At 41.3% G+C, this 282,379-nt stretch overlaps 20 protein-coding genes and 1 long non-coding RNA gene across 33 annotated transcripts in view; 14 read left to right on the top strand and 7 right to left on the bottom strand.

The window, feature by feature from the left end:
- Positions 1-6,737, top strand: part of LOC146687998 (uncharacterized) — a 7,192-nt gene extending 455 nt beyond the window's left edge. For both annotated transcript variants that reach the window (XM_085439494.1, XM_085439493.1), the window contains exons 2-11: positions 286-371; positions 1,091-1,178; positions 1,383-1,842; positions 1,940-2,003; positions 2,132-2,198; positions 3,403-3,550; positions 3,680-3,740; positions 3,833-3,963; positions 4,054-4,143; positions 6,350-6,737. In XM_085439494.1, the coding sequence (XP_085295620.1) occupies positions 311-371; positions 1,091-1,178; positions 1,383-1,842; positions 1,940-2,003; positions 2,132-2,198; positions 3,403-3,550; positions 3,680-3,740; positions 3,833-3,963; positions 4,054-4,143; positions 6,350-6,370 (1,191 nt within the window). In that variant the 5' untranslated portion in view covers positions 286-310 and the 3' untranslated portion in view covers positions 6,371-6,737. The remainder of the gene's footprint in view (positions 1-285; positions 372-1,090; positions 1,179-1,382; positions 1,843-1,939; positions 2,004-2,131; positions 2,199-3,402; positions 3,551-3,679; positions 3,741-3,832; positions 3,964-4,053; positions 4,144-6,349) is intronic.
- A 2-nt stretch (positions 6,738-6,739) lies between these two features.
- Positions 6,740-22,184, bottom strand: znf644a (zinc finger protein 644a). Of its 2 annotated transcripts, none has more exons than XM_085439491.1 (6): positions 21,951-22,184; positions 16,468-18,910; positions 12,152-12,745; positions 9,935-10,060; positions 7,825-7,927; positions 6,740-7,713 (listed from the first exon to the last, which is right to left on the bottom strand). In XM_085439491.1, exons 2-6 carry the CDS (start codon positions 18,905-18,907, stop codon positions 7,518-7,520), a joined length of 3,459 nt encoding a protein of 1,152 aa, XP_085295617.1. In that variant the 5' UTR covers positions 18,908-18,910; positions 21,951-22,184; the 3' UTR covers positions 6,740-7,517. The 2 variants fall into 2 exon arrangements, with proteins under 2 accessions (XP_085295617.1, XP_085295616.1); XM_085439490.1 differs by having other exon boundaries at positions 21,890-21,952.
- Positions 21,968-26,012, top strand: LOC146687996 (uncharacterized). 2 transcript variants are annotated; one of them, XM_085439496.1, is made up of 4 exons: positions 21,968-22,027; positions 24,627-24,725; positions 24,799-24,914; positions 25,264-26,012. In XM_085439496.1, the coding sequence occupies exons 2-4, from the start codon at positions 24,655-24,657 to the stop codon at positions 25,632-25,634; spliced, it is 558 nt and encodes a 185-aa protein (XP_085295622.1). In that variant the 5' UTR covers positions 21,968-22,027; positions 24,627-24,654; the 3' UTR covers positions 25,635-26,012. The 2 variants fall into 2 exon arrangements, with proteins under 2 accessions (XP_085295622.1, XP_085295621.1); XM_085439495.1 differs by lacking the exon at positions 21,968-22,027 and adding an exon at positions 22,445-22,768.
- Positions 26,013-26,055: 43 nt separating this feature from the next.
- hfm1 (helicase for meiosis 1) lies at positions 26,056-42,644 on the top strand. 3 transcript variants are annotated; one of them, XM_085439488.1, is made up of 36 exons: positions 26,056-26,351; positions 26,766-26,807; positions 26,897-26,967; positions 27,106-27,238; positions 27,462-27,613; positions 27,765-27,842; positions 28,205-28,360; positions 28,446-28,646; positions 28,762-28,850; positions 28,950-28,993; positions 30,456-30,557; positions 31,648-31,793; positions 31,890-31,984; positions 32,112-32,245; positions 32,350-32,397; positions 32,586-32,666; positions 32,759-32,850; positions 33,048-33,154; positions 33,285-33,332; positions 33,440-33,537; positions 33,624-33,758; positions 35,010-35,095; positions 36,004-36,087; positions 36,626-36,783; positions 36,871-36,974; positions 37,161-37,352; positions 37,499-37,564; positions 37,652-37,776; positions 39,709-39,791; positions 39,955-40,061; positions 40,205-40,291; positions 40,672-40,977; positions 41,153-41,234; positions 41,714-41,825; positions 42,095-42,240; positions 42,397-42,644. In XM_085439488.1, the coding sequence occupies exons 1-36, from the start codon at positions 26,123-26,125 to the stop codon at positions 42,440-42,442; spliced, it is 4,065 nt and encodes a 1,354-aa protein (XP_085295614.1). In that variant the 5' UTR covers positions 26,056-26,122; the 3' UTR covers positions 42,443-42,644. The 3 variants fall into 3 exon arrangements, with proteins under 3 accessions (XP_085295614.1, XP_085295613.1, XP_085295615.1); XM_085439487.1 differs by having other exon boundaries at positions 42,394-42,644; XM_085439489.1 differs by lacking the exon at positions 40,205-40,291 and having other exon boundaries at positions 42,394-42,644.
- A 1,269-nt stretch (positions 42,645-43,913) lies between these two features.
- On the top strand, positions 43,914-53,500 carry cdc7 (cell division cycle 7 homolog (S. cerevisiae)). Its single transcript, XM_085440323.1, has 12 exons — positions 43,914-44,133; positions 44,368-44,455; positions 45,159-45,245; positions 45,351-45,486; positions 46,294-46,387; positions 46,562-46,704; positions 49,221-49,554; positions 49,738-49,845; positions 50,789-50,946; positions 51,211-51,293; positions 51,614-51,763; positions 52,564-53,500. Exons 2-12 carry the CDS (start codon positions 44,368-44,370, stop codon positions 53,016-53,018), a joined length of 1,836 nt encoding a protein of 611 aa, XP_085296449.1. The 5' UTR covers positions 43,914-44,133; the 3' UTR covers positions 53,019-53,500.
- A 731-nt stretch (positions 53,501-54,231) lies between these two features.
- On the bottom strand, positions 54,232-61,559 carry glmna (glomulin, FKBP associated protein a). 2 transcript variants are annotated; one of them, XM_085440324.1, is made up of 18 exons: positions 61,500-61,559; positions 60,945-61,070; positions 60,748-60,861; positions 60,544-60,652; positions 58,050-58,338; positions 57,818-57,917; positions 57,526-57,707; positions 57,310-57,363; positions 57,116-57,146; positions 56,588-56,677; positions 56,453-56,494; positions 56,223-56,296; positions 56,052-56,136; positions 55,849-55,958; positions 55,238-55,301; positions 54,981-55,116; positions 54,686-54,756; positions 54,232-54,587 (listed from the first exon to the last, which is right to left on the bottom strand). In XM_085440324.1, the coding sequence occupies exons 1-18, from the start codon at positions 61,551-61,553 to the stop codon at positions 54,498-54,500; spliced, it is 1,821 nt and encodes a 606-aa protein (XP_085296450.1). In that variant the 5' UTR covers positions 61,554-61,559; the 3' UTR covers positions 54,232-54,497. The 2 variants fall into 2 exon arrangements, with proteins under 2 accessions (XP_085296450.1, XP_085296451.1); XM_085440325.1 differs by having other exon boundaries at positions 60,945-61,067; positions 61,500-61,556.
- A 380-nt stretch (positions 61,560-61,939) lies between these two features.
- rpap2 (RNA polymerase II associated protein 2) lies at positions 61,940-73,021 on the top strand. Of its 2 annotated transcripts, none has more exons than XM_085440321.1 (12): positions 61,940-61,997; positions 62,193-62,238; positions 62,365-62,479; positions 63,696-63,794; positions 63,889-63,954; positions 64,055-64,143; positions 64,252-64,287; positions 64,372-65,410; positions 65,505-65,608; positions 65,805-65,885; positions 67,700-67,768; positions 72,827-73,021. In XM_085440321.1, the coding sequence occupies exons 1-12, from the start codon at positions 61,955-61,957 to the stop codon at positions 72,969-72,971; spliced, it is 1,932 nt and encodes a 643-aa protein (XP_085296447.1). In that variant the 5' UTR covers positions 61,940-61,954; the 3' UTR covers positions 72,972-73,021. The 2 variants fall into 2 exon arrangements, with proteins under 2 accessions (XP_085296447.1, XP_085296448.1); XM_085440322.1 differs by lacking the exon at positions 72,827-73,021 and adding an exon at positions 68,400-68,605.
- Positions 73,022-73,689: 668 nt separating this feature from the next.
- gfi1aa (growth factor independent 1A transcription repressor a) lies at positions 73,690-77,490 on the bottom strand. 2 transcript variants are annotated; one of them, XM_085440327.1, is made up of 7 exons: positions 77,399-77,490; positions 76,072-76,275; positions 75,740-75,940; positions 74,813-75,210; positions 74,531-74,668; positions 74,166-74,331; positions 73,690-74,077 (listed from the first exon to the last, which is right to left on the bottom strand). In XM_085440327.1, exons 2-7 carry the CDS (start codon positions 76,181-76,183, stop codon positions 73,899-73,901), a joined length of 1,194 nt encoding a protein of 397 aa, XP_085296453.1. In that variant the 5' UTR covers positions 76,184-76,275; positions 77,399-77,490; the 3' UTR covers positions 73,690-73,898. The 2 variants fall into 2 exon arrangements, with proteins under 2 accessions (XP_085296453.1, XP_085296452.1); XM_085440326.1 differs by lacking the exon at positions 77,399-77,490 and having other exon boundaries at positions 76,072-76,434.
- Positions 77,491-86,916: 9,426 nt separating this feature from the next.
- rpl5a (ribosomal protein L5a) lies at positions 86,917-90,514 on the top strand. The gene is made up of 8 exons (XM_085437879.1): positions 86,917-87,003; positions 87,314-87,383; positions 87,476-87,591; positions 87,673-87,807; positions 87,907-88,109; positions 89,383-89,560; positions 90,131-90,219; positions 90,354-90,514. The coding sequence occupies exons 1-8, from the start codon at positions 87,001-87,003 to the stop codon at positions 90,454-90,456; spliced, it is 897 nt and encodes a 298-aa protein (XP_085294005.1). The 5' UTR covers positions 86,917-87,000; the 3' UTR covers positions 90,457-90,514.
- Positions 90,515-90,856: 342 nt separating this feature from the next.
- dipk1aa (divergent protein kinase domain 1Aa) lies at positions 90,857-101,381 on the bottom strand. The gene is made up of 7 exons (XM_085437877.1): positions 101,125-101,381; positions 100,713-101,007; positions 95,324-95,458; positions 95,084-95,191; positions 93,482-93,658; positions 93,264-93,395; positions 90,857-93,174 (listed from the first exon to the last, which is right to left on the bottom strand). Exons 2-7 carry the CDS (start codon positions 100,764-100,766, stop codon positions 92,494-92,496), a joined length of 1,287 nt encoding a protein of 428 aa, XP_085294003.1. The 5' UTR covers positions 100,767-101,007; positions 101,125-101,381; the 3' UTR covers positions 90,857-92,493.
- Positions 101,382-101,627: 246 nt separating this feature from the next.
- On the top strand, positions 101,628-111,177 carry mtf2 (metal response element binding transcription factor 2). The gene is made up of 15 exons (XM_085437876.1): positions 101,628-101,837; positions 102,707-102,923; positions 103,081-103,162; positions 104,284-104,394; positions 104,551-104,651; positions 105,067-105,245; positions 105,344-105,439; positions 105,777-105,845; positions 106,101-106,224; positions 106,578-106,645; positions 106,769-106,939; positions 109,406-109,532; positions 109,706-109,764; positions 109,955-110,056; positions 110,246-111,177. Exons 1-15 carry the CDS (start codon positions 101,833-101,835, stop codon positions 110,619-110,621), a joined length of 1,887 nt encoding a protein of 628 aa, XP_085294002.1. The 5' UTR covers positions 101,628-101,832; the 3' UTR covers positions 110,622-111,177.
- A 5,483-nt stretch (positions 111,178-116,660) lies between these two features.
- ccdc18 (coiled-coil domain containing 18) lies at positions 116,661-130,255 on the top strand. Its single transcript, XM_085439235.1, has 25 exons — positions 116,661-117,124; positions 117,251-117,342; positions 117,744-117,880; positions 118,094-118,200; positions 119,200-119,328; positions 119,526-119,622; positions 119,717-119,838; positions 119,994-120,273; positions 120,439-120,526; positions 120,984-121,201; positions 121,474-121,584; positions 121,674-121,805; positions 121,961-122,095; positions 122,247-122,324; positions 122,438-122,554; positions 122,649-122,816; positions 123,202-123,344; positions 123,736-123,899; positions 124,008-124,221; positions 124,349-124,448; positions 124,561-124,698; positions 126,693-126,821; positions 127,357-127,494; positions 128,320-128,763; positions 128,858-130,255. Exons 3-25 carry the CDS (start codon positions 117,746-117,748, stop codon positions 129,608-129,610), a joined length of 4,140 nt encoding a protein of 1,379 aa, XP_085295361.1. The 5' UTR covers positions 116,661-117,124; positions 117,251-117,342; positions 117,744-117,745; the 3' UTR covers positions 129,611-130,255.
- An 11,432-nt stretch (positions 130,256-141,687) lies between these two features.
- On the top strand, positions 141,688-154,606 carry scinlb (scinderin like b). Its single transcript, XM_085439702.1, has 17 exons — positions 141,688-141,814; positions 143,865-144,051; positions 145,065-145,219; positions 147,382-147,543; positions 147,681-147,830; positions 148,230-148,319; positions 148,440-148,572; positions 148,902-148,990; positions 149,092-149,307; positions 149,398-149,531; positions 149,711-149,801; positions 150,826-150,996; positions 151,088-151,262; positions 151,724-151,839; positions 153,222-153,299; positions 153,398-153,458; positions 153,702-154,606. The coding sequence occupies exons 2-17, from the start codon at positions 143,871-143,873 to the stop codon at positions 153,860-153,862; spliced, it is 2,163 nt and encodes a 720-aa protein (XP_085295828.1). The 5' UTR covers positions 141,688-141,814; positions 143,865-143,870; the 3' UTR covers positions 153,863-154,606.
- Positions 141,878-173,965, bottom strand: LOC146687983 (uncharacterized). Its single transcript, XR_014916493.1, has 5 exons — positions 173,633-173,965; positions 148,411-148,532; positions 148,197-148,312; positions 144,640-145,279; positions 141,878-142,079 (listed from the first exon to the last, which is right to left on the bottom strand). It is a non-coding gene; the product is annotated as an uncharacterized LOC146687983 (long non-coding RNA).
- LOC146687985 (uncharacterized) lies at positions 165,477-168,563 on the top strand. Of its 2 annotated transcripts, none has more exons than XM_085439705.1 (2): positions 165,477-167,165; positions 168,001-168,563. In XM_085439705.1, the coding sequence occupies exon 1, from the start codon at positions 165,477-165,479 to the stop codon at positions 166,716-166,718; it is 1,242 nt and encodes a 413-aa protein (XP_085295831.1). In that variant the 3' UTR covers positions 166,719-167,165; positions 168,001-168,563. The 2 variants fall into 2 exon arrangements, with proteins under 2 accessions (XP_085295831.1, XP_085295830.1); XM_085439704.1 differs by having other exon boundaries at positions 167,763-168,563.
- On the bottom strand, positions 168,309-170,140 carry LOC146687984 (uncharacterized). Its single transcript, XM_085439706.1, has 2 exons — positions 169,762-170,140; positions 168,309-168,875 (listed from the first exon to the last, which is right to left on the bottom strand). Exons 1-2 carry the CDS (start codon positions 170,112-170,114, stop codon positions 168,605-168,607), a joined length of 624 nt encoding a protein of 207 aa, XP_085295832.1. The 5' UTR covers positions 170,115-170,140; the 3' UTR covers positions 168,309-168,604.
- Positions 172,841-205,423, top strand: wls (Wnt ligand secretion mediator). Its single transcript, XM_085439703.1, has 12 exons — positions 172,841-173,385; positions 177,156-177,428; positions 180,564-180,688; positions 182,800-182,961; positions 183,551-183,687; positions 186,409-186,577; positions 201,006-201,103; positions 201,957-202,020; positions 202,624-202,767; positions 202,914-202,997; positions 203,108-203,276; positions 204,423-205,423. Exons 1-12 carry the CDS (start codon positions 173,280-173,282, stop codon positions 204,530-204,532), a joined length of 1,641 nt encoding a protein of 546 aa, XP_085295829.1. The 5' UTR covers positions 172,841-173,279; the 3' UTR covers positions 204,533-205,423.
- Positions 191,985-196,041, top strand: LOC146687982 (uncharacterized). The gene is made up of 2 exons (XM_085439384.1): positions 191,985-192,202; positions 192,450-196,041. Exon 2 carries the CDS (start codon positions 192,700-192,702, stop codon positions 196,039-196,041), a length of 3,342 nt encoding a protein of 1,113 aa, XP_085295510.1. The 5' UTR covers positions 191,985-192,202; positions 192,450-192,699.
- On the top strand, positions 195,540-199,094 carry LOC146687981 (uncharacterized). The gene is made up of 2 exons (XM_085439841.1): positions 195,540-198,492; positions 198,740-199,094. The coding sequence occupies exon 1, from the start codon at positions 196,198-196,200 to the stop codon at positions 197,728-197,730; it is 1,533 nt and encodes a 510-aa protein (XP_085295967.1). The 5' UTR covers positions 195,540-196,197; the 3' UTR covers positions 197,731-198,492; positions 198,740-199,094.
- A 1,443-nt stretch (positions 205,424-206,866) lies between the features above and the next one.
- Positions 206,867-252,467, top strand: gng12a (guanine nucleotide binding protein (G protein), gamma 12a). Of its 2 annotated transcripts, XM_085438450.1 has the most exons (5): positions 206,867-207,261; positions 218,668-218,813; positions 218,935-219,027; positions 249,596-249,704; positions 250,468-252,467. In XM_085438450.1, exons 4-5 carry the CDS (start codon positions 249,612-249,614, stop codon positions 250,591-250,593), a joined length of 219 nt encoding a protein of 72 aa, XP_085294576.1. In that variant the 5' UTR covers positions 206,867-207,261; positions 218,668-218,813; positions 218,935-219,027; positions 249,596-249,611; the 3' UTR covers positions 250,594-252,467. The 2 variants fall into 2 exon arrangements, with proteins under 2 accessions (XP_085294576.1, XP_085294575.1); XM_085438449.1 differs by lacking the exons at positions 218,668-218,813; positions 218,935-219,027.
- Positions 252,468-256,222: 3,755 nt separating this feature from the next.
- Positions 256,223-259,132, bottom strand: gadd45aa (growth arrest and DNA-damage-inducible, alpha, a). Of its 3 annotated transcripts, none has more exons than XM_085439048.1 (4): positions 259,052-259,132; positions 257,810-257,911; positions 257,465-257,690; positions 256,223-257,194 (listed from the first exon to the last, which is right to left on the bottom strand). In XM_085439048.1, exons 2-4 carry the CDS (start codon positions 257,908-257,910, stop codon positions 257,081-257,083), a joined length of 441 nt encoding a protein of 146 aa, XP_085295174.1. In that variant the 5' UTR covers position 257,911; positions 259,052-259,132; the 3' UTR covers positions 256,223-257,080. The 3 variants fall into 3 exon arrangements, with proteins under 3 accessions (XP_085295174.1, XP_085295173.1, XP_085295176.1); XM_085439047.1 differs by lacking the exon at positions 259,052-259,132 and adding an exon at positions 258,453-258,895; XM_085439050.1 differs by lacking the exon at positions 259,052-259,132 and adding an exon at positions 257,997-258,418.
- Between the last annotated feature and the right edge of the window lie 23,247 nt (positions 259,133-282,379).

The raw sequence follows: 282,379 nt of genomic DNA, 5'->3' as shown, positions 1-282,379 counted from the left end.
AAAATTGTTATTTGGGAAAGTTTCTGATTTACAACCTACATTAAGGTGCCTGTTAATTCAATTTCTGACTCAGTTTTTCTTTTGTCGAGTGGGTGTTAACGGTGCAAGCATTTAATTCTACCAGCTAACGGTGCATAAAGCTTTGTTGTCAACAAATTGTTGTGAGTCTAGCTGTGCAGCTAAAGCTAATAGCAGGAATGGCTAGCCGGTGATACATTCAGTGTTAAATGTTGCGTTTACGTGCGTTGACATTTTATGCTTATTTTTGTTTCATTCGATGAACAGAGTACCCCAAGACTTTATAGATGCTATGAAACGCATATCGGGAGGACAACCAGACATGGCTGCTAACACTCAAGCAGCACAGAAAGGTACAGGTAACCTCTATGCATGCAAGAACGAACACGCACACGCGTCCTCACAGAGGTGCTTTATTACTCTTTAGCTCAACGCTTCCTTTGTCTTTGCGTCGCAGATAACCACTCTGCAAATACAACTGCTGTTTTTGTTTACCTTTTGCCTGATTTGATTAATTTCTGAGTCTAATACGTGTCTTTGAATTATAATGAAAAAGATTTCAGGAACTAGGGCAGTGCAGACGTCACCTCGTGTCTTTTTTTTAAAATAAGTTACACACAGCAGAATCACAAGTTCATTAGTAATCAATTACACCTAGAAAACCCGAAATGTAATGTCCCCATATGAGAACGCAGAGGCTCTGAAAGTTACCGCTCACTGGACATTTTATCAGGTACACCTTAAAAGCACTTTTGCCTTCAGAGCTGCGTCAATCCTTCATTGCACAGTTTCAATTAGGAGTTGGAAACATTTCTCCAAGATTTTTCTCCGCATTGACAATGTAGTGTCAAATAGTTGCTTCGTACTTGTCGGCTGCACATCTATGATGTGAATCTCCCGTTCTGCCACATTGCAAGGCTGCTCTGCTGGATAGAGATCTGGTGACTCCGGAGGCTATTTGAGTACAATGAACTCATTGACTTCATCAGTAATCAGACTAACTAGATTACATATCTGTAGGCGTGTATTCTCTGAACATACGTTGCCTTCATTTTTCATTTTTATACTGCAGCTTCATCCTCAGTTGACAAATGGAAGTCTTCATTCAAACCAATCGGTGATGAAGATGAAGACTCTCAGGACAAAAGCAGCACAGAAAAGTGAGTTGTGTCTCCTGTAGCCTCGGTCAAGGCTGGCCCACATTTGAGGCTTCATATTTTCATGTAGTGAATTAAATTGTAGAAATAGTGTCTGTCTGCCCAATGAAAGCCAAAACATTTTGTTTAATGTGTGAACGTTCAGTCATTGTTCCAAAAAAAAAAGAAGAAGAAAAAATTAATTAATCCTTCTTACCCTCATCTTAGGACTGGGCTTTATGACCCTTACAACCCTTTGTCGTCAGACTCTGAACCTGAGATGCCACCGGACCAAGACCACAAACTCTCCCCACCCACTGAGGATAACAGTGTGGAGCGTCAGTGTTTAACTTCAGCGAGAGACTGTCCCGAAGGCCGACACTGGGGCTCAACCTACTCCAAACCAGGAAGCGGACCCCTAGACAGAGGAGAATTTGGCACTGGAACCAGACCTATAGAAATCCCAGGTCTCAGTGCAGGAATTAGAAAGCATGAACAACAGATTTATAGCCCAGAAGCTGAATCACTTAATTGTTCAAGCTTTGGCTCCTTGAGTGAAGTATTGGGCCAGAGAGGTGGCACCCCTGACAGGCGTATTCACAGCTCCTCCACCCAACAGTTTCCTGTGCCTTATGGACAGAGAACCAATGGGGAGGAGACGATAACAGTACCAGGATATAAGATGGAGGTATATATTTTGAGAATAAAGAATCATTTTTATGCAGTTTGGCTACTGTGGTTCAACTGAATCCAGTGTGATAACCGATCCTTTCTGTCCTCTTTAGACTATTAGATTATCCCCACCGAGGTCACAGGACTATCAGCATCAGGTGGGCTATATGAAAAAAGGTAATGGTAGCTGGGTTACCTTGTTTGTCTCACTATTTCAAATTAACAGCAAGAAATGGCTGAAAGGACTAGATGCTTTAATCACGTCACATTGTCTGAGTAATTCTCTGTATTATATTGTTCTACAGGACGGGACCAAGACCTACCTTCTACAAAGGTGACAAGGAACATGCGCCAAACTGTGACTTTGGAAAAGTAAGCACTGTTCCTTCTGATGTCAAGTTGACAAAGTGAAATCACATGTCCTCTCACCATGTACTCTAATACAGTTTAGTTAAGATGTTGCAGGTCAGTCTGTAACTTTGCCAGTGTTAATAATCTGTCAGACGCACTGAGTCCAGCTGAGTTTGCAGAATTAGTTTTTGCTGCAGCTGAAGCTTGTAATGCTGGAAGTATTCATAGTGATGTCAGCATTTTGGCCGCTTCCATGTTGGTTTTATAGAACCAGAAGTAACCATATTTGTACAAGTGCACAGAAGCAAATTCAGTTAGTAAGCTGACGAAACGTTTCTCCCACTGAACACGCTAATTATACTTTGTACCTCATCCAGCTGAAGGACCAATAAGCTCAAGTCACGTCATCGCGAGGGATCCATCCCTTCACAAACAAAAGCTTCTCTACTTCCTGAGTGTTCAGAATTTATTCAATTTTTCATATAAAGCTCATCAAATAGGTCCTCGCCCGAAATGTGCTCAAGGTCTAACCACATTCGGCGTTGACCTTTTAATTCGCATTATCTTGTGTAATACAGCCAACTAATAATAGACCTTTCTCTCTTTTTCTGTACTTTACACACATCACAATAACCTGTGACTTGTGAGTCACGGGTTTTTGCAGTAAGCTCGATGAGCTGCGTCATTGAAATTCTGGTTTCGGTACCACGCTGTAAACATGTTCATTTTCTTGCTAAAGCTGGAACTACAGTTTGGCACTTCCACCTTGGCTTCCTCTTTCACCCCTGAAAGTTACCACAAGACGTTAATACGTTAAACCTGATTGACTAAACTCTACAGCTCTACTGACTAAAGCCCTGCTAAGTCCTGATGAATATGAGCTGTAACGTAAAAACAAATTAACTTTCCTTATTACACAGACCTGTTCCTATTTTGTTATGTACATTTCCATCACAGCAGTTTTGTCGCTCTTTTGTATATGTTAGGAGGCAAGAGACTCTGAGTTACCTCAGGCAGTGCATGTGTTGTAAAGACATATTTAAAATAAGCAATATGTAGCAGATCAGTTGAAGAGTGGGACTGAAGCACTACGCTGATATGGTTGTTTCAGATGCTGCTTTATATCATAATATTTTCCAGGTTTGACCTTTTACCTCCTACTGGGGCAGTCTGGATTAGTTAATGCCCAAATATTTTTAAATTGCCCAAATCATTTTTCTTCTAGAACGCCCATCACTTGTGACCTTTGTGAGGTTGAGCTTGCCAATGGGCAGGAGCTGCAGGATCATTTGGACAGCAAATGTCACTGGGACACCCTGGAGCACATTCAGCAGAATAATAAATACGATGACGTAATGATAGCGTTCCTTCAGGTACGATCACTGACAGAAATGGTAAAACGAATTTCCCAGTCATGTATTCTGGCTTCTGTATCATAAGTTTGCACTCTGCATGTACTATAGATCCATAGATAGATGTCCAACAGATCTTTTCTTTTTTAGGAAGTGATGCTGTATAAGAGCCATTATTGTAGCCAAGCGGTAGAGGACAACGCTCTTCAAAGTAAATACATGTTTTGAAATGAAAAGTCATGATGTTCATGACAGACTAAAAAAGAAATACTTTCATCCTACTCACCCCTATCGTGTTGTCAGCTCTACAGGAAAATAACCACATGACAAAGGTGGAAATGTTTCATTGTGCTGCTTGCAAAGTTTACATATCCACATCTGTTGCTGAAGTGCAGGCTCACATCACCTCTGAGGAACACCTCTCTCGCACAAAGGTAATGCTGCTGTCCTACAAGTGCAACAACACAGATGTGTTTTCATTAAATATCCTTTTTGTTTACTGTGATTGTTTGACTTTCCCGAAGGAGTTTGAAGTGCATAGGAGACATGCTTGCCTCAGCAAAGCAGAAGCCATGATGAAGGAGCTCAAACCACAGTTTGAACACTTCCTGAAGGTATTTTGCAAGAGATTTCCAAACTATCTAGAGTGTACACAGTGTGCTGGCAGAGCTGCTTAACATTAATCTACCAAGCCAAAAAAAGCAGCTGGGGCCTTAGACTTTTTTAATATTTAAACAGTCGTTTTTACAAAGTGGTTATTTTGACCTAATATTTTCTTAAGTTGTCCAATTGTGGACTAAGTGTACTCAAAATTCAATCTTCTACATGATGCTTCTAAAACGAGTACCTGAAGCTATCCAGTGTTTGGACAATAATAGGATTTTGGTAATTTTGCCTCTGTTTAAGATGGCAGTGGAGTTTGAGTGAAACTATGAAGATCTGCGGTTTCAAAGGTTTTAACGAAAGTATTGTGTCCGCTTTTTAGAAATTGCAGACATTTTCAAGAGGCTCAAAAGTAACTCGACAATTGATTGACTAGGAGTTTCATGGCCAGTTTTGAGGCCTGTTTACTCCATGACAAATTAACCAGGTAAAAGATCTGGAGTTGGTTTCAATTGTTGCCTTTTGTAGGCTGGAATTCTAAATATGAGGTCCAAAGAGTTATCAGTGTTAGAGACGGAGGGCATCTCTTAGGGTGCCAAACAGAAATAAACCTTTCAGAGAGATAACATAACAAAAGGAAAAAAGAGAGAGTGGCTAAATCAACAGTCTCTTTCCTTGGTTTAAAAAAAAAAAAACCCTCTCATGTAGTCAAAGCTAGTCAGGCAATGAAGTGAAGAAAGTCTGATATCAAAATTCATCTTGTAAATACAGAGGATTTGCAACAAGGTGCACACCACCGGTTACGGTTAAGAACAGACAGGTTAGAATAAACTTTGCCAGAAGGAGTCTGCACAGTACTGTAGAAGGTTAAATTTGCGGTTTTGTTAATACTTATTTGTAGCTTCCACACCAAAATTTGATACATAAAAACCCCCCGACTTGAATACAGAAGTAATTTGAAAAACATTAGCTTGCTTCTTTGTCTTTTATTTAGTACAACTGGAAATAAATCTTTTGACAGATTAAACCAACATGAACTTAAAGAACAATAATGGGAAGAGAAATATACGGGCAAGGAGAGAAACAGCTCATCCAAATCAAATGTGGTTGTTGTAGTGTTAAGATATGGGGATGTATGGCTGCCTGTAGTTTTTATTGATGAAATACCTACTGATAGAAGTATCAGGATGAACTGTGAAGTGCACACGGCTATACTCTCTGCTCTAATTTAGACAAATGCTGCCAAACTGCTTAGACAGCATTAGACAAAAGCAACCCAAGAGTATTAGTCACCTGATCTCAAAACAACAAAGCATGTTTTACAGGTAAAACTGACAACAAACAGGTAAAGACCCACAATTAAGCAGGATCTGAAGGCAGCTGCTGTAAAGGCCTTGTACAGGATCTCAAGGGAGGAAACAAAGTATTTGAGGACGTCCATGGGTTTCTAGACTTCAGGCAGTCATTGAGTACAAAGGATTTTTATCCATGTATTAAAAACAATCCTTATATTTAGAGTTTGTCCAGTTACCTTTGAGGCTCTGTAGATGGAAGTCTGTGTATGAAACTGGTTCTATTTCCTAAACACTTGAGGCATAATTTTTGTTAAACCTAAGCTGAAAGTCTTCACTTTATATTTGGGCCTGGTATTATCACTTTCCTTATGTTTCTATACATTTATCCAGGATCTCTGGGCTACTTGGATCTTAATCAGTTATACAGATGTCATCTACTGCATGATGTATTTTGATATTTTTAAGTAATATGAGACTATTGGGTAGATGCGAATGATTTTTTTTTTTTTACTTACCAAATTTAATGAGTTCAAACTTAATACTAAAATGAATTGGCTATTTTTTAAATAAAGATAAAAATCAGTTCTTAATGGGGGACAGTTCATATGCAGAAGATATTCATGATTCATATGAGTTCAAATAAGTAAAATATGTCTTATTAGTGTGTAGGTAAGTGCATCAAAGCCAAATTGAAACGCAACATTGTACATAAAAGCATAACTTTATCTTTATGTATCAAGTGAAACGTAACTGAAGCCATAAATCTTATTAATGCATTTGTTTTCACTCTCCGTACACTAGCTCGATTAGTAGAAGCAAATGATAGCCTGCAGAGCTAGGAGTAATTACTAGTAATTAAAGTGTGTGCACTCAGCATGTCTGGAGCTCTACAGATGTAACTAAACTAATTCTTTTCTTTCAGGGTGGCAGCCCATTCGAATGACAGAACTTACGTGATGTTGTCATGAGACTGTTTACACTGAGATGCTGCGGATGAAGAGCAGTCGACTTTACTCTTCATTACCACACAAAACTGCTGTCCCAGTACTCGTGTCTAATGCTGACAGACATGCTGTTGTGGGCCTGTGAACACAATGCAGCTTTTCTTTGTTTATATACGGATTCCCATTTCTCATCTGCCTTGCGTTGCACTGACTACAGCTGCTCCCAGACGATCTCCATCTGGGTGCTTGTAGAAGGTTAAACTTGCAGTTTTGTTAACACTAATTCTTTGTACCGTCCACATCAAAATATGCTACGTTAAAAAACAAAAACAAAACATGAATGCATAAATAATTTGAAAAATGTCAGATTGTTTCTTTGTCTTTTATTTAGAACAACACAAATGTTTTAAGCATTGTATCTGTGTGATATAGTACATTTAAAATTAAATTATTTCAAAACAGTATATTTAAACATTAAATATAGGTGACATGTATGAAGGGCTTGGTCAGCACGGGTTGTGCGTGTTAGGTCTCTCTCTCTTTTTTACCTCTTTTCTTCCTCAACCACCTTCAGTTTAAATCTTGTGTTAGAAACAATGCAGTTACTGAAATACTATAAAACACTCTTTCTATGCATGACAAGTTTTCAGACATTTTTTTTCTTTTTCATTTTTTCCTCTTTTTTTTTTTTTTTGTTGTTTTGCACTTTCATTCAAAATATTTCTCTCAGTAACTCTGGCCTGAAAAGAGACTGTGGGTTTTGATTTGACCATGTTGCAATACAAAGGAAACATGACTTGATGTGAATATTGATACAGAAGAGAAGTGCTCCCAGAAACTGACTCAAACCATGAGAAATCTGAGGTAAAGGTTGTCTTCATTAGAAATGGATTCCACACTACATTACTGCATAAAACAAAACAGTCTGTCCACTTGGAATTGTATTCCAAAAAAATGGACCATGTAAAAACAGACAGGGTAACAATATCCAAAATAATTGATTTTTTCATCTGTCCAAATGTGTACAATATCTCAGGCAATATTGTACTTTTGGCCGGTAATTTGTTGACTAAAAAAAACCAAAAGTGAACATCGAATATACATACACATACAGTCTAGTGAAATCTAAAAAGGTCCCCACTGGCCTCATGAGACAGCATGTGTGACTGTCAAGGAGCCATCTTGGTCAGTCTTGAAGGTTGGGGTGTCTGTGGGCAACGAGGTGACCTCTACCATGCCTAGCCCAGTGTGAGGGACGCTAGTGTTCATTATGTGTCTTTGTAAATGTTTTATCCAGTCCTCCTGAACTGACAAGGGACCTTGGAAGACCAGGTCACAGAACCTGGAAACACAAAGAAATGCAAAACCAGGCAACCAGGTTATCTGGCAGCTTGAGACTGGGGAAAAATGAATTGGGGATTAAAAAAACAACAAAAAAAAGCAAACACATTACCTGCAGGTGAGCCTGTACATTTCCTCTGGTGTTTGAGTTAAGGGCAGTGTCTTCTTTTTTGAGCCAGGCCTTGAGCGTGTCCTAACTGCTTTACAGTCAATCGCTGAAAGACAGAATTTCATTTACAGCCCAACATTAACACTACAGTATATTTAACATTATAATGGATGAAAATATTTGATGAACACTGGAAAATTGTCTAATGACATTTCAGCAAGAGTTCTTTGAATGGGCTTTGAATGTGTGGACGTTTTTGACTTTTGCTGTATTATGCATGGTCGAGTGTGGCTAAGAAAGGGCCCAAGATCAAAGTGTGATGATGTGCGCCTGCAGGAAAACTGGGTCCTGACAACTTGAAGCCACCAAGAGGTCGCTCTGCAATTAAAATCTCTGCTAAAGCTCCAAAAAGCTGATGCCCTCCTACATTCTTACCTTGGGGAGCACACAAATAACCACTGGTGGACTAAATATAACTAAGATTTGGACATCGCAGCTCCTTTTGGTTTCCAGCTACACAGTTTTATCAGGCTGAGATTTCTGCTGCTGTTGGTGCCTGAAAGTTTGTGAACCCTTTGCATAAATATGACCTGCTGCCAGAATAAGAGATCCCAGTTAAACAAGATAAAAAAATATTACATCATTCCTTTTATTCAATAATCCAACGTTACATAAGAGAGGTAAAACTATGTGCTTTTTGCTTTTGCTCTAACATTCTTGCTAGGTTAGGGGTTAGGATTCTGACTTGGCCGCATAGTCTTTATTCTTCTTTAACCTTTAAGTACAAATATTAGCGATGAAGGTCATTGTATTGCTGCACGACCTACTTTCTCTCTCGAGATTTACATCGCAGACAGATGTCCTGGTTTTCCTTTAGAATTTGCTGGAATAATTCAGAAGTCATTGTTCCATCAGTGATGAAGAGGCATCTTGGCCTAGATGCAGCAAGCAAGGCCCAAACCATGATACAACCATCTGCTCCTCTCCCTGCCACGCACAGCTTTGCTGTTTGGTGTTCTCCTTTTAACAATTTAATGAACCTGAACATTTGCCAGCATGGAAGTGGTGTTACCCTGGGGTCCTTTATGATCATATGAACTACACACCTTGCTCTTGGGTGATCTTTGTGGGTCGACCACTCCTGGGGAGTGTAACAGTGGTCTTGAATATCCTCCATTTGTACACAATTTGTCTGACTGTGGAACGGTGGAGTCCAAACTCTTTTGAGATGATTTTGTAACCCTTTCCAGCTTCATGAGCATCAACAATCCTCTTCCTGAGTTCCTCAGAGAGCTCCTTTGTTCTTGGCATGATGCCGTTCCACAAACACAGTTAGGTTCTTTTTTTTTTCTTTTTCTTTTTTAAACAGAACAGGCGGTGCACTCACACCTGATTGTAATCTGGCTGATTGAAAACATCTGACTCCAATTTCAGATTAACTGATAATCCACGAGGTTCACATACTTAATGCTAAAATAATACATTTTAGGACTTGAAAATCTGAAGTTGTTTTTGGTCACATTTATGCAGAAATCTATTAAATTCTAAAAGGTACTTTTCTTTGGAGGTTTTAACCAACAGTAGAGCATTTTTTATAAGTAGATGCTCACTTTCTTTGCATTGGCTACACTTGAAAACAAATATTTTGAAGGTAATGCGATCTGATGTGATGCTAGTGTAAAAAGAAAGCAGAAGGAGACTTCTTTGTGGTAAATGCTCCAAGACCAAAGATTTTTTTTACATTTTTTTTTATTTGAAGTGGAACTGCTACTAAAACTGTGGTCAACACTGCAGAAAACAGATTGGCTTTTGCAACTATTCCCAATCTTCCAAAAAGGGTAAAAGGAGATTATTCAGTACCAGGAGAAGCCAAAGAGTATGCACAGAGGAAGAATAAAATCACTTGTTTTGTGAGCCCAGCTGTTTTGAGTTTTGATGTTTTTGTTACTGATAAGACCTAGTCAGGAAGAAGGCTAAGACAAAATTCTGGCGTGAAACTGGATTAACAGTTTATGGGGACATAGTAGTGTGAATGGTAAGTGTAACTGTAAAGGTTTTAAGAAGAAAGCATACAGGGCGTAGTCTGACTAAAGATTTTACTAGTTGCACTTACTGGTTCCCTCGAGTAAGGCGATCCTTTTTCTTTTTGCATATGCCCGGAGGTGATTTGACAATGCAACACCACTGTGGAACGTTGCGTTGCAATGGATGCACACCTTCCTGTTGAATTCACCCTTCTCTGCGAAAAGACAAAATCAATAAGAAGAAAGTAAATACAGAGGTTTAGTGAGGTTTACTTATTCGTCAGAGGTGTTGATGAATTGTAGAAACAGACACTGGTAAGTTTATCATGTCTAAAATCAAGCTTTCAACAGTTTTCATCACATTTCAGCAAATAAGCTGTCTGTGACAAAAAAGAAATGTACTTGGAAATGCCTAAGTGTCAATACTTTATTTAATATTATACTATTAACTGCAAGGCAATAAAACAAGAATAAAGCTAATCTGTATTTCGTGTAACAGGCACTTCCGTTTCATCCACAATACAAGGTACAGTGGGGCAAAAAAGTATTTAGTCAGCCACCGATTGTGCAAGTTCTCCCACCTAAAATGATGACAGAGGTCAGTAATTTGCACCAGAGGTACACTTCAACTGTGAGAGACAGAATGTGAAAAAAAAATCCATGAATCCACATGGTAGGATTTGTAAAGAATTTATTCGTAAATCAGGGTGGAAAATAAGTATTTGGTCAATAACAAAAATACAACTCAATACTTTGTAACATAACCTTTGTTGGCAATAACAGAGGTCAAACGTTTACTATAGGTCTTTACCAGGTTTGCACACACAGTAGCTGGTATTTTGGCCCATTCCTCCATGCAGATCTTCTCGAGAGCAGTGATGTTTTGGGGCTGTCGCCGAGCAACACGGACTTTCCACTCCCGCCACAGATTTTCTATGGGGTTGAGGTCTGGAGACTGGCTAGGCCACTCCAGGACTTTCAAATGCTTCTTACGGAGCCACTCCTTTGTTGCCCGGGCGGTGTGTTTTGGATCATTGTCATGTTGGAAGACCCAGCCTCGTTTCATCTTCAAAGTTCCCACTGATGGAAGGAGGTTTTGGCTCAAAATCTCACGATACATGGCCCCATTCATTCTGTCCTTAACACGGATCAGTCGTCCTGTCCCCTTGGCAGAAAAACAGCCCCATAGCATGATGTTTCCACCCCCATGCTTCACAGTAGGTATGGTGTTCTTGGGATGCAACTCAGTATTCTTCTTCCTCCAAACACGACGAGTTGAGTTTATACCAAAAAGTTCTACTTTGGTTTCATCTGACCACATGACATTCTCCCAATCCTCTGCTGTATCATCCATGTGCTCTCTGGCAAACTTCAGACGGGCCTGGACATGCACTGGCTTCAGCAGCGGAACACGTCTGGCACTGCGGGATTTGATTCCCTGCCGTTGTAGTGTGTTACTGATGGTGACCTTTGTTACTTTGGTCCCAGCTCTCTGCAGGTCATTCACCAGGTCCCCCCGTGTGGTTCTGGGATCTTTGCTCACCGTTCTCATGATCATTTTGACCCCACGGGATGAGATCTTGCGTGGAGCCCCAGATCGAGGGAGATTATCAGTGGTCTTGTATGTCTTCCATTTTCTGATGATTGCTCCCACAGTTGATTTTTTCACACCAAGCTGCTTGCCTATTGTAGATTCACTCTTCCCAGTCTGGTGCAGGTCTACAATACTTTTCCTGGTGTCCTTCGAAAGCTCTTTGGTCTTGGCCATGGCGGAGTTTGGAGTCTGACTGTTTGAGGCTGTGGACAGGTGTCTTTTATACAGATGATGAGTTCAAACAGGTGCCATTCATACAGGTAACGAGTGGGGGACAGAAAAGCTTCTTACAGAAGACGTTACAGGTCTGTGAGAGCCAGAGATTTTCCATGTTTGAGGTGACCAAATACTTATTTTCCACCCTGATTTACGAATAAATTCTTTACAAATCCTACCATGTGAATTCATGGATTTTCTTTTCACATTCTGTCTCTCACAGTTGAAGTGTACCTCTGGTGCAAATTACTGACCTCTGTCATCATTTTAGGTGGGGGAACTTGCACAATCGGTGGCTGACTAAATACTTTTTTGCCCCACTGTATACTCTTATTCTCTACATTTATGCTGATGAAACCTTAATTTCAACACACATGCACACTCACAAACACACAAAAAAATCCTGACAAAAAACAGCTGCTGCAAATCTGAGTTTTAGAACATGCACAAGCTTAGACAATTAAATTTAATGGTAGTCCAAAGCATTGTTACTTACCAGATATTTGGTTTGGCAGTGAAGATACAACTTTTGCTCCTGAATTGTGTTCACTGTTTGAAGAAACTGTTATCATGTTTCTGGATATCTGAGAGGATCCCTTTAGTCTGGCATCTTCCTGACACTTCCTTTTCTTTAGAATTCCTATCAAGGCAGTTGTGCCTGAGAACGAATTTTTAACATCCAAATTCGTCTCCTGTTGCCTTTGTTCAGATTCAATTTCTGCTAAAGAAAAGGTGGGTATCAGTGGTTTGGCTTCAGTGCAAACGCTTGAATCGGAATTACTTTTTATGATTCCAGTATGGGGCGATGTGAAACGATCAGCACTGGACAGCTTAGAAGAAGCACCATAGTGGAAATGGTTCCGTCTCTTTCCCACAATCTGAAGGGCCCTCTGGAACTCCTTCTTGTCCCTCATCAGCTCTCGTAGTAAAAGTAATGGGGATTTGTTTTTTGATGCAAAGCTTTTACCAAGCTTTTTGAGGTGGCCTCGTATGTGGTTTGACTGCCCAGTCCTGTTGTCAAACGAGTCCCCACATAAGGGACAAGAATGAATGCTCTTCACGGTCTCAGAGTTTGACTCTAGCTGTAATGCTGAGAGAAATAAAATAAAATTAGGCACAAAAACATTGCACCGTATAATATCAGACATTTGAACTTTGTAACACTGAACGACTTTTAATCTATAATTTAAATCCAGTTTGCAAGTTGGGTTTTATGTTTTATGCTCACAGTTCCTTCCACTGGTTTTATACAGGTATCTCAAAAGAATGACTGTCAAGATTTCGGATGCAGCTAGCTACTGTTGGCTAGCGCTTTGTCACATGGAATTACACAGCGGGTAGCTCTGCATGCTTTATTTGGCAGAGTTTTTACCCCAGAAGGCCTTCCAACTATTCCCATCAGGAAAGGCCAGATAACCAAAGGGGATTTGTGTCTCTGGCTGGAATCAACACAGTAATCTTCCACTTGCCCAGCAGATGTGTTAACCACTACACTATGGAGATGGACGCAGCCAGGCGGCTAACCACCCCCCACCAAAACAAGATGGAGAATTTGGAAGAAGGTAGCCCCACTAATTTTCACAAAGCAGTTCTTGAGAGTTTGTCAGTGTTGATTGTTACAGATACAACCTACTGACCTTTGACACTATAATGTTTACATATAAATTACCGTATTTCAAAATGCTTAAATTCTGCTGCACTGTTGGCTGCAGAAATCACCAAGACCAGAAAGAGAATCTTTAATTTTCTCTTGTTGCTGCTGATGTGGACAGAAGATGACACTGGATTGCAGTGACAGATCACAAACAATGGAAGCCTACAGTAGATTGTGGAGCGAACATTTCATTTGATCTAACCATCTTGCAGAAAACCCTATTTATAGATAGTGTACATTAGTGCTGGGCGATATGACGATATATATCGTGTGGACGATAGAAAAATGTCTATCGTGCCATTTGTCTTCTATTGTTTCTATCGTTTCTAACCTAGTTTTATAAATTATTATATAAAATATATCATTAAATAGCCTGTGGCAAATATATTAGTGTTGTCTTGTCACTATACATACTCTAACTTTATGCAAGAGAAAATAAAGTATAAAAAATCTGATATTTTTCGTAGGGGTGCAACAATACTTGTATCGGTATTGAACCGTTTGATATAGTGCTTTCAGTTTGATACGCATATGTATCGAACGATACAAAATTTTAAATTTATTTTATCAACTTTTCTTCTGACGATGCTGTCTGTGTTGAGAGCTCAGTGGATCTGCGTTTGACTACTCCGCCTAGGCTGCACTGTCGAGCGCAGATCCACTGAGCGCAGCGCAAGCTAGCAAGACAGAAGCTAAGCTCGTTGCAACATGGCAACTGCCTCAACGCTACCCGAAACTGAACCTCCACCACCCTCATTCAGATCTGGAGTTTGGAACTGTCTTTGTTTTCATGTGAAGCATGACCCTGATGGTAAGCGCGTCATGGACGAAAGTAAACCAGTATGTCGGATGTGCCACGCAATGCTCAATTACATTGGTGGGAACTACTGCGTTAGCGCAGTTAGCTCGTTAGCGTGTTGACGCCGTCCAGCCCCATGCACGGGGCGATCCGCGGTAACTCGTTAACGGAGATTTGCCGCATTGTGGCGTTAATGTCATTTTAACTAGATTAACGCTGACAGCACTAGTGGGAACACAACGAATATGACTGCACACTTACGCCGACATCATCCTAGTGCAAAGACAAGTGGAAGCAGACAAAAACAAGAAGCACGCATGCTACAAACTTTACCCGAGTCATTTAGACAGCTGTTAGCACATGATTCTCCTTATGGGGACCTGATATGTTTAATATGCTGCCGAGAATATAGCCCAGAAGAAGCGTATAGTATAGCTTTTATTTTGGAAAGAGCCATTTCTCTGTAATAAACTCTCTTTTCCAAAGATGAGTGATTTCTCGATCAGATAGATTTATTTATATTTTATTATTTTGTTGTTTCAGCAACATTAAATTTAAAAACTGTACTTTTGAGTTAAAATATATATTTATAATTTTAATAAATGACAAATTAAAAAGGCATGAACATTTTTTTGTATCGAAAATATATCGAACTGTGACACCCAAGTATCGAACCGAACCGAACCGTGAATTTTGTGTATTGTTGCACCCCTAATTTTTCGCAAAGAAACTCCGTCTTGTGGTTTTGCGACATGCTTTATGGTAACTCAAAACGATGGACGCGCGACAGGTTGCAGTTTCATGCCCGGACATGCAACAGGCAGAGACAGCTACAAAGGCAGCCCAAGAAGAAGCACTTTCACCGAAAAGAGGGGATACGTCTGTGATTTGGTTACATTTTGGGTTCAACAGCACCGACACAGAGCAGAAGACGCCCATTTGCAAGCTATGCTATAAAACTAATCCCGCACCCGATGGCAACACAACAAATCTCTTCTATCACCTACAGAAGGTACACAAAGGAAAACTCAAGAACCCAGAAAATCCAACCTAAACCAAGTTATGGAACAACGGAAGCAAGTTTGGAAAAGAAAAACTATAGCCAGCCGAAGATAAAGCAGTCTTTCGCACGAGGTACGCCGTTTGAGAAAACATCCCAGTGCCATAAACAAATCACAGGAGCCATCTCGCGTTACATTTGTAAAGGCATGGCCCCTGTTCATGTAATTGAGAAGGACAGCTTTCGTGACCTCGTCACCCTCTGCGCTCGCTGTTTACAGACTGCGTACTTTCCACATGACCACACTGGAGTCATGTTAGCCCAAGGTATGAGTCTGCCATTGATACATATTTAATGTGCATAAAGTACATTATGTACATATATACATGCATGTAGTACTCATGTATGTATATATATATATATATATATATATATATATATACACATATTAGTTTTACCAACATATAGAGATTGACAGACCACGTGACTTTCGCGCATTGCATGCCGGGAACTCGTGGCAAAACAATCCAAGTACTGCATCAAATGCAAGCATTTGCAGCACCGCAAAACGTTCATTCTCCGGTTCCAATACCTTCTTGCTTTTCCTTTGTCCCCCAAAAAAGTTATGTACAAAACGAAGGCGAACAATGCCGGTCCGTACAAAGACAGACTTGATGAAAAGTCAAAGAAAAGATACGAGGAAAAAAATCAAACGACTGAAAGGGTCAGACCCTTACGAGCACAGAGAGTGGACAAAATACATTAGCGTGCTGCCCAACTTTCACCACGCTCATATTTATAATTATACGGTTCTTGGAGTGAGTGCATACACTCATGAAGTTTAGTAACTTCAGGTCACTGCAACAAGCCCAGGTACAGTTTACCGATGGATGGGTACAAATATTTTCATCTACTGTTCTGGCTGTAGTAATTCCGAGTGACCCCTAATTAAGAATTAATGTGTCTAGGTCTTTGTCAAACTTTTCAGAGAATAACTGGAAACATTGTGGTAATATTGCGGTATATTGTGATATATATCGTCATTGTGATATAAAATAATTCATATCGTGATAAATATTTTTTACATATCGCCCCGCACTAGTGTACATAACTAATTATTGCAGTTAATAACTGGTCAGTAACAACCAGTCACTAGAGAAAAACTCCAACCAATTGGCGAGTGGTACCTTCAAATTAATTTGATTAATCTGTTGATGGTTTAGTTTTTGGAACCACATTTTGAGATCTCCTGCAGTATCTGTTACAACTCGGCAAGAGCACATTTTAACAGTAGTAATAAGGAAAGCTGTAATGTACAAGAGTTTTTCTTTTAAAGAAGAACATGCAATAAGCAAGTACCTTTTTTCAATCGGCGTAATGCTGACATCTTCCGTCGAATTCGCGGCCTTCTGTCTTGACAAGCCACCTGCTCAGGAGGCACAACATGGCGCGCATTGTAGCTGAGCCCTACCCTATGAAGATGCCCTCGGACGTGATTTGACAATCCAACACCTGACTCAAATACTGCAGGACAATAAGGACAGTTCTTGCGGTCCGATTCCAACTCTGACAAATCATCTCCGAAGGACTCTCCCAATGGTATTTGGTGGGCTTCAAAGGTTTCTTGAAACACTTCTGTTTCTATGCATTCTTCTTTGATTTCAGGGTCAGTCTGCTCTTGCTCTTCAGTCTTTATCTTCTCAAAAAGCCTTTTAGATGCTTGAAGGGCACCCCTCATAGACATTCTTCTGCTATATGTGTAAATGATGTTTTGTTTTTCTTTTTTGATGCCATTGTCAGAAAGGTTACTGTTTGCATCTGTATCTTTAAACTGGAAAATATCCCTTTCATCATAGTTGGCCACTTCTTCAGGATTGACTTTTTTCGGACTTGGCAAAGGTTTTGGTAAGATAAAGCATGAGTCTTGGTCGGAGGTGTTGCGATATGGGGTGGACATCTTTCTTTTAGATGGTGTCTTTTTGACTGTCGAGGGATCTATAGTCACACTGGAGCCATTTGGGGATAAAGTTGATTCTTCATCCTTGACTGTCAATGTTTCAAGCAACTCATCACAACCATCTTTGTCACTGTGCTGAACAGGTTTACTACAATTATTGCGTTCCTTCTTCTGCTCTAAACTCTTTTTTCCATGTCTTTGTCGAGACAGGAGAACATTAATAGATTTGTCCAGTTTTGACTCTGTTACTTGAGACCTGGGGCCTCTCTTAAGCTTGCTATTTCTGAATAAGTCTGAAATGTCACTGGACCCATTAGGTGAACAAGCTCTTTTAGAGGCAATCTGATTTTTGATAGAGATTTTAGATGTAAACTCTGCATCTTCGACAGGAGTTTTACAAGTAGGCACTTGCTGCTCCTTACCTAGTTGTGCGTTTTTCTCTCTATGCTGTGCGGCTTCATATTCTTCAAAACTTTGTTGATGGCGTCTGAGAAGGTGATTCTTAAAAACTGTTTTGCTAAAAGCTCTATAAGAACAAATATCACATGAGAATATTCCATGATCATCCTCCTGCACTTGCTTTCTAACCGTAATAACAGTGTGCTGCATAATGTCATGTCTCCTAAGGTCATTTTCACTAAGAGTCCTGAAGCTACATTTGTCACATCTAAACTTTCTCTTGTCCTTCTCATGTGTCTTTGCATGTTGAACAAATGTGTTTGGGCAATTTGTTCCAAATGGACACTGAGGACAGAAAAACTTAGCGTTTTTATCATCTTTTTTCCGATCATTCACACCTTTGATCTCTTCAGTAAGTCTTGTTCTCTTGTCCTTATGGATGGACATGTGGTCAATAAGCAAACCACTTTGTCTGAAAGACTGGCCACACTCTCGGCATATGAAGGGCTTTGGTGAAATATTGGGAGGTTCAACATGAGACTTCATATGACGATGCAAATGATGTTCTTTCTTAAATATAAGTTTACATTTTGAGCATGGGTAACAGGATGGCTTCCCCTCTGAATGAGAATTTATTGTGAGTCTTCCCTTCAATGGAGAAAGTCCGTGTTTCATGTTGTTCTCATGCGAATTCCTTGAAGGTCCATTGTAAAGAATTTCCTTGATGGCCTTTACTGTTCCATTTGGATACTTTGAAACTTTTCCTGTTGGTGATGACTGTGACTTAGAGAATTTCCTTGACTTTCTGACTTTTCTGACAGGAATGGAATCTTCTTGGCCTTCAGCCTCAGACAGTTCCTCAGATGACTTGGGGCTCAATTCAGGGTAAAGGTCTTCTGAAGGATCTACCATCACAACCATGTCCATTTTCCGTTTCCTTCTCCTTTGGCTATTAGCAGGAGAGACTTCCTCTTTAGTCTCCTCACCAGGGGAATCACTATGGTTTTCCCAAAGAAACTGCATAAACTCTTTGTGTGGGTCCCAATTTAGGTCACTGGTGCTACTGAAATTATCCAATGAGTTCTCAGGTGACTCATCAAATCCCCAAATTCCTGCAGTGTCGATTTCATGTACAGTTTTTAGAGGCGTGATACTCTTTTCCTCCTCTTTTTCAGAGGAAATGCTATTTAGTTCATGGGCTTGTGTAGCCTGATGGGAAGAAGGTCCATTTCCCAAGCCAACCGGAGACAACATATCTTCATTCGACAGAACATCAAGGACATTGTTTTGTTTTGGGGAAGGCTTGCCAAAGGAATCAGTGCAAGCAGCGGATTCTTGCGCCATTCTCACTGGTTCCTGTAGGAGTGTGAGGGCATTGATCTCAGGATCTGCATCTTTGTCATCTTCATCAACACCTGTCAGACATGACATTTCTGCTGCCATGACCTAAAAAAGAAAAGACATTCTTAAATATACTCACTAACAAACAACTAAATAGTATAGTATTATTCAGTTCAAACCTCTGCCCTGAAAATAGACCATTGGTCTGGAAATTATGTAGCTTTTTTGACTTCCTCTTCATAGTACACACATATTTGTAAATAAAAGAAAACTTCTGTGTTAAAAAATTGTATGGTAATTTTTTTAACATCATACGTGAGCTATTGAGGTCACATGAGGCAAGGTGTGCATGGGGGATTAAATCAAGGATCACGTTAGAATAGTAAACTATAAGTTAATGCTCTCATACAGGTATTTTCTAACCAACTATTTTCTAACCATTCATTCATCGATCCATTTGCTACCACTTATCCAGCCAACAAAGAAACCTAGATCTCCCTCTCCTCAGCCACTTCCTTAAAGTGTTCCTATGACAGTCAAGACATATAACCTCTCCCAGGACATGTCCTTTTTCCAGGACATGCCCTTCTTCCAGGGTATGTCCTGGAAAAAGGACATGTCCTGGAAGAACGACATGTCCTTGGAGAGGTTATATGTCTTCTTCCAGGACATGCCTGGAACACCCAGGAGACACTATAATCAGATGCCCAAACAAGCCCCTTAGTGGTTCTACTCTGAGTCAGTGAATGACCCAGCTTGTCCCTGACCTGGAGTGGGTATTCTATCCTTTTCTGACTGAGAACCATGGCCTCAGACTTGTGTTAAGTGTTAATTCTCATTTCTTCCAATTAACACTGGGCTGCAAACTGCTTCAATGTGAGCTGGAGGCAACCACTTGATGAAGCCAATAGAACCACACTGTTTACAAAAAGCAGAAGCCACCAAGGTGAAAGCCTTCCGGCACCTGTTGTTTCCACCTGAAGATTCTGTCCGTAAAAATTAGAATAGAAACTGTGACAAGCCCCGGTGAAGTCCAACACCCACTGGAAACGAGTCCGGCTTATTCCCAGCAATGCAAACCAAGCATTTTGTTTTTCTTTTGGTACGATAACAAGGAACAAAATGACTATGTTTTTCCATCACATTCATGGGTAAAGGGAGCAATGCTGTCATCCATAGGCCCTTTCCACTGGGCATATGGAGAGCCAATGGAAAGGGGTTTTCCATTGGCTCTCCATAGGCAAATACCTCAGCAAATGGACACAACTACAAAACCATGTTAAGCATAAATCTATTAACAGTTGCTTACTACAGTACTAGTCACAAACATGCCAGGGATGGTTACTAGCTAGCTATAACTTAGATATTCATCATGTAACTTATTATACTAATAGTCAAGTATAAAATATATATATATACACCGGTTAAAACCGGATGTTTTTATCAGCATGTCAATATTATTGGCCAAAATTTGCCATTTGGAAACCTATCAGTATCACTATTCATAATGGTCGATAATTTAAAAACTCGAGAGATGGGAGAAACACCCTTCTTGCTATGAATATTGACATCACATAATTTTTCTGCCTCTCCAACCTCTCTAAACACAAAGTAGGGCAGGGCATAAACAATTAAGTAAATACCCTAACAGTTGTTGTCTGTGGTTAACTGTTTAAGGAAAAAACAATATGGCAACATATTGGAACATCGATTTTTTAACTCACCAAACAAAACATTTTTGCAATCTTGAAGTAACACTTAAATTGCACATTACCGTTAGCTAATATTTTTGAACTTTTTCATACCTCGCTGCACAGGAATAAATGTTTATTTTGAACCTCAAGGGCGTAGGTAGGAAAAATGGTGCAGTAAGCATAGAATCCGCAAGAAGCTGCTGCCAAACAGCAAACAGAGCTGGGGTCATCAATCAACCGGAAGAACATTATTCATTTAATTCAAAAGCTTCTTTCAGATTGGAAACCATTCCTGACACAACCCTGTGTCTCCACCCATTTTTTTGCATGTTAGGCAAATGTGTTAACCACTACACTGCTGAGCCACTAATTGTTGTTTTACTGAGTATTTTGACTATTCATGTCATTTTTCAAAGTAAAACACAATTACATTCTTATAAATAGTACTTCTTTATCTTACACATTAGGTGAATGAATGGGTTAGGTTTTGGACTAAAGCCAAAATTCATCTTAAATTTGCCAAAAAAATTGTTTTTTGACACTAGCCAAGAGAACCAAGAGAACAAACATTTAATGGTAAAAATCATTAACAGGAGCCCAGAAATGCAAATATAGATCAGTGGTAGTTAGCATTGTCTGTACATGCAGCTTGTAGCATGCTTTAGCAGATAGTATAAACTTGACAAAACAGGAAACTGTTCAAAATAACATTGAATATTTATATTTTTAAATGTGCAATTTGTAGTTCTTGGTTATTTAGATGTATAAAGTAAAGCGTTTGGCTATGCTACCAGAGTTGACTTCATGGCTCAATCAGCATTTACTGTCTACAAAATAAATAAAACTAAATACAAAATACACTCGATCCTTAGCTTAGATAATTAATTCTGGTCATTGTTAACACCACAAGGTCGAAGGAGCGAGAGGTGTTGTTTTTGAAGGGCAATAAAAGTGTCATACCAAGTGAATGCTTCTGTGGCACACAAAGGTGATCCTAACATGTACGTAGCAGCACCAAATCTGCACAGGGATGGACCTTATAAATGGCTTTTGGTGAGCGGTGTTGGATTTTGTATAGAGCTGAAACTTTCAGCACAGTTGTTCAGGTACATGCCAGCCCACGACAGTTGGTGTCAGTTTCAAATATGCCTTTTTTTCAGAGCAAATATGATCATCTAGACAAATGTTCCGTTGAAGGATCATTACATTTCTTTGACGTTTATATCACGATGTGTTGCTGGATGCTGCTTGCAGGAGCTGCAGACCATTCCATTAAGGCTGTTCCACACCAAAACCTATTCCTCAGGCTAAAATCCAGCTAATGACAATCGTTACTCGCTACTCATAATACAAACACCATTCCAAATGATGAAAAACAAACAAACGTTACCTCTGAGCGGTGTGGATGAAAACAGGGCGCAATTTATACGCTGCATTGAATAATTTCTTACTTTCGTCTTCCATCTATTTCACAGTCGCCATTTTCCTGTGGTGGTCTGGTGTGGGACAGATCATTTCTTTCGTACGGGTAATCGTACACGTAATTTACTCTAGTGTAAGAGGACAAACTTTTATCCAAATAATTACGTTTAATCCTGTGACTGTTTTATATTACAGCTATAGCAATAGCTCATGTTTTCGTCAAGTATTATTTCGTCGCGTATTGTTTCGAGTCGGCCTCATGCTCCCCCGAGAGATTTGTAATGGTTCAGTCCAGATAGGAGGCATAAAAGCAGAGTTAATGACCATCTCTTTTGGGTAGCAGATTTTTGGGGGGGCTTGATGTCGTATAATCACAGTTTTAATTGATAAGATAAATTGATAGGTTTGGTTTGGATTATTTTAAGCACACATCTGGTTTTGCTTTTTAAAGTTGCTACTGACGCACAGACAGGAATTGTATGCCAACACAGGAGAAATGTTAGCACTACCCCCCCCCCCCCCCCCCATGGTTGTCTTCTCTTGGGTCTTTGTTGCGTTTGTAGCCGGTTATTAGCTTAGTTCTGTAACTCTCTACCTCGTAGTTTAAAGACTTGAGACACATTTTTTAAACATACGCGACAAAATATAAAAATTAATCCTGTAACCACTCTTATACCTGCCCCTGATTGTTTATAAGGGCATTTTTCTACAGCTGAGTTCAGCACTGTCAAAAGGAAAACGTATTAATAAAACTATTGTCAGTCACTGTGGAGTGAGGTCAGGGGGTTAAACTCAGGCCTGACTAAACAATGTCTTCGTATCTGCAGAGTAATGTCTGTTATCACAGGTGGGTATACAGTCATCATTTTAAGAAAGACATTGTTTTTAACTTACCTAAGCGGTGAACCGTCAAAATGTCTGCATAATTTATTGTGATTAGCTGGTTCTTACATGTTAGCTAAACTAAAGCTGCCGACACTTCTTTTGTCCTTAACATAACAGCCTAGAAAAGTAATAATGTAAGCATTTTGCTCTTAAACACCTTCATTTAAATGCAAATGAAATGCAAACAGATTGTATGTTGCTTTGTTCAGGAGGTGAGCTGTCATGCTGTAAACATTTTCAAGAAATCTGTTAATAACTTGTATTAGCTTAAATGCTAAAGCGATATCAACTGGATTATGACTAACACGAGGGCTGTGCAAAAGGCCTTTGCTAGGAAAGTGGGCAGTAGGTGCAGTGATTTATTGAAACATGTTCAAACGTACATGGAAATGCAGTATATAAGGCAAAAACAAAAAAACAGAGTTCATATAATTCTAACGTGCTTGAAAGTTGATATTTGACCACCTTTATTCTTCATCACAGCCTGAACTCACTTAATCAGAATCAGAATACTTTATTAATCCCTGGGGAAATTACGTAGCATTAGGCAGGTAGAATTAGGCACCTTTCCTGTAATTTCTCTAAGTAGTCTTGCTAGTGCTCCAAGCTTCTCGAAGGACATTCAGAGGTCGTCTTTGGATGTTAGCTGCCTTCTGTTCTCTGTCAAGATGATCCCACACTGCTTCAAAAATGTTGAGGTCCAGGCTCTGGGGAGGAGAATCCATAGTGTGATAGTGTGCCATTGTGTGTGTGTGTGTGTGTGTGTGTGTGTGTGTGTGTGTGTGTGTGTGTTTATATACAGGTATGCTTTTACTTCATCTGCAGTGTGTTTGGGATCATTGTCATGTTCAAAAAATGAAGGTGTTGTCAATCAGACGCTTTCCAGATGATATTGCTTGGCGAATCGAAATTAGGTCATGACTTTCAGATACTGTTCATGTGCTATAGATAGTTTTGTTGGCCTTATACTTCTTCTTTTGTCCTCTGCTTGCCCAGTTTACTATTTTCCTTAGGAAAATACTGCACACAGTACTGAGATCTGATGCATTTTCAGCTAACAGCTCGTTGGGAAGCACCTTGTTGATGCAATAATTTTATTTTAATGCCTGCCAAACTTTGTGATCTTTGGTATTTTTTGTACTACAGAAATGTAAAGAAATTATTTGCTGACCAGCTGCTAGTAACAAAGTGCCTAAAGATAGAATTTAAAATAGGTTCTTTTGTAAATTGTCTGTTATTTGTAGACACAACACTGGTACCCTTTCATGCTTCAGTGAGTCATAGGTTATTTTTAACTGGCTTAACAAACAACAACAAAAAATTCGTAAAATGGTCAGGTACAAGGACTGGACTGAAAAAGCACCCAATGTCCAAAGGAAAACTTTGAAACACCTTCAGATGTTTGTTTTTTTTAATACCAAGAAAATCTGGAATCAAAATATTTTTAATAATGAGGGATGGCTCAAGATTATAGCACAGAACTGTATATTAAAGCTAAATCATTCCCATGTTATCTGCCCAATGCTATGATACTGTGGGGATTGAAAACTTTAAGGCCATAAGGGCATAAACATGGTATAACTACATCATTAAGAGGCTTGATTGAGTCATGAAACAAAAATGAAGATAAACCTGTTAGCTCTGTGTTAATCTTTACCACAAACCAAAGTCCTTTGGTTGGCAGCAACAATGGCAGTTTCCCCACATTCTCTAATCTAGGTTTTATAGCGAACAGGTCAGTTGTGCATATGCATTTGTCAAATCTCTATTTTCTTTCCTCTTAATCATTTACCCCTAAACCGGTTTGTATTCAAATTCAGTGAGTACATAGCTGTATTATCTGGTGAGATGTTGGACTCTGATGACTGCACCTTGGCCTTGGATGGTCTGTTTTTTGACAAACCCGCTGTCCATGAAGTGTAAGTACAAAAAGGTGTCCCACTTATTCCCTTTTGTCTTTACTCCTGTAATCTGAATTATTCTTTTTGACAGAAAACCACTGCACCAGGAGGTCAGTCAATGGCAGCTGGAAGAGCCTCCATCTCTTACTCATATTCCAGCCACTCAGGATATACAAGAGGAAGCTGAATCGCTCTCTACACGATACAGTATGTTGTGCTCAGGATTAGGTTGAATTCCTTTTCACTTGACTTGAGTAAACTGCTCAGTATCAGGCCAATTGAAGCCCTACTAAATTTAACTCTGTGACTCACTGACTCAGTGGCTTGAATAGGCTTGAAAGCATTCCCAGTTTTCTTTGACTTTGCATAAACAAATCTGAATCTGGGTCTTATGATATATTCAGGTATAGATGGAAAGGTTAATTCCCCGATGTTAACTTTGTTTAATCTAATCAAAGCACTGAAGGCGGCTTTATTAAATTTTTTAGAGGGAAACGCATCACAGCTACCAGCAACTTGGATTCAACTCTTTCTCATTCTTCAATGTGACTTGCAGGTTTCTCAGAGGCAACCCATAAGTTTCAGCCTCTTTTTAAAGGATCTGCTGGCCTTAAGGTGCTACCTTCAGCAATCAGCAGTTCCTGCAGTTTTAACAGTGATAAGAAAGAGACTGAGAAGACTAACGGAGGTAGCAGCAGCAGCACCAGCCAATGCGATGGCCTCCAGGGAGGTGAAGGGTTCAGGGATTACTCTCAGGGTGGTTGTCAGAGTGGCAGAGGTGGCGATGAAACCCTGCAGGACTCTGGTCATGTGGGCCTCAGCAGATGGTTGTCTCAGGACTGCAGCAAAAGCCTGCCTCTACGGACAAGGAAAGTCTTAGTTATGTGCACATTGTTTTCAGATATTTACTGTGTTGCATGTGTTTAATGATGAGTAGAAACGTAACAGTTCCTTGTTTTCAAGGCGTTTTAACTGCAGACCCATCACTGTGACCCATGTGATGCCATAAAAAGCAAGTCAACTCTTTGCTGATCTGCGTTATATGGCCCGTGGGATGTTTAAACTAACAGGATTACTATCATTCACTCTATAAAACACACATTTCCATTTTTTTATACATGTGTACCGTAGTGCTGATTTACTCTTTAATCTCTGGACTCATAATAACACAAGAAGATGCTAAGCTATCCTCCATGTTAGCCTTGTTACCTGATTGTGCAGCCCCCTAACAGTCTAATCTGCTTCCACCTCTCTTCTCTTTCATTTCTTTATTTCCTCCTCCTTCCCACAACAGCTTGTTCAATATTCAGGTGTATACCAGTGGAGGTGACTCTTTAAACACAGGTGACCTCAGTAGCAGTGGCGGCAGCAATCAGACAACATCCAGACCTCAAACTTTTCTCAGTCAGGTTACCATGGCGACAGCGCCTCCTCCTCCTCCTCTTCCTCTTCAGCCGCCACGGGCGACAGTTGGCTGCGCAGCTCCTCCTTTCCCCTCCAAGCCCACCCTCTCACCCCCTCCCATGGGTTCATCTGCAGCGAGCGGCCGACCCCCGCAGCAGGCGGCACATGCAGAGACGCAGGACAAGGGCACAAAGAAAGGTTTCGTTCCGCCCATGACGCCTCGGCCGCTCCTAATCCAAGGTGTTACACTGCACTGATATACTGGCAGGTTGACGCTGCGCTCACTGTGTAGGAGCTCTTTAAATACAGCTCATATAGCTTCTGTAAAGTGTTGCAGCTCATCAACATGCCAATGTCTGGCCATGGTAGCAGCTGCCATGGTGTATTTGGGTGTGATGAGGTGAGCTCTGCCCATTGATTGCTCCAGTGTAATGAAACATACTGGTCACTAGGTGGTGAATAGTAGACGCAGTGGACAGGAACAATAGAGGCCATTTTAACCCATTGTAGTCTGCAAAGAATCAGCAGATTCTCTTTCGTCACAAATGTACAACACTACCAAATGCTGCATATTCAATTCAATGTGTAATTGTTTCAATGAAAATCTTGCATTAATGAAAATTTATAATGTCTTAAATAATATTGTCATTTCAGGATCTTCTGGATCTGGAGTTTTGCGCCCAGTTTCAGAAATACGTATCCTTTTTCTTGTTCAAATTGACACAATTTGAAGCTGTTAGGTAGTGTCTGAATCAAAGTGATGTTTCCTAAAACCTGTTACACAGCATTTAAGTTCAGATCTGTCTTCAGTGAGTTTCCCTTTTTCAATTACGTTCAGTCCAAAGCTCTGGATGATGTAAGCATTTGTTTGTAAATCTGCATACACAGAAATCATGAAAAACACATCTGGTTAAATGTAAATTTACACCTGTGTAAATGTAAACTACCCCTGGCACTGTGTCCTCCAGTGTATGTGTGTTTGGTCTGTCTGCAGGTTCTTTATACAAATAAAAACTTTGTGGCCTGTGCTCCGACTGGATCTGGTAAAACAGTGCTGTTTGAGCTGGCAATCATTCGCCTGCTAATGGAGACACCAGAGCCCTGGAGAGATGTCAAAGCTGTATATAGTGAGCATGCAGTATTATTGGCTATAAGCTGCTAAATCCCACTGCTCATTCACATTTATTCAGTGCTTTGAAATGGCACACCTAGCTATAATCACACACAGGGGCTTTGAATATGTGTGTTACTTTCACCATGTTCTGATTTTTTTACTCCAATAATTTTTGGGGGGAGGATTTTTGACTTATGAAGCTCTCGTATAAAGAATCCATTGTTTGTTTTCACCAGTGGCCCCTATCAAAGCTCTCTGCAGTCAGTGCTTTGAGAGCTGGAAAAAGAAGTTTAGTCCTCTGGGGCTGACCTGCAAGGAGCTGACTGGTGACACAGAGATCGATGACTTCTTTGAGATTCAGGACTCCCACATCATCCTGACCACACCTGTATGTGACAATATGAAGCAGCATAATTATGCAAATGCAAAATAAAGGGTAGAAAAGGAGGGGAAATGTAAAATAAGATGTTATGTCTTAGTTAAATATTGTTATATTTCTATGCATCATAGATTGATACATGATCATTTATATTTTTAAGGAAAAGTGGGACAGCATGACCCGAAAGTGGAAGGATAACTGTTTGCTGCAGCTAGTTAGGCTCTTCCTTATCGACGAGGTCAGTGTGTTTGTCACATATTTTGCTCACAGAACCGTTTTTGGATGTTACTTCTTGCCTCTTTATTTTCCTGCACAGTGGGGGATGCACTGGCTACTTTGTGTCTTAGGATGGAACATTGCACGATAGCACATAATTAGCCTCTGCCCTCAGCACTTTATTTTACTTGAGGTTATCCATTAAAAATGATGGAACATCTTGTTCCTGGAGTCTCTATTATGGGAGTACACAGACACTGGCCTAGTTCCTTTAGACTTGCACTCATTTATGTTAATAATAAAACATAAAGATTGATTTTGTATTTTACGTGCATACAAATATCCCTGAGCCGTTTCCACACATGAAAAATATTTTTGTACCAGGTGCATGTCGTGAAGGATGCAACCCGTGGTGCCACGTTGGAAGTGGTGGTGAGCAGGATGAAGGCAGTACACACCTTCAGGACTTCACAGTATCCAGAGGCCAGCCTCTCTATGAGAGTTGTGGCTGTGTCTGCTACCATACCCAATGTATCTGATGTAAGCACCCGCTGTACCTGTTTGCATTGTCTCTCATTTGTAGATCAGTAACTTGTGGATTCTCAAACTTCCTGCTTGTTTTTAGATAGCAGACTGGCTGTCAAATGAGAACGGCCCGGCCATATATCTGGATATGGATGAGAGCCACCGTCCGGTGAAGCTAAGGAAGGTGGTGCTGGGATTCCCCTGTGGTCCAAATCAAACTGAGTTCAAGTTTGATTTGGCACTTAACTACAAGATAGCCAACATCATACAGACGTATGCTGAGCAGAAGCCTGCACTTGTGGTGGGTTGTAAAATGTATCCAAACTGCATGTTGTTTATGCTTTCTTTCTGAACATGACAGAAGATGCAGGTTTTTGGGTTTTTTTGCCTCATTATCTGAAAATTGTGTCTTGTAGTTTTGCTCTACAAGGAAAGGAACTCAGCAGTCAGCCGCAGTTCTGGCTAAGGATGCTCGATTCATCATGAGCATTGAGCACAAGCAAAGGTTTGATGTTCAATCATCCGCAGTGAAACATCCGCGCACGTGCAAGTTTACAGAGCAGGCTGTTCTGATTGAACTTGTGTGATCTGCTTGACTCTGCAGGTTGATGAAATATGCAAACTCCATTCTCGATTCTAAACTGAGAGGTAAGGTATCTGAAACATGTTATCAGTGGTACTTTTTAAAAGAAAAATGACCTTGGGGCCTCCTTTAGTGGTTTGCAATGTGCTCAGTGATGCTTTGTAGTTTCAGTTTCAACATCCTCTCGACACAAAATAAAGTCTAAAGAAATGAGCTTGAAGAACTTGAATGGCCTGCACAGAACTCACAGATCTCGTTTGTATCTAACTTATGTACGATGAATTGGAGAAAACACATTCAATAATGCAGATGTTGCATTTGGTCATATTTATGTGAGTTTTGACATTGTCGACTGATGATTATGTGACACATTGGTGTATGGCCGAAAAGTAACAAGATGACAAAGACACTTGTAGTGCAGACACAGTGTATATAGAGTGTAATCAAAGGAGCTTGCAAAGAAAAGCGTCTGGACTTCTTTAAGTTGCTTGAAGACGTTTCACCTCTCATCCGAGAAGCTTCTTCAGTTCTAAGGTCAAATGGTGGAGAGTCCCAGATATAAACCTAGTGGGAGTGACCCCCCACAGAGGGACAAAAGGACCCCCTGATGATCCTCTAATCGCCTGAGCCAAGGTGTGAAACTGGGTGTGGGTCCCAATCAGCCAGAGTTTCGGGTGTGTTCATTGTGAAACCTGGCCCCACCTTATCATGCGAATTCCTGAGGTCAGCTGGCCCAGGATGTGAGTGGGCGTTAAGGCGTCTGGGAAGGGATCTCAAAACTGGATTATAGATGGCAGAGAGTTGGTGTCGTAAACCCCGCCTCTGTTCAAAGATGGTCGCTCACAGTGGACATAGATGGCTTCTTTCACTCCTCTTTCAAACCATCTGTCCTCTCTGTCCAAAATGTGAACATTGGCATCCTCGAAAGAGTGTCCTTTATCCTTAAGATGCAGATGGACTGCTGAGTCTTGTCCTGTGGAGGTGGCTCTTCTGTGTTGTGCCATGCGCTTGTGAAGTGGCTGTTTGGTCTCTCCAATGTAGAGGTCTGAGCATTCCTCGCTGCACTGTACAGCATACACCACATTGTTAAGTTTGTGTTTTGGCGTTTTGTCTTTCGGGTGAACCAGTTTCTGTCTGAGCGTGTTGCTGGGTCTGAAATGCACCGGGATGTCATGCTTGGAGAAAACTCTCCTGAGTTTCTCTGATACACCGGCTACATAGGGGATGACAATGTTGTTGCGTCTGTCCTTCTTATCCTCCCTCACTGGTGTCTGGTCTTCTTTTCTGTGCCTCTTTGCTGACTTTAAGAACCCCCATTTAGGATAGCCGCACGTTTTGAGTGCCCCCCCCCCCCGAAGAAAATACAGTTTCAGCTAAATAAGCTGACACAACACACTCACTTTCACTGCACACAGACAAATCGTGCTTAACTTGTGTGTAACCCCGTTTATTGAAAACTTTGTGTTTTGAATATGCAATATGTCAAATGTCTAACATAACTTTGTGGTAACTTTGTTTGCGGCCCAGATTTGGTGGCGTTAGGAGTCGGCTACCATCACGCAGGAGTTGACTTGTCTGATCGGAAGATGATAGAAGAAGCCTTCACTATGGGAGACCTGCCTGTCCTCTGTGAGGCACAGTTTTATCCTGCGCTGTGAAGTAATATGTTACCACACAAGTGTGCAACATGATACTTTTTTTTCCCTGTCACACTGCTGACACAAACAGGAAGGACAAGTACCACAGTAATTGTTTTTGCACATCAGCTCCTTGTACCAATCACAGGGTTGTGTCAAAAATAACTTCGGTTTCTGTACAACAATAAGAAATATTGTTATTTTGATGGTAATAGTATATATATTTAAGATGATATACTTCATTTGTCTTAAAAGTGCTGAAATTGTGTGACAACAGCCAAAATATGAAACGTATCCTGTACAAAAAAGTATCCTACATGAGGAATAGCAGCTAATTAATTTGAACAAAATGCAACAAAACAAAAATGAAATAATTAAAAAAAAACTAGAAACAGAAGCAACAGTGAGAGCTCAGTGAGTAAACATTTAAGCAAAAGATAAAATATATTTTTTGGGCAGCACGGTGGCATGGTGGTTAGCACTGTTGCGGCACAGCAAGAAGATCCTGAGTTCAATTCCACCATCAGGCCGGGGTCTTTCTGTGTGGAGTTTGCATGTTCTCCCCGTGTTTGCGTGGGTTCCCCCCGGATACTCTGGCTTCCTCCCACTGTCCAAAGACATGCAGCTTGTGGGGATAGGTTGATTGGAAAATCCAAATTGCCATTAGGTGTGAATGTGCGAGTGAATGTGAGTGCGAATGGTTGTCTGCATAGGTGAAGACAATAAGGGAGTCACACAGGAAATAACAAGAAGACTAAACACAAAGAGCAGAAAACTCACCGAACGTGAGACGAAAGCAAGACTAGCGGAATAAACCAGAAATACAGGAAATAAACACAACAACAAAGATAACAAAAACTCCATGAATGAATACAAAACTAGACAAATACAAACATTAAGAAAAATATGGAAAACTCAACCCAACGATGCTAGTAATGATAACTCTGGAATAACAGTGAAAAACAAAAAACTCCAACGTCAGGCAGATCCTTAGATCATAACAAACTGAGCACTAGTAGAATAACTTAACCAGTCTTCTGTTTTATTTTATGGTGTCTCAATTTGTGTTTGCTCTCTCCTAGTTACCACCAGGACTTTATCCATGGGGGTAAACCTACCAGCTCACCTGGTGGTGATCAAATCCACCATGCAGTATGTTGCAGGCTCCTGTCAGGAGTACAGCGAGGCAGATCTGCTCCAGATGATAGGCCGTGCTGGAAGACCACAGGCAATGACATGTTTATGACAGAATATAACAGCAATGAATGCATTATTGTATTTAGGTTTTATGATGTACTTTCATTTTCATCCTTTCTGCCTCCAGTTTGACACATCTGCTACTGCTGTGATCATGACCAAGATTCAAACCAGAGAGAAGTACCTGAAGCTTATGAATGGGATAGAAGTCATTGAGAGCAGGTAGGACCAGTAGTAATGCTCTCTTTAAAATCCCTTCTGTCTTTTTCTTCTTTTTCTTCATATCGCTCTCTCAAGAGGACACACAGGTGGAACGATCATGGGGTAACACTAGACTCTGTTTCCACAGCTTACACAGCCACCTGGTGGAACACTTGAATGCTGAGATTGTTCTGCAGACTATCAGTGATGTCAAAATGGCTTTGGACTGGATTCGCTCCACCTTCCTTTACATCAGAGCCCTCAAGAACCCCACACACTATGGTTAGAGCCTTCTCCTGTCTTCTGCTTGTTGTTAATCAGCTGTGAGGTCCGTTAATTTTTAAAAAAAACCAGTGAGTGTCAGTTTGTCCGCATTTTCATTTCAGGATTCTCTGCCGACCTAGACAGATGTGGAATTGAAGCAAAATTGCAAGGTGGGCCATAGCTGTACTTTTATGAAACTGTAGGTTACTTTTAGAAAAATACAAAAAAATTCAAGCCACAGTAACCCGGCTGCTTAAAGAGGTTTTGTGTTTGCTTGTTTTTTTTGCTCAAATGTAAGTGTCGGATCTGTTCCCTTATTGAAATTTAAGCTATGTACCGTTTCTGTCATCTTCATTAGAACTGTGTCTGAAGAATCTCAACTCTCTGTCCTCTGTTGGGCTGATCTCTATGGATGAGGATATCACCATCAAACCGACAGGTAGATGTTCAGGCTGTTTTCATGTCTTTTTTTGCAGCCAAGTCTAATACTAAAAACTTGAAACTGTTAAGCAATTTATTTCTCTCTTACAGAGGCTGGCAGGTTGATGGCTAGGTACTGCATTGCCTTTGACACCATGAAACAGTTCAGTAAAGTGTCTGGGACTGAAAACCTGTCTGATCTGGTAGGTTTTCTGTACTATGTATTTGATGTAAATGCATTTATTCAAGATTGACTCTATACAGTGTTATCCTTGACATTTTGCAGGAACAGCATGCCTGACCTTGTTCTTTCTCTTGCTGCCTCTCACAACTAAACTAAACTCAGCTAGAGAAAAAATAACCATTATGAGTATTCACCGTCCTTGTATTGTGTGTACAGATTGAGCTGCTGTCAAAGAGCAGAGAGTTCAGTGACATCCAGCTGAGAGTGAATGAGAAAAGGTCCTTGAATGCTTTGAACAGGGACAAAAACAGAGTCACCATCAGGTCAGACACATTTATAGGATGCACAAATGTATGCACAGCATCAAAAACTTTGTTTTATATGGGAAATGCATAATAGGGGGGTGAGATAGACACAAGCCAGTGAAAACTAAATCTTTATGCGTTTTTCCAGGTATCCCATTAACGGAAAGATCAAAACCAGTGAGATGAAAGTAAACTGGTAGGTTTAAAAGAAAGTGTAGTTTTTGATTTTATATTTTTCAGAATTTGCAGTGTTAAAGAATTGTATTACTGATTGTCCATGTACATAAATATTGTGCTTTGTAGTTTGATTCAGGCTCAGTTAAGCTCCATCCCAGTTCAAGATTTTGGACTTACACAGGACACAGCAAAGATCTTCAGGATTGGCATGCGCATCAGCAGATGTACGTTCAGGGAATAAGAAACGTACAAAAGACGAGTTGCCTGTATTCATGTTTTTAAGTTTTGATTTTATTATGATCCCATTCAGGTCTGTCTGAGTTTCTGAGTCAGAGGGTCAAGGCTGTTTTTTCTGCTGTGGTCAACTCCCTGATCCTGGCTAAGTGCTTCAGAGCAAAGCTTTGGGAAAACTCACTCTATGTTTCCAAACAGCTGGAAAAGATAGGTGGATGCCTCTCTATGTTCTTTTTACATTATAAATTGATACAGCATACTGCATTGTAGGTCAACTGCTCATGCAGTAATACTAGAAGAAATATTATTATGCCACAACTGCTGCATAATGGAAATATTAATAAACCAAATATTCTTTCTGTTAGACGTACACTCACTGGACACTTCATTAGGTACACTTTGCTAGTACTGGGTTGAACCACCTTTTGCCTTCATTTCTGTCTTTTATTCTTTATGGCACAGATTCAACAGGGTGCCGTAAACTTTCCTCAGAGATTTTGGTCCATATTGACATAATCACATCACACAGTTGCTGCAGATTTGTCAGCTGACTCTTCTTTTGCATCACATCCCTAAGGTGCTCTATTGGATTAAGATCTGGTGACCCCCGGGGCCATTTGAGTCCAACAAACTCATGTCATGTTCAAAAAAACAGTTTTAGATGATCTGAGCTTTGTGACATGGTGTGTTATCCAGCTGGAAGCAGCCATCAGAGGATGGGTACACTGTGGTCATAAAGGGATTGACATGATCAGCAACAATACTCAGGGAGGCTGTCGTGTTTTAAAGAACTTCAGCCGGTACTGAGGAGCACAAAGAGTGCCAATAAAATGCCACCTCATTACACCCCCCCACCCCCACCCTACCGTTGATGTCATGTTGCTAATGCCAAATTCTGACCCTGCTTTTTTGAATGTTGCAGTAGAAATTGAGACTCATCAGACCAGATAAAATGTTTCCAGTGCTCTGCATTTTTGTGAGTCCCTCCAGTTTCCTGTTATTCGCTAACAGGAGTGACACCCAGTGTGGTTTTTCAAGGTTCCAGAGATACTCTTCTGCATTCCTTGTTTGTAAAAAGTAGTTATTTGAGTTACAGTTGCCTTCTTATCAGCTCAAAGCAGTCTGCTTATTATTCTTATTCTCCCACTTGCAGCGTCGACCATTTTCTCCCAGAGAACTGGCACTCACTCGCTGGCTCGCTAACTCACGCCCTCTTTTCAGGTCATTCTTTGTAAATCCTAGAGATGGTTATGTGGGAAAATCACAGTACATCAGCAGTTTCTAAAATACTCAGACCAGCCCATCTGCAATCAGCAACCACAGCATGTTCAAAGTCATCATGTTAAATAATGTTGCGGCTAACAAGCAGTTGAACAGGTGTACCTAATAAAGTGACACAATAGGTTATTGTATATTGTCGTTACAGTTTATAGTAATTAAGTAATAACATGGGTTGTTTCAGGCCAAACTCTGTCAACTGCCATGGTGCATGCTGGACTCACCACATTCAGCAAAATAGAGCAAACCAACGCCAGAGAGCTTGAGCTGGTAAGTCTGTGTAATACTTAAAAGTAAAATGCTTTATAATCTGAAGATAATCTAATAATTAATCTAATCTAAATTATCTAAAGCTTTTAATTTGTGTGCTCAGTTTGTTGTTCAGTGGGTGTGTGGTTGACGTGGTACGTTTTGGTTCACATGCGTGTGACTACAAACTTTGGCCAGGTCATGAGGAAGTTGCACCACCCTACACCCACCTACTTTTACCTTCACATGATGCCACTATTTCTTTCACACTTTAGGTTAATGTGAAAAAAAAACAACTAAAAAAACAAGAGTAGACAACAATACCTAGTTTCTTAACCAAGTATCCTCACAAAACGTGTCCATTTCACGTTTGCCTCTCCAAACCTGAAATGGACACTTGTTCATGCCTGTCCATTTCACGTGGAGAGGCAAAGCGTGAAATGGACACACATGAAGAAGTTGCATTAGTGCATGCTGACATTGCATTATTAGCAGGAAGTAATATATTTAAAGCCAGAAAGTTGGTATTGAGCTAAAAACATAAGTGCATTCCAGTGTCCTTAATCATCTGACTCTATTAAACTAATATGTACGTACACTTAAATGTGTCTGTTTAAACGCTTTCCCATGATTATTTTCATGTTGGCTTTAAAAAAAAAATCTCCCTCCACTGTTACTGCAGATTACTGCAACTTCTGCATGCTCGTACGTTTCACATTTTGGAGCGACAAAATGTGAAATGGACACGGTGAACTGGTGTGTCTGTTACACACTTGTAGTGATATCAGGTTGATGTTAAATACCAACAACTAAAGGTGAAAGTGTAATTCTGTTTTTTCAAAATCACTCAGTTAATGTTAAGCATCTCCTCAAGCACTTAATGTCTGCTGAAAGTGTTTGGGTGTAACTTTTGCAAACTTTATGTTCAGATTCTCAATAGGCATCCGCCATTTGGAAACCAAATCAGAGAGTCTGTCATACACCTCCCAAAGTATGACGTAATGGTGGAGCAGGTAAATGGCATTGCAAACTATTGTTATCACGGCACAAGGCACAAGCACTTCATATTTGTTGATCTTAAAAAATCTGAAATCATAAATATTTGATCATAAATGTAGTGAAAAATAGAAAAATACACTAAAATTTGATTATTTTTTTTTGTGCTGGATGTTTAAACCACATTTACATATTTAATTCTTCATTCTTGGCCTTTGCTCACACGAGAGCTTCAAGAGGGCAGTTAATGTGAATGTGATTTCTTCTGGGCATGGCTACAAAAAATCAAAGGAGATTATTTTGAGCTTTCAGTTAGCCACAGTTCCCTCTTTAATGCGTTTTAGCCAACATAATCTCTTACTTGTTAATATGTAAAATGGCACAGTATACTGTTAGCTTGCTGAAGGTCCAGCATTTAAATTATTTATATTTTCTTGGCTTTTATTTGAAAGCTATTTCAAAATTGTACCTGTTTTCACCCATATCAACACATTTAAGTGTTTATTTCCATGTCTGTTCTGTATCATGTTCCTCTAAAGCTGTTGTGATTTATAGCTTCCAAGGTACAGCAGCACCACAGCAGAGATTGTGCTTAAAGTGAGCCTCAAAAACCAAGCACAGCTGCTGACCAGGAGAGCAGCTCAAGACCACCATTATGCCTCCGTCGTCATCGGAGACGCTGATAACAATGTCGTCTTTCTGCAGAAACTCACGTGAGGATAAAACACCATGTCTTGACTTTCACCTTTTGTAAAAGAAGCCAAAATATGGAACGCCAACATATGCTGTTTGTTTTCCAGGGACGTAATGCTGCTGAAGGGTGGTAGCTGGTCAAAGAAGATTGAGGTGGCGAAGGCTATGAAAGGAGATGAGATCAGTGTGCATCTTATCAGTTCAGAATATGGTAAACCATGGAGGCACATTTACATTGTAACCAAAAAGAGGAAAACAGCAACATCTCATTTGGTTCCAATTTTTTGTATTTTTTTAAATGAAGGTAACAGCTCACTGTGTCCTTTGGTGTATAGACTCTTATACTGGACTGAATATATGTAAGGAGAGGATTTACCATGCGTTTCTTCTGCTGTAGTGGGTCTGGACATCCAGCAGAAGTTCACAGTGTACTACTCTGCAGCTCGAAGATTTGGGACTGAAAATCCACACAACATAACGCAGGATGCCAGGAGACCGCAATCGGTGCTGAAACCACTATCAACAAATCAGGCTGCAACTCACAGGGAGAACGGCACATCTGTGGGAGAAGAGAGCAGTTGTAGCTTTGGTACAGATTACTTTTTCATGCTTTATCATGATATGGTTTATAAATATTGTATTTCTTCTGAGGCAAATGCATATTTTGTTTGTTGATACATTTTTTTCAGACTTCAAATGTTATATTTTTTAAACTTTTTAAATGTTCTTTTGCAGATATGGGCAATAAAAGACATTGCAACCACTTCTGCAAAAACAAGGCTTTCTGTGCCCATGACTGTTGTGAGTATGATGCATTTTATGAATCTGTCTGTGCAGAGGTCCTTCCTGCCACAGCGTGCCAACAGTGTTCATGCATGTCCTCCCAAGGTAAAGTAGGTGTTACTGTGACAAGAAAGAGGTCAGCAAACCAAGAAACCAGTTTCACTTCATATTTGAAAGACCTGAGGAGCCGATGTGACACATTTGCGCCGACCCCTGTTAAGCGACTCAAAGTGAGCAAAATACCATATCTGAACCCACATCTCATACTTTCAGTAGCTTTATCTAGACTTTTAAATGTGTTGTGTGTCTGAGGGTGTGCTATATCCAAGCAATCTCAATAGGTCATAAACAGTACAGCAGAATAACATTGTATTATGTTCTTACTCCTAAAAAACTGCAGAAGCTGACCAGTCACCAGTAGTTACAATAAAACAATTAAAAGAAATTTCAGTCAAGTATGGAAGTTGCAAATAAAAAAAGATATGCACTATCCACATGGCAGACTTACATATATGTCCTATTATAAGAATAGGACGTATATGCAATGTAAACAATCCTTATTGTGGATTTATAAGTGGAAATTGTTTAGTAGCAATAAGGGACACTGAAACATATATAATGCACATAGTATGTGCATTAAAGTTGTATTTGGCATACAGAAAATACAATTATACAAAAAAGAAAGTCTTTACAGCTATTTACAAAACTGAGGTACTAACGCCAGACACACACACAAGGTTATACTTGCAAATTACTGGGCACAGACACTCTATCAAAATAACGAATCAAAAACACATGCTCTTTGTTGGATGGCGGAGGCTAGTAGAGAGGGGGGCCAGGTGGCTGTCATCTGGTAGTTAAGTACTGGAGGTGATCAACCAATTATCCAATCCCAAGACAGGAAGAGACTCCACCCAGCTACTCAGCAGGCACGCCCAGGTGTCCACCTCCTAAGAGAGAAAGGGGAAAAAACCCACAGCCATCCTCTGGTGGGAGGAGTCGCACATAACACAAACACTGACAACCTTGGATCATAACACTAGTGTATTTAGAAAAAATCAGAATGTTAGATTTTTAAATCACCAAATATCAGTATCGATCTTAAAAATCCAATAAGTTGAGCTCTAAAACTTCTACTTTACAGCGTTGTTTCATTTCTCCTGCCAGTCTTTCGATCAGCTTGAGGCCTGGACTTTGACTGGGCCATTACTACGCCTTGGCGTAGATTTGCTGCTGTGGTTCTGTTTTGTTTTGATCGCGCATGACCCAATTTCAGCCAGGCTTCAGCTGGAGACAGATGGCTTCACATATGAGTTTAGAACAAGTTTGGTATACAGAGGAGTTCATGGTGGACTCAATGACTGCAAGGTGCCCAAGTCTTGTGGCTATAAGACAAACCCAAATCATCACTTCTCCACCAACATGCTTGACAGTTGGTTTACAGTGTTTATGCTGATATGCTTGATGATTGTGTTGCTGTGCACTATGGAAAACTTTGATCTTGTCTGTCCAGAGGACATTGTTCTAGAAGTCTTGTAGTTTGTTCAGGGACAATTTTGCATACCTAAGCTGTGCTGCCATGTTCTTTTTATAGAGAAGAGGCTTCCTCCTGGAAATCCTTCCAAGCACACTGCACTTGTTCAGTCTTTTTTTGTAATTGTACTCCCATGATCTTCAATGTTTAACATGCTAACTGAGGCCTGTTTTTGTTCTTTCTCTGAACACTGCATGATCTAATCTTGGGGTGAATTTGAGAATATTGTGGCATTGTGTTAACACACACATAAATGCTCCATGCCAGTAAACTGCCAAAAAGTTTGCTTTTATAGAGGCGCTCACACTTGCTGATGATCAGTTAATTAACTGTATTGGATTAGCAGCTGCTAATTACCCTTTATGATGGTTTTATTAAGTATAAAATATAAAATATTTCGAAGCTCATTCAGTCCAAAGTTCCCTAGGCAGATATACTCTGTGTATAACTATGAGGGCATAAGCATTGTTTTGGGTTTCTGTAATATTTTGCACCAAAATAACTAATTATAGAAAATGGCATATATATATTTTTTGTAAAGAAAACCGTCTTCTGCACACGGCGGGCACGTTGTCTGTATTCCTGAGCTAATTAATAATATGGGTGATGTTCTGTTTTATTTCTTTAGATGAAAATGGCTGAGGAGCCTGTGTCGCTCAGCATGCAAAGGTTTGCTTACAAACCCAAAGAGATGCTTCCACCCCCTTCATGGTACACACAGCCACACTGAAATTACAGATTTATCTTGATTCTTATGTGCAAACATGTTAATAGTTTCCTTAAAAGAAAAGCTGAACATTAGATTCTCAACAATCATGAGCAAAGACGCACTTGGCTCACATTACTTTCAAGCTTGGTTTTTTTCCATCTGAAGGAATAAAGAAAATCTCTGTAAAGCTTCAGTGAGACCTCAGTCTGGGACTGACTTGGCAAGTGAAGCTCAACTACCTGACGTAGAAAGCCTGAATGACCTTGACGGAGGTAAACGAGTGACATGACTAAGCTCCACATATTCCTTAACATTTGAATGTCACTTCTATCATATCTTCTTTGTGTCACGTGTTATATCATATATCATTGATATGTTATATCATCAGCTGTTTTCTTTCTTTTTATTTTTTGAGATTATGATGACTATTATGTGGAGGACATGTACACAACGATGGGAGGGCCTTCCCAAAACGCTGCTGCAGCTCATCCTCACCATCAAAGTATTGTTAAATAACTTCAAACTCAGTAGCAGACGGACCATCCTGTTGGTTCACATGTTTTTGTTCTGCTCAGCTTTAAGTTCTGCTCAGAGGAGGTCCAAGTGCAGACAATTGTTATATGGACTGTAGTAACAAAATAAAACATATTAATTAAGTCAGACATACTCAGGAACAGGTTTATTCAGCATACACAAGATTAAATGGTAGACTTAACGAGTATCACCCAACCACGGTCAGCTTTGAAATCAATAGCTGCGTGGGAGATGGAAGAATCTAAAAAGATATTAGATAGATATTATTTTTCAAGTTGAATTTATAAATGCACACAGTTGAGAAGGATTTGATGATGTGACCATGCTTTTATCTTCCTCTGTGTTGAGGTTCCTCGTTGTGGATGACCACAGATATGAGTGTTGGGAGTCAGGACTCTCAACAGGATCTAAACCAGGTCAATATAACCAGCACGGGTCACTCAAAGAGCTCCACCGCACTGCCAGAACAGGCTGCTCTCTGCAAAAATACTTCATCCCTCCAGATACCGACTGTCAACTTTGACCTTGGAAACGAGTGGGATGACTGGGGCGATTTTGATGATGATAATCTGATCCATGCCAGCGAGCCAGCACTGACTTCATACACAACTGCACAACCTCAAATTCAGCAGTGTGGTGAAAACCGCACACCAGGTAGAGTGAACTGAAAATCAGCTTTTCACACATTTCAGTCATTAGGACTTCACTGTGACATGAACACAGTGATGTTTTAATATCACTGGATACCCTTAAGCACACATGCCCATGTGGGATTATACGTCAGATGTTCTTATGGTTTAATTAACACTATACATATGTCTTTATGTAGGCTATGTTACAGCTTCAGCACCAGTATTACTCAGCCACTCACACATCAAACCTTCCATAACCGCTGTGACTACACCACTGAGGTAAGACCACAACCTTATGCACCATTAACCAACAAGTAAGGTATAACCAGGAAGCCAGGAACCAGAAACTGTGTGACATACTGTATGTGTAGTGAGATAGTACCAGTAACCGTTAGAAAATTTGTCATATTTGCAGACTCCAGTTGTTGATCCTGGATTTTCTAAAAGTAAAAGCTTTCATGTTCCCTTCCGTTGGAAACAGCTCCCAGTTTGGATTCAGGAGACAGCCGCCCTCTCTTTTCTATTCTTTTAGTTTTAGTCGATTAAAAATCGTAATAGTGTAGATTAAATCTAAAGTAAAATACAAGTGTCAAAGTTTATAGTTTTTACACAATTTACAATGACAACTTGATATCACATGCAAAAAGTGTCTATTCTTCTCTTTTGTCGCATTGTCATGAGAAACAAGGAGCATGGAAGATGGTTGGACTGTTTAATAACAATACATGTGTAATAAATGTTTTTCATGATTATTTCAGGTTGACTTCAACAAATGTCAGTCCTGAAATCAAAAAAGCGGGACCCTCACCAGTCAGCCGGACATTCACACCACAGAAGAGAATCACACCCAAGTGGAATCCAAAAGTGCATGTATGTGCACACGCGGGAATGTGCACATGTCTATTTGTGCAGTTAGTTGTTATATGTAAAAACACTGAGAACACCATTTTCTGTCTGTTGACATCTTTTAGTTATCTATTATCTATTTAACTGTCTATTTATTCAGTTAGTACAGTAAAGCTCATACTTGTGCTATTTTTCAGTTAATGGTTCTAACCTCACCTTTCTCAAATGTAACAGCCAGCAGTCAAGCTAATGTGCAGACATGAATCATGGCTCTATTTCTTTTTGTTGTGCAGAGGCCAAATATTTTCAGTGAGGAAACCACTATAAAAACATCATTAGAACTTCTAAAACAGCCCGAGGAGGCAAAAGTGAGTAGGAGATTGGATTTCTTTTCAGCATTGAGTGCCCCACCCAACGCCAGCTCATCTCTCAATAGAAGGTAAAAAAGTGGCCTTGATTCACACCTATTGCATGTTTTCTCAGCAAATAAAAAAAGTGATCCTATATGCAGGGGATATGGGATAAGCATACTTCCTTACAGGATTAATAAATACCCTTTTTCCTTTTTTCCCCCTTTTGCATATAACACCAGCAGCAATGAGGAAGATGCTTTTGTTGGCATTTTTGATGGAATATTTTAGAAGTACTGGTGGACACACTCTGATATAAACATGTCCCTAATGTAAGGTTCTTTCTGTTTCCTGTGAGATTTTCACCTGGAGTTATATATTGTTGCATTGTTCATTCTTATTTTGTATTGTAAATGAAACAAGTTCAAAAGGGTTTTTTGATGTGATTGTATTTATGTGCGCTGTTTACTTAATAAAGCCTGCGTTCACCGGAGGATTCAGTGGAGTCTTTGGGTAATTTCTCAATGTGTGAACTCACTTGTAGACTAATTACAAGTAGTTTTGTGACAACTGTCTAGTATCATAGGTGTGTATTCAAAGACTGCCATTCAAGTTGTTGCGTACTCCAGTGAAAGTATTAATTTCAACTTAATGCAAAGGAATACGTTCACATGTCTCTACATATAAATCTTGTTGCATGGTGGTGCAAAAATAGTATTTTACTGTTATTTTTAGATTTTTTTTTTTTTGTAGATTCAACTAGCTGTTGTGAAAGTAATGAGCATACTAGTAACAAAGTACCTAAAGATACAATTCAAAACTGGTTCTTCGCTAAGTTGGCTGTTTATACCTTGTGTTAGATGATGATGACTTTTTTATGCTTAGTTATAGTTCTGTTTTTGGTGGCTTAACAAACAAAATAATTAATTTCACTAAACATGGTCAGGTACATTGAAAAGACTGAAAATTATTTTAAAAAAGCAGCCTCCTAAGAAAAATGTCCAATGAGGTTTTGAAAACCTGGAGAGAAAAAGTATAAGGAATTCTGTCTCCTTGAAAACAAAGTAAAAGCAAGAAATGAGGACTCAAGACTTTTGCACAGTACTATATATCCAAGGTTATTAAAAATATAACCACAGCTATATGATAAACCTATAGGAGGTGTTAAAAACACGTTTGCTAACCGAAGTGAAAATAACCGGACATGAACAAGAAAAACAAGAACTGAAATTATGCATTAGATTTATCTGTGGGACGATATTATTGTAAAATATGAACTATTTCACAACCTGTTGATTTCTGCATTTATAACTGCTGATAAATGGAAAAAAGTAAAGTGATGTGAGAAACATCCTTCAACCATGTTAACCAAGTTTTGATGAGGCACAATTTGTCCACCAGAGGGCGCTCTACATCTGTTTTTTGTGTTTGAAAGGGAAAAAGAATATTCGACTATTTCAATTGAATATTATATTTTTAATCAAAAATCAGTGTTGAATGGGCTCCTAAAATATACAGGAAATGTTATTAGTTTTAGTCTTTTTAAATTTGGTCAAAATTGTCAACAGCCATTCTTATGAGCCAACAACTCATAACGGAGTAACAAGGAAAATAAACAGAAAACACTAAACTGTTATTTGGCTGTGTAACGTGTAATTCACAGGCAGCAGTTTTAGTTTTAAATAAGTCATGCAGCGATACATCACAACTGTAATTAAATCGTTCTCGTCCGTGTGCTTGGAGCGTCACGTGATTTCTGCTGCTGTACCGCGAGATTTCGTTGACGTCACTTTTAGCGCGGAGTTTGTTGTTGGCGGAGACGCTTCAATCCGAAAGTCTGTACAAAGTTCTTCAGCCACCGCCAGAGCGGAATATAAACCTATAATTGATGCTTTACCGGTAGAGATGTTGGTCGGGGCTGTATGGTGACTTTATGAGGCGTTAATTTGAGACACTTTTGGACTTTACAACCAACTGAAGCGGTAAGTTTCTTTGTGTTTTTGCTCTAGCAGCTGCAGTTAGCGAGCTAACTAGTGCTAGTGGTATCTAGGAAGTCGGACCGCGCTCTTCAAAAAACTATAACTGCAGACGTTTACAGTAACGAGGACTTGTACAGCTACAGAATATTTTAAATAAAGTGTTTACCAAACTTAAATCACGAGTGTTTGCTCCATCTGTAAGTGTCTCTAACGATGTTCCTGTTTTCTGGTTTTCAGATGGAGTTTTCTCCTGCCTGCGTTGAGCCCAGCACAGACGGATGCCTTATGAAAGCTGACAGAGGTCAAAAGAAACGGAAAATCTCCCGTGAGTTGGACAACTGTGATATGACAGAAATATTTCAGTAGAAATGCATCCTTATATTGGAACTACATTATTATAGCTGATATACAATTAAAATCTGTGTGCTCAGCTATAGTTTGTCACTGTAGCTTAGGGTTTGCACACAGTATTAATAACCTCACTCTGGGCAGAATTCATTTTTAAGACAATCATATCATATTTTTTATATTTATTTTGCTTTCTTTATTCTTTTTAAACTTACTTTAAGATTGTAGGATTTTTTTTAAATAATACCATAAGTGCATCTACTAGAAGGCTGAGGGGTAGCAGTGTGGCCGCCAGTATTTTTCTTTAACTCCAAATTGTGTCACAGTTACTGATCTCCGTCTGCATTTAACACATTCACTCAGTGAAGCAGTGGGCGCCCGGGGAGCAGCGTAGGGACGGTATCTTGCTCAGGGGTACCTCAGGGTAGCCGTTCAGTGGATTTGAACCCTCGACCTTCCGATCATGGGGCCTCTACCTACTGAGCTATCCCTGCCCTCAATGCGAACGCCCAACGCAGCGCTCAAACCCACCACCCTGAGATTAAGCCGGGCTTATACAGCTGTATCGATACTCTATCTCTCTCCCTTCCCGTTCCTATTACTTTCTATGTGTTAACCATATACACCACACTAGTAATGGTGTTCTGACAGTTGATTTTTTTTGTCTTGTTTGTTTCCAGCGGACGTGGAGATGGACATTGAGTTTCTTTACAAAGCTGTTCCTCAGCTAGCCAAAGTTTTCCGCATTATAGACAAAATTGGAGCAGGTACGTAGTCAGTTTTGGAGTTTTTATACAGCTGGGAGAAGGATTGTTAGCCGTTCACTAACCTCATAAGGAGAAGTGCTGATGACATTTGTGCGTCTTCATTAGGTACGTTCAGCTCAGTATACTTGGGTGAGACGCAGATGCGAGATGGGAGAAGAGAGATGTTTGCACTGAAGCATCTCATCCCAACAAGCCATCCCACACGGATTGCTGCTGAGCTTCAGTGTCTCACTGTTGCAGGGTGAGACCAATGAAGTAACTTAGAATTTTATTGACATTACACTGATGTTTTTTCTATCAACATCTATTTATTTATTTAGTTTGTGTTACTGTAACACTATACACTGTCACTAATCCTTCTTAAAGACCTGGACCTGGTTAAATTATAGAGTTCCTTTGAGTTGCACTTTCATATTTGGCATTTCTTACATGCCTAATGCATTGAGTTGCTGATATGATATTGGCTGATTAGATATTTTCAATAAAGAGCAGAGTAAGTAGGTGTGCCTAATAAAGTGGCTGGTGAGTGTATGTTTTTATTCTTTGACAGATAATGCGGGGATTCAATTTGATTATTATTTAATTTTCCTATAATTCCATGTGGAATTGGTAGCACACCTCCAAATTAAGTCTGTGAAGGTTCTCAGTCCAAATTAACCTCCACACTAACTTTTCTTTTAGTATTACCGGTACTGTGTTTGTGAAAGAGCCGAGTATCCCAAAAATGTAAAATCAGAAAAGACCAAATTTTATTTGATTTCTTGCTTTTAAGTTTATTTTTATGCTGTGGTAAATCGATGTGTGGGTTTCTCATTTGTGACATCTTATGATTCAGTTTAACCTACGCAGTTTGGTACACTGCTGGCTGGGGTTGACAAGACGTGCAGCATAAAACACACCAATTTATAAATGAGTGTGCATTTGTGGTTGAGTGCTTCTGTAATGATTCTTGGAAGTGAACGTCCGAGATTGACATTTCTTGCAGACATAACACATTATAATGAAATGACGCCTGTCTTCTGAGCTGTGCCCTTAATCCACTTTGCAGAGGCAGAGAGAATGTGATGGGAGTGACATACTGCTTCAGGAAGGAGGACCATGTGGTGATTGTAATGCCCTACATGGAGCATCAAGCCATTGTGGTAGGTACTTTGTCGTATGTTACTGCAGTGACATGCAGTGTTTATACTGAAGTGATTTATTTATTTTTAATGGACACAATCTGAGCTTCTAAATCAGTCTCTTCTCCTGATTATGTTGACGTTGCTTAAAAATGTCTTTTAAAACTTCTGATTGAAACTAAACATATTCACCAGGACATCATTGGGTCGCTAACTTTTGAAGAGGTCCGCCTGTACATCTACCACCTGTTAAAGGCTCTGAAACACATCCACCAGTTTGGCATAATTCATCGAGACATCAAACCAAACAATTTCCTCTACAACAGAAAGAGCAAAATGTAAGTAGCTGCAGAACATTTGTAATGTTTTATCTGTTGTCAATTCTTTTTTTTTTTTTTGAAAATATTTTTATTGAAAAAAGAAAACAGTACTTGCAGTTACCGAAATACAATCAACCTTTCTTAATTTTCCTAAGTAAATTAACATATATATATATATATATGAAAAAAAAACAAAAAAAAAAAACACAACGCCCCCCCCCCCCCCCCCCCCCCCCCCAGTCCCACACAGATCAACACAACCATCAAACATATTAGAGGAATATAACAGTAACAAAAGTAGATTTAAACAGGCAATACCTCTAGACTAGCAAAATAAGAGATAAAGGGTTGCCACTTGTGAAAAAATTTGGCTGTGCAACCTCTCAACGTATATTTAATTTTTTCAAGTTTTAAAAAAAACGGGAAATAGTAGGATACTTAGCAGACTTCCAATGCAACAATATTAGACGTCTCGCTAATAGGGATGTGAAGGCTATAATATCCCTTTGTGTGGAATCAAGTGTAAGTGAGCGAGCAGGAATCCCAAACACAGCAATCAGAGGACAAGGATGAAGAGTTACCCCAAGAACAGTTGACATAATAGCAAAATACCTTTTCCAGAAACCTTGTAGCTCAGGGCACAGAAAAAACATGTGGCTAAGGTGACAAGGAGAACCATGGCATTTATCACATTTATTTTCCACTTCTGGATACAATTAAATTGAATAAGTCCAAGACGAGCACAGGAGGTGGAAGATCGTATCCTCGTTATAGCCCGTTCCCAAGACTCCTCATGTATTCGAAATCCCAGTTCTTCTTCCCATGTACGCTTAAGCTTAACATTAGAGTGGTTACTAAAAGACAGAATAGCATCATAGAGTTTCGAAATGGTTCCTCTGTGATGAGGAACAAATGATAACGTAGTTTCCCACTGCTGTTCTGGAGGTAAAGAGGGGAAATTTGGGAAACACTTGGCAACAAAATTTCGAATTTGAAAATAGCGAAACAAATGGGTAACAGGGAGATTGTAACGAGAAGACAAGTTGGGAAAACTATCGAAAACACCATCCACATATAAATGTTTGAACTGTTTTATACCCTTGTCACACCACACTGAAAATGTCGAGTCCAAAAGTGAAGGGGGAAACAAATGGTTTTCGCTTAGAGGACCAGAGGAAGACGGCATTACAAAATTAAAGTGACGTCTAAACTGAAACCAGATTTTGAGTGTGTTAAGAACCACCTGATTATCAGTGTACAGAGAGGGTCTCACGGGTAAAGAGGAATAGAGCAAAGCCGGTAAAGAAGAGCCCTTACATGATGATAGCTCCAATTTACACCACGAGGAACCAGAAGATTTTAGCCAGTAGCAAAGTTTATGGATGTGAGCGGCCCAGTAATAGACTAAAAAATTAGGTAATGCAAGTCCTCCACTAAATCTGCATCGCTGCAGCAAAGTTTTAGAGACCCTAGGTGGCTTCCCTCCCCAAATGAAAGAACCAATAATCTTGTCCAGTGAAACAAAAAAATGTTTCGGCAAAAATAAGGGAATTGACTGAAATAAAAATAAAAATTTTGGTAAGATGTTCATTTTAACAACGTTAATCTTACCGATTAAAGAAAGGGGGAGATTACCCCATCTTTGAATATCAGATGTGACCCTAGATATAAGAGGAGACAAATTTGCTGATTTAAGGCCAGCTAGAGAGCGAGTCACGTTAATCCCTAAGTACTTAAACCCAGACGGACTGAGACGAAAGGGTAGATCGGACTGTTGAAGTTGACGTGCTGCCGTATTAACAGGAAAACACTCACTTTTCCCCAAATTCAATTTATAACCTGAAAACGAACTGAAGTTCTCCAGAATACTTAAAACAGCAGGGATGGAGCATGCGGGGTCAGTCATATATAATAACAAGTCATCCGCATACAATGATACTTTATGTGTAATTCCATTACGGATGATTCCCCTGAATACAGAAGAAGATCGCAATGTAATAGACAGAGGCTCGATGGCAATGGCAAAGAGTAAGGGAGACAAAGGGCAACCTTGACGACAACCACGACCCAGCGCAAAATAATCAGAGTAAACATCATTGGTATGAACACTGGCTTTAGGGGACGAATAAAGAAGCCGAATCCAGGAAATAAATTTATCACCAAAACCAAATTTCTCTAAAACTGCAAACAAGTACTCCCACTCCACCCTATCGAAAGCCTTTTCAGCATCTAAAGAAATCACAAGTTCAGGAAGTTCAGATAGACGCTTTGAGTAAATAACATTAAAGAGTGTACGGGTATTAAAAAACAATTGCCGTCCCTTTATAAATCTGTTGTCAATTCTAATGCTAATATTCTGATGTAGTGCTCATGATCTGATGCTATGTGTTGTCTATATTGATACAGTGCTGGAGCATCACTCAGCTATAAGATTAGAATGTATGTTAAAAAGTAAATTACACTAATAAATTCCACATACACTTTATTACATTTTGGCTTTTGTGGTTTGTTTTTTTGTGTAACTGTATGCACAGGTACGCACTGGTGGATTTCGGCCTGGCACAGGGTACAGCTGACACCCAGATTGAGCTATTGAAGGTGGTGAGAAAGAGACCATCACAGAAAGGTGGAGGGTCCACAGGGAAACAAGTGGCTGCACAGCGGAGCAAAGCACCACCTAAACTCTCTTCAAAAACCACAACAGTCTCCACCTCTCTTCCACTGCCTGCACGGCAGCAAATACACCCAACAAATTCCTCCGCATCTTCCTCCACCACCACAGCTTCTTCAACCTCTCGAAAAGCACTGATTAAAAAAGCACATTCTGCTACCACCACTGTGACCACCTCTCGCACAAAGCACACAAAGGTGTCTGCACTTATTTTATTTACCATCATTTTTATCTTCATTAGGTGTTTCTGTCCAGTGATAAAATTTACTCTAATTACACTTCACTGTGTTGCACAAGACTGAAGTATGGTTATGGTTGGATGTTTATAACATCATTGTTTATGTTTTGCTTATGTCATCGTCCATGTTGGTTTTCTTTAGGATTTGATAGAGCTACGCAAAGCACCACGGACTGTGTTTGGAGAGAGGGACCTGAACAGCTGCACACCAGCTCTCTCCAACACCAAACACGCTGCCATTAGGACAGAGGTAAGCAATGGGGGAAAACTACAGTACTGTGCAAAAGTCTTGAGCTGCTGCTCATATCTTTAGATTTTCTTGCAAGAAAAGTTTTTCTTTGGACATTGGCCGGACCCAAGCATTTTAAGAGGAACATTTTTTTGTTTGTTAATCCACTCAACACTGACCTTTGATCCAAGCATAGAAAAGGGACTAAACTAAAGGGATGAGCCAGTGTTTTGTCTACACATAAAAGACAATTTAGCCAAGAAAAACATTTAAATTGTAGCCTGTTACAAAAATAAATTGTTTTACTATGAAGTGATGGAAGAAAACGATAACGACAATAGCGCATTATGAGAGACATAAATGGTATATTTGCACCACCAGGGTGATTCCGAAAGAGCTATTGGCTGAAAGCTTTCCGTAGCTCAGCATGGTGTGCATCACCAAAAAACATATTCAGCTCATCTACAGTTATGCAGTTCACACTGAACATGACACAGCCATCCTAATCCTAAACCTTGCTATTTTTCCTCCCTGTACTGCAACTAATTACCTTTAAAATATTAACACTGAAAGCTTTTTGTAGTCTTTGCGCTGCATATGTCGCTGACCTCCAGACTTTCATTCCCTCCCACTCCCTGTGGCTCATCAACAGATTTACTGTCATTAGCTTTCATCAGCATGGACAAGCTGGGTTTTTAGAGGCTTCTCTTATGCTGTGACGAAGCTCTGCAACTCTTGTCTCTCAGGTTCACATGTAGGACTGCTTAACAGAAATAAAATTACTTTTTTATATAAGCTTATTCAGTTTGATAGCATTAGGTGCTATCAAACCCCATACTGAGCTACACTGTGTTCCCTGCTGCAACTTTTCCTGCTGGGTCTTATTATATATTATTAAGTGATATAAGGTGACCTTGAGTGTTTTGGAGGTGACATTAAAAATTGAATCATCATTACTCTTTAGCTGGTAAAACCAAGTAAAACAGAGGACGCAACCAGCCGTAAGTACTCTTCAGCCACCCTGCCTGTCAGGACCCAGAGCAGCAGTCAGAGACCCGTACAGCGAGGTCTAACCTGTAACTGCTACTTCACTGATCGGGTCTGCAACGTCTGCTTGTCCAGGTAACTAACAAAACATCCTCCTGCACCTCCTGTTTACCTTGCACATGTTTTGGGCATTATTCTAGACAGTGAAACATTTATATGATTTCTTTCATTTATATGAAATATGATTTAATGGTGCTTGTGTCAGCTGTACAAGAACAAAAATTATTTATTATTAAAACTAAATTCTCGTTCCAATCCACTTCCACTAAACGAAGAATTGTTAGTTTCTGTTTTGTGTCACTTCTAATACCTCATTCCTGTCCTTGTTTGTGACTGCAGAAAGTCGCAGGTGGCGCCCCGGGCAGGAACTCCAGGGTTTAGAGCACCAGAAGTCCTCACAAAGTGTCCCAACCAAGGCACGGGTGGGTGTCTCAAGTCATTATTTATAATACATGTTTAAAAGCAAAGAAAATAAATATATGTATCTACCACACTGCTGCTTTAGCCCATCTGCTTTGATGTGGTTTGTTGAACGTGATTTAAGGTGCTGCATGCTCAGAGATGCTCTCTAGTATTAAAAAAACAAAATCTGTTTTCTCATGCTTGGTAACATTTCCTGTCATATGAGCCAGGCAGGTTTTCCAAAAATTGCCTAAAAATAGCAAATTTGGGATGTTCTCTTTTTTATTCTTACTAATCTGCACTCTTGCACCCTCCCCTGTCCTGTCACCCTGCACTGCAGCCATAGACGTGTGGTCAGCTGGTGTGATCCTGCTCTCACTGCTCAGTGGCCGTTACCCGTTCTTTAAGGCCACCGATGACATGATTGCGCTCGTTCAGATCATGACCCTACGAGGCTCCAGAGAGACCATCAAGGCTGCCAAGTCGTTCGGTGCGTATAAATGTCTTCTTTTGGGTCTTCTGCAGAACGCAGATCCTCACTGCACCTGCAAGACTGCAGTGATTAATCCTGCAGGCAGTTCATCACCAATAGAGTCACTATAATTCTGCAGTGGAACAATATTCTGCAGCACAGTTTTCAGAGTTAATGCACTGCATAAATATAAATATGAAAAAAAAGTATAGTGAACTGAAAATGGTGCAGAACAACACATGAAACTTTTTGTGTTGTTTTAAATTTGATGCCAGCTCCATGTTTCTGCAAAGGTCTTGTAGCAAACTCTGTAACCTGATCAGACCAGGGGGTGCAGTGAAATGCTTTCCTTCTCTCACGTGATTTAGGATTTAAGAATTCATGGCTTCCTTTGTTGTATTTTTGATTTCATGATGCTCCAAATGCATTCAGGGGGTGACAGCTCTGGCCTGCATACATCTTAGTTTAACATCTGGAGCCGTGCTGCTGAAATGAATCCTAAAAGAGGTTCAGCAGGACCTTCCCTGAAAAAGACGTATGCAGATGTTCCAAAACATTTCAGAGATGTTCTGGATAATCTCCATACCGCAGAAAGACTGAGAATCTAGGATGACCTTTTTAGCTCGACTATTTTTAAAAATATATTTCACACAGTATAGAATTATTGTTTTTATTAGGTCCTGAGATGGGAAGAAAAAGATTCACAAATCACTGTGTTCCGTTTTCATTTACATTTTAGTGTCACATTTTCAGAAACAGGGTTGTAAAAAACCTCTGTACAGAGTGATCTTATTTTTATGGGCTTGAATCTGATTCAGGTAAAGCGGTGGTGTGCAGTCGGGAGCTCCCTCGACAGGACCTCAGGACCCTGTGTGAGACACTCAGAGGATTGAGGCCATCGCCAGATAACAAAGTCACACCACTTCCTGAGGCTACGGCAGATTCCACTGACACTCATCATCACAAGATCCAAGATGATACGCCCACACACCGTCCCACTGAAAGAACACTCAAACCACACAAAAAGGAAGCAGATGAAACTCCTGCAGAACTCTTGTGTAGTCACACGAACAAGCACAAACATTCAGGTGGTAATGACACCGCAACTCGCCTTCCAAAACAGGAAAAGATGGGAGAGGAGGAGGATGAGCGTGGCTGGGACAGAGTTCCCGATGAGGCTTACGACCTGCTGGATAAGCTGCTGGATCTGAACCCTTCCACCAGGATCACAGCTGCTCAGGCTCTTCAACACCCGCTGTTCAAAGACCTGTGAGACTGTGCTGTGAGAGCACCAGGAACCAGTAAAACTATGATGTCCTAGGCTGTGGTTCAGGTGCAGAAAAGGCACGTCAGCATGAGAGAGAACGTTCACTCCTTGTAAGGTGCTGCAGTTTTCCCCCCTTCGGCTTCGTGGTTGACACGGTGCACCTCAAAGTAAAGATTTCTTATATTCACAGCAGCTATGATGTAGTCTAAAGAACTGTGAAGAAGGGCATTTTAAAATGGTGGAAACATTGCAGATATTGCTATAACTCTTGACCTTTTAAAGAGGGAATAATCCATATTTTGTTTACAGTTATCACTGCCATAAAGGCTTTTAATTTGAAGGTGCATATCTGTATCCTGTGAATGTGTGAAATTCTGCTTCATTAGTGTGTGCATGTCTGAGTTTGGTTTATTTATGGAAAACACTGAAGTGTCAGTTTTTCCCAGTTCAGGTTAATAATAAAGGCAAAAACAAAATGACGTCTCTCATTCAGGTTACATGGTTATATTCATTTAGAAGGAATTTATTTTCCACTTTTTGTTACCTGGACCCAAGAAAACAGTTCAGCATTTATTTATTTTTTGTAGTAACCTGGGGTAAAAATATGGGTTGTAGTGAAATAACTTGCTTATGAATTGCTAATATCACCAAATTTTGCAAAGTTTTTTAAAAATGGTTGAATGAATGAAAGGAAGTATTTTCTCAAGATTGGACTATTGCTGCTCTCTTCTCTGGCATTAATGAAAAGTTGCTCTCTCTCTTGTCAAAACGCGCCTGTGGCCTCGATGTACGTAGCAGAACCTCTGACCCCACGTGTGCCTGCTCACAGCCTCGGGTTGGACCCTTCAGGCTGTGCTAAAGGCAAGAATTTAAATCTGTAGGTGATTTTGCTTTTTCAGGCCCCCTCACATCTGGAATGACCTACCTGAGAAGATCGAGCGCACAGAGCCAGACTTCCTTTGAATCACTGCTTAAATCTAAATTCTATAGACTTAATTTTAAACAATTCTGTTACATGGGATACATTTTATTACTTTAAGTGTGTTTACCCTTTTGCACTTTGTAAACTTATGTATCGTTTTGTGAGCTACTTTTCTGAGTCTTTTTTTGTTTTTACCTTTATAACCTATAGCATCTCTTTGTGCTAGAGTGTTCTGGGCAACACAGGCTGCATGAACTTGAGATATTTTTGTGACGGCAGGAGAAACTGAAGCTTCCAAAGGTTACAAATTATTTTTACCAAACCACAACTTTTTTACACTTTCACCAAAAATGAAAACACTTGATTTAACCTGCAAGTACAAAAGTTTGAAAGTTTATTACAGAGCTGATACAAACTTGCCTTTTCTTTTTCTTTTTTTAAACTTCTAATTGACAATGTATGCAACATTTTATAATTACACTGTAAAACAAAGAGACCAGCAGTGCACTAGCACTTTGTTTTGAAACAAGTAACAGTTTTCTGTTTGAGATGAGCTTGTGTGGTTACAGGTTGTCCTTCACCTCGATGAGTTCCTCTATCCGTGCCAACACGCTCTCAATCATGTCAAACGTGTGCAGGGCAGAGTGCAGAGCCTGGCAGGACCAATGAAAATGCAGTCAGGAACATCACAGTGCTTTCTTAATCCCCACACGCATAAATACGTAGTATGATATCTGACTGTGTTACTCACCTGAATCTGTGACTCTGGTGTCATGCTGGGCAGCTCCTCACCACCAACAGACACAGAAAGTACAGACTCTTCTGTGAAGAAACAAATGCTGTCAGAAAGCCTCCTCTGAACACTTTTGATGATGCTACATGTTGAAAAGTGCCATTAAGAAGTCGTTTGAGTTGGGACGAGTACAAAAGAAGCCTGAGAAAAATGAAGCCAAGCTACCTACAAAATAGAACCCCTCCTGTGCATGCATAGAGTCTCTATGTTGTACTAAAAAACTGGAAATTAAAGTAAGTGTTGCTGATCTGACCTTTAGCCTTGCTCTTCTTGGCCTCCATTGTGTTCTGCAGCTCTCTTTCATAGTGGGCCCTGGACATGTTCACACCAACACGAAGAGGCTTCATGAACATATCTTCTACTTTATACAGTTCTGTCCAGATGCCGGTCTTCAGCAGCATCAGAAAGCACAGATAGAGAAAGCTTATATACCCTTATAGGCCATCATGAAGGTGAACAGCTTGTTTTAAAATGTAATTTTTGGTGTTTTCAGCTCAACAGTGCACTCACCTGGTTCTCTGTCACTTTGTCTCTGATGACCAGGTAACGCAGCAGATTTAGAGACTCCATGACTCTGTAGAGATCAACACACACATGCGCTATTTCTTAATCTACCTTCCAGACATTTCCAAAACTTTCAACTACTCTCGTCCATAAAGTCCGAGATTTTGTTGTTAAATAATGACTTCTGATCAGGGCGACACGTACACTCAACCAGCCACACCGATTCAACTGCTCATTAATTCAAATATCTAATCAGTCAATCACATGGCAGCAACTTAAGTGCATTTAATAAGTGACCAGTGAGTATATTTTACTGGCCTTTTTTAAAAACTATAAAATCAACAGCAATACTACTTTGTTTATACTTATTGCACAATTTAATATAAAAAGCACCAAAGGATGTTTGTTTTTTAAAATCTTATCGAGAAAAAGACATAAAATTCCTCTTGATTACACAGAAGTGTCCAATTAAATTTAAACATCTCATATTTTCTCAGGAAGAAACAAAATTAAACAATGTAATACTTTCTTTTAAACTGTGTATGATCCTTTTTAACAGTGCGTGTTGGGGCTGGCTGTCACACTCCTGTGACCCGCATTAGTGTGTGTGCACAGACCTGTCCAGGTACTGCAGGAGGTCAGTCTCTGGGCCATCTGGAAGAATAAGAACCTTACGCAGCAGAGGCATGAGCTGAATGCCTTCAAACCAGACGTTACTGTTACCTGGCTGGAGACAGAGCGATAAAGATTCTTTTAGGTCCCCCAAGAAATTTTAAACATGGCCCACACTGCCATTTTTTCCTTTAATGTACATCTTCACCTGCAGGGCAATGTCTATCTGATTCTTGATATTTTTAATGATGTAGCCTTCAACTCCTGAGTGGTTACTCGTCTTCAACATGTACCTGAAACAAGGACACAGGTCGCTTGCAGTGGGAAGTGGAAAAGACACATTTCTGATTAATTTTCAGGGAAGAAAGGTGGAGCTCACTGGAAGAATCTGTACTTGGCTTCAGTGTTGAACTTATCAATGCTCAGCTGGAAAACCTTCAGTCCTTTAGTTCTCTGAAGACAAAAAGAAGTATCGTCAAAATTGAGTCCCAAGATAAGTTTCATTCTAGGTACCAAAAACGAGATGAAGGTGACACAAATGAAAGCCGATTTCAAACCAAATGATCTGACATTAGATTTTAAACACATCAAAATTGATTAAAAACTTACCAGTTCATGCTTTGGACATATCGTCATGACCTTTATTAAGTTCTGAAATTAAACACTGACATTAATAACATTATATGACGCACACAAAACACAACAGTAGACCCAACAGGTCTATAATGAAGCGACTGCATTCACCTGAGGGACTGTGAGGAAGGTTTTAATCTCCAGCAGGTCGGCACGCAGACTGCCGTCCTCGACTCGCACCAGACTTTTCTCATACAGCTCCTGTGTGATGCACATCCATCATACACTGATGACTGCTTTTAATGTGCAGAAGAAGATTTAAGTAACACAGTGACCATTTACACTGGCAGGTAACGACCCTTACAGCCTCATTCTTTTTCTTCTTTGGCTTCTTCTGATTGGCTATTATAAGAAAAAATGTGGGGAACCTCAAGTTTTAGAGTCTAAAGCCTCTCCAAATGCTAACCTCATTATTTGAAAACTTGGCCATGTTGAATATGAGCATCCAAGATGATGACCGTACATATCAAACCATAAGAAAAACTTTTCATAAGCTTTTAAACATGTTGTGTTTAATTAAAATAGCACCATGGAAATATATAGGATTAAATCCAGGAGTCACGTATTGACTCCTGGATGATTAAGGTCATTATAATTTATGTAATAAATAACTAATAAATAAGTAAAAATGTCACCTACCAGTCCTTTCTGAAGCTTGGACTCCTCAGTTCTATAAAAGATAGATATCACTGATTACAGGTTGATCATTAAAGTGGACACTTATGGTATATGTGTGTGTTATATATGTGTGTATAATGTGCATATTCATATTTTACAGCTTTTGTAAAACGCTAACAAAGATTATAACACGACACATTATTATGTCATGTTACCTGGACAGGAGGACAGAGACGTGCTCGATGTTACATCGAAGACTGAACACGGGACTGCAGAGAGAATACGGAGTGTTGGGAGCATTAACATTATTTAAATGTTTCAGTATTTGATAATGTAGAACTACTGAAACACCCAAGTACAGATTCATTTCAAGCCAAGTGTGAATAATCCCACATTGTGCATCCCAGGAGAAAAATATGTTTACAAAATACCTGAAAACAGTGGGGAAGGTGTCTGCAGCCAGGTGATGGACAAACACCAGATGAGCCAAGCTGGCCAAAGACTCTTTAGGATAACGCACCACCTCCTCGAGAAAGCCGGGAACCTGCTTTCTCTTCAAAAGAGGCTGGTGCACGAGACTGCTGAGGGACTCCCCGATAGAACCGAGGATGTTCTGCAGGACACAGAAAACCACGATTACCACGATATGCAAGTACGTGACGAACCGATGACATATTAGAAACCAGCAATGACACCATTTACACGTTTGAAAAATGGGTTTACCAAAATCTCGGTGGCAAAAGTCCTGAGGGGGGACAGAGCCAGCGTGTCAGGATCCTTGAGGTGTACTTCCAACAGAGGATGACTCAGACTCTTCATACAGCTCAAGAGGAGACAAACAAAAAGGAAGCCTCAGCATCATCAGTTTTCAAGAGCCCTGCAGCGCTTTTCTATGACATTATGTCGGACTATCAAACGTGAGTCTGAGCTGGAAAACGCATTTTTTTTCACTCACAACTTCAGAAGTTCTGTCCGCAGCTCATCCTCTTTATCCTTCCCCTGTCTGCCCACAGTCCTGTTTGCAGTCTCGCTCTGCATCTCATTATTCAGCAGGTTATGCCTGACTTCTTGAACAAAAGGTCTGACGAAATCTATCATGTCAGTGCAGCACCGGCAAAACGAAAAGACGTCATCCTCCTCTTGCTCCTTGGTGTGAGGGAGAGGCAGTTTGGCCACCTGGTCCAGCACGGACGACAGCGCCATGCCCAAGGATGACGCCTTACGGCCGCCCAGGCGCACGAGCACTGTTCGAAGCGAGAAAAAGAGAATACATCACAATAATAATAGCAAGAAAAAGCACCCAAACAGCAATATGCAACATATACAGTCAGCTCCATAAATATTGGGACATCGACACAATTCTAACATTTTTGGCTCTATACACCACCATAATGGATTCCAAATGAAACAAACAAGATGTGCTTTAACTGCAGACTGCCAGCTTTTATTTGAGGGTATTTACATCCAAATCAGGTGAACGGTGTAGAAATTACAACAGTTTGCATAAGTGCCTCCCACTTGTTAACGGACTAAAAGTAAGGGGACAGGATAAGAACCATAAATCAAACTTTCACTTTTTAATACTTGGTTGCAAATCCTTTGCAGTCAATCACAGCCTGAAGTCTGGAACACATAGACATCACCAGACGCTGGGTTTCATCCCTGGTGATGCTCTGCCAGGCCTCTAATGCAACCGTCTTCAGTTCCTGCTTGTTCTTGGGGCATTTTCCCTTCAGTTTTGTCTTCGGCAAGTGAAATGCATGCTCAGTCGGATTCAGGTCAGGTGATTGACTTGGCCATTGCAAAACAGTCCACTTCTTTCCCTTCAAAAAACTCTGCTTTTGCAGTATGCTTTGGGTCATTGTCCATCTGCACTGTGAAGCGCCGTCTAATGAGTTCTGAATCACTTGGGTGAATATATGAGCAGATAATACTGCCCGAAACACTTCAGAATTCATTGTACTGCTTTTGTCAGCAGTCACATCATCAATAAATACAAGAGAACCAGCTCCACTGGCAGCCATACATGCCCATGCCATGACACTTGCAGCACCATGCTTCACAGATGAGGTGGTATGCTTAGGATCATGAGCACTTCCTTTCCTTCTCCATACTCCTCTCTTCCCATAACTCTGGTACAAATTGATCTCGGTCTCATCTATCCATAGGATGTTGTTCCAGAAGTGTGAAGGCTTTTTTTTAGATGTCGTTTGGCAAACTCTAATCTGGCCTTCCCGTTTTTGGGGCTCACCAATGGTTTACATCTTGCGGTGAACCCTCTGTATTCCCACTGGTGGAGTCTTCTATTGATTTTTGACTTTGAGAGTGTTCTTGATCTGGCCAACTGTTGTGAAGGGTGTTTTCTTCACCAGGGAAAGGATCCTTCGGTCATCCACTATAGTTGTTTTCCGTCTTCCGGTGTTCTGACAAAGCATCCTACTTTGGCAAAACGTCCTACCGTAAGTAGTTTATCCACATTTCTGCTGTCACAGAGTAATTCCAGCACAAATTTAAGTGGGTATGACGGTTTGCCACTTACCTTTGCCCATCAGAGTATGTTTCTAGCTCATAATTATAAAGCCAGGACGGCTTGCCACTTCATTTTACCTGTCAGAGTATGCCTCTAGCTCTTATTAACAAAGGAAAAATGATTTGCCACTTCATTTTAGCTGTTAAAGTATGCTTCTAGCTCAGATTAACAAAGGTAGGACAATTTGCCACTAAATTTTAGCTGTTAAAGTATGCTTGTAGGTCACATTCAAAAAGGTAGGATGGTTTGGCACTTCATTTCGTGTTGTGCGCATGCGCAAAAACAACGGGTAGGATGGTTTGTAGGTAGGATGGATTTCCAGAATACCGGGTCTTTTGGTGTTGCTGAGCTCACCGGTGCATTCCTTCTTTTTGAGAATGTTCCAAACAGTTGTTTTGGCCACGCCTAATGTTTTTGCTATCTCTCCGATGGGTTTGTTTTGTTTTTTCCAGCCTAATGATGGCTTGCTTCACTGATAGCGACAGCTCTTTGGATCTCTTCTTGGCAGTTGACAGCAACAGGTTGCAAAGGCAAATAGCACACTTGAAATGAACTCTGGAGCTTTTATCTGCTCATTGTAATTGGGATAATGAGGGAATAACACACACCTGGCCATGGAACAGCTGAGAAGCCAATTGTCCCATTACTTTTGGTCCCTTAACAAGTGGGAGGCACTTATGCAAACTGTCGTAATTCCTACACTGTTCACCTGATTTGGATGTAAATACCCTCAAATGAGAGCTGACAGTCTGCAGTTAAAGCACATCTTATTCGTTTCATTTGGAATCCATAGTGGTGGTGTATAGAGCCAAAAATGTTAGAATTGTGTCGATGTCCCAATATTTATGGAGCTGACTGTATGTAAGACAAGAAGAAAACCAGTAAGAAGAGTAGCATGATGACTAAAAAGATTCTTTACCTTTCTGTAAAGGCTTCAAGAGCAGATGGAGGCTCTCTGCTATTGTATCAGGATCATCCTGCTCCAGCTGCTCCAACAGGCCGATCAGCAGCTCTTTCGGTCTGCACGTCTGCAAAAACAACCACAAAGATCACCCTTACAATGCCACATTCATCCAGTTTTCATCAGTGATGTTTTATCTTAAGTCCACTCCTGACCACTGACCTCCAGCAGGTGGTTAAAAATGGCCAGACACTGAGGAAGATTCTTGTCTTCTTTCTTCAGCAGGACCTGGATCAGCGGAGGCAGCAGGTTCCAACCCATGCATCTCACAATCTCCTGCACAGATGAAGACAGTTACACAGATGAGTGTGTGACAAACCTGAGAAGCAGCGATTGGTGTCAACTTTGAGAAACGTTACCTGATTCTTTTCATCCAGCACAATACTGAGGACCTGCGCGCTGTTTCCCTCCTCGATACAAGTCTGCCCAGCAACCGTGAAGATGTTGTGATCCTCGGTGGTGTAGCTGTCGTCTGGAAGAGCCTGCTGCATGAAAAAGAGACAAACAAGTGGGTAAAAATAGAGAAAACAGACATTTTAAACAGTTACTTATTAAATATTATATTCTATCAAATATCTCAAAGACACAATCCTGGCATATTACACTCTGGTTTGGGTTCAGAACACAGTCGCCCCCTCTGCTTTTAAGATTAGGCTTTTTGATAAAGTTTACAGTTAGATCAGGTGACCCTGAACCATCCCTTAGTTTTGCTGCTACCTCAGGCTGCTGAGGGACTTCCCATGATCCACTGAAGATTTCTCCTCTATTCCCGTCTTCACTAACTGAGCATTTATACACTGCTGCTGTATACCAGCATCCAGGTTGGTGCCAGTGGCTGTGCCGACATGCTGTTTAGGGAATTGATATCAGAATGAAGGAGTGGATGTGGGTTACAAGTACCACTGAATACTTACACATCTTTGGACCACCTCACTGAGCTGCTCCAGAGCCATCCCTGCTGTCTTCATACGGGTGTTGTCCTCATGCAGAAGTCCTCAAAAACAGGGGAAACTTCAAGTATATAAAAAAAAAACAGGTCCAAAGGTGTCAGAGGTTAAGTTCTGTGCCTGTGTGACTGTAAACACAGCAGAGCAGCAGGGATGCTAACCCCGCTCCGAATTAGCCGAACAGTGGCTAGCCAAACAAATTCACCGCCACGAAAAGAGCCGTTGGTGTGGACGCAAACGGGACCGAGGTGAAGGGGACACGTACCTCAGCTCAACTTCCACAAACAGCCCGGTGAAAAAAAAAAGCACACACACACTACACGCTACGGACGCACCGCGCGAACGTGAAGTTGTCCCCCTGGCTTGCCGTAGATGGAGATACGTCACAGGTCAAAGTTGAAAGTGTAGAAAACAGAAACAGCATGGAGATGGATGAGAGAAGAAGGAGCGGGAGCTCCAAAAAGGGTTCGTTAAAAGCCTGTTTTTTTGTTTCTCGGGTTTTAGAGAGGTGTTTACAGCGTTGTGGAGGGTTACACGGATCTCAGAGCGCTCACAGCTGGCTTGTGTAGCCGTTGGTTGGTTGGTAGAGTAACGACATCTCTTCCTTCAGAGATTCGTTTAACTCGTATATTCAATTTTTTTTTGTTGTTTGTGAGGCAGGTGGGAAACGTGTCAAAGCACTCGCCGCGGAGGAAGAAGCGAGAAGGTGAGAAACCCCTACTCCACCAGGACATCTCTACTGGACGCTTCAGCTGCACCAGTAATCATTACCAAACATTTGTTGGTTGTGGAGTAAACACAGACACTTCTTCACGTGTGTGCTTTGTGTCAGGAGAGAGGAGCTGAAGGAGAAGCTGAGGGAGAAGTTGGAGCTGGAGAAGAGAGCTTTGAAGGTGGTGGAGCGGCTCCTGGACGACAGTGTGGCTGAGGACTTCCTAGTGGACTGTGTATGTGTCACCGGTGACTTTAGACAGGGCACAAGCTTTAGGCAAACCAGGAGACGAAGTCTTTCCTCACTGCTCTCACGCACAGGTCCTGTTACCCTTACATCACTGCCAAGCCTCTGTCATACTAAACCCGTCTCTTTTATTCACACACCATGTCTGCCACGATTAATTAGAATCTCACAGTCTCAGAACATGGCCCAATCTGCAGTTTCCAGGGTTTATAATTGCCATGACATCCCTATGATTGAGGTTTTGCTATTGGCCCAGTATAACGCAGCCTGGCTCTAGCATGCTATTTAGACTTGTTAGGAATTTGAATACACCGCCTCACTGGTAGCAGTGCCATTGCCTCACAGCAACAAGGACCTGAGGAGTATGCTAAGTTCACTACAGCCAGGCTTTGTTTGCGTTAGCTGTTGACAAAGCTTAAAACCCCAGTCGGAGATAATGGACATCATTATGATGGTTATCACCTTTCTTTAACTAGGCTTGTTGTTACGGGATGTCATATTCTACTCTTCTTCCACACAGAATGATCCCTGTGAATGCTGTCTAATCAGACTCTATAAGGTTATAAGGATAAAATGCTGTCAAAAGTCTCTAACGAACAGCAAAAATATTACAATAAAATGCAAAACTGTTACAGACAACGCAAGATATTAATGCTGTGGAAAAATGTCAATCATGGCATCTAGTGCTTAGAAGGATAAAATAAACAACGTAATGTATCCGGCATTAGTTACCATGGTGATGTAGCCAGGTGAAAAGAGAGACACTTTTGTGGCACAGAAAATTCTGACTTCAAGTTCGACATAACTCGCTAACCCATAATCTCATTCTGTAGTGCCTTTCTGTGTGGAGTTTGTTCCCCCTGTGTCTGTGTGGATTCCCTCCAGATACTCAGGCTTCCTGTCACAGACCAAATGCATCCATAATTGGTTAGCTGGTCGGAGCTGTGAATGGTTGCCTGTATCTGTGTGTTAGCTTTGTGATGGACTGGCAACCAGTCTAGGGTGGACTCTGCCTCTCACCCTATGACAGCTGAGATACGCTGTGTAAACACACACTTTTTTTTCCATTTCTGATGACAGACTTTAGATTACATGCAGGTTTTCTGTCAATATTCAGATAATTTAAAATGTCAAGCAATATTAATTTTACACAAATTTAAACCAGAGAAAAGCTGCAAAGTAACCGAGTTCTCTTTACTTCACAGGCCAAAATGATCACCCCAGCTAATTACAGAGATACTGTAGAGGAGAGGTCTATTGCTAAGCTGTGCGGTTATCCCATCTGTCCTAATAAACTGGGCAAGGTAAGGCCACTGATATTGCATTTTGTTTGCAAATAATAAACATCTCCATGTCTCATATGTGATGACTGAGTCTGTGGTGCTGTTCACTTTCTAGATCCCATCTCAACAATACAAAATTTCTACTAAGACCAATAAAGTGTATGACATCACAGAGCGCAAGGTGAGTGTTTCTACATGAAATAGTTTTTTTTTGTTTGTTTTTTACACTTGCCAGAATGCGCTTAAAGACACATTTTGGTCTTTGCTTCTTTTGTCTTTAGTGTTTTTGCAGTAATTTCTGCTACAAAGCCTCCAAAGCGTTTGAGCTACAAATACCAAAGACGCCTCTTTGGGTTGGGCAACATGAGAGGTGTGTGTGTGTGCTGCTTCTCATCTCTGTCCTAAATCACCTGATTGATCTAATCGTTGAATGCAGTGATGTTCTGTATAATGTCTTTGCTCCCTTTCTCTCTCTCAGTCCTCCTGAAATTAAGTTGTTGAAGCAAGGAGAACGGTACGTAATAAGTTTCGTGTTTAGTTTTCCATATTTAGCCTTATAAATAGAAAGACTGATCCAGGGTTACATGTGTGCATTCAGTGGGAGCTCTGGTGAGGAGGTGATGCTGTCTGAGAGGTGTCTAAAAGAGGAGGACGTCGAGAACCCTGTGGCTGCTCAGCACAAGGAGCTTCACGGCTCTCGGGATCATCCTGCTGGAGGCAGCCACAGTGATGTCAGTGACGACGAACATGAGCAGGACTTTGTCTCCAGCGTGGTCTCTCAGCAGCAGAGACCCCGGGTCCACTGGGGTGACCTGCCTAAATGCTCAGATGAGAATGAGAAAGGACAACAAAGGAATTCTGAAACAAGAAAGATAAACACCAAAGAGGGGAATGAAGAAAAGATCGAACCTCCTCAGAGTCAGAATACAGAGGAACAGAGAAGTATGATAGAAGATGAGGAAAGAAAAGAGGCAGACGTGCGTAAAACTGAAGTTACCGATGCTGAAAAACCCAAAGAGCGGCAGGTGACACATACGGACCAGGCGGCATCACAAGAGAGAGAGTTGTCTGAGCTTTCTGGTGTGGAAGAGACTACAGCTGAGATGAGCGTGTGCAGTTTATCGGAGACGGTAACTCACAGCGTTCCTCGCTCAAACCCTCCAACAGAAAGTAAACAAATTCCTGCCACTAATCAGAACAGCCACGGCCAGCAAGAGCTCAACATCACGCAGGTGGGTATGAGCAAGAGGGGGGCAGCTGGGCTGCGAGGTCTACTGAAGAACCACGCCGAAGTCAAACCTGACTCTGTACGGATGAATCTGCTCGATTGCCTAAAAAACACATTGAAGGAGTGGTGTACCGATGAGACGTTAACGTTCCTGTACGGCTCCGATCACTCCCTTGGTTCTCCCTATGCCGAGGTAAGAGAAGAAGAAGGCAAAGAGGAGTTGGATGAAGATGACCTTGAGGATGAGGTGACAGCCGACAACAGCGAGGACAAGAAGAGGCCGTCAGCTGCAGCTCCAAACTATGACACGCTGCGGAGGGAGACCCAGGATCTAGAGCTCCGGGTCAGGGAATTTTATAAGGGCACGTGGATTCTGCCTGACGAGAAAGAGGAGCCCAATAGAAAGCAGGTAAGTGCATATTAAAAGACTTGCTTTAAGAGTTTGAGTTTAAATTAGGTGAGCTCACAGAGTGAGTTTTGTTCTTAAACCGTCCCCACACCAGGTGACAGTCCAGGAAAGCATCAAGGATCCGGTCCTGCCGCTCGTTGACTCTCATGCTCAGAACCTCATCCAGAAACGAATCACAGTGGAGAAACTCTCCAGCTGGTGCGTGTTTGTCCTTTATTTCTTGGATGTGGCACACGGAGCTTTATTAATTTCTTTTCCTGGTTTTTCTTCAACAGCTGTGAAGGTCCCGTGAACCTCACTGCTGCACAGTTTGACATAGCTGCACATAATCATGATTTTCATGATCAGTTCATCTTAATTCTTTGCTCTCTTGTCTTGTGGTTGTGCTGTGCAGCCTCAGAAACATTGTAGGTCCACTGCATCTCACCATGATTGACATCACTACCGACCTGAACAACCTGGTGCGGACGTTCAGGTCAGTACACTACACACTCAGTCTGATATGTGCTGTCTGCTAGTGTGCCACCAGAAAGGGGACACACACACACACACACACACGAGAGGGGAGGCGAGGCAGGTGTGAGTTTATAGTGGATGAGCTCTAGAAATGTGTCAAAAATTGCTGTTAAATTTAATTCATGTTAAGGAAAGGAAACCTAGCATTGAAACTGTGCCTTGTTCTGTGGGTTCATATTAAGCTCAGAAACATAATAGTGAAACTTGATTGTTTGTATGTAACTGAATGGCAGTTTACTTTTGAACAGCTGCAGGATATAGACGTGTCCCGTTTACCCTCTTTGTCATAAACCTAAATCTTTCACTTTTGCAAATTGGTGAGCTTTTGCACAACTATGAGCATTTATTATAGCCATGCCATACAACCCCAGCTGCAAAAAATGTTGGGATGCTGCGTAAAATGTAAATAAAAACAGAATGCAACCATTTCCAAATCTCACAAACACTGATTATACAAAGAATAGAAAACATATCAGATGTCTAAACTGAGACATTTCACGATTATGTGAAAAATATTAGGATCAAGACTGAGCAGCTAGGGTATCATGTCAGACAAGAATGAGACACATGCCTCTTCCAAAAAGATGCTACACAGCAGTAAAAACGACTCTGTATTTGGACTCTATTCATAATTAACTGTTATCACACCACATTGGATCTACTGAGAAACACTGAAAATCAAGCTACATAGAACAGGAAACTAACTGATTAGTTATCTGTTGTGATTTCGATCTCCTCTTTTATCTCCTTGCATGAGCAAAACATGCCATGAATGTTCTTGGAATCGCTCTTATTCTTCAGAAGAACTCAAAGAAATGAGTCTAACGTGTATTTAATGAGTTGATTTCATCTAAATTCCACAACACACAGTTGTTTAGCTCTGCTTCCCCCTACAGGCACACATGAAGTATGACGAACAGTAGTTTTATTGACTCTTTAAAACTTGTACTTTTTTCATGTGATGGGGCTAAATGTCTGCTTCAAAGAGAATTATGTCTGTTTTCTGAGAAAGTGTTTTAATCTCCTGCACATCAAAATAAGTATTACGAAATGTCATATATCTCACAGTGTGCCACACATGCCAGCATGCATGACACCAGGACTGGGTAGAATGAATTATTATATACGCTTGCTGTTTTTACTCAGTCAGCATAGCAGTATGGCTTCTGTTTCTCTATAAGAATGACAGAGCTCTGTTTTAAGAAAAAAATAGGGGGGGGGGGTTTAAACTTGTGCCAGAATTGAGCATTTCCTGCCTTAGACACACCCTGGATTGCCATTGGCTGCTTAGGATGTTTTCAACAGCCCTGCTGTTAAATCACTGTGTCTGTGATTTAAACGCACATCAGGCTATGGAGCAACACCGCCACGGCCCTGCTTCCGGGAATTGTCTTTGTGCTGTCAAGAGGCCCCAATAACAAGAGGCTCAAACCAAAGAAAATACACAGCGCTGGCAGAAAGACATAAATCATTGCTGCATGCAGTGTTTTTGGTTGTTGCTCTTGGTCTGTGCACAATTTATATTTCTATTATTTATATCTAGAATGAAGCATTTCTGCAGACTATCTGCAGAGGGACACAGATGTATGGTGACTGTGGCCCAGAACATATAGCGGGTTATGATTTGATGTCCAGCTGCTCCAGTCGGAATTCTGAAATGTCGATGGGCGAGATACTGGAACTGCTGTGCATCCTCCATAAAATGTGCACGCACGCGCGCGCACACACACACACACACACACTGTACTTAACAGTGGTGCTTTATGTTCACAGGTTCACCAACAAAAACATCATCCATAAAACTCCAGAGTGGACCCTCATAGCTGTGGTGCTTCTGCATCTGTAAGTTTTGTGTGTGTGTGTGTGTGTGTGTGTGTGTGTGTGTGTGTGTGTGTGTGTGTGTGTGTGCGTGTGTGTGTGTGTGTACACACGTGTTTAAGTTTAATGTCAGCTGTCGAGCTGCTCCTCAGCAAGCCCGGTTGAACATTGGAGAGAAAAAAACATTGCAAGGAAATGAAGAACCATAGTTTCTCGGGAAATAGACCACGTCGGCCGTCTTTACCCGTGTGTGCAAATGTTTGCGTGCCTTGACAATGAGAAAAGTGTGTATTTAAAGTTTACTGTGCTGGTGTATGATAAGATTTATTCTTTTATTTTTTTATTTTTTTGTAAAACAAGCAAGAACCAGATTTCTAAGCAATAAATGAGCATTATAACGTATGACTGGGTGAAGATGACCCATATAGACACATACTGGATTTAACATTATGTTATTTCCAGTCTGGTGCATGAAGAGGTGCTTAAATCAGAGATGCAACAGCAATCTGCATTTTTAACACTGTTTGAAATTGAAAGAAAAGAATAAGAAGTCATCATGGTGCATTTGATAGACTGCTGTGTGCTTTGGCATAGTTTGGCACCTACCATATGGTCTGTGTGTGTTCGTGTGTATGTGTGTCTGTGTTGCTGGCAGTTCACGGACAGTTCCGTGCTGCTCCCGTCTAAGTACACAGAGACGCCTCATGGCCTTATCTGCACCTGATTACCTCTGTCCAGATCCGTGATGGAGGACAGAAGGCACACAGTTCCTGCGTATCCTTTATATTGCCCCGGGCTGGGAAACCTTTCACCTGACGCTGACGGCTGATTCTGATTTATTACTCCCTCAATGGTTCCTGGTCAGTTTGCTTTAATATCACGGCACACTGTGTGTCGTCTTGAACTTTAAAAGAAGTGTTGCACAGCTTTAGGTACTGTAGGGGATCTGCCACCAAGAGGCCTCTGAAACCTGCCCGACAGAAACTGTTGTGTAATTTTCAGGGAAATAAAGGGAATGAAATTCAACTTGTAAAACAGAACCAAGATTTCTCATCTGGGGTCTGAAGTGATTTTACTGTTGCAAAAAAAGAAAGATAAAAGGGTAAAAAGGTTAGTGAATGCTTTGGAATTACCAGGATTTCAGCACTGATTACTCACAAAGTGTGTTTGTCACATTGTGAATTATATGAAGCTCAGGCCGCCTTTTATGAGTAATCACTGCAGAAATCCTGGTAATTCCAAAGGGTTCACAGAGGGGTTTTGGGAACGGTGTCCATCTCTAATTCTGACAGTTGTTGTAATACATTTCCAGATTTGATTTTAAGAACGTACTGACTCCACTTCTGAACAGTCAAAATTCATTTGTAAATATTACCCTTTCATTGGTCAGATGTGACACTGGTGCTCTATGATTTCATCGGTTTCCATCCTTCCATTCCTCCATCATGAATAATTTGGTGCGCTGTCTTATCTGTCTGCTGCACGGCAGCTGTGGAGCTAGTCTGGCTGCTATTGTTCAGCCCAGCTGAATAATGGATGCCCCCCCTGCAACACTAGACCCTGGGCTGAACCGGAGATTGACCAGGAGTCTACCTCCTTTCTGGTAAGGGCAGGTAGAGAGGCGTGGGTGGGGGAGGATGATGGAGGTTGGAGACAGATGACAGAGGGCTACAGACAGTGAGTTTAGTGTTGGAGGGAAATATTCTTGCACTAACTTGACAAATACTCTGTTTTTTGTACTGATACTGTGAATCTGGCTTCATGTCACTCATGACTTGTCTGAGCTGCGGTCTTAAGATTGAGCAAGTGGTTGAACAGATAAAGTCCATCTCGTTTAAATTGGTGGAAACTTTGACCGTCTAACCTGATAAAAGATGAATCTCACTGTGTAATTTTCCATGTTACTGAAGGCATTTCCCAAATAGAAACACATTTATTTACCTTTTTTTTTTTTTTTTTTTTTAATTCAATAATTATTTACTTTTGATTTATTTCAAAAACAGTGGACAGTAAAACACTGGAGCCTCTCCAGCTGTCGTAGGGTGAGAGACCCACGATGGGCCGGTTGCCGGTCCATCACAGAGGCAACAAGCATCCGCGCTCACATTAACACCTGCAGTAAAATGTTGAGTCACCACTTAGCCGATCATGAATTTTGTTGGATTGTGGGAGGAAACCCGGAGCGCTCGTGGAAACAACCCACACGAGCACAGGGAGCACCCACGTGATCGGCGGATTTGAACCCAGGACTTTCTTGCTGTGAGGCACAGCGGTTGTTTTTTGTTTGTTTTTAAACAAATATACAGTGGGGCAAAAAAGTATTTAGTCAGCCACCGATTGTGCAAGTTCCCCCACTTAAAATGATGACAGAGGTCAGTAATTTGCACCAGAGGTACACTTCAACTGTGAGAGACAGAATGTGAAAAAAAAAAAATCCATGAATCCACATGGTAGGATTTGTAAAGAATTTATTCGTAAATCAGGGTGGAAAATAAGTATTTGGTCACCTCAAACAAGGAAAATCTCTGGCTCTCACAGACCTGTAACGTCTTCTGTAAGACGCTTTTCTGTCCCCCACTCGTTACCTGTATGAATGGCACCTGTTTGAACTCATCATCTGTATAAAAGACATGTGTCCACAGCCTCAAACAGTCAGACTCCAAACTCCGCCATGGCCAAGACCAAAGAGCTTTCGAAGGACACCAGGAAAAGTATTGTAGACCTGCACCAGACTGGGAAGAGTGAATCTACAATAGGCAAGCAGCTTGGTGTGAAAAAATCAACTGTGGGAGCAATCATCAGAAAATGGAAGACATACAAGACCACTGATAATCTCCCACGATCTGGGGCTCCACGCAAGATCTCATCCCGTGGGGTCAAAATGATCATGAGAACGGTGAGCAAAGATCCCAGAACCACACGGGGGGACCTGGTGAATGACCTGCAGAGAGCTGGGACCAAAGTAACAAAGGTCACCATCAGTAACACACTACAACGGCAGGGAATCAAATCCCGCAGTGCCAGACGTGTTCCGCTGCTGAAGCCAGTGCATGTCCAGGCCCGTCTGAAGTTTGCCAGAGAGCACATGGATGATACAGCAGCGGATTGGGAGAATGTCATGTGGTCAGATGAAACCAAAGTAGAACTTTTTGGTATAAACTCAACTCGTCGTGTTTGGAGGAAGAAGAATACTGAGTTGCATCCCAAGAACACCATACCTACTGTGAAGCATGGGGGTGGAAACATCATGCTATGGGGCTGTTTTTCTGCCAAGGGGACAGGACGACTGATCCGTGTTAAGGACAGAATGAATGGGGCCATGTATCGTGAGATTTCGAGCCAAAACCTCCTTCCATCAGTGAGAACTTTGAAGATGAAACGAGGCTGGGTCTTCCAACATGACAATGATCCAAAACACACCGCCCGGGCAACAAAGGAGTGGCTCCGTAAGAAGCATTTGAAAGTCCTGGAGTGGCCTGGCCAGTCTCCAGACCTCAACCCCATAGAAAATCTGTGGCGGGAGTTGAAAGTCCGTGTTGCTCGGCGACAGCCCCAAAACATCACTGCTCTCGAGAAGATCTGCATGGAGGAATGGGCCAAAATACCAGCTACTGTGTGTGCAAACCTGGTAAAGACCTATAGTAAACATTTGACCTCTGTTATTGCCAACAAAGGTTATGTTACAAAGTATTGAGTTGTATTTTTGTTATTGACCAAATACTTATTTTCCACCCTGATTTACGAATAAATTCTTTACAAATCCTACCATGTGGATTCATGGATTTTTTTTTTTTCACATTCTGTCTCTCACAGTTGAAGTGTACCTCTGGTGCAAATTACTGACCTCTGTCATCATTTTAGGTGGGGGAACTTGCACAATCGGTGGCTGACTAAATACTTTTTTGCCCCACTGTATCCGCATTTTGATGACGCAACACTGAAAGTCAAATTTGTTAGGCGTTCAGCTACTCAACAATTCAGAGCCTCTTTTGTCCTTATTTGGTTTCATAATGGGCAAAATGAGCCAGTTTAGGCTCTTTTGTTAGCGATGCTGTTATAGTGCATGCATATGTGGCTTTGCTGACACAAGCGAGGCCTTGCTGGGAAAAACAGCACCTTGATGGCAGCATACCTGTTTATGTCTCTCAGCATTAATGGACCTTCAGACATGCACACGTTCCCCCTGCATGTGCGTCCTTTTGAGCAGCCTGGAAGCTTCCACTTCTCTTTAGCCGACGTCTAGTTTTGTTTTTTGCTGTATTTTGTTTTCTGTGTGATTAATAATAATATGCACAGACGCCACTTATCAGTATGCCTCTCAGCAACCCCCACACTACAGCAAAGCTGAACATACACTCCTTTTACAGTGACTCAGCAGAGACTGAGCATTATTATGTTCACGAAAGTAGGATTGACCACACGGCAGTATCAGCTTGTGTCATATGAATATACACGACAGTGTTGGCCCAAGGCGCTGTGTGATTTTCTTTTTTCTTTTTGTAGACATACGCTGTGAAGTGTTTAAAATCTATTCTCTCATGTCGGTCTCTTTCTGCTTGACATTCAGAGCTCATCTTTACAGCTCTAAAAATGTAGTCGATGGCCAGATTTTAAAGTGTGTGTGTGTGTGTGTGTGTGTGTGTGTGTGTGTGTGTGTGTGTGTGTGTGTGTGTGAACACTTTCATGAATAAAAAAAGCAGGATATTTTTCTGCCTCAGGTCTGCAATAATTCTATTTGACCCGATCACTTTGCTGAGGAAAAACTCTATAAATAAAACTTTCGAGTTCGTTTTATTCAACAAATTTTATCTGTATGAGTCAGCAACCGCTGCTTTCTCATAGCACCGGCACCTTGGCGAAGAGAGGCCTGTGTGAGAACATGGCTTAAATAAGAACTGACTGCTAACTTTACACATCACGCTATTGAAGGCTGAACATGTCGTCTTTTACTTTTAGGGTAGTCATTATAATGCTTACAGATCCCTTTTGTAATTTCGAAGAACTGGGTTGCGTTTGTGTTGGAAGATAAGTCGCCCATTTAGTGTTGAGTTGGTTTGAATTTGTTGGTTTTTCACATTTCAGGTTGTCAGAGGTGTCTCCGTTGGTGCGAGAAGCCCTGAAGACTTCGGCATCTGTGGAGTATTTGAACACGCTGATGGTGGAGCTGGGTCTGCAGGAGCAGGACCTTCTGAATTTGGTCCAGCTGTTTAAATCCCCTGCGCACTGACACGGATACGGATAAAGCAATAAAACTGCACTCTTTGACTGTGTGACAAATGTTTGTTTGTTTGTTCTATTGTTTTCTGGATTGTCTGTTTCCACAAAATAAATGTATCAATAATAATAATAATAATAGTAGTAGTAGCAGGAAGTTGTGTGTTTTATCCTGCATGTTGTTGGAGACTGTTGGTGTTGCGCACACAATCTGTGGTGAGATATGCCCAAATCAGATCCTTGAAGTTTTAAAGCTGTGGATGTTTAACGTAGGCGGGGCCAAATAAATCACACCCAGCTTCTTCTTTTTTTTCTCTCCCCTGAGTGAAAACGCCATGTGGGCACGCTGCTTATTGCTGCTGCTAGAGGAGCTCCTCCTGCAATAAAACCAGCGCTATTTCTCCCGACTTCCTTTACGTGGAGGTTTTATGGCGCCATAATATCATTTATTATACGGGTATGCCAGCAATGCGCTTGTCTGAAAATATTTGGTTTTGACCAGGTGGCGCATGCAGCGAAACGTTTCTGCTATTTAATATCTGAGATATAACACCGAGACGTGATTGATGGGTCTGCACGGCTGAGCGCACAGCTTCTCGTTTGTTCACGGGTCAAACGAGTGGACCGGTGAACGGTGGGTTTAGCCGGTAGAGTAGATGTTTGTGGATAAAAACTACATGTGTTTAACCGGTAATTAAATGTAGAAATATGGGGGAAAAATGACAACTGCGCTCCTTAAGTTAATATTTAATCCGTTAAAAAGGCTGACTAAAACAGCACGGTAAGCTTATAAAAGCTTGTGAAATTATTTAGTAGTTTTTTTTCATAATAATAAAAACACAACAGATAAATAAACAATCAGCGTATCTTAGGCTAAGTAGGGGGGAAATAAACCAATTACAGCAAACTTAAAGCGCCACAAGTTTCGATTAACTCCTGCTTATTTCAGTCCGTGCTGCGTCTCTTTGTGCCTCCTCAGATCCACTTTCCTCTGGAAACCTTTCCCGCAGAGGTCACAGCCGAAGGGCTTGAAGCCCGTGTGTTTCCTGCTGTGCGTGATGAGGTTGGAGCTCTGACTGAAGGCCTTCCCGCACACCTGGCACTTGTGCGGCTTCTCACCTGCAAGCAGGGACAAAATGGGAAACTGTTAGGTCTTATTTTTCTTTTTTGCACGTCTTGATTACTTTGACTTGCTAAAGCGTCTCACCTGTGTGAATGAAAGTGTGTTTTTTCATGTCTGACTTTTGGTGGAACCTTTTCCCGCAGTACTGGCACGGATAAGGCCGCGTGTCGGAATGGATGAGCAGGTGCGTAGAGAGGGTTGAAGAGCGCTTGAAGCTTTTGCCGCAGATCTTACAGCTGAAGCTCCTCTCCTGTAAAATACAGCATTCTGTCAGTGTCGAGAAACCTGGAAGTATCAGATTTAAATGTAGAAATGCAGTTTAAGCCAAGTCAGAGAGGTTGGTAGTGGGAAAAGAAAATGTCATCTGTGGCCTTTATGTCGAGGATGTGGATCTAAAGCGGGTTTAGGGGACGTGTGCACTGGTTTATTTCCGGCTTGGAGGCCCATACCTGCGAGTGAACCGCTCTGTGCTGATCCAAGCTCACTGCGTGTCCGAAGGTTTTTCCGCATATCCCACACTCAAACGGCCGCGTGCCGCTGTGCGACCGCCGCACGTGAACTTCCAGCCCGTGAGGCGTGGAGAACACCTTTGGAAAACACATGGATGATTCCAAATCAAACCCAAAATGAAGGGAAAACAATAGAGAAAATGTTAAAGAAGCGAAAAGGAAAACTGAACAAAATAAAAAACTGAAAATGATGACTTTAAGTGAAATTAGGGAAACGCCTACCTTGCAACATTTAATGCACTTGTATGATCCACTCGACTCGAGGTTTGCGCGGATGAAATCGTTCTCAGACTTGATTTCCGCCACGCGGGCCTGTTGCTTCGCATCCAGATACAGCTCGTCTCTGTCCCGCATCCTGCAGATTTGGGCCGTTGAAGAATAACCCTGGTAACATCCGGCCGCGAGGCCCCGCTGTACATAAAGGGACTCACTGCCGCTGTCCTCTCCCCTGTAGATGCTTATAGGTGACTGGGACTCCCTGTGGCTCTGGAGGTGGTGGTGATAAGACCCCTGAACCAGATGTCTCAGCTCGGTTCCTGAGTATGCCGACCAGGAGTACGGGAAGATTGGCATGTTCGAGTGACCGTCCTCCGCTGCAGGAGTGGAGCATTTCTCAGAATCTGAAAGTTAATTTGGATATCTTTAAAAACTTCAAATAATGTCCTGCATTAAAAAAAAATGGACACCTGGAAAATGCACTGCACTTTATTGGACATGACTCCATACCGTGCGTAAAAGTCAAAGCAGAACAAAACAAAAGTTTTAAGTCGTTATTGGGTCGTGTGTCCGGTCACTAATCACAAGTGTCCTTTTGATTCTTTCACCAAATATTTTATATGTGAAATAGAAGATATGAAATATAATTATTCGTATCTTCATCACTTCATCAAAAACCTTAAAGTTTTTATGTTTAATTTATAGCCCAAATAATTTCTGCTTTAATAAACAACAACAACAATAATAATAACAACAATAATAATAATTAATCATACACAAATATAGTTGGACAAGTCGGGTTGAAAATGCGTAAAGGTTTTGACATCTCATGAACCCAACACCAAATGAAACGAAGGATTAAAAAGAAAAAGAGAAAAATTCTTTAAATTTTAGACACAAACTGATGATATTTTTGTCTTGATAAGAACAGACCTGGTGAGGACGAGGGGGACGGGGGACGCCAGAAATCACAGTCGGAGGACCGGTCACAGGCGCTGCCTCCGCAGCTCAGCGGGGAGCTGGAGGACAGAGACCTCGGGGACCTCAGCCGCGACCCAGGGGACAGTCTGTCAGCGCCGGTCCTCACGTCTTCCTGCTCCAGATTGGAATCGAACTCGGCTTGAGATTTTGTTTCTATATTGGCACAAGAGGATAATCAATGAAAGGAGTTATGAATTTGTGCACTTGAATTTTCAGAATTCCCACTAAGACGACTCCTTTTTCTTCCCCAAGTTTCGTGCGTAATTACGCACAAATGCACCCACCTGCGCACACATCAGCCATAATAGTGTCCAGTCTACTGTAGTCATCGTCGAAGTAGCGGTGCTGGTGGTAGCTGTGGGCCCTTTTGCTTTTCACCAGGAAAGATCTCGGCATGTTGTTGAAGTTTTCTTCAGTCTTAAAGCTCGGCGCTGCTCGGGTCCGAAATCCTTCACGTCTGTCCCCTCAGCGTTGCTCTGACTTTATCTCTGGACAGATTGGAACACTATTGGTTGTCAGGCGATACGGTGTTAGGATTTTTGGCAGTCTATTACGCATGCGCAGAGAAGCCGTATCGTTTACCAGGTGACGCCGGGCAGGTGACCAAAAGTGGAGCCACCTTCCCCTCAAAGAGTAGATATGCGTCTGAAGACCACATACTGCGCTTCAATTCAGTTTACTGTAACGGACGTCAGCTGAATCACAGAAGAGGAAGTCTATGTATGTTTACGTAGCTCGTGGAGTAACGTCGACTTAAACTACATACGGCCTAAATTAAAAGCATATGGTGTAATAATATTCACTGATATTTTTATGAAGTAAACATGTTTAAAGTAATTTTGAAAATTTTACGTATAATGACATCTTTTTTGTTTTTTTTTCCCATTTACAATATTCTAAAGGCATTAAAATACATTTGGAGCCGAAATTTGATTTGTGTCCTGAGAAGTTGATGTTTGTATATTCAAAGCATAAACTAACTGAAATTATCATTAAGTAAATAAATTAAAATCAGTTGATTATATATAATTTGGATAAAGTGAGACATGAGAGTTGCGGGTTTGAGGCTGGTGAATACAGGCAGAGCAGGCAGTGATGGATAATGACCTATTTGTTTGACTGGTTGTAAAGTGATCTCGTTAATGAGACGGCGCACGGCCGCTATGCGCAACAGCCTGTTGGTGGGGAGCCGAAGTATCCCTTTACAGTCGCTCTGCTTCAGCTTACCCGCACTGACTTCAGCCTTATTGTTTTACATTATTAAAACCTCCTCCAGGCTAATAGACAGACCCAATTAAGCAGTCCACTGAACAAAAGTACAAGAAGAGTCACATGCCAGTGCCAGCTGGAGAGGATAAAAATGTGTAAATACTGATGATGACAATAAAATCACAAAAACGAATTTTTCCCCCTTTAAGCAGAAATCTGTCAGGCTCAAAATGCAAATCATTGCGAAGATTTGGGTTCAAGGTCATACTAAAGCAAAGCGGTATCGATTTTATCCGTTTGTGGGAACAGACTTTGTTTGATGCAGCTGCAGCAAGTTAGAGACCTGCAAGCAAAACTCAGATAGCCGAGGCACGAAGCCGAGCGCACATGTCCCATACTCACACGGCACTGACACCGCAGGCACTAATATCCCGGCTTCGAGAGCACACACTCTCCAGATCTCTGTCCGCACTGGGTCTGACTGTCAGAGAGCCGCTTCTCATACTGTCTCAACGCATTCACGCGTGCACACACACACACAGGCGTGCGCGAGCTCCTTGTCCCTCCTGATCTCGTCCCCTCCCTCAAAAATGAATTTTAATGTCAGTCAAGCATGACGGTCAAACAAAAACACTGATTCATCTTTTGATAAAAGAGTCCCCCAGTGCCAAAATCGTTCTGCATTTGCGTCGCACAAAAAATAAATCCCGCTGCCTTTTTAGATTTCCTTCTCACGACTGTCACTCACAGCCCGCACTCCGAGCCAGATTTCTGTCCATTTCTCTGTGATATTAAAAACAAATTTACATCGGTTTCATATCTGTGATTGCCGTTATTTTTTCCTGATAAGTTACCAACGTTTACTTTCATTATTGCACTCACTGAAAAAAAGAATGAAACAAAAGACAAAGAAAAACAAAAGAAAAATACTTCAGCTATAAAATCAACAAGTCCTAGCCTCAAACTCACCATTTGTTTCTGCTTCATGGTTGCTTAATTACACCTAGCAAAGATAAAAATAAAAAAAAACCCAGCTCAATCGCACATTTAAATCGCCCTGTTTGAATATCAGCCGCTCTGATTATTCTTAAAGCTGTGAGAAGTGAGAGAGAGAGACACACACACGCAGAGGGACAGACAAGTGACATGACAACAGTCAAACTCAGGGTTACACACTGACTCAGAACAGGAAACCATGCAGAGTGAGAAGACGCTATCAGGGCTGCCACAGGCTCCTCTCGTGTGTCTCCCCCTCCCTCCCCCCAACACAGACAGGCCTTGATTCTTGCTCTTTTAACTCTTACAGCAAGTATGTGATTGAAATAGAAGCTCAATCGCAGCGATCAGAGGGGGTGGAGGAGGAGGGTCTCTTTTTTTTTTTGCTTTGCTTCATTCGCCACTCATCAGCCTTGTCTACCTGCGAGTCACAGTCCCACGGGGTTAAATAAAGACTTGTGCTGCCGAGCCATGAGGTTATTTTCTCAAGCTGAACCTCGAACCCCCTTTTTGGCTCTATAGCGAGGAAAGACAGAGGCTGTGGGGGGACTCCTCATGGTTTTAAATATACTTGAGGCTACAGCTTTTGCACCACATGCATGTGAATGTTGACAAGAAGAGGTGCAGCATGCACTGTGACTTGTCACATGTCTTGATTTTGCCTCTTGCACGTCAGGTGAAGTCAGGCCTGTATAACTCCAGTCAAACCTGGTAACTATCGATAACAACCATGGGCTCTTCAAAGATTTTAAAGAAAGCCATCAAGTCTTTTGGTCTAACTAGCTTAACTGTTTAAACGTTGGCCTTACTTGGTAGCTGAAGCTCACATTTTTCATCTGTACCCAGCCATCAGCATGAAGGGCTGACAACTGAAACCACCAAGAAGTACTAAAAACGGCAGTTCCTGAATGCCGCTTAAGGCTCCAAAAATGAATCAAGTCTATAAGTTTGCTGTGAAGATATCCTCTTTTTTAAAGGCCCTTAAGATTTTTCAAGGGAGACCTGGCCAAGAAGGGAATCTATTACAAGGTTACAAAAAATATAAACTACACTGTAAAGATGAAACGAACAGAGAAATAATAAGCAAATGAGCAACATCAGGCCAGCTTAGGCTTGGAAGCTGCAGTCTTCAGGTACAGAATTTGTGATAGAAGCTCTGAACTTTCCCTGATAGACAAAAATATTTATCTTTTGCATTTTCTAAAAGTCTTTCCCCGGCCAAGGGACAAAATAAGAAAATGTTGATCTATCATATTCAGAAAAAATCTAAAGGAGCCTTCAGCTGTCTGCTTTTGATTGTCTGAAGTGGACCATGACAATATTTGTGGTGCCGATGCCTTTTGGAGCATTTGCACTCCAAGTATGTGCCAAATAATACCGTTTGATCTCTGCTTAATGTGCTTGCAGCCTATCCAACAAGTCTGTTGTCAAGTGTTTCTGAGTGAATTTCTAGTATGTTATTTGTACGTTACTTATCACTAATTAGCAGATATCTGCAGGAGGCCTGGTTATAGCTGAGCTAGCTAGCATTAGCTAACATTCCACTCTCTTGTCCAAATATGGAGACTTCTAGCTCCAGAAAATCAAAGTGGTGATCCCCAGAATGCTAGAATCCAGGCTTGGGAGTATGAGTCCACAGATTATATATATAGAACAAAATCTTTGTAGCTAGTGAAACGAAACAAATTCAGGAGTGCCTTACACCTGCTTCCCCCCCCCTATAATGACAAGTGTGAGTTTGCAAAAACAAAACATGTAGTTCATTATGAGTCTTCTGGAAAGTGGCTCTTTGGTGCCCTCGCTCTGTGACCTCAGTGAACACTTTCATGATGAGCTGATAGTTTCAGTCGCTAATTTAAAGTTTGCAATATGACGTTGAGTTTCATAATTTTTGACTTTATTGGTGTCAAAAGGAGGATTAAACAGGGTATGCATTACCATATGACTGTCACATTTTCACAATTAGATTGGTTTGGAACATTAGGATGGTGACAGCTAATGGGATTTTGGTAACCAGGGGATGGCTAAGTCCATCTTTGGTATACAGTCTATGCTACAAACTAATGCACAGTACCAGACCGCCCCCCCCCCCCCCCCCCTTTATTTTTAATGGACTGTGGGCATATCAGACTGTTTACTTTGCCATTGATTGCGTGTTTGTTTCCTGGAGATTCATCAAAAAACTGCAGTCTCACATTAAGTCAAAATGAAACTGAATGAGGAAAAAAAAGTTTGTTCTTAGAAAAGTCATTCAGTCCTCTTTTCTTTGGTTTTGTTGTCGGACCAGAAAACAGAATCATTTCAAGCAGTGCTCTCTCCTTTTGCAGAACATAACCACATGAGGCTGATTTTACTAACTGCCCCAGTCTGCAGTGGATTCATGGCATAATAACCTGTTGTGGTTAAACTGACTTTCCTTGGTTTATGTCCTTCTTCAGTCCCATGTTTTCAGCAAGGAGCGTTCACCTCTGTACCTCCGGACTCTTGTGGCATCTCAATGAAAACCACATCACGCTATCTCATCCCCTCACAGGTTCCTTTGGCTCCATAGCTCTAACCACCATTTAACCTCCCCACCCCACCCCAACCCCCACCGGCTTTCTTTTAAACTCCTTCATTCTTTTTCCTTCAGTTAGACAATAAGATTTTAGTCCTTGTTTTGGGTTCAACTGTATGCCCCCCCACCACCCACCCCACTGGGAATTACCAGCCAAATCTCATCAAGCTCTCAGCTGGGTCCACCTGCAGCTACCAGATAGGGACAGAGTACTAAAACAATGTATGATTTACTGGATGCAGCTGAACACGAGACAGTTCTTCTTTTTCACAGGCGATCAACAAATGTGTTGCCTTTACTTGCACACTCTCAATCAAGTCTGCAGCTGTGAGCGGCGTTTGAGCTGCTCTAACTGATTCGTCTCTGTCAAAGTTTTACTTATTGGGTTAATATCCTGATATGACACTAGAGGATCACAGAGGGCACCCGGGGATCTGCAGTGGTGCCAAATCCCAAGGACACAAAAGCCTCGGAAGCCTGCAAAAACAGTGAAAAGAAACTGCTCAGCAAATCCTCTGAGTTGTGCAGTAAACACCCCACAAATCACCTCCCTCATTCATCACTTTGGATTCAGCAGCTCCCCTTGTTTTAACTGTTTCTGGTTGTAAATTTCTCTCCCCCTCCACACACCTCACCCCAACCCCGAGATACCGAGAAACTCAGTGAGGACATTGGTGTCTGGACGTGAAGAAAGCTGCTGGGTGTTTCCTGGTCATTGTATCTGTTTGCATGTCTGTGGAGGTGAGGCAACCATTCGAAAGGTCAGAGTTCAACAGGCACAGTTGAGTCTTAATGACCCTTCACTTCAGGTCACAGCTTCCAAACGGCAGGATTCAAACCAAAGAAGTAATTTTATACAGAATTTATACAGGAAGCTCATGTGTTTTAAGTCAAGGGTAAAGACTGCAAAAAGTGATGTTAGGAGGCGTTTTCTTTGCATGCTGCAAGTATTAAGTTGTTTGAACTTATGGTTTATCACACTGATGCATTTTCACAGAGAAAACACCAGTATGACTGTTTTTTTCCTTCTTTTTTCACAGGTTGTAAAACACTGGTCACAGCTGGGTAGACGAGACCAAAGGTGGCGTTTTTCACACAAAAACTTCATCTCTGCACCATCTCTGCTCTTCCTTGTGTTAAAGCTAGCAGGCTCAGTTTAGTTTCAGCAGAACTGATTTGGCTTTGCTTAGCATTTGTGCGTCCTTGCATTATTTGCCTGTTTGCTTCAGCATGCCATCCTGGGCAAAGAGCTTTCCTTGCACTGTAGAATCTCTCAGGCTCACCCAGAAAAATCTCAAAATGCACGGGCAAGAACGTCACAGGGTTAATGATGTGTGTGAACGCTGCAGATTTCACTCCACCCGTTCTTCTTCATGGGCTTTAGACGGGAAGGGAGACATTAAACTGTGTTTGTATGCAAATGAAAATACATGCAATCAGCAGTGAGAAAACGAGCAGGAAAGAGTGTGCTGTGTTTCAACAAAGTGCAGTCTTCTTATCTGTGGTGTGCCTGCGAACACATTTGTTGATGTGTGACTTTCTGCAAGTCATTTCTAGTCCACTGCAACCACAAAAGTCTTCTTTTAAATCTATGTCCTGGCTTTTGGGGATGAAAGCATGATTTACATGTAATGAATGGTTTCCTGTTGATATTACTTCAGTGCAGAAGCCCTCAAAAAATAAAAGTGAAATCCTAAACATTCCACACTTGGAAAACTAGTTCATGGAGCATCTTCTGAGAGAGGATAAACGCACTGCAAACGTAACCCTTTGTTCCGCCCACCACACCCTCAGCCCATGTGTGAACCTTTAGTAACTGCTGACCACTACTACTGCTGAGGCATGACTGGACAAGTGCTTCTCTTAATTGCGAAATCAGTTCTGCAGAAACAGAGCTTGAACGGCCATGAGCAAGCTGTCCACAAGAGTGACTGTGACTTTTCTTATCTAACACTGAGACATCTGCACCAAGAGTGACAGTGAGGGATATTATCTATTTCACTCGAGCAGAAAAGCAGAAGATCACTGCTTCCCCTTTTCAAAGTAGCTGTTCATAGAGCTAAAGAGTTAACAGGTTTTTTTCTCCCCCCTTGACACAAAAGCAGTCTGTTGACTATGTGTTTGGTACCACAGAAGACACTGCAGTCTAATACTGCGCTGATAAAAGAAAAGCCGCGTATAACTAACAACTACCCACATAAAATAAAGATTTTACCCACATTGAATCAGCGCTGGCATGTAAAATGGATTATTTTCTCTACACTTCTTTGCTTGTTCTTTTTTTCCCTGCCCAAATGTGTTTCTTGCATGTCTAAGCTGAATATAAAGGAAGATCAAGCAAACAGTCAGTTTGTGGGTGCCTTTGTGGGTGCCTTTTAACACGTCTTGTGGCACAGGTGACAAAATTCACTTACGAGCTCATTGCACTTTACTTAACTCTTAAAAAATCGAATCACAACTGCAACGTTTAGCAAGTCCACGGGCATCTGTGCACACTGAGAATTGCTACATTTTGATGGATAAACATGACGACTGTAGAGAGAGGTCAGCTGAGCAGCGCGACACCAAGAAACAAGTGCTCTGAAAAAGTCTGATCAGTCACTGCCACAGGAAGGTGAAGCATGCGACCCTATGAAGGCATTTTTCTATGTGATTGTTTGTCTTCATGAGTGTTTGTGAATATCTAATTGTTCATCATGACTCAGTGAGTTGTAGAGGTGTGAAAGCCTTAGAGCATACGCCCGTTTTGACAAACTGTGCAGTCTGTGAAAGTTATCTCTGATTGCTTTGCTGCTCACACCAGCCCTGATGTATCTTTGAGATTGAAAAAAAAAGCTTTGTTTACAGAGTACTCTTCTGCACAAATTTACAAGGTGCTCTGCCAAGATACTGAAACAATAAACCAAACACAAGAGATCAACTCCTATTGCATCAACGATGAACTGAAATTCATAGATGTGCAAGAGCAGGATTGTCTTCCTGCCCTTGTTGGAGGATGGGATGGCAGAAATTTTGTTGGGCTCCTATAATACCTGGAAGCCAATTAATGACCCTGGAGCTCATATAAAAGGCATGTTTAAGCCATTTTAAAGCAAAAATTCACTTAATGCAACTTCTCAAATGTGCATGTGTGTGCGCTTTGTAGTAAACTCAAAATCATTGGGGTTTGACAGTTTATCAGGCAAAAAAAAAAAAATGCGCAGAGGAGGGATACTGGATGCACTGGACAAAAGCTGTTGAATATGGAGCTGCCAGGCAGGTGGAGACCATAGAAAAAATACATGGATGTAATAAAGGAGACATGGAGAGGGTTGGTGTGACAGAGGAAAATGCTAGAGATAGGGTGAGATGGAGACAGACGATCTGCTGTGGCGACCCTTGACAGGGGGAGGAGCAAGAAGACGAAGAAGAAGCTTTTCTAGTTTTACTGCACCTGCAGCCATCAGGTACACGAATGACGTAAAAGCGCATCCTTTGCTCTGCTATCTCAGAGCAAAGGTCCTGGATGCAAAGGCAAACCCTTCTCTGTCTCCCCATCAATGCTGCCTTCTGCACCCAGCACACCCTCTGAAGAGGTCCTTAATGTCAAATAATAATAATAATAATAATAAAAAGCACAGTGGAGTCATAGTTTGCATTGTTGCCTCACAGCAAGAAGGTCATGATTTCGACTGCACCATCTGGGATTTCTGTGTGGTTTCTCATGTCCAAAGACATGCAGTTAGTGGGGTTAGGTTAATTGCTGACCCTGATAAGGATAACAGGAAGAGAATGGATGAATAATAATAATAATAATAATAATAATTGATGTAAAAAACAAACAAAAAAGACCGTTTTGAACATACCTTCATGGGAAATGAACTCACAACAAACCAAATAAATAAATAAGTAAAATAATTTAAGTATTTAAAACATACTCATACTGTGGCCACAAGAAGAAGGAACCATAAAGTTAATATTTTAAAGCGTGTAGGAAAAATGCTCTGATTAATCAAACGGTCTCAGCTGACGTTGATAACTTTCCTGCTCCAGCCTAAAATCAATTTCTTTCCACACACGCAAAGAAGGGAGGCTGCTTCGCTTTGCTTTGATGCGCACTGAGTTTTGCAACTGGTGTCAGGTGCTGATTTTCTCTGCGTTGCTCCTGATATTCTGACTCTTATCTGCGTTACTTGCCGTGTCCGAATGCGTTCCACGTCCATGAACTCTGCGGATGACATCAGATTAATCACAGCAGAGTAACACCATAGGCGGGGCACTGCTTTGCTCTTTGGAAATAGGTGGTTTCACATGGTGGGATGGAATCTTTTGCTGCTCTGGCTGCTCACGTCCCCCTCAGTAACAGCTGATGACTGTCTGCTCACTCATCATATGGCGTCACTGATACTCCACCTCACTTTTACAATGTGACTGAATTATAAATAGAGATCTTGGAGTGAATATGAAATAATAGCTGCTGTTTTGCATTTACACGTCAATAATGACACTATTATAAATATTGAGGGTATTATCTAACTTGCCTCACAGCAAGTGGGATTTTCTCAGCATTGTAGCATTCTTTAAGCTCTTGATCACTTTTATTTGACATTTGTTTTACAACATAATGTTAAGTTGACTTCATTAGCCACATTCCTTCTCATAAAGAAAGGAAGAGCTTTTTATTCACCGGAAACAAAGATGGAAATACGCAAATAAAAAAGAGAAAAACCATTTTGGTCACAAATTCCATTTAGAGTTTTCCGCTGGACGGAACGTTGCCCTCGTTGTGATAGATAAAAATGTTCAAATTTCCATTTTTCTGAGCTCTTTGAGCATTTATCAGCCATGTTTGCCTTCACTGAGTCTGAGAGTTCAATGCTGACCCTGGAAACAGCTGTTGAGGTGAAGAAAATCCCACTAGTGGGTCCATATAGTCAGGAGGAGCTTTTGAATGTATTGTGCTTGTTTTGGGAAAGGAAATGTAAAGTTAGGGCAGTGAGGGTCAAACCAGCATCTGGAGCGGTGATAATACAAGAAAAGAAAAAAGCAGAGAAGCAACATTATTCTGGCATCTCTTTACTTGTCATTTTTACAAGGAAAATTTACAAGTTCCAGTAACAGCCCACAGACCTTCCAGGTACAGAAGTGCTTATTTCCGGACAATAGCTCCACGACTGCCAAGGAAAAGTGAAAGATTTCTCTTACAATATACTACAAGTGAAGGACTCAACGCCCACAGCAGTGAAAACTGAAGTCAGAGGAGCCTAAAAAGCAGACTGTGAGGCCTGAACACTAATGTCAGAGAGGTTAAATGAGGCCACACAAACTGCATGTGCACACTGGGCTGCCAGCTCATCTACCTTAGATTCTGATTCAGCTTTCAGACATTGTGACCTCTCTGGGGACTGAGAGTCCACCCTCCCGGCAGACTCGTTTCCAGCTCGATGCATCAACATTGTATTGCGTGTCTTGATTTCACCATCGTGGAGGATGTGTCACCAAAAATGTGCTATCACATCAGACGCTTGGCGTCACAGAGTGTATGTGGACAGCACATGCGCAGGGCTGCTGTGGCCCTGCGCATGTCACCTCAAAGCTTTTCCTATTTTCTTCTTTTCTCTGTGTAAATTTAAAATCCTGACACACTGCAAATGTCATCCTGCTTTCTACGGCGTTGGTTTAAAATGTAATAATCTCTTATAGATCTAATGAAAGATTTTTCTCAGGTATATTTAACTTAAATGTGCCGCTTTTATTCAAATTGGGAAGCACTTTAACTATGCTTTTTAAAAATGCAATCAAAATGAAGTTATTATTATTATCCATCCATTTTCTACCACCTATCTGGGATCAGTTTGTGGGGACAGCACCTCAACAGAGAAGGCTAGACTTCTCTCACCCCAGCCACCTCCTTCCAGCTCATCCAGGGAGGATGCTGAGACCTTCCCAAGCCAGACAAGTCCTAAGTCTGCCCACAGCAGGACATGTCCGGACTGCCTCACTTAGAGGCATGCAGGAGGCATCCTGGTCAGATGCCTGACTCAACTTAACTGACTCGTTTTAATGTGGGGGGAAAAGCACTTCTACTCCCTCTGATCCCTCTGGAATGACCAAGGTACTCACCCTCCTTATTCTAAGTGGATTATTAATTACAAAAATGATTAATTGAATATTAATTTATATAATTAAAACATTTAATAAAAAATAATATATTTGCCATTTTAATTCATTAATGACACAACAGTTATTTAATGATCTATGTGATGTATTTGTGGCCCTCCACAGACCTGTGCTCTCCGTGTAGCTGCTGCCCTCTGTTGGCCTGTGCTGTTTGTCTCCGGTGCAGCAGGGGGCGCTGCCAACCCGCGACGCTCCGTGGAAAACCCCCCCAAAGATAGCGACATCAGACTTCCGTGTCCCGGAGTCCGCTAGTTAGTGCAGGAGGGGAAAGAAGAAGAAAAAATACCCCAAAATGGTGAGTGGATAAAGCTCATATACACCGGGTGGAGACGGTTTGAGTTTGTGGAGGTGTGTTTGTAGTTAGATGAGTGTCTAAAGCGGTTTGAGGGAGAGATGGAGCTGGATATTTGCGGCTTGTCGGGCTGTTCCGGCCGGGTGAGCCGCTCGGCTCCAGCGTGGCGATTCATGGCTGCTGAAACCTCAGCTGACCTCCTCGTGGAGACTTACTCCGAGCGGTTAAACAGCTTTTGTGCCCATAGGGACAACTGGAGACTTGATACTTATGGTATTTTCTGCTGACATGTTGCTTCTTCGTCTCTTCTCAGGGTTTCGTCAAAGTGGTGAAGAACAAGGCCTACTTCAAGCGCTACGAAGTCAAATTCAGGAGGAGGAGAGGTAAAAGTCAACATGAATTGCACATAGGCTCAGATCCCCTTTCTATGGAGCATACGCCATTAAACCACATGCTGTTACTTATTATTTGACAGAGGGGAAAACCGACTATTTTGCCCGCAAACGCTTGGTTGTGCAGGACAAGAACAAGTACAACACCCCCAAGTACCGGATGATTGTCAGGTTCTCCAACAGGGACATCTGCTGCCAGGTCAGTGACAGAAAGACTCAAACTTGAGAGGTCACGTGTTTTTAAGCAGCTGTCTTATCTTGCTATGTCTGCGTTGTCCAGATTGCCTACGCGAAGATTGAGGGAGACCATATCGTTTGTGCTGCTTACTCTCATGAGCTGGCCAAGTATGGTATCACAGTGGGCCTTACAAACTATGCTGCTGCTTACTGCACCGGGCTGCTGCTGGCTCGCAGGGTAAGCTTGCGCACAAACACACACATATGTTGCCATACATTGGAGCAGATTTATGTTTTTGCACATCCTCTCATACGCCTTCATCCTCCTCCTCCCTAGCTACTGCAAAAGTTCGGCATGGACCAGGTGTACGAGGGCCAGGTGGAGGTGACGGGAGATGAGTTCAACGTAGAGAGCGTGGATGGACAACCAGGCGCCTTCACGTGTTATCTGGACGCAGGTCTGGCCAGAACCACTACAGGGAACAAGGTGTTTGGAGCATTAAAGGGGGCGGTGGACGGTGGACTTGCCATTCCTCACAGGTCAGTATGATGTCAGAGTTGCACTCGGGTGGACTTTTTTTGCAGCTTCACTCCTGCAGTAAACATGCGCAGAAATAGGAATGTGTGCATGTTTTTCTTTGAGACATTTTTACAATCGCATATTTCCAGTTAGAGTTTACGTGGTTATTCGCTGGTCTCCGTCCAGCTAAAGTTTGTCCGTTTAGTTTGCTGGTGCATCTCTGCTTCTCGATGATGATAAAAAGCACGCTGAGCAAAATGTAGTTGGTCCTTCATTTGCATTAGCTGATGTTTACTGTCCTTTTCAAGACGGGGCTGAGAGAAGCAGGATGGGACCGTTTTTAGGATTTGCCATTAGGTGGTAGTTCAGGTTCTGGGTACTTTTTAGTACCTGCTTGGGCGTGGTTTCAAGTGATCTGAGGCGTGTGACGCAAACAGATTGCATGCCACTGATTGGCTAGTCAGTAGTGTCATACCATGAGTCATGAGAGTTACTCCCTCACGAAAATCAAAGCCACTATTGTTGAAACCCGGCAATGAGGAAAATGGCTGCACAAAAACCCCCCACTGTAGTCCCTAAGACTGACAAAATGCCATATACCGAGCATCAGGTGTACGTACCATCACCACAACATCCTCTGTTGTTGTTGTTGTTGTGTCGCATACAAATGAGGTCACAGACTTTTGGACGTGCTGCTCTGACGACCCAACACACAATACACACGATTTATACTTCTGCGTCACATCTACTTTGTAACTTGCACCATAGCCAGTGACCATTTATAACCTTAATTGGGGCGTAACACGACATGCACCACCTGAGAAATGTAACTACACGTCGGGGGAGATGCATGGCATGGAAAGTTCCCATGTAGGGAGAAAAGGGATTTCTGGTTACTAGGCAAAGTCAAAATCAAACTTGAGGTTGTTTTGTAATGGGAAAAGAGCAGAACTGAGTCAAGCCCAGTAGGTAATAGTGGGAAATGGCTAAAAGATCACTGGCAAAAGTCTACATCAGGCCTTGCGGTCGCTGCCTGTGAGAAGGCAAAGTTGGAGCAGCAGCAACCATCTCAGCACTCACTGGTAAAACGCTGCCCCCTGATGGCGACAGTTCAACTTCACAGAGGTTGATTACAAAAAGCAGCTGTAACACGTTGTTCCACAACAAAGAACAGAACTACCTTGAACCTTGTGTTTTTGTTTTGTCTGGTTTTTGTTTAGTTTTTTAAACTTGATTCTTCAGAGGCGTCTTTTAATAGCCCAACTCAGTTTCTTCACACTTTCTGTTTTTTAGTCTGAAACGTTTCCCCGGCTACGACACAGAGAGTAAAGAGTTCAACGCAGAGGTGCATCGGAAACACATCATGGGCATGAACGTGGCCGACTACATGTCCTACCTGATGGAGGAGGACGAGGACGCCTACAAGAAACAGTTCTCGCGCTTCATCAAGAACGGAGTCACTCCAGACATGGTAACATAACACTTGCTGCGTGATTTTTACGAACACGGCCTGAACAGATTCTGTTAGCTAGTTTCGTGTCTGCTTAAATCATGTAATGTTGAGGTGACACTCTCAGATGCATTTAAGATTTGGTTTCCTGTTTCCAGTACTCGAAGTGGTGTTCAACTCAGTGATGCAGAAAAAGCTTGACCGCAATTATTTTTGGCACTATATAAAAATAAAGAAAAGTCTGACCTGTTATGTATCATGTAGATGAACATTTCCTCTGCAATTTGATCATTTGGTGATGTTTACATCAACATAATTTAAATATTGCTTGCATGTCAAATATCTAATTTGAATGCATCAAATGCAAACAGGAAACTTGAACTCATAGCAGTGATGATCTCACAAAGATCCAGTATGGGCTTCTCTACATGTAGACTGTATTGAATTAGTATATCAATTCAATACCCCCTCCCCTCTTTCCGGTGACAATGTCGTCTGATGTTTCCTGTTATTTTTTTCAAGAGAAACGACAATCTATTAGGTACACAATGAACAGCTTTGTCATTAATTAAATTCCTGTTTTGTTTTCAGGTCGAAGAAATGTACAAAAAAGCACACGCCGCCATCAGAGCGAACCCCGTACACCAAAAGAAACCCAAAAAAGACGTCAAGAAGAAGAGGTGAGTTGACAGTCACCATCGTGGAACAATAACTGCTCTTATTTCATGCCAAATCGAGGCCAAAGTAGTTACTTTTTCTCTCGTGTGGTGAATGTTAATGGAGTTGTTTTTTGTCGTCGTCTCTTTCCGGGCAGGTGGAATCGCGCCAAGTTATCTCTGGCACAGAGGAAGGACCGCGTCGCCCAGAAAAAGGCCAGCTTCTTACGAGCGCAAGAGCAAGAAGAAGGGGACGGTTAGGGCCTCTGCAGAGAAAATGCAGCTCACATTGCAGACAAATAAATTTATTTGAAACTCACGCCGTCTCTGTCCTGTGTCACGAGTATTATGAGTCGCTCCTTTCCCTCAAGTTAGACTCGTAATTACTCATCTGTTATCATGTTTGAACCACAATGGTGTCTGTTAACTGACAGGACTGAAATACTCAAAAGGAAACAGTGCAGTGGTATGCATTTTAATTGTGCAAAATCATGCTGTTTTGTTTTGTTTTTCTTCATTTCTAAGTAAACTTTTTTTTTTTTTTTTAAAGTTTCCAAACTCAGCAGCAGTCTGATCTGCGTTGTAGTGGCTTAACACATCCAGCTGTAGTAAGTTCATTTCAGTAACATGTGACAAGTCATGGAAAACCTTTTGCACAGCATGACACGTGAGCACAAGATTTTATATTTTGCACAAACTGTAAACATTCATAAAAAGGACCAGCATGAACTCTATGGCACTGTGATGTGAAAATCCATAAATAATGCCGTACGTTACCACAAATGCTCTTTTCAATGGAAAATACAAACGGCAAACATTCACAAATTAAATACATTAGTTTTTTGGGTGGGTCAGTGATGCAGCAGTGACTTCACAAGTGGGAGATGCACATTGATAAGATAAGCCAGACTTCTGTGGATACCTTCACATCGGCCATACAGGATACTGTCTCAGTCTATCATGCAGATGAGTGACATTTTTTAAAAATCCAGCACTAAGACAAGACTTGGAATGTATCGCTAAACCTTTAGATTGTGTTTGGAGGACCAAAATCAACAACCTGCATTTAAAAAAAACAACCTGTTGAATCAATTGTGCTGCCCCACTGTGGTGAGCCCCGGTGAATAAGGGAAAATCCAAAAGTAGCTTCTTTAAGACAAACAATAAAGGTTGGAGGGAATCTAGAGAAATCTCTGTTCAACAGCTTGCTGAGGTAGTACTGAATCGTACAGTACTACTTATTATCAGTATACTATTAAAAAAGTAAAATCAGCATGATAGTATGTGGGTATAAATCCAAATGGCATGGGTAACCTGCACATCTGTAAAGGCACCATTAATGCTGAACATTATTCCCAGGTTTTCCCTACAAAGGCCTTGCTTATCTCAGATGACGCCAAACTCCATTCTATGTGCATCTAAACAGCTGGCTACATAGAACTAACCTGCACGGATTCAAGACCTGTCACCCATTTAAAACATCTGGTATATAAAATTACAGCATCTGCGCTGGTCTCCTCTACTGCAATTAGTAGCTCCACAGTATAATGCTTTGCACATTTGGCTAACGAGTGAAAGATCGACACAAATCCCTGTAGGATTGCGTCAGGAAGGACATCCGGTGTATAGTCCCGACTTTTTGACAATTGTATGAAACGCATGCACTGTTGCACTTGGTGACACATTCTTTCGTGATAACACACATAAGAACTATGATTTATTTTTGCTTCTGTGTAGATTTAGTTATGTTTCTAGAAGTGCTGATCGTCCACCGAATGAGTAGTAATATGTGAAAACTCTTGTTTAGACACTACAGCACAGTTTGGGTTTTTAGGTCGGTTTAAGTCCTTTGTTAAAAGTCCACCCTTATCCTAAACTCCCTCAAGTTCTAGGTTTTAATATGAAATTGTGGTATTGATGTTCATTGATTTTACAATCATTATTTTACCAGCGTAGTGCGCACTCATCAGCATGATTTTTTGTGGCAAAAACAGCAATTCAGTCTCTCGGCTTTTGAGACTTTCAGTAAAAACTACAAGTATTTTCTTTTCCAGCAGTGCTATCATGACATTCCACTGTAGTGAACAATACAATACACAATGTGTGTTTCTATGAGCGTGACTGACGGTAACATGCAGTCATTTAATCATTTAAAATAAGTTTTTCCGGCCTCCAGCTTCATCCATATGTGTGACCGTTCCTAAGTGTTAGTTAAAAATGACTTTAATAAGTTTGCTACTCTTACATCACAGCCTATTTTATACCCATTTCCTCCTTCAGAGTGACTTCCCCTCCTTGTCACGAGTCCTTGGTGTGTGAGATCTGTTTCCACAGCAGGGCTTTCAGGTTGTTGAGGATAAGTGAGTGCTCCATGTTCATCTGTCCAGCATTACCTTTGAGAGCCATGCAGGCATACAGCTGCCTCTCGAGCTCCTCTCTCATCTCTGATGGCGCCCCCCGCAGGAGGTAGTCCTTCAGCGCTTCGCAAGACTTCGCCAAGTTTGGCCTGAATGGCTCCTCCCTGCATCGCCTCTCTGACAAATCGCAGGATGTGTGGCAGTCTGCCCCGTAAATGCAGTCGGCATCTGTTTCGCACTTCAGTGCTCGCATGGTGCGCCTGAACTCCTCCTCAGAAACCACTGCTTGGGTGTTAGTCAGACGGAGCTCATGGCGGTCAGTGTAACCAAAGTGTGCCGCAGTGAGGTCGCAGATCAGAAAGCTCCCGTAGGTGCCGTGAAAGATGTCCTCCACGAGCTCCAGCAGGCCCATGGAGATCTTAGCTTTGCGAGGCCAGGAGGGGGTGAACCACTGGTCCATGGAGCGCTGCAAACCACTAGGAACCCAAGAAACAAGAGGCCAAGGCAGAGATAAACCGTACAGGGGTCCATAGGGAACACGCTCCGTCATGTAGAGATCCCCGCAGTAGCCGATGAGACGAGGAGTGTGTCCTCTGTCCTGGAGCAGCAGACCCAGCAGCACCTCAGAGAACAGAGCACGAAAGTGCCTTAACATCAAGCCTCAGAAAACTGTTCTCCACTGTTAATTATATTATTATGAACTTATGATACCTCATCCATTTGCAGGAGGGCCCATGTAGAGCGGGCTTCTGGCAGTGACACCCGTCCATCCCTGTTGCCATCGGCGACAGAGAGGATTTGGCTGACGAGGCTAGCAAGGTTCGCGTGTTCTCCAAGCTTGGACTGGTGGATAGAGAATGAGAGAAGCTGTTTCAGGCTAAATCACAGATTTAGTTTCATCGCAACTTTTATGACTTGACCTCTTTTACCTTGAGGTGATTAAAGACCATCTCTTTAAACTTCTCCACTGAGGTGCCTCTCGTAGGCTTGTCAAACACTGGGGTTTCCCTCCGTGGCTCTGGTTCCTCACCCAGCTCATAGTGCACAACCTCCCCCAGCTTACAGTGGATGATCCCATCGTGGTCTCCCCAGCTTCCTGTGTATACCTAATGAAAAGCAGAATGGGATAATTGACCGATCACTCATCTTTATCCTTTGCTAATGAGAACTCATATAAGAATAAACTTTTCATGTCACTCTCAGAAAAAAGAAATTCTTTAATATTCTACAGAGGTCTCAAAAGTTGATTCTGTTCATCTGGACGTAGCGTTTTCAGTGGGAGAAACGTTTCATCACTCATCCAAGTGACTTCTTCAGTCTCAGCTGACTGCAGGTTTCCCCAATCTTATCATTGTAAGATGGCGAAAGATGTACCCTTAGGTCCCCTCCTTGATTCAGAGATGGTCTTTCCCTTTTCACATAAGGGTAAGGTTACATCCTTCGCCATATTATAGTGCTGTGATTGCAGCCATTCCCCAACTCTCTGTGAATGGAACTCATGGCCATTGATCAGTGGTTGTTGATCAATGGTCATGAAAATGTGCATAATTATGATGAAGGAACTGACCTCCCAGCCCATTGTTCCTTCAGTGGTACTAGTTTCAGTCATTATGCAAATGCACTGTTTATAAGATTGGGGAAACCTGCAGTCAGCTGAGACTGAAGAAGTCACTTGGATGAGTGATGAAATGTTTCTCCCACTGAAAACGCTACGTCCAGATGAACAGAATCAACTTTTGGAGATCTACATACCTGGATGATTGAGCATGCATCAAGAAGATTCTACAGAGCTAATAAATCTAAAAAATAGCTACAATTGCAAATTCTTTAAATGTTTCTATGTATAAAAAATGGCTGTAGAGAAATGTTCCACAACAGAAAAAAAATGTAAAAAATACCCTGCAAGAAAAATAGTTACTAGGTGAGCTAACAGAGGCTAATAGAAGCTGACAGAGGCAATAAAATCTGTGCTTACTGACAAAAAGTCCAGGATATCTTCAACAAGTTGACTCAGTATCACTGTCATCGGTCAAAAGTGAACTCCACTGTATCGACTGTATTGGACTCTTGTCACAACGTTTTATAGCCTCCTCCAAAGTAAATACAGGTGGGCCGCTAGCCTATTGACTGCTTGCTGTGGTAAACAGCCTACACTCATTACAAATGAACGTCCTGAGTTTTTGAGGTGACATTGAGGGTAAAAACATAAAAATACTGCACATTTTTTTAATTAATTTTTTATTAATAATTCATTATTATGTGTTGGTTTTCTAACAGTGTTTAGAAAAATGTTTATATACAGAAACAGTGGAAGAAACATGTCGGCCCATGGCAGCAGTTATGGAGTAGAGTCTAAATTTGACGTATTTGTTTGTCTTGGCTGACTAAAACCTGTTTGTCCTACAGCAACCAGCTAGGTTTGTTCATTTCAACTGGGTGTGTTAAGAAAACAGAAGTCATGTATTGACATCTACCAGTGAGATTTTACACACAGTAATCTACTGTAAATGGAAAGTACAGTGGTCGCCTACCTGGTTGTTTGGCAGTGTTGACAGACACCTGCCCATGTACAGTGTTTCCTTGTCGCACAGACTACTGCAAGCAGACCCATCGATGATCCCCCTCCTGTATTTATCACACTTTAACAAAAAAGAAGAACACAATTATTATTCTAACACGGGTGACATTTTCTTAATAGCCACAAAGATTTCTGAGACAAGTTCTTGCAATTTTCAAACCACGGTCTCTTCTAAACTACTGCAGTCACTCACAATGGCATTCTTGCACTCGTGTCCTCTGCACAGCTCTGTGTAGGCGGAGTATTGCACATAGAACACCCAGCTCCCCACCAGCACAGTCAGCCATGTCAGGAACAGGTAGTTCACCCGCACAAAGGAGATCCGAGCCTGTGAGTGGAGAGTTGAAACAAAACTGCGTTGATGGATCCAGATCTGGAAACTCTACAGTACCAAGGTCCCGGCAGTTCATTTTGTTATGAACCTGCATTTCTTTGTATTGGGATTACCTGGATTAACGTGTTAGACAACCATGGATTTGATCTAATCACACAGCTTTGATCACATAAAAGGTTATTATAGTGAGAGTTGGGGACTCTCACCAGTACCAACCAGTACCTTGTCCAGTAACAAGGTACTGGTTGTGTGGTTTATTGCTAGGTGCAACAATAGCTCATTAAGCCAGAAAATGTTTTTTAGAGTTGGGAGTCCCATTCTTTCAGCGCGACATACCATTTTAGTTGTGGCTGGTAACAGCTTACTGCTTGAGTCACAGGATGCACACATCACATGTCTTACAATGCCCCTTTGAGCAGACGTCCTGTTATTTCTGTGACACGGTGAAAGTTAATGCAGTTATTTGCCATCGTGATAAAAATCAGGCAGAGTGAAACTTCTGAAGAAAACTACACTACAAAAAAACAGTAGTGTTGTCCATGCCAGTATTATACCATGGACACCAGATATCAATATTTTACTAAATAAATTAAAATACTCAGGGAGTACTCCAAAGAAGAAGGCTAATCTCATGCACGACCATCCTGAGATTAGCCAAACAAACTTACATTAAATCAGCTCAAGTGAAAGTACAACATTGGACACACTTAGCTACACAGAGCTACCTCCTAATTCAGAGCTAGCTAATGGCTCAAGGACTAAAAATATAACACCTTCCTTAGATCCATAAAAACAATTTTTCTTATTCTGTGACCGATTGGAACTTGTGGTGATGATATGGTTGCTCAGAGCTCGTGGGTGTTGCACATTCACAACCACTTTTAATCGCAGAGCGATTGCACAGATTGCCAGATTGCCAGATAGGAAGCAACTTTTCTGCAAACAGCTGCAGCCTGACTTGGACTGACTGCAAAATATTGCTGTCTGATTTATAAATGCAGACAGATTGGCAACATGCTGCCATCAGTCTGAATGAGTCTTTGTCAGTAAACACAATTCGAGAGGACTTGAGTCAGCTGGCTGCTTGTGAGCCGGTTATATTTCTATAGAACAGGAAGGCTGCTGAATGCAAATGTAATGTGAATTTCTTTTAAAAATGAATTTGAGTCTATGCAGACTTCAACAGATACGTGATTTTAAAGGATTTATCACAGTTAATTGATGTATTATTAGTAATAGATTGCACTTAATTGCCAACTTGGTCCCGTTCAATCATAGACTATCTCACAATAATTATGGCTGGTTTTAGTGAGTATTGGTATTCTTGCCAATCTTATTGTGATAAAACAGACACTGACAAAGTTCAACTTTGAGGGCACAGTTTGCAAAACTAGATAAATATAATAATAATATTGTATTGTGTGAAGCATGGTGATGATATTGTATCATGTGGTATCTGGTGATTTTCACCTCTAATGGAATAAAAAACTGAACTGAAATTAACCAAATCAGAAACAAAAACAGCTGCAGTTGTTGAAAACAGGAAGAAAGATCAAGTTAAATGCCAAGTTAGTCATACAGTCCAGCTGTACATACAGAAAGTAACTATTTGCTTCATTACCAACCTATAGCAGTGTTATATTTGCATCTCTGCGAGGCTACACTTATAAAGAGTGGTGCTTTGAGTTAAAGTGTAACTTTAGCAGGCAACAATAAAAACAATAACATGGCAATGATTTGCAGCTATAACTTTGACCTTGTTTGAAACCCTAGTTTAGTATGCAAACATACTCCAACATACTAAATACTGATGTTGTGGTGCTGAAGTCAGAGGATCGCAAAAGTCCCTGGGAGGGGTAACATGAAGTTTTTGTGTCAATAATTCGTTAATTTGTTCTTTGGTCACTGTGGCCAAAGGTTGCTAAGCCAACTATCATGGCAATCCACACAACACAGCTACACATTTCACCATCTCTTCTATGGCAGAAAAGTCTGCGGCCTTATCAAAGAGTCTCGAAGTAGAATTGTGAAAACTGTTGCGCTGAAGTCAGTTAATGAAATGATCCTCTCGGCAGCACACAGACTAAGAGAATAATTAAATAAAAGCAAGCAAAAAGATAAAGCAAAGAGGACTGTTGGAGGGCAGAGTGGAGCAGTGAAAAGAATTTAGGTCAGACTGCCTTCGTCGGCCACACTCCTCGACTTTTACCCAAACAAAACTGCAGTTAGTTTTCCCTCCGAGGACTGTAACTGCACTTGGGAGGATAAAGTAATTTTGCTTCTCTCTTTGATTGCATGGCAGGAACTGGTTATGTCGTGTGGGTTTTGGCAGCTTGGCGTGCCTCTCATTCAGCTTTAGCACTGTTTCCAAATCCCAGCAAAATACCCTGGCAGTGTGGCAGGCACCAAGTCAAAAGCCTTTTTATCTTTCATGTGCTATGATTACTGTAGTATGTAAACAGAGCAGAAGAACTCTCTGTTATGGGTTTATACACTCTGTGGGAGACATTAAAGCGTCTGATCCGCACTGACACACAGAAAGAGGGTCAAATTACTCTTAATTTGTATTCTTTTGAGATTTGAGGCATCTCGCGAAATATTTTTGCAAGGAGGTTAGGGTACGGGAAAATAACAAATTACCTGTCTCTCTAATTGGTGCATTTCATCAATCTGTTACTGACAACAGCAGGAGTTTATTTGAGCTTTAGCAGCTGCTTTTTAACAGAGCAGGACAGATGTCTCCTCTGCACGACTGCTTTGCTTTTAAACACCGTGTGCCCTGAAGAGATGACTAAATAGACAGTTGGCCTCCACGAAAGAGATAGAGATAAGGATAAAGAGTGAACATTGCTATCACATCTGAATGCCTTGGCATGTGTAGAGGCTCTTTGCAAAGGGAATTAACATTTCCTAAGTGCACACATGGAAATTAAAGGTTGGATACAGCCCAGCCCTCCATGGTCATGACAAGCAAGTGACTTTGAGTCATGCGTGCCTGTGAACTGTCTGTGGGGTGTGTGAAAGCTGAGCAGGACAGAGCTTAATCCTTCATCAAACCCTTTGGTCCCTTACAGTGTATCCTTTGCAATGACACCTGATATGTACTAAATGTCTTAACTAGGAAAACAATGCATAAACCTAACTGATGCCACGTATGAGGGTTAAAATGAGTCAAAAAGATGTTTATTACTATATTACTAATCACAAAGACAGGGACAGAGACTCCACATGTTTTGCAGTTGTATAGCAGCCTCAAGGTATAAATCAATAAAATAAACAAAACAAGATAAGTCAAATAAAATGACTAAGTGCTGAGAGCTGAATGACCTGTGCACGACTGAGCTAAGTGACAAAGCACAAAATCCATAGTGCAAGCTTTAGTGTCACTGTCTGTCAACAGATGGTCTCAGTTACCCAGACAAAAGGCCCATATCATGTAGAGGGGTTTGCGGTGATGGCCACTGTCATTTCATCCCACCTGAAATCCACAGAGCGTCTCAGGACGGAGCTGGCTCTCCTTGTCAGTTTTTGCCTCTAATCCCGCGTGACGCACTGAAGGTGGCTAATACTCCCTGATTGAAAACGTGTCTTTACGTGCTCAGTGAAGTCTTACTAAACTGGTTTTTAAATGTAGCAGGCTTTGACATCTGAGCTATTTGATTTCTGACAGCACAGTTCGGTCCAGGAGACATATATATGTCGGCTCTGCAGTAAACTGTGATGGCTTTGCTGAAACTTGCCCTGTAAGCTTGCTACCTGGAAGATAATAAGGAACACATTTTGCCGTGGTGGCTTTATGAGCATACAAATTCAAATTCAAATTCAAATTTTATTTGTCACGTACAGTCATACACAGTACGATATGTAGTGAAATGCTTGGACAACTGCTCGTGACCTAAAGAAAACAAAAAAGGAAAAGGCTATGAATAAGATAGGAAATAAATATGAAAAATTAAAAAGGGTAAATTTAACTAGGAAGGAATAGAATATAAATTAAGGTTAAAAATGAAATAACTGTACAACACAAATTAGAATGAAGGGTAAATTTAACTGGGAAGAATAAGATAAAGATAAATATATAAATTAAAGTTGAAAATAAAATAACTGTACAACAAAATACACAATACACAATATAGAACTATATAAGAATGTATGAAGAAATCTAAATATAAATAAATATATACACAATAACAGCAGCTGTACAAGTATTAACCGGAAATGAAGAATATAGTGACCAGTGTTGTGCAAAACCAAAGTCCAGAAAGTCCAGTGTGTGTGTAAGAACTGTATGTGTGGGTCAGTACTGTGTGGTGGTGTGATTGAGAGACCGTATCGCCTGCGGGAAGAAAGTTTCCTAGAAGTTCTTCTTGCTTTTTCTTAAAATTTGTGAGCCCGTTTGCATTTTTCACTGACCTTTTGTTTGAGATACATGGACATGGGGAGAAACTGATTTGAGTAGACCACAAATAGAACACATTTGCCTAATTGTTGTGCAAAATGTGCACACTGCATGCACAATATACAGTGAAAACACATGCAAAATCCTTTTTTTCTTCTAGGATCGATGTCCTCTCAGGCCTCAAAAAAACAACGCCAGGTACAGGATGACATGTTGCTTAGTAGCAACTGATCTCACTGAATTAAACCACGGGCCTACAGGAGACACTTGTTTACTGTAATTGGTTACTGGTTATAGCCAGATGAAATGAGCTGAGCTTGCCAACATGTTTCACACTTTGAGCTCAACATGTTTCAGCTTTCAGTAGACTGCATTAAACTGACGGTTGTGCATGTTGTAATGCAACAGCATTCTACCCTTTTTAAGAGCAAATGCAGCCCTCTTGCATAAGCTCCTTACGGTATTGAGAGAAGTTGCTGGCAGCTGCTCCTCAAATCAGAAGGTTCAACCCTTATTACCCAGCCCAAAGGAATTACTGCTCCTTGGCACTGCTGAAGGCAAGGAAAAGACTGAGTGGAAGCCCTGGCATCTTTACAGTCAAAAACAAAGCAGTGCCAGGGCAACAATCCTATTGTTTCTAGAGCAGGCCCGCATTCATCAGGTATTTTGCATTTTGCATTCATCAGGTATTTTGATGTCCACACCGAGCAGCAAGAGGAGGTACCCGTTTACTGCCAGCTGTCAGTGTGATGTGGCACCACGGCGAGCTCAAACAATCCCACAGCATCACCTCATTTTTTTTAAAACTGCAATCCGCTTCACACAACAGATCCTGGGTAGCAATCTTACCTGAAAGTAGAAAGACTTCTTCACCCAGGCCCGTGGAAAAAGACCCTTCGCCATCACAAAAATAGATCATCTCAAGACGTGGACCTGGCTGTGGGGGATCATCCAAAAACCCATGGGACAAAGCGTGTTCAGCATCAAACGACGAACACAGAAAAATTATTACAGGTTATCCGATTTTAAGCTCAGATTGTCGGTTTGAGTTGACGGCGTGAGTCGCTCTGACGGCACACTTTGCCTGCGCCTGGGCTCTCTTTGCAGCAGCTGCTGAATTCCAACCAAAGCAACATAGTTGAAGCTGGGGAAAAACGCAGGTTCAGAGCGCAGGCGCAAACTCTACCAATAAGATGTGTTTTTTTTTAAGTTTACACGTGATCCACTAATTTGACCAAAACTGCTGTCCAAGCCCACTCACCGAAGCCAGATCCCCTCTGCAGATAACGGCGAGTCAATATTGCGTGTTTGCGAAACTCCGGAGGTACAAGCGGATCAAGCCAGCAAGGAGGGGGAAGACAAACATCCGCTTCCTCCTTCAAAATAAAGGTTTTATTGTGGAGACGCTACACACAACTTCCGGCCAGGAGGTCTGATTAAAAATTACCTGTTAGCGTCATGTTATGTTGTAGCGCCATGAAGTGGTCGTACTTTGCACAAGTTTATCAAACATCGCGTCGTTAAACTTCTGATGTTTTTGAGTAAACATATTTTATATATAGAACGTCTCTCTTAGGCAGACATTAACGCATAACACCTCCAGAAAAACGTCGACTAAAATAATTTAAAAAATATGCTTCTTTAAGGGGCGGATATGTTTTGCTTACTAAATGCCCTGCCTACAATTTCAAATGTTTGAAAAAATGTGAGCGTCGCGGCACAGACAGCCAGCCGCAGTCGTTTAAGCTCTTCCCATAATGCACTCCCCGATCATCAGCGGGAAACCAAAATGGCGAACTTGCTTGGGGAAAATGAACCGTTTGTTATTTTCTGAGGAAGCCACAAACCCCGCATGTTTTCCCGACACGCTTTAGAAGTGAATTCAGTTGCTCGAAGAGCGGGATAAGAGCGGCTCTTCTGTCCGGTTATTTTTGTCGTACGAGTCGTTTGTGGAAACGGAGGTGACCGAATGAGGTATTGTTGTCATGTTTTCCTCCCGTTAGGGGGGGTGTGGGTCCGACGGTCAGCGACCTGGCTGGGGTTACGGCTTTGCATGTGGATTATTCCCGCTGCTGAGCTCGCCCAGCTGCCTACTATTTAATATACAAGACATTATATCAGCCTGCAGCGGCATCCCAAGCTGTCTTTTTTCATCTTTGCTAAGTGGCTGGCACTGAACATGTCCACTCATTATCCGAACAAAGGAAAGCCTGCATTGGAGGACAGGGTTTAAAGGCGAAGGAAAAAAAATCAATACTTTCTTAACATCTGAAATGAATAACATTTACAATAGAAGCTAGAAATATGACATGTTTTATTAGTATGATCAAAGTATTAGCTGTCACTGAGACCTGTAGTTGAATGGAAGTGTTCAGTAGTAAGTACATTGGTCTTTATTTTTGAAAGGGTGGTTAGGTTTTTGTTTTTTGTCTTTCATTGCATTGAAGCCATGTTACTGACTATGTGGTTAATTAACAATTAGCACTAATTATGAGTATAATCACCTGTTGTTCAAAGCCAGTGGAGAGGAAATGCCATGTTTCACTCTTTCTTTTGTAAGCCCTTCTGCAAGCACACAATGCATCCTTGTGTTTGAGGGCTACACATACAGGACTGTTACTCTGCTGGTTGTTATCAGTTAAAAAAAATGCCAATAACATACATTAAATTGTACTAGTATTCTTTTGAGGATCAGAATACACCACATATAAATAATTACAATCTGTTTACAGTAAGCAGGAAAAAAAATCGCATAAATTAACTTTGCACTTATTCCATATCCGCTTACTCCATAGTCTAAATTCATGTCTGCCTCTGTTCTCTTGCCTTGCACTGTTTTTCAGAGACTCAGGGGTTGTGGATCACCTGTCTGTGCATCACAGAGCTCATCCCCTGCAGCAGCAGCAGCAGCGGCAGCAGCAGGCTGTGTCCTTGTCCCCCACAAGCCTTTCTGCCAGGGGAGAGTATGGAGAAGACAGCATGTCTGACAGATTTTCAGAAGGACAGGATGTCCTGGCCCGGTGGTCAGATGGCCTTTTCTACTTGGGAACAATTGCAAAGGTTAGTGTGAGGATGATGCATATGATGCATGCAGGTAAACGGACTGTGTGGAGAGCGTTGGCGGAAAAACTCTTGAAATCAGTATAGGTCATCTACAGCAAAATCTGCCCCTGTCGCATCTGGAAACAAGTAAATCTTTCTTTGTTTTGTTTTTCAGATAGATCGGGACAAGCACCGATGTTTTGTGGTTTTTGAGGATCGGTCAAAGTCTTGGGTTCTTTGGAAGGATATTCAAACAGGTGAATGAAATTTAAAATGTGCAATATATTTTAGTTTAATTGCTAGATAATATGCAGTAAAGATACTGTAAGCCATTGCAAAGAGGGTAGGGAGTCAGTTATCCACAGTTTGTGCTGTGCAAACCTGTCTGCCTCTTCCTGGACTTGCTTATCTCTTGCTCTTCACACTGACAGTTAACTGTAGAGTGTATCAGTACAGTCGCAGCGCATTGCTAACATGCAGACGGGCAGCTATCGCTCCACTTAAGCCCCTTTAGCTATTATGGTGTTAAGAAAAACGTATTCTTCATTTTTATTCTTAAATGGGATGGGTCATGAATAAAGCATTAATGAAAGACACAAAGACGCTATGATCAGACACATTCGTCACATTTGACTGTAAACGATTTGTGAGAAGTATCTGGTTAAGATTTTTCTTGGCATTGTGACATTTATCAGATAACTTTTTATTTATTTATTTTTAACCTCAACCTGATCGCGATAGTTGAATTGTGATATATTAAAAAGTATGACAAAGATTCACCACATGAGATGCAATCAAAATCTTATTATAAATTCTATTCCAGTGTGAGTGTGATAAAGCGATATGAGGCAACTGTTGCTGCAATTTGGCGCTACAGGGGGAAAAAAATTGGTTTGAATAGAAATCCACTTTCCAGGTCCACAAGTAGTTATTACAAACATCCCACACCCTCGAATATCCTCAGGAGGATGAAGGCAGCAAACTGTCCGCAATCAGGATGAAAACTGCTTTGTTCCTGCTGAATCAAAAGTTAAGTCAGTAGACGGAATCTTCTCTCTAGTATCCTGGTGTAGACCTTCAGGGACATGGAAGTGCAATTTCGCCCACACCCCCCATAACCAGACAGTTTGGATTTTATTTATCCAGGTTGTAAAATATTTTCCCTGCCACCTTTCTCTAGTTTCAGCTGGGTGAATTTGAGTCGTCCTTCTCACAGCAGCAAAAGTTGCTGTGAGAGGGATGTCTTTTGTTCTTGTGATGACTCGGTGTACTCCTCTGACCTCGTTTGACTGAAAGCTGCTCTAAATTATACCCCTAGTCATACCACCATTAATCTGAAACTTTAGTCGCTTACCTTCATGACTTTGCTGCTGTTTAGGGGAAGAAGATGATGAGGATGACGACGACGAAGACATTGTGTGCTCCATATGCCAAGACGAAACTTCAGAGGAACCCAACGAGATTGTCATTTGTGACAAGTGTGGACAAGGTATCATTTATCGTCTTTGATGTTCCAACATAAGCCAGAAACAGTTATTTTATATGATATTTGTAACACATTTAAACAGCCAGTCTCAGTAGTTTATTTATTCATCTGTTGTGCTCTAATCTCTGGCCATTACGGATGTGTTCATTTGTGTTTTAGGCTACCACCAGCGGTGTCACTCCCCTGTCATCGATGCTGCTGTCATCGACTCTGATGACAAGTGGCTTTGCTCAGAGTGTGAGCTCACTTCTCTCGCTAAGGTACAGATTTTTCTTTAAGAAGAAATACGTCAAACATTTACCTTGAACAAGTGGTTTAGACGAGTTTGTTAACATGACACATGTCTGTTTTGAAGAGTGCATTACTTGCTTTGTTTGTAAATCAAAGTGGATATAAAAGACTTCATAGATTCCAATGGAGTGAATAAAAGTGATTGAGGCTTTAATCCCACAATAAAATGTCCCAAGATTAAGAAACCCAATTAAGTGAATGAGGCTAAACTATTCTGAGGTCATTTATTTATTGAAAAATCCCCAAATATTTATGGAGAAATTAAAAATTTTCCAAAGAGCTTACCAGCTTTAAAAAGCACCTCTTTATATGTGTTTACCAAATTTTCTTTTTATGTATTTATTTTGGTGGGAAAAACACGTTTTTTGTTTGTTTGGTTTGCAGACGGGTGGTCCACACAGAAGAGGGGCGTCTGCTAAAGACTTTCTGCAGCAGGAACAGCAGGAGCCGCAGCACATGGAGCTACACCTGTCCTTCCCATACGTGCTGGAGGAGCTGGTGTGGGACCACGGCCACAAAACCAACATCCAGCAGTGCTACTGCTACTGCGGCGGTCCAGGAGAGTGAGTGACGTTGCATATTCTGGCAAGAGTGAAAAGCTTGGATGGAAATGTTCCCATGTCCACAAAAGTTATAATGTTCATATTCTGTTTGCTTGCAGCTGGTACCTGAAGATGCTGCAGTGCAACATGTGTCAGCAATGGTTCCACGAAGCCTGTCTCCATTGCTTACAGATGCCAATGCTCTACGGAGATAGGTGACCATATTTACTGCTTCTAATGTAAATGTTTACCCTCGACAGTGGATCTTGACTGTATTGTTGTACGTATTCAAGTCTGCTCCCCAATGGCCTGCAAAAGTGTGGCTTTGGAGAACAAGGACAGCCTATTAAAACTGGTCTTGAAATGATGGTGAATATACTTCTGGGTAATATTCAGTTTTTAAGTCAAGTTTTGGAAAAAGTGCGTGCACACAAACAGAATGGTAAAAAGAAACGTGTCTCAGTGGACAGTCAGCTAGAGCATAGCTAGGTTTTTATGTTAAACTTTATATTGTGTTCTTGTTTCCTGAGGCCTTTTTATTTTTGCCTTCAGGTTTTATGTGTTTGTTTGTTCGGTTTGCAATGGTGGACCGGAGTACCTCAGCCGTCTGCCTCTCAGCTGGTAAGAGGAACTTGTACTTTGACACACACAGCTGGCTTTTTATTCTATTAAATTACACAAGCATGCATTTACTCTTCGTCTTAAAAGCTCTGCTACCTTTGACGCCCAGGGCTAGAGAGCTGTGATAAACTTTTACTCCACCTCTGTAATTAAATCTTGTGGCTCCAGCAAACATATTTGGTGTCTTTATATTAGTATTATTATTATTATTTTTTTAAGACAGACTGAAAAACAGTATTTACTGAAATATTTCAGGAAGGATGTCGCACACCTGAGCCTCTACAACCTGAGTGTGATCCACAAGAAGAAGTACTTTGACTCAGAAATGGACCTGATGGTGTACATCAATGATAACTGGGAGCTGCTGCAGCTGGGTGAGGTAAGGATAAGTTATGTAATGCACCAGTGACCAATTGTAGACCAACAGATTTTTTTTCTTCTATTATTCATATTTCATTTCATGTCCCATCCATGTTTACTTGTTAGATTTGGAACAGGATGTCAGGAATTGGCAGCCACACAAGTCAGTGTTTTTTGTTTTGTTTTTTTTGTTTGTTTTTTTGTTTGTTTTTTTGTAGCTGCTTAATGCATCAGGTTGATTGGTGGTCTGAAAGCCACACTGTTAGGTAATCCTAGTAGAGGGTTATTTCCCAAATAGAAATAACCTGGCCCCCATTTGGATTTTTAAATATTTAAGTTTTTTCTTGTACAATATCTTTCCTGTGTCTACAGCTCGCCAACACTCCACGATCAGAACGATATGAAAATGTTCTGGAGGCGCTTAACAATAATAGCTGCATGTAAGTTTATCTGCTGCTCTTGAAATCTTTATGCTGATGACAACATCAAAGTGCCTCAAATATCTCCCAGTATTTGCACAGACTCTATGTTTTTTACATGGCCACCCTTTCACCGTGTCCCAGGTTCATGTCAGGAAAGGAGGTGAAGAAAAAGAAGCACTTGTTTGGCCTTAGGATCCGTTTTCCTCCTGTTCCCCCCAACTGTGACGAGCCAACCAGCAGAGTGATGGAGAAGGCTTCACATGAGATAACCATCAAGGGATGCAAGTCCACTAAAGCACTGTCCGCCATCAGGTTAGACATGAAACGTGTCGATGCTTTAAAGTTAAAGGTGCCCACTGGATACTGTGTTAACCTGATCCTGTATAGAACTCATTAATGCTAGGTCCATGTAGGGAGATCTAAAGAGAGATTCAGAATAAAAAACAAAAAGTTGGCATCTGCTTATTGTTAGTACTTATAACGATTATGCTTGTCTGGTGGGAGGAGCTTAGCGCACGTAATGTAGAGTAGTGGTGGGGGACTAAGCCTGAAAGTTGTATCACTATTTTTCAAGGAAGTTTGGGATAAAGATATTTATGACGCTATGTGGCCCAAAAAATACTGAACTGTGATTGCACCTTGCCGGGTGCAGCTTCGATGATCTTTTTCCTGTGAAGTGCTGACATTGATGACATGCTAAGCTAATTTTGAAGTGTGAATCTGTTGCCCTAAGGTGGTAGCAGCAGCAGCAGCATTATAGTGCAATAGAAGTGACACATAAGTCAAATGCAGGCACTAAAGTTACCTAGGTAGTTTTTTTTCCCTTTTTTTCTCAGTGAAAATGTTTATTTAACACTTTATTTACTGTTAAAGTGTTAACTACACCTTGTAACAGGAGCTATACAGTACCTGTTTCATAAAGCCCTACTTTCCCATCATGTCACCATGAAGCCCGTAGACGGTCTATAAAAGATGGACCTAGCCGTTGTGACATCCCCCCCCTCATTGGTTTCTGAAATAGCATTTTGAAGCCTTGTGTTTGGTGCTCCTTGCCACGTTGTGTTTTTTGAAACAAGACTCAGAGAAGCTGACCGAAAAGTTGAGAACACTCATACTGTACTTACTTTTAATTTACTTGGTCGCTGAGCGCTGCTTTATGTTTGATTTGACTCAAAATGGGATCATTGTTCATGTCATATCTCATGTTGCATTCTTGACTAGTAGACTTGAAACTGGTGACTGAAATATAAACCTGTTGGGAAATCGTTAGTCAAGTCATAAATAAAATGAGATGTAGAGCCACAAGGTCATGGACTTTTCATATAGTGTGACTTCTTTTGCAGTGACAGGAGTCTCCCCCTGCTGGCCAGAAAGAATGGCCACTTTACCTTGAAGCCTCTCCATCTTTTATATACAACCTAAAAAAGAGAAATGATTATTTGCTAATAAAACTCCTGTTATTTGTTTTTCTATAGTTCATCATTACATGCACAATTTAGAAATTGCTGGTGTTAGACTGGCGAAGTTAAGGACCAAAAAAACATTTTTTTTAGCTGTGCCCCTTTACCTTGTTAATTTAATTTAAGAGTGTGATTTTTATTTTTATTTTTATGTATTATAAGAGCATTTTGTTTGTTTGTTTTACTCTAAAACAAAAACAATGCCCCTTGTGATCTACAGATGAGGACAGAATTTTAGCCCCCCTATAAAAAGCCATTTTTGTGAACTATTTTCCAACTACTGTTAAACAGAGTGAGGAAGTTATAATATAGATTTTCCAAATTATGAAATGATTCTTCTTTGCACATGAAACAAGACTATTTCACCAAAATTAGCAGGATTGATATTAGCCTCCCTGTTGCTAATATTCAGTTATCCTTCTTTTGCTTGGTAACAGCATGCAGTAGTTGTTGTTGTTGTTGTTGTTGTTGTTGTAGTTTTCAACAAGTCTCGCACACAACTCCTGAGCAATCCCAGCCCAATCTTAAATCTCTTAAGCGCCTCCAGATTTGATTGTCTTCTCAAATGGATGTTGGTCTTTAGTTCACCCCGCAGATTTTCAGTGGGATTCAAGTCGGAGCTTTGTACAGGCCAGTCAGTAAAGCTCATTTTGGTCTTGTGGAGGTCGTTCTTTACCAAGAGCAACATATGTCGTGGGTCGTTGTCATGTTGGAAGACGAAGCAAAGAGCCAGTTTTTGCTGCTGACTGCTTGAGGATTTCTTTCAAAATCTTCACATCTTCCTTCCTTCCTTATTCCTTTGACCTTGATGTGAAACCCAGATCCAGACACTGAAAAATCCCCACGACATAAAGCTTCCACCTCCACGTTTCACTGTGGGGACAGTGTTCTTAGGGTTCTGTGCCTCTCCCTTCTCTCCAAAAGCAGCATCTCTGTAGTCAAAGAGCTCTAGTTTAATCTAATCTGACCAAAGGATGCAACTTTCTCCAACTTGTCCCTAATTTCTTTTTTTTTTTTTTTTCTTTTACCTGAAATCATTTGCTTATTAATTTCTAAAGAAAATATGTTTAGAAATATGTTTGAAAAGTTCTTGCTCTGTTTAAAAAATAAATAAATAAATAAAGACAAAGTTTTCCAAATTTCATAGGGTGGCTAAGAATTTTCTCCTATCTATAGATGAATTTCCCTTTTTTAAGATGATTTTCAAGGGTGTCCTAACAGTTTACATAACACATGAACTGCCTAACAGTTTCACTGTTATTTCAGGCACAACTGCCTTTATATGTAAAACTGTTCTGAATATTTGTTGTTGCTCTAGAAGTCCCAGTGCTCTTACCAATGGCACAGAGAAGAAGAAGAAAAAGAAGAAAAGAAAGAGGAAGCAAGGAGCACGCTCTCTGGAGACTCTGGCTAAACCACAACGCTCCAGTGAGCCCTCGTCCCAGGTCTGTCTGTATGTTTGCATGTGTGTTTCCTAGTGGGCGTGAGCTTGGGTGTGTGCATGGAGGGATGGGTATTTTTGCATTGTTATTTTGTATAGGTGTTAGACATTTACTGTTGGTGTTATATGAGAAGAAACCATCTTTTTGTTGTTGTTTTTTTTCCTTTGCTTTGACAGGAAATCAGGAAACCGCCACCGTTAGAGCCCCATGCTTTGGATCACTTTACATCTGTCAAGTAAGTAGGCAATTATAAACTGTAGTTCTAAAGCAATCAGAACTGTTCAGCTTTGTTAGGGTGAAGATTCGGGCAAAAGCAAATTGAATTATCAATCACAAACACAATGTGTTTATTTGATTTGCTTGATTCACTGTAACATAACAAGAACCATAATGTTTTAATCTTTTACCTTCCCCCAAACCACCAGGAGTGACAGGTCTCTGCTGTCTTTAAAAACTTCAGATGTGGAATCCATCGGCGCCCTGAGCACTTCAGAAACTACCTCAACTAGCATTTCAAGACAGTCCAGGTATGCCTGCCTGATGTTTGCACTGCACTGAAAGTAGAATTGTGCTGGGTACAAACTCAGACTTGCATGGCTGTAGACCTTAAAGCCTTGTTTTCCTAATTTTCTGTAGTCTGTTTTTTATTGTTGCTCTTTGAATTAACAGCATTTTTTTTTTTTTACTTCCTCTTTTTCCTATCAAACACCCTCCAGCCTCTGCAGCTCCAGCAAGACGCGTACAGCAGCCCCCATCATGCCTGTTTCCCCTCCACCTTTAAAACGGAAACGTGGACGGCCACGGAGGGTCCCCCAGCCCCCCACCCCAGACATCCCCCCTCCCAGCTACGCAGACCCACACCCCTCAGCCACAGAGTTGTTGAGCTCCCTCCCAGGGCTTCACTCTGCAGACATAATTCACGGCATGGACCCCAACAGCCAGCTCACCCACCTAAAGAGCTCCATCAGCAACTATTTTGGAGCAGCGGGACGTCTGGCCTGCGGGGAGAAGTACAAAGTCCTGGCCCGACGGGTCACCCTTGATGGCAAGGTGCAGTACTTGGTGGAGTGGGAAGGAGTCACTGCCTCGTAGGTTTTTTCACATGTCGCTCGTCACTTCTAACTTTTCACCAGCACCCGTGGGACGTTTATGTCTGTGCTGAGGACGTGTGTATTCAGAGCATTAACTGATTATATGCCTTTATTTAGTTTGGACAGGAGCAAGTTCTGCTTACTGTAAAGCCTACTGGTCCAGTCCAGTCCAGGGTGACTTTTACAGTTATACACACCGTATATGTGTTTAAACAGTTTCATGCACAGCACAAAGTTGTCACAATAGCACAGCATTTTTGTGCTGCTGTGGTTTCAACTTCAACTAACAGGTTTGAGTGTTTACAGAGAACAGCCCCTTTTATTCAGATGCAATTCATTCATCTGTATACTGCACCTGTAGGCTTTCAGTGACCTGTTATTGTGCTTAATCCAGTGATATGCTTTCATTTCAAGACACGTTAATAATAACTAACGTTGTGTTGTTTTTTTTTTTCAAATAATATCTTTAAGTGTTATCTTGGAGGATAAGAGAAAGATGGGGAAGTTTTATTAACTAATGCTTTTTTTTTTTTTTCCTTCCCCCCCCCCCACCCTACCACCACCACCACCACCAAATGAGGTAAATAATAATCTGCACCCACAGTCGTGCCCCGTCTCTCTCTAGTCCCAGCTACGAGTACCTCTCAGTGCCTTTGGCAGGCATGTTGTTCAGCTCTGTTGGAAAGTGTGCTCGTTTGTGAGCGGTTAAGGAGAAACTCGAAGCAAAAGAGATGTGCTGCTGCAAATGTTTATTGTTTTATATAGAAGTATACTACATTGATTATTACCCTTTCTACTTGTTCTGTCTCTTGACTTTTCTGTTCAGCGGGGCAGTTTTTTGTTATTTTAATCATGGATTCACTTCACACATCAAGTTGATGGAATATCCGTTAGGTCGCCAGCTCATTTTCAGTAACAGTTGGATCATTTCAGCTTATACAAGGCAGTATTTGTCATGGATGGTAACGTTCTCAATTTTTAAAAATGTATTTGTCTACTCCTAATAGTTTAAATTCAAGCGTGGGATTCTTATAATTAATCTCTAAAATTCACAAGCCCATATATAAGGGCATTCTTGGTAAATTGTGTCACTTTGTTTTTGTCTACATAAATCTCCTTTTTAAAGTGTTTTGATTTGGATTAAAGAATCTAACTTGTTTTTTGTTTTTTCATTTTGTCTGATAGTAAAATAAAATCCTGCATAAAATGAATGTTATATACCCACCAGGAGTTCAGAATTGTTCCCTATGCATGTTAGTCCTTGTTAAAGCTGTTTGCGTATTTAACTGGACCGCATGACTCAACAGAAGGAAAGTTCATCGTTATGATCATTTGACTCAGGCTCTCAGTTTTGTGTGCGTGTGCGTCCGTGTGTGTGCATGCGTGTGCGCGTGTGTACAACAAAAAACATTGCACTTGGGTTTTTTTGTTTTTGCTTTCATGTCAAGTTCACCTTGTGGTCTACACACTCAGGATATGCCCCAAAAATGTCACTGCAATGCATATGTCTCTTCGCTGTGTGGCAGGAGGATTTAGTGTAAGTTGTTCTCATAGTGTTGCTCATCAGTATTTTATTTTATTTTATATATATATATAAAAAAAAAATTTTTTTTTTTTAAGACGACCCTCCATGTGTCATTACTTTTGACCATATTTCCATATGTAAGTTTTTGATAAGTCTCATTTGTGGTCTGTTGCAAAACCTACTTGTTTTAAACTGGGTCATAACACAATCACTGGAATATAAAATGCTGTATATCATTGCAATAGGTGAGTATTCAGTTGGTATCTCTTTTTGGAGATGTTTCTGCTTTTGTTAAAACACACAGACACTGACATGTCTTCTTTGTAGGGGTATAGTCAGTGTATTTCAAGCTACTCTCTACTCAGTCAGTGTCTCAGCCGACATGTTGCTACCACTGGCTTCCAGCAGGCTTCTGTAGCCAAAGAACATACATGTAATGTCTGCTTTGTCTTTTGAGATTTTTCTTATTACATTTTTATACATCATTATATAGGTTGATGTGATTTTTGAAAACCTGTTTTGTTAAAGGATTAATAAAGTCAGATATTTTCAACTGTCCTGTTTCTCATGTCTAACTGCCACGTGTGCACTCACGGCAGGACCACGAGTGTCTAAAAAGGTATTTATAAAATATACAGCGAGAGGGAGATCACGTGCAGTGTCCTCTTGTCTGCTTTATTTCTGGGAGCTAGCTCCACTTTGAGGTTCGCCTGTGGTAACTAGGGCTGAGTATCGCCACTGATTTCTATAATCGATTCAAATTTGACTCAGAAAGATTTTGAATCTGATAATTTAACAGTACAACACTTGTGAGACTTCATCAGAGGTGTAAGCATCACAGCAGACGCATTTGTGTCAAAGTGAGGATAAAACAGAAAAACAAGATTGTTTCAGCTGTTTGGTGGTTGTTGAAATATCTTTGTGAGCTGTAACCTGAGATTCTGGTGCTTCTGGGAAAATACATTTATATTTAAAAGTCAATTCAGGATTTAATTAATCATCGTGTTATTCAAGCTAAAATAGATTTGAATCACATTTTTTTAACCCACCCCTACATTTAATACAGCTTTTAATAGGCACATTTGAGAACACCACATTTGAATACAAAATCAAAAGTACAAAATACAGGCAAAAAGCAAGAGGAAAACGATCCACAGGTCAACAGGCAGGGACATAACAGTATGAGACAACAGCTGAGGTCTGATTCTCATACCTGCATTAATTTACTCATAATGTTGAAATTATGGGGGGCAGATCAGCAAACGTTTATTTTTCCCTTTATAACAACTGTGCACAAGAAGATTTCTTTAGGTGACTCATCATTTAAAATTCTTCAGTGCTTACAGTTATGCAGAGTCAGGCATGGAAAGGCTGCTCTTTGTGACAGGTGGGTACTGACATTCATGGGTGCAGCTGCTTGCTGTCCTCCAGGCTTTACCTCAGCTAAACCTGTGTCTCTGAACTGGACCTGTCAGTGTTTGTGGTCTCATAAGATCTCCTGTGATATTTAGTTTGCATACTTGGATTATTCAGGCTGCACCCACCTGTAAAAGGTGGAAGCTCACCAGGACATTCAGAAGTAACAAATTCCTGGCTCGACTGTTTTGTAGAAGGGTTTCTCCTTCACCAATTCTTTTTGTGTTAGCAATAGACTCTCTAGGCATAGCTGTGAGAGCAAATACAGAAATATCAGGTACCAGAATTAGAGGAAGAGACCATCTAATTTCTTTATTTGCAGGTGATATTATATATTTTGACTAATCTGAAAGATAGTATCCCTATTTTAGTAGCATTAATAAAAAAAAATTGGAGAATTTTCAGGATACAAAATTAACAATTTTAAATCAGAATTAATGTTTCTTAATGAGAAAGAAAGAAGGTGGTCTGTTATTGCCACCCCATTTAAAACAACTACAACAGGCTTTAAATAGACTGGACTGGACTCATAACTCAGACGCCCTCTACAGGAAAGGGCAGAGCAGGCTGTACCTGCTGCGGAGACTCAGGTCGTTTGGAGTGGAGGGCCCACTCCTGAAGACCTTCTATGACTCTGTTGTGGCTTCTGCTATCTTTTATGGTGTGGTCTGCTGGGGCGGCAGCATCTCTGCTGGGGACAGGAAGAGACTGAACAGGGTGATCCGAAGGGCCAGCTCTGTTCTAGGATGCCCTCTGGACCCAGTGGAGGTGGTGAGTGACAGGAGAACGGCGGCTAAGCTGTCATCCCTGTTGGACAACATCTCCCACCCCATGCAGCAGACTGTGACAGCACTGAGCAGCTCCTTCAGTGGGAGACTGCGGCACCCACGGTGTGGGACGGAGAGATTTCGCAGGTCTTTCCTCCCCACTGCTGTCAGACTCCATAATAAAGACTTTAACTGATCAAGCACACACATCCATACATATGCAATAATACCAAGTGCAATAATCCTTTCTGTCATCGTTGTATTTTTACTCAGTTGTATATAGTATTTGTATTTGTATTCTATTTTTATCTTATTGTATATTTATTTTATTTTATTCTACTGTATATAGTATTTTATTTTATTCTATTCTGTACAGTTGTGTACTGTATTTATTCTTATTGTATTCTAATTTTTGCCTCATAACTTTTGCACTGTCCACTTCCTGCTGTGACAAAACAAATTTCCCACGTGTGGGACTAATAAAGGTTATCTTATCTTATCTTATCTTATCTTATCTTAAATATGTAGGCATTATGATTACCCCAAGCCTCAAGGACATAACCTCAATCATTTATGATCCCCTTGTAAGAAGAAATGCTAAACTGTTGGATAAACCTGCCTGTATCTATGATAGGCCAGATAAATATCCTAAAAATGACAATTTTACCAACATTTTTATATTATTTCCAAACACTTCCGTTGCCTCTACCAACTTCATTTTTTTTTTTACATTTTAAACAAACTATTTAACCAATTTATTTGGAATAATAGGAAGGCAAGGCTCTGCTTAAAACTACTTTACTTGCCCTATGAAAGAGGGGGTCTCCAAGTCCCCAACCTCAGATGGTATTATATGGCCGGCCAACTAACATCAGCCACCCATTATTTCTGCCCAACAACACCTCCAGCCTGGGTTGACATTGAGCAAAAATCTGTTCCAGATCTTCCGTTAAACACTTTTCTATATTCTTCAGACACTAAGACATTAAAAAAGAGTACAAAGAACCCTTTCTTGAATAATACAACTATAATTTGGCATGCAGCACATAAACATGTGGGCGATCCTCCATCACTTTTGCAATTCACCCCTATTTGGGGAAATGAAAAGTTTACGCCTCGTGAAAATTATGGAGGATTTAAAATATGGAAAAATAAAGGTATTCAAAAAAGTTAAAGACCTATATGCAGACAGCATGCTTAGTTATGTGAAACACATTTAACACCCCCAAAGCACTTTTTTAAATATTTACAACTGAAAAATAATTTGTCATCAAAACTGCAAAAGATTGCTGAATTCCACCATTAACAAAAATAGAGGAGGTATGTGTTAAGAATACAAAGGGAAAAGGTTTTCTCTCTATATATTATAATTTATTGATGCTTCCCTCCAAAGACTCTGGATGCTTGGAGAAGGGAGATCCAAGAGGACATGGATGAAAATGACTGCAACCAATAATAACCTATATAACACCTGCCAAGCTTTATCATATGTCCAATGATATTCCAGACATCTGTACTAAATGTTTATGGGAATGTCCTAAAATCCAGGAATTTTGGAAAGATGTTATCAAATGTCTGTCTGAAGTGTTTAAGGTAAAAATCCCTTTAAAGGGTAAACTCTGTGTACTTGGAATATACCCAAGGGAATTTAAGCAACCGGAAAAACAAACTAAATTACTGGACTATGGACCACTTCAAGCCAGAAGAGCCATTGCACTATGTTGGAAGAGTATGGATGCTCCCGCTGCACAGGAGCCGTGAGAGCCAGGAACTTGTGAGTTGTGTATGTCCCATCAGGCAACATTCATACCTGCTCTGTTGGCAGTTCCTGTGAGAAGGAGAGGCCACAGTGGGCCTGCCAAGGGGCAAGTCGCAATCAGTTTTTGGCAGTGACTTTTATATAACCTTTATTTATGCAGTTTAAAAAATCTCATTAACATTAAAAATGTATTTTGTAAGAGTAAGCTCGCCAAGAGGACAGCACAAATGGCAACAAATATTACAATGGTTCTGTAAAAATATTTTAAGTGGGGATAAAGGATTGGTTATAATGTAAGTACAATACACAGAATTGTAAAGATACAACTATATTCAACTAATTCTATATATAACCCCTTTGTAAACCCTGTTCACCGAAGTCTATTTACGAACATACGTAAAGATATTACACAGAAAAAATACACAGAAACATTGGAAATCAGTTTTTGGCAGGCAATCACTTTTTGGCACACCACACGCGCCGTTGTTCGCGGCTATCCCTCTTCACCAATCAATTCACAGGCAACTCAGTATTACCCAATAGCAAGGTTGGTTGTTAGTTGTAGGCGGAGACTAGGAATTACAAACTGTTTTGGATACCTTCTCCTTCATTGCAACTGCATAGGGTAACGTGTAAAGATTTGTCACAGTAGAAACGATAAATGCGTATGATATGCTTTTATAGCGTAAGAACAATAAAAAGTAAATTTTTAGTTGAAAGGTTAATGCTGCCTGTGGGTCGTTTGGTGGCTTTTTGCTGTGAAAACAGTGATAAGGTTGAGGAGTTAGCCACCTGTTGATCCATCGAGCAACACTGTTTACATTTAGCGAGCGTAGTTGTTCTGGTGTAGCCTCGGATACTTAAAACATAGCCACATGCTGATGAAGTTAAAGGTCTTCTGGAGCTTTTCAACCGTTCACACAAGCGGTAAATGTTGCTTCAGCGCCGGAAAGCTAAATATGCACCCGGTAATAGTCTGATGTTTGACATCAAAGAGCTAATCGGTTTGAGGGAGCTCAGCCTACACAGAAGCTGAGGTGAGTAATCACAGAGACCCAAACTGTAGCTGGTGTTTTTTGTAACAGAAACCTGCAAATATGTAGTATGATTCTGTTTTCGAGCCGTCCACCCTCTTCTCTTGGTTTCCTCTCGCTGGTCTGCAGTCAGTCAGATGGCCGTGGTGATGAACAGGTTCAGTCCTGGCTGCCTGATGTTATAATATCTTGTGGGACGGCTGAGAGACGGATTGTTGCTGGTAGGTGCAACCTCCTCCAAGTCAAAGGTAAAGGGCAATGGAGTTATTTCTGAGTGAAACACTAAGAAAAAAAGTGTTTGAATATCATTTACACATTATCTGTCACATCGGACTATGTTACATGCTGTATAAAGGTATGCACGTCCATGAATTCGGTAATTGTTCCCTCAAATGAGAGAAACTATTTTGGTGGGCTAGTTTTGTTTGCATAAAGGGTGACTACCCAGGTGTGGGCTGGTTAGTGGTCTATATTTTCTATACACATAAAACTGAGTAAGTTGTTCAAAAAATGAGCAGATCTAGTGTTACATAGCAGCTCTAGGGTAAAAAAAATAAACGTTTCTCATCCACTCCTGTGTCATGCCTTTGTTTGTCATCATCATTCAACACTTGTTCTGTAGAGATGGAGTCCATTTCTGCTTCGAGGAAGAAGGTTGGCTGTGTGCGGCAGGAAAACGCCTGTCTGACTCTGCAGGATGAGCAGCTCATCAGTGACCTGGATGCAATGCAGTATGAAATGGCTACCTCCAAATCTCAGGTATGATATTACACATGTGATTTTTAATTTTATTATTATTTTTAAGTGGAGCTTGTTAAATCTTTAAAGACTGTGGGTTAGTCTGCTGCAGATGAATGCAGTGTTAAATTAGTGTTAGATTTCAGTGTTTTTTTTCCTTGAAATGTCAAATATGATATGACAAGTCTCCCGTAATAACTAGCAGAAAGTGTATACATCTGTGTTCGTTTGCAGGTCTACCTCAGGGGCCCTAGGGCTGGGGTTCACAACAATGTGGTGGTCATGAGTGAACAGATTCGTCAGCTTGAAGCGGAGCTGGAGGCTCAGGCCAAAGAACTTAAGTATGTCATTGACTGAAATATCCACAAGGTTTTTATTCTTAACAGAACATAAAAAAACATAGCTCAAGCATTTAAAGTGATTTTTATGAAAAATATTAGCTCATTTTGAATTTGATGGCAGCAGCACATCTGAAAAAATTTGGAATGCGTGCAACAAATGGGTGGAGACAAAACAAAACAAAAACATAATCTACAAATTGTGGAGGAATTTCAGAATAATGTTCCTTAATGTAAAGTTGCGAGACTGCGAATATTTCATCAAATGGACTAACGAAAAGTGGAAAACTGTTTGTGGTCAGGTAAAGCCATCAAAAGGCATCTTTGAATGCCTGGAGGTGGATCAGAGGCTGTGAAATTAACAGCTTGCACATCTGCAAAGGCACCGTCAGTGCTGAAAGGTGTATATACAGGTTGTAGAGCAACATATGCTCCCATCTAGAAGGGAAGGCCTTGCATATTTCAGGAGACATTTGGAGCATCATGAAATGAAAACTATAACAAATTGGAACAGGCAAAGATGGGAACAAACAGGACAACATTCCTCTCCCAAAAGTCCAGCTGGTCTCCTTAGTTTCCAGATGTTTCCAGACTGTTGTTAAAGAAGGGGGTTGCTACACAGTGGTACACATGACCATGTCCCAAGTTTTTATTTAGACATACTGCTGCCATCAAATTCAAAATGAGTTAATATTTTTCTCAAATATGTAGATTTTCTCAGTTTAAAGATTTAATTTGTTTTTTATTGTTAATAAAATAGAATATGGGTTTATAAGTATGCAAATCATTGCATTCTGTTTCTATTTACTTTTGAGTAAGTCAAGCTGGAACCTTTCAGTTTCTTTAAAAAGGTCCCCAAAAGATCAAGTTCACTCTGGGTGGAAATGTGGCTCTTTATTCGAGCTTTTCAAGATGTACTTATTACGTTTGCCTTTTGTTTCTTGAAACTGTGCCTTTAATTTTGGCATTAATAGCATAACCTGTATTGTCTGTGTTTCCCAGGGCAGCAGAGCTGAGGGCAGAGTGTTGTCAGGAAGCTGCAGCTCACAGCGACATTGTGGTAGCGACTCTTACTGAAGAGCTGAGCACACTCAGGGAGGAGCTGGAAAAGAAGACGGCGTTAGGAAAACGGTGGGCTTATATCCAGGCTCAGCTCTGCTCATGATTTCAATCAGTACAGTTTAAAATATGAGTGAAAATAAAAGAAAACAATCTGGTACAGTGTGTTTTGTCTGTATGACTGTCTGTATTGGGCATCACATTTTCTTATGTTTAGTTGAATTATTTACTGTATTTTACTAACGCATGTGCAACACCATGGCTTGCAGGGCAGAGCAACAGAGGAATCAAGCACTTGAAAATGCAGAGAAGCTCAAAGAAGCCTTCAAAGATTATAAGGCTACAATTTCCATTAAGCTTAAAAGGGTGTGTTTATTGAAATATTGATTGATTTAAACTAAAAAACAGTTTTACTTGCATGTTAACATCAGAAATATATGTTTTGGTTTGTGGTTTTCAGGTGATGGAGAGTGAAAACAAACTAAAAGGAAGTCTCATAGAGTGTGACCGAGAGAAAGAGGAGCTGGAGATGAAGTGCACTGAGCTGGAGAGACAGAAGGCAGAACACAGACAGACAATTAGGTACTTTTAATTTAACTGCATCGTTATGTAGTTCTTTGATTGCTCGCAGGATTTCTAATAATCATAAAAGGGATGATTTTGTCTTTTATAAGGAAATTTCTGTGTGCTTGCATAGCATGTTTAATCTGCATAGTTTCTCCTCGTCTATCTCGCAGTCAGCTGACGGAGGAGGTGAAACAGTTTAAGGCTGCGGCCGCTCGCCTCCAAGCCCAAATTGAAGAGGCTGGACATAAAGCTTCGCACCTGGAGCGGCAGCTTATGGAGCGAGGTGCAGAGTGCAGGGATGTGGCCTCTTTGCGGAGGGAACTGGAAGACCTGCGGGCTGTGACCCACAGCCAGGAGCAGAAGGTCGCCCAGAGCCAGAAAGAGGCTCAGCTGAGCCAGACAGAGCTGGCCGGCTTGGAGGCCATACTGTCCCTGCTGCATCTGCGGGAGGTGGGGAGACGTCTGTGTGTCGTTTGTGTTCTTACCCAGTTTTTGAATCAAGGTTGTGCTACGTGATTATTTTATTTGCTTCCTCAAAACAAGCCGCCCTTTATGGCTGATCGTGCAAAGCAAAGACATGGTTACTGTTGTCACACTTTTTTTTTCTTCTTAAAGGGTACTTTGGGTCAAATCTGTGCCAGTCCTTGCATGTTGCCCCCAGTGGACTATACGGGAGCTGCACACCTGATGAAGCTAAAGCCAGGTAGGCTCAATCAGATTAATCAGTTCATACTTGCAACATACTCTTCATCTTCTTTTTTTCAAACTGAAAGGGAAATTATTTGTTGATTACTAACAGTTTATTTCTTTGCACTTTGTGTATGTAGTTTAAAATGCAAGAGTTTAAAACCAGCCTCTGAAATTATTTAATCTAAAAAATAAAAAGAGTAAAGCTTGTGGGTGTAGTGAAGGAGGACATGCAGAGAGGAGAGGATGCTAGGGTTTAGGATGAGATGGAGCCAGTTCACTGTGGTGAACCCTTAAAGGGAGTGACTAAAAACAAAGTATAATGAATAAATTATGAACTAGTTAATGATTTGATGTTTTAAAAGGAATGTAAAGTTAAAAATAAATTCCAATATCTATCCATAAAAATGCCTAAAAAAAAACAGAAAAAAGAAAAATGCATCAACTGCAGTCCTCTCTGTTAATCCCGGCAGGTGAGGGCTACCAGCAGCTCACGCGAGTGCTGCAGTCAAAGGAAGCTGAGCGGCTGAAACAGAGCAACCTGATCGAGCGGCTTCAGGATCGTCTGAGCAGGGCCCAGGAGGAAATCTCCTCCCTGCAGAGCTCCATGGCCCAGAGAGCCTCCCACTACCAGAGCCTCCACACAGAGCTGCTGGACAAACTCAAACAAGCCACAGACACAGAGAAAGAGGTAACACACTTTTTCTTATGTTTCCACACACACCAGTGCTAACAGCAGTGTAGCACATACAGTATTATTTCTACTTACAGATTTTTTTTATTGGAACAACTCAAGCCAAATGTACCAAAGGGTACAGTATAGTATTTTATAGTATAGTATTTTAGGTAATAAATCACTAGATTGTAAAGTGTACAGCGAGTTTTATAGCTCAGTAAGCTTTTGTTCCAAGTTTCAAAAGTCATGACTGTTACTTACAGATTAACTGTCTCTGTTGAACTCAGTTAAAGAAGAAGAAGGCACGAGTTGCCGCACTGGAAAAGCAGTTACAGGAGAAGACTTCAGCCTACAGTCTGGCTGCACTGAAAAACACTGAGCTGGAGACTCAATTACAGGTACGCGGTTATGATTCAAATGTAGTTTTTCTACTTTTAGAAAGTCAACGGCAAATCACACTTTGGTTCTTTTTTCATTTTGATTAAAGGAGAAGACCAGCAGCGTCCAGCATTACCAGTCACTGCTGACCAAAAAGCAACGAGAGTATCAGCAGTCTCTGGAAAAGTGTCAGCAGTCTCATTCTCACCAATTCACAGAGCAGCAACAAAGAATACAAATGGTGGTCTACAGCTTTGTCTTTTACCTCTGTATTATGAATTTAATCATACTGCGTAATATTAAATGTGCTGCAACCAAAGGGTAAAGAAGAGGAAAGATGGAGATAATCTGCACTGTAATATTCCTTGTAGTAAGATTATTTTCTGTCTCCTGCAGCTGCAGTTGTCTCTGGAAGAGGTTCAGCCTCGGGTGGCAGAGATGGAGCAGGAGTTGAGTTCCCTCCAGAGGGAGCGAGACGAGGCTCAGAGAACAGCTCTGTTGCTGCAGAACTCTCTAGATCAGCTCACACAGGTCAGAACACTTGTAGCATAAGACCACAAATGCATCCTCTGTTTCAGAAGAAGACATGTAGACGGTAGAAGTCGGAGAACCATTTAATAGACATGCATCACAGTACATATGCTGTTTATGAATGAAAAACCTGAAATTATATTGTTTTCAGGAGAAGCAGGTGGAAGTCAGACAGAACGAGGAGTTTCTCCAGAGTTTCAAAGAGCAGGCAGCTCGCTCTGCAGCCAAGGTGTGTACAAATAACACTGCTAACAGATTTGGTTTACTGGACATGAACTTCTAGAACAAGCCAGGAATCAAACCACATCAACAACTGCAGTTACCAATTTGTTTCTACACCAGGTGTGTGAGCTGCAGTCGTCTCTGTCAGCATGCAGAAAAGAGATGAACTCATACCTGCAGCAGATAGAAGAGATGAAGAAGAACTACGAGACCGAGCTGGAGAGGAACAAGGAGAAGGTACAGTGTTGGTAACAATGCAGGAAAACTCATGCAAATTCATCCAAAACCCACTTCTGAGGCACATGTTCTCCACTCCTTCCCTACTTTTTAGGTGTCCTCTCTGCAGGAGAAGCTTCACAGCACCACTCTGGTTTGTCAGCGCTCCAGTGAGGAGAACCTGCAGCTGCAGCTTTCTCTCCAGCAGCAGCAGACCATGCTCACAGAGAGCAGCGCTCGAGTTTCTGAGCTGGAAGAGAGCCAAAGCCAGCTGCACAGGCAGGTGAGCTAAGACGGAGCAAAAACCTTCTCACTTAGAAGGTAAACTTGGGGAAAAATGCATTTTGCATACATGTTTTATTGTAATTTATGCTTTGTATTTATAAGTGGTACGTTTAGAGTTGTTGTCATATTTTTAGTTGAATGTATGGAAAATGCTAAAGATTACACAGCTTCAGAACACACAGAAAAGTGACTGTACCCGAATATTCAGACCTTTTCTTAGACACGTTTCATCGATAACTTTTATTTTTAAGTATCTTTTCTGATGCGTCTCCTGATTTATACGGCTTGTAAAACTGTAACAGTTTGCTGTTTATTTTTATTCATAGGGAATAACAATAATTCAAATCAAAGTGTATGTTGTTGTTGGTACTCTCTGCCTGCAGGTGTCGGGTCTGGAGCAGCAGCTGGAACGAGCCCGAGTGTCTCTGCAGGAAGAATTAAGCAAGAGACAGGAAGATAATCAGGTGAAGGAGAAGAAGCTGCGGGAGATAAACCAGCAGAATGAACGGCTCTTAGAGTCTGTGAGGTGAGCACAGCTAAAATAAGAGAAACTATAGCTCTAGTTTTAGTTATAAGAACCATGTTTGCTTTTTAAAATGCAAAGCTTGGTATTATGGGCGTAACAGTCATTCGCTTTTGTAGCTGTTTAATGCAGTTTGTATGGAGGTTTGTTAAAGTTTCATTACAGTTCTCACTTTAAAAGGAGCAAGAAAATAAAAGCACTTTAAGAGTTTGAATCGAAAGAAATATTTGCTGAGCCAGTTTAGTTTCTAAAAATTCTGGAGGGTCTCCTACTCCCAAGACATGGACATCTTTCCAGCTGTGCTGAATTAAATCTTATAAAACTGCAAGTGTGCCTAATTTCTTGCAAGATAATGGTTTGTTTTTTTTTATTTGTGGGTTTTTTTTGTCTGCAGACATCTCACATTAGAGGTGAAAAAGTGCAGGGAGGAGCTAGTGTCCAAGGAGTCAGAGCTGGAGCGTCTGAGGAAGGATGTCGGTGTTAAGACTTCTCAGATCAGCTGTATGGAGGAGAGCCTGCAGCACATAAAGAGCCAACTCATCAGCAAGAATGACATTGGTAAGATGTGTTTGTTTTTCTCCATAGGTTTTGTGGAATTCTTTTATCTTGTTTAAATACTAGGAGCATTAACACAAACACAACTTAACAAACCTCTCACCCTCCTAGTTATGGATCTGGAGAAGGCGCTTAATCGTAGTGAGGCAGATCGGCGCAGCTGTTCTCAGAAAGTCGAAATCTTAGAGGGGCAGCTGCAGATGGTGCAGAACGAGTTGGCTGACACTCTGAAGCAACTACAGGAACTCAAGGATGTTTTACAGAAAACCCAAAAGGTTTCAGATGAGCGGCAAGCCTCGGTGGAAAAACTGACTGTCCAGCTGAGGTGAGAGCATGGCGTCATGTGCTCAGATGAGATCTGTTTTGTGTATTTATCCAGAGAAAATAATTTGCTGTTTAACATTTAATAATGTCTTTTTATGCTGTAAGTATTTGTGTGTATGACTTTACAGGGAGACCCAAAGGGAGCTGGAGGAGAGAACTCACGAGGTTTTAGACATGGACAACGCCCTGAGGGAAAGACAGGGGGAGCTCCAACAGAGAGCAAAGCTGGTACATCCCAGACGCACACAAGCATAGCTGATGTACAGTTCATTTAATCCGTACCATAGTTTGCTGCCATGACTCATCATTTTCCTCTTTCTCGACATCCTGTTGTGTTCAGCTTGGCCAACTGGACGTGGCCATCAAAGAGCACAAGCAGGAGCTGGAGAGGAAGGTGGAGTCTCTGCAGCAGAGCCTGGAAGCCAGAGAGAGAGAGCTGAGGGACGCACAGAGGGAGCTCACTGACAGAAACATGAAGGTCAGAGCTCAGAGCAAGTGTGTCACTGGGTTTGCCTTGAGGGATATTTTTCAGTTGGACCGGCATTAGAAGAATGGGAAAATAGAATGAATGAACTGACAATGTTTTGTGTGCTTCTTCTCACTAAGAAAACAAAAAACAGAACGATGTTTACGTCCCTTTTTGCATCTTTCAGTCTTTTTGTGCTGCATATTTCATCAACTTGTTTGCAGCTAGATTAAACTGTAGGATATTTGGATATGGAGCAGCTTTAATATGAGATGTTAATCAAACACAGTCAGTTCCACGAATGTTTGCGTACCTTATGTTTGCATTTATCTTGTGTTGTTACTTCATAAATCTAATTTCCATGCTGTAGTCTGGGTAAACAGAAGCAGCTGCTCTGAAGAGATGTACAGATCTAGTTTAGAGTCAGTTATAGAGTTAGAAAATGAACTCATGATTGGTATGATTTAGATAACACACTGTGCTGATGTACAGTTTACATACACTAGTCATGGTAATTTGGGGATTTTAATGATTTTCTTGAACTGCTCTGGTTCCAGGATGGAGTGATCATACAACATACATCTTTAATGACTTCAAAGAACAAAATCGGGTGCACAGGTTTCAGTTTATTTTTCATTTTCTCTAATCCACACAAGGTCAAAAGTATACACACAGGCTCAAATAAATACATAGACTCACTAAAACATTTAATAAGTGGTTCCTGTCTTTGAACTTAACAAAGGCTTACCTTCTCATTAGTGATCATGATTGACCTCTGCTAGTTTCTCTTGTCCAGCATAAAATGGATTTGTGTGACAGGACTCATTGGATTGTAAATCAGAGAAGATCTAAGAAGGAGTATTGTAGATTTGCACAAGTTAAGAAGGTCTACACAACTGCTAATTCAGTTCAAACAATTGGAGGTAAATATAAGTTATTCAAACTTGTCAAGGTCTGGAAGAAGACCGAAACCATCACTCTCAGATGAGAGGAATTTGGTTTGGATGTTCAGGAACAACCCAGGAACCACCAAGGCTGATGCCTACTATGAACTGGAAACTGCTGGAACTTCAGGATAACACCTTCAAGCCCGACTGAAATTTGCAGCTGCCCACATAGACGAGTCAAATACCTTCTAGTCAGAAGAAACAGAGATTGAGACCACAATGATAAGAAGTATGTTTGGAGGAGTAAACTTGGAGCTAAGAACACTGTACCATCTCTCAAGCATGGTGGTGGTAGTATCATGCTGTGGAGCTGTTTTCCACCTGTGGTACTGGTTCATTGCTCAAAGTGAATGAAATAATGAAGAAGGAGGACTACCTCTAAGTTCTTCAACTTAACCTCAAATCAGCAGCTAGACAGATGAAACTTGGACAAAACAGGATGTCTCAACAGGACAATTACACCAAACTGAGATCAAAACTGGTTTTGAAATGGATAAAGTGGGCTAGCATTAAGCTTGCCTTCCCCATCCCCCAAACTAAAACCTGTTAGAAAAAGTTGTGGACAATATTTAAAGGCTGGATCAGTGCCAAGAAACCAACCTCAATTTCAATGAACTCTACCAATTTTGCCCAAAAGCGTTGTTAAATATTCACCCAGTATTATGCCAGAAGCTTGCTGGTTACTGCCAAGAGTGTCTGGTCAAAGTGCAACATGGGGGCATTTAACCAAATAATAATGGGGATGAAAGTATATATTTGAGTCTGTATTTATACTTTTGACCTAATTTGGATCAAAGAAAATCCACATAAAATTCAAACTTGTGTGCTCACTTTTTATTTTTAAAGTTATTAAAGAATGTCTGCTGTACAGCTGTTAAGCAATGTGGTTGAAAAATTTGGGTGCACTTAAGTTTTGTGCTGGTGCGCACCAGTGCAACCGTGGCAAAAAGTTAGTCCAGAGCCCTGTACAGTCATTCGACATTCATGCCAATGATGAGTGCATGTAAACTTTTGACCACAACTTTGTCTTTTTGCATATGTGTGTGTTTGTGTTGTCAGGAGTCTCAGGAGCTGTTTGCATGTCAGCAGAAACTTCAGAAAGTTCTCAAAGAGCTTGAAGAAACTCAGGGTCACTGTGAGGGTCTGAGCAGAGAGCTGGATGCCTCCAAGCTGCAGACCAAAGAGACGGTATCGTCAAAACACTGTTTGTTTCTTGATCATATTAGATCCATTAGCTTTGCCTGCATGTCCCTGTGTAAGGTAATAGTGGGTGGGGGTGTTCAAACTGTCACTTAGTGAGACCTGAGAGCAGCTTGCTGGTCTGCCACTGAGCAATCTTGATGCTCATGCTCAGTGTGTTCACTGCTATCAGCAGGAAGCATCAGTGACATTCATTAAGTAATTAATGACATTACAGGATTTCTCCTGGTGCAGAATCGGCCTTTAGGGAATGAAGCATGATTGGTTTGGATTAAACAACAGGGGTCTTAAGGCCTCCTGCCTTAACTTCTGTTAAAATCAATATACCATACTTAACAGAGGTCTACTTGTTTTACTCTTCTTTCTTGCTATTTATAAAGTATGCTGGAGTTCATGAGTGACTGAATTAAAGGCCACTGATTTTCCTTTGGTGGCAGAACAAATTATATTTATGCAGGAAAAACCCTCTTCTTCATGTTGTACATCGGTTTCTATCATTAATTTGGCTGTGGTGTGTGTGCAGGAGGCCCAGCTGTGTGCCGTAGAGGAGGAGCTGACTCTGAAGGAGGCGCGCTGGCTGCAGTCGGAGGCCAGGCTTCAGGGCATGGTCACCGGCTTAGAGCAGGAGCTGGAGCTGGAGAGGGAGCAGCATAGCAAAGAGGTACTGTTGTCTCAAGACTGGTGACAGACTGCTCTGTTAACAGTAAACTAACTGTAGACTGTTCTAATGGGAAACCTCAACGTTGTGTGCCGTGTAGAGTTTGCCTTAGATCTGCTGATTTTAATTTAACTCAGGGTCCACAACACTTGATGGTGCACCTGATGTGTTTGCACCAAAGATAAAAAAACTAATAACTTAAATAATAAATCTTGAATTCCATGAAATGTACTTAATTTAATTTATGTGACACAAAGCCCAATCTATTATTTTGGCCTCTAAAATAATCTGTGTGACATTTGGATTTTATCTACCTCTTCAGTTTTCCAGAGAGTTGAGAAGTAAATTTCAGACACTTATTGTGGATTTATCCTAATAGAGCCCAAACTTCTTGGTCAGCACTATTTCTGTCAGCTTCCTGTCCGTGAGTTAGTATGTGTTTAAGCCTTTGTGGTTTTTCATGTTCTGTAGTCCTAAATATTGTTCCTGTTTCAGTCTGATTTGTTTTCCTCTTTTTTATTTATATTTGACTTTTACACATCAGTGACGCCATATGATTTCCTTATTTTATAGTATCTTTTCTCATGTTACTTCATCTCTGTTACGCATAGCTGAGAACATGTTGGTTTTGCTTCTTTGTCTTTTTGCAACGTTTAGTGTGAGTTTATTAGAACACATCAAAACCACATCATGAAGCAGTCAAACAATAATGCTCATATTTATATTTCATATATCAGGTTCCATTTAACTAATTTATTTTAAACTTTCTGTCATTGGGGGGGAAAAAGCAGCACTTTTCTCACGCGTCTGTTTTCCCTCTGTTCCCAGCTGGAGTCTCTTCAGGAGACTCGAGGCCAGCTCCTCAAAGTCTCGGAGCAGATCTCCTCCACAATGCGCTCCTCTCAGGAACAGCTCACTGTTAAACTTCAGCAGAGCCAGACCCAGCTCGAAGAAGTCAGCGTCCGCTTTGATCAGACCAAAGCCCAGCTGGACCAAACTAAGACGGAGCTTGAGCACGCCTGGAAGCGAGCTACTCACCTCCAATCACAGTTAGACCAGAGCCAGACACAGCACCTTCAGAGCCAGACTCAGCTGGAACAGAGCAGGACTCTTTACGAGCAAACTAGAGCCCAGAACAGTCGTCTGCAGGCACAGCTGGAGCATCTCACTGCTGTGCTAAATCAAACCCGAGTCGAGGCTGCCCAGCTCCAGAGTCAGCTCCATGCCTCCGAGAAGTCCGTGGAGACCTCCAGTGATTCCCTCCTCATCAAGGTAGAGCTTTCTTTAGTCAGCATAATGAAAGTTGCATGTTGTAAGTTCTTTATGATAGTTTGTTTTTTAAGCTAATGTTCCCCTGTTCTGGCAGGAGTCTGAGGTGGCTCGTCTCCAGGCCAGGATCTCCAGTTTGGGACGAGCTGCAGACCGACAACATCTGTACAATCACAGCACCTCTCTCTCTTCTCTGCACAAAGTCACAGACTCTCCCCAGCTCTGCCTCTCTGCTCCTTCCCCTGCATCCTCCCCCAAAAAGCTTCAGACGACTATCAGCTCTCCTCCTCATGCCCATTCCACACACCTAAGCTCCCCAACACATGCGCAGATGTGTTTATCACCCTCTGCTCGCTCAAACCTTAAACCCACCTCGGCTCTTCATCTCTCGGAGAGCCGACAAACGTGTGACTGGCTGCAGAGCAGCAGTATTGACTCCTCCTTGGACCTCCCTGAGAGCGTAAAAGCCACACTGAGAGAGGCTTTGAGTAAGCAACCATGGGAGTCTTTGTCACACTCAATTTCCTCTTTACCAGACACAGTGGACCACAGCTGGCAGGGCCTCAGTACCTCAGATGCCACAGTAATCTCTGATAACTCCTTCAACCCGCTTACTTACATGGTGGACAGAGAAAGTGACAGAAATCCAGACGTGGAAGGCATCGTGATGGAGAGGGATGAAGGCAAGCTGCTCAGTGATTCGAGGAGGGAGTCTGTGAGCACTCTGGTGGGTCAGGAGGAACAGGCTGATATGAGTTCACTGACAGGCATGCTGAAGTTTGTCAATCAGACACTGGCCATGCAGGAAGATCCTTCTTTATGGAGATCCATAAACCTACCACATACATGACACCGCCTCAGGTTAAAACACTCATTTAACGGTGAGTTAGTTGGTCATTTACACTCACCAACATGCACAGTTCTTGCAAAATTTCACTTCTTTTTTTGCATCATTTGCTCTGTTCTGCTCGATGGGTTCGAGGGGTGGTGCGGGCAGCAAAAACAAACGGCCTCCCAGCTGTCGTCACATTTAAATTTAAATGTCACTGAGTCCTGATTGGTTCACATCACACTTTTTACCAAGCGACCAAAGACCACTGAAAAGCCGTGATGAAATGAAACCTGTGTCCCTGAATTATCTGCTCTGTTACAGGAAATTAAATTTTATTCAGGACAACATCACTATTACTAACAGGTCATCAAAGGTCATGAAACATAGACACTGAAGGAGGCTTTATAGAGAGAAGGTGCTAATGATGGATGTTAATTTTTGTTTTTAGAGGGACGTCAGAGAGGAGGAGAGTCGTTTTGCATTTCTGTTGTTTAAATAGGTTTCTGCATTCATCAACATTATTATTAAGATGACCACTACTATAGCAGACTGTGATGTTTTATTCCAAATTGTAGCATTCTTGTTTCATGTACTTTTTTATTATAACCAATATTTATGTGTTCTTAAATAAGCTAATTTAATTAAAGAGTTTTATATAAAACACTTTGTGATTCTCAGTTATTCTTCTGAGAGCTGGTTTTGTTTGCTTATTCCCATGTAGTTGGTGACTGTGGGGTCATGTTACCAGAGCAACTGCTTGTTTTGTGTCCAGAAGAGAACAATTTCTGGCTCAGACTGATTTGAGCGGGGGTGGGGCTCAAGCTGGTTAAACTGCCTTTTGCACTTCTGTGGTTACGTAACACAAACTGGAGCAACGATCAGCCTTCATTGAGTTTTGGGATCAGCTTTTACCAATTTACAATCAAAATCGCTGAATTCAGGTATATAAAATTCAGCCCCCATGCATGCTGACTCCTACAAACATTTGTGGGACACTCTCAGGAGCTCAGTTAATTACAGCGTGGTACCATGATAGGATGCCACCTGTGCAACAAGTGCAGTCATGAAATTTCCCCATACTAGATATTCCACAGTCAGCTGTTAATGATATTATAACAAAGTGAAAGTCACTGGGAATGACAGCTACCCAGCCTCAAATTGGTAGTCCAAGTGAAATCACAGAACAGGGCCAGCACAGAGGTCACCATCTTTCACTAATTAATCGCTACAGACCTCGAAAGCACAAGAACAGAGTGTCGTGAGCTTCGTGGAATGAGTTTCGATGGTCGAGAAGCTTCATCTACGCCTTACATCGCCGAGCACAATGCAAAGTGTTGCAGAGGTGTAAAGCACGCTGTCACTGGACTCCAGAGCAGTGGAGACGTGCTCTGTGAAGTGAATTAACTCATCTGATGGATGAGTCCGGGTTTGTCGGTTACCAGGGAAACGGTCCTTGTCAGGCTGCATTGTGCCAAGTGTAAAGTTTGGTGGAGGGGGGATTATAGTGTAGGGATGTTTTTCAGGAGTTGGGGTCAGGCCCTTAGTTCCAGTGGAAGGAACTGGTTCAGCATACCAAGACATTTTGGACATTTTCATGTTCCCAACGCTTCCCAGGGGAGTTCAAACTATTATAGTTGCAAAGATTGAGCTGACGTCATATTAAACCCTATGGATTATGGCATGTCAAATTCATACACATGTGAAAGCAGACAAGTGAATATTTTTGATAATAATTTGTGTATGATATTTTGAACATTTGTTAGCAAATGTGTATAGATGTGAGAAAATAACAGCACCACACCTTTAAAGCAAGTTGATACAGCTCAACAAAAGACTGGAAAAGTAAGTAGTAGGAGACAACGTTCAGATCAGGCATGCCGTTCCTCCCAACCACGCCCCTCCACGACCAGTGTTTAAGACTGCCAGGTGGAGCACCCTCCAGCACCCCATGCTGTGACTCCAAGAAGGCTGGGCACTCTGAACTGTCGTTTATGTGAATGTGATTTGCATTGAAAACATAAATAAAAGCATAAACTCAAAATGGGTGCTACAGAAAGCATGAAGAATAATAAGTATGATAAGTAACCATAAGCATGAGAAATTCAGAATCTAAATCAGTGGAGCACACACCTAGTGTTCATTAAACATAACACACAGCAACAAACACTCCCAGAAAATAATTGACAACCCAGTTTCTAAGAATCACTTGTGAATGCAGATTTCCATGAATGCAACCGTCAAACAATGCGACAGTGCAGGCAGAAAATTAAACCGTAATGCAGAAACAGTGTGTGGAAAAAGTAAGCACGCGCTTACTGCTTCTACAGGAATTAAGAGGACAAGTAGCAGCTAGGTGCTGCTAATCCAATGCACTTGATTAACGTTATACAGCAACGTTATATGTTAAAGTACAGTTAGAAAAAGACTGAACAAAAATGGCTTGTTTGGAAGATTTGCCAGAAGAAAGTCTCTTTTCTCTAAAAGTAACCTCTCAGCACAGCTCAGGTTTGCAGAGTTGCATCTGAACAAACTACAAGACTTGTGGAACGAGGCCCTCTAGAGAGTAGACCAAACTGGAGACATCCATAATGCACAGCTCCATTTTTGGAGTAAACCGAACACAGCATATCAGCACAAACACCCCATACCAACTGTGATGCACGGCGGTGGAGGGGTGATGATTCAGGCTTTGTTTTGCAGCCACGGGACCTGAGCAACTTACAGTTATTGAGTCGACCATTAGCTCCTCTGTATATCAAAGTATACTAACAGTCTGACAGCTAAAGCTTGACTAAAAGTGTTTCATGCAACAGAAGGTTTGTGGGAGTACCTTAAAAAACCTTTGCATAAATAGATGGCCACAAACCTCAATGAGCTTTAGCAACGCTATAAAGAAGTGCGGAAGTTCCTGAACAATGATGTGAGAGACAAATGAAGTCATACAGAAAACAAGCACTTAGTTGCTTAACTTTGCAGACGCTGTTTCCTCATTTCGGCTCAATTTGTATTAAGAAAAATAATTCTGCTATGTCCCAATACATAAAAAACTGAAACTGAATGAAGGTGCACTTTTGTTTTGCACTTATCTAGTAAGTCACTGCACTCTACACAGAATTAGTTCCACATACAGCCTCTCTTAAGATCATGTCCCATATTTTCTTTGTATAAATTAATGTTTATTTATAAATTTGAGAGATGCTGGTAGCAGAGCAACCCTAATGGTTTCTTCACTCAATGCGTTTGTGTTGATGGGAAAGCAAATATTTCCAGCATGTCAAACAATCACTTTGTGTTAAACACGACATTTCTTAGACAGATACCAGGAAAGCAAAATAATAGTCATATATTTCAGCCCAGTCTCGATGAGGTGTGCTCACTTGTTTCAGGTCATAAAAAAGTGTTTGCTATGTGGCAGGAGGACAGTCTGGTTTAATGACCACGGATGATTTCCGCCCTACATATGAGGCGTCGATGGACGCTGTGTATGTTTACACTTCCTCACCACTGGCCAAGCTGTTTATCAGAGGCTTTCTCTTTGTGAGGGTATTGTGTGAGGTGTGTGTGTGTGTGTTTCTACTAGAGACAAAGACTACAACCATCTGATCAAACCAAGCTGCCTGTTCTCATGTAACAACAGGACTCAGAGATTCTGAATATAAGCTGGTGGATAATTTGAAGCTCAGCCTTTCTCAGCTGTATATATTTCAGAAGCTCCAGCCTTTCTGTTCTCTTTTTTTTTGTTGAGCTCTTCTTAAGAACTCTGTTAGTCTAGAGGATGTGGTTCAGACTGGGGTCTGTTGCGTGCTATAAAGTCGAGCACTAGTTCCCTTGTGGAACTTTCTAAAACTGCTAAGTAGAAGTACATGCCAATTATGTCTTGCTCCCATTACATAGATGAATATGTATGATTAATAAGAAAAGAAATCACACTTTTGTATGGAAATAGCTGGTGAGATTTCAAATGAATGACAACTACTTAAAGCACATTCTTGCTGACCTGATCTCTAATATTAAGGAACACAAGAAGCTGGGAAAATACCAAGGGTTGAGAGAGGAGATGGAGAATTTAATGAGCATGAATACAGAACCCAAATTAGTTTGCTGCTGTTGGTACACACCCAGTGCCCACAGCTACAAACACTCCCACAAAATAACTGACAGCCCAATTTCTAAGAATCAGAGCTCGAACTCTGCAAACCAAACTTGTTACTGCAGATTTCCACAAAGGCAACCATCCGATGACAATGCAAACAGATTTCCCACGGGTGTACACAGGCTTACCATTTTCTCTCCTGACTATACTGTGTTCCATCAGTGAAGGCTGCCCTACACTTACAGCCATAATATTTTCAGTGTTTTACCTCCTGGCTTCATGTATAATGCATTTACATGATATGGTGCTCAGTAAGCGTGAGCAGATATGGGGAGATTGCTGATGCCTCCATCTTCAAAGTTATAGAGTAGTTTCTTGTTAGCAATTGAATGTTTTTACATTACTTTTACTAGTGTACTAACAGTATTGTGCATTTCTTGACAAGTGGAAGGCCAAGAAGAAGATGGAGCATTAAAAAAGTCTACCAAAGAACTGACACAGGACCTGAGAAAGGCATCTGGCGCTTCAATTAATCCGTCTACTGTTCACTGAAGCCTCGTCAGAAATAGTCTCAGTGGAAGGGTGGCTATCAAGAAGCCATTCTTAAGGAAGAAAAATGGGGAAAAGGATGAGGTTTGACAAATAACACAAGAACTGGACTAAACCTGTGGCATCAGGTTTAGTCCAAATCGGACATTTTTGGTTTAAATCATTGTCAATATGTTTGCATGTAGGGGAGAGCTACATCAGTGTCTGCAGCCATCTGTAAAACATGGCGGAGGCTGTTTAATGGATAGGCGCTGCATTTCAAACTGTGGTGTTGGAGATCTTGTCAAAATTGATGCAATTCTGAACACAGAAATGTGCAGATTTTGACCCACCATCTGGAAAACCTCAAACACTCTTCCAATCAAGTAAAAGCAAATCTGGATAAATAACACATATTGGAACAGCATCAGTCATGGATTGACCTCCCTAGAGCCCGGACCTCAACATTACTGAAGCAGTGTGGGATCATCTTGACAGAGAACAGAACAAAAGGCAGCCAACATCCAAAGAAGAGCTTCAAGAAGCCTGGAGAACTCTTCCTGAAGACTTCTTAAAGAAATTAAGCTGACTAAGAGAGTTCAGGCTGTGCTGAAGAATAAAGATGGTCTTTCAAGCTTGTTAGAATTGTACAAACTCTTTTTTTCTTTTATAAACTGTGTTTCCATGAATGTTTGCACATGTTTTAATAGATTTATGCATCTATTTTTCTAGGAAAATATAAAAACAACAACTATACTTTTGCACAGTATAGTGCCTGACTGAGTTTGCACAAACAGTCATAAGAAAACCTTTGCAACGCTAGAGACCTGTATGCCAGGGTTAACCACAGAGATTTGCACGAACACAGGCTGTCTGTTTGGCACACGAGTTTAACCACAGAAGGCAAGACACTGGTTAACAGCGTTTATCAGGTAGAACACACTGAACTGTGCACTGCAGACTACAATAAAGTAATAATCCTGTTGTTTAGAAATACTAGATCCTTGTTTGCTCGTTGTCACATCAGGATGTTGGCTCTGTGGGTTGTTCTGCTTTTATCGGGCACTGAAGGTGAAGCAGAGCTGCAGGCTAACAAGATTAATAAGAAAATAAGGTTTGAGTTCCTGTTCCTGTTCTATCTGCTCAGACCACATTTCAGCTGTGTTCTCTGTGTTCTCTTCCTGTGTCCAACGAGTGTCAGGATAACAATCTGTCATGGTTCTGGGTTTTTGTAGAGTATTAGGTTTTTTATGATTTCATTACTTTTGGTTCTTTTTGATTTCATTTTTTTTATTACTTGTTGTGTTTCTAGTTTCCCTCTGTCTTTCACATTTTGTTCAAGAGTTTTTACAAAAATTTTATTAACTTTATTAATACCTCGCCATTTTTAGAGACTCAAAATGCATTAGACAAAGTAAAAAAGTCTTAAATGTGAGGATTGTTTTTAAGTACTTAATGAAAAATCCTTCATAGTCAGTGACTGCCTGAAATCTAGCCATGGACATCACCAAATGCTGTGTTTCCTCCTCTTGAGATGTTCTGTTAGGCCTTTACTTCAGGCATCTTTAGCTGCTGCAGGCTCTGCTGGGTTCAAGAACAGCCTGATTCTTTGGGGTCAGCGGGGGAGCTGGCCCCAGGGAGGGGTTACCTGCCCCTCCCTTCCTTCCCTCCCCATCTCCAGCTGCCTCCCTCTTCCCGCTCCTCCACAACCACCCACACATGCAGGGCCTTGGAGTGGGGGTATGTCACCAGGGTGCAGAGGAGGCTACCCCCCCCTGTCCCCTTCTGGCTGCCTCTGCCTCAATTTTATCCCACAACTTAGACATTCACATTATTCACACTCTCATTACACATACATATAGGATCTTGGGGGTGGGCACAATCACGGAGTCCAAATCACCATCAGGGTGTACACCTCACCCCTGACGTCGTTGCCCACCTCTCAATTTTAAATACACTTAGTCATTGAGGGCTAGCAGGAGGGACTATGCGCTTACCTGCTGCTCCTTGGCAGGTAGCTCCATGCCCTCCTGGGTTTTAATTGCACCTTAGAACACATATGCATCAACACTACAATGAGCGGGTGGAGGGAGGTTTGGAGTCTTCTCCCACCCCCATTCTCTGCGGCCTGCTGGAGCGGGGGGGCTAGTAGGAGGAGTTGGCCGTCCGACTGCGGTCTGGGGTGTGGGGCCTCCCTGCTGCTGCGGAGTCGGGGTGGTCTGCCTCTCCCCACCGCAGGGAAAAGGGTAACACCACCTGGGTCTGGGTGCAATTCCCCCCTCCAGGGGCAAGGGTACCTAGACCCGGTTTGTAGAGTACGCTTGGGGAGTGTGATCGTGTGTACAGCGTCTCTTTATGTCTGTCTCCACGTTGGTTGAGTATGGAGTGAGTGCATATGAGAGCATGAGGGTGGGAATGGATGTTTGTGTCTGTGTGTGCCTGTATGTCTGTGTCTATATGTCAGGTTGGGTATCAGACGCCACCTCTCTGGGGACACCTCAGGCCCTCCAAGGTTTGGAGGCCTATCCCCACCCACCACCACTTCCCCTGCCGGTGGCGGACTCCCTCAGGTGTCGGTGTGTTGATGGTTCTTTGTGTCTGGGGGTGGGCGTCCGGGTACACACCGGCTCACTCCTTGGCGGCCGCTTGTCGGGGCCTGGGGCCTGCGGCTCGCTCGGGCCCCTTTGGAGGTGGGGTGCCCCCGGCCTCTCGGCCTGGGGCTCGGTCACTCAGGCACAGCTGGGGGCCGGCGGAGCTCACGGGTGCGTCACTGCAACTCCCCCTGACTTCTGCTCCGCGGCTGCTGGGCGAGCCCTCATCTGGGACTCTCCTCAGCTCTTACTGGGACAGTGGCGCGGCTGCCCCTCTGTTGGTCTTCCATGGTCTCTTGTGTTCTGGGGGCCTCTGGATGTCTGGAGTTTTGATCTCCTCCATACCCGCTTCACACCCTGGAGGACGGGGCTGTGGCCCCCCCACACTCCCTAGCAGATCATTACATGGAGAAACCTTTGGAATGCAAGCATGCTGATCCACACAGGTATGCACACAGGTATGCACACATGGGTATTCACAGACGCGGACTAAAGCTTTCTTGGCTGCTGCCTCAAAGCACACTGTGCGCTGTCTATCTTGCGTGCTGCACAATATCGTTTATTATTTAGTAAATATTGATATCTATGACTAGCTAGTTTATTGTGATGGTGCTTTGTTTTCTCTATTATTATGTTGCTCTTTGTTGTTTGCTGTCTCCTCTGTTTGTTTTTTTTGTTTGTTTGTTTCTTTTTTCTTTCTCCATACAGGTGACCCAGGAGTTCTTTTTTTTTCTCTCTCTCCCTTCCCCCCCCTTCTCACCGTCTCTTCTCCCCTTTGGTTTTCTTTCTTTCTCTCCCCCTCTTTCTCTCATTCATTCCCCCTGTCCTATTTATTAAAAAAAAAAAAAAAAAAAAAAAAAAGACAAAGGATGAACTGAAGCTCTGCCATCACGTAATGTCGCATACTGCTGTTTCTGATGTCATTTAGAAAAAAAAAAAAAAAAAAAAAAAAAAAAAAAGATTTCATTTTTTTTTATTACTTGTTGTGTTTCTAGTTTCCCTCTGTCTTTCACATTTTGTTCAAGAGTTTTTACAAAAATTTTATTAACTTTATTAATACCTCGCCATTTTTAGAGACTCAAAATGCATTAGACAAAGTAAAAAAGTCTTAAATGTGAGGATTGTTTTTAAGTACTTAATGAAAAATCCTTCATAGTCAGTGACTGCCTGAAATCTAGCCATGGACATCACCAAATGCTGTGTTTCCTCCTCTTGAGATGTTCTGTTAGGCCTTTACTTCAGGCATCTTTAGCTGCTGCAGGCTCTGCTGGGTTCAAGAACAGCCTGATTCTTTGCACTGAGAGACTTGGGTTACTTTGCAGCATGATTTGGGTCCTTATCCATTTGCACTATGATGTGATATCTGATCAGTTTTGCAGCATTTTGTCTAAATCTGAGCAGAAAGTATAGCCCCGTACATTTCACACACCGTCCTGCTACTTGTACCAGCAGTCGCATAATCAATAGTCACTGATGATCGTATTTCACCGGTGGCCATACATACATGTGCCAAGACTCTCCTGCCACCATGTCTGACAGATAATGTGACAGACTTCAGATTATAAGATGTTTGTCCTTCTTCATACCTTTCTCTTCCCATCATTCCCATCGTTTACCTTGGTTTCGTCTAAATTCAAATTGATTTTAAACTTAGATGTTAGCTGTTGTGAAGGTGTTTTTCTTAGTCCACATTTCAATCACATCTTGACTGTCTGATGTGCCTCTGTTCAGAGACAAAATTGCAAAACAAGCAAGCAAGCAAGCAAGCAAGCAAGCAAACAAACAAACAAACAGTGCTTTTGTCAAACAAATTATGGAGCTAACTGTATTTCAACTGTATTTCCAGATTTGTGTCACCTTTTGCATTTTGAAGTTTTTGCATCAGTCAGTTCTTGGTCTTTTGGTCTGCCTCTGTGTCTTGCATTTGGGTCGAATAAAATCCACCTACTACCATGTTATCTTTTATTTGATTAATAGATACATACATAAAAGCCCATAAATGATTTTACAGCCATGTCACTGTATTTCTTGACTGGATGCACAGACTAAACCGATTGGTTCTTACAATCTGCTTACAGTGTTTACACTAAGCCTGGGTTACTTAGCAGCTCCGCAGCTGCAAAGTGATGGCTGCCAAATGTTTGCAAGTATTGCTGCACACATGAAAGATGTGCTCAGTCTGATAGTGATCTCATGTGAGTCACCATTGGTTGGGTCTGAAGACTGACACAAATCAGCAACTGCTATTTCCTACTGTTGTTACTAGTTCTTGTGCATCAGTTCTGACTCTGTTAAAGTGCCCATTAAGAGTCTGACAGTGCTGTAAGAATCAATCCATATTGCTTAAGTAGGCTACTCTTTTCACATGTTGACTCAGTAAATGCTAGGGTGTTGTTTCATCCTATCTAATCTCAAAAAATGAATGTGTATCTCTTAAAACAGAACCATTCTTTGGGTTAAATGGTTTTTTTTTTTGTACATGTAGTCTTTTCAGGCACTAGACTGTAACAGACGAACAAGCCTCCGATGATGAGAGTATAATCCGTTTTGCGGTGGTTGCATTGTCACCGAGGATGTGCATCAGCCAGCTCTCGGTGTGTGGCACAATGAGCCACAGGCAGCATTTCAGCTGACACTTCACGCCCTGCTTAATGATAAGACCACCGAGTCTGGCACCAGTGAGGTCCCCCTGTCTGATCAGATAAACGTGTGGTGAAGTGGTGAAGCGGATTTCTCACTTATAAACAAATTAATCTAAAAAAATAAAAAAGGAAACAACTAAACCCACAGGAAAGAAAGTTACAAATTCACTGGCACAGATGTTTCCTCTTTTCACCTCTTCATTCAGCTGCATCAGTTAAATCGAGTTATTGTAGGTTTGCACAGACACTTAGAGAAACGTCAGCTGAGGAACAGCTACACCACGAACTGTGCACACAATTTTAGACAGTTTTGCATACTTGATAAAATATCCAGTTAGCCATTCAATTCAATTCAATTCAATTTTATTTATATAGCGCCAAATCACAACAAAAGTCGCCTCAAGCCATGTTTACCACTCCAACCCGCTTCCTTCTGTCTTTGGCTTGTAAAACAAACCGAAGCTTTAATCAGCTGTTACCAGGTTGTTTTCTCATGTAGTTGCTGCAACAATCTGATCAAGCATTAGTCAGCTGCTGTAAGTTTGATACAGAGAGGAAGCATGATCTTTCATCTGTCCAGAGTTCTCAAGAAGCCTTTGTAATTTCACACGGCATTCTCAACTTGTGAGCCTTGTGTAAAGAAGAACAAAAAGCAAAACGTGATTACACTGAAATATTCTGCATGATATTATGTGAAACTTTCTAATGTATACACATTTGCAAGATGCACTTTTTAAAAGCTTTTTATCTGTGTATAACATTCTTGAAGAATCTCAAAGCAAATTCACCCAAAGGTCAGACTGTAAAATGTTCAGAGAAACTGGGACAAACCCGAGACTCTACAGGCCTCAATTAGCATTTAAAATGTTTATGACAGTTCAGTTAGAAAAAAACTGAACAAGTATGGCTTGGTTGGAAGGGTTGGCAGGAGAAGGACTGCTCTCTTTAAAAGAATATGCCAGCACTGCTCAGGTTTGCAAAGCTGCATCTGAACAAACCACAAAGCTTTGCACCAACGTCCACTGATGGAGAAGACCACGCACCATGTTTGGAGAAAACCAATCACAGCATATCAGCACAAACACCTCATACCAACTGTCAAGCACGGTGGTGGAGGAGTAATAATTTTGGCTTGTTATCCAGCAACATGACCTGGGCACCCAGCAGTTATTGAGTTGATGATGAACTCTGTATACCAAAGTATTCTAGAGTCAAATGTGAGGCCATCTGTCTGATAGCTAAAGCTTGCCCCAAATTGTGTCATGAAAGAGTGCAATGATCCCAAGCACAGCAGCAAATCTACAACAGGATGGCAGAAAAAGAAAGGAATCAAAGTGTTGCAATGGTCCAGTCAAAGTCCAGACATCAACCTGATTGAAACACTGTGGTGGGACCTTAAGACCTTTTTGTTAAACAAATAACAACAAATATGCAACACATTGTTGTTCATCTGACATTATCTTTAAAGAATTTCAGAAGGTGTGGACCAGGTGAGTTTTTAATTGGTGTCATTAGAACTCAAAGGGGTACTTTCTGTTTCGCTGCGCCTGTTGTAAAAGAAGAAGTACAGCAGGTAGATGCTGGGTGTGACTTGTGCAAGCATGCCTTCAAACGTGAGTGGTATTTTCATGTGTGCAAATGGTGAGATGCCCCGTGGGTTTTGTGCACCATGGTAACAAAGCCAAAAGTTGTTTTACATAATGTGTTTATCTTGAAGCTAATGAGACCGAATGAATGTTCTGGATGCTCTCGTTTAGAGGTATGTGTGGTGTCCTGTATCTGCAAGGGCTGGCTGGTTTATTCAAGCAAGGGGGAAGTTGAAGTGTCACTAACATCTGTATTTCAAATCAACACACAGTTGTCTTTTGAATATAGCCGTTGACGCTGTTTCCCAACTCACAGTATCTGATTTCCTATGATACCTCTGCATTATAGGATTTTAAAGGCAGACACATTTCCCTGCTCTTGTTTTTCCTAGTCACACCGATCTCAAGCCAAACCTAAAGTCACGCATTCTGGTGCTACTTCTAAGAAGCCACTGCATGCTGAACTTTGTCCCTCCCTACATGAAAGCTTTATAATCTGCGCTGTGCAGTCCACGGTCGTGTTGGCACAGCACTGTAAAGGCAGACTTTCTTCCTGAATCAAGCCTCTCTTCTCAGAAAGCTTCTCTCCGCCTGAGAAGTATTCATGCTGGACACTCCCCCAGCACCACTCCTCCTCCCCTTTCTCTTCCTCCGTCTCGTCACCTACAGCACATCAAAACCAGAGAGTGTCCATAATCGCCTCACTGCCGCATCTACGACCTCCATCGACTCGTCTGCGCATCTCTCTCTCTCTCCTGTGTGATTCATCCTTCAAACAAACTGTGAGTTTCCCCCTTTTTTTCCTCTCCCCCCCCCCCCCCCCCCCCCAGTCTACGTGGGTGCACACGCTGTGGCATTTCTGCACTTTTAATTCTTGCATAATTTCTTTAGATCAAAGGTGAACAGCTCGCGATCTTAGCTGATAATCGCTGACTTTCGCTCTCATGTAGCCAGGCAGGATTGGGACGTTTAAAGCCAGTGAAATTCCAGATGTGGAAAGTTTCCAGCTGTTGTTGTTTTTTCCCCCTCTTCTTTTTCTTCCTCTTCCTGAGTCACAGCAGCCAGCGAAAGGGGCGAAAAGGAAGGAGAGAACGCGTTAGAGTTCGTGATATTCGATATTCTTTCATATTGCTGCTGATCGTTATCGTTCGATTGAAATATAATTGAAATGGAAGCTTTAATTGGAACATAGACAGTGGTTGTTAAGAAGTTATGCAATAGACAAAAAAGAGGAAGAAGCAGTACAGACTTCATTCTTAACACAAATGCACTTTTTTAAAAATGTAAATATATCAGAGGTCTGCAGCAGACAAGCACAGCTGGTGGAAGATGCTCTTCCCAGCATATGACCCCCACCCCACCACACAGAGATGCAACATTGTGCTCATTACTGTGTTACATTAGCGTTAATATCAGTGCATCTGTTTTCAATTCATGCACTTTATGGGGTCTGGAGGTTTTGTCCGTGATGCAGCACTTATTGATCAGCCTCTTACAGGAAGTCCACTCAATTTCTTTCCTTCTTCACTGAAAGCTGAGCTGCAGGCCGCTCGTTTAAGACACAGCACTGCAAACATCGCAGTAACAATAAGTGGTGATCATGATGCTGATTCCTTGGATTGTGTTTGTTTGGTATGATTTAAACTCTCAGTAACATTAAATATTTCAGCCTGCGTGATGAGCACTGTGGTTATCAGATGAAGGGGATGTAAATTAAATGCAGGTTTATGGTTTTACAGCAGTGGAAGTGGACGTGGTCAGAGCTGCGTAGTTAGAGAAGTCTTAGTCTGAGAGTACAGCTATAATCCTGCAGCCACACTTGTAATCAGGCTCTTCTGTAATCTGGACAAACTAGCAATCTGTACCGTATAATCTCTCAATTTCTTTGGAGCAAACGTTCAACCTTATCACAATATTCATTTATTTAAGAAGAACCTCCTGTGAGTTCCTGGACTCAGTGCTTCAGCTTTCTCACTGTGTTTTGTAGCAGTCCAGACGTTATGTGATGTTATAGAGTCACTCCAGTATCAGCCATAAAAAATATGATAGGAGTTTATGAAGCAAGCAATACAGGTCACGCAGCACTGTCAGCCTGGAATGTGGTATTGTTTATTTTAGTGGAGATATGATTTTCTGATTAAATGTGTGCTGATAATGGTACAAAGTTCCTGCATCAGTCATTTCTGAAAAAACGTAACTTTTTCTCAGACTCTGGTGTCACAATATGCTGCATATATTATGACTTTTTAGAAACAACAAAGGGTTTCTCAGATCATTTAGGGTTTTTTTCAATGAGTTTGTGCAAAATAAATAAATAAAATATGATACTAAGCAGAGAGTCATTGATGTACGGTTCATGGCTAATATGATTATTGAAAGTTGGTTGACAGACGTCGAGCAGCAGTGCGTGATATAGTTAAAGAACCTGTCTTTCTAGTTCAGTGTTTACAGTGAGTGTCCAAATATGGAAGTGGCTTAGAGGAGAGATAGAATGTACATTTATAAACTGCCGTGGTTAGCCTCCCTACCACCACCCCCTTCCTCCATTGGTGTTAAGACACAATCTAGCGTTTGTTGTTCAGGAAGCACATCATAAATTTGGTTGCACAAAATAACTTTTGCATTGTGTTTGTGAGCGCTCTCAGCAGCGTCTGCTGTTTCTGTCATTCTCAGAATGCTTTCTGTGGCTTTCCAGGAGTTCAACTGCAGCCACATTTTGCATGGCAAAAACATTAAAATTATTTTCTGTGTCTCTACCTGGCTTCCTTTAACTTCAAGACTATTTACTTCCTCTTTTTCTTTTTTTCTTTTTTAATCTTCATCGTGTCTCAGAGCATCATGGTTAGCCATAAGGAGTTTGAAACTGCAGGGAAGAAGCCAGGGCTGCAGGTGTGGCGTATCGAGAGCATGGACCTCAAGCCGGTTCCCAAAGCCCTGCACGGCTCCTTTTACACCGGAGATGCCTACCTGCTGCTCTTCACCACCTCAGCCCCATCATACAACATTCACATGTGGTTGGGTAAGACATGGATGCTGCAAACTGCAGTATTGCACTTTACTGAGGCTTCTGCTTAGTTTTGTTTGATTGCACCAAAGCAAATCTGTTTTCATTCCAGTTTCATGATAAAGTATGATGTTTGGCATTTTCCTCGGCTACAAACTTAAGTGATATATTCAGAGTTTTAAAAAGTCACTTCCTCTAGAGCTGCTGCGTTTCCCTGCAATTTGTAGTACTTAAACTCACAAACAGACAGGTGTAGCTTTGGGTTTAATGAGAGCAGATACCCTTGCTTCATCGTGAGCTTGCACCACAATAGCCTGGTTTTGGAAACTGCTTTGGGTTTTTAGATCTTAGACCTGAAACATCCTCCCTTGTGTGAGGAGCTTAAAGTAACAGGAGTTTGTGAAATTCCTCTTGCCTGCACAGTTCCCTTTTTGTGGCTTAGAATTAAATTATGAGTGAACAGAACGCTCAGTGATGTGCAACTTTAACCACCCTGAACAATGCAGCGAAGGAAAAGCCTATACTCCACCCCAAACGTTTTCTTTTTTCCTTTTGGTTGCATAACAAAAACAGACACATAAAACAAACTGCTGGATGACTCACATCTGGAATGCCCCTGCAGATCATTAGAGACGAGTACTAGTTTTTTGCAGGTTTGCGTAGTTCCCTGCCAGTCTGCATCCAATGCCATCCAACCATCTGCAACACATTACAGTCTTTATAACACTGGGACACAATTAATCCTTCCGTCTGGGATCAATGTTAGTCAGATAAAACTTGTGGAATAGTTTTATCCATGTTGTGTGCCATCTGACAGTAATAACAGGATACAGAGAGGCTCTGCTGCTCATGTGGTTTATGCAATTATAACCATGACTCCAGTCCTGACTCAGAGGGCGCATAAGGTTACTGCTTGCACTAAAGCGCTGCAGATTTCTCTGTAAGAAGCTTGAGTTTTGAGCGTGAATACGAAGCAGTTGCAGGACTGTTTCTAGAACTAGCCGGTTACAAACGTCTATTTTCTGCAGGGGATGAGTGTTCACAGGATGAGAGTGGAGCGACAGCGATCTTTGCCTCACAGCTGGATGACTTCCTGGGTGGTGGCCCGGTGCAGTACAGGGAGGTGCAGAACTACGAGTCCAACACTTTCCTGGGTTACTTCAAGTCAGGCATCAAGTACCAGGTGAGCTTTATGGAAGTTGGGATCTTCATGCAAACTACAGGCGACTCTGACAATCTGTGACTGAACAAAGCAATAAAAAAGATTTTTGCCAACCAGTCATAAGATACACATTTTGCTCTAACAACTGACAAATGACGAAAACTGGGGTGAGGTGGGTTGCCAAGGGGGGTCACTGACTGGTCACCGCCAGCCACCGCCAGAAAAATTGAGCAACCACTCGTCAGCTCGGTGGGGAATACACATTTTTCCCCCAAGACCGGTGGTTTTAAGGGGCTGTGACTGGAGCATTATTTGGCTTCCCCTGTATTATTTATTATTATGTCGCACGTGCAAAATGGCAGACAAGTTAACGTCACACCAGGTTTCATTTTGACATGTCTCTGAAGAAACTTTGATAAGAAAAACAAGCATTATTTTGACCTGAAAATCATGCAAAGCTACACTAGCAGAGTCCAAAAAGTGAAGCTGGTAATGAGCAAGTAAATGACAGGTTCCAGTCAGCTATTAAAAGGCTATTGATAGGAGAAGAGGAACCGCTGGTTTAAATTAGTAACTAAATAAGGGACATTTCTGTAAGGATTTCTTTTTTTCTGCTCCCAGTCCGCTATTAAATAACAGAACCATAAAAATATATAAATCCTGTAAACAGTGAGAGGTGTGATGACTAATGTTTTAAACATCGAACAGTGATCTGCTGCAGAACTCTGTTTGACTGAAACATGTCTGCAGTGTTAATGATTACCAGCATCCTGTGAACTTTGCTGTTGAGATGAGCTGATGATTCTGAAGTTCAAAGAAATCATAGCATTCCCCCTTTTTTCTATATCTCTCTGATGGTGTGTCTGATGGACTGATTGATTATAACCTAGGCAACCAGCCTCTGCAAATAAGGATACTGAGAAACACAAGCTAAACCACTTTTAACAGCCATCTGTTTCTCATAACCCCAACCCCCCTTTGTGGCTTTAGTTAAATGTAATTAGCCCGAATGCTTGCTTACTACTCTTTGGAGAGTTCTGCTCTGCATATGTTGCAGAGTCCAAGCACACTGGCTGTGTTTGGGACACAGCGAAGCCGAAACAGAACCAAACCTCACATTCTCGACAGAGCTTTGGTAACTTCACTTTCAGTAAACTATTCTGACAATAAACAGAGCATGCGTTGTTGCCACGGAAAAAATTGCTACCATTTGACCAATAACAGGATGAATGTGGTTTTCATTTGGTGGTCAAAGTAGCCACGCCCCCCGAGAGTCTAACAACACTCTAGTCATCTGACCTCAGCAGCAGAGGATGAGTCACTGACTCTTCTGGGTGGTTTTTTTTCAAAGTCTAATTTAAGCAAGTTTCCTTTGTTGTTGTTTTCACCCATATTTCAGTAAAAACCACTTTAGTCAAATTCCATTGGCGGTAAAGCTCTGGATACACAACAAACACAGCAGAGGAGGCATCAGTGGTGGCAGGCATTACACCGAGTAAGGTCAGAAAGAGCATACAAATGAGAAACTGGGGTGAGGAAGGTTGCAAAGTAGCTTGCAGAAGGATCATGTTGAGGAAAATCACATTATGAGATTTTTAAAAGTCTACAAAACACAAACATTTAATTCAACTTCTATTTCAGTTCATTTTTTGTGAGGTTATAAACTGACAAGGATCATCATGTTGTTCTTCTCCAGCAGAGGGTATTTCTGTTCATTTGCATGTTTTCTAAATACTTGCTTTGTTTATTGGCTCTACCAAGGACGGCACATTACGTGATAATCCCACCCGCCAGGTACAACGGCGTGTTGCACACAACAATCTTCATTTTATCCTCAGTCATCATGTTAGTTTCTTTTCCGCCCATTGTCTTTGTTAACTCTGAGTGATGGGATGTGGTTATGCCATTAACTGACAGCATGTCTTAAGGAACCAGTTGTTCCTTAAGATTTTACAGTCCTGTGTTAAACTCATTTCACCGTCAGCTGACTCCACACGTCCTCCCCTTGAACATTTGTGACTTACCTGGTCATTTGGCCCGTGTGTAGTAGTTGTAACTAAAACTGCAGCTCAGGTGTAAAGATAGCTCATCTTCTCTTAAATCAGCTCATCCCCCGCATTGCTTAGATTTGAAAGAATATTCACAGGATAAAACTTAATGCAAATCATCATTGGATTTCACAGAAAGGAGGTGTGGCCTCAGGTTTCAAACATGTAGTGACCAACGGCGTGGATGTAAAACGCCTGCTGCACGTTAAGGGTCGCAGGGTCATCAGAGCAACCGAGGTGAATATGTCCTGGGACAGCTTCAACAAAGGAGACTGCTTCATCATTGACCTGGGAAAGGTGAGCTGTTCTTTTTTTATTTGTGTGTGTGTTTGCTACTGTATGTACAGAGTGCAGTTTAACCTCTACAGTTTCTGTGAAATAGTTAAGGCTTTCACATCTTTAAACCTCCTTTCCCGGGTTCTCCCCTCCTGCAGGACATCTATCAGTGGTGCGGCAGTGAGTGTAACCGTTTTGAGCGGCTGAAGGCCTCCGAGGTCACCATCGACATCAGAGATAATGAGAGGAACGGCAGAGCCAAAGTGCATATGGTGGAGGAGGGGGACGAGCCGGCTCCCATCATAGAGGTCAGACACGCACATTCCTCACTCGTCTCCCTCTTCTAGCAAATGTCACCACACTTTAACCTCAGAGGTGATCACTTGAGAGCAGGAGCTTTAAGTGCAATTAATGCATTCGACAGACTTAGTCAGTGTGGGAACGACGGGGCACAATGCTGCCCTTTGTAAGTGCTGCTCATACGCCAGCTCTGTGCCAGGGCAGCTTAGTAAACACTTCCTTTACAACAAGATGCCTAATGAGATAGAGAGAGTTAGGGGAGGGCTGGTTTAACGAGCATACTTTCAATTTATAGAGATTTTTTTTTTTATCTGAATAAAGCTGTGTTTATATTTGCACTAAAAAGCATTTAATCAGTGCTAATGATGATAAACCTTTAGTGATTAATGCCCTTGATTGTTGTTTAGGTTCTAGGACCAAAAACCTCCATCGCCCCCAGTACTCCGGATGACGACAAGGTGGAGACTTCCAACAGGAAGAAGGCTGCCCTCTACATGGTGAGAAGCACAAGTGACAGTCAAATAAATGTGAACACCCTGGCTTTGATACAAGGGTGGAAAGATTTCATAGCAAAAAAGAAATCAGTACCTGATGGGGCCTCTTTCCTTTTCTTTTAGATCTCAGATGCATCTGGCTCTATGAAGGTGTCGTCTGTGGCTGCATCCAGTCCCTTCAAACAGGCCATGCTGTCTCCGGAGGAGTGCTACATCCTGGACAACGGGGTGGACAAGACCATCTTTGTGTGGAAAGGTGCAGCAAAACATTTTTGTGATAACACTTCTAACATTGTGCTTTTTTCTTCTTCTTTTTGCACAAATTCTAACAAAGAAATGATTGGAAAGCGTGTGTTTACACCTTTTTGGTCTCTCTGATTAAGGCTACACATGTGAAAGGTATATTTAAATGCTGCTGGTTTTATTTTTGGCACTGCTGAACAATAACAGGAAATCTACAGCAGTAATTTTGTGTTTTATGACTGCACTGCAATTAGCGTCTTTACGTAAATATCTGCAGATATTTCTCACTCTGAATAACATAAAGGTGAATTACACCGCCTTTGTTTTATCTGATTCCAACAGGCCCTAAGGCCACTGTGTCGGAGCGTAAAGCAGCCATGGCTGCAGGTCAGAAGTTCATCACTGATAAGGGATACAACAAAAATACAACGGTAAAGCCAACATGTACTTAGTAACTTAGACAAAAAAAAACAACAATTGTAAATCCCACAGTGCAGCTAACCGTAAAGCCAAATCTCTGTTTGACTTGCAGATCCAAGTACTTCCTGCAGGTGGCGAAACGTCTCTCTTTAAGCAGTTCTTTTCCGACTGGAGGGATAAGGATGAGACCACAGGTCCCAGTAAGGCCTACACTATTGGCCGCATAGCCAAAGTGGAGCAGGTTCCCTTTGATGCCTCCACCCTACACACAAACAAAGCCATGGCAGCGCAGCACGGCATGGTGGACGATGGCAAGGGCAAAGTCCAGGTAGGAGGGTGTTAAAAAGTGAAACAATAGCACAGGTAAACACAGCTGTAAGGTTTTGGGTTTTTTTAAAGATTGGGTCTGGTGTTCTAGATCTGGCGTGTCGAGAATGGTGCAAATGTGCCCGTGGATCCCTCCTCTTATGGTCACTTCTATGGGGGCGACTGTTACCTCATCCTCTACAGCTACAGACAGGGATCACGGGAGCAGCACATCATATACACATGGTGGGTAAAACAGTAAAACATGTATAAAGCGTATAATCTCTTTAAATTAGTATGAAGTAAAAGCTGTGGCAGAGTGTGCCACACCCTGTCTAAGATCTCTCTCTCTATCTCACACACTCACACACACAAACGCACGAGTTAATGACGTGTTTCAGACTGTGTTGGTGCTACTGTGTCAGGCAGGGGCTGAAGTGCACACAAGACGAACTGGCCGCTTCGGCGTTCCTCACAGTGAAGCTGGATGACTCAATGGGAGGAGCCCCAGTTCAGGTTAGAACCTGACCCACTACACACCTCAACATCACATGCACTAAAGAAGTGTGTGTAATCACAGAAAGACCCTGTAATGTAATGTATGACTTAGAAATGTTAAAGAAACAATCTAAATAATGTGAGCAGTTATTGTATTAGCGTAATTTTTCTCCCTAAATGACTGACATGAACAGATAAAGGTGATATGAGATCCTTCATTGAGTAAGAGCTTATGGCTCTCAAACTAACCTTAATACATATAACGTTTACCTTTCTTTGAATCTACTCATCACACTTCCCACATAACTAGTACGCACCATTTTTAACTTATGGGCTGTGTAACAACGACTAAAACAAAAATTTTCTGCCTCTCTTCCGATACTTCAAATTTATTAACTATTACAGAGGATTTAGTGTAGCTGATGAAAACTAATTGCCTCATAACGATCCCATAAGAAAGAAAAAAAACACCCCCCAGGATAACCAGCAGAGGGCAGTGTTTCTATAATTTTTATTTTGATCCGATCCAACCTGCAGCACGTTTTAATAGATAAGTTGCCATAACTACAAGAATTGCATTAAAACGTGGCAAAACCTTGACCCTCAGTTAGTGCTGGTTATACATCAAACTCTCAGCCATACTGGAGACATTAAGACATTTCTGAGATGTTTTCAGCTGATTTTCTCACACAACCATGCCAACACAGCTGATATCATTGAGTATTTTCTTTAAAAATAAACTAAAGTATTTAAAATATTAGATAATAATCACGCTATATTGCTATTTAGTTAAAAATTTTCAAAATTTTCCAGTTGTGTTGCATTTATATAAAAATCACTTAGCTGAAACTCAATTTAATTACAGTGAATATCAAGTGAGCATTGATCTATTTCAGTCTTGTTATTCCTGCACATAGTGATACGGAACCTTAGATTACCACTTCACTTTGGTGTTGGTAACCCTAAGAACACAATCTGTAGCTAAACTGGAATAACTGGATTAGTCATTGCCTTTGCTGGTGAATTTTGTTAATACCCACAGGTGAGAGTGTCACAGGGTCAGGAGCCTCCCCACCTGATGAGCATCTTCAAGGACAAGCCAATGATCATCCACAGTGGAGGAACGTCACGCAAAGGTGGACAGACACAAGCCGCCAGCAGTCGCCTCTTCCACATCCGGCAGAGCTCCTCCAATGCTACCCGTGCGGTGGAGGTAAGCTGGTTTGCAACACACTGTATGTGTGTGTGTGTGTGTGTGTACAAGAGAGTTCTTATTTGCTCCTCTCACTTGTGTGGTTCCTCAGGTCCAAGCTACTGCCTCCAATCTGAACACCAACGATGTTTTTGTGTTGAAAACGCCAAGTGGCTTGTTTGTGTGGCGTGGCGTGGGCGCCAGCGATAAAGAGATGGAAGCAGCCAAGCATGTGGTGGCTTTCCTGGGTGGTAGTCCCAGCAATGTGTCAGAGGGCAAGGAGCCAGGTGAGTCCCCAACATAAAAGTCAGAACTTTCCTTGTTTATTGCTCAAAGAAACTAACTCTGCGCCTTTTCTTTTATTTATCTGAAGATAAAAAAGGAGGTATTTTATGGGAAATATTTAATCTCATTCTAATTCTTTTGATTTTGATTCACAATTGAGTGATAAAAGACTGTTTGGCTGTTTTTAAGTTACTTACAAAATGTAAAAGTGTATATAAGCTAAGAAATTACTTATGTAAAGCCATCAAATTCTACCTTTATTTGCCATTCGCATTGATGCCTGATGGCGTCAGTGATAGTGAACACTAACATTTCAGGTCTGATTATGATTACACTTAAAGAGCTGATGCATTTTATTAGTCAGGGGCCCAAAGAGGCTGTGATTCACTTCCTGTCCAAACAAATTAAGCATCAATTAAATGTTACGTGTAGCTAAAGTCGGTTGTGTATTCTTCTCTCACAGCTGACTTCTGGTCTGCTCTGGGAGGCAAAACGGATTACCAGACGTCAAAGAGTCTGCAGAGCGGGATCAGACCCCCACGTCTCTTTGGCTGCTCCAACAAAACAGGAAGACTCAGTGTAAGTCAGGGAGAAGAATGCAGCTCAAACTTCTTCTTTTTTTAAGAGTCACATCTGGCTAAAGATCAGGCATTGTGACCATGTCCTAATATTGTGTTGGTCTCCCTTTTGCTCCCAAAAAAGCCCTGATCGGTCTAGGCTTGGATGTCAGTAGACCCCTGTGGTATCTGGCACCAAGATGTTAGCAACAGATACTTTAAGTTGTCTAAGTTGGGAAGTGGCACATCCATGAATCAGACTTGTTTGTCCAGCATATCCTACAGGATTAATATCTGGATAATTCGGAGTCAGCATCTCAAACTCGCTGTTGTGCTCCTCAAACCATTCCTGCTTTGTGGCAGGGTGCATTATCCTGCTGAAAGAGGCCACTGCCATCAGGGAGTACCGTTCACATGAAAGGATGCACATGGTCTGCAACAATGCTTAAGGATGTAATACGTGTCAAAGTAACATCCACATGGATGGCAGGACCCAAGATTTCCCAGTAGAGCATTGCCCAAACGTCACACTGCCTCCACAAGCTTGCCTTCTTCCCATAGTGTATCATGGTGCCAGGTGTTCCTGGTAAGTGATGCACACGCACGTGGCCATCCACATGAGGTAAAAGAAAACATGATTCATCAGACCAGATCACCTTCTCGCATTGCTCTGTGGTCCATTTCTGATGCTCACGAGTCCATTGTTGGTGCTTTAGGCAGTGGACAGTATTCAGCATGGACACCCTGACTAGTCTGTGGTTATGCAGCCCTGTGCACAACAAACTGTGATGCTCCTTGTATTCTGACACCTTTCTATCAGAACCAGCATGAACTTTTTGGGTAATTTGAGCTACATTAGCTTATCTGTTGGATTAGACCACTAGTGCATCAGTGAGCCTTGGCCACCAGTAACCCTGTCGATGGTTCACCACTGGTCCATCCTTGGATCACTTTTGATAGATACTGACCACTACAGACCAAGAACACCCCACAAGGGCCTCGTTAATCCTAATATAGCCCTCATCAAACTCACTCAGATCCTCACACCTGCCGATTTTTCCAGCTTCTAACTCTTCAGACAAAATGTTCAATTGCTCCCTAATATATGTGAAAAGCACGTAGACATCAGGACAACACAAAAAAGAACAAATAACAAACAGCAGACAGAAGTCGAAGAGACGGCCCGCCATGAACACTGGCGCCATCTTGGATGAGTGCCATATATCCCACCCACTAACAGCTGCCACAATGAAGAGATAATCAGTGTTACTCACTTCACCTGTCATTACTCTTAATGTTATGCCTGATCAGCGTATAGTGCTAATTTGGGAAGGACTGTGACATTTGAACGCACCTAAACCCTGCAGGCAGTCAGTCTGAGCTTCCTTTTGTCCCATCTCTCAGGTGGAAGAAGTTCCTGGAGACTTCACTCAATCAGATCTGGCCACTGATGATGTAATGCTCCTTGACACCTGGGATCAGGTGAGGTGATCTTTCTGGCATGTGTGAAATGTCACTTTCACAACTTTTGTAGGACATACTTTTAAAATTATGACTTTTTAAATCTCTCCTGTCTCTAGGTCTACATTTGGATTGGCAAAGATGCCAATGACGTGGAAAAGGACGGAGCTCCCAAGATAGGTTTGTTACATTGCAACTGAAAAAAAGTTTAAGAAAAAGATGATTTCCAAAGCACACGCAAGATACTGTTTGACAGCATCTTGCATGTGAAACAGAATCAGAAAACTTATTGTGCTTAAGTATTTTAAGTTTCAAATCAAAAACCAAAAACTTTAAGATCAGAGGTAAACACCACCTCTCTTCACATTCTCATCCTCCATCTCTCCACCTGTCTCTTCCCCTCTCTTCCTTCTTGTTGTGCAGCAAAAGAATATGTGGACTCGGATCCCTCCGGTCGCAAAGGAATTCCCATCACCACCATCAAACAGGGAGCAGAGCCTCCAACTTTCACTGGCTGGTTCCAGGCTTGGGATCCCAAGATGTGGGACACAGATCCATTGGACCGAATCCGTGCCCGCTTCTGAACACAGAACTCCAGGCTCTCCGTCTATGTCTGACTCCTTACCTATCCTGCAGTCCCTAATGCTGTTTTTATTCATTTTAATTTCAATCCCCAAGTGCCAAAAACCAATGCTATCGTCGTTATCACCCTTAATAGCTGCCTCAGCAACAGTGCAGTGTACTGGGCTTCATAAACAGGAATGAATCACATCTGCATGCAAACGATGGCTTCTGCTAGCAGTTATGTTTAATTGATCAAAATGGTTGATTGATCATATCCAAAAGCCTTTACATGTTTAGCAAATACCCACTGAGGGCTCTAATAGGAATAAGAAAATACGAAAGCCATTTAGGCAGCTGGACAAATCCTCTGTTTCTGTTTTTTTTTACTGTTCTACTTGTGTGTTCAGAAGGAGCCATTCTCTCATGCTTTCCTTACAGTTTCTATATCAAAACAGCTTCCTTCTTTAGTACACATAAATGCATGGTGTTTTATGATTGATAATGGAAAGTTGTATACTTGCTATGAGTTGCACGGAGCTTTTTTTGGGGGGGGATCTGTGCTCATGAATTTAAGAGTCACACAATGGTAAATGGCCTGTATTTGTATAGTGCTATTCTAGTCCCTAAGGACCCCAAAGGGCTTTACACAATCAGTCACCCACCCATTCACACAATGGTATGTGTATGTCACATGTTAAAAATCTATTAAATGGGATTTTCACATAGATGACTTTTAAATAAAGCTCACAGTGTTTCAAACTTGTGGTTATTGAGCATTCTTGAGCCTTGAAAGCCAGTGCACTGCACCACCAGCGTATTTATTATTCTGCCTACAGAAATCGCAAGGTCTAACAGCCACATATCACTAAATGTCTCTGTTGGATGGGGAATAAAGAAAAATGGGATCTTGTTGCAACAGCAGTAGAAGTAGGAAGAAGAAATGAAAACACTGCTCACAGCTGCACTGTTCTTCAGGATGGCAACACACTTTAATAGAGGAAGTGGCCTTAGCACAATTTTTATTTTTTGCACTGCTGTGTATACTCACATTTGGGTACAGTCAATGTTATCTCCTCAAGGAGAGGACACAAACCCCGCTTCAGGGGGATCCAAAGCTAGTGTACTCCAAGTGCCAGCCCTTTGAAGCTTGGATAAATGGGAGGGTTGTATCAGAAAGTGCATATGGCATAAACTCTGCACCAAATCAAACAAACAGATCCAACCACTGTGGTGGATTCTTGGAAAATAAGGGAGCATGTGAAAGGGCCTTCTTTAGTAAAATACAACCTAAAATCTTTGGTTTACTGGAAAACCAATTTAAGATAAGATAGGATAAGGTAAAATAAGATAAAATACTGTGATTATGAGCACTGGTTACAAAAACACAAACATTTAAATAATTTCATATTAAAGACTGTGTGCGTGTGCCTAATAAGACTGAGGGCACAGGCCACCAAAGGTCCTGAGTACTTTATAGTACTTTATATATATTTGATAGAAATGTACCAAGGTCTTTATTAGCTATGTGTATAAGTCAGTGATTCTAGCTCCATGACAAAAAATGTGAGAGTCACTGCTTTAACCAAAATGTACAAGGTTATTAAACAAAAATAAACAAAAAACATAATTACTTTCATGAGGTGTGTTAGTCAATGGTGTCAGCAGTTGGTTGAGTGCTTGAATGTTTGGTGTAAAACCTGAATAATTATGGACAGGGCCAACCAAACAAATAGCATTGTTCTGGATGGACCAATAAATAGATGGAACGATAGACAGCTCTTGAGTGCCCCAGGGGGACTGCACGGGTGCCCAAGCTGCACCAATTTACACCTCCTACCAGGAACACACAAGGCAACATAGAGGACAAAAGGGGAAAACATAGAGCAGGCTTAGCGAAAGCAGCAAGGCAGAGTGCTCTCACACTAAGCCGTCAGAATATGAAGTATTTATTCTTTTCCTCACCACTATATTCAACACACCTAACAGCTTATTGGCCCTGGGCATGTATGCTGAGCAGTTTGACTGGCCAGTTGCTGTTTCCACCAGCGGATTCAGCGGTGCAACAAACTAGTTGAGACAAACCTTCACTGATAGGGTTTTATTTCTAAAAGTCAGTAATTTCACAATAAAAGTCTTTCAAACCACCTGTTTAACCTATGTACTATTTTCATCGGTTAATTTTGGAGTTGCTACAAAGAGTGAAGAAAAAGGATGAGTTTCCTGTTGTCACTGAGTGGTGCTGAGGTCTGAATCTGATAGTGATGGGTCGTTCGCGAACGAAATGGCTCTTAGAGCCGGCTCTTTGACGTGAACGACGCGAGCCGACTTCTTATCGCGAGCCATCACGTGGGTTTTTTTTTTTTCTTTCTCTCACCCTCTCTCTCTCTCTCACACACACTTTTTTCCCGCTTCACTTCGCACCAAAGCCTTGTGCTTTATGCTGGGCAGAGGGGGGAGGGGCGGTAGTTACACTGAGTAGCACAGGAACAGAGCCAGAGGGAGAGAGAGAGAAAGAGAGCCAGGGACAACAACGTCACATTAGAAAGGTATAGTAATCATCCACAACTATTTTCAGTTGCAGATGATAAAGGATTCAGAAAGTTTATTCATGCAGGTCCATATAACAGAGAATGTGCATCTTCTTTTTGTTTTCATATTATAATTTATATTTAATTGTGTTGTGGTTTGCAGTGTTTTGTGTTGTTTTCACTTTAAATTTGTAAAAGGAAAAAGCTGAAAATTTAAATAGTTAAAAGTTGAAATGTGAATAGTTGATTTTTGTATTATATGATTTATTTATTACATTTTATGTGGAATGAAAAAATAAAAGTATATTTACAGTGGCCCCTACAGACAAAGCACATACAAACTTCAAATCACGTACGAACTCTGAAGCACGTACAAACTCCAAAACACGTAAAAACACGTACAAAAAACTCCAAAACACGTAAAAACTCCAAAACACGTACAAAAAACTCAGAAGCACATAAAAACTCAAAACACGTACAAAAGACAACAGAAGTGCTCCAGGATGCTGGGCGCAGTGTTGAGCTTTTGTTACCTAGTGGCTACACAAGCCAGCAAGTACCAACGTCCGGATTTGGTGTGTGGTAGTAACAGGTAAATGAACTTTTTTTTAAATTATTTGAATATATATGAGTGCCTGTGTATAAATACACAAACAATACACACATGCTTTCAATTGTGTAATTTAAGTGATCTAGTAGCTCTGCTTTGGAAGTTCAGTTCATGCTAGAAATGTGTTTTGGAGTTTGTATGTGTTTTGTCTCTAGGGGCCACCGCATATATTTATATATAAACATATACAAATAAAACCACTTTTTTTTACGTTAGTAATTCCTTTTGTGCATAATTTTATATTATTGGTAATAATAAATTAATTAAAGCAACAAAACAACCTGAAGAGCCGGTTCGGAGCCGAAAGAGCCGGATCTTTTTAGTGAGGCGAACCGAAAGAGCCGGATCTCTAAAAAGAGCCGGAAATACCATCACTAGAATCTGAGGGCAGCTCCTGAGTATTGGACAACAAATATTAATACTTGAAATTATTTCTTTCAAAGGATGTAAGCTGTATAGAGCACTGCACGGGTAACTTTGTGAACAATACCTCATTAAGAAATATTCAGACGATATCAGACATTTGTTCAACTTTGGCATAGCACAGTGACTGGACAGCCTTCATTTTATTCAGCCTTACTCAGTGCTTGTAAGTACAAGCAGGTAACTGCGCTCAGTGTTGGTTCAGTATGAGCTTCTGCAGGGTTTATTTGTCAAGAGCACGTTAACTTATTAAAAACGGCTGCTAGCTAGTACTGCTGGAACGTATTTAGGCTAACACGAGCTTAAATAAGCGGAGCTACGTGCAGTGATTCTGGCGTTAGTCATGTTAGCATATTAACAGGTGATGATCACGCTGGGTCCAGAGGTTGTACACTCGGAGATTAGAGCTCCGTTTCGCTGCAGTGTCCGTCCGTTTACTTTATATATTGGTGTTGTGCATTTTAAGAGAGTAAATAACGAGGCTAAATGTCCTTTCGCTTCCAGATACTGTATTTTACACCAACATGATGTGTATGTAAGAATTTATTAGCGGTTTAAGTCCGGAAGCCTGTGCGTGGGAGTTCAAAACACAGACAGTGCGCATGCGTGCGATGTGACGAAGCGAACGCTTTGATCGCCTGACTGTGACGTAGCGAACGCTTTGACGTGCCCGTGACGTAAAAGTCAACTGAGCCCTTATATAGACCCAGGACTCACAATCTACTACTAAGCGTTAAGTAAATGAGATGTACAGACCGCGATCTTCGCACTCTACAAACTTAGATTTTCAAAGTCCTTCAAATAATTTTATTGAAACAGAAACGTCCACAATGGCTGAATTGCAGACTACAGGCTCTATCCCCATTATTCCCGAGCATATTTTACCTGCTATAACCAAGTGTTTCGATCAGTTTTCCCAGGTACAATGGGGACTGATTGAACAGGGAATCTGGGACTCTGATCTCCAAGCATTACTGGCTGATATGATAATCGAAATCATTCAGATAGTTTCTACCGGCATCCTGAAATCTGCACTTCCCACACTTCAGGAGTTAATGACAGACGAATTGTCCCAAACAGATATCAGCATACCTGTGGCAAAAATAGCTCCGTCGCTGGGAGACGCTCTTTCAACCAGCATTAGCATCGCTCTTAACATCCCCCATGAAAACTGTCCAGTAAGAAGCTGACAAAACTGATTGAATCGGAGATCTCAGAAAAGGTCAACTCAGCTGTGACTCTACTCTTAGACAACCCGGATTTACGGTCAGATCCGGCCGTTTATGTCAGTGGAAAAATGACAACCACAAAAAACCTTCGACGCACAGTCTCTCACGCTGCCTCGTGTTTGGAAAAATGTGCAGGTAAGCTAAGCAGCCAGTGCATGTCAAAGGGCAGCGCAGCTAGTTCCCTTAGCCCGTCTGATTCAAGAGCAGAGAGTACTGAATCAAAGATCTCTAAGAAGGCAATGGTTGTTGAGGAGGTGAGCAGCGCTCTCACCAAATGGAGCACAGACACAGGAATCACAGAGGACAATAAGGATGAAAATGACATGACGCCTGTAGAGAAAAAAGAAAGTGAAACTGGAGAGATGGCGGAAAGTCGTTCCAGCACCCCAGGTGCTGATGTTGTCAATGCAATACTTGACACTCTGAAGTATTCGAATGCCGAAGATGACACAGAAATAGAGAAGTGCACAGATGCTGAGACAGCTGAAAGTCTCCAGCGTCCCAGCACGTCAGCAGAAATAGCTGCAGCTGACATTGTAAACACAATAATTGATAATCTGCAGTCTTTTGATGGTGAAGATGTCACATCTAGTGAGAAATGTGACTCACGCCAACCTGCTTTTAATGTGCAGTTAATTATCCAAAAGGTGAAAAACTTTTTCGCGTCATGCATCCCATCCAGAAAAAGCAATGACCAAAAGCTGCACAAAGAGCACTTCTGCGCTTTTGCCAAAAAGCAGTTTTACAAAATGATCAGAGAGATAAAACACCTGGTGAAGAAAAACAAAAGGTTCTTCATCTGTCTCCACGAACCGGTCAAGTCTCTTGATGATCAGAGAGCATATTGCATGGACAACTACAGTTCTTTTTGTAGCTATGTAAACACACCAGTGATGGATAGCTGGTTTAAAAGTTCTTCCCCAGTTGATTATAACACCATCAAACCCATTCTTGAACAAATGTTTAATAAATTAAACGGGCCAGAACATTTTAACCTTATCTGGAACCCCCTGGAAAAGATAAAGGAAACTGAGATGTTTTCCAGGGAGTTGACAGATAAAGTGTATGACCATCTCCAGTCAACTGAAAGATATGTACTCCCTGTGATACTATCAGGAAAATGTCTTTCAGACTCTGTGATCTCCAGGTCTGCAGAGCCAACAGATGAGTTACCCTTTTCGCCCGAGTTCCTCTATGTGACTGTAGAAGACTCAGTGCAAAGGTTTTTGCAAAACACTCTTCTGTGGTTGGAGAATGATGCTTTGGATCAAACTGTCCAAAGTGACAAGATTTCTGGTGCCGTGGGAGACATCCAGGATGTGATTTTAAGAGCACTGACTCCAACAGAGCAAAAAGAAAATGACAGACTGTCTAAACCAGAGTCACGTCCAGATTGTCCTCCCAAAAATGAAACAGTCTCCTGCGTGAGTGTACTAGAGCAGGGCCCACCCCCCGAAAACAGCCCTGAGCCTGAACCAATCACTCAAGCTGGTCTTACAGAAGCTCAAAGTCAGCCATCAACCTCTAAAAACTTACAGGAGGAGTCTGAGAAAATTGTCAGAGACTTCAGTAACTGTCTGTTAGATAAGCTCCTGGAGAAATGTAGTTTCGACACAAAAACTCTGAATATAGAAAACTACGAAGTGATCACCAGGCGTCTTACAGATCTGCTTCTAGATAAGGTCAGAATCCCAGGATATCTGAGTGCTCTTAAAAATAACAAACGGCGGATGCTAAAGAAAATGAGTAAGGCCCTTATAAAGGAGCTTGACTCTGCAGATCAGTTTGTACATTCGGCTCTTACACCAGATGATTACACTTTTGATGAACTTTTTCTGGATCTCCTGGACATGACTATTGAGGTTGTACTCAATCCCCCACTGAAGTCTAAAATTACAAGGTTCTTTCGAGCAGTGGGAAAAGCTTTAACGAAGCTGTTTAGGAGCTGCTTTAAGGGCAGCAGCGATGACTAAAAGACCAGCCTGACCCCCCCCCCCCCCACACACACACACTACAATGCTTCATTAAAGATCTCGAAGCAAGCGTTTAATAATTTATTCAAAAACAATGTAATTGGCCAACAGAAGTATATTTCATCTTGCCTCCCTATATTGTCTCTCCATCACCCCCAACCGGTCGCAGCAGATGGCTGCCCCTTATTGAGCCTGGTTCTGCTGGAGATTTCTCCTTATAAAAGGGAGTTTTTTCTCCCCACTGTCGCCTAGTGCTTGCTCAAAGGGCATCTTTTGATTGTTGGATATTTTCCTGCTAATACTGTAGGGTATTCACCTTACATTATAAAGCACCTTGAGGAGACTCTTGTTTTGCTGCGATGCTATATAATCTTAGATTTAACTGAATTTTAAAATCATCCATTATAGCATCAAAGTAAAACAAAATCAAATTTAAAAAAAACCTGACATAAAAAAATAGATTTGCCATCAAATAAAAATCCTAATCTCAAACATATTCTGATTTTTCTTGTGTTTTATTGTGTTGTCAAGTATGAGGATTTTTAGTAGATCAGACACACTCTACTGTATTAGAGAAAAGAGAAGCTGGTAGAACTGGGTTAATTTACTGTCATTGTCTTTGGCAAACGTATTTCAAAGTTAATTACAAAACTCTCACTGCCTATATTCTACTAAATAAAGTTTATCTTATCTTATTCTGTTTTCATTGCGCCATTCTCTCTATACAGTTTTTGAATTTACATACTATAACGTACACGGCAGTTTGTTTCTGTGCTTCTGCATCCTTTTCTTAGGTTTTCCTTTAAGGTATTTGTAATTAATTAAAAAAATATATATTATTTTTTGGCTTTAGTGGATTCCCGCTCAGGTAACTCAGCCATTTTGCACTACCCAGTAAACAAAATGGCTGAACAGTATCTTAAATGTTTGAACATGAGCTAGTCATACCATATCACGTAATATTCATGTGCACTGTAAAAAGCTCACCTTATAGGCGTGTAAAACATGAGGCGAATGAGGTGATTGTTTAAATTACAGCAGTAGATGCCTGCAGCTGAAACGGTTTTCTCATCTGAACGTGAACCTATGCATTGTACTATAGGAAAACGGTGGTGGATCAGTGTGCAAAAAGCCCCCAAAAGAAACACACAGCTTCTTTAGCTCAAACACTGTCTGATCTCTCTCTTAGATACTGTGCTGTTCCATCTAGTTATTGGTTACTGAGAAATGTTCGGTTATTAATTTATTAAGAGAGTGCAGCTGTTCAGATCAGATGGTGAAGCAGGAAAATGCAGAACATGTTACTATAGCTGAATGCGGTGTAAAATACTAGTAATAAATCTAACTCTCATTTATGGATTTTACTACTGTGGGGCTAAATAAAAAATTACACACATAATGAAATCTGCTACAATTACAAAGCTTAAGTTTAAAACAATTATTATTTATTAAGCATTTTTTTGCTCTTTTTTAAAATTCTTTTTGCTAATAATGGCCTCAATTTTATTATGAAGTTCAAAAACCTATTAAACTTTGAAACCATGAAATCCAGGACATTTGATGCTCGTAAATGTACGAGACCCTCTTTATGGCTAGTTTCCCCAAATATCTAATAATCCTTTCTAAAAGATGGCAACCACATACAGGTAAGTGTTTAACTGCCTAAACGGTGCATATATATGCAGTATTTAATAGTGAGAATATCTGTCTCATTTGTAACTGGCTCTGTGACTGGCCCTCAGATGCCAGACGGACAGATAATCCAGTACGAACATGATAGAACCATTGTTCAGGAGCAACAGGTGAGACAGGTTTAAGATCTAAAACATGCTGAAAGGACCTCTGTGTAGGATGGAGTGGGAGCTGTTTGGAGAAATCCAATAAAGTATTCACAATATTGTTCTCAGTGTGTAATCATCTGTACATCCAAATTTAGAAGCTTTTGTATTTTTGAATAGGGCTTTGGAGTTGACGTCACGCCGCAATGCATTGTGGGAGCGCAGCTCCATTTTCAGGGTCTACGAATCAAAACAAACACACTTTGTTGGAACGACGACGACAAGAAACATGCTTAAAAGCAGCTCAAAAGAAAAGACGGTATAGAGACCGATTGCGTCCAGAGGCGAAGCAGCTGTACTTGAAAAAAAATAGAGTGCATCGCAAATCTGGACCCATTTGAAATATGGCAGTGGAGTAAAGACCCAGACGACTTACCGCCACTGTCCTACCCCGATATCTTCACGTATCTTGTTTGTGGAGTAAGCGCTTACACAGCGAACCAGTTTCGTAATTACAAGTCACTGGAGGCGCACATCCAATTTACAAATGGCTGGGTGCAAGATTTGGCTATTTTCAAGCCACCAAACTCTGAGTACGTCGTCAAAGTAAGTCAGCTGGAGTGCATCGAGTGAAATAGCCATTTTTCACCCCCCACCATAATTAATGTTACACATTTATCATTTAACTGCTAAAATATCGTTATCATATTATATGCCCATAATTGTAAAGTACATGCAAGTTAACACATTGATAATCGGGTAAATTATTAACGCCAATTTGTGTCCTTCCTGTCTCATTTCATTTATTGTCTTTACATCAACCAATCAAGTCACTCCATTCTATGTTTGATCGCAATTTCTATAACTTCCGAGACCACCAACGATGATATTATTCAGCTATAAAGTGTGATGTGAACATATTTAGAACTTACCGGAATGAAAATGTCTGGAGCACCAACAGATATTTGGAGATGGAAGAGAACTGCACGTCAGCTCGTCTCACAGCTGCTATCCAGGCTAGACGCCTTCGTTTGGTAACATCAATACACGAGCTGCCTGATGTTGCTTCCAGGTTGGGAAAGAATGAAAAGATAAACCATTTTCAACCTTATTCTCTTGCCGGTCGTGTGATCGAACATTGCAGCCGACCACACAGCAAATACGAACCATGGCTGTTGTGTGTGACTTCGCTCCCTTTTCACTTGCGCTAGACCCCCAAAATGGCGGATCGGGCCAAAATCCTTTCCACGCCCACCCCCCGTGACATCACGCTCCAAAGCCCTATTGAAGTGATGGGAACCAGTATCTAACTGGTTACATTGAGCAACTTCACAACTAGTGCAACTGAATCATACACAATCATATACATGGAATTGTCTATAAAGTTAAGTCAAACTTTATAGACAATTTTCTATAAAGTTTAAAGACAATTTTCACGCCTCAGAAGCTTTGCAATTTTGAGACTGCTGCATCCCTCTGCAAGATATCTCACTATTTTTGACTTTTCTGAGCCTGTCAAGTCCTTCTTTTGACCCATTTTGCCAAAGGAAAGGACGTTGCCTAATAATTATGCACACCTGATATAGGGTGTTGATGTCATTAGACCACACCCCTTCTCATTACAGAGATGCACATCACCTAATATGCTTAATTAGTAGTAGGCTTTCGAGCCCATACAGCTTGGAGTAAGACAACATGCATGAAGAGGATGATGTGGACAAAATACTCATTTGACTAATAATTCTGCACTCCCTGTATGTTGTATAACAATGCTAACTTATCACATTGGACATATTGAAAACACCTCCTGTAGCTTAATGCTGGCCCCATCCTTGAACTGAAATCATATGTTTACACATTGATTTAAATTTCTGGATATTTGGACATTGTTCGTCCTTAGCTGCTAATCCACTCCACAATTTAACCCCGCACACAGGCACACAAACTTTTCCTAGTAGTTCTCATCACATGCATCTCTCTAGTTGAAAAGCATTATCTGTGCTGTATTGTAATTAAACAAGTCATGAAGTTTTAGTCATTTTGACTGTAAAAATTAGAAATTTGTATGATGAAGGAAAGCGGGGAGGATCATCAAGGACTCCAGTCACCCCAGCCATAAACTGTTCAGACTACTTCCATCAGGAAGGAGGTTCTGCAGCATCCGGTCCCGTACCAGCAGACTGAGAGACAGCTTTTTCCACCAGGCCATCAGACTGCTGAACACGTCATAGACACCTCACCTTCACTACTGGAACTTCAACACTATGCACTCCATACTGTATATAAATGCCACTTGTTTTGCACAATATCCAACTACCAACCTCTGTATATTTCATATATTAATTTTATTTTTACGCTATTTAATTTGTAAAATATGTATACACACACACACACACACACACACATATACACACGTAGACATACATATTTAGTATACACATTCAGTAATATGCATACACTCTTATATTGTACATATATTTATTCATATAATTCTCAGATTTAGCCATTCTTATATTTGCTTGTTCTTATGTTATTGTACTTTGCACACCTCTGTTGCTTGTGAAGCTCGCACACAAGAATTTCACTCACAAAAAAAAAAAAAAAAAAGATGGCGCCGGTGAGGTCGGCTGCCGTCACGACTGCTCCAACCACTTTTTCTTTGTCTTTGTTTTTTAAGTTAGTTTTCAGCGTTTCTAAATCGGCAAAATCATCACCATTGGGTACATTAGGTATGACAGTGACACTCTTGTTTCTATTGGTATACAATGTACTCACAATTCGAAGTTTTTAACTCCGGTTCCGAGCTGGCCGAGTGAGATCTCGAGGGAGAACAAAGGGAAGCAGCGGCGGCCTAGAGGGAAGCGAGCCGGCGTCAGGAACAGGCTGAGAGCTCGTGCACACCGCACACCTCTGCCTAGCATCCTGCTCGCCAACGTCCAGTCACTGGAGAACAAGCTTGACGACCTCAGGGCCAGGATAAAGTTCCAGAGAGACATTCGGGACTGCAATCTCCTCTGCTTCACCGAGACATGGCTGAACCCAGCGGTGCCGGACCACGCCATCCAGCCGGCCGACTTCTTCTCGGTTCACCGCATGGACAGGACACGGGACTCGGGGAAGTCAAGGGGAGGCGGCGTGTGTTTAATGGTGAACAACAACTGGTGCAACAGTGCGAACGTTGTTCCTCTCACACGCTCCTGCACACCAAATCTGGAACTACTGTCCATCATGTGTCGTCCTTTTTATCTACCTCGGGAATTTACATCGGCCATTGTAAGTGCCGTTTATATTCCACCACAAGCGGACACGGTCACCGCCTTATGCGAGCTGCATGAGGCACTCACACAGCACCAGACACAACACCGGGACGCTGCGCTTATTGTGACGGGGGACTTTAATAGCGCCAACCTCAAACGCGCAGCGCCGAACTTTTATCAACACATCACCTGCCCCACCAGGGGTGAAAGGACACTGGACCACTGCTACACTACGGTCAAGGACGGCTACAAGGCACAATCCCGCCCCCCGTTTGGCAAATCTGATCACGCCGCCATCTTCCTCATGCCAAAATACAAACAAAGGCTGAAACAGGAAGTTCCGGTTCAGAGGAAGGTCGCGCGCTGGACGGATCAATCGGTGGCCGCGTTACAGGACGCACTCGATGACGCAGACTGGGGCATGTTCAGAAACAGCTCCGACGATGACGTCAACGTGTTTACGGAAGCGGTTGTGGGATTCATCGGGAAACTAGCGGATGATACCGTGGAGACAAAGACTATCACAACGTTTCCCAACCAGAAGCCGTGGGTGGATAAAACCATCCGCAACGCTCTGAGATCCCGCACCGCTGCCTACAACACGGGACTCACAACGGGGGACATGGACCCGTACAAAGCCGCGTCATATAACGTGCGGAGGGCGGTGAAAGAGGCGAAGCAGCGCTACGGGAGGAAACTAGAGTCACAACTCCAACAGAGTGACTCTAGGAGCCTGTGGCAGGGACTAAGGACAATAATGGACTATAAAGCACCAACAACCGGTATGACGAACGCGGCCGTGACTCTGGCAGACGAGCTGAACACTTTCTATGCTCGCTTCGAGGCTGCAGCTAAGGTTTCCAACAATGCTAGTGTTAGCGGCGGTAACGGCTGCAGACAGGAAGATACTGCCAGCACCGGAAACGTGCTCGTCATCTCCGAGCATGAAGTAAGGAGAGCCTTCAAAAGAGTGAACACCAGGAAAGCAGCAGGACCAGACGGCATCCCAGGTCGTATCCTAACGGTGTGTTCACACCGAACGCGATGGACGCGAATAGAGCGTCAGGTTTACATGTAAAGTCAATGGAAAGGCGCGATGACGCGCGATTGCGGGTCCCGCGAAAATTCGGAAGCAGATTTGCGTCGCGAAAACGCCAAAACGCGTGAAACGCGCGTCAGTGTAGCGCGTCTGGCGCGTTTGACGCGCGAATAAAACCACGCGCGTGAGTTTTTGTGTTGCACTTTGTGCATACGCGCGTTTCGCGTCTACCGCTCGAGTTGGAAAAATCTGAACTCCAGCGTCAAATCGCGCCGCGACAACCAATCAGGAGCCTGGTGACGTGGCTGTTACCTAGGTCAAGGGGGCAGATCCAGCCAAAGCCTTTCATACTTCAATGGAGGGGAAGGCTAATCAATGCGGTAGCAAACAACTCGGAGCTGTACAACACCAGCTGCTTTCAGTACCGAGACAGGAATAAAAAGGACCGAGCTTGGAGGAAGATATGTGAAGAGATCGGGCAACCTGGTAAGTTCATTCATTTCTCTTTTGAAAGTTTTCACTGACCCGGGGAAGCCGCACAAAAGCTAGCAAGCCACCGCTATTTTCCCACTGACGTACAAATACCGTTCTGCTTTTATGCATGTTATCATTTAGGAATATATTTTATTGTTTATTAATAAACAGCACACAGTGGTCCCGCTGTTCATCCGTCACTGCTTTGCTTTTTCGCTGATTTTTTATTGCACAGTACAGCATTGCATTCTGCAGCCTGATTGACAAATCTCCTGCGCTTGCCAAATTTATCACGTTTGGTTTTGATAACCATCGCGTCCAATAGAAAAAACAGCACAAAAACACCCATAACTATGAGCCTCATTCGGAAATAGACACCTGCACCGCGAGGGAAAAAGGCGCACGAAAGTGGCGGGCAGATGAAGACAAAATGCGGCATAATAATACTTTTAAGTTTTGCAATCTACAAAGGTTTGCACTTTGAGAATCAATTGTGAGAACTGTGACCAGGGGCTAGTTATTCTGAGAACCCCTGCAATAAATGAGGGACCACTGTCTACTCTACGATTATTATATCGAACCTGTTAACATTTAATACTGTATTGATAGAACCAACTGATTCTGCAGCAGAGCATCCCCAGTCCCTGAGCTCCTGCTGCTGCACCCACAGATATGTACAGCAAGCACTGATACCTTTTTAGTCGGTGGGATTCCCTTGTGATCACCTTTACTAAATATCTACAACCAATCTGATTATATCCTGTTATTGTTTTTTTTTTTTTTCAATGTTGAAATTAAAATCTAGTAGCAGCCTTCTCATTTCTTTGTGTTTTGTGCTGTTTTACAGGCCCACAGAGGAGGACGGCTCCGAGGCAGATGAGGGACGGGTCCCAGGACGGTCCATCGGCGGTGGAGCTGGCCATCCTGGTGTCCCTGAAGAGGCCACACCAGTCTCCAATGGAGCATTTCCTCCTCAGCCTTGTTCCTGCTCTGGAGAGCAGCTGGTCCTTTTTATTCCTGTCTCTCTGTAAATTCTTATATTTTATATATTTATGTTTAATGTTTTTCTGTTTGAGACTTTTAATATTATTTCAAATAAATGTTTATAATGACTAATGTCTCAGTTCTACTACACAGCAAATGTTGGCACACAACTTGACACATGTAGAATTTATTTCATATTATACTAATGACAAAATATACTGATACAGTGGGATGCAGAAGTTTGGGCAACCTTGTTAATAGACATTATTTTCCTGTATAAATTGTTGGTTGTTACAATAAAAAATGTCAGTTAAATATCATACAGGAGACACACACAGTGATATTTGAGAAGTGAAAAGAAGTTTACTGGATTTACAGAAAGTGTGCAATAATTGTTTAAACAAAATCAAGCAGGTGCATCAATTTGGGCACCACAAAAAAGAAATGAAATGAATATTTAGTGTATATCAATGTGTGTGTCTCCTATATGATATATGGGGTGCCTTTGTCTGGACGTGCTTCCCATCCAGAGCTGCACAGCACAGAGGAAAGTTCCAGCGCTCCTGGAATCCCTCTGTGATGGACCGCCAGTCTCCAGGTGAAGGCACAGCCATGAAGTCGTCCACTAGACAGTCCCAGATGGACGTCGCTGCCTGGGGGGTGATCTGGCTCACCGTGGACACACCGACTCTGAAACTGAACGCGATGGTCCTGAAGGAGTCCCCGGTGACAAGGAACCTGGACAAAATTGTTCAAAATCAGTATTATGTGTACTGCAGTTACAAAATACATTATTCAAATTCCAAAATACTTTTGTGATGTCAGATTTAAATCACAAAACATGAATCTTACATAAAACCTTTTGTAATTATAAGGATAATTACAAAATGTATATTAGATAATATCTAAAACAGTTGTGTTTTGTTTTAACTTTAACATATCATAATTTGATTGGTAGCAACTTTCACAACTACAGTGAGCCAATCACTCATAATTCCTAAACATGTCAATCAGGTAGGAATGAAGTGAGACATTAATAGAAATAAAGAGTTGTGTGTTGACATGTAGCCCTTTCCTTGCTTAAATCATTAATATTTTTGAAAAATTAATCTGTGATAAGACAGCTTATCAAGATAGAACCATGTAACTAGAGATGAACCAAACTGTTCAGTTTTATCTAACTCTGTTTTAATAAAGGCTGTGACCCCTGCTATAGAGTCTGACAGCTGCAGGGATTATATACAAATATTCAACTATCCCAGAATTAAACCAGGTCTAAATAAAAAGGAGTGAGTATCACTACAAAGGTTAACTCAGTGGTGCTAATGCTACAGTTTGATATCAGCAAACACCGAGCGCATACATTGATGTGACACCACAGCCATGCTATCATGCAAACACTGATAACAGCATAAATCGAATTAAATCGGGACTTGATGAAACCTTCTGAGTATCACTAGAAATATTATAAAGAGTCGTCTCTGTACCACAGTTTGCTTTCAGTAAACACCGACAGCATTCACTGTTAGCATAGCACATCCATGTTAGCAGTGTATAACTGGATGGATTAGCATATTAGCACAGATATCAATAAAGGACTACCGTATTAAATAGTTTTACTAACCTCAGGCAGACGGACAGGCGCTCTGCAGGTGGGATTGAGCGTCTGTAGTTGGTGTCTAGGCGGGCGATGCTGGGACCGACGCGGGACAGCAGGTCCTCAAACTGGCCGAGTGAATGACGGTGATATCGCTGGAATCGGCCGTCATCCAGGCGCAGCTCCTGGAGCAAGTGGTGAAACTCACCAAACTGCTCACACCTCTGGAGGACCTGATGGACCCAGGTACGGCGAGGACGTCTTTTACGCTGCTGCTCTGCTCTCCACAGTACATAGAGAAGGGAGACTCTCTCTTCAAGCGCTAGCTCGATAGCTGCCATCTTGCAAAGATACCGGTCTGGCACAACTCCCTCCCACATTCCTCCCACATTACCGGTTCACGCGCGTCAAAATATCATATTTTGACGCGCGATGGATTTTTCTTGGACACGCGTTGAGACGCGAATGTACACGCGTCAAATTAGGGGCGTTTGGGGCGTTTTATTCGCGTCCATCGCGTTCGGTGTGAACACACCGTTAGAGACTGCGCATACCAGCTAGCTCCTGTGTTCACTGAGATATTCAACATCTCTTTATCTCAGTCGGTGATCCCCACATGCTTCAAAGAGTCCATCATTGTTCCTGTCCCGAAGAAACCCCACCCTGCTTCTCTCAATGACTATCGCCCTGTAGCCCTCACCTCAGTAGTGATGAAGTGCTTTGAACGCCTGGTCAGAGACTTCATCATTTCTTCACTACCAGACACACTGGACCCACTACAGTTCGCTTACCGTCCAAATCGTTCCACAGACGATGCCATCTCTCATCTCCTCCACACATCACTCACTCACTTGGACACTAGAAGGGGGAATTATGTTAAAATGCTCTTCATAGACTACAGCTCTGCATTTAACACCATAATTCCCTCCACACTCACCACCAAGCTGGAGCATCTGGGACTCAGCTCATCTATGTGTCTGTGGATCTCCAACTTCCTAACTGGCAGACCACAGGCAGTAAGGATGGGCGGACATGTCTCAGCCTCCACCACTCTCAGCACTGGAGCCCCCCAGGGGTGTGTTCTGAGCCCCCTGCTGTACTCTTTGTACACATATGACTGTGTGGCCACTACCAGCTCCACCACCATCATCAAGTTTGCTGACGACACCGTCGTGGTGGGCCTGATCTCTGATAACAACGAGACGGCCTACCTGAAGGAGATTAGGAATCTGGAGAACTGGTGCCAGAGGAACAACCTCCTTCTAAACGTCAGTAAGACAAAGGAGCTGATAGTGGACTTCAGCACTAAGCAGGAGAGGAACTACCAGACCCCCGTCATCAACGAGTGCCCAGTGGAGAGAGTGGACAGCTTCAAATACCTCGGAGTTCACATCACGCAGGACCTGTCATGGTCCTGTCACATCAACACCGTGGTGAAAAAGGCCCGACAGCGTCTCTACCACCTCAGATGCTTGAGAGACTTCCAACTGCCCTCCAAGGTGCTCAGGAACTTTTACTCGTGCACCATAGAGAGCATCCTGGCGGGAAACATCTTAACCTGGTTCGGGAACAGCACCATGCAGGACAGACGAGCTCTACAGAGGGTTGTGCGGTCAGCTGAGCGCACCATCCGCTCCGAGCTCCCTGACCTGCACTCAATCTACAGCAGGCGGTGCTGGACCAAGGCCAGGAAGATCGTGAAGGACCTCAGCCATCCCAACAACAGACTGTTCTCTCTGCTGAGGTCAGGAAAGCGATTCCGCTCCCTGAAGACCAACACAGAGAGACTGAGGAGGAGCTTCTTCCCGCAGGCGATACGGTCTCTCAATCACACCACCACACAGTACTGACCCACACATATGGTTCTTACACACACACTGGACATTCTGGACATTGTTTTTGCACAACACTGGTCACTATATTCTTCATTTCCGGTTAATACTTGTACAGCTGCTGTTATTGTGTATATATTTATTTATATTTAGATTTCTTCATACATTCTTATATAGTTCTATATTGTGTATTGTGTATTTTGTTGTACAGTTATTTTATTTTCAACTTTAATTTATATATTTTATCTTATTCTTTCCCAGTTAAATTTACCCTTCATTCTAATTTGTGTTGTACAGTTATTTCATTTTAAACCTTAATTTATATTTTATTCCTTCCTAGTTAAATTTACCCTTTTTAATTTTTCATATTTATTTCCTATCTTATTCATAGCCTTTTCCTTTTTCGTTTTCTTTAGGTCACGAGCAGTTGTCCAAGCATTTCACTACATATCGTACTGTGTATGACTGTGTACGTGACAAATAAAATTTGAATTTGATTTGAATGTACTGTACCAGTGTACCTGCACATGTGATGTGACAATAAAAGTGATTTGATTTGAAGATACTCATGTTTGTGTATTATGCAAATTGTCCTTTTCTGTAATTTCTGAAAAGAGAATTTAGTGTATTTTTTAATTATTTCCCTATACCTCTATACAATAAGTTAAACGTGAACAAAAGGGCTCTTTCAGCAGCTCCCATTCAATTAGTTTCACACTCACACCATTACTGAATTAAGAAGCCAAAATGAAAGCAGTCTGTATGCAGAGAAGCAGCTTGTTTAGCTTGAAGCATTTTCCTCCTTACAACTGCAGGAGGAATTTCTATAGAAAGAAATGTTGGGAAAAATATTTTTTTCCTGCTATTTAATTGTTTAAAGGATAGTTAATTACTTTGTTGTAATATAAATGGGCATTGGAGAAGTCTTCATCAATAGGAAAAGCAGTAAAACTGAAATACATTTAAGAGGTTAAAATATATAAATGTCTTCCCATTTTCCAAGCTATACAGTGGGGAATCTTTGGCGGCCCTTACGTTTGACACCTCTGCTCTACTACATGTAATGTGAAGACTTAATTACAAATTATAAGCAATTAAATTGGCTCTTTTTTTTGGAGGGACAGCGAAAGTCTGATCTACTGGCTCTAGGAACCAGGAAGATTTAGTGACATTTTTTATTTTATTTTTAACTGTCGAACATTAGTTGGCTTAAACCTTTGAGTATGTCACGTGCCCAGAAAAATCTGAACTTACAGAACACAGTTAAGTATTGTGCAGCCGCCTATTTATATCTCTTCCTACCTTGGACTAAGAATAGGTTAGGGGGACAATGTGTCGACGGCTCCAAACATGAGATGGGACCTCACAAACCTTCCTTTAAATAGCCCTGTCCCACACAACAGGGACGCTATTACAGGCATTCAATGACACAGTAACCTGCATTACCAGCCTCTAATGCAATGCGGTGGCGCTCCACAGATCTTCCCCCTGATCTTAGCTGGCTGTTGAGGGATAAAGCTGAGCGCTATTCGGTCATGTGATTCCTGTTTTTTCCCTCCTCCTCCTAAGTTGAAAGGCAGGAGCAGAGCGGTGGGGGCCCAGCTTGCCTTCCTACTTGCAGTGGATGCATCGCTTTCTTCTCCCCCTCTTGTCCTTCCAACATTACTGTTTCTCGCTCGGTGGTGATATTTTCAATCCAACATTTCCTTCGCCATGGCGGGGGCTATTATTGAGAATATGAGCACCAAAAAGTTGGTGATAGTGGGAGTTATTCTGCTTTTGTTCCAGGCGTTTGCCTTCATGGTCGGCGGTTTAATTGGTAAGTTGTTTTTTTTTCCCGTTTTCCTTGCCTCAATTTTATCTGTACTTTTATTACGTGCTTTTTCAAGCTAACGTCTGTGTTTGTACGCGCGTGCTCGCGGGTATTTAAAGGTTAACGTGTATAAAAGGCTAAAACGGAAAACTTTTAAGTTGAGTTCGTCGCTATTTACCTTGATAGGAGCGGTAATAAACGCTCCCGGTGAAACAAAAGACGAAGGGCGCTAACTTTTAGCCGTATTTTTTACCTTTCGAGACGAAATGGCACCTCCGCTCTAAATCACTGCTTTTGTTTCAAGGTGTTCGCTGCCTGCGTGCCCACAACCAGTTGGCTTCGTTTCTGTGCTTAAAAATAACGCAGAACATCACACTTTTAATGGGCTGTTTCAACACAGAAAAGCTCTGGGATACCTTTTTTTTTTTTCTTTTCCTTCCCTCGACTACTTTGATCCCAACTCGAATGTTCTCCTCTCCCTCTTCTCCCCCCTCCTCCCCGTATATAATATCCGCTGTGTGGGGGCCCCCAGGCAGCATCTCTACCTTCCTTTCATTCCTTCCTTCGCCCTGCGTTTGTCTCCCCCTTTTTTCCTCCCCAAATCCCCACGGCCTCGCAGGCAGAGCATTAATGTTTCTCCCGTCTTCCACGAGTTTCATTTGCATCGAGGCAGACATGCACAGACCTGCACAGAAACACACATACACGCGCAGCTGTCAACGTTGCATTTTTTTGCCTTCAGGTCTGTATTGGAGTTGCTGTCAAGTTTCTTCAAATCCACCCACTCAAATACGCGCGCACAAGCCCCACCAGCAGTGCAACAGCACGGTCGATAGAAGTTGGGTCCATGTGAAAGATGCCTGTGTTGCTTTTAGAGTCTGGAAACCAGCCAGTCCCCCTCTCCCTCTCTCTACATGGCTGATAAATTAGCCTGTTTGGTTCATTCCTGGCTGAGATGGTTTTAATGAAGCCAGATTCCTTTGTGTTTGCTCGGTGGCCGGGGGCGGCGAGGGTAATTGAGTAGAAAGGGGGTTTTCTCCCCTTGTTTCCCGACAAACCCGGGAACACGGCATGGGGTCAGCGGGCTGAGGGGATGGCCATTATTCTGGACACACTGGGATAGAGACTGGAGGAGCTGGTGTGCCTCTGGACTCACGGGGTCACTTGATAATTGAACTCCGAGGGGATCCAGATAACTGGGTTTAATTCACTCCAGTGGGTCGTCCTTGTTGCTCTGTGTGCATTTTAATGTTTAATTTCAAACAGCCTTTAGCACAGATAAAGATCCTCGTGGTGGAGTTTTATGACTGTGCGAGAGCCTATAGGTGTGTAAACCGTGGCATCCGCCCTTTAGCTTTTGATTTGGAGTGAGCAGATATGTTTAGATGTTCAGATAAGTAACAGGATCTTTCTGGACAGGTGCACACGGTTTTCTTCCCTCTGTGGCTACTGCACCTTTGGACACGATAAAAGGTTGAAAAATACATCGGTCTAACAGCGTTACCACTTATGAGTTGGTGCTTTCTAACAGTAGAGATGGAGAAGAGAGCTTTGCATCGTCTTTGAAACACCACTAATCTCTTTTACAACCTGGATGTGAAAACTCAAAGCTCTGAATGCTCATCCTCACGAGTCAGTACTTCCTACAAGTACCCTAGACGGTGATTACAGCTTATGTCACCATACTAGGAATTTTACTAAGAGCTTAATAACTTCCCAGTAGTTCTTTCAGATTTGCTCAGCATTTTGCATATTTATCTTAGAGTGTGAGATTTTGTTTGCGTACCTTTTGATTGAAGCCATTTCAAAGTTTTATCTGCATGATTTGAGTCCACATCCTGCTTGTTATAAGCCAGTATTCAAATCAAAACATTTTTGAGGCATAAATGTGTTTTTATGTCCTTTGTCCTAGTTTTGACTTTCATAACTCCCAGGTACCCATTTGTTCTTTTATTCAGTCTGTCGGTGGGAAGTGTATAAAGAATAAAAAAAAAAAAAAAAAATTAAATCTGCTTACTTCACTGCTTGTTTCAGTTCAAGTTTAGTGTCTGACTTATGGCTCTGATTTTAAGTTTGCATCACTGCAGTGTAGTGCAGACCTCCTGGCTTAGGTTTTCAGAGTTTTTATTGTATGAATGAAATTATTTGAAAAGTTGAGGCCATATTGTATTAATGAAGAACAACATCCACTTTCAGAACTACTTTCTGTTCTGATGGCATCTTAATATGGTTTGTGAAAGGCATACTGGTAATCTTACTGGGTCAGACCGCATAACATTTACTTATCACAGTAAACAACAGCACAAGGGTGTTTATACTTGTTTTATGTCCGCTTTTCTGATGCATCTCTGTGAGTTGCTCAGAAAAAAGACAGTTTTAGAGAATTCCCCAAAGACAAAGGTCATGTATGTTGAGTTTTTACTAATTCACGTTACTTTTAATACCCTTTTTCATATCAACCTAAGTCAGTACACATGAGACCAAATTGTTTAAAAAAACAAAACAAAACACACAACAACAACAAGGTTGGGGGAGCATGAACAAAACTGGAGCATTTCTGTCCAGAAACTAATATCACTAGATTAAGTGTGTATGTGACCCTATTGTGAGACTGCTGGTCTTAATGGGACTGCTTCTAACAAATCGTTAACAGGAAGTTGTGTAGTTTGATGCATTCAGTTGATTCTAGTATGTGAAATGCGTGCTCCGTGACCAAGCATCAAGATGCATCTATTAGCGTCACCATATAAAGGGAGAGAGTTAACACTTGTAAACATTTAACGCAAGAGTGGTAACTTCGGTAACTACTTGACTTCACAGATAGGCTGATTAGATTCCAACAGCAAACGACTTTCAGTACTCTTCTGTTGGTTTATACGCTGCAGGTGAATGATTTCCTACAAAGTGGTCATTTACAGCTGTTTGGATGCATTTTTTAAATCAATTTACTAAAGAGTGTATAGAATGATTTATTAAAATGCTGCCAAATTATAATCATCAGAAAAGTTTGACCTCACATGTCACTACTGCTGTGGCAAGTACTGTGTATTTACATTGGCTCTTTGTGCTACTTCTGTGTGTATGTCTGCGCTATGAGGAGTATAAATACAAAAGTGACCTTTGTCTGAGCCGGTAATGTATAAGGGCTTGCAGGTAAATGCTAAACCACTATAAATCTAACAGATTCACTTATTTGCTGATTGTCCCGCATCATTTCCTGAATTAATGTTGGGGTTTTTGGGGGCTTTTTGTTTTGTGTGTCTACAGCTTCACTCAGACCTTTCAGGTGTCGTTCACATCAGGCCTCTAGGTTCTACAACAGGGTGCCAGAGTTTCTTTGCTGTCATGATAATGGCCGTTTTTGTTCTCTTACAATAGTTCCTGTGAGTAGAGACTGCAAACAGCAGTCTTGTCGAGCTCATGAATCTCAATGCGTAAACACTGTAATTGGTGCCTGAGAGCTTTCGGGAATTTTCCCTCCCTCTCACTTCACAGACAGAGCCATTTCCTAAACAGTGTAAAAAAAGTAATTACCAAAGTGTTTGTACTGATTTGGCTGAAAGTCAAACTGGCAACTGTTCCTAAGATCTTAACATTGTCCTTGAACAGTTTAATCTGCAGCACTGAAGACTGATGTATTATATTTGGGCTAAAATAATTTCATGCGATTTGTTAGTTTGAGGGCAAATCTGGCATGGTAGGACCATTTAAAAACAAAACTCCTGCAGTATTTCAGTTTGACACTTAGTCTAACCTCTACCACTTTGTCTTTCCAGCTCCCAGCCCCACCACAGCAGTCCACTACTTGGCCACAAAATGCGTGGATAAACCGAACAAACCGCAGCAAACAAAATGGTTCATGCCTTGGGGCCGAAAGGAGTGTGATAAGATCCGGTCGTTTGATGAAGCCATGGCCAAGAGGATCGAGGCTAACAACATTGTGTTTGCTGTCCACATTCCTCTTCCCAACAAGGAGATGAGCCCGTGGTTCCAGTTCATGCTGGTCATTCTGCAGTTTGACATCGCTTTCAAGATGTACAACCAGATAGGTGAGAACTAAAGGTGTCTTATGGGTTTTAAAGGAAAATAAGGGATGGGGCAACATAGCCCATGTTTTGTCTCAAGGAAATGGCTTTTTTTTTTTTTTGCATGCCACAAACTTTGTCAATATTTTGTCTCTGTGGTATTTCTTGCTTTCACAATCTGAAGAGAAACTATTTACAGAGGCTCTGGACAAAGCTAACCTCTGAAATATTCACAACTATTGTAATCTCAAGTCACCAGCGTTGTAAAAGTCAGCTACAGCTAATCTTTTTCAGTACAATTCTTCTTGTTTTCCTCCCTCTTTCACCTTCCCTGAACACTCAGAATTCCTCAGAACGTCTACCTTAAATGTATGGCACAGAAAGGCAGCAAACAGGCAGCAAACAAAGATGAATGTCTTGCTGTTTCGTCTCAAAAGCCTCGCAGATCTCAGGGTCTTTGTCAGTCACTGTTGAGGCAGGTATTGGTGTTGGTTGCTTTAGGCCAATTACATTTCCTTGTTTTCCATACATCTTGGATATTTCATTATCCCAATTCAAACTCTCTTTTTTAAACATAAGCTTAGATTGATAGGGATATTGCCCATGTGTAAGCTGTTTGAGATGTAATTGTAATGGGTTAGGGAGGAAAAAAAGGTTGAAATTTGTCATTGGTTTTGTTTATGCAGCTGATCCAGGCTGCCTTTTGATGTCTTCAGTCTCCCACTGGAAACATTTTTTGCATCTTCTCCTAATTTAAAACAACATTGTTGTGAAGTGTACTAGTTCACAGCTCGATCTGCAGCATTCTAATAATGCGTCGAAGTACTTCAGAGGAGGGGGAGAAGGGAAATAACTAGCACCTCAGAGAAGACAGGGTTTGGTGTCATGGCAGGGTGCTTAGAATCCTCAAAGAAGGGATTAGAGAGGATGATGAGAAAGTCTAATGAGAGTCTGGATCACCAGCAGAGTCTGGGGAAGTCGATTTGAATCTCAATGAAAAATTTTCTTCAAATGGATTGCAATGCATAGCAAAGTATTTGAATGTCAGGTTGAGTACGATGGGAACGTTTGATGTAAAGAGGCTTATCTAGACTGACACATGCTTGTCAGCCTTAATACAATCCATTGTAGGCCAGCACACTCAAAGGTGATGAGAAGTATTTGTAGCAACAAAGAGGGCAAAATACCTCAGAATCTTTGCCTTTCTGGTCTGGCTTGTCTAAACAGTCATGGTACAGTGGCGTCCTACTCATTAGCATCCCTTACTTGCTCACATTCTTGGCCTCGGTTGTGTCAGGGGGCTGTGGGTTGTTTACTGCCTGGCTGTCTGACAGATGAGTCAGTGATTCAGCCTGGACCACAGACAAGCCTTTTTGCCAGATGTCATCGACTCATTTTGATCTTTCTAAGCTATGCGAGGTGCTGTGAGAACAAATGGATGCAGAAGAAGCAGAGTGCCACATTTAGTAGAAATCGAGTAGTGCTGGAAAAAGCAGGAATCTCACCTTGAAATGTAAAATAGTTGACAATTTTAAACCCTATAATTTACATCCCTTTTCTAGTGTACAACATTATTGCCTGTTCCGTTTTTATCCTGAGGAGGTAAGCTTGAAACTGAAAAAAAATAAGAGGCGGGTAACGAACAGACTGCCTAAATTGGCATAAGCATTGCGTAATGTGAGGCATTTTTGTGTCTCACATTACAGAAAGCTCTTTAATCTTATAAAAGAGGAACAATCAGGTAGTCAAATCACCGTTTTATGTTGTCTGACGCAACTTCTAATATTAGGCCATGTCTACATTTTTATTCAATAAACCTTACTGCATAAAACAATTCATTGATTCTGATTTCATAAAATGCCAGTGAGCTCCCAATTGAAACGCTGGAGCCACTTTGTGAATCTGCCGGTAACAAAATACCATGAGGGTTAAATCCCGAGTAGAGCAAGCTCACAAAGGTGGGTGGATTCTGTTCTGCTGGTGTATGACGAAGTAACACAAGGCCATCTCTTCCTTGACTACCTTATCTGTGTAACAATGTTCATCCCAGAGAAGAGCGTCACCCTTATTAACCACTCCACCCACCTGCCCCACTCCACCCAGCACCAAGCACCCCCTTTCTGGCCCAGGTCCAGCAATAACACAGCTGTTGAGGAGGCTTAGTTTCCGTGGCAATGGCTGCTGGAGTGGACTGGAATGTTTGCATGAAGCGAGCTGACATTTGAGGGCGGCCGGCTCAACCAATGGCAGAGGGGAGGGCATTACAGAGACAGTCGGCTGCCAGTTTTCATCTGGCTCCCTCTTCTTCTCTCTCCCCTTTTTTTTCTTTTCCTTTTTTCCCCCCTGTCTTACAGCAGAGGCCACCGGGTTTCTTTCTCTTCATTCCAGCTTGTTTCATAACGGCACAAGAGGCTCTCTGGAGGGCTGGAGGAGAAAACACTTGGCTTTGTAATGTGATCTAAAGATGGAGCTTTAATAGCTTGGCTTTGGATCTTTTTGTTGGATTCACTGGGCTGGGTTTTTTAAGGTCTTGTTGAAGTTTGGGTGTATTGGGAAGTAACCTTGCTATGGTTACTTTGGAAGGAACCATATCGAACACGTGGATATTGAGAAATAATCTTATTAATACGAGTGTTTCAGAACTTTTCCAGATTTGCAGGACCACTGTTTAACACGCCAGTGATCTGCACTTTACATGAATGTATGCCAGTTTGAACTGTACCCTTGAGTTTTTGATGCAAATGCCGATTGCCAGTGATTAAACTCACTGATTGCTTCTTAAACGTTCTACAGATTTTGACACATACAAGGAAAAAAGCTAGGCGTCCACTGCTAAGAGCATTTGGTGGGTGTATACTGAAAAGGCTGTGGCTGTCTGTCACCACATTTTAATTTGATCTCATTGCGAGGATGATAAGAGGCAGCAGGTTTGTGCAGTGACGAGGCACAACACACGTCAAAATGCAGACATGTGTGTATATGTATTATTCAGAGCCTTCTTTGTTCTTTCCATCGGGAAAAATGTTTCTCTCTGTCTTCTTTATTATTGTCAGGATTGTCCTTAGAATATGTATATCAAGTGTTATATTAATGCAAAAGCAACTTCTTGTTGTTGTGGTGGTGATGATGATGATGATGATGATGATTATTATTCCCCAGAGGATGGATCATTGGTGTACATTGACGTTGGCCTGGCCTACAGAGATGATATGGACAGTGAATGGACAGAGATGGCTCACTCCTTCGAGCAGAGGAAACTCAGCTGCAACTTCACCGCTACCAAGGTAGTTAAGACTGTAGCTCGACTTTTAAATTACAAAAGCTTGCTCATTTTATTGACTTGGCACACAGAGCCAAAGTTGTGTCATGTCTGGGCTTGCCTCTGTCCTGTAGCTTCAATAACTCAGTGCAAACTTAATTTCTTTGCTGTACTTAAAAAAAAAAAAAAATTAGTAGTATAAGTAGGGCTGGGCAATATATCGAGTTTTTTAAAAATATCGATATATTTTCATACGAGATATAAGATGTGACAATATCGTTTATATCGATATAGTCTATGTTACGTTATAATTATACTCGTGGAGCCGCAGGTTTGCCTCTCTTTCGTCCACTTTTGTCTCTACGCAACGTTACTCGGCCTCGCCTCTCCTTCACTGAACACAACTCCGCCTCCCCCATAGCTTCACCTGCAGGCAATGACAAGATGAAAGCGGAAAATCTCCGTTAGCGAGTTACCGTGCGTGGGGCTGGACGGCGTCAACGTGTTAGCGAGCTAACCGCGCTAACGAGCTAACCGCGCTAACGACATGCAGCCCGGAGGGGCTGCACGGCCTAAAATCCTTTCATTTTCTCAAAACTCGACAGTGCGCCTTATGTATGAATTCTGGTTGTGCTTACTGACCGCGAACCGATTTTATGTGGTACACAGCGCTCGGCAATCTGTCAAAAAATGTTTTAATATGACTTTGCTAAGCTACGGAGCTGCACCGCTTGATGGATTGTCTTGGAGGATTACGCCTACCGGGGAGGAGCCTCGCGGAGTGATAGTACTGTGCTTCAACGTAATATTACCGTACTGTGTGTGTATAAGGACCACAAATGGCACCTGTTCAGAGACGTGGTGCAGCTGTGAAATCTGTCTCTTTGTTATTATGCTCAGCGTCTATTAGTTTACATTTTGACTGCACAATTGTGAGCTTTTTGTTATGCACAAAAACAACATTGTTTTCTTTTATTTATGGACCATGATTATTTAATAAATGCTGATAATTTATTTTTGAGTAATTTCTTCATGTACATCTACGCTGTATGTAAATAAAAGCGCCCACATCTGGGACACAGTGTGACTAGAACTCTCTTTTTGTTCTTAACTTATGGCTTAAAAAAAAAAAAAATCGAGATATATATCTTATATCGGCATCCAGCTAAAAAAATATCGAGATATGAATTTTGGGTCATATCGCCCAGCCCTAAGTATAAGTATAAAGTATTTTAGAGGTTTAAAGTACAGCTCTGTCTGCCCTGCTGTTTTTACAGACATGTCTGAACTAGATGCAACACCCTTAATTTACCCAAGAACTCGGTTCTCCTCTCTGAATCATATTTAGTCGGTTATTGTCTAGCAATAAGGGGTAATGGGGTTTGTTAAAAGGTGAGAGCATAACTCTTGAAAAAGGAGAGGTATTATAGTATTTTTCCACAACTGCTGTTAAATAGAAATATGAAACAATATGGTACAAAGCTTTTATGGAAAAGATACTCGGTTTAGGTATTAATTGCAAAACTAGATGGATAAATTGCTGTACTAATAATGTAACCTTTTTATCAGCGTATACAAGAATGATCTGTAAAGTTAAGTTATTATATATATATATATTAGTTTATATTATGAATCGCATGGTTTCTGACTCCAAAGTCTCTTCATATTATGAAAAAGGTCTGTATCATTAGCCTTAGTGAGAATACCCAAATTTATGATCTAGTGACAAAGCAGGCAATTGAACCCTTGGTAAAAAAAAAAAAAAAATTGGCCCAAGGTACAGCATCCCAGGTAGAAATGTTTATATTATTTTATATTATTTTAATATATTTTATATTGTAAAGGCTTCTGACAAGTTACATGGGTAAATTAGTTAAACTGAAGTATTAAGGAGATATTTTATACTCAAAATTTTCAATGAAAACACTGCCTAGGCTATTTTTGTGCTTACATTTTTGTGGGAAAGAAGAATGGAAAATGCTCTGTATTTACTTACACTGCTGCCTCAAAGCTACATTCAGCTAATCTTGTGGATATAGTCAGTTTCAGAACTGTTGATGCTGATGCTTACCTAAAATAAATTCAAGTAGCTTGTCTCTTTAGGTAAACGTGTTTTCAAATGCTTGTTTACTCCAGACTCACGAGAATGAGGGCCGTTACTACGAGTGCGACTTGCTACCTTTCATGGAAGTGGGGAGCGTGGCCCATAAGTACTACCTCCTCAACATTCGCCTGCCTGTCAACGAGAGGAAGAAGATCAATGTGGGAATTGGAGAGATCAGAGACATCCGACTTGTTGTAAGATTTCACAATGACATGTCATTACCCCATTAAACTCTCACAAAAACACATGCATCAAATACAGTATGCTGGGCTTTAAAGGGTTAAGGGATGTACTGTTATAGCCCTTTTCCACTAGTACCTACTCTGCTCTGCTCAACACGCCTAAGTTTTTAGGGTTTTCCATTAGATAGTAGTACCTATTATCAGGCCTTTTTTAAGCACCTGCACAGCAGGGGCTGAGGCTATCCAAAAATGTACGTCAACAGACTGCATGCCACGGACTGGTTAATCAGCAGCATCACTTGATGAGTCATGAGAGCGTCGCCTACACAAAATCAAAAATGCAATTTTTGAAACCCAACAACAAAGGAAATGACTGCACAAAAAAACAATACATTGAGCAGCAGGTATACCAACGCCTTGACATCCTTCATTATTATGCTGTACGTTTTGACCCCCACACATTATGTTGTACTTAATTGTAATGGGAAAAAAACTGAAATGGAGTGAGGTCGAATCACATTGAGCCAAGTAGGTTTTAGTGGAAAACTTCTATTAGTGTTACCGTGCACTGACACTGATAGCGTTTCTTATTGCTCATCAGGGAATTCATCAGAACGGTGGCTTCACCAAAGTTTGGTTTGCCATGAAGACCTTCCTCACACCCAGCATCCTCATCATCATGATCTGGTACTGGAGACGCATCACCCTCATGAGCAGACCTCCTGTCCTGCTAGAGAAGTAAGGCCCCCTCATTATCAGTATCATAGTGATGATCTGTAAAAAGTGCAACTTTTCTTTTTACGTTTCCAAATAACACAAAATTTTGCTGCTGCCATCCACCTTTCTCTTCACTTCATCCATCTACCCTCAGGTGACCAGTGATGAAGATTCAAATAATTGAATTAACTGTGGCTCAGTGATTACAGATAAATGATATGTTGAGGACCTGCATGTAATTGTTAGATGATAACACAGTAGCTCAGCTTCAGCGCATGTACTAGATGAAAGTACATATTAACTATGGATGAAAAGAACAAGTAGGTCATACTAGCTGTGTACAGTATAGGTCACTGAGATCAGAGGGTGTTATTCATCAAGCGTCTGAGGAGGAATGGTATCTAGGAATGTTGGCATTTCGCACTTGGCTTTTTAACTACTGAAAATTCAATGAGGTGGTGTAAGCAAAACAATGTGGGAAACATGAGAAATCTTCATGGCTGTTTTTGTATATTCCAAAAACCTCCTCAAATATTTGTATTAATTCTATAACCAAGCCAAGTCGATGAAGGTTCAAGCAACACATGGAGGCAGTTGTGCTGCCCTGTGAACAAGTTGAAGTCATGCTCCGAGCCCAGTGTTTGTCTAACCCCCTGCCATGGAGAGAAGACAGATCAGTAAGAGGCAGCGTTCTGCGCCACAGGAAAAACCAGGCGAAGCGTGAAACACGTTACAAAATCTGCAAGCTAGCACTCAGCTGACACATGGTGCACACACGCATTTAGGAATGGGAACACACCCGCTACTGGGACACACACACAGTGTATCTCTCCTTCCCTCTGTGTTTTCCAGCTCAAGGCTCTTATTCCCAGATGACCAGCAGGCTCTCAGGAAGTGCGAATTGTACCCTATTTGTGGACAGTGGATGATTTTTTCATGCTTTAAAAGCTTTACTAGAGTCTCCTGCCATACTAGCCCACATAGGTGTCAGAATGGTAAACCTCAGGCTTTCTCTAAAGTTGTGAGGAGGATGGATGTGAGGGGGAACACAGGATAATATGAAACATCTTTATTTTGTCATTGGAAACGTGCTGAAAATGTCAACTCCTCAGGAACGCAGCAGACATTTTGAGTTGCTACGGCAGAAAACAAATGATAATGTTGATGGTTGCTCACATCTATTGCCTGACATACTCAAATGCACTTAAGAAAGAATTCATATTATTAGTTACACCTGTACTTTTCATGCTGTCCCATGTTAAGTAGGGGAAAAAAAGTCTGCCACTTCAGTTTTACAAACTTGACCCTAACCCTTTGACTTTTTTCACACATGCGGGCGTATGCAGGTCCCAGTTCTCCTGCCTGTGTCGATGGTGCCCTGGACACATTCCATACATACCGGTCTAATGTGGTTTCACTTTGTTCACTTTGCAGAACTTTCTGGCGTCAAATTGCTTAGAATGTGTATCAGATTACTTCTCTTGCCCACAGTGTTATCATAAAGTGTTTGTACCCATCTATCTTCTGTAGCTCTGTTTTGCCCTCTTATCTGTCTAGTTACAGTATTTGTTTTATCAGCTGGTCACATGCAGGGACCTGTTGCAATTTGCTAAAAAGATGAGCCTAATTTTTCTCTGTGGCGATTGTTCTCAGTTCACTGGACTCTAGATTTCATGAAACAGATATTCAAGGTCTAGCAGTAATGAGGCTGTTTAGGTAAAATACATGATTTAGAAACGCATAAGTCAAGCTTCTGTGGGAACATGCTGTGGTTCTAGCTGAATGGGTAAGTTAATCAATGTCCTGAAGTCTAGTAAGCCTGGTTAAGTAAATGCTCAGCCTAAAACAAAAAATGTATGTGTGTGTAACAGTTTTAGTCCAGATACAGAAGTTTATACTTTTTCTTTTTTTAAAGTTTTTTTTTTAAAAGTAAAAATAATACTTGTTGGGATGTAACTTTATAAAAATAAAAACACACTTCAGGATGAGAATGTCTCACTATGATAAAGATGATCCAGATCACTTGGAACAGCCAACCTCAGAAGGCAGTAAATCCCACTGGGAGTCCTACTTCCCCAGTCTTTAATTCAAATTCAATGAAATGTTCAATGAAACTTCATTTATATGCCACCATATTCGATGCGTCAAATGAAAACCAGGCTAGTTCAAACTGTTTTTTTCCCCCTTCTTTCCTAAAAAATTCAAAATTTTTCAATAAACATGCAAAAAATAGATTAATTCAATCTTCTATTATATTAATTTTAACATGAAGATGTCAAACTGTGTCCATTCAAAAAAATCAACACAACAGGCTAAAGATGGAAACGACTCCAGCATGACTGCGGTGGAGAGGGGTGGGAGGTGCGGGAGGTGCAGCGGTTGATTGCTGACTGAGAAGGTCAGCAATCAACCGCTCATAGCCCAGAGGTTTGCGAGACAAGAATTTGGGTCAAAATGATGTTTATTTAATTTTTATACATTAGAAAGTGTTAAGTACAAAACACTCCCCCACCCCCCCCACCCCCCCCCACCCCCACACACACACACATAGTTTTGAGAGAAATCTATAGACCGCGGAGTTTAGATAATAAACACTGGAAATATCGGAAAGTCCAGTTCTTAGCTGAAATAACCGGTTTACATCTTTTGGTGGCTTTTCCTACGCTGAGTCACATATTATTACATAAGTCATCAAAGTAGGTAATGTTGAATTTATGGTTGTTGTTTTTTTTGCTTTCCTAGGGTAATCTTGGCTCTAGGAATCTCCATGACATTCATCAACATCCCAGTGGAGTGGTTTTCTGTTGGCTTCAACTGGACATGGATGCTGCTTTTTGGAGACATCAGGCAGGGCATCTTCTACTCGATGCTGCTCTCCTTCTGGATCATCTTCTGCGGGGAGCACCTCATGGTACTGTACAAAGCTCCATTTACTTTGGTCTTGTGCATGGTTTTTCTGACTCGCTATTGATCTTACTTACAGTTTCTTAATCTCACTTTTATTTAAGTATCCTGAATTATGGTGTTTGAATGAAAGGATGATCGGGCTCGGATAAAAGCAAGGACTGCATGCATGCTCAGGAGAATGCCTCAGCTACTGCACACTGTCTTCTCTTTCTCACTCCAGCCCCCATATTGATATAGGAAAATGCAGAGCACCATGCACTTGCATGTGTAATCACAGAGGACTTGTGCAGATTATTGTTTCTTGATCCTACTCTATGCTTTCTCAGTGTAAAGGTGTATTTATTTTGAAGTACATCTTGCATCTCCATATTCATCACTTGCAAGACTTGACTCTTAATTTATATAATTTCCTTATTTCTCAGTTTAATTAAATAATAATATATTTTTTTGAGTGAGTGTTCATCTTAAAGAAGACCCTTAACAGCTAAACAGAGAACTGTTAACTGAAAGCTAGAGAACAAGCAAATCAGAATCAGAATCAGAAAGGGTTTTATTGCCAAATGTTGAGCAGGTTTACAACATTAGGAAATTGCTGCGGTGCTTCAGTGCAAACATACTGTCATAAAAATATAAAAATAAGAATAAGAATTAAAAGTGCTAAGTGGATAGATATATACATGATATATACATGAGTGCAGGTGGTGATCAGTGCCAAACATGGAATGATGCAGTGAACACAGCGTAGGGTCATGTGTTAGTGGTGGGAACAGTCATACGGTTATTGTTCATGTGTCCGACAGCAGAGGGGAAGAAACTGTTCTTATGGCGAGAGGTTCTGGTGCGAATGGACCGGAGCCTCCTGCCTGAGGGGAGCAGGTCAAACAGACTGTGTCCAGGGTGAGAAGGGTCAGCTGAGATCCGAGCTGCACGCCGCAGTGTCCTGGAGGTGTACAGGTCCTGCAGAGATGGGAGTCTGCAGCCAATCACCTTCTCAGCAGAGCGCACAACACGCTGCAGTCTCTGTTTGTCCCTGATAGTGGCTCCAGCGTACCACACGGTGATGGAGGAGGTGAGGATGGACTCGATGATTGCAGTGTAGAATTGCATCATCGTCCGTGTTGGCAGGTTGAATTTCTTCAGCTGCCTCAGGAAGTACATCCTCTGCTGGGCTTTCTTAATGACGGAAGTGATGGTGGGCTCCCACTTCAGGTCCTGGGTGATGGTGTTACCCAGGAAGCGGAATGAGTCCACAGAGGTGATGGGGGTGTCAGTCAGGATGATGGGGGGGAGTGGGGCTGTGTGCTTCCTGAAGTCCACAATAATCTCCACTGTCTTCTGGGCATTCAGCACCAGGTTGTTGTGGCTGCACCAGGACACCAGACGTTCAACCTCCCTCCTGTAGGCAGACTCATCCCCGTCCGAGATGAGTCCGATAACGGTGGTGTCATCTGCAAACTTGATTAGCTTGACAGACTGGTGGGTGGAGGTGCAGCAGTTGGTGTACAGGGAGAAGAGCAGAGGAGAAAGAACACAGCCCTGAGGGGAGCCGGTGCTGATGGTCCGGGAGTCCGAGACATTCTTTCCCAGCCTCACATGCTGTTTCCTGTCCGTCAGGAAGTCAGTGATCCACCGGCAGATGGGATCAGGCACATTCATCTGGGAAAGCTTGCCTCGGAGATGGTCTGGAAGGATGGTGTTGAAGGCAGAGCTGAAGTCCACAAACAGGATCCTGGCGTAGGTTCCTGGGGAGTCCAGATGCTGCAGGATGAAGTGTAGGGCCATGTTGATGGCGTCGTCTACAGACCTGTTGGCTCTGTATGCAAACTGCAGGGGGTCCAGGAGGGGGGCCGTGAGGGTCTTGAGATGGGAGAGAACTAGGCGCTCAAATGACTTCATGACCACAGATGTCAGAGCCACGGGTCTGTAGTCATTTAGTCCAGTGATCCTAGGTTTCTTGGGGACAGGGATTATGGTAGAGGACTTGAAGCAGGCAGGCACATGACATGCCTGCAGTGAGGAGTTGAAAATGCCAGAAAACACTGGGGCCAGCTCGTTTGCACAGTGTCTGAGGGTGGCAGGAGACACACCGTCTGGGCCGGGAGCTTTTGGAGCATACAGACTCTTAAACTGCTTCCTCACATCTGCTTCATGAATATGAAGAGTTGTGGTGGGAGGAGGTGGTGTGAAATCCTCTTTTGTGTGGGGTGAGGAGGGGGGTGTTGCAGGTGAAGTGATTGAAGGTGGTGATGGCTCTATGGAGGGGGGAGAGGTGGGGGAATTAGTGTCCAAAGTGTCTCTATTGTTGGGGCCGTTGGAGGTGTGAAGGCTGCCTGATGGCTCGTCAAAACGGCAGTAAAAGTCGTTGAGGGAGTTGGCCAAGAGCAAGTCGTCAGTGGAGTGGGGGGTTTTAGGCTTGTAGTTTGTGATATTCCTAAAACCTTTCCACACAGAGGCCGAGTCATTCTCTGAGATCTGCTGCTGCATCTTCTCAGAGTGCTGATGTTTAGCAATGTCCACTTCTTTAGTGAACCTGTACTTGGCCTCTCTGTAGCAGTCCCTGTCTCCGCTTCTGAACGCCTTTCTCTTTTCCAGCCACAGCTTTTTGAGTTTAGGAGTAAACCAGGGTTTGTCATTGTTATAACTCACCCTGGTGCGTGATGGCACAATGCTGTCCTCACAGAAGTGGATATAGGAGGTGACAGTGTCCGTAAACTCGTCCAAGCTGTTAGAAGCAGCCTTCAGTGTGTCCCAGTCTGTAGACTCCAAACACGTGCGAAGCTCCTCCACAGCCTCGTTGCTCCACAGTTTTTTAGTCCTCACGACAGGTTTGGAGAGCTTCAGCCTCTGTCTGTACGCGGGGATTAGGTGGATCATGACGTGGTCAGAAAGTCCGAGTGAAGCGCGGGGCACCGCACGATAGGCCCCGCTGATCGTGCTGTAACAGTGGTCTAATGTCCTCTCCTCTCTGGTCGGGCATTTAATATACTGCTTGTATTTGGGAAGCTCATGGCTCAGATTGGCTTTGTTAAAGTCCCCAAGAGCAATGATGAGAGAGTCCGGGAATGTCCGCTCCATGTGCAGTATCTGCTCCGCGAGTGCGCACTGAGCTGCCTGCGCATCCGCATCTGACAGATGTGAAGAGTTCAATTCAGTGTTTCATTATATGCATATTTGTTTGGGTTTGTTTTCAGTAATGTCAAAAAAACCCACATGGTTCTCATGACTTAAAGCTTTGTTCTTTGAATAAGGACAATAAAACTTGAGTCTTGTCATGGGTTCATGTTAAAAACCTACACGTCACACTATAAAGTTTGGAAAAGTGGTTTTGCCCATTTTATCTTGTTGTCATTTTTGTCCAGGAAACACAGTTCTTTGAAACATTGGTTCTGGGCAGAGAAGAACTGAAGATGTGTGATCTCTGTGTACCAGCCATCAAAATCTTCCCTGAATTTTGCTGTCATCCCACAAAAGAATCGCAGGTCATTTTTATCTGACGTCTGTAATCTGGCCTGGATTGAGGCAGTCACGGAGATGATCAGACATCAGCTTTTTTTTGGTCACCTGAACACAGTGACCATTGTCTTGATGAGCTCCATGTCTGCCTCAGACAGGTTCATCGTCTCTTTGTCCCGCCTCAACTCTCTGGACTGTAGCACAGCAGGCTTTTCTCCTGTTGGCTGGCTGGCTCTGCTCCACTTGTTTTCGTTGGCATGCTAAAGCCTCTGCAGCAATGTCACATCTCTACCTGACACACCTGAGCTTGTACGTGGTGTGGTTCCATGGCCTGTTCTTAAACCTGGTTGCTTGTTCTCAAGGTTTTGCTCTGTACAACCTGTTTATTCTGTTCATTATCTAATTTTGCTTTATGTTAATGTGTAAAAGTTCAAGACAGTTTTGCATGACAGCCGTGATCTGTGCTTGAGCTGATATGATTAACAATGTATGCACAATCACTGTATTTTTCAAATGGGTTTTATCAGATGTTAATAGAAGGGAACATCATATTTTAAAAGTCCCCTGTTGGATCAGAGACTGGTACATTTTACATGTGTGATGCAGATGTTCAGTTGCTCTTGTGAGATCAAAAGCTGACATTTATGGCACTTCATACATTTGAGGCTGTGTTTGTGTAGGGCTCATGTACTTCCCACCTTGTCATACAACAGTATTGTTCCTCCCATTGACAGATGACTTTGGTGAGACTACTAGAGAAGTTTTATCCCAGTACCCGCCCACTTTGCATAAACAAAGTGTGTGTGTGTGTGTGTGTGTGTGTGTGTGTGTGTGTGTGTGTGTATTAATTGCACTGTAACACGTAGAGACGCCAGCAAATCACTATACAATGCTAAAGTGTTTGATCATGTTGTTACAAATTTGAACGACAGATTCAGACTGTGTACATGAAGACTTTTCACACCAGGCATTTTGACTAATCAAAACAGAAAAAGATGGTCAGGTGACTACTAAATAATTGATGACTCTGCTGTCTTAAAAAATTCCATACATTAGACAGGTGTGCTTATTATGTTGCCAAACAACTTCCAAATCCTTGGTGTTGGTCTCTGCAGATATCACAGACTTTATTAATTACACTTGTCCTTTTCGTGCTATTACTCATCCAAGTATCTGCTGCACAAAAGTTTATTAGATCTCTCCCTGTCAACATCTAATAGACACACCTTTTGGCATCATTTATAACCTCTGGTGTGTATTAACTCTGAACTCTTTCAGCTTGGTCAACTTGTGCTGAATATTAAACTTCAGTCCTTTCCCAATGCTTTCTTTCTGGATTCAAGTAGCTTACTACCGTAACTACTTGAAGACATTCACGTCGTCTCCTTAAAGCTCTTCTTGTGGCATGATACAGCAGGATCTCTTCATGTAAAGCAGCATGATGAGCCTTTTGGGTCCTTCTGCAGAGAAGTCTCAATATTATGATGGTGCCTGTTGATATTTTCATCTTCGTCTTAATCCTGGGTACAGTGTCTGGACAGAAGTATTGAGGAACACCTCTTAATCTTTGAATTCAGGTGTTTTCAGCTCAGTTGCCACAGTTGTATAAAATTAAGCACCTAGCCAGTCAGTCTGCCTTTACAAACATTTGTCAAAAATGGGTCATTCTAAAGTGCTCACTGAATTTGGGTGTGGTTATGTAATAGGATGCCAGTGTTGTAGCTCAGTCTGTTTTTAATTTTTCCCTCCTTGACATTCAGTGATCAACTGTCAGTGGTATTATTGCACTTTAAGTGTTTAGGAACCATAAAGGTGCTAGAGTGGTTACAGTGTGAGGTTATGGAGTGCTGAGGCACAAGTTGTGTCGCCAAGTCACAAAACTATGCTGGATAACTGCACAGGTCCAAATATCCTCTAGAATTAATCTTTAATCTGAGTAATTTATCACAGTGCTATTTCAGTAGTTACGTCTAAAATTGTTTTACTGTTATGGCATGCATAGGTTCTTTCTCTTCAGCACCCTCTGCTGGTCATAGTGGAAATACTCACCAGCTTTTATTTTGGTGGGGTTTTTCTGTGTTCCTGTGGGTAGAGGAAACAGGAAGCTGGTCGCTTGTTAGCCTGCAGAATATGTTGTTGCTCTTTAAAACGTTTCTGCCTTGGAGAGTTATTGCTTGTGAGTATTAATGTACAACATGTTTACAAGTTTATTTGGTGCATTTCTATTACATAGATTTGTTTAGAAACCAGTTATTTCATGTGCTATGTTTATCTTTGAGGAAGCTAAACTCGCTAAGTTGTATTGTGATCAATACTGAGTCGCTGTTGATTACACATACTATATAACGGTATAGTTCATATCCTAGAAGTGTGTGTAAAGAGGAAAAGACATCTTGTGACATTTACTTTGTGTTTGTTTTTAGTTTTACGGGAAGAAAAGGATGTCAATCATTGAACTACTGACGAAGTAAAAAGCCTTAAACTTACTTCCGCCTCCAATGTTCATTGGAACCGTTAGCTGTCTGTCAAGTTGGGCAAAGGGACGCACAATAAGGACAGAACAGTAAAAAAGCAGCTTCTCAGCAGGCAGAGATAATCAAAGACAGCAACTTCGTCTGCCAGCACGTCTCATCTCTACTACTGCTTACGCTTGCCACACAGCAGCATTGTGGGATGGAGGACACACAAGTCACAAAAGAAATAACGCAGCTGTCGGCTCTAGAGACCAGGTCAGTGGCCTCTATAGCATCGAGTGGATCATCAGCCAGTCGAGCCGCTGCTGCAGCTCGTGCTAAACTGGAGGCAGCTCGCGCACGAGCTGATTATGCCAAAATAGAGTCAGAAATGATGATTGAAAAGGCTCGCATAGAAGCCAAATTGAACACTTTACAGTATGAAAAGGAGGTAGCAGCAGCTATGGCTGAAGCCAGCATCCTTGAGGTTGCAGCAGAGGAGTCTGTCAAAACTGAAAGGAAACCAGCCTTTGAAGAGACTGCTGAAAGGACACGGCAGTATGTGGAGCAGCATCTACAGCCAACCGAGAGTGCTAAACCAGAGGAAGAGCATAGAGAGTCAACTGTTCATGAGCTGAAGCCCACGATTCAACCCAGGCAAAGCTTTGGTACTCCATATGTTGAATCTCACTTGTTCAAAATGAGAAACAAAGCCATTCCAACATCAGGGCTATCTCAGGAACCAAAGTCTGGTATTTATCCCCACTCAACACCGCACCCACCAGAGAGCACAAGGGAAAGGTCGCCTGATCGAGTCATACCTCAACTCCTACCAGATGGCGGTGCTCAGGTGGGTGATATAGCAAGGTACTTGGCACGGAGGGATCTTATTAATGCTGGTCTCACAAAGTTTGATGACTGCCCTGAAAATTACTGGGCGTGGAAATCCTCCTTTCTGAATGCAATCAGTGGACTAAAACTCAGCCCCAGTGAGGAGTTGGACCTCCTTATTAAATGGCTAGGGCACGACTCAGCACGGCATGTGAAAAGAATAAAGACAGTGCATGTCTGTCGTCCTGAAGTTGGACTGGACAAAGCCTGGGAGCGTTTGGAGGAATGTTTTGGCTCTCCAGAGATAATTGAAAAAACACTGTTCGACAGGCTTACAAACTTCCCAAAGGTCAGTAGCAAAGATCCTGTTAAGCTGAGAGAGCTTAGTGACCTGCTGCAAGAGGTTGAGGCAGCAAAATCAGAGGGTTATCTCCCAGGGCTAAGCTATCTTGACACTGCACATGGTGTCGCTCCAATTGTGGACAAGTTACCACACAATATCCAGGAAAAGTGGCTCTCTCAGGGTTTTAGGTATAAAGTTGACCATAGTGTCATTTTTCCGCCATTTTCCTTTCTCTGTGACTTTGTCTGCAGAGAGGCACAAGCCCGCAATGATCCAGGCTTCAGGCTCTTAGCATCTACAACAGACCACTTTAGATCAGATACTACAGTGAGGAAGACCTATAAGGGTTTGGTCTCTGCTCACAAGACGGAAATATCACAGGGGAAAGCTGGCCAAGACAGCGTGAGAGAGCAAACCTGTGATGTGGAAAGGCAGTGCCCTATTCATAAAAAGCCACATCCCCTCAAGCGCTGCAGAGGGTTTCGCAATAAACCCATTGAGGAGCGTAAGACCTTCCTCAAGGACAATGGTATCTGTTTTAGATGCTGTTCTTCCACTAGTCACATGGCCAAGAACTGTAGCACAACAATCAAGTGTACAGAATGTGAAAGCAGGAATCATATCTCTGCCCTTCATCCAGGACCACCTCCTGCAACTCTCTTTGGTCATGGCGGGGAGGGCACAGAAGAGACAACTCAGCCTGCTATAACATCGACTTGTACTGAAGTATGTGGAGAAGCGCAGAGAGGAAGATCCTGTTCTAAGATCTGCTTGGTAAAGGTTTTCCCAAAAGCGCAGCCAGAGCGAGTGACAAAGGCTTATGTCGTGCTCGATGATCAGAGTAATCGGTCACTTGCCAGGTCAGAGTTTTTTGATGTTTATGGCATAGAGGGGTCAGAGTCTCCATTCACACTTCGTACATGTGCGGGAACAACAGAAATGATGGGTAGAAGAGCTACAGGCTTTGTAGTGGAGTCACTAGACGGAGCCACATCAGTCACGCTGCTGACAATAATTGAATGTAATAACATTCCGAGTAACAGAGCTGAGATACCTACCCCTGAGGTGGCAGCAGAACATGCTCATCTAAGGCCAATAGCCCATCTCATCCCACCACTCGATCACAAAGCTGAGATCCTCCTTTTACTTGGACGTGACCTACTTAGTGTCCACAAAGCGAGGCAGCATAGAAACGGTCCTCACAATGCCCCATATGCACAGAAACTGGACCTGGGATGGGTCATCATTGGTGACGTCTGTTTAGGTGATGCTCATAAGCCTGCAGCTGTGGATGCCTATCACACTAATGTGCTTGAGAACAATCGCCCATCCTATTTCAGACCATGTCCAAATATGGTTCATATCAAAGAGAATTATGGGTCCAAGTCTGAGCGTAAAGCCTTCCCTACCACCGAAACACCTATAGTTAAGGCATGCACTCTTGGAAGCACCATCTTTGATACATCCGAGGACGATAACAAAATCGGCCTTTCTATTGAAGACAAACTGTTCCTAGAGGTCATGAAGAGAGAGATGTTCATAGATGACAGCAACAGCTGGGTGGCGCCACTTCCATTTAAGGGACCTCGCCAGTGGCTGCCCAACAATCGCGACCAGGCCGTCAAACGCTTATCCTCTCTTCAGCGCACCCTTGAAAAAAGGCCTGAAATGAAGAGGCATTTCTTTGCTTTCATGCAGGACATATTTGATCGTGACCATGCTGAACTGGCTCCTCCACTTGAGGTGGACAAGGAGTGCTGGTACTTACCTACGTTTGGGGTGTACCATCCTCAGAAGCCGCATCAGATCAGGGTTGTGTTTGACTCAAGTGCAAAGTGCCATGGCGTGCGTCTCAATGATGTTCTCCTCTCTGGACCTGACCTCAATAATAGCTTATTGGGAGTATTGTTGAGGTTCAGACGTGAAACTGTTGCAGTAACCGCTGACATTGAACAGATGTTTCACAGTTTCATTGTAAGAGAGGACCATCGAAACTATTTGCGCTTCCTCTGGCATGAAGACAACAATCCTGCCAATGACATCTGTGAGTATCAAATGAAGGTTCACGTGTTTGGCAACAGCCCCTCACCATCCGTAGCTATATACGGCCTTCGATGTGCAGCAGCTCATGGTGAAGAGGAATTCGGATCAGATGCACGACGCTTCATTAAGAGGGAGTTCTACGTTGACGATGCGCTTATGTCAAGGCCCACAGCCAGTGAATCTATTGATCTAATGAAGAGAGCACAGGAAATGCTTGCCACATCTAACCTTCGCCTGCATAAAATAGCATCAAACAGCTCTGAGGTTCTTGATGCGTTTTCTCCAGATGACCGTGCAAAGGGGCTTAAAGAGCTAAATCTGGAGACTGATGTGACACCTACATAGCGAAGTCTTGGTCTGATATGGGACCTAAAGAAAGACGCCTTTACCTTTCGAGTAGCAGAGACAGTGAAGCCCTTTACAAAGAGAGGTGTCTTAGCTACAATCAATGGTCTTTTTGATCCCTTAGGATTTGCTTCACCGGTTACAATCCAGGGAAAGATGCTGCTGAGAGAACTTTCAAGTGAGGCCCTAGACTGGGACACTCCACTGCCTAGAGAAAGGGAGGCCGAGTGGGATACATGGAAAGAATCTCTTGTCGATCTCAAGAATGTACATATTCCAAGGACCTACGCTTCTGCTACGATGTCAACAGCAATCAGAAAAGAGTTACACATCTTTTCAGATGCCTCCACTAAAGCCATTGCAGCAGTTGCTTTCCTAAAGACCACTGGCGAAAATCAGAACCATCAGGTGGGCTTCGTTCTAGGGAAAGCAAAATTGGCCCCACAATCTGCTCATACAATTCCAAGACTGGAATTGGGAGCTGCTGTTTTAGCTGCAGAGCTTGCTGAAGTCATCACAAGTGAACTGGACCTAAATCTTGAGGCAGTTGAATTCTACACAGACAGTCGTGTGGTTTTAGGCTATATAAGCAACCAGACGAAGAGGTTCTATGTATATGTTGGCAACAGGGTGCAGCGAATCAGGAGGATTTCAGGACCAAAACAATGGCACTATGTCCCTACGAGCTCTAACCCTGCTGACATAGGCACACGCTCGGTGCCTGCCGCCATGCTTGGTGACAGTGCCTGGCTTAAAGGACCTGCCTTCTTGTTACAAGCTAGTGTTACAAGAGAAGCTGAAACCTATGACCTTGTGGACCCCGAGTTGGATGATGAAATACGCAGCTTTGTCACTCACACGAGTAATGATGGGTCTCTGCTTGGATCGCAAAGGTTCAGACGTTTTTCCTCTTTGAAGAAACTCCTCAAGGCCCTTAGTTTGCTCATTCATATTGCAAAGGTCTTCAAGAGCAAAGATGAAGGTCCCTCTTGCAGTTCATGGCATCATTGCAAACAGTCTCGCACAGCAGAGGAACTGACAAAGGCTGAGATTGTCGTCATCAAAAGTGTGCAGAAGGAAATGTTTGAGGAGGAACTTGCCTGTATTGCTAATGGTAAAGACATACCAAAACACAGCTCTTTACAAAAACTCAATCCCTACTGTGATGATGAAGGACTCTTGAGGATAGGTGGAAGGCTCAAACACGCCAACATCGACTACAAGGAGAAACATCCTCTCATTATTCCAGGTGGTAGCCATGTTGCCAAGTTGATAGTAGAACACCATCACCAGCGAGTAATGCATCAGGGACGGGTGTTCACAGAAGGTGCAGTCCGTACTGCTGGATATTGGATTACAGGAGCAAGGAGGCTAATCAAACAGATTATCCACAACTGTATCACCTGCAACAGACTTAGGAAGAAAGCAACTGAGCAAAGAATGGCAGATCTGCCTTCTGATCGTATCAGCACCGAACCTCCTTTCACCTTCGTGGGTTTGGATGTATTTGGCCCTTGGTCTGTGGTCACAAGGCGCACAAGAGGAGGCCAGGCAAATAGCAGAAGGTGGGCTGTTCTTTTTACGTGTCTTAGCACACGTGCTGTGCACATTGAACTGATTGAGTCGATGGACGCATCAAGTTTCATCAATTCCCTGCGTCGATTCTTCAGTTTGAGAGGGCAGAGATAACAGCCATCATTAATGCTAGACCTTTGTCTCCTATCACAACAGATCCTGACACACCCTTCCTGTTGACACCTTCCATGCTTCTCACTCAGAAGGTGTGCACTCCTCTTCCCCCTCCGGGAAATTTTATTGAGAAAGATCTCCATCGACAGCAGTGGAGGCAAGTTCAACACCTTGCAAACACATTTTGGACCAGATGGAGACGGGAGTACTTAGGGACACTGCAAAGCCGGAACAAGTGGCAACGTAACCATACAAACCTCAAGGTGGGAGATTTGGTGCTCATCAAAGACGCACAAGCGAGGCGGAATGAATGGCCAATGGGACTTGTCAACCAGATCTTCCTGGATAAGGATGGCAGGGTCAGGAAGATTGAAGTGAGGGTCTCGAGAAATGGAACTATTAATACTTACCTGAGACCTGTGTCAGAGACAGTGTTATTGATGTCCCCAAAGGACTGAGAAGTATGTGTGTCATGATGGTAAACATTGTATTCAGATATAATCTGTAAAATCTTGCAGTTTATGATGTTTCAGTTGGTTCATAATGGTATTTTACAATACCAGACGGGGAGTGTTATGGCATGCATAGGTTCTTTCTCTTCAGCACCCTCTGCTGGTCATAGTGGAAATACTCACCAGCTTTTATTTTGGTGGGGTTTTTCTGTGTTCCTGTGGGTAGAGGAAACAGGAAGCTGGTCGCTTGTTAGCCTGCAGAATATGTTGTTGCTCTTTAAAACGTTTCTGCCTTGGAGAGTTATTGCTTGTGAGTATTAATGTACAACATGTTTACAAGTTTATTTGGTGCATTTCTATTACATAGATTTGTTTAGAAACCAGTTATTTCATGTGCTATGTTTATCTTTGAGGAAGCTAAACTCGCTAAGTTGTATTGTGATCAATACTGAGTCGCTGTTGATTACACATACTATATAACGGTATAGTTCATATCCTAGAAGTGTGTGTAAAGAGGAAAAGACATCTTGTGACATTTACTTTGTGTTTGTTTTTAGTTTTACGGGAAGAAAAGGATGTCAATCATTGAACTACTGACGAAGTAAAAAGCCTTAAACTTACTTCCGCCTCCAATGTTCATTGGAACCGTTAGCTGTCTGTCAAGTTGGGCAAAGGGACGCACAATAAGGACAGAACATTTACTAACAAATCAAAGAATCTGTATTTCTGTGTGTCCTTCACCTGTCTGTCACAAATCTACCTCACACTCACTGAATGTACTGCTAATGTTGTTCGGATGAAATATTTGGTATTTTTCCTATTTCTTGGAAATCAATGGATGGAGCCTGTTTCTCCTGTGAACAGGCATCATCAAATGTGAGATGTCACAGGTCAGAGAATTTTGCAACTACTGAAGCTTGATTTACAGTGGGGCAAAAAAGTATTTAGTCAGCCACCGATTGTGCAAGTTCCCCCACCTAAAATGATGACAGAGGTCAGTAATTTGCACCAGAGGTACACTTCAACTGTGAGAGACAGAATGTGAAAAACAAATCCATGAATCTACATGGTAGGATTTGTAAAGAATTTATTCGTAAATCAGGGTGGAAAATAAGTATTTGGTCAATAACAAAAATACAACTCATTACTTTGTAACATAACCTTTGTTGGCAATAACAGAGGTCAAACGTTTACTATAGGTCTTTACCAGGTTTGCACACACAGTAGCTGGTATTTTGGCCCATTCCTCCATGCAGATCTTCTCGAGAGCAGTGATGTTTTGGGGCTGTCGCCGAGCAACACGGACTTTCAACTCCCGCCACAGATTTTCTATGGGGTTGAGGTCTGGAGACTGGCTAGGCCACTCCAGGACTTTCAAATGCTTCTTACGGAGCCACTCCTTTGTTGCCCGGGCGGTGTGCTTTGGATCATTGTCATGTTGGAAGACCCAGCCTCATTTCATCTTCAAAGTTCCCACTGATGGAAGGAGGTTTTGGCTTAAAATCTCACGATACATGGCCCCATTCATTCTGTCCTTAACACGGATCAGTCGTCCTGTCCCCTTGGCAGAAAAACAGCCCCATAGCATGATGTTTCCACCCCCATGCTTCACAGTAGGTATGGTGTTCTTGGGATGCAACTCAGTATTCTTCTTCCTCCAAACACGACGAGTTGAGTTTATACCAAAAAGTTCTACTTTGGTTTCATCTGACCACATGACATTCTCCCAATCCTCTGCTGTATCATCCATGTGCTCTCTGGCAAACTTCAGACGGGCCTGGACATGCACTGGCTTCAGCAGCGGGACACGTCTGGCACTGCGGGATTTGATTCCCTGCCGTTGTAGTGTGTTACTGATGGTGACCTTTGTTACTTTGGTCCCAGCTCTCTGCAGGTCATTCACCAGGTCCCCCCGTGTGGTTCTGGGATCTTTGCTCACCGTTCTCATGATCATTTTGACCCCACGGGATGAGATCTTGCGTGGAGCCCCAGATCGAGGGAGATTATCAGTGGTCTTGTATGTCTTCCATTTTCTGATGATTGCTCCCACAGTTGATTTTTTTTCACACCAAGCTGCTTGCCTATTGTAGAGTCACTCTTCCCAGTCTGGTGCAGGTCTACAATACTTTTCCTGGTGTCCTTCGAAAGCTCTTTGGTCTTGGCCATGGCGAAGTTTGGAGTCTGACTGTTTGAGGCTGTGGACAGGTGTCTTTTATACAGATGATGAGTTCAAACAGGTGCCATTCATACAGGTAACGAGTGGGGGACAGAAAAGCTTCTTACAGAAGACGTTACAGGTCTGTGAGAGCCAGAGATTTTCCTTGTTTGAGGTGACCAAATACTTATTTTCCACCCTAATTTACGAATAAATTCTTTACAAATCCTACCATGTGAATTCATGGATTTTTTTTTTTTCACATTCTGTCTCTCACAGTTGAAGTGTACCTCTGGTGCAAATTACTGACCTCTGTCATCATTTTAAGTGGGGGAACTTGCACAATCGGTGGCTGACTAAATACTTTTTTGCCCCACTGTAGGTCTTCGTAGTATCAGAAGTTATCATAGTTTCTAAATTACCCTCCACTGACTGTGAGATCTACATTTGCTGGCTAACATGTCTGTGACAGTGAGCACAGACATTAGTTGATTTTTAAGATCGCAGTCCAGTCAATCAGTCAATCACAAATCAAAACCTCTGATGAAGATGGTGTGTTTATAAAAGGACATCTGTTTCATCTATAGCATGGCCATTCCTCGAGAAGGTAGCATGCAGTAAGTGATGAAATGTGAAAAACATCTGTCTGTTTTGTGCTTCTCTTTCAGGACCAGACAGAGAGGAACCGTTTCTCAATTTACTGGAAGCAGGTCGGACCTGTCGTGTTTGGTTCCTTCTGCCTCTTTATCTTTGACATGTGTGAGAGGTGAGACTAAGTTTTCATTAAACACAGTTTTAAATAACCATATTAAAACTGAGTATGTCCATTGCATTATAGAGGTGCGTTTACAGCAAACCACAGACTGTATAAAAGATGGACGTAGCCACCGTGACCTCACTCATTGGTTGGCAAAGTCTTGTTTATGAACCTTTGAACTGGGCGTTTTTTGCGGTCTCTGTTTGGAAACCAGACGTACAGGGAATGGATTGATTTGATAACAGCTGAAGACAATGCATGCTCATTGGCTACTGATTTGTTACTCACAAGCTGTTAGCCAATCGATATACCCTAGATCAGCGGTCCCCAACCCCAGTCGTTTGGTACCAGGCTGCGAGAGTTGAGGCCCGGGGGGGAGGGAATTTCTGGAATTTTTATCTTTTTTTTTTATTTTATTGTTTTTATGCTTAACTTGGTTTCCCTGGGTCTTTATCCGTGACACCTTAAAGACCGGTCCGTGAAAATATTGTCAGACATAAACTGGTTCGTGGCGCAAAAAAGGTTGGGGACCGCTGCCCTAGATAATGCCCCGTTTTAACTCTAATGAGCATATTCTATGCAAGTTTTGTGATTTATTTACATGACACTATTAATTGAGTCCAGATACTCATCAGGAGACTATATAATTTCTTTTTTCAAACCACAATAGTCACTCCTTATTTGCAACTGCTATGGCTAATTGTTCAAAATTAGTTAAATGTACTGCATTGTACCAGTATTTTTCTTTTCCATGGGTTGTGTGTTATCATATTACTCCTTCGAAGTGTGTCTGTATATAAAAAAAGATTTCTGTCATACTTGATGTTTGTTTTTTTTATTTATTTATTTTTCTCCTCCTTAGAGGTGTCCAGCTGAAAAATCCCTTCTACAGCATCTGGGCTTCGGACATAGGAACAGAGCTGGCTGTATCCTTTTTATGACCAATTGTTGAACATTCATTAGGGAGAAATGATGACAGTGGAGACCCTATGGCAGAGTAAATTACCAAAGCATGACTTCTGAGTTTAGCATGAATAAACATTGTTATGGTTGATCTTCTGCTTCATTTGTTGGAACAGATTAATTTCCTCATTGATACTATGCCAGCTTCCAAACTGCACTTGGCTTCTGCACAAACTGGCAACTGTATTCTCTTGACTAATATGATGATATGAAACATTCAGTTATGCCATATGTGCATTGCTGAGGGTTCTTGTGTTTACGTGTGCATATCCATTTTTGTTTGCTTGGCGATCTGATTGATGTAAAATTCATCAGCACACAACCTTTTTTATTTTTTTTGGTCACCTTAGCTGCTTTAAAATATATTATACAATGATCCATAACTGCATGAATAGAGTTGTGGGTTTATGAGTATAACTTTATAAGTTTTTTCACCTCAGACATTATTGTGAAAATGTGTTTTGTAAGTTTAAATTTGTGGAACCTTTTCATCTATTTTCACTATTAGTAGTACGACTACGACTACTACGACGACTACTACTTACTTCCTTGACAAGTTTCCTTAGATGGCTTTCATAATTGTGGCAGGGATCTGTGCGTGTCTCTACTTTCTCTTCCTCTGTTTCATGGTTTTTCAAGTCTTCCGCAACATTAGTGGCAAGAGGATGTCCCTCCCTGCCATGTCTAAGGCCAGACAGCTTCACTATGAGGTGTGTGTCTGCGGTTTAGTTAGTTTGTCATGCCAGTGTGTTTAGATCTAGGTTTTTTATTATCTTACACACACATTAATGCACTCCTAACAGTGTTGTGACGCTTAATGTTTTCTTACTAAGTAATCCCACTGTCATCATTTTAGGGTCTGATTTTTAGGTTCAAATTCCTCATGCTGGTCACTCTGGCCTGTGCTGCACTGACAGTGATCTTCTTCATCATAAGTCAGGTGAGTCTCATTCATAAAGTTACGGAATCTGTTGTGTCTCAGAGTAAGGGCCAGTTACGACATTGAAAGGACAAAATCATTAAAAATGATCTCTCTTGGTTTTGGTCCAGGTGAATGAAGGTCACTGGCACTGGGGAGAACACACAGTGCAGGTGAACAGCGCCTTCTTCACTGGCATCTACGGTATGTGGAATCTGTACGTGTTCGCCATCATGTTTCTCTATGCACCGTCTCACAAACACTATGGAGATGAGCAGTCAAGTGGTCAGTGCATCACTGGTAAGTACACCTTTCTACTTGCCTTATAATTAACCCGCTTTTTTATTTTTTTATTTTTTTATTTTGGTCTCTAAAAATTACCAAATCATGGCAATAAATTATTGATAAGGCTAGTTTTTATTGCTTGCTCCTAGACGTAACCCCTTTCTCTTCATTGTATTAAAGCTGAATTTTATTAATGCAGGCAGCACGGTGGCACGGTGGTTAGCACTGTTGCCGCACAGCAAGAAGATCCTGAGTTCAATTCCACCATCAGACCGGGGTCTTTCTGTGTGGAGTTTGCATGTTCTCCCCGTGTTTGCGTGGGTTCCCTCCGGGTACTCCGGCTTCCTCCCACCGTCCAAAAACATGCAGTTAGTGGGGATAGGTTAATTGGAAAATCCAAATTGCCATTAGGTGTGAATGTGCGAGTGAATGTGAGTGCGAATGGTTGTCTGTCCCTGTGTGTTGGCCCTGCGACAGACTGGCGACCTGTCCAGAGTGTACCCCGCCTCTCGCCCTATGACAGCTGGGATAGGCTCCAGCGCCCCCCGCGACCCTGAAAAGGATAAGCGGAAGCGAATGGATGGATGGATTTTATTAATGCCCCCAGTAGCTCTTACTTCAATCTAATAGAGAGCAAGTATCTGTCTCCTCTTGTAAAGCTGCCTATTCATCCAAAGTTTGTTTTTTGGAGTGAGTGAGAAAGGCTTGATTCCCAGGGGAAAGAAGGGTCTCTTTGGCCTGAGAGTGAGATTCTAATGGACACCAGGCTTCCTTCCAGGCGGAAAAGAAGGGAACAGTGAAGAGAGGGGGTGGGGCGAAGAGCAAGGAAGTAATGAAAACCATCCATCCATCTCCTGACGTCAGTGGCATGAGAGAGAGAAAAAGAGGGTTTGAAGTTTGGAAGCTTTCCCTGAAGTGCGTCAAGGGGTCTCGTGGGAGGAGCAGCTCTCTCCAAGCTTCACTCTCCATGTTTTGATTTACTTTTTCAGCTCTCTAGTTTCACTTCTGCTTTGCGCAAGCTGAGAGTGTTTATGTAAATGAAATTCAGCTAAAGCAGCTTGATATGCAACAGACTCCTGCCTGCAGTAATGTAAAGTTGGAAAAAGCCCAAAAAGGACTAAAGATGTCCTGAAAAATGTGATGATGATGTTTTATGTGCAGGTGATGGCGGAGCGAACAGCGGCGAAGACCTCCATCTGACCACAACTATCACGCATCTCGATGGTCCCACTGTGGTCTACAAGATGACTGGCAAAGAAGCCCAGGAATAGATTTAACACTGTTACGCAGACTCCCATCTACTCTCTGCTCCACCACTGATGTATATGTAATCAAACAGGCTTCCTCTTTATGTCTGAAGTGGCTCTAAAATGGGATCGACAATCCACCTTGCATGCAATTACCATCACCCCGAAATTGCTCTCTGGCATCAAACCACGAGGTTGTTTAAAAGCCAGTATGTTCCCAAAGTGTCTTTTTGTATTTGTAAAGGCTGAATATCAGCACTCCTATCAGTCCTGTTCATTTCACGGTGGAATTTCTTCTCACATTTCATACTTTATTGTAAACTATGTGGTGTTTGTTAATGTTGCACAATACCTTTCACACAAAGTCTGGTACTGAAAAAGCTGCTTTACAGGGAGACGAAAGCAGTTCTTTGTGGCGTGAGCCGCTGTCGCACTCCTGTGCCATTTGTTTTAAAAACCTGAGCTGACGAAGACCGACTGCAAGATGTTTTAGACACGTGGTTTGATTTTCTGCTTTATTAGGGGGCGTTTTCTCATTCAAGGCGTTCAGAACCTGTCACAAACGTATGTGTCATAGAAAGTAGATCATATGGAGTACTGCTGTCACAATTAGTCATTCAAGTCCTTTTAAAAAAAAACAAACAAAAAAACAAAAAAAAAATATATATATCTCTCACTGGGGAAATGTACAGACCATAGCCACATTGGGAAATGCATACTGTATGTTTATTTGGTTACAATGTCGATATCTATTTTTCATAAAGTGCTTATTTTCAACTTCACAAAATATATGCATCCAGCTCTATCAATATTTTTGAAGTTGATTGTAGCCTATTACACTTTTTTTTTTTTTTAAGTTTAGTCTCTTTTATTTGCTTTTTATGCTGATTTAAATAAAAACTTTTACTTAATGTGTGTATTGTTAAGACTTTTTCTTTTAATTCAGACCAACCAAAGAAATAAAAATGTGTTTTTGTGAAGGGTTTTAATGCATAAACCGTTGGACACTTCTGCTGCACACAGAAAGGAAAGAGTGCGCCTCAGCAAGGCTAACAGCAGAATGACAGTGCTGCTTTCACTTTTGTCAAGTTAGCTGGAGACTTTTGGTGTAACAGGAAACAGATTCAGTGTTTATTCTAAACATTAAGAATAAGGGAAAATCTTTACTGTGTTTCATTGAGAATTTTCTTGCATATCTGCATGTTGGTCCCAGAGAGGACTTTGGTACTCTGAATGCAGCTTTCTGTGTTGCTACTACTGAGTATATCTTGATTAGAAATTTTCTTTCCGGGTTATAGTTGATGTAAAACCAAGTAAAACTGTATTTTTTCTGTGTAGTTTGTTACCAATGCTTTGTTTTGTTTTTCTTTTTAATCCTTATTTTTTACATTAGTTTTTGTTACTGTTGATGTTTAATTTAGTGTTTTTAAATAATATGCTGAGTATTTTTTGGTCTTTTTGTTTTGTTTCGGGTTTTTTTGTTTGTTTGTTTGTTTTAGCATGCATGTAGCATGATTAAACACGTTCAGAGTAGGTAATACAATACAGACAGAACTTTTGAGTTGATTCTCTCATATATACTAACCAGCTGCGTTATTGTGGAAAAGCTGCTTATATCTAACCAGCCATTCCCATGTCATCACACCGAATGCATTAGGCAGGTAAACAAAGTCAAGGCAACATTCTGAAATACAAACCGGACAACAGAATAGGGAAGAAAAAAGATTTAAGTGACTTTGTGGTTGTTGGGTGTCAGGCTGCTCTAAGTAGTTTGGAAACTGATGATCTACTGGGATTTTTCCACACAACCATGTCTGGGGGTTTACAGAGAAAGGTTTGAAAATATCCAGAAATCTGGATTAAAATTGTCTGGTTAATGTCAGAGGACAATGGCTAGACTGCTTCAGGCTCATACTAGAAGAAAATCTCTAAAGGCACCGCGCACTGAATTTTAAAGCAGCAGTAGACGACCACCAGATATCATTCCTGTCAGCTAAAGACAGAAAACGAAGGCTGCAATTCACACAGGAAAAGGGAATCCACCAAAGCACTAGCATGTACCTAATAAAGTGGCCCGTGACTTTAGACTTCCAATTCTCAATGAATATTTACACCAGGACCTCACTAAAATATAAACCATTTCCCGTGTGCTTTAATTTTATTAATTTTTTATAATTAAGAGTGTTTATTAGAAATGCATTTCTCGTTATCTGTGGCAACCGATGCAGAAATAACAGCAAATTTACATTTAAAAGGCCAACTTTACACTTAGCTTTTTAGATTAAATTCGATGTAATAATGCAGTAGCTTAGACTGCTCGACTTTCATTTTATTGTGAAATTTTACGGAAGTCGCGTCTGAGCGGTGGGTAGCTTGAAGCTGGCGGTCGTCCTGCGTTTCGGTTGGTCCGCCTCTCTCCCGACAAAATTCGGCTGTTCTCGACGCAAAGCGTCCAAGTGGAGGAAAAGGAAAGAAAAGGGGGAAGCTGGCGAAGAAGAAAAAGTAAACCACAATTAAAAGAAATTAGCTCTAAACGTCCGCAGAAAGTGAAAGCTGAGCTTGGAAGTCGACGGCGAGGTCTCCGCTGAGCTTGTTTTCCACAGTCTGTGGTGTAAACACGTTAGTGTAGTTCTGACATTGCGCCGTGAGAGACAGAGCTGAGGGAAAGGTCTCCTCCCAGTCTGTTGACGGAGACAGTTTGGCTTCAGTGGAAGGAGACACGGCTATACCTGACTGCACAGTACACCGGCCAGGTAAGACTGCAAACATGTTGATAAAATGTCACATTAGTAGCCGATATAACGAGCTTTACGCTGAAGCAACAGTTGGTCTCAATCTGTTCTACTATGAGACATATTTACTGTCAGCTGCCAGCTTTCACAGTCTCCCTCCGCCTGTGCAACACTTAGGTGGCACCACAGACAGTTTAGACACACAAATGTTATTTCTGCAGTTGTGTGTCTACAAAGAAATGTGTGATTCGTTTGGTATTCAACAGGTGAAAAGCTTTTAACTGAAGGTTTGTTCAACACACTGCTGCCTTCTGCCCCGATTATTCCCCAAAGGCCCCACCTACTGTGTTTGCCACATAGTGACTTATTTTGAAAAGCAGATAGATTATTCTAGAAGAGAAAATAAAACCAAGCCACTTCCTTCATGGCAAATCAGATGTATAATGGGTAGGGACATTACTAGTGTAAGCCCACCACGAACCAGTTCTGAGCCTGGGAAGTGGCTGAGATGTTTACATGGGGCATCAACAGTTCAGGCCATTAGGAGGACAGAATACAGACCAGCCATTGATAAGCCCAACTCATTAGTACCCCATTCACTGCCATCAAAGCTTCCTCTCGACATGAGTGGATCACACCGCACACAGTGGAAGCCCAGGAGCATACATTTCCTGTCTTCACGTTCCTGACATGCCATGAAGTTTTATTTTGAAGGAGTGAACTGCCTCAGAAGTCAGAAGAGATGAAGTGACCGAATCTGTGCCACTGCTTTATCCCATTATAGAAGCTTTTAAGTTTACTGTTTCATTAATGAAGGAACTGACAGCCCTACAGTGCTGGGTCCAGTCATAAGGCTGCTATTATGCTATTACATGGAACAGACTCTTTTAAAAAAAAACAACAACTTATTTTCAGCTCTTTAAAAAAAAAAATGACAGAACAGCTCCTCAGATGAGATTTGGGATGGTTTCAACGTGTTATCACCTAAAAAAAACCCATTGATTCTTTTTTAGCGGCACCCGCTGCATTTGTAGTTGTGTGAGTAGGTTAGCTGGATAGCTGGCAGGATTTAGTATGACGTGTGATGCATGTAAATTGATTAGTAACAGAGGAAGGGGGCTATGTGATCGAGATGGGAACCATGTCCTGCTTAACGCAGCGGTTGGATGAGAGAGGAACGGGGAGGGGAACTCCTTGTAAGCTGCAAGACTGAATGGAGGATCACTTTTGTTTTGTTTCCTTCCTCCTTCCCCATCTGAGCCAAGTTGTGGGATGTGGCCGCACATGCAGCTGTCACCAATGCTGTAATCCTTTATCTGTGAATGGCGTGCATCTCCTCCTCCGACACAGAATGCTGCTTGACTCGATTGGCAGCGAGTTTTTGACAAGCAGGAGGAAAATGCAGCGGTGACCACCGTCTAAGACCAGGATCTGTTTCCTCATAGAGCTCTCTGTGATTCCCCGCAGTGGAGAGTTTTGTTGAAGTAGGAGGCGGTATGTGTGTACGTGCCTGTGTGTGCCTGCTTTCGTGTCTTTTCAGTGATCTCACTACTTCCTTAGTGGGCTGAGATTCACATATTTTTCTCAACATGTTATTCACACGCAGAAACCGGCATGACTTACAGGCTACTGAGTAAATTATATGTTTCTAAAAGTATTTGTGCTAAAGTACATGTTATTACATTCACACCCTTTCTCCTCTCAATTCCTGAGTCCTTTAAGTAACGTGACAACAACCTCATGGAAACACTGATATTTCTTTCAGCGCTGGAATAATTAGTCAGAGAAAGTTAATCACTTTAGCAGGCACCGATTCAATGCTCAGAAAAAGTCTTGAGTCACCCCTCATTTCTTTATACTTTGCTTCCTGGGAGCCAGATGTTCTCGTAAAATTTTAAAATGGACTTGAGCAATATTTCTCCAGGCTCTGTGAAAGCCATTCAAAGTTGTTCTTTGGTCATTAACTGCTATCGCACTCATTTCCAGTCCAGTCCCCGTATATGACCATTTTCAGAGGAATCTTATTTGTTTGATAGTACAGTCAACACAAAGTGATCTTTGAATGATTCACTTAACACAGACCTATGGGTCAATAAAAAATGTATCTAACTCAAGAGATAAACCAGTGATAGCAAAGAACCAATTTTAAAAAGTATTTCTAAGTACTTTGTTACTAGCAGCCTGTGACAAAAACACATGCTTCCATTTCTTCTTCTCCGACTTTAGTTGAATCCTCGAAAAATGCCATGGATAACACAGTTTGACAGGTATAAAATATTTTTTCCACCAATATAATAATTCCCAAAGAAATATTATTCAAAAACATGGGATTTATCAACATATTGTGCAGCATGTCCCTTAAAAATGTGAGGAATCTGGACAAGTCGGAGACAAAAAAGAAGTGGCAGATCTGAAAATAAAGAAGAAAAAAAAACCTATCTTTAGCAGATAAACATTATCTGAAAGTCATGTCCTTAGGAATAGGGGGAAAAATTCAGGAAAGACCTGATACAGGGCCTGAGATATACATGTGGTCATTCAGCTGATCTATCTACTGTTCCCTGAAGCCTCACCAGAAATGGTTTCCTTGGAAGGGTAGCTGTTAAGAGGCTATTCTTAATGAAGGTAAACAGAAACAAAAGGCCAACATATGCAAAATTGCACAAGAAATGGACCGAAAATTGTTGGCAACAGGTCTTATGGATTGATAAATCTAAATTTTAAATATTTGGTTCAAATAATTTTCAGTGAGTACAGAGGAGGTCTGGAGAGTATCTATAGCTGGGGGGCAGGATTGTCATCATTTGGGGCTGCATTTCAGCCAGTACTGAAAGTAGCCGGTCAGATTTTTGATCAACCATGCCATACCAGCTGTTAAGTGTTTAAATTGAAGACGAGGATGTCCCTGAAGAAGCCTGGAAAACTATTCCTCTCAACACCAATTGGTCGCTGCAGATGGCTGCCCCACTGAGCCTGGTTTTGCCAGAGGTTTCTTCCTGTTAAAGAGGAGGTTTTCCTTCACCCTGTTGCCAAGTGCTTGCTCGTAGGGGGTCGTGTGATTTTTGGTGTTTTGTACGGTCTTTTGGTTACAGTATAAAGGAGCTTGAGGAAACAGCTGTTATGATTTGTCACTATATAAATAAAATTGATTTGAATTAAAACTAGAAAGTGCATTTTCTGAAGAAACTGCAGTGTGAATGCTTGAATCTGAATGTATGCACTGAAATGAATTAATTGCTGAATTTTGAGTTAAAAATATTGAATGAGATTAAAAAAAAACAAAAAAAAAAAAACGAATTTAACCTGAAAACAAAGGTGCTGAACTGCTAAAAGCTGAAGGTTACACAGAAGAAGGAGTTGGAAAAAAACTGAAAATGTTTTAAATGTAAATTAGAAAACCCTAAGAAATGAGAAAAGAACATTTAGAGTCAGAAAACATCTGAATGAATATTAAAAGGTCATATTCTTTGAATCACTGAATGACTCAAATGTGATCCCTCCACTTTGATCCACACAGTTTAAAAAGTTTAAATGCCTGAGCTTTGAAAGATACGGTGTTGGAAAGAGAACAACGATGGCGACAATTTGAGGGTAAAATGATGGCTGTAACACTGTGGACACAGCAGCAGTTGAAAGAGAAGTGTTTAAGATGAATCTTGGTACAGTGGCAGGCAGAGCTCGTTAAGCAGGCAGGTGTGAGCCTGGTTGCTATAGTGACCGCACCCAATGGCTCCATACACACGTACACAGACATGCGCCTCACTTTTGCTGCTTAAAATGAACAGAAAAGTCAGGCCGAAACAAATCGTTCCCAAATGAAAAGTAAAAGTCGTATTGACAAAATTCTTTCACCGTGAGCGACAGCAGCTTCTAGTCTACTGAATTCTCAGTTTTCATGCCTGTGGAGTTTATTATATGGACGTGGTGACAGTGGAAAGACACCATGCTCTTCTGATTTTCAAACGAACCTTCTGAGCCATTTTAACATTAGAGTCTATGGAAGAGTTGGAGGGAGGAGGCTGTGCATTGGTGACATTTATGAAAGAACCATAACACCTAGTACAATAGTAAACACATTGGATGAAAGAGGACAGCCATGGCTACATTTTGAGGGTAAAATCATACCTGTAGAGCAAACGCTGCAGACACAGCAGCAGTTTTAAAAAAGATTTTAAGATTAATTTTTTTGCTCCTCTCACTCTAGCAGTTGAGCTCTCTCACTCTAGCCCGAACATTCCGTCCCATACACACCCATTATAAACTCTGAAACGGGTGAAAAAACATCATGAAACTTAAACTGGAACTGAAGAAAAAGTATAATAGATATTGAAAAGATAAATACAAGTTGAATAGTTGAATGTCTTGTCTTCGTTTTAAAGTTTGAATGGTGGCTCTATGTCAACGTATGTTGAAGTAGTAAGAGTTTAAAAATGAGTAAGTTGAATGAGAATTTGAAGGGTCTCCCCATTGAAATACATGGGAAATTTTTGTTGAATAAAGTTGAATAAAATTAAAAATATAAATGTTAAAAATGAGAAAAATAGAAGCAATGTTGTCCAAAATAATAGGAATCTAACGATGTTTGAATGGTTTTTCTAAGTTGAACGGTTTTGAAGGAGTAGGCTTTCAAAAAACGTACGGAAAAATAAAATATAACTAGAAAGTGCATTTTCTGAAGAAACTGCAGTGTGAATGCTTGAATCTGAATGTATGCACTGAAATGAATTAATTGCTGAATTTTGAGTTAAAAATATTGAATGAGATTAAAAAAAAAACAAAAAAAAAAACGAATTTAACCTGAAAACAAAGGTGCTGAACTGCTAAAAGCTGAAGGTTACACAGAAGAAGGAGTTGGAAAAAAGCTGAAAATGTTTTAAATGTAAATTAGAAAACCCTAAGAAATGAGAAAAGAACATTTAGAGTCAGAAAACATCTGAATGAATATTAAAAGGTCATATTCTTTGAATCACTGAATGACTCAAATGTGATCCCTCCACTTTGATCCACACAGTTTAAAAAGTTTAAATGCCTGAGCTTTGAAAGATACGGTGTTGGAAAGAGAACAATAATGGCGACAATTTGAGGGTAAAATGATGGCTGTAACACTGTGGACACAGCAGCAGTTGAAAGAGAAGTGCTTAAGATGAATCTTGGTACAGTGGCAGGCAGAGCTCGTTAAGCAGGCAGGTGTGAGCCTGGTTGCTATAGTGACCGCACCCAATGGCTCCATACACACGTACACAGACATGCGCCTCACTTTTGCTGCTTAAAATGAACAGAAAAGTCAGGCCGAAACAAATCGTTCCCAAATGAAAAGTAAAAGTCGTATTGACAAAATTCTTTCACCGTGAGTGACAGCAATGTCTAGTCTACTGAATTCTCAGTTTTCATGCCTGTGGAGTTTATTATATGGACGTGGTGACAGTGGAAAGACACCATGCTCTTCTGATTTTCAAACGAACCTTCTGAGCCATTTTAACATTAGAGTCTATGGAAGAGTTGGAAGGAGGAGGCTGTGCATTGGTGACATTTATGAAAGAACTGTAACACCTAGGACAATAGTAAACACATTGGATGAAAGAGGACAGCCATGGCTACGTTTTGAGGGTAAAATCATACCTGTAGAGCAAACGCTGAGGACACAGCAGCAGTTTTAAAAAAGATTTTAAGATTAATTTTTTTGCTCCTCTCACTCTAGCAGTTGAGCTGCCTCACTCTAGCCCCAACATTCCGTCCCATACACACCCATTATAAACTCTGAAACGGGTGAAAAAACATCATGAAACTTAAACTGGAACTGAAGAAAAAGTATAATAGATATTGAAAAGATAAATACAAGTTCAATAGTTGAATGTCTTGTCTTCGTTTTAAAGTTTGAATGGTGGCTCTATGTCAATGTATGTGGAAGTAGTAAGAGTTTAAAAATGAGTAAGTTGAATGAGAATTTGAAGGGTCTCCCCATTGAAATACATTATAAATTTTTGTTGAAAAAAGTTGAATAAAATTAAAAATATAAATGTTAAAAATGAGAAAAATAGAAGCAATGTTGTCCAAAAGAATAGGAATCTAACGGTGTTTGAATGGTTTTTCTAAGTTGAACGGTTTTGAAGGAGTAGGCTTTCAAAAAACGTACGGAAAAATAAAATATAATAATAATAAAGATTAGAATAACAATACTGTGAATGCTTTTCAAGCATTCACACTAATAATAACTAGAAAGTGCATTTTCTGAAGAAACTGCAGTGTGAATGCTTGAATCTGAATGTATGCACTGAAATGAATTAATTACTGAATTTTGAGTTAAAAATATTGAATGAGATAAAAAAAAAAAACCCGAATTTAACCTGAAAACAAAGGTGCTGAACTGCTAAAAGCTGAACGTTACACAGAAGAAGAAGTTGGAAAAAAACTGAAAATGTTTTAAATGTAAATTAGAAAACCCTAAGAAATGAGAAAAGAACATTTAGAGTCAGAAAACATCTGAATGAATATTAAAAGGTCATATTCTTTGAATCACTGAATGACTCAAATGTGATCCCTCCACTTTGATCCACACAGTTTAAAAAGTTTAAATGCCTGAGCTTTGAAAGACACGGTGTTGGAAAGAGAACAATAATGGCGACAATTTGAGGGTAAAATGATGGCTGTAACACTGTGGACACAGCAGCAGTTGAAAGAGAAGTGCTTAAGATGAATCTTGGCACAGTGGCAGGCAGAGCTCGTTAAGCAGGCAGGTGTGAGCCTGGTTGCTATAGTGACTGCACCCAATGGCTCCATACACACGACACAGACATGCACCTCACTTTTGCTCCTTAAAATGAACAGAAAAGTCAGGCCGAAACAAATCGTTCCCAAATGAAAAGTAAAAGTCGTATTGACGAAATTCTTTCACCGTGAGCGACAGCAGCTTCTAGTCTACCAAATTCTCAGTTTTCATGTCTGTGGAGTTTATTATATGGACGTGGTGACAGTGGAAAGACACCATGCTCTTCTGATTTTCAAACGAACCTTCTGAGCCATTTTAACATTAGAGTCTATGGAAGAGTTGGAGGGAGGAGGCTGTGCATTGGTGACATTTATGAAAGAACCATAACACCTAGTACAATAGTAAACACATTGGATGAAAGAGGACAGCCATGGCTACGTTTTGAGGGTAAAATCATACCTGTAGAGCAAACGCTGTGGACACAGCAGCAGTTTTAAAAAAGATTTTAAGATTAATTTTTTTGCTCCTCTCACTCTAGCAGTTGAGCTCTCTCACTCTAGCCCCAACATTCCGTCCCATACACACCCATTATAAACTCTGAAACGGGTGAAAAAACATCATGAAACTTAAACTGGAACTGAAGAAAAAGTATAATAGATATTGAAAAGATAAATACAAGTTGAATAGTTGAATGTCTTGTCTTCGTTTTAAAGTTTGAATGGTGGCTCTATGTCAATGTATGTGGAAGTAGTAAGAGTTTAAAAATGAGTAAGTTGAATGAGGATTTGAAGGGTCTCCCCATTGAAATACATTATAAATTTTTGTTGAATTTTTGTTGAATAAAGTTGAATAAAATTAAAAATATAAATGTTAAAAATATGAAAAATAGAAGCAGTGTTGTCCAAAAGAATAGGAATCTAACGATGTTTGAATGGTTTTTCTAAGTTGAACGGTTTTGAAGGAGTAGGCTTTCAAAAAACGTACGGAAAAATAATAAAATATAATAATAATAAAGATTAGAATAACAATACTGTGAATGCTTTTCAAGCATTCACACTAATAATAAAGATTAGAATAACAATACTGTGAATGCTTTTCAAGCATTCACACTAATGAAAGGAAAGCTGCCTCAGAGAGTTTAGCCTGTGTTAGAGAATGGTCATACCAAATACTGACTTTTAAGCTTGTTAGAATTGTAGAAGCTCTGTTTTTGCCTTGTATACTGTATTTTTATAGATGTTTGCAGCTGCTTCAAAAACATCACACAGTTATTTCTAATTTTCCTACCAAAATATAAAGAAATGAGGGGTGGATAAAGACTTTGGATCAGTACTGTATGAGGAATTTGCTGTTTCTGATTCTTCACACTTTTTTAAAGGCTTTTTTTGTTGGCTAAAATGAATATTAAGAGTTATTCAAACCATCATTTCTGAGAAGTAAAAATGCATTTCTCGCCATGTGACATTTTAAAGAAGTAAGCAACCTTCATCAGTGGTATAAATGAGTAATTCTCTCCTACTTAAGTCCTAATTTTCTTTCTCTGATCACTGACAAATAGTAATAATCATCTGATTACTGATTATTCACAATCTATAACAAACTTTGAAATCATTAGTCAGCAATTGCCAGATAGTTGCTTTCGTGTCTTCACGGAAGTAATCATTGTTGAGTGTTGAAAGTGTTGAAAAAAACCAAACATTAGCTGGTCCTGACATCATCGTCAGACACCGAAAATGTTGCATAGTTTACTCTGCAAAGCCGCAGCATTTTATTAATAAATAACTCAAAACAGTCCTTAGATTAAAGGAAAACTTTATTAAATGTCTTGGTAAAATGGTGTAAAACTGGCAACATTTATACTGAAGAAATCAAATAAACAAGGTGATGAGGTGTTTGATATCAGCTTAAACAGAAAGACTCTGTGTTCTGTCAATATTGTGAAATGGCAGATTTCATTAATACATTCCTGATGGATCTTCTATAAAATGTACAGATAGTTTTATGTGTGTTGTCCACTCTTATTTGGCAGTCTCTTATCTCTGCTCTTACGCTGAAGGTCAAAATCCAGAACTTAAAAAAAAAAAGTCTAAACAGTCTCACAGGAGTCTATACAACTCTTTTGATTCACATTCCTGGACATGAATCTTCTCTCTCTTCCTTTTTTGTGTACATGAAGACTATTCTTTATTGTTATTTTGTTTTTTTTTATGAGCCTGGTGTCATATCTATTTACGGGGTCCCTATACATGTACGTGTAAGCATGACTGGCCAGCATATAGTGAAGACAAAGAGCCTTTGTTTAAGTACTTAAGCTGTACTTAAAAACATAATGGTTGATGGTTTTTATCACAGTCCAGGTGATTTTCCTTTGGTAAAAGGCCAAGATCTTTGATGGCTGCCAAGATTTGTTATTAGGATGACAAAGGTTATCATAGTGTGTGTATATATATATATTAGGGGTGCAACGATATTCGTATCGATATTGAACCGTTCAATACAGTGCTTTCGGTTCGGTACGCATATGTATCGAACAATACAACATTTGTAATTTATTTTATCAATTTTCCTTCTGACGATGCTGTCTGTGTTGAGCGCTCAGTGAATCTGTGTTCGACTACTCCGCCTAGGCTGCACTGTCCAGCGCAGATCCACTGAGCGCTCAACACAGACAGCATAGTCAGAAGGAAGAGCGCAGGGCAAGCTAGCGAGACAGAAGTTAAGCTCTCCTTGCAACAGGCAAATTGAACCTCATTCAGATCTGGCGTTTGGAATTATTTTGGTTTTCATGTGACGTATGACCCTGAAGGTAAGCGAGTCATGGACTAAAGTAAAACAGTATGTTGGATGTGCCATGCAATGCTCAATTACATTGGTGTGAACTAGTGTGTTAGCGCAGTTAGCTCGTTAACGTGTTGGCCGTCTAGCCCCATGCACGGAGCGATCGGCGGTAGCTCGTTAAGGAGATTTGCCGTGTTGTGGCGTTAAGGTCATTTCAACGAGATTAACCTGAAAGCACTAGTGGGAACACAACGAATATGACTGCACATTTACGCCGACATCATCCTAGTGCAAAGACAAGTGGAAGCAGACAAAAAACAAGCAAGCATGCTACTAACTTTAGCCGAGTCATTTAGACCGCTGTTAGCACATGATTCTCCTTATGCTGCTGAGAATATAGCCCAGAAGAAGCGGATAGTACAGCTTTTATTTTGGAAAGAGCCATTTCTCTGTAATAAACTCTCTTTTCCAAAGATGAGTGATTCCTCAATCAGATACAGGGCTTGCAATATCGCTAGCCCGACGTCCCGGAGCTAGCGATTTTTTTCAGTCGGGCTACCAAAATCTATCTCTTCCCTGCCCGTCGGGCTATTGTAGGAAAAATATATGTCAATGCTTTTGCATTCTTTCAGAAATGTAGCTGGGTAATTATGTCATTGGCATCGGTGAGCCACTGTCAATATGTGACATATTGAAGTCGCGTTTGAATTTGCGCTTGTTTTTTTGCTTTCACTTTGCAATCGTGCGAACTGTGTATAGAGAGCAACAGCACTGATCTGTGAGTGATGATAATTTGTGCACCAATTCCTCTGACATCGTCTTATTAATCGTTAGCTTACTATGCAAACATGACAAGTGAAATCTCCCGCAGCTTAAACATGTGAGAGGTTGATCGCGCAGAGAATCGCTGAGCTTATGTGAGTGCGTGTGTAAAAGCATTTCAGTTCTGCTGAGCCAAATAAGACAGGTCAGGGTGAAGAAGTGACAGCCAAAGAAAAGCTTACCACAAAACGGAGAAGTTATGACAAATCAGACTATAAGGCAAAAAGAAAGTGCAGCTTTATGGTTTCATGGACAAAATAATTTCTGTGGCTGCAATATGATGAGCTAAATAACCAGGGCTGCACATAAGTGGTCCGCAGGTGCGCATTCGCTGTCAAAATAAAAAACATGCACAAGGGTTAGGGTTAAATTTAAAAACTGTACTTTTGAGTTAAAATATATATATTTATAATTTTAATAAATGACAAATTAAAAATGCATGAACATTTTTTTTGTATCGAAAAAATATCGAACCGTGACACCAAAGTATCGAACCGAACCGAACCGTGAATTTTGTGTATCGTTGCACCCCTAATATATATATGTTTATATATATGTAAAAAAATAAAACTGTTTTCTGGGTTGTCATGCGCCATGTATATGAAGAAATATATTTATTCTATTTTTACAAGACTGAAAAATGTCACTCATGTTAGGGTTTTATGCAGTTTTTCCTCTCTTTTGTTTCACTAAGAACTCCACAACGTTGTCTTTTCAGTGATGATTTTCTTCCACTTCAGCTATACAGTATGCAAAGATACACTCTGAGCCTCAAAGGCTGCTCCAGCTTGATGTTTGCGGTGTGTGTCTGTGTATGCACTGCATTGTGTAAGTTGGTAGTCACAAGGCTGAGCCTACAGTGTCTGGTTTGCTTGAAATTCACCCTACCCAGCAGCAGATGTACTCAGAGGAGTGGTGGTGACACTGCGGATATACAGTCACACCCATGTGTTGGTTTGGCAGCACAGTCACTTGCTTTTATGAAATCCCAGGCATAACTCAGTCCTTTCTTATTGGCTAAAAATGGGCCAACTTGGTGAAACACGTACTTTATAGCCGAAGTGTTTTCTAAGATGCTGTTTTATTAATTAATAATTTTTTTTGTTTTGTGTGTTTCAAAGGTGGTTGTAGATGAAAGTGGTTTATTCACTGCTGCCTTCAGGAAGTGAGGCGCTCTGTGTGCTCATGTACTAATCAGGTTGACATCAGCCTGACATGTACACATTTGCTAAGCAGGAAGTGTTGTCATAGCAACCATCTCAGATAGGTAAGAAAGGTAGCGCGCAGACCTAATTTCCCCCCGTTTCAGTAAATGTGTCAAGGCTTTCTGATTCTGATTCACCGCCGTGTCTCAGCCTTTGCTGACTCTGTCTGCTTGTTGTTTCAAGGATACACTGGTCCCTGAAGCTGGGTTCAAGCTGTAGAGATCCTATTATTGTGTTTGTCAGTCTGAGTGGAGGACACAGGCGACAGACACAAAGGTAAAACTAGTGCCAAACACGGAGCATCTAACATCCATGTGAGAGGAAAAGCCACGGATTTCTTTACCTCTGCAGCTTTCTGCTCAGTGACACAGCTCATATTTTCTTTAAAATAAGCCTTATTTAGCAGTGTAGACAATATTGACTCAAACAAAAAACAGGGTGTGCAATCAGACATGAAGCAGAAATGCTTACTTCGACATCAATAATACTGAATGAAGTCGATCTGTTTCTATTCAGCGACATATTTAAATTTTTCTCTGTTCCAGTGTATAGAAGTATCAGAATTTATGTAGATTTTCAACTGTTCATGGATCTAATAATAGATTGACATCCCTTGCCCAGACTTACAGGGAGTGCAGAATTATTAGGCAAGTTGTATTTTTGAGGAATAATGTTATTATTGAACAACAACCATGTTCTCAATGAACCCCAAAAAACTCATTAATATCAAAGCTGAATGTTTTTGGAAGTAGTTTTTAGTTTGTTTTTAGTTTTAGCTATTTTAGGGGGATATCTGTGTGTGCAGGTGACTATTACTGTGCATAATTATTAGGCAACTTAACATAAAACAAATATATACCCATTTCAATTATGTATGTTTACCAGTGAAACCAATATAACATCTCCACATTCACAAATATACATTTCTGACATTCAAAAACAAAACAAAAACAAATCAGCGACCAATATAGCCACCTTTCTTTGCAAGGACACTCAAAAGCCTGCCATCCATGGATTCTGTCAGTGTTTTGATCTGTTCACCATCAACATTGCGTGCAGCAGCAACCACAGCCTCCCAGACACTGTTCAGAGAGGTGTACTGTTTTCCCTCCTTGTAAATCTCACATTTGATGATGGACCACAGGTTCTCAATGGGGTTCAGATCAGGTGAACAAGGAGGCCATGTCATTAGTTTTTCTTCTTTTATACCCTTTCTTGCCAGCCACGCTGTGGAGTACTTGGACGCGTGTGATGGAGCATTGTCCTGCTTGAAAATCATGTTTTTCTTGAAGGATGCAGACTTCTTCCTGTACCACTGCTTGAAGAAGGTGTCTTCCAGAAACTGGCAGTAGGACTGGGAGTTGAGCTTGACTCCATCCTCAACCCGAAAAGGCCCCACAAGCTCATCTTTGATGATACCAGCCCAAACCAGTACTCCACCTCCACCTTGCTGGCGTCTGAGTCGGACTGGAGCTCTCTGCCCTTTACCAATCCAGCCACGGGCCCATCCATCTGGCCCATCAAGACTCACTCTAATTTCATCAGTCCATAAAACCTTAGAAAAACCAGTCTTGAGATATTTCTTGGCCCAGTCTTGACGTTTCAGCTTGTGTGTCTTGTTCAGTGGTGGTCGTCTTTCAGCCTTTCTTACCTTGGCCATGTCTCTGAGTATTGCACACCTTGTGCTTTTGGGCACTCCAGTGATGTTGCAGCTCTGAAATATGGCCAAACTGGTGGCAAGTGGCATCTTGGCAGCTGCACGCTTGACTTTTCTCAGTTCATGGGCAGTTATTTTGCGCCTTGGTTTTTCCACACACTTCTTGCGACCCTGTTGACTATTTTGAATGAAACGCTTGATTGTTCGATGATCACGCTTCAGAAGCTTTGCAATTTTGAGACTGCTGCATCCCTCTGCAAGATATCTCACTATTTTTGACTTTTCTGAGCCTGTCAAGTCCTTCTTTTGACCCATTTTGCCAAAGGAAAGGAAGTTGCCTAATAATTATGCACACCTGATATAGGGTGTTGATGTCATTAGACCACACCCCTTCTCATTACAGAGATGCACATCACCTAATATGCTTAATTGGTAGTAGGCTTTTGAGCCTATACAGCTTGGAGTAAGACAACATGCATGAAGAGGATGATGTGGACAAAATACTCATTTGCCTAATAATTCTGCACTCCCTGTATTGCCAGTGTTTTATATACAGAAGTTGTTTTAAATATCTTTTAGGTTTTCTTGGTATTTTTTTTCAAGTGTAAGAAATACACAGAAGCTCAGCAGCAAAACATTGAGTCAGCAGTCATATAAAATTGTAGAAGAAGCAATGATATAACTCACACTACTGCAGATCCTCAGGTTCAAGTCTGTCCTGGGCCACTTGCTGGATGTCATTCTGTACTGCCCTGTCCAAAATAATGATGAAAACTCTTCAAAATAGACTTCAAAAATAAAAAACTCATCTAGATTAAAACAAGAAACTTGAATTAGCATGTGTTTTGTTTTTTGTTTTTTGCTATTTTGTTTTTTGATAAATTGCCTAAATCATAGGTGTAATTTGGCCCGCGAAGCCATACCAAATTACTATTAGAGCTGGCCTACTGGTATTATACAGCTAATATATATATTGTTTAGTATTAAGCTTTGCTGTTCCATATTCAGTTTTTCAACTAAACTTGTTTGAGTCCATAAGAAAAAATTCATTCTTATATCTGGAGGAAGTTTTTTTTTTCAATAAATATTAATGTTAGCCCGCGACTTTGTTCCATTTTGAATTTTGGCCCACTGTGTATTTGAGTTTGACACCCCTGGCCTAAATGGTTATTATTGATTTATGCCTCTGGCTTCGGACTCTTTGATTAATTGCCTAACACTTCCAACCTCAGAGACTGAAATCACCAGCTTACTTTATCATTTAAATGCATACTGAGTTGCACAATTTAGATTTTGCTTGACTCAATTTTTGCATTTGTTCCGGTAAAAACAGTGAAAACCACTTTAGGTTGTTTTTTACTGACTTTTGTTCTAAAAAGGAAATTTTAGGCAGTGACTTATGAGAGTTCTTGGTATGCCGTGACTGATGGTACCTGCAAAGCGCTTCGGGCTTGTAATAACATGCCTCTGTAAGCCAAAACTAGATTTTGAACGAATATTTTTGTTGGTGTATGAAAGTCTGCACAAAACCAGCCTATAGTGAGAGTGATTTAACAAGTCAACTCAACAATGCCATCTTGAGTCTGTTCTTTTCCTTATAGCTTCAGGTTAAAGTTTTGTTTTCTTTAACTGTTGAGTAATACCTTAAAACTGATGCTGTAAGTGCACACATTGACATATGAGCCCTTTTTGTGTTGAGGTTGGTGAGCAGGCCTCAGTTTGTTGCCAGTACATAGCTGTTCATCCCGATCTCTGGTTGGACAGGAGAGGGAAAGCAGATAAGATAGGTGTGTTTGGAGTGTAAACTATGTCCAAGGTTGAAGTTCCTTGTAACCTCACTTTAATGTGAGGTTAGATTTGTAGCTGTCCCACAAAGTGTAAAGGTTAGTCGATGGGCTAGGGAGCTCAATGCTCTGCAGTATTTGGGAGGAACCTCTCTACAAAAGAGTTGCCAAAACTTCTTATAACCAATAATTGCATAATTATAAGGGTTAAATGCTTCTAGCTTCCTAGATTTGAGGATTGCTTTCTCAGTAGGCCTTTTTCATACAGTGGGAAAAGCACAGGTGACGGCATTAATGGTGGCTTTGTACTACACTGCTACAGTGTCTCAATACTAAAACCAAGACATTGAAACTGAAGCAATTAAATCCATTTGGGCCATTATTAATGAGCAGTTTCCTATGTGACCTTGTAAATAATGTTTTGTGTATTTTAGTCTTATTTATTCATTTATTTTTGCTATTTCAAATTTGTATAAATGCAGTGGACATTTTGTTTTTACTATTTTTTGATTCTGTGTGCAGATTAAATGCACACATATGTACATTCACCAGACACTTTACTGGGTATACCTTTGCAACTAGTCGTTAACACACATATGTTATTAGTCAATCACGTGGCAGCAATATAATACATTTAGGCATGTAGACACGGTAAACACCGCCTGCTAAAGTTTAACTGAGCATCAGAATGAGGGGAAAAAAGGTGATTTAAGTGACTTTGAATGTAGCATGGTTGTTGGTGTCAGACAGGCTGGCCTGAGTATTTCAGAAACTGCTGAACTGATGGGATTTTCCCACATAACCATCTCTAGGGTTTACAGGGTCCTAAAATATCCAGTGAGCAGCAGTTTCCTGGGTGAAAATGCCTTGTTGATGCCACAGGAGAATGAGCAGACTGCTTTGAGTTGATAGGAAAGCATAACTGACTCTGAGCACAAATCACATGGAACCTTGAAGCTGATGGGCTACAACAGCAGAACACCACACCAGGTACCACTCCTGTCAACTTAGAAACTAAGACTACAATTTAAACAAGCTTAACCAAACTGTACATGTTATCATTAAGGGTGCAACGATACTCATATCGATATTGAACCGTTCAATACAGTGCTTTCGGTTCGGTACGCATATGTATCGAACAATACAACATTTGTAATTTATTTTATCAACTTTCATTCTGACGATGCTGTCTGTGTTGAGCGCTCAGTGAATCTGCGTTCGACTACTCCGCCTAGGCTGTACTGTCAAGCGCAGATCCACTGAGCACTCAACACAGACAGCATCGTCAGAAAGAAGAGCGCAGGGCAAGCTAGCGAGACAGAAGTTAAGCTCTCCTTGCAACATGGCAAATTGAACCTCTCCCACCCTCATTCAGATCTGGCGTTTGGAATTATTTTGGTTTTCATGTGAGGTATGACCCTGAAGGTAAGTGCGTCATGGACTAAAGTAAAACAGTATGTTGGATGTGCCACGCAATGCTCAATTACATGGGTGGGAACTAGTGTGTTAGCGCAGTTAGCTCGTTAACGTGTTGGCCGTCTAGCCCCACACTCTGGGCGATCAGGGGTAGCTCATTAACGGAGATTTGCCGTGTTGTGGCGTTAACGTCATTTCAACGAGATTAATGCTGACAGCACTAGTGGGAACACAACGAATATGACTGCGTGTTTACGCCGACATCATCCTAGTGCAAAGACAAGTGGAAGCAGACAAAAACAACAAGCATGCTATCTATGAAGCGCCTTGAGGCGACTTTTGTTGTGATTTGGCGCTATATAAATAAAAATTGAATTGAATTGAATGCATGCTACAAACTTTACCCGAGTCATTTAGATTGCCGTTAGCACATGATTCTCCTTATGGGGACCTGATATGTTTAATATTGTGGCGAGCTCAGACAAGGTGGAGACGGAGGTGTCGTTTGGTCTTGCTTCCCGTGAGCTAGCCAGGGAGCACAGCCGTTTATTGACATCTGCAGAAGAACACTGCCGCTAGCTAACTGCTCAGCGCGGCAACAGCACAGCAACAACAACACACAGGGCGCCCTCTGACCCCGGAAGGACACACCGTCGCAGAGAGAGGGCGTCACCCGTCACTATGGCAACATAAACAAAACATAACTGTACAAACAGAACCCCGAACAGCACTGACCCGCTACATAGCCCCCACCTAAGGGGTCAGTCGTCCCCGACGACCCCATTACCCCACACAAAGTCCTGCAAATGTCCAGGTGCCCTCTTTTGGCGCACCGGCCGGTCACGACCGGCGGGGGAAAAGTCACTCGGGTCAGAACATGGGGTGCCACCATCATCCCACTTCTGACACCAATGTGGTGAGCTCAGACAACGAGGAGACGGAGGTGTCGTTTGGTCTTGCTTCCCGTGAGCTAGCCAGGGAGCACAGCCGTTTATTGACATCTGCAGAAGAACACTGCCGCTAGCTAACTGCTCAGCGCGGCAACAGCACAGCAACAACAACAACACACAGGGCGCCCTCTGACCCCGGAAGGACACACCGTCGCAGCGAGAGGGCGTCATCCGTCACTATGGCAACATAAACAAAACATAACTGTACAAACAGAACCCCAAACAGCCCTGACCCGCTACAATATGCTGCTGAGAATATAGCCCAGAAGAAGCGGATAGTATAGCTGTTATTTTGGAAAGAGCCATTTCTCTGTAATAAACTCTCTTTTCCAAAGATGAGTGATTCCTCAATCAGATACAGGGCTTGCAAAATCGCTAGCCCGACGTCCCGGAGCTAGCGATTTTTTCAGTCGGGCTACCAAAATCTATCTCTGCTCTGCCCGTCGGGCTATTGTAGGAAGGAAAAATATATGTCAATGCTTTTGCATTCTTTCAGAAATGTAGCTGGGTAATTATGTCATTGGCATCGATGAGCCACTGTCAATATGTGACATATTGAAATCGCGTTTGAATTTGCGCTTGTTTTTTGCTTTCACTTTGCAATCGTGCGAACTGTCTATAGAGAGCGACAGTACTGATCTGTGAGTGATGATAATTTGCGCACCAATTTCTCTGACATCGTCTTATCAATCGTTAGCTTACTATGCAAACATGACAAGTGAAATCTCCCGCAGCAAGCTTAAACATATGAGAGGTTGATCGCGCAGAGAATCGCTGACCGTTATGTGTGTGTGTGTGTGTGTGTGTGTGTGTAAAAGCAGCAGGATTTATACTTTAGTTCTGCTGAGCCAAATAAGACAGGTCAGAGTGAAGAAGTGACAGCCAAAGAAAAGCTTACCACAAAATGGAAAAGTTATGACAAATCAGACTATAAGGCGAAAAGAAAGTGCAGCTTTATGGTTTCATGGACAAAATAATTTCTGTGGCTGCAATATGACGAGCTATATAACCAGGGCTGCACATAAGTGGTCAAAATAAATAAAAAAACGCACACAAGATATGAAGTTGCAACGCGTGTTTGCATACATAAGATTTTCTGGAGGAGGATAGACATTTGTTTAGAACTCTAAAAGATGTCGAAGAAGCTCCTTTAAGCAATTACTTTGGTGTTCCTCCACCTCCAAACAAATGTCAGAAGGAGTCCGAACCACAAAAGAAGCACGTATTCTCGGAAAAGTGGTTGCAGGAGGTGAGCTGGCTTCAAACAAATGATGAATGCACAGAGATGTGGTGCGGAATGTGCCGTGAAAATCCCACTCTAGCGAACAAAAACAGTGCTTTTTATATGGATGCAAACGCGCGTTGCAACTTCTTATCTGGTGCGCGTCTTTTATTTTGACAGCGAATGCGCACATGCGGACCACTTATGTGCACCTGTGTAAATAACATAATGTTCTGCCAGGTGTGTTGTTGGTTTTCTATCGATTTCTGAGTCGACAAGCACCTTTGTTACTGGGACCAGTCATTTTAAGAAAGGCCCCCATTAGAACCCATGAGAAATGCAAGAAATGCATTATTGCTCAGTCTGCAATATCTTTCCCAGAACAAACACCAATTGCAAATAACATACTAAAAATAAACCTGAAAAATCTGTTTAGAACAGCGTACTATGTTGCAAAGAGTGAACTACCACTGGCAAAATTTAGCAGTCTTTGCAAACTTCAAAAAGCAAATGGCCTAGATCTTGGTTCCACTTGTCTCTTACCCGTGACTTCAGCGGAAATTTCAAATTCAGGATCTGACACAGACTGATTCATGTCCTACACAGTTCTTACAAGTTCATAGAAATTTCTGTTCAATTAGAACCAAGTATTTGAGTTGATGATTGTAATTTTTATACAATGTTGTAATTTGTTTTTCAACAATTTTTTTGATTAATGTTTTGTTTCCTTTACAATATTATACTTTAATGTATAACATTGTAAAGGAAACAAAACATCAATCAAAAAATTACTCTCTTTTTTATTCGGGCTACTTACATTTATTTTGGGCTACCAAAAACTGAAGAGTCCCTGCTCGAAGGGCTACCAGTGATTTTGAAATTTTGAGAGCCCTGAGATATATTTATTTTTTTTTATTACTTTTGTTTCAGCAACATTCAATTTAAAAACTGTACTTTTGAGTTAAAATATATATTTATAATTTTAATAAATGACAAATTAAAAAGGCATGAACATTTTTTTGTATCGAAAAAATATCGAACCGTGACACCAAAGTATCGAACCGAACCGAACCGTGAATTTTGTGTATCGTTGCACCCCTAGTTATCATATGTGATGACTTAATTTCTGCTGCAACATTCAGATAGTAGGGTCACAGTTAGATGTAAGAAACATGAAAGCAGTCCATCCTGCCTCGTATCAATAGTTCGGTGGAGGTTTAATGGTGTTGGGGATATTTTCTTGGCACACGTTGGACCCTTTAACCCCTGCCACAGCCTACCTGAGTATTGCTGGCTATGTCCAATACTTTATGCCCACAGTATAGACATTGTGCCATATCACAAAGTTCAAATTCTCTCAAACTGGTTTCTTGAACACGACAATGAGGTCACTGTAGTCAAATGACCTCCACACTCACCAGATTTCAATCTATTAGAGCACCTTTGGGATGTGGTGGTAATTCACATCATGGATGTGTAGTCGACAAATCTGCACCAACTGTGTGAGGTCATCATCATGTCATCACCGTAACCCATCATGGACCAAACTAAGGAATGTTTCCATACCTTGTTGGATCTGTGCCACAAAGAATTAAGGCAGTTCTGAAATTAAAGTCCAACCCTTCTAACCCTTAGCAAGCTGTACCTAATGAAGTGTCCAGTGAGTGTATCTATAATACAGTCAGTGTTCTGCCTGACAGTCCAGTTGAGTTGTGTTCTTGGACATTAGTGAGTCAAACAATTGCAACAGTTCATGGATCTATTGATTATTCTAGTAGATTTATTCAATCAATAATTATTAGTTTTTAACTCTATCTATAACTCATTTACAATATGAAAATTACTATTAAAAAGTTTACAGTTTGGGTCTCACTTGATTTGCAGACATCACGGTCGAGCTTAGAGTCTTTTTATGGATGCTTAAGGACCCCTAAATGTAATCTTAGCAGCCCTAAAAAGACAACTATAGTAATACTAGTAATAGTAATATATTTTACTATAATCTGACATCATCTTCTTTATATTCTGCCAAACTGTCTATTGGAAACGGTACAGGTTCCAGGAAAAACGTGTAAATGTGCAGTGTTTTTCATGTCCTGATGTTACAGTGCACACACATGGGCACTGGATGCTTCAGCAGCGAGGCTTGTAATTGATAAAGAATTGACGTTAAGAAGATGAAGAGACACAGCTCAGTGGTGCAGATTTAAAAACAGTTTACCTCAAACATTAACAAGCAAAAGTGCAAACTGTTCTGATAATGCAAGGTCACTGCCGTGTCTTTAAAAATTCGTTCCTATTTAAATTTTTTCTCTAAAACGTCAACTAATGTAGGATAGATTAGAGAGTTTTAGCTAATTTAGAAACCCCGACTTACTGTAAACAACATAGTATTCATAACATAGTTATAAAAACAAGGTAGTTTCTGTTTTGCCCACATTTATTAATGATGTTTTCACATAACTAATCTGTGTGTTATACTGTTACCAAAGGTGGATTCTCCTCGGTCTACTCTCACAATAACTTGTCTGACAAATACTAATTTAATAAATACTTATTTAACAAATTAAGTAAATACTTTGTTTGCCTCGCTTACTTCAGGCTTTTTTTTCTTTTCTTCTTTAAAAAAACATGTCTGTATGTTATTGTCAGTGAATAGAAGAGAATGGAGAGAAGACAGATTATTCTTGTAAGGGTAGGGGAACAATGTGTAAATGAGGGAGGACACAGAAGTATTCATTGGCTTCATTCCCAGGATGGGATGTGTGTGTCATAAACAAAAATATACGTATTTAAAAAACAAAACTATCACCATGTGGGTTCCTCTCTGGCTTTATTGTGTGATGCTCTGCTTCCTCCCCAGTGGTAATGTCACAGGAGCGGATGATGTTTGGCAGCATCGTAACAATCAGCAGGCCTCTTTAAGAACAAATAAACAGTGTCTCTCTCACAGAAGAGTTGGCCTTAAAGCGCATTATGTGGGTTTTGCTTGAGAGCCCAGTGTGTGTGTTTTGAATACTTCACATAATTTGAAGCCAGTTCCTTCTGTAATGGCGAGGATAAATAACAGAGAGCACAGGTTCTCTGTGGATTGCTTTTTACCACTTTAAAGTAGATCAAAGCAAAAGTAAATACTGTCGCAGTCATTGGAAACAGGCCCGAAACAACTCTTCAGACTTTTTGGATCTTAAAGAGGTCTGTTGTTCAGCTGTCAGTACTTTCTTCCTGCCACAAGGTGGTGCACTCTGACTGCTTTTCTGCCTCTCTTGAGAGGCCCGTCATTTTCATTGGTGCTCCTACTGCTGGTGCCACCCCAGCAAAAGCAAGCATTTGCCAAAATATGTTTTAATTCAAAGCATCATTTTTCCAGCAGCTATGCTTTTTACATTTAAATAAATTATTTTATATTAGTCTCTTTACCTTTATGAGTCCAGCTCTGTGTGACAACTAGGCCATTTATCTTGATTGCTTTCTCGCACACACTCCTCATGTCACTGTGTATGCCTGCCTATTGTCCTTTACATTTCTTTCCTCCTTTCTTTTTTTTCCTCATAAGGGTATGTGAGGGAATTTTTCCTGCAAGGTGAGCATGCATTGTCTGTTTTGCATATGTTGCACCTCTGACGTGAATCAGGGATCGTTTATTTGTCTTGTTAGACGGCTCAGATAGCATGGGTGCGTGCGTGTGTGCACTGTGATTATGTATCAGCACTGTTTACTGGAAGGACTCTATAGTAACCAACACAAGCAGAGCGCCATTAACGCAAAGGCCGACAGACGAGCCTTAGTCTCTTTGTAATGTACTTGTAATGTACTGTTTGCTGGTAATACAGTTAAGATCATGGCTCAGTAAAGGATTTCTAATCTTATAACAAAGGTCAGAGGAGCAATACCTTATTTCAGAGTTTATTTTTATATTTTTGACTTGTGATTTCTTCATGCATAGTCTTATATGCAACCCCATGACCATGGATTAATGTCACCGTGATAGGAAGCATAATGACCATTTGGGCTGTTCCACTTGTGATTGGCAAGTACATAAAAAATGTAGAGTTTCCTGTAGAAACATGTAAACTTCTGTCTGGTTGGACTGGATATAAAATGCTTTGAAGTTCTCCCACTCACAGGAAGGTATACCTTTTTTTTTTTTTTTTTTTTTTTTTACTTCACAAACACTCCTCAAATTATTTCCTCTGACATGCACAGGATTTCTTAAGGCCGAGGCCCAAATATGGGCATTTCCTGTTGTAGGATCGTGTGGGTAGGCCAGCCTGGCAGCAGTAAGGAATGCTGGCTATGACTACCTTTATTGCATTAATGGTGTAATAGCAACTCCTAAATATGTACATATGGGTAGGGTTCAGTGCTCTGTCAGCAGCATGCCATTTTTAACTAACTGAAGGAAAGTTCAGGATGCACCAGAAGCATGCAGCCTATCTTAAAGGGTCCAATGACAAATGAATCATTCATAATCCTCACAGTCCAATCAGCATTTTAAATTCAGCTGTCTGGGCGTGTGCGAGTGGGCTGGAGAAACAGTGTCACTTTGATGGATTCTTTCATTGCTTTGGGGGCCTTTCTGAGTCTATGGGGAAGTTTGCTGGCATCCCAAACAAAGGCCAGTGTGTGTCCTTCCTCACAGAGGCCTGGCTGGGACCCCTCCTCGACACCTGTAGCAGAGGGCTCTGCATCCACAAGCGTCCTCGCTGTGTTTGAGAGAAAAACCCGCACCCCTTTATTCACTTTTAAAAACTCTTCGGGCCCCACAGTTTTTGTCTGTTATGCTCAGTTTCTGTTTGGAGCAGAAGCAGGTGTCTGTGAGATGCACAGTCGCTGTCTATCTTCTTGTCCACATTCTCAGTGTCTTCTCATTCGCTCAGATCAGGTGTCTCATTCACACTCTTGTCAAATTCACTTTCTTTTAAACCAACATCAAGGCTTTGTTTGGCTGTGATTTATAGAGTTACTCGCTCCTTCGTGGTGCAGCAAGACCTCACATTTGGTCCAGGAATGCTTCTTGTACAGCGACTCCTTGTGCAGCTACCTTTTTGAACTGTTCCCAATAGGCAGTGTTCCCTCTCGCTGCACTTCTTGTTGCAAAAGACCACACCGTTATCTGATCATGTGGAGATTTTATTTTTCTCAGTGGAGAAATCATTTGCAGGATAAGCAATTTAAACATTCATGAACGGTTACTGCAGTTAGTCTATCTGATTAACACACACACACATACATTTCTGTGTATAGCTCTATTTGCAGAAGCACTTCTCGCTCTGTTGATTTCCTGTGTGTTGCTCTACGATGACCTTATGGCACACAATTTTCTGTGTATTGTCTTGACTAATTCTTTTTTTTGTCCACCACTGGAGTCTCTTTAAATGACTATAGTCCATTTTAAAAAATAAACAAAACTACTCGCATGAATGAGCCGGGTGAACTTAGTGACCTTGTAGTGCTGAGAAGTGGATGGAGCATGAAGAGAGAGGAAGTAAAGGGAGACGAAGGGAGGATGAGGAGGAGGCAAACATAATTTTTGAGGGGATTTGGGGTGGGCTGCAGAGGAAGTGGCCTCACTGTGACCCACAGTGTGAGCCTCTTCCTGCACCCGACATGTCTTTGAAACTGTTAGATGAACAGAGTCACGGTGGTTGGAGGGAGGAGCAGCCATTCATGTGGCCCCTGATTAATAGTAACTCGGGCTCCTTTGTGTGTATGTGTAGTAGGGGGGTGATTGTAAGTCAATCTAACTATAAGTCAACGGGCTGTCTGAGATCCTGTCTGCCTCTTTTTCTGGATTTTAACCGTCATAATTTAAACTTTTGTTCCTGCTGCCTAAATGTCTTGTAATCATGGTGAATCTATATCTGAGTGTCTGAAAAGTAATTAGAGGAACAAGAAAGACATTTCAAAAGCAAAACCACCATTTTTTTTTCTGTGGCGTTACTGGAATTTGAGGCTGTTGCACTTGGGGAATTTAAAGTGACAACATGCCTACTGAATGTCATTAGTGTTTCATTATCTTTTGGGTGTTTTTTGTGGGATTTTATGCAGTGATGACATTTTTTCACACTTGCAAGTTTCTGAATCTCAAATGGTTACTTGTTCCTTTTTGTGTGTGCGTGGGTTTGTAGACTCATCACAAGATGCAGCATGGTTATTTGTGGTACATTTGCGGCAAATGCTGGCTCTAGTGTTTCCTAGTCTAAAATATGCTGTAAAAGTCACTATTGCCATTGTTTTGACAAGTGAAGGGTGGAGCTTAATGTAAAACTGCACTCCTATTGGCTAGCAACTTGTCAATCCAAAGACGTTAGACATTGAGCCTAACAGAGATAATGGTCGTGTAAAAATAAACTGACCAAGCTGAATAAATGTTTTATTCAGTGTGACATGAAATGAGACCATAAACTCATCACAACATAGTGTATAGGTCAAGTCCGATACGCATAATTTCTATAGGACCAGGAGTGTAATTGCAAACTGCAGCTGTAACCACTTCTTGGCCATTGAAAAGAATACAGGTTTACTGCAATGCTTTATTTTTCAGATGCAGCAGTTGTGTCCTTTATATCGCTGCAAGTTTTCTATATATGCTAATATGAGTTTTTGTATGTTTTAACAATAGCATGAAAATCAGAAGAGAAAGCAGAAAGGAACTTTAACTTGCAAGATTCATGTCCAATTTTGGTCTTTGACTTTACATAGCTGTGTGCTGACGTGTGTATTATTCCTGATCATAAACATTTGTCCTCCTGACCTTGCGCCTCTTCCCGCTCAACCCTATCAGAGGCCTCCACTGCTGTCATAAAGTGATGATAAAATCATTTACCTGGACTTTGAAACAGTGGCACAGTAAATGCATGCAGAGCTTACTGTAATAAGTACTTATGCCCCCATAGTCCTAATCACTTTGGAATAGGAAATATATTGGTATGCATCAAGTCTAATAAGGTTTTTAACGTCAGCACAATAAGGAGTATGCATTTATCAGAGTGACTGCTGCATTTTCCAATAATAACTCAGGGATCAGCACTTCTCTTGTCTCTGCTGACACTTTCTATGAGCTTGTTTCTGTTTTCTTTTCTGTATGCGTGTGTGTGTGTGTGTGTCGCCTTCTCATGCAACTTAACTTGAGTGGTCATGTGGAGATATCTGTCTGCTATCCACATGCCTGTCATTCCTGTCCCTGCGTGTGCAGTAATGTCCCTTCTTACCAGCAGATAATGGGGATCATTGGGTTCTGAATCATGTACAGTCACTGCTAATAGATAAAACATGAGCCCACATGACTTCTTCATGACACGTAAAGTCATCCCACACTTTTTGTAAGCTGGAGGAAGGCTGATGCTCAGGTGGTGTTGCTCAGGTTTTGTTTTGTTTTTTAAACTGTGCAAAAACTGGTGTCCTGGGTATAGTTTATAAATTTTCATAAGAGCCTGATTCCTTTCACTTCTAAAGTGTTTAAGGTTTCGTCTCCTCTCTGTGATTTCTATAGCCCTCTGGATTATTTTTCACTTATCTAGGTTTTTTGTAAGGGAAGCAGTTCAAAACATCCACAGTCCACAGCCATGTGGCCTCGTGACTTCTGATCTGTAATGACAAAGGTGAGAAGTTTGCACACAAATAAATTTCACCATGTGAGCATGGCTTCTCGGGGATCTGCTGAATTAATGAGGCACTGGCACAACAGTGGCTCATGTCAGTTTTAATGGGAAATACAAGTGTTCTTAAATGTAGATGCAGGTGCTCACTGTTCCCCTGGAGCTGTGTTCCAGTTGCATTTATGGCTCATAACATTTGTTAGAAAAGCAAACAGAGTAATAAAGGCTAAGGCATGCCAATGTATACAGTGATTCAGCAGAAATGATAAAGGTAAAGTACAGTAGAAGCAAAGGGAACACCTATGAATATCCATGCACCAGCCTGCTCACATGCATGTATGTGTATGTATATATATATATATATATATATATATATATATATATATATATATATATATATATATATATATATATATATATATATATATATATATATATATATATATATATATATATATATATATATATATATATATATATATATATATATATATATATATATAGAGAGAGAGAGATAGATATAGACAGATATATATATATATATATATATATATATATATATATATATATATATATATATATATATCTGTCTTTACAGTTTATTGGGTGGGCCTAGGTGTGTTGCAGGAGCAGCTGTGGCTCAGGAAGTAGAGCAGGTCATCAAGGATGGTTGGTGATTCGATCACTGGCTGCTCCAGTCTGCATGCCAAGGATACTGAGCTCTCGATGCATTCAATATCGAATGCATCGAGAGCAACTCGTAGGACTGTGTGAATATTAGATAGAAAGCACTTCTACACAGAAAAAAAATGCCTGTACAATGTGGATGAGAGGTAAAGCGCTTTGAGTAGAAAGAAGAACCAAGTCATTTACCATGTATCTTTTCTTTTTCCTCTCTTCTTACTTCTTTTCTTTTTTGTATGTGTCTGTCTTTTTATCTCCCTCTGTCTTTTCCTATCTCTCTGTCTTTGTCCCCTTTTCTTTTGCGCTCGCCCTCCCTTGCTCCCCTCCTCTCTCTCAACCTCTTTCTCTCTTTTCCTCTCTCTTTCTCTCTCTGACCTGAGCATCCTGAAAAACAAACGCACACATTTTCCACCACTGTTCCCTTTGTCCTGATCTACATGGCTGTTGGCTGCTGTTGATCAACAACAAAAGATTTAGTACTTGAATATTATATTTTGCTTAACTTTCCTCAGAACAGATTCTGTAGTAATTTGCTTTAAAATAATATACGTGTATACCTGAATGCCATACAGGGGGCATTACAGATATACACTTGTATAAATGGACTTTGCCCCTCCTTACACACCTAATCTTTGTTACACACACACACACTCATCCCCATTTATGTCACCAGCTGACTAATCCCATTTCCTCTTTGCTCAAAAAGCAATCTCCTTTACAACCTTTATGTTGTATTCTAATAAGCTTTGTGACGTCTATGCCATTATCAATTATTCCATGCATGCATGCTGTTGCTTAACGCTTCCTGCATCGGCTCCAGCTGGGATCAGGCATAATCTGCGGCATAACTAACTACACACCTTTGCCCTTTTCTTTTTCACCATCGGTGCAGTAGCGACATAAATGTTGTCTGTTGAGCTCAGGGGTGGCGCCTGGAAAGGCCGAATACGTCTGTTTATTGTTCCATATAGGCAAGGCAGTGTTGGGGCAGAAATGGAGCACCATTGTGTAGTATCTCTCTGCCTTCGTCATGAATAGTAGCTTTCAGAGGCAAGGGGGACTGAGGCGAGAGGCAAAGCACTCACAATAGCTTTAAGTTTTATAGCAGTCTCTAGCAGCAGATATTTGGCACAGGACCAAATGCAACATACACACAGCTGCACAGCTTGCTTTCTCCAGCTGAACTCTCTCTCCCCTGCACACATACAAACTCTTATCTCTCCCTCAGTCTCGGTCGCAAGCACACAACTCTCTGCCCCGCCATTCATTCCTTCCCTGCATCCATTTCCAGCAAACTCCACTCGGCTTGCACTAAGCTTTCTTTTGTTCAGTTTTTGGAGAACAATGTTGTTTGTTTTCCGAGGGCAGCGCAGAGAGAGACGCTGCCTAGGTCGCCCATGTCTCCTGCATGTCACTCTCTGTGCGTCTGCAATGACGTCCGGAGGGCATTATCTGCCACAGGCCTCTGTTTGTTTTGGGCTGCTCCAGGCTCGATAATGACCCATTACTGGGGAACCAGAGGCTCACGGGCAACTACATGGAAGCTGTCGAGTCCTTGCTAATCTGGATGGTGCCCAAATTGGTCATATTCAGCTACAGTTGGGTGTCATTTTTAACTTGAACCAATTGCAACCAGCCAGTACCAACAAAGAGCTGCTGGCTATTTTTAGAATACCCTCTAGCTGCTAACAATATCACTGGGGCAACTTTCTGCGTCAGTTTAAGTCCTGCTATTAGCATTTTGACATCATGCATGTAAAGCCAGGAGTCCTGTCTGAAAGGCTGTTGAGCATCAACAAAGTCGTTTACATACAGCGGGGAAAATAAGTATTTGACACATCAGCATTTTTATCAGTAAGGGGATTTCCAAGTGGACTATTGACACAACATTTCCACCAGATGTTGCCATCAAGCCAAATATTGAAGTCATACAATCAAATCAGAACATATAAGTATACAAGTTAAACCATAATAAATAAAGTGAAATGACACAGGGAATAAGTATTGAACACACTTTATTCAATACTTTGTAGAAAAGCCTTTGTTGGTGATTACAGCTTCTAGACGCCTCCTGTATGGATAGACCAGTCGTCTGCATTGCTCAGGAGTGATTCTGGCCCATTCTTCCACACAAACGGTCTTTAAATCTTGAAGGTTCCTTGGGCCTCTTTTATGAACTTTAATCTTCAGTTCTCTCCATAGATTTTCTATGGGATTTAGGTCAGGTGATTGACTGGGCCATTCAAGCAACTTGATTTTCTTTCTTTGAAACCACTTCATTGTTTCCTTGGCCTTGTGTTTGGGATCATTGTCTTGCTGAAATGTCCACCCTCTTTTCATTTTTAGCTTCCTGGTAGATGGCAGCAGATTTTTATCCAGAATGTCCCGGTACATCTCTCCATTCATCCTGCCTTCAATAATATGAAGTCTGCCAGTACCCCTTGCTGAAAAGCAGCCCCAAACCATGATGCTTCCACCCCCAAACTTGACTGTTGGTATGGTGTTCTTGGGGTGGTGAGCAGTGCCATTTCTTCTCCAAACATGGTGTGTAGAATGACTGCCAAAAAGTTCAATTTTGCTTTCATCTGACCATACTATAGTCGTCCAATAATCCACAGGCTTCTCCAAATGCTGTTGCGCAAATTTTAACCGAGCCTTGACATGCTTTTTGTTCAGCAATGGAGTCTTGCGTGGTGAGCGTGCATGGATGCCATGGCGGTTCAGTGCATTGCTTATAGTTTTCTTTGAAACAACAGTACCTGCTGATGCAAGGTCTTCCTGAAGTTCTGTCCGAGTGGTTCTTGGCTCTTGGAGAACCCTCCTGATTATTCTTTGGACTCCTCGGACAGGGATCTTGCGTGGAGCACCTGATCGTGGCAGGTTTATGGTGAACTGATGCACTTTCCATTTCCGGATAATGGCCCCCACAGTGCTCACAGGAACATTCAGCATTCTGGAAATGCACCTATAACCATTCCCATCAAAATGCTTTTCAACGATAAGATTACGAAGATCTTGAGAGAGTTCTTTGCTTTTACCCATCATGAAGTCTTTCCTGTGTGCCTTCTGGGTAATGAGGAGCCTTTATAGGCCATCAATTAGGACTAAAGCAGCTGATATCAATTAGTACTGATAGGGGACAGGATTTCTCTATCAATACTGACAGGTTTCAGGTGATCTCCTGGCTTTCTATGTCATTTTGCCCCTTGTTATCTCCATGTATTCAATACTTATTCCCTGTGTCATTTCACTTTATTTATTGTGGTTTAACTTGTATACTTATATGTTCTGATTTGTTTGTATGACTTCAATATTTGGCTTGATGGCAACATCTGGTGGAAATGTTGTGTCAATGGTCCACTTGGAAATCCCCTTACTGATGAAAATGCTGATGTGTCAAATACTTATTTTCCCCGCTGTAGTTGTTTCATTATTTCTGGCCCCTCCTGTGGAAGGAATGCAAGGAGCCATTTGACAGTTACATCAATGGAAAGACCAAATATCTCTCATTCTTTGCTCTTACGTTCAGCGTATTGCAGATTGCAGACTCTTTCTCGAGGCCCTCATGTTAGCCACTTGTGATCTTTTTGGATCTTCCCTTTAATCGTTTTATCTGTTTCAACCCATACTGCACATCACTATCTACTGCACTTTTGATATGAAAGGTTGCTTGAAGTTACAGCCCAAGGCTGTCTCTACTTATTGTCTAATATAGGAAACTTTTATTAGTTCCAGGAACCTTCAGGCATAGTACCCCCAATCTTTGGTGTTTGCATAAAAAAGGTAGGTTTTTATTCTTTCTGAGGATAACAGGAACTTTGAGTGACATACATATGCCCAGATTAAGTGTAGGGTGTTAGGCTGAACACATGAATGCAGCACAGGTATCCTTTATTATGGAAAAAGTGTAAATATCAGTAAAATATTAAAGTAGTTGAACAATACCCAGAAGAAATTACTGTTAATGAACTCCAGGCTGTATTGGGCTTCATTTTACTTGAACTTGCTAATATGCATCTACTGCAAAAAGAAAGCAATGCAAAGAGAGAAAATGACTTGGTTGAAAGGGTATCACAAGAAAATAAAAGGATGTTACGTTATCAGCTGCTAGCTACACTATTGCATCTTATTTCCTATTAGCAGTGCAAATGCAAACAGAAAAAAATCCTTGGAAGATTCCCATTGGATACTTGCCTCCAGCTGTTCCCCAAGAACTGTTTGATCTGAATTGAGATGCTATAATGCACTATACTGTTTTATGTTACCCATGTTTGTTGCTGCAGTTAAGGAGGTCACAGATTTTTTTTTCTGTATCCTGGGATTCACAAACACAACTCCCACCACACCTGCTGCAGGTACCTATTAAACCTTCACTTGCCTATGCTACACTTAGTCGACATTCAGCCCTAATCTTTAAATCACATACACCCACATTTAGAATTGCACAACTGATAATTTGCGATGTCAACAATAGCCACGGGCCACCACATGGCTGACCTTGCCTGCTGAAAATAGCCCATTCAGCAGTTTGGGAGCCAGATTTTGCCACATGACTCAGTGATGTGTGTGTGTGAGAAAGACAAATAACTCAAAGACAGAATTTGGGCCATTGTTTTAATCGTGATGAAAAATCGTAGTTCACAGAAAAGGAAACAAGAACAAAAGTAATTTTAAAAAAAGATTTTTTTTCACACACTCACATCAAGTAGTGAGTGTGTGAACACAGCTCTCTGGGCTGTGAGCTGTGTCTGGAGTGGAATCTAATTAGGTTGAGATTGCCTTCTTTCGTCATGTGAGTTCTTGGCCCTGCTTAGTTTTTACATACCGGTCCTGCTTGTCCTCTCAATTATCATTGTTATCTGTCATTATGTCAGGCAGTCAGAGACGCTGACACAAATGCCGCTCCTCTTGTGCGCTGTATCAGCCACTCTCTGTACAGCAGCTATGTTCACACAGTCCTGACCTAAATAACATCATGTTTAAGGACACTGATTCTCTTACTTGCCGTTTCATGGATGTACCCAACTTATCTGACTTCATGTGCAGCTTTTCCTTGCACCTTTGTAGCTTCTAGTGCTTTTGAATTGACTTTGTAGAAAAACTGGGCTGAGTTGCAATTTCTGCAGCAAAACTTCTCAGCCATTCAGTCTGTGCTTGAAACAAGGAATCATTCATACTTTATTTGGACAAGAATGAGCCTCGAGTAATTGTGCATGAATTCAGGATTTAGAAACCCTGGAGAAATGAGTCCAGTCTAGTCTTCTGTCTAGACACTGTGGGACTGTGTTGCAGGTTGCTCCGGTGTGCTGGATTGTTATTTATGCCTCCTTACTGGCAACAGCTGTGGCTGGAGGCATCATATTTTCAGGTTGTTTGTCTTTTTCTTTGAAGGTTTACATCTTTTCGTGGCAGTCACGTGAATGCTGATGTCTCAGGACACCTGAAATGTGAAGTAGTGATGATTATGTGGATTTTCTGCATTGCTAGCATTCAGATGTATGTGTATATATAACACAGTGTCTACTGTCATGGCTGAAACTATTAATCGAAATCAACTTTACTGGCCAAAGATAAATATACTTGATACCCTTTTTTTTCTTTTAAGTTAATTAAAAGCCCTCATTACATTTATTATGCAGACATGGATGTAAGGCGCAACTTGAATTGCTGGTGGAGACACTGCAAGGTGATTAGACTAGTTGATCCAGTCAGTCTGCAGCAGAAGTTACAGGATTGTGCAGTTAGTTCTGAGAAGCCATAGTATGTGGGTTTGAACTTAACTGTATCATGAAATATACTGTGTTATGTTTAGCACCACATGTCTTATGTGAACAACTTTCCATTAATCTTTGAACGGTCCTGCTGCTTTTCCTGGAAACTATCTGATTGCTCAGGGATAGAAATGACTGTTAGCTGATCTCAATCAAGCAGTCTTGGTAATCATAAGGAACACTGAACTTCCGAGTATTCCCTGTGGACAGAGTGTGCAGCCAGTATGCTGGGTGGGGTCAGTCAGCTTCACTTACAGTGGGGCAAAAAAGTATTTAGTCAGCCACCGATTGTGCAAGTTCCCCCACTTAAAATGATGACAGAGGTCAGTAATTTGCACCAGAGGTACACTTCAACTGTGAGAGACCGAATGTGAAAAAAAAATCCATGAATTCACATGGTAGGATTTGTAAAGAATTTATTCGTAAATCAGGGTGGAAAATAAGTATTTGGTCACCTCAAACAAGGAAGATCTCTGGCTCTCACAGACCTGTAACGTCTTCTGTAAGAAGCTTTTCTGTCCCCCACTCGTTACCTGTATGAATGGCACCTGTTTGAACTCATCATCTGTATAAAAGACACCTGTCCACAGCCTCAAACAGTCAGACTCCAAACTCCGCCATGGCCAAGACCAAAGAGCTTTCGAAGGACACCAGGAAAAGTATTGTAGACCTGCACCAGACTGGGAAGAGTGAATCTACAATAGGCAAGCAGCTTGGTGTGAAAAAATCAACTGTGGGAGCAATCATCAGAAAATGGAAGACATACAAGACCACTGATAATCTCCCTCGATCTGGGGCTCCACGCAAGATCTCATCCCGTGGGGTCAAAATGATCATGAGAACGGTGAGCAAAGATCCCAGAACCACACGGGGGGACCTGGTGAATGACCTGCAGAGAGCTGGGACCAAAGTAACAAAGGTCACCATCAGTAACACACTACAACGGCAGGGAATCAAATCCCGCAGTGCCAGACGTGTTCCGCTGCTGAAGCCAGTGCATGTCCAGGCCCGTCTGAAGTTTGCCAGAGAGCACATGGATGATACAGCAGAGGATTGGGAGAATGTCATGTGGTCAGATGAAACCAAAGTAGAACTTTTTGCTATAAACTCAACTCATCGTGTTTGGAGGAAGAAGAATACTGAGTTGCATCCCAAGAACACCATACCTACTGTGAAGCATGGGGGTGGAAACATCATGCTATGGGGCTGTTTTTCTGCCAAGGGGACAGGACGACTGATCCGTGTTAAGGACAGAATGAATGGGGCCATGTATCGTGAGATTTTGAGCCAAAACCTCCTTCCATCAGTGAGAACTTTGAAGATGAAACGAGGCTGGGTCTTCCAACATGACAATGATCCAAAACACACCGCCCGGGCAACAAAGGAGTGGCTCCGTAAGAAGCATTTGAAGGTCCTGGAGTGGCCTAGCCAGTCTCCAGACCTCAACCCCATAGAAAATCTGTGGCGGGAGTTGAAAGTCCGTGTTGCTCGGCGACAGCCCCAAAACATCACTGCTCTCGAGAAGATCTGCATGGAGGAATGGGTCAAAATACCAGCTACTGTGTGTGCAAACCTGGTAAAGACCTATAGTAAACGTTTGACCTCTGTTATTGCCAACAAAGGTTATGTTACAAAGTATTGAGTTGTATTTTTGTTATTGACCAAATACTTATTTTCCACCCTGATTTATGAATAAATTCTTTACAAATCCTACCATGTGAATTCATGGATTTTTTTTTCACATTCTGTCTCTCACAGTTGAAGTGTACCTCTGGTGCAAATTACTGACCTCTGTCATCATTTTAGGTGGGGGAACTTGCACAATCGGTGGCTGACTAAATACTTTTTTGCCCCACTGTATCTTAGCAGCCAAACCTGCAGCTCTGGGGGTGGTGCTGCAGCTCTGTGTCTTGTCAATGTATGTGCAAATGCTAAACCTGGAACCCTTATATACATTTATCACTAGTGACTAAGCAGCAGCCACCCTCCCAAATTTAGCAATTTGGGCATATCTTCAATTTTTTTATCAATTATTTTTTTGTTCAGACCTTCTACATCCAAAGTGCTTTAAATGCTTAATTTCTTAACATCGATCAAGTCACCAGCATCACCAGCATTTAGAGTTAAGCTTAGGTTTAGATTAACATCCTTCTCTTTTTATCGATCCATTGCATACTGTGTATAAAAGATGGATATAACCAATGTGATGTCATCAATTGGTTTGAGTTTCTCTTTGATAATTTTAGTATAATGGAAGACGGCTATTATGCTGAACTAAGATTTTTCTAAACTAAGAAAAATGTAAATATTTCACCCATCAAGTCTGAAACAAAGACTTACTGGTCTTTAATCTGATTACCTGCATTTTATTAGTCCAAGAATTACCAATACTCTAAGAAACCCAAGGGCAAAGATGTTTGAAGGGTTCATTACAGTGAATCAAATTAGGCCTCAATCGCACAGACGTAGAAAGTGGTGGTGGCCCCCTAGCAACCTCTAGCTGCTAAGGAAAAAAGTATGTAGTTCCCCGCTGATTGGCTAGCAATCACTGCAGATTGTTGGTTGACCAGTGGATTCCAGATGATCACTGATCAGTCTTTGGTCCTGTGACTGAAGCTTAAGATGAAACAACCCGTAGCTGATACCTTATGGCCTATACATCAACTCCTTGTCATGCAAAGTCTCTATTAATGCAACCCATAATACGTTTATGCTTTTATATAATTTCAGCAGGTGAATTATAGGTAAATTCAGTCTCATGCAGTTGTAATAAAGGAGGGAAAGAAAAGAAACCTTTCTTAATACCAAACTGTAAACATGTTTAATTCTGCTGTAGAGTTGGGCATTTTAACATGGGTGTCTTTGAGAGGCAAACTGAATATGGCATTATAGGAAGTGTAGTTTTCAACCATTTGGCATACACAAATGGAGAGCTTATAAAAAATGAATATGTTGGGCACAATTGAATGTATGAAACTCAATGACAAAGGAAGCTTTTTCTTTTTTTAAATAAAATGTTTTACATTAGCATGTGGCTAAAAAGTTACCTAACCCTAAGCCTGCGATGCTAAATTATTAATGAACATTTCTGCAAAGCGACTTGCTGACTCAATGTGTTGTTTCAACAAAGCTCATAAATGAGGATGGCAGATGCCCTGGTGCTCGTGTACCAGCTGTTGCGTATGATAAGTCTTATCAAGAATGGCAAAATTGTGTGTTGTCAGGGCCTGCAAAATGTTACAGTAACACAGTAATGCTAATGAGCATTTCTGAAGAAGAAGTTTGTTGTGCAGTTAATTTGCATAAATTGTGTTAAAGGTCCCAAGTCTCTAATGTCTCTTTGGCAGACAAAATCATTGCTGTTTTAACTGCCAAACAGCAGCTGACAGACAAACCAGAGCCTAATAAGTACCTCTTTCTTTTTTCTGGTGGGAAAGTAGTGATGTTAGGCTTGTGGTTCTCACAGTATAAAACAAGTATAAGCTCACCACGTCTGTGTTGTGCCTCACCCCTTCTTTTTCACAGACTGAGAAACTCTGCAGCCAGAGTCTCCCTTCTAGTTTATAAACACAATCACGCTTTACTCAGCATCAGGACTGATGACTGAGTATTAGTAAGGTTGATAAGCACTGTTACCTTATGAGAACAGGGAAGTGTTTATAGTAAAGCAGGCTGCAGAGTAGTTCTGAGGGACATGTTTTAGGTACAGCAGGAGACGGTTTTTCACTCAGCTGGAAAAGTGCTGAGTTGCAGCACAAAGTATGAGAGATCTACTTTTAGCTTTGCCTGCAGACTAGGAAACTCCTACTGGCAGGGGGAAGGTTGTAGTTGAGAAAGATACCACGATTAAGTGCGCGTGTGTGTGTGTGTGTGTTTGTATGGAAAGGGGAACAGCTAGTATAATGACGTGTGGCTGGAGTCCTTTAAACTCTTTTCAAAGCTGCAGACATCTGTCTGTATGTTGCATTTTCACAATTCACTGCTTTATTTGGAAAATGGTAAATGGCCTGTATTTATATAGCGCTTTACTAGTCCCTAAGGACCCCAAAGCGCTAACACTTACAGTCTGGACAGTAGATTTTCAAGTATTTTTAAAATAATCACATATCAAATGTGATTTATATTTTTGCAGATAAAAAAAGAGGCTCTTGTGCATAATCATGTATGTGCAGCTTGCACATGCATAATGTCAGCAGATGTAGTTTAATACTGCAGAAAGCACTCGTCGTGCAGCCAATTTGTCAGAAACACGACATCAGAGCGCATGGTCTATGCTTTTCTTTTTTCTTTAGTAAAAATTGTTGCATGAGTGAAGAAGTAATTGCAGGATCAATCTGATTTAACAAACAAGTAGCTCCCACACGGCAGCAAGACACGGTACAGTTTGTTTCCTTACTTGAGATTAGGTTGCAGCTCTTCATCTGACAGTTCAGTAATGTCCTTCATGTTCTGTACTTGCAGGAAAAAAAATAATTTATGAAATGTGTTTCCCTGTGTCAGAATGAAATGTTGTATTAGCATCAGCAGAGACTAAAAATACAGGAGGTATTGTGAAGGTCGAATCTGCCCTTGGTAAAACAACTACATTCAGTAACTGCAACTGCTCAGTGTAAAGTGAATGGATCACTGTGGCTGCAGGAGTGGCGTCAGAAAGCTGAGCTTGCTTTGATAAAAATTTAAAGGATTCTGACTTTAAAAGGACCTCAAAAGCCTTCACTACAAACATCCATTCTCAATCATCAAAGACATAGTTGCCTCCAAGTCTTTTACTATATTCTCACCGCTATGCTATAAACTCCATGCTCAGATGGCCTGGCCTGCATGGGTTTGCTTAGCTCTGTATTTTTATGTCTGAATTTTATTTAGAGTTTCTTTTTGTGAGCACTCGTTTTTTGCATCAAATTTGCATGCGCGCAGGAGTGAGATAATCCAAGCTTTTGGAGCATTTAGGTTACTGTGACATTTTTTCCTCCAGCTCCTCCACAACCCAAATAATAACACCCATTCTGAAAAGGTCCTACCGATCATTTACCGAAGACAGTACCAGTTGGTGTATCTGCAGAAGAACGCAGTCTGCAATTACCAATCTGTCATTTTTGGGTCAACTAGATGTAGAGCTTTCCATGCGTAAAAGGCTGATCCTTGCCTGCCTCTCATCACCTTATGTCAGTTAAAGTGTGAAGTACAGCTGTCAATACTTAAGCCCTAAAGCAGTGTTACTTTATTACAAAAGCTGCTCCAATCTAAAAAGCCCGAGATACTCACTCACTGAAGAGACCACACAGACTGACTCTTCTTTTAGCCTTTAATGTATGTTATTTGTATTCGTCAGCCGATTTTAAGAGGGTTTTTTGGGTTTAAGCTGCAGTGTAGTAATAGTGTGAGACACACAGTTTTTCATCTCTGAGTGTTGCTGTTAATAGCATTGACTCATAATGGTTCCCTGTTCTTGGTACTTTGAACACCGTGCTAATGAATGGCATGTGTGCGGGTAGGTTTGTGTGTGTAAGATACAGCAGAGTGGCGGGCCCATGCTGCTCTGTGCAGTAGGTGGTCCTGCCTGCTTGTATGCATGTGTGTTGTGCTGTAAAAGAGGTGGTCTTTTTCTGATCCTTGAAGGTAAATTTTTTTTGCCCAGCTTCTGTATGTACATGGTGGTGGTTAATGCCACACACTCATGCTCACAGTGCTCTCCCATAGAGTTTCAGCCTGGCTGCTGCTGGTGGTAGCTGGCATCACATCACAGGGGCTGCACTGTTTGACTCATTTTACCTACAGAAATCACTTCTGAGTCCCAATGGGAGTCCTGCCTCTTTCTTCTACCACACATGCTGATTAAAATAATCTACACAAAGTAGTAAACTTTCAATTCTGTCTTAATTTCATCTTAAATAACATTCGTGGAGGTCTCTTTAGTTCCCTTCACATGCCAGGCTTCAGATGTGGAGAGCCAAAGCTTTAAAAGTGTCTCAGTCTAAATACTTATTACACTTGAGGGTTACTGACAGCAACTAATATTTAAATAATGGGTTGGTATTAGACCTGCAAGCAAAGATTACTTTGGTAGTCGACTAATCGGCAAGTTTTTCTTTGATTATTTGATTATGCAACGATTATTTCAACAACTCTTATCTCCACTTCCTGTGAGCAGATCTCTTCTTCCAGGCTCCAGGTACCTTTCCCCACCTTATTCCTTCCACCTGTGAATCACCAGCAAATTAAGATAACGACTCAGGAAATTAATTTTAAAATAATCAGTGTATTAAGTAACACAAATTAAAGTGCTAGTAGTATTTAAACAAACAAAAAAAACAAAAACAACTAAAAATAGGAACCTAAAATGGCTTCTGTCCATAAGTTCAAATAAATTTTCACATTAAATCCAAAAGATTTAGTTTCCACTCCAAAATAACAAGTTACCAACGTTAACAGATGAATTCATCATGGATTCACAGTTGCAGTGGACAAGCTCTGCAGTGGGGCTTTCGCTTATTTTTGAAATGATGTTCCCAGCAGCTGAGAACAATGGAAAAGTCGCTCTCTGTCATGACTTCAGCCATTTGAGAGGTGCATGAGCCTCATTAAAAGACGAACTCAACGCCTGTGCTTAGTACTAGTGAAACAGAACAAAACAGAATTATATTGTCTGCCTTGGCAATATAATTCTGCCTTGGCAGACAATATAGGCGCATAGTTGCCCACATAGTTTCCTGCAGTGTATTGCAGTTACATAAACAGATTTACGTGATATGATGCATCGACAATAAAATTCTGCATCAACAAATTTTTATAGTCGACATCTTTCATTAGGCCAACGAATCTGGGTGCTATCTTTTCTGTGAGACAGATATAACATTACAGAAAAATTCTTTTTGTATCCTTTTGTGTAATCTTGAAGCTTGAAAAGAAAAACAACTGGACATCTTTAAGTTTCTTGAAGACATTTCACCTTTCATCTGAGAAGCTTCTTCAGTTCTGAAGAAGCTCTAAGGAACTGTTCTTTTCTTTCCAAGCTCCTTAGATTACCATGACCTGGATGACTGAGAAGCTACACAGATATCCTTTTGTGTCGTTATGCATATTTTTCTGTAAAATACTTTGATGGACAGAGGAGTTCATGGTCGACCTCAAGGTGCCCAGGATCTGTGGCTGCAAAACAAGCACAAATCATTATGCCTCCACCACCGTGCTTGACAGCTGGGAGGAGTTGTTTGTCCTGATGGTTTTCATCAAACACAGCATGCATTATGGCCAAACATTATGGCCAAGGATCAACACTCTGTACATCGAAAGGGCATCATTTAGAAGGCTTGTGGTGTGTTCAGACATAGACTTTGTATTTGAGATTTAGCTCTTGGGTTGTTTGCAGTTCTTCTGATCTTGGGGTGAATTAGCTAGGACGTCCAATCCTGGAAATATCTTTAAAACACACCTGAATGACTGCATACTTGTGAGCAGAATGATGGAAGTTTTCTTATTTAAGACACAGTGTGCACATAGAAAAGTGAGAAGTTACGATCACTTAACATAGCACAGCATCATTTATACAGAAAAGAGAAAAACTTGGTAAAATTTCAGAATAAATCTCCCTTTAAACCCTTTAAATTAATTTGTCTGAATTACGCTGGCAGCAAAATAAAATGTGGTACCTTTTTAAATCTGCTTTGGTTTTACTTGCACCTCTGATCTGTGATTAAGAGCCCTTTCATTCTCTTTTGCAGAATGTGTAATTGCTGCTGAACCTGAAATAGCAGTCTTTAACTCAAGACATGGATGATTAGCCTCTCTGCAGGAAGAGGTTTTTGAGAGAAAGGACCAGCCCAAGTTTTGTTGTTTTTTTTTACTTCAGACCTGCCGTGTGAAGCTTGTTTGCATTTCTCATTCTATCGCAGTATTTCTTTGTAGTACTTGATCAGCAGTTGTTGGGCCGTGTTTGCATATTGCACTATGCAGTCGGTTTTGCTTGATAGTGCCAAGATACCAGAATATTTTATCTGGAAGCAGGAAAATGCTAGCCCATCTGGAGCAGGTGAAGTAAAAGTGCAGTCTGGAACTTTATACCTGTGGAGATTTTTAGTGTCAAGAAGTGAGGAACAAAATCTTTGCTTCTTTCAGTATAATAATAAAAGAAAAAAATCTAAGCCTGGGCATGTCCCTTGCACAAAATTCCTCCACACATTGAAAAGAAGAAAAAAACAAAGACTTGGACTCAAAATGTTTAGATAAAAGGATTTTTTTGTCCTCTTCACCTTTTGGTGGCTCGCCTTTATGAGGAAGATGAGGATGTCTCTACCCTCTCAGATTGTGACGCAAGACTCTTTGATGTCTCACAAGATATCAATAACATTTCAGCACTTTGAGTCATCTCTCAAACTCACTCTTTTGAAGTCTTTACTTGTCATTGGATGGAAATAAAACTCCAATCAGGCACTTCCCAGGAGAACTCTTCCGTCCCTTCATGTTTCCGTTTTTTGTCTTTATTCCTCCCTCGCTCTTTGTTCTTGAAATGAAAAGCAGTGTGATTTGGCTACAGCATCAGACGCTGCCTGGACTGACTACATCCTGCAGACAGGGTCTAATAAAATAAACATTTTCTGCAATATGTTTGCATTGGACTAAAACTGGCTTTAGGACTGTCTGTGGCTGTTGCAAGTTCATGTGTGTCTCGTTTACAGCACCTTCCTGTATCATTTACAGTTACTGTGACCGAGGCCTCGTTACACAATCCTGTGCCCATTCAGAGCGGATGCAGTAATTGGAGCATTTGTGCACCAAAACATAAACACAGTAGTAATAGTAATAATAATATACTTGTTTGTATTTTTCTGTTTGCATGTTTCTAAATCAGTAAAGATTTTTCTTTAACGCCAGGGTATCTCTGCAAAGCAGAAAATAGAGCCCTGTAGGTATTTAGCTAAAACTAGAGTATAAAAACCAAAAATACGCTCTAAGGCAACTTTTAAAAGGCCTGAATGAAAAAGCATTGCCTTTTTGTAACTGCATACAGGTTGATTGATTTATATATTTCACGCACACTGTTTGTTAATTTAAATTAAACGTCACAGTTTGCACAAACTTTCGACACAAACTTCTGAGAAGCTGTACTTTAGGCTTCCTGTTCTCTGCTGAGAAAGGTTTTGGTCAAAGCAAGGTGTGTCACAAGAAGGCATTTGTGTGTTATGCAAAGATGTTACAGGAAATAAGTCTGTTTTTATGGGAAACACAGACACGTGGCAATAAAAGGAAGCAAGAGAGCACAAGAGCGACATCGGAGCTGGATTGTGAATTATGTCCGGGCTTGTTCGCTCTGTGTGTTAATGATTATCAGAAAAACTCTGAACTCTTTGTGGCCTTTGGTGCAAACACACACATCATGCATATTCTGATCTTCATTAACTGTCTTAGGTAGCAGAGTGTGTGCAGCTCACATACTTTTGCTGCAAGTATGCACTGGCAAAACAAAATTTGCATATTTCAAAGGAAATGTGGATGTTTGGCCTGTCTGTGTGCTATAGAGCTGTTGGTATGCAACACATTACATGCATTACATAAGGTCAAATCATTTAATAGCTTGTGATGAACACCTGAGACACATTCAGTGCCAATAATTGGAATCATCATTTCGATAGAAGTGCAGGAACTGAAAACAAAACTAGATTTTATTGGCCTCTTACATCAGTGCATTCTTACCAAAAACATATTTGCATTCTTTATCTGTTTCTTCCTCCTCATCCAGTCATCTTCCATTCTTCCTTGCAGTGTTGCATCGCCCAGGATGTCTTCAAAGCTTCACCCTTCCAATAACATCGCCCATGCCCGACGGACGGTGAACCAGCTGAGAATAGAGGCGAGCATTGAGAGGATAAAGGTACAGTGCCTCATTCAAGCCACCTCTCCTGTTCTATGTTATGTATCTGTTCCACCAACAACATATGGTCCAGGGGTGCTTGCTCTGGGGGGTGTAATGTTCTCTTTACATATGATTTGTCACTATATAAATAAAATAAAATAGAATTAATGGCTCAAAGTGTAGTGAACTGCTCATGTTCAATGTTACGAGATACCTTAACAAATAAAATACACATTTAAAAACATGTTTATGTTCTGCAGAATAACATGAATGGAGTGTGGGGAAAAATTGTTGTTTTTGGCCAAATGTGAGGTGTGTACATGGGATTAACCAGCCAATCACACAACTGCTTCTCTTAAAAGTTGTTGCTTCTACACAAGCAATAGCATTGGATGATAACTCGTGAATTTGAGCCACTTTGTGGAATACAAATTACAATTTGTTTAGTGATTTGTATTCCTTTTTCAGAGTCTTTACTCCATCAAACCTGGCAGAGACAGACACGATGGTCACATGTTTAGATACAGTGGTGCTTGGAGTTTTTAAGGATATCCTTATTTCACATGTTCATCTCAAATAGATGTGATGCCGTACTCTAAAACCAGTCTAAAGATCCAAAGCTTTTGAACATATAATTGTTGAGCAGTACATAAATATGTGTTGTGTTTACAAATGGATTGACTTTGTGTGCTTGCGCATTGCAACAAAGACATCCATTAAAAGCTCTCTCCATTCGTATGTGATGTTTTTTTTATTTACTTATTTTTTATTGTTTCCACAGGTATCCAAGGCCTCTGCAGACCTTATGAACTACTGCACCGAACACGCCAGAAATGACCCTCTCCTTACGGGCATCCCTGCTTCAGACAACCCCTTCAAGGAAAAAAAACCCTGCACTATATTGTAGTGGATGTCACCTAGCCTTTATCTGTTTTTTTTTTTTTCTTTTGTGTGTTTGTTTGTTTGTTTTGGCTTATTAATGTTCCTGTATTTCTTTGTGTTGGGAGAAATTGGAGGAGTGGACTGGGATCGAATCATTACCATGTGTTCAGAAACCATGTGTTGTGTGCCTGTTCCAGCAGCCCTGTATTATTCACTGAAAATATTGACCCATTCTTCAGTTTGAGCTCTAACCACTAACAAAACGTTGCTTCCAAGTACGTAATATCAAAGCAGATATCCTTGTCGAAATGTCCCAACAGCACTTGCAATCCTCAGTGATGGATTTTGGTCTTTCCTGATATGTGCACAACGTCATCTCCGGTGGGCAGCGACTGTTACTCATCTCCCTGGTTTGCCTTAAATGGGTTCATGCAGCCAAAGTGTCCCTCCTGCCCTTTAAAGTGTGTCATCCAAGGAGAACAGTGAGAGCTTCAGAAAGAGGTGCCACCGGTATTGTACGGTTTGGATTACTAAATTCAGGGGCGGGTTCTGCTCAGATGTTACCGTGATGTATTTTGGATTGGAGCAGTAACACTTAGTGTTAAATTCCAGTAACGCAAAGTATTTTACAACCCATCCCAGCTGCAGCAGCCCCCAGCTGCTTCTGCGTAATCTGCATCCAGCTCAGTTCAGTCTGTTCCTCTCTGGTACTACAGCTGTAATCTGATAGTGTAAAATCTCCTTGCAGTATAATTACCTTGTATAGTGTTTCCTTTAGCTGATTTAATGAACCGTCATGTTGATATTCATTCCATATGAACACCTTTGGTCAAAGATAATCAGTGCTCAGATTCAGATTTACATGAAGCAACACTGTGTAATGAAAAGCCGGGACCAAGAAAACCAATGACACTGCATATTAGAAATATTTTTAATGGTGTCTGAATTTGACTGTTTTAGCCGTCCTTTGTAAAAACTTTCTGCGGTACGTTATTTTTAGGATGCTCGCGACAAAACGTGCTAGCGATCTTTACTCAGTGTCAGCCCCGCCTGCTCGCTCATCACAAGTGTCTTAGTCAAGTGAACGTGCACATCATTATCTTTAAGTGTTTTGGCACCAGGTGGGCGTAATGTGTGTGCATTGATTTATTTTTACTTTTTATTTTTTTTAAACCACTCTCTTAAAACTGCTCTAGTTTTCCACTTTTGTGTTTGTGGGGATGGAGGGTGTCGGTCTGGCATGTGCTGTATGTTGTGATTTGCTGGGAGAAAAATATCTGCTATGGTGAATTTTACAATAAGAAAAAAAAAAGACAGAATAGATAGTATTAATTCAAATCTTCTTCACTCTAAAGCCTTACTTATGTTTGCCTTGTATGATGAAGAACATTCTAACTTGGGAGTACTTTCTTTAAAGATGTTTCTATCAATTTTTATCTGTGGGATGAAAGTGATTTGTAACAATATTGTGCCATCGGGTTTTGTCTACATGTCACGAGCAGAACTTGTTAAAATTGTGTTTCACTTACCAGGTGCTCCGCTTTTCAGCAGTTTTGGTATTGTTGTCTTCTCCAAAGGGTACTTTCAGGTCTTCAAATCAGCAAGATCTAGTGTTACTATCAATGGTATTGTTATTTTTTATGATTTTTGTCTAAGCTGTCAGTTCTTCTTACTTGCAATAAACGAGTCCTGTATGCCTCCTAAGGAAAAAATTCAGATGACCACTGCCATGTCCTAATTTCTGTCCATTCACAGTGACTCTGTAACAGCCTTATTGTACCATTTATAGATTAATTTAATTGTCAAAATCTGCATTTTGATAACTGTCTTTATTAATATTCCAACATTTGTATGAAGACTTAACTGAAATTAATAAAGTGAAGCATTCCTACAGTCCAATACTGTACTAATATCTCAATAAAAACATGCCGTGCTGCATAGCCTTGCTACTATCCATGCTGAGATTTATGCAGAATAGAAACCCGATGCTGGCCTCTCATGTCCATAGTGTTATCTGGGGCTACTTCCTCTCATTAGACATGTATGTATTTCTTACTTGGGAGAGAAGAGACCTCGGGCCTCTCACCAGGGCAGTTTAAAAACCGTGTGCAAAGCTAAATATAGAAAGTGCAACACTCTGATTTCCACCACTCTTGGATAGTAACTATTTTGGGGCACAGCCTGCTTAGCCTGAGAGTCTGTTTTTCTTCTCTGCTGGTGGCCTCTTGGGTCTCTCTGACCTTGTTTCATGGCAGCTGGTGGGTACAGAGCTTTTTACGTTTTCTGCTCCACACAATGGGAAGATCATACAGGAATGGCATATTGTCAGCTATTGTAACAACTACAGAAATACAGGGCTGGATGTGACAGTTCTCACACATACAGCCACGTAGTGATGGAAAAAAAAAAAAAACCCAAAACAATGTCACCTATTATTGTTCAAAAGCTACACAGGCGAAACTCTCCTCTTGTTTTCTCACGGTGCTCGTCCCTCAGAGATCAAATGTCACTGCAGGAAACATGAGCGTTGTTAGTATTGTACAGACTATTAAAAATAGAGACTTGTAATGGAAACTTTAGAGGGGACCTGTTCTCATTTCTAACTCCATGTTTTTATTAACCGACTCTACTAAAGTACCTTTGCAGATTTGCAGCTGAAAATAGTCCTTTTTTTTTTTTTACAAACAAAAAAAAAATTTGTGGGCTTTCCTCTGATTGGCTGGCCCTCATAAACAAACAAAGTGTCAGAGGCTTATGTACTTACAGCCAGGGTTGTGTGCTTGAGATGACCGTTGGACTCTGAAGCCTGACCTTATTACAGTTAGCATCTGCCATTGTAACATTACACATATGACAAATAAAAACAGGCCCATTTCAAGTTGACAAAGCTATGATAAGATTAAAAACTTGTGGCATGTAAAAGCATCCATTAAAGATGTTTTACAGACATCTGTAGACATGAATGCCCCTGAAGGCCACTGCAGTAATCCCAGTTTGTCATTGTGCAGCAATGTGAGAGTTGGGAGTGGGGGGTAGCGGCTGGCAGGGTAGCTCACTGACCATGTGCCCCACTGTGAAAATCTGTCCTGGCAGTTACAGTGTCAGTGTGTAGGAATGTGCTGATGTGTGGGTGAGGCTGGATGATGGAGGGTGTGGAGTGCAGTTGCACCTCAGTTCCTCTGGTAGTCCCAGCTGCATGTTTATCTCTCCATTGCCAGCTAATCTGTACTTTTCCTGTTTAAGTTACAATATGTAATGCACAACTCACCCATAAACAGTGCTGCAAATAATAGAGTACTTTCACGCTAGTGCTGCCTGTATGTCAGTGACTTTATTATTTGTGTTATCAACACTCCTACTTTGGAACATTTCAGAAACTTCTAATTGGCTTCATTTATATAACAGCTTCAGTTTCACAATGATAACATTAGAATATACAAACATGATTAAAGGCCCAGCATGCCCTTATAAACTAATAGGCATTCTCAGTCAGTATGATTCAGCATACTGACACCAAAGCTGTGTAAAACTCTGCAGGAACTTTCATGAGGGCCCCATGTGACAATAAAAATGATGATGCTGAAACTCCTGATGTGATCTATTAGTTTTAGTGATTTAGAGTATGCAATTTCTGGAAATATTACGGTGGGGTTGTTGCTACTATAAAAGCTGCACAACTTTTTCACTAAAAAAGATGGATTGAGATGGCATTTAAAGTTATATAACAAAACATTGGAAAACTGAAATAGAAGGCTTTTATTTTTTTAAATAAATCAGACTTCAAAGCATCTGTTACATTCCTAGAACTCTCTGTGGCTTTTATTTTGAAAACCATGTTTAAACTGGTCATGCCGATGTAACTGGGACTGTCATGTAAGTTTCCACCACTGCTTATAGCTGAGCTCATGAAACCTAAGCGAAACGCCAAACTAGCATGAAATTTGACAGGTGCGACTGGTGAAATGTACCTTATCAATATTTACCATTTCCATAGATGTGGCCTAATTTTTCCGATTCACTTGTTGCTCTGGCTGTCATGCACCCACCAGCTTAAAAGCTCCACGAGCCCACACAGTTAGTGAAACAACTCCTAAATACTTAGGGTGTAATCGTCCATCCCGTCTATATTCTGACACTTCATCTCGAGGAGATAGTCGTCCCCTGTGATGCAAAATCCTTAGAGCAGGACAGCACTTTACTGGCTGGAGTAAATCAAGTCTTGTGCAACATCCCTGCAATGTTTAAACAGTGCTGATAAATGTGTCACGGGTCAAATTCATACGGTTGTGCAGCTGATATGTATTGTTGTGACAGGTGTGTCCTCTTGTTGATATTAATTTGTTTGCCATTAGGATAGCATCTCAGTATAACGCAGCCTAATCAAAAAGCCTTAAATAGCCATAAAGAAGAACCAACACCTCTCTGAGTCTGGGTTAAACAGCACTGATTTTTGGCTAGATGCACCTATTAAAATTATAATTGATCTTGACAGCGCACAGTGCGTTCAAATCTCAATTCATTATATTACTGCCTCAGGATATTAGGTTACATCAGCACAAGCCAAATATTCGATGTTCAGAGTGACTCAGTAGCTAACTGAACTTTGCTCTGTGTTTAAACAACAGTGAACTTTTCCCTGCAGTAGCACACGACCACCAGGTGACGATCACGAAAAGGGAAAAACATCCAGCATAAACTTCAAAGGAAGTCAAAAGTGGTATTACAGGGCTTACATCAGCCCTCCGCTGCTCACAGTAAAAACAGAGACCAGCTGAAGCATTACTGAGGCACTGGGTTTTGTTTTGAAGTCCAGTCCTCTGCTATATGCAGCTCAAACTGTGAGATTTAAGTAGAGCACAAAACCCACCAAACTGGCAAAGAATTAGTAAATTCATTCTGACTACAGAGAAGCAAGTCAGTCAAGTTGAGCAGCAGTAAATAATTCACACAGAGGCTGAACTGGATTGTGCAACTCAAGGACAGGCTTCTGCCCTTCTCGTGATTATGACTGTGCACTTTTAGAAGGGGATTGCCCGCCTGACTCCAGCCCTGTGACATCATCGAAACTCAACTCCAGAGAGATCACCTGCATGTGACATAGCTGGGAAGGGAAAGGGAGAGGGGGTGGCGGGAGCGCTCCAGATCATCTTGCACGAGGTTGCGTGCCAAAACCTTGTTTAGAATACGCTCCAAGTTTTTTTCCACTCCTGTTTCCAGTAAGGACTCTCTGCACATTATTGGTCCTGAGGGGAGAAGCCAGCGTATTCTGAGCAAACCCTCAAGAGACCTGCACTAGTTCTCAATATTTTATTTAAATTTTTTTTTTTTTTTTTTTTTTTTTAAATGGTGTGGTACATGTTCCCCCCCTCCTGAGGAAGTCAGCTAGTGAAAATGCAAACTGCCAACAACAAATCAGAGTATTGGTGAAACGGGAACCTGTTTGGATGAATGAGCAAGGTCCTGCTGACCGAGGCAGAAGCTGGAGCAGAGAGCTGCGAGGATTATTGTTCTCTTCAGCTCAGAGATGGCACTGAGGCCAACATGACCCCTGTGATCCACGTGATCCACTTGCTAAAGGTCCCATTTCAGCTCAGCTTTGCTAAAATTTCCAGAAATGCAAAGGAGAGATCAACAAACGCAGTTCTTGTTCCAAAAACAAAATACTTTTATTGACACCAATACAGATAAGTGTCTCGTATTCAGATATTACAAATATTTTTTTATATATATATAAAAAAAAAAAAAAAAAAAAGGAAAAAAAGAAACATAAATACACTTAAATATAATTAGAAATAATTTAAATTGTAACAAAAGAACTATTTCACTTGTGGCAAGAAGCCAGCTGGTATTAGAAACACTAGATACACAGAATGTCTTCACTGGATGTGTAGCCCTTCCCTTTTTTCTCTCTTTTTTAAATATAAATTATCACAACAGCAAAGTGAACATTAACAGTTTTTAATCAAACAAGTGAAACTGCAGTAGGTCCAGTGTTTCAACGAGTGCTTTGTTTCTGCAGAGAGAGGCCGAGGCCTTGGTCCACTCAACGGCTCCACGTTCTGGTTTCCCCACACTTTTCTGACTTCTCCGTCACAGAGTCCTTTACCAAACAAACACATGATAGTATCCGTCTGTACTGTGTCCAGCCAGTGTCACATTTAAAGAAAGAAAAGAAGAAAAAAAACAACAAAACAATGCCATTTCCACCGTGTGATGATACAAGAACCTCGCCGTCTCATCTCGATTGCCAAGGCTGACAGATGCAACTCCAAACAGTCCTGTGAAAATCCAACCCCTGCTTTTTTTCCCCTCCTCATCCTTTAAATACATCATCTCATACAGACAGCAAGGTTTTTTCCCCCTCTTTTCTTCCAGGAATTTTCTTCCCCCCCAAATCAGCAGTGCTTTGGAATTTGATCTTTGGATGGTAATCTGTGTCCATCGGGGTTCACGCCTCTCTTTGTGTGCAGATAAAATTCGTCTCTGGACACATTTTTGTCGCTGGTCAAAGTTCATCGTTCAGGCAAGTTGATGATGGGTACCCACTGGTCCATGCAGCGGCTCTCTCTGCAGAATCTGCTCAGTTTGCTCAGAGCTGGGTCCTTCCATGATGTAGAATGTGGGCTCTAAAAATGCATATAAACAAAAGTATGTAAATGCCTGTTCATTTGTTTACTTCAAAGTACAGATAGTTCCTGTATGTGCTGGTAGATTCAAGGTATTTTCCTCCACCGTGATTCCTCAGAAGTCATGAGGGAGGAGTCATATTCATGTTTACTAAATTCACAAGAACAAGTACTGACATGTTTCCCATGTGAGTAAGAGTTTCAGGCATGTGCACAAAATTCTTATGGTTTTAGCTATAAAACCACATAGATAGAGGAAGAGACACTTACAGTGACAAGGACACAGTGGAGGTCCAAAGGTTCGCCCCCGCTCTGTTTTCCACCTCCCCCACCACCCAATATTTGTGCCAGGCGCCTGGTGTTGTTTACTTTCAGGATGTTGATGTCATTCTCGCAGCAAAAAGCCTGAATGAGAGTAAAGTGGATCTGCAGGGCCACGTCTTTAACGTCCTCTTCATCTGCAGCCAGGACGCACAGAACCACATTATCAGGGTCTCTGCGGGAAAGAGAGAGAGGCGCTGTTAGTCTATGAGGTCATGCATGTACATGCTGCATGGGCTGCTTTCACACAGGGGCAACTTGTTGCAAACTTCAGGACAGATACGTTGCACTTACACATTGAGCGACTTGGCAGCCTCGTAGACGCCGACTGTAATGCCTCCCTGTGGCAGCGCAGAGGTGAGGACTTCCTCCAAAGCTTTGGCCACCGTGTCCATTCTGCAACACACAGTTTCACTTTAACAAACGTTGCAACAGCAGTTTTAACACACACACATAAACCCAAGGAAAACCCCCACCGTACTCTGTCTGGGTAGCGTTAGCTAATCGGACTCCTAGCTAACCAGCCGGTATTCCCTGACTTCGAGCACAACTGACAGCCGTGCAAGGTTTGTTTAACCACTAAAAATAAAATAAAAAACAAGCTAACTCTTGTCAGTTTTGCGGTTTGAGTCCCTTTGACTAGCTTTAATTAGCTCTCCAGTGAGAAATCTGGTGTTTTTCGGTCACCTAAAAGCACACAGCAGCAGCTACGTTAGCTAAGTGGAGACCGGGGCTCGCGACCGGAGCGGTTAACTGAAAAGACACCGGACTGTAGCACCGACAGCTCGCTGAGAAACACCGTCCACACAGCAGCTACAGGCAAACCCCCCCACAAACCTGGATTTATCTTTATCGTGCACTTATCTAATTAATGCATGCGATTAGCTGCACATAAACCACATCAACCTTTAAAATACAAATAATCCAAATTATTTACCTTTCCTGAGAATAATCCGCATTTAGTTCCTCAAATGTCATGTTGTACATAAAATCCAAATCCACCTTTAGCGCAAACAGTACAGTGCTGGTGAGGTATCCTAGTGTCTTCTCGACTTGACACACTTTTTTTTATCTTTACTCCACTGTGCTGCAACTGAGAGATAAATCTGGCAACTTCACATTATAAGAGTCCGAGAGAAAGCCCGGCTCTCTCCATTGGTGGTATGCTAATTCTCCTGCTGTGGGATTGGACACATAGGACAGCAGGCGTGTCTGTCTCTTGTCGGGTTACTACCGCAACTGTAGCTGTCTGCTGACCTCCCAACAGTTACACAAAACTACTATTCACTCATATTTCCTCACTAACCTGACTGCAGCTATGTATGTGTGTATGTACAAAGCTTTAGCCTTAATGTTGCCGGTGACCCACTACTGAAGCCAAACCTTGTCCAGCACAGGTATGATTTTATGATGATACAATGACGTAAAGCAACGTTAGAGCAGCCCGACACGAAACAACACGCTATGTTTGAAACTTCATCACTGAAAGCGAGTGTTTAATAAAATAAAGTGTGAAAAATCTGCTGCAGAACTCACCCTCACTCCCGGACAGGACACAGCGGACATCAGGACAACTGCATGGCAACGGGACGCCGCTTAGGAAAGCTGCCCTCTGATTGGTCGACAGTAGAGCGTGCGAAAACACACCGAAACCGCGCGCGAGATCTAAAAAGGACTGGCGCGAGAAAGACCAGCGAGTGGAGGCAAGACTCTTGTGACCCACTTACATCACCTGAGCTACTAAAGCAACGGCTCCTTTACAAAACAGCACTGCCCATCCCTTCCTGTTTCATTTAGATTTAAGCTTTGATTCCAAAGTAAGAATTTTCTTTTTATCATGGAGAGACAAAAGTAAATAAATAAATAACTAAATAAAATAAAAATAAAATAAAAGAATAAATAAGATTTGGTTGCCTACAATTTTCCCAATATTTGAGATATTACAGCAGTTTAAAAGTAAGTAGGTATATTTATTTTTCTAAAGCAAATTTAAAACTAAAGTGCTTTACAGTAAAACAAAATAGTATAAATGGGTTTATGCTACACACTTTCACAATGTTTAAATGAAATAACCTGAAAGCAACCAATCCTCCAATCACAGTTCCAGACATCAGTTTCTCATATAGCTTGACAGAGAACTGATGTCATTCCAGAGTTTTGAAATAAGCTATGACCACAGGATGATCAGAAGTGACTGAGAAGCAGACCTTAATGGTCTTGAGGGAATATATGGCCACAGCATACTACATATACAGTTGCAAGACTTTTTAAAGGCTTTACACACAAATATGGCTCCTAACACAGAGCTCTCTTTTTCGTTCCAGTCAGTAATCTGGCTGCAGCATTTTGGACTAATTGTATATGGGAAAGAGATGATTGTCAGTGTAACCTTACTATGACCACTATTATTTAAAATGTAATTACAGAGAAACTTTGGTTGGTTAAATGTAGTTAAATGTAGTAAGCTAGTAGTAGCTAAGCTCACCTTTACATCACTTTTCCAAACCAACAACAGTAGTATTTATTTGATTAAAAATTGTATTCAGATTCAAGTTTTGTTGTGAAATTTAAAGCCAAATGTAAGAAACCCTTAAACCAGATTAATATCCTGTTAAATGTTTAAAATCTGGGTTTGTATTATAGTTGAAAATAAAATAATTTAGCTTTTCCATTGGTTTTTCAATATATTTGTAATCTTCAGTGTCATTTATTTTAATGATGTTGATATTTAGGAGCAGCAACGATGCTCCACCTGAGCATCGTTGCTGCTCCAGGTGGAGGAGTTTAGGTATCTCAGGGTCTTGTTCACAAGTGAGCAGAGAGCCACTCCAAAGGGTGGCTGGCCTCTCCCTTAGAGAGAGGGTGAGAAGTTCAATCATTCAAGAGCGGCTCAGACTAGAACTGCTACTCATCAAAAGGAGCCAGTTGAGGTGGTTCAGGCTTCTAACTTTAGGCGTCTCCCAGGTGAGACGTTCCAGGCATGTACCACCAGGAGGAGTCCCTGCTGCCCCTGTGACCCGGCCGCCGATAAGTGGAAGAAAATGGATGGGTGGATGACATAATTGTTTATATCACATGTACAGTTTTTGGTAACAGTGTAATAATGTAGCTTGATTGTCTATCTTGAGGTCTGTTTTATAGCAAATGTATAAAAAGTTTTAAGAAGAGCAAATACAAGTTGGTGTTCTAAAGAATATAGTTGTTTCCTTGCAGCAGGAGAGATGAGCTCTCCTTCATAGATGGTGCAGTCAGTGAGGATGGTCACCTGCAGGGTGAAGGTTATTGGATCTCCAAACCACATCAACTGCTTCTCAAATTAAGAAAGTTGGGGCAATGTTAAAGACTTTCTGCTGCACCTACATTTAGATCACCCAAATCCATGACAGTCATTCAGGGAGTAATGCCTAAAACATCCTCAAAAATATTACAACGTACCAAGCTTCTGGGTCTGAATGCAAAACAGATACGCTGTTTGAGCCTCCTTGAGACTGCAGTTGTTGCTGAACAATAAATACATTTTATATTGATTATATCAATGATGTAACTTGCAATACAAATTTATGGGAGGCTTCTGTTCACTAGAACAGTATCCAGCATATTGGCTGATATACTTTATTGCATCTGAAAATAAAAGTTGGGCTGATTTTTCATTGCCTCAAAAGAAATGTTTATAATTATTATTTTGTAATCATACTTACACACTGTGTTTATATTGATTAAGTGTTGCACTAGAAATTGCTTAAGCTCAAGGATGATAATGTAATGTGATTAAGTTAACCCATTAAGAAATGTTTATGTCAGTAGATAAACATTAAGTATTGCTCACTCAGAAAAATGATTTTTAGTACTGTGTACTCACAATAAATAAGTTATCCTAACTTACTCTTAAGTACGCTTTACTTAGTTTTTTTCAGGAAATGAGTTTATGTAATTTTTTTTAAAGTTCTGGGAACTAATTAGACTTTACAGTGTAGGCTAAATCTTTCTGTTTAATCAGGCCTTCCGTTTTTAATTTTCCTTTGTTATTTATGTTTTTTAATTTTAATTTTTATTCTGTTTGAATATGGTTCTAATATTCGTGTTTTAATTGTCATTGTGAGTTTTATGTCTGTGAAAAGCGCTGTATAAATACTTCGAATTCTCAAAGTTAGTATATTTGGAAGTCTTCTCTTTTCTGTCCCAGTAAAACCATTAGTCACTGAATAAAGCTAAATATAATATAATGACATAACATGATGTGCTGGCCTGTCACAGGAGCACATTCAGTGAGAGACTGAGGTTATCCAAACGCACCACTGAATGACACAATAGATCATTCCTGTCCGTGGCTAAAGTTAAAGTATCTTATGGATAGAATTAGCAATATTAGCTACTTAAAGTAGGGTAATTTGGTGTGATTTTGTATTCTGTTGTTGGTTAGTGTAGTTTAAAATCTATTTCCTAAATAAATAAAACTATTTTACCTGAATGCATTTTTATTCCTAGTTTCATGTAAATGTTCCTGACCAGCATCTACTTTTTTGAGCCTTATCTTGGCCTTGCTGTTATCCTGAATACAGACTTTACATTAATAAAAGAAAGCTGCTATTCATATCCCATATCCTGTATGCACTTGTGTTTTGATTGTTCAACATCTCAGTAACTCACCTCTGTGCAAACATCGGATGATCAGATGGCTTCTTCATACCACAGTTTCCCAGTTTCTCTCCCTCCACTGAGCATTTCCAGGTTTCTCAAGAGCAGGATAAAGAGCTTACACAGTTTTCTGACACTTGGATACAGGATACACACAACACTGGTACAGTCTACCAGTGTGTACATAGCTTACTTACTGATACCTGGACAGTTATATATTCAGGGTAGCTTAAACAACAGTGGTCGCATTGTGACAAGTGGCAAGTTACTCCTGGACAACACATGGAAAATATAAAAAAAAAAAGTTAAAGGAAACCATTCTGCAGATGGTAGGGGGTGTTATGCTGCCCCTTGGTGGCTGCAGACAAAAATTACTGTGGAAATATCTTCGCTCTGTGACAGCTCGGATAGGTTGCACATTTCTCAACATACCATAGTCCACGATTACTTTATGGTTAAATGTGTTTTGCTTGGAGTATCAAGCTTAAAAATGTATTCTTGTCCTATTGTTTTTATTTAAGGTAGCAATTAATAATTTTTATCACATTAAGAAAATGGTTAAGCTACTTTACTGCTTAACAAAGACATCAGGTGTATCCAATGAACAAGACTTAACTAGAAACAAGAGTGGGGGGGTCGATCCAAATATCAATAGAATCAATGCCAGTGCTTGTATTGATATCAGATCGATTCTAGTGGTAGCGATAGGATCAATTCTTTGTTTCTATCCTCTAAGTACAGTATATATAAATATGTAGAGATATTTTTTCACACATGCATGTTGAAAAATATCTGAACCTTTTGGTGTTGATTGTCATGTCTATTTTATTTATAGCCTATAGCACATTTAAACAACAGAAGCTGACACAAAGTACTACAGAGACAGGAACAGTTTCACAATACATGAAAAGCTGAAAGGTGTGTTTTGTTGAATTAACTCATTATGTAAGAAAGTAAAAATCCCTGTGATTTAGCAGTCATTAAAATATGTTCTCAATGTGTAAATAAATAATGACTCATCTCATCAGTCATGACACACTGCTCGGCCATAAGCTGCCTTTGTAGAATAAAAGCATCGGCAATGCTGGCCCTGTATTTACTTGGTTTGGTCAAACCAAAATTTGAAATATCGCACAGCTCTACTAGAAACATGTTTTATTTGCAGAAACGTACAAAACTAATCGGCTTTCCTGACCTACAGTGTAATGGCTCAAAGCCATGAAGGTCAAAAAGTATAAATAATTCATACTGAAGAAATCTATCATTCTTCCATCACTGTCTGCTACACATAAAGACCATCTCCAAGAATGAAGCACGATATCTGATATCTGTGACTGATATCTGCCTCCTAACTTGGATACTGGTTTCAACCTTTTTTGGTGCTAAGGTACGTCAGAGGTCAAACCACAGATCAACATCATCACCACAGATCTTTAGAGCACAGCAACTGTAATGTAAACATACTGATAATTGTTAAATATTTTAATGGTTTTGTAGCAGTATGCTTAAAAGCATGAGATAAAATTCATAATAGGTGCAATAATATAGCAAATAAGCATTTTCTGTTAGTGTTCCTGTGATATCATCAACCACAAAAGGGACCGATGTCATACACAGGTACACCAGGTTGACTGCTTGTTAATATAACTATCTAATCAGCCAATCATATCGCAACAACTCAATGCATTTAGTCCTGTAGACATGGTCCAGGCAACCTGCTGAAGTTCAACCTGAGCATCAGAATGGGGATGAAAGGTTATTTAAATGACTTTGAATGTGACATGGCTGTAGGTGTCAGACAGGCTGCTCTGAGTATCTCAGAAACCCTAGAGATGGTTTATGATCTGCTGGGATTTTCCCAGAGAATAGTGTGAGAAATAGAAACTGTCCAGTAAGCAGCAGTTCTCTTGGTGAAAATACCTTGTTGATGTCAGAGGTGAAATGAGAATGGCAACAGGAACTCAGAAACTTGTTACAGCAAAGGTATGCAGAAGAGCGTCTCTGAACCTCTGTTGAACCTTGGTGGACTATAGAAGCGGAAGACAACTCCTGTTAGCTTAAAACAGAAAACTGAGGCTGCATTTTGCACAAGGTCACCAAAATTGGACAAGAGAAGACTGAAAAAATAGCACACCATATCATAAAACTCTGATAAAATCGAACTGGTATCTGGAACATGACAATAAGTTCAATGTACTCAAAACTAATGTCAGTGTCCTGTACAGTGCGTCATGGTGAAAACACATATAAGTTATTCTATATATGTATTTCACCAACACAAGCAGTGAAAACTCTAACTCAACTTGAACTGGGCTTAATGCAGTTCTCCGATTTGTCCAGTAGAGGGGGATAGATGTCAGATGTTGGATCACCAAGGCAGCGCCTCAAAGTTTCCAGGACTACATCATCCTTATCACAGATGAACACAGTATGTTTTCATATTACTGTACTAGCTGAGTATTTTGATTGAATGGTCCTCCAAACCGGATGTTCTGCTGTGTTAATTATATGCAGACCTTTCAGATAAATGCACAGAAATGTAAAAATGACAGTGGGTCAACTCGCACTATGCTACTTTGAACCCGTGAGTAAAATCTGCTGACTGGAAATTGTTCAGTATCCTTGCAATAAGTTTATATTTTAATTTAGCTCATGTGCTTGGCTCTATCTAACCACAAATTTAGATAAACAATGCTGGGAAGAAGACTAAAAAAAGTACTTTCAACCACTAGTATGATTTTCTAATATCGGCAATGATACATATTTGATGATGGTATATGAGAATAGGAGATTTATTGTTAAATATAACAGTGAAATATAATGATATGAATCTAACCTAGTTTGATAGATAATACAGCTGATTTTGGAAATCAGCTGTATTAAATTTCCAACAGTGAAAATACATTATTAATCTGGTATTTTAAATATTGTTGAGCACTCACAACCGATAACATCTCATCTCATCTTCAGAGTTGAGATATTCGAGCACATTTCAGGAGCAAAAAAAAAAGAAAAAAGAAAAGACAGAAAAACATGACGATGTTTTGTTAAGATCCACCTGATAAACATAAAACTAAACTCAACAGGGAGGAAAATGCAAACAAATCCTCCTATGTACCTGACAGTCCACCCTACCATTCATCAGGGGACATTTCCAAGTCGTGCACTTTTTTGCAGATTTAACATGGACCCACCACTGGGAGAAAAATGGGACAAGGTGTGCAAACTGAAAGCCTTAAGACTGCGTGACAGCCGTGATAAATGCAGCACCCACTGACACAGCTATGGAAATAGACAAAAGATACCTTTGTCTTGTCACAATAATCCTAATCTGTTTGAAGATGGGCCACATTAGAGGGAACGAGAGAGAAAGGAAGAGAGGAGAAAAAAAGAAAGAAAGAAACACAGCCTGGAAAGCAGATTTCTGGTCAGCAGTGATAAATGTTACTACATCAGGAAACGCGGCTCAGTATGATGTTTCCCTCTAATGGCCTGATTGCTCAATTAATTCTGTGGCTCGCTCTTTGCCGGCCCCCTTTAATGTGGAAACAGCTATATTTTCTCCCAGATTAGTATAGATACACGCTGACAGTCTGCGCTGCTCAAGGTATTTGGGAGGTATAATTCATTCATAATGCCACAATGCACCCCATCTATCATCTCAGGTTTTCCATCCACTAACTTGCCGCTTGCTCCCTCCTCTCATTCCAGGCTGCTGGCTCTTGTGGGGCGGGTGGAGGAGGCGGACGGAGCTAAACTCACACCCTGGTGGTGATGTGTTTGTCTGTGTGCATATATGCGATTTAGCAAAAACGGGGAGGTGTTGGTGTTGGTGGGGTGAGATATGAAAACTCTTAAGATATGAAGTGTGTGTATGTGCGCGCGCTATCGGGGTGTGTGGGCTTGTGGGGCTTGCAAGGTTGTGAGGTCGGCAGCTTCTCTTCTCCTGATGAATTAGCTGGCATATGCAAGCGATGAATTACCAGGCAATGGGAGTCAATTATCCAAAGAAGAAAGAAAGAAAAAAAAAAGAAACATGGACCCTGTGCCCGTGGCCCCGGGGTCCCTTTTCCAATTCAGAGTGATTTTCCTAAAATGTAGAAGGGAAGAGAGGAGAAGCAGCCTTGAAGGAGTGAGAGCGGGATGATGAGGGCTGGAAAATAAAGAGAACGAATGAAACTGCTATATGTGTGTGTGTGTGTGTGTGTGTGTGTCCCATTCCACCCTCCTCACCTATTTCCATCCATTCCCTCTCTCCCCGATCAAATCCAAAAGGCAAAGCGCAGTGTGAAAATGCAAAAGGCTATTATCAGGCCTTCAGAGTACACAAATGCCACTTATGATGGATGAGTGTGGGATTTAGAAAGGCCTCCTGTCAAACACCAGCTATTTCCCCTCCATAAGTGACCCTCTCTTTTCCTCACTTGTCTCTTGTATCAGAACCATATCGGGCCCCCAGTTGAAATAAGTGGAAGACATTTGTAATGTACTGAAATAGGTGTACACACACAGTGTCCCCTGCTGTTTTTGCCATTTAATTGCTAACCTGTTTTAGAGGGGAGAGGGTAAGATCGAGTGCTGCTGGGATCTAATATTTTTGAGAACAAGAGGAAAGGTGCGCTGATCACACACTGTAACAAATTGCTGTAAGAATACAGGAAAAATACAGTATTCAACCTTTACAATTGAATACTGTACAATGATACACTACATATATATTTTTAAATTGAATTTAGTAGTGATGTGCTCAATTAAAAAAAAACACCAAAACATTTGTGTTTAGTTTGTTGCTTTGAGGCGAGAAAAGAAAAGAGGATGATATAAGCTCAAAATGGGCAAGCAAAGCCAAATGTCACTTAGACTTTGATTTTTGTGAACGTGCTATGTGGTTCTCAGTGATTGTTGTTAAGTTTTAGATACATCCGTGTGCCACAGTGATCAAAACAGCTAAAGCAAATACTCAAGTCAAGACAGCTTTCATTTTAAGGCTGGTTTGAATAAACTTTAATTAAAGATGCACAACTGTAACTGTGAGATGAAACCGAATCACAAAAATGCTGAGAGCTTGAGAGGTCAGCATGAACAATTATGCTTTCAAAGATACAGATTTACAGGAATTTAAAACTAAAATTTAAAGCTTCTATTCATATATATACATTTTTTACAGGAAGAAACCTTTATTGCAGATTACAGTAGCCACAGTGTAAAGGGATGGTTTGCGTGCTGGTAAATCCAGCAGCGAGCACTTAAGCAGTAACCTTAGCAGGAATCACTATGGCTTCTGCTCGTTTGCATTTTACATACAGCACCAGTAAGGAAAGATTAGACACTCAGCTGTGAAATGGAAGAAAATAAACTGCAGCACTGAGCAAAGACGAGAAGATTTCACTGAACTGTCGCACTTTAGGTAGCTGAAGACACTCACTATAAAATAATTATATCTGTAGACTGACTGTGTGCAACTATTATCTTTCCTAAAGTTGCTTTCGATAGACCAATTTAATCACAATAGTTGGACTCACTGTGTAAGGAAACTGAAAATTGAAAAGACAAGAAAAGAAAAGAGGATGATATAAACTCAAAACGGGCAAGCAGAGCCAAATGTCATTAACGGTTTTAAATCCTAAACTTTCTGGCTGCCAAAACAAATTACCATTAACAAAAGATTCTTAAGTTACAAGAACGAGTTAAGATGGAGAGTGTGTGTTAAAGCTGGAGAGAGTTCCCAGTGAAATAGAAAAGAGGGATATAAGAATAAAACAAAAGACAGTTATACGCTAATGTTTAGCACCGAACGACTGGCCTCTGCAAAGACTGTTATGAGGGTAACGCTTGATATGAACCATTAACACCAAGTCCAGAAAAATCTAAACACAGCAACACAACCTTCACAAAAACACTAAGAATACAGCAAAAATACAGTGCTTTGCATTTAAATGATATACTCAGGAGACAGTTTATTAGTTTATTACTCTCACAAAGACATTTTAGCTTATATTCAATGCTTTATTATATGTTACAGCTTGTTATTTGCAGAGGTGGGAAGTAACGAAGTACTTAAGTAGAATTTTCAGATATCTGTACTTTACTTTAGTATTTATTTTTCGGAAAACTTTTTACCTTTACTCCGAACATTTTTAAACAAATATCTGCACTTTCTACATTTTCAAAACAGGCTCGTTAGTTTTGCTTAAATGATTTTTTTTTTGGAGTCATTTCATGTCACTTTCAAGCAAAAAAAAACAACAATTTGAGCCTGAAGGGAAAAGCCAGTCCTGTTCCTGTATTAATCGCCAGGAGATGTTGTTTAAAAGAGATGAAAGAGACAAAACCGTGAGCCATATCAGGGATTAAAGTGGGCTTGCTTTGTTATTTATTTAATTTTTGAGCACAACACCAGAACAAGTTGTGGCTGCGTCTAGCTATAGCCCCACCGAAGGCAAAGAGCGAGCATAAAGGGAAACTCAACAAACATAGCAACCACACAGTGTGTTTGCTATGCATATTGTAAATAATATTACATGTAATTAACACAGGAGATTACATTTGGGTGAGGCGGGCAATAACCAAAGAGTTAAATAGAATGTAAAATTTGCATGAGACACAACTAAAAACGAATTTTCTAAGTAAATGTTCTGGTATTTATATAGTACCTTTTTCTCCATTTGAGCACTCAAAGTGTTTTGTACTGCAAGTCAAAATCAATACCTAAGTGCTTTCTAACATTCACACACACACACGCACACACTCACAGTATGTTGGAAACATCAGGAGCAACTCTGAGTGCAGTATCTTTCCCAAGGATACTTCAGCATGTGGACATGCTGTCAGGCATCAATCCACTGACCTTCCTGCCAGCAGATGACCTGCTCTAACAGTAAAACAGTAAGTAACAAAAAGAGGCATACTGAATACTGTCTGACAATTATAATATAAATCATATCATCAACTTCACCAGAATTAAATCTCTTTTAGGTTTAAGGGAATCCAAAACTCAAATCCACACAACCCTGGGACTATCGCACAAGGAGTTGGTGATGGTGATGTAGGGTTTTTGTTAGAGATGGCAATGTTTTTCAGTATCAGCATCATAGTGTGGAGAACTCCTTGGTTTTTATACTTTTGTGGAGGAGGATAAAACTGAAGGACAACAGAAATTTAGGGTTAATAGACGCAATAAAAATGCAGTTTCTTAAAAGGACCTGAAATAAATTTGGTCTCTAGTATTTCCTAACATTGATACATAAGTCCTGACTCTGAATGTGTATTCTGCCTCTCATGATGCTGTAGACGAATGTCTCTTCCTCTGCACACACTGATTTCAGTACGAGTTTCCACACTGCACGGTGGTACATCTCTGCTATTCTCCGCACTCACAGTTTTCCTCTGGGACTATCAGCCCCGTCACTTCCTCTATTACCCCCTCACACACCCTTACATCCTCCTACACACACTCTCACGCACACATCATCTCCCTCCCACCCCGCGGCGACATGCGCTCCACAATGGAGAACAGAGTGGTTTGGGAAATGATGGCCATTTATAACTGCCTCACGCTGTATCAGAACACCTCACAATGTCTTACGTACACGTGCACACACACACACACACACACACACACACACACACACACACACACACACACACACACACACACACACACACACACACTATTGAGAGTTTAGCAATGGGGTTGCAACAGAGATAGGAGACAAAGAGAGTACTGAATAATGTCACACACACACACACACACACACACACACACACACACACACACACACACACACACACACACACACACACACACACATTTAACCGCACAGATGAGCTCTGTGCAAAACTGTCATGTCACATCCAAACAGCAGATCTCTTGCATGATTTTGGGATACATGTATAGAAGATGGACATAACTTCCAGTTCTAAAAGTGAAGCTATTATGGAGCTTCTTAACCTTGCATTTTTTCTAATGGCCAGTAGGGGGCAACTCCTTTAATTCCAACAAAAGAAGGCAGTGACACATAGAGACAAACAACCATTTATGATTGCATTTTGACTGTGGGAGGAAGCCTTACAACATACAAACTCCACACAGAAAGGCTCCAGACTGGATTTAATCCTTTGAACAGCTTGATGCAAAGTGACGCCATAGCTTTAGAAGGAAAATAGTCATCTAATCATTTTATGGTCTCTTTCACATTTTTGATTCGCATTATGGGCCAACAAACCAACTGAGTTTTAACATGAGCACAATAAAAATGTTGCTGTATTTCTTTTTTTCCCCAGTTTTAAGAATGCTATTGTATGGATACAGATAAAGACTCCAAGGCATTTTCATGGAAAATACAGGTTCATGGAACCATAATTAATAACATTAGCCATTAAGTCAGTGAGCCAAAGCAGTGAACCATCATCTGGACATCCACGCTGCTCTTTCCAGATTTAAATGTGAGAAAGAGATATTGTTTTAGAAGTTCTGAGCAATAACTAAAAATGATAAAACTGATCCTCATTAGTGGTCAGTGTGAATTGCCTGCTTTCACATTTGTTTCACTCTTCTTTCAGAGACGGACAGAAGAGCCAGTGACTTTGTATTAATTAGGCTGCTTGTGGGAGGCTTTCTTAAAAGCAGGCCATCACATGGATACTGACGCTGTATTGTGCATACATTTGTATTTCTGTGAATGCGCCTGCGTGTGAGGCTTCGGCCTGTCACCGTGCTGGATGGGCTGTCACTTTCTTAATTGCCTGAGCCTGACCTCGCCCCGCTCTGCTCAACTGGCTAATTACTGTGTCTTTCCAGCCAAGAGATCGAAATGAATTCAACTCCATTCAAAGTGAGACTACTGACATTGTCATAATACAGTACAGTAGAGAAGATTTGTCCTTCTAGTGATCTATTCTACTCCCTGAGAGTTTCACCACTGTCTTGCAAACAAACGGTGATAATAAAAGTAATGTCATGGTTATATAATTTTATGTCTAAAAACCCAACCTAATGGATCTTTAAAGTGACTATGAGACAAAATCACGAAAAGTAAAAGTTCAGGAGGACAACTCACAGCACAAATCGAGAACTTGTCATAAGTGCTAAGGAATGAGAAGGAAAACAAGAGTGTCAGAAAAAGAGCGGAGTGAATTGAATCCTGATTGAAATCATGCAAATGAAATGCTAATGGCATGCTAATGAGCGAGGGGAGGGAGGGAGGTGTCAGGTAGGAGGTAAAGTTTGGTTAGAGAGCGAGCTGGCGAGACAGCAGGCAAATGGGCAACGCTTGGGTGAGCAGTGAGCGGGCTACCCATGATGCCTCGATAAGAGAAGGACCATTAAGCGACCGAAAGACGGAGAGATGGGGAGAGAAAGAGACTTGGAGAAAAGGCCCCGTGGGCTAATGAATGCTGATTAATTTCCAAATTACATTTCACAACTTTATTGGTTCCCTTTTTTTCCTCTGGTGCACATTCCCCATTAAAGCCACCTCTCTGTCTTTGAAATCATGTGTATTCTTTGCTTATTAATTTGTAGTCTCTTGTCTTTAAAAGCCCCATTAAACTTGTCTTTAAAGCCATCTGAAGCTGAAGTCACGCAGTCGCACTGCAGAGACAGCTATTCAGAAAAGGAAATCTGTTTGTCTTTGCGGTCTTGTGCGCTCAGAAAGCTTGAGGTCCTTCAATGTTTGTTTTTTTAACTCAAAGACTTTGATGCTGAATGCTGTGCAATGCAATTTGGCAAAGATAGTGACTCTTTTCAAGTATCTACTGATCTGTGCAAAAATATTTTCACTGTGTTAGCTAACTGAACTTTAGTGTTACATTAGACTCTAATAACACTTTTACTAACCACCTTTACAACTGTTCATTTATGTCTACTTGTGTCTACTCAGCCAATCACATTGCAGCATGGTTGAGATGACCTGCTGAAGTTCAAACTGAGCAGAAGGGGGAAGAATGGTGATTTAAGAGACTTTGAATGTGGCATGGGTGTTAGTTACATACAGGCTTGTCTGAGTATTTCAGAAACTGCTGAAACTACTGGGATTTTTCTACACAACCATCTCTAGAGTTCACAGAGAATGGTCTGAAAAAGACAAAATATCCAGTGCGTGGAATTTTCTGCAGGCCTTGTTGATGTCAGCTGTCAGAGGAGAATAGCCAGACTCGTTTGAGGTGATAGAAAGGCAACAGCAACTCATATGATCTTTTGTTACAACTGCAGAAGAACAACTCTGAATTCACAGTACTTTAAACCTTGAAGCAGATCGGATACAGCAGACCACACTGGGTTCCACTCCTTTCAGCTAAGAACAGAAAACTGAGGCCCCAATTGACACTGACTCACCAATATTGGACAATGGCCGATTGGACAAATGTTGCCTGGTCTAATGGGTCTTAAGTATAATTGCAAAGATCAGATGGTAGGATCAGAATTTAGAGTAAACGACATGAAAGCATGTAACCACCCTGTGTTCTATCTGTGCTTTAGGCTGCTGTGGGCGGTATTTGCTTGGGAAAATTTGAGCTCCTTAGTAACAACTGAGCATAACTTAAACACAACAGCCGACCAGAGTATTGTTGGTGACCATGCAGTGACCACAGTGTATCCCTCTTCTGGTGGCTGCACAATACAGCGCACAAAGATATGCTGAAGTCACCAAGGCAGTTGTATCTTTGTCCTGGGGAGTAACAAAGATTTCCAAAAAAACGTGAAATACTCGGTCAAAGTAAATGTTATCCCCTGGTGCATTCTTGGGGGAAAGGATTTCACAGCTGTTGAATACTTTGCTTCAAATTTTATTTATAGCCACCATGCAGGTGCAATGATCAGAGAGACTTTATATTATTTGTCTGCAAATATAATGTGTAATTAGCACATTATATGAATGTAGCAACAATTTAAAGGTGAAATCAGAGTCCTGTCGATGTAATTTTGTTTTAGCTTCTAGTTGCGCTTTTTAAAAGTGATTTTAGGTGAATAATGAGAACCAATTTTGTTTTGATGCAGCAATTCATACACATGTGAAAGTAGTGTTTACTTTACATGAAAATGCGATAAAAAAAACATTGTTGCCAGTAAATTCAATGAACAATCAGGACAAATAATGGTGATCTCAATGCTGACTAAAATAATCATGATCAGCATTTTGGTCATAATCATGCAGCCCTAACCTTAAATATTAAATAATTACAAGTGGAAATGAAGATTAGTGAAGCTTTCTGGAGTTTTGAGAACATAAGAAAAAGATCTTCACCCAAAGAGCAGTAGGACGTTTCAAAAATCCCCTGAAGTTAGCATCTTTAGCCATGCTAGCATAATATGTTGCCATTAGCAGTTTACTATTCACAAATACACAACAGCCACGTTAGCCACCTGTTATCATTAATATAAAGGCTAATGGACTGTAGTTAGATAAAAGGTAAATAATTATTGCAGGTTTGCTGGTTCATGGATGGAAAAATAAGCCATGGAAAAGCGGATTACAGACACATGAAGAACTGGGTTTGTGACTGCGTGTAGTAGCTTGAAACAGAAACAGCGCAGCCAAATCAAACGGGTTTCAGGCCTGAAGAGTAGAGCTGAGGAGATGAAGAGCTGCAGACTGATTTAGACTTCTGCAGGGAGTCTTTGTAGGCCAGGGACGTAACTTAGGTAAGTGGCTCCTTCTAGGAATTTACTGAAATTTGTGAGTATTGATGCTATAATTATTATTCCTCATAGACACTGGTTGTTATGTAATCACTAATGAATTCAAAGACTTTGGCAAAAAAGACAAAACAAAAAACAGCTGGACATGCACAGGAGGAATGAACAGGCAAATGGCAAAAGATACCATGTGGAGTTAAGTTTTGAGGGCAGTACATGCAGGTTATGTGGTAAGGATTCAGATGGGTCTATAACACTGTTGGGTTATAGACAACAGAAAGCACCTTGAGATAAATACCTAGACGAGAGCTGGTGCTTTTAACAAAAATTGAGCTAAATTGAACTGCTGTTTATTAAATTGTTTTTATGAGGAAAACTCTAAGACAGATATTCACTATAAATCTGTAACATAAGATTCTAAAGAATCGACCGTTCTTGACTTGCTGCAACCCAAATTTCATATGTGGGAAAATAAATACTAAACAGGAAGTAAGATTAGAAATATTACACCTCCTGAACAGATTTTGGAGTCCTTGGGCAAAAGCAGTGCAAACTTTCGCAGCACAGAAACAAACTCTTAAGAAAAGCTTACAATTGCTTCGCAACAAAAAGTAATCACGATCTAATCTGAAGCTCTTTGTGTAAGTTAATCATTTTAGTTTCAGTTAAGTAACTAAAAAAAGTCTCTGCTGTTCACGAGCACCTTCAAAAAATCTTAAAGTGTTTATTCCACCCCTTCTTCCTTTTTACACTACAGTCTGTCAAGAAGATGTACCCCAGTCACTGCTAATGGTGCCACTCCATCTTTTCTCACACAGCAACAATCACAGCTGCTTCATTTGCTCCTGTCAGTGTCTCCAAGTTAAAGACCTTCTGAGAGACAAAGAGCAAATACCTTTGTTATGCCTGTCGGGTTTCCTGCAGCTTTTACAGAGGGATACACACACACACATGCTCACACTCACACACATGCTCACATATGCAATCATCAGCTGGGAAAGAGGGTGCAGAGTAAAAAAAAAGAAAAAAAGAAAAAGTGATCATCTGCATCGCCCTTATGTGTTGGAGGTGGAGAAGAGCACCTCAGCGGCAGGCGAGCACAGGGAGGGAAAATGGCAATATTTAAAATAGGAGACACAACTCCATTTCTTTTTGAACAAAATATTAATGATCTTTCATTTGGATCTCATCACAGATGCGGCTGGGAGAAAATTGCATTCTGTGTGGCAGAAGTCTGGGGAAGACATGAGACAGGATAATAGCCAATAGGTGTTTGGAGAGAGGGAGTCAGAATGAATGAGAGAGAAAAGACAGAGAGAAACAGAATTGACAAATTCCCATGATGGGTATGCCATGAGAGGGGGGAGGAGGAGGGCGGGGGGAGCAGAAAGATTGGAAATTGAAATTTATGACATTGAAAATGACTATGACAGAGACAGAGGCAGGTCCCTCTTTGCTCTCCCCTCTTTGGTAGCAGTCAACCTTGCAATGGGGGCAGATCAAACAAAAATAGGCTGTTAAGGGGGCAGAGGGGGCGGCAGGCGCTAAGCACTGCCGATGGGATGGGAGGGGGCGCGAACGAAGGAGGGAAAGTGGTGGCCAAGGTGGCGGGACAAGGGGAGGGATAGAGGGATGGGATGGAGGTATAGACAGAAGTGAAGGAGGACATTAAAGGAGGAAATGATGATGTTGTCAGTGAGCGATGTAAATCACGGCAGCTACATAGTCAACAGATACAGTCGGCTGGCTGTGCAGGCCAGGGCCTGTCTCAGCTGCTGTGGCACTGACAAATGGAATATTTTCAGAGGACTTAATCAGAGGAAAATGGGCTTTCATCTGCTCGCCTACCCGCTCTGCCGCTCGCACAGAGAAATGATTGCCTGTCGCTCTTCCTCTCCCTGTCTCTTTCTCTCTCACAGTCATTGAATGTGGCCACTGAACCCTGCAGAGGTTACAAAAAGAGAATTTATCAGTTGCGCTTTACAAAAGGATGTAGGAACACTGAGACGAGCGCAGTGCCATTCCCCTCCGTATAATGGACTTTGATTAGAGAACGCTGATAGGTTTTGTTTTGCTTAAATGAAAACCGAGAGAATACATTTCAAAAGACAGAAAAGTCAGATTAAAATGGGAATTACTTAGAATGCTCCAACACGTGCACCACCAAACTTTTCAGCCTTCCTTCAAAGCCACAGATAACTCGCTGAGCGTAGTCGAGCTTTCCCGACAACTTTGACAACTGCTCACAAGCACGAGGAACTTTGTGTTTTTCTGCGAGAAAGTAAAAAAGTGTGCCATCAGAGCTGAGAATGTCCTGAAATACTTTAGACATGCTCATCATCCACTCAGTAAAACCTATTACTTGTCATGAAGGCCTCATTTCCTACAGTTGGGTTTGATGTAGTGCACGTCTGTAGGCCCACAGGAGCAGCAGATAGGCCTCCGCAGAACAGACGGCCGTGACATGATCTATTTCTCCCGTGATGAATGTACCAATCTGCTGCCCTGTTGCCCTGTCCGCCTAATTTGTTACGATGTGACAGCGTCTTTCCTATGATGATGAACTTGCTGCTCGCGTGTACCAGCAGGTAAGTGGGATGAAAATGTCGGGATACCAGTGAATCGCTTACATTTTCCTGAGTGATGGAATTCAGAAAAGGTTGAGATACCCCCATTATAATTTAAATGTAACTAATGCACTTTAAAAACAAGTTTCACCAAATGAATCTAATATCCAGAGTGATTTCTAAAAGTTTGCTGCTAGCTGTTTCTTCAGTGTCTTTTTGTTGGGTTGAAAGTTATTAGCTTAGCTTAGCATAAACTTGATAGGTTAAAAGTTCAGAAATACAGCTTTTAGCATTTCTGATTAATTTTATCTCGCTTTTAAAATCTAATTGACTATTTATCTAAAATGTCAGTTTACTTAAAGTGTTATTTTTTTAATTTCTTGGTTGGACAGGGTCAGATATTTACTTGAACTTTAAATGGTATTTATATAGTACTCTAATGGAGCGCTCAAAGTGCTACAAGACCCATTGAAACACTTAGTCACACACACATCTATGCAGCACTTTATTCTATGGATAAGCACCTTTGGCGTTCGTGCACAAACTCACACTCTCTGGGGACAACCTGGGGTTCAGTATCCTGCCCAAAAAAACTTTTGGATGCAGACTAAAGGAGCTGAGATTGAACTACTGACCTTCTGATTAACTAAAGACCAACTCAACTGTACCTCCTGAACCACAGCTGCCGCAAAATCTATGCTTAAATTGCCCGAATACCTTTTGTCTCCCTGTCCTTGTCTCCCTAACCTTAACACTCAATCATGACAGAAGCCTCAGTCGTCCCATATTTATTTTGGACCATTTAATGTACTTTTATCCTTTTAAGCTGATTTTCATTATCACTATAAAATAACAGGAACCACTTTCTCTCCTTTGTTTTTCAGTCTGATGCATAAAACGCTCTAATCTGTGACCACTCATTAGGGCAGAGGGCAGTCAGTGCTGTCCGTGGTGCTGAAGGAAGCCACCAACAGGGTGGCACCCTGTGTCACGCATTTAGTACACAAGGGAAAATGACCTGGTTGTAGCAATCATAATGTAAAAGTTCTTCTGTCGGAGGTGAATGGCCGAAATGGCATTTTGATGGTGACGTGTTGCCTGCCAAGTTGTTTTTGGCTGCTATAATGCATTAGTCCACACAACCCCTGGCGTGGTGCTACCAGGCCCTGTGAGAGACGACAGTAATGGCTTGTTGAGCTTCTATAAGGCCGGGCCTCGGGGCCGGTCACAGCCATATCTCACACGGTATCGATCAGCTCAGAGCTAAGTGTGGCCCAGAGCCCTTCATCCCTTCGCCCTTCCTTCTTCATCTCCCACTCCCCCTGTTCCTGATCCTGTAAAGGTATAGCTGTACTCATGTCAGCTGGGTAATTATCATTGATCTGCTGCTGCAGAAGGTGACAAATTCTGCTGTTGGTCTAGCAGCTGATCTGTGCTCTGTCACGGCCTGCTGCCCTGGACCTATGGCTTAATGCTCATCATCCAGAGTTAACGCCACTTTGTTTGATTTCACCTCAGACTTCTTTTAGATCAACTTGAAGTGGCACATGGAGATCGGTTCTAATAACAACGATATGTTAGACATAAACAACCTGATGTGGGTTATGTGCTTGGAGCTACAGTCTGTCAGGGAATTTCAGAGTGTGACTGAACGACAGCAACGCAATCCCTGGAAGATAGTTCCTTGCATTACCTAGCATCGTCATTCACGAAACTTGAAGGTTTTTCCTGCTCTTCTGAAAGATGTTTTACAGCCTTGTTACCAAGTATGTGGTTCGCACACTTCTTTGGTCTCATTGAGCCCCAGGTAAGCTGCTGCAGAGCACAGAAGAGCACAGATTTGAAACAGGAAAAAAAGAGAAACCGGTGTGTGAGGTCAGTGCCATCCCAAGGCAAATTTTCATCTTCTGACTTATTCTCTGAGATCTGTTCTTTTGTACACAGACACACACACAGACACACAGACACACACACAGAGACACACACACACACACGAACACATGGGGTACACAGGTTAGAAAATGAGGTTTCCTTCCAGTGTCTTCTGGCCAGGATTTGTATCGTTTAGTCTGAATGTGAATTCAGGGCTTTTGCAGTGAGTGCTCCCACTGTGGAGGAAGAGCTGCTGATGACCCAGTTAAGCTTCCCGAAAAATGTCCAAATGAAACACAGACTGACATAAGTACCTGTATATTATGTAGGATTGTTAGATGCACCATTCACTCCCTTAAAATTAGGCATTTTTTAAAATCAGTGCACAATTTCCCACACATTTAGGGTTCCAGAAAAAATTACAGTGAAAAAAATCAAACAAGCGCTTTATTGTGATATGGAGAATGTTTGAGCAATGGTGAGGAGACAAAGTGATTTACAACAATCTGTCCTCCATGGAAACTCATCTGAAAGAAATAAGAGACATGAAGACAGAGACAGAAGTTGGATGTTTTAATGTTGTTTTTAATTTAACCCAGTTTGTTAAACTTTTCTCCATGTAATAAAAGCTAATCACCTTGCACAAACATGTAGCTAATAACTGAATTAAAGTAACAACAATGTCATAAAACAACAACCTAAAAGTAAGATATTTGGTCATCTGTTCTATTATTTTCTTTTAGATGAACTCAGGACAATAGATCTTGAAAAAGATTAAAGCTCTTCTTTAATCATTGATGACTTTCCATCCAAAACCCTTACCTTAACTACTGATGATTTTCAATAGCTTGATGTGGGCCAATGTGACACACACACACACACACACACACACACACACACACACACACACACACACACACACACACACACACACACACCCATGCACATAGGCCCCTGTGTCCACTAATCTATAGCAGACAAATGAGGCTGGGCTAACAGACTGGGGCAGAGAGAGAAAAGATTGACTTGGAGAGAGAGGCCTAATTAGCAGAGGCTCATTAGGAGTCTTTAAGAGGCTGTGATTAGGGATGTTTGTTCACACAGCATGCTGCTGCTGCTGGGCTTAATGACTGGGACTGATCACCAGCTAGTTTAGCCTACGGCGTGACGACGGTGTGGTGGAGGGCTGGAGCATGAAAGAAGTGTCCAGCAGTGTGGCTGTGTTCCAGAAAGTCATTTATCTGCAGTTAACTGATATTAAACACAGGAAGAAGAGCATCTTTAGGCTCTTTTGACACCTTACACCTGAGACATTTATGCATTGAAAAATCATGAATCCCATCAGTGCTAACCTAGAAGGCTGAGATTAAAAATGTTGTTTATGGTGTCATTGTAAGGTTTAAACAAGTTAATCAGAGCCAAACAGGGGTGCTGTTAGGTAGGTTTGGCTAACTTACAGATCCAGATTAACTGTTTCCCCCTGTTTCCTCCCGGTTACATGAACAGACTGTGTCCTGTCTATGTTACAGCAGAAAAACAAAAGTATCAACCCTCTAAAAAAAATTCCTGCTTTTCACATAAAGTTAGCAGATGGTTCTGAGCATGACGTTCACCTAAATCCGTAGAAGCATTCATAATAATGTGTCCTCCTCTGATGTTTATGTGGAGTCTGAATCTAGCTGAGAGCATCTTGTTTCTCTGTTAACTAAAAACCGATCAGGCCGCAGGGATGCATAATTTGCCTCTACGTTTCCCGTCCTTTCGAGAAACTTAGAAGCCTGTAAGGGCCTCACAAACCAATTTCAATATTCAGTACACCACCTCCAACAACTTAAAAGTTTACCACTGAGCCCGAGCTCTTGGCTTCATAAACCCCACACCCGTTCCTCTAAATCTGATAAGAGCCACAGCGCTATTGTGATACGATTTTCCCCTTTGGAAGCCCGTCCATGATCCCGCATTTCCCTGAGTCCTCCTCGTTCCACTTCTTGAACTGGAGTGGATTGTCTGGAATAAACTCCAATCCTCCTTAAAAGAAGAGATCTGGGGGGAGGGGCGGTGGCGGGGACAGAAAGCTGAGAGGATCAAGGATGTGACGGCCAAAGCAGTGGCTCTGACAGAGCAGACAGTAGAGTTAGCAACTCTGTCTGCCATCCTTTAATTCTGTTATTTGTCATCTATTGGTCCGTGCAGCCACACCTGCACTTCTGCCCTCCGACCACTGGGTGGCACTGCAACAGTTCCTCTCTATGCACATTTGAAGTAGTGTGCTTGGGCTTGGAACTGATCCATTAGCTTGTTTTCTGAATCCAGGATTTGCAGAGATAGATTAGACAACAAAAGCATATGGAAAAGATAAAGAACACTTAGGTAATGGATTTTGGCGGCCTCTCCAGCGCAGCGGAGTAGTCATCCTCTTTCCATCTCTTATCTCTCCTCCTTTCTCTTTGCTCTAAATATGTTTGTTGTTTTTTTGTTTTGTTTTTTTCCCTCTGAGAAGATAAAAGGACTTCAGGTTTTTGTGAAGCTGGAGGGATTTACTTGCCAGTGGCAGATAAAAAGTAAAAAAGAGTTGTGCACTAACCAGATGTTCCCCTTTGATCTTTCCCAACTGTAAGTTGGGTTTCATAGGTGTTGAAAACACACACAAAAAAATAAAATAAAATGACAATGTTAAAAATATTTAGAAGATGATACTAAGCCCAACTCTTCTTTGATGGCTGTGATGCTTCTCTTACAAAATACTGACCAGTTAGATTTTTTAAACTTATTTAATTAAATGCTTTGCTTGTCCACAGAACACAGGCTTTCTCCCCAAATGAAGAAAATCAATTAAAAATCCAAAGCAACGGACAGTGCACAAGAGAGCAAGAGCAAGGGTGAAAAGAAGTTGTAGAAGATGGTATTGATATAATTTACTGCGCTAGTCATTAAAAGTCATTAACTGAGCTGGAGGTGGCAGAGATGAAAATGTTAAGATTAAGATCTTTGGGAGGAGCCAGCATAGATGAGATTAGAAATGATTACATCAGAGGGACAGCTCAGGTTGAGCATTTGGGAGACAAAGATGGTTTGGACATGTGCAGAAGAGTGATAGTGGGAGATCTTAAAGGAGATCTGTTGACTTCACCACCATCATCAAAACAAATAAGTAAATCTCTTTTAGAAGAATTTGTTCAGGCCTCCAGCAGAGCTCCAGGGAGTTGGAGAACAGATAAAGAAAGGTGCACTGAGGCTATTGTGACAGCACATTGTGGCTTACTAAAATAGTTTATGTTGGTTTTCCTTTTAGGTTTAAACATACATATGTTTTCTGAATCACCATTGTATCTTATATGGAAAATTGAATCAAAAAGAGAAGTTCTGCAGGGTTTTTATTTACAAGGCCCTGCTGCATAGATTAATAATAACAAAACTACTGCTACATTCTCTAACCATTAAAATTAGACAAAGATAACACAAGTAAACACAAAATGCAGTTTCTAAATGTTTATTATTGAGGAAGGGGGAAAAAATCCAAAACGTGCATAACCCTCTCTGAAAAAGTGATAATAACTGGTTGGGTCAGCCTTACCAGGCAACAACTGCAATTAAACATTTTCAATAATTTGCAATGAGTGTTTCACATCGCTGTGGGGGAATTTTGACCCACTCATTGTTGCAGAATTGTTGTAATTCAGCCACATTGGAGGGTTTTCGAGCATGAACCACCTTTTTGAGGTCATGCCACAGGATCTCAATCGGATTCAGGTCAGGACTTTGACTAGGTCCAAAGTCTTCATTTTATTAGTTTTTTTTATGCTATTCAAAGGGAGACTTACAGGTATGTTTTGGATCATTGTCCTGCCGTAGAGCTTGAGTTTGCTTCAGGATGTTTTGGTAGACAGAAGTCATGGTTCCATTTAACACAGCAAGTCTTTCAGGTCCTGGACAGCAAACAGCCCCAGACCATCACACCACCATATTTTACTGTTGGTATGATGCTCCTTTTCTGAAACGCTGTGTTACTTTTACACCAGATGTAATGGGACGCACACCTCCCAGAAAGTTCAGCTTTTGTCTGAACTTTTGGGCCCCTTTTTGGCAAATGTGAGAAGATCCTTTGTGTTCTTTTTGGTCAGCAGTGGTTTTCTCCTTGAACTCTCCCATGGA

Source organism: Copadichromis virginalis, linkage group LG18, assembly GCF_057382275.1.
Source record: "Copadichromis virginalis isolate Kocher_CV1m ecotype Utaka linkage group LG18, C_Virginalis_male_GT1.1, whole genome shotgun sequence".
Classification (NCBI taxonomy): domain Eukaryota; kingdom Metazoa; phylum Chordata; class Actinopteri; order Cichliformes; family Cichlidae; genus Copadichromis; species Copadichromis virginalis.
The sequence above is the reverse complement of the archived record's forward strand: the minus strand, read 5'-3'. Positions and strand labels throughout refer to the sequence as shown.

Coding starts and splice junctions, on each gene's coding strand:
- mtf2 (XM_085437876.1), top strand. Junction 102,924..103,080: donor ACTTGGGAACAATTGCAAAG/GTTAGTGTGAGG, acceptor TTTGTTTTTCAG/ATAGATCGGGACAAGCACCG. Junction 109,533..109,705: donor CCAGTGAGCCCTCGTCCCAG/GTCTGTCTGTAT, acceptor TTGCTTTGACAG/GAAATCAGGAAACCGCCACC.
- LOC146687981 (XM_085439841.1), top strand. CDS start 196,198: ATGCTGCTGAGAGAACTTTCAAGTGAGGCCCTAGACTGGGACACTCCA.
- rpl5a (XM_085437879.1), top strand. Junction 87,384..87,475: donor CAAATTCAGGAGGAGGAGAG/GTAAAAGTCAAC, acceptor ATTATTTGACAG/AGGGGAAAACCGACTATTTT. Junction 87,808..87,906: donor GGCTGCTGCTGGCTCGCAGG/GTAAGCTTGCGC, acceptor CCTCCTCCCTAG/CTACTGCAAAAGTTCGGCAT.
- dipk1aa (XM_085437877.1), bottom strand. CDS start 100,766: ATGGCGAAGGGTCTTTTTCCACGGGCCTGGGTGAAGAAGTCTTTCTAC. Junction 95,459..100,712: donor AGAAGTCTTTCTACTTTCAG/GTAAGATTGCTA, acceptor CTCCACTCACAG/GCTCGGATCTCCTTTGTGCG. Junction 93,175..93,263: donor CCCTCCTGCAAATGGATGAG/GTATCATAAGTT, acceptor CTGTTCTCTGAG/GTGCTGCTGGGTCTGCTGCT.
- hfm1 (XM_085439487.1), top strand. CDS start 26,123: ATGGCGACAGCGCCTCCTCCTCCTCCTCTTCCTCTTCAGCCGCCACGG. Junction 26,352..26,765: donor TCGGCCGCTCCTAATCCAAG/GTGTTACACTGC, acceptor TTGTCATTTCAG/GATCTTCTGGATCTGGAGTT. Junction 37,777..39,708: donor CCCCTGTTAAGCGACTCAAA/GTGAGCAAAATA, acceptor TTATTTCTTTAG/ATGAAAATGGCTGAGGAGCC.
- gadd45aa (XM_085439047.1), bottom strand. CDS start 258,502: ATGTACAACATGACATTTGAGGAACTAAATGCGGATTATTCTCAGGAA. Junction 257,912..258,452: donor GCGGATTATTCTCAGGAAAG/GTAAATAATTTG, acceptor TGTGTGTTGCAG/AATGGACACGGTGGCCAAAG. Junction 257,691..257,809: donor GCTGCCAAGTCGCTCAATGT/GTAAGTGCAACG, acceptor TCTTTCCCGCAG/AGACCCTGATAATGTGGTTC.
- znf644a (XM_085439491.1), bottom strand. CDS start 18,907: ATGGCAGCAGAAATGTCATGTCTGACAGGTGTTGATGAAGATGACAAA. Junction 12,746..16,467: donor ATTACGCCGATTGAAAAAAG/GTACTTGCTTAT, acceptor TATTTCTCTCAG/CATTACAGCTAGAGTCAAAC. Junction 7,714..7,824: donor ATGTACAGGCTCACCTGCAG/GTAATGTGTTTG, acceptor TTGTGTTTCCAG/GTTCTGTGACCTGGTCTTCC.
- gfi1aa (XM_085440327.1), bottom strand. CDS start 76,183: ATGCCGAGATCTTTCCTGGTGAAAAGCAAAAGGGCCCACAGCTACCAC. Junction 75,941..76,071: donor TATGGCTGATGTGTGCGCAG/GTGGGTGCATTT, acceptor GTGCCAATATAG/AAACAAAATCTCAAGCCGAG. Junction 74,332..74,530: donor ACAGAGCGGTTCACTCGCAG/GTATGGGCCTCC, acceptor TGTATTTTACAG/GAGAGGAGCTTCAGCTGTAA.
- LOC146687985 (XM_085439705.1), top strand. CDS start 165,477: ATGGACAGGACACGGGACTCGGGGAAGTCAAGGGGAGGCGGCGTGTGT.
- glmna (XM_085440324.1), bottom strand. CDS start 61,553: ATGAAGACAGCAGGGATGGCTCTGGAGCAGCTCAGTGAGGTGGTCCAA. Junction 57,708..57,817: donor CTTTTGCCACCGAGATTTTG/GTAAACCCATTT, acceptor TGTGTCCTGCAG/AACATCCTCGGTTCTATCGG. Junction 56,678..57,115: donor CCAAGCTTCAGAAAGGACTG/GTAGGTGACATT, acceptor TGCATCACACAG/GAGCTGTATGAGAAAAGTCT.
- gng12a (XM_085438449.1), top strand. CDS start 249,612: ATGTCTTCAAAGCTTCACCCTTCCAATAACATCGCCCATGCCCGACGG. Junction 249,705..250,467: donor CGAGCATTGAGAGGATAAAG/GTACAGTGCCTC, acceptor TTGTTTCCACAG/GTATCCAAGGCCTCTGCAGA.
- LOC146687982 (XM_085439384.1), top strand. CDS start 192,700: ATGGAGGACACACAAGTCACAAAAGAAATAACGCAGCTGTCGGCTCTA.
- rpap2 (XM_085440321.1), top strand. CDS start 61,955: ATGGAGATGGATGAGAGAAGAAGGAGCGGGAGCTCCAAAAAGG. Junction 63,955..64,054: donor ATGACATCACAGAGCGCAAG/GTGAGTGTTTCT, acceptor TTTTGTCTTTAG/TGTTTTTGCAGTAATTTCTG. Junction 64,144..64,251: donor TGGGTTGGGCAACATGAGAG/GTGTGTGTGTGT, acceptor TCTCTCTCTCAG/TCCTCCTGAAATTAAGTTGT.
- wls (XM_085439703.1), top strand. CDS start 173,280: ATGGCGGGGGCTATTATTGAGAATATGAGCACCAAAAAGTTGGTGATA. Junction 177,429..180,563: donor CAAGATGTACAACCAGATAG/GTGAGAACTAAA, acceptor ATTATTCCCCAG/AGGATGGATCATTGGTGTAC. Junction 202,768..202,913: donor CCAGACAGCTTCACTATGAG/GTGTGTGTCTGC, acceptor TCATCATTTTAG/GGTCTGATTTTTAGGTTCAA.
- LOC146687984 (XM_085439706.1), bottom strand. CDS start 170,114: ATGTGGGAGGGAGTTGTGCCAGACCGGTATCTTTGCAAGATGGCAGCT. Junction 168,876..169,761: donor CGCCTGTCCGTCTGCCTGAG/GTTAGTAAAACT, acceptor AATTTTGTCCAG/GTTCCTTGTCACCGGGGACT.
- LOC146687996 (XM_085439495.1), top strand. CDS start 22,731: ATGTCTTCGTATCTGCAGAGTAATGTCTGTTATCACAG. Junction 24,726..24,798: donor AAACCCGCTGTCCATGAAGT/GTAAGTACAAAA, acceptor TCTTTTTGACAG/AAAACCACTGCACCAGGAGG. Junction 24,915..25,263: donor ATCGCTCTCTACACGATACA/GTATGTTGTGCT, acceptor TGTGACTTGCAG/GTTTCTCAGAGGCAACCCAT.
- cdc7 (XM_085440323.1), top strand. CDS start 44,368: ATGGAGTTTTCTCCTGCCTGCGTTGAGCCCAGCACAGACGGATGCCTT. Junction 49,846..50,788: donor ACGCTGCCATTAGGACAGAG/GTAAGCAATGGG, acceptor ATTACTCTTTAG/CTGGTAAAACCAAGTAAAAC. Junction 51,764..52,563: donor CAAGGCTGCCAAGTCGTTCG/GTGCGTATAAAT, acceptor AATCTGATTCAG/GTAAAGCGGTGGTGTGCAGT.
- scinlb (XM_085439702.1), top strand. CDS start 143,871: ATGGTTAGCCATAAGGAGTTTGAAACTGCAGGGAAGAAGCCAGGGCTG. Junction 149,532..149,710: donor CAGCACATCATATACACATG/GTGGGTAAAACA, acceptor CTACTGTGTCAG/GCAGGGGCTGAAGTGCACAC. Junction 151,263..151,723: donor GTCAGAGGGCAAGGAGCCAG/GTGAGTCCCCAA, acceptor CTTCTCTCACAG/CTGACTTCTGGTCTGCTCTG.
- ccdc18 (XM_085439235.1), top strand. CDS start 117,746: ATGGAGTCCATTTCTGCTTCGAGGAAGAAGGTTGGCTGTGTGCGGCAG. Junction 119,623..119,716: donor TTTCCATTAAGCTTAAAAGG/GTGTGTTTATTG, acceptor TGTGGTTTTCAG/GTGATGGAGAGTGAAAACAA. Junction 127,495..128,319: donor GGGAGCAGCATAGCAAAGAG/GTACTGTTGTCT, acceptor CTCTGTTCCCAG/CTGGAGTCTCTTCAGGAGAC.